Consider the following 288,358-nt stretch of genomic DNA (forward strand, 5'->3'; position numbering starts at 1 on the left):
ACTACATAGAAGGGCCTCTACTACAGGGTATATGTATGTGTTAAATAATATGCCACGTATAAACTATGAATAGTGTCCACACTGGAAAAATCACACGCACACACACACCCCTCTTCTCTAATGAGGATTTCTCCCTACGCCCCAATTATTTATTTTCCCTTATCTTTCTTTTAGTGTTTCTACAATTATGCCTATCCCCTAAAACAGGGGTCAGCACACTATGGCCCACAGGCCAAATGTGGCCGACTCGCTGTTTTGGTAAATAAAACGTCACTGGCCCACAGCCCGCTCATTTGTCTATGGCTCATTTGTCTGTGGCTTCTCAACCTCAGGAGAGTTGAAAGGTTGTGATGCACACTGTAGGTCCTGCAAAACCAAAAATATTTATTTGGGGGCCCTTTTCAGAAAATAAGTTTGCAGACCCCTTCCTTAAATAATCATAACTATAGATAAACTAGACAAAAGTGTGTTTGGGTATTGGTGTAACCTGTAAGAGCTAGTACCAATAAAATGGTATGGAAATATTAAACCAAAAATTAGGGTGAGAGCAAGAATAATTAGCAAATTAGACTATTTCTATATGCACACCTGCGTTCTCAACTTCCTGTTTTATTTAACCCATAGCTATTGTCCTAATTTTTAGGGGTGTTAAAATAGTAAAAAGTTTGTTGAGATAAGCAGTAGATGCATTATGAGTTTAATTACTGTTTTGTTCCCCAACCGAACCAAAGTTAAATAATTTTGCTATTTAAAGTGTGCTAGGGGCCCAGCAGGGATAAATCCAGTGGCTTAAGGTTGGATGTGTCAACACAGGTTTGCTGAGACTTCAGCCAGTTGATGGTCTTGATCTAAGAGCCAATCACATCTTAATATCTTATACTCCACTAACTTCCTATTTTTAGCAAAATCCTTCCACATGGAATCCTAACTTTGACCTTTGGCCAGGATTCACTCAAGTTCAAAAGGAGACATGCATGATAGCAGGGAATACAGTACAAGACGTAACATGGCTTAGGGCAAAGAATGCGGATACTGGAGTCAGATAATCAATGATTCGAATCCTGATTCCTGTTCTTCCTCCCTCTGAGAACTTGAGCATGTAGATTGGAGGCTCAGTTCCATCACCCATAAGCAGGAGGATTATATTCAATGTACATACATCATCTGTCACAGATTCTGAACAAATGATATCAAGAGTAAAGGGATACAAAACTCTCTATGATGTCTATAGAAAAACATGTGCTGATGGGCCTGGTGATGCAGGGCCACCTGGCAGTCTTCCAGAGAGGCAGAAACACAAAATTGCTGGGGTTTACACTGGGATTTTTCACTTGGACATTGGACCCCTGTGGAAGTTGATTGGTTTAAATATTCTTAGTACAACATGATAAGTTGTAGTTGTTTGAGTCTTACCCCATGAAAGAATTACTTGTCCCAAATATGTTTTCTAGGGAACACGTTAAGTATAAATGCTTAAACAAAGAAAATTGTTCTTATAATGAAATGTAGATTCTGAAAGGGAATTATTTTTGAGCGGGAGAACCCTTTGGGAGTGCTTTGAAATACCTACTAGGGCTGTATATAATGCTGATCTATTTTCCATAGATTTCAGGATTTCTGATGAAAGCAGGGTACCCTCTTTACAGAAAATGTACATTCACACACACACACACACACACACACACACACACACACAAATATCTGTATACAATTTCAAGGGGTTGGGGATGCAACCCCTAAGTTAAAGAATTTCTGTTCTTGATAAGAGACTGAGGATTTAAATTGGTCCCTTAAGTCACATATATAATCAGAAAATTCCCCTCCCTGATGTTGATCGTAAAACTATACACAGCCTAAGTTCACAGAGGCATATTTTATGCAGTATGTGCAGGCTTTGTGGTTTCCGCTTTAAGTTCATACTAGTAGCTATAAATAATCTTAGTCTGTGAATAAATTCTTACACAGAACAGAAGAGAGGTACAAGAAAAAGACAAAGATAGGTCAGGAAATCCTACCGTTGACAACAAATAAATTCAAATGCTCACGTTTTTAAGACAACCTTGGGTGACAGATGCTTCCAATATGCTCAGGAATGGAAAGGCATGGGTAGAACAGGAAAGTCGAGTCCCCAAGATTCCACAGGAGCCTTCCGAGAAAAAGGAGATTCTGTTTACATTTATCTGACTCTGTTCTTTTCCAAGCCAACCTACTGAGTTCAGAAAGCCACTTGATCTGAGTGTGCCTCGGTTCTGTCAACAGTTAAATGGATCTGTGTAAGTCTCTCCCCCTTTCCTAACAGAGGGTTCCTTTGCGAGGCACCGGGTGAAGCGTTGAGTGGTCGTTATCACCCCAGAGAGTCTTGTACAGTCTGATAATCACAGCTCTCAACCCATCCCTTCCCCTCACCACCTGTGCTCCTCATGGATTCCCAGATGGTAGCCCAGCCTGAACTGAGCATGACCCTGGGGTGCCCACCAGTTGGAGGCCATTGATCATGTGTGGTTGCCCACTAGACTGGACTTTGCTCCCCAACACTGTGGAATTCTGGGCTGGTCCTTCCACCTCTCCAGACTCTGGTTTCCTAACTATAAGATGAGAGGGCTGCCTTCTGTTACTAAGAGGATAATGAACTTTAATCATAAAGGAAAGATTGCTGCTAGCAATGCAGTAATAGTGTGAATTAGCTTATTTTAAAACAATGAAACAGTAATGGGAGCAGAGAAGGGAAGACATAGAGATTTCTCCCATTTTTCTCACCACTAATCAGACTCTGAATAGGGCAGAATCCATGTCTAGAGTTCACATCTAAAGGGGAAAGGAGAAAACATGCAGCTCATCCTAAGACACAAACATGTATAAAGGAAAGCAAATCTGTTTATTCAAATCTCACCATTGCTTCAAGGTTCAGCGCCAGTCCTACTTCCTAGGCAAAGCCTTCTCCAATTAAACTATACTTTTCACCCTTTTGCAGCCCTGCAGTTTGTCTTTATTTATTTTTAACACCTATTTTTTCCTGCTGTTTCCTGTTTCATCTGTGCAGAGCCTGACTCCCTAATAAAATCAGTGGCTTTTTTCCTTATCATCCTCTTCTTCATTGGAATATTCTATAGCCTTTTGCAACACAGATCATTAAAAAATCTGCAGAACTAAGTTAAATTGAAAGGGAGAAAAGAATAGGACACGTGGCTAGAATTTTTGTCAGTAATGGGAGGAGGGGCAGGTTCCACTGATCTGGCTGTATCCTTTCTGCCTGTACCTCAGTGACTCCCAGAAAAGACCAGTTTTTTTTCCTCAAATCCTTCAGTGAGGGACTTCCCTGATGGTCCAGTGGTTGAGACTCTGCTCTTCCACTGCCGAGGGCCTGGGTTAGACCCCTGGTCGGGGAACTAGGATCCCACAAGCCGCGTGGCCAAAAAAACAAAACAAAACAGAACAAAACAAAACAAACAAAAAAAGCCTTTCAGTGATACCACAGATATTCGTTGAAACCTTCTTATGTACCTTCATTATGCTCGTCATGAAGATGTGTGATGGCCAATCAATTCATCCCCTATAGCACCACAGTATATAAGTGCCATTTTCCCCCCAAACACCTCAAAATGCTTTAGTCACAAAGTTCAGTTCTTTCCACACCATTTGGGCAGAAGTCAAAACTAACGGAAAATCCTCTCTATGACTTCCAAGTGGTCAGAACCCAAGACAAGGTGCCTGTACCTTGGTGGTTTCCAAAAGAGAAGGGAAGATCAGAACCAAACCGGGTCCTGCCTCCAGACAGGAAACAGCCCTTCCTTCCAGTCCCAGGCTCTTCAGACACCTGGTCCTGCCTGAGGGGCCCCGGGGGCGGGTGGGGGGGGGGTGGAGAGGAGAGATGGCTGCCCTACTCCCCAGGCAACAGGAACAGGGAGAGGAAGACACAGGCCAGCCCAGTTCAATCTTATTCACTCAGAAGGGGAAGCTGCCCTTGGGGAAATGAAAAGGTCACTTCCAATACCATTTACTGTGAGAACATGCCAACCCAAATCCTGGCCCTGGAGAGTCAACCCCTACGCAGCAAAGGTCAACATGGCAATGCGGAGGCAAAAATAAAGTTCTTCATTATTTTCTTAAAAGTACAAACATGAAGGTTTAGGTTTGACGTATAAAATAAGAGGAAGAAGGGAAATTCACCTGTTTCACTAGTTGGAGGAACTATCCTCAAAATGAAACACCGACTTACGATAAATGTTACCTTTTAGTTAAATAACAAAGCACATTCACATTATGCAGAGTCCTGGGTCATAAAGAGCCCCAGGCAAATCTAGCCTGAGACTCATACTCCAACACACCCCGGAACGCAGCTGCCCCCAGCCTGACTGTCCACCCAGGGCCAATTTAACTGAGATACTGAGGCTGAGAAACTCTCATTACATGACCACAAAACTCTCCTGGAAATTTCCAGCAAAGCCATTTTCCTAACAAGACACTTTGTTCCCTCGTGACAGGTAATTCTATATCTGTAGAGGACCAATAGAGTCACTCTTGTTCACTCCACCCTCACCCCTCCAAAAGGATCTGACGTTGAACTTCCAGCAGTTTATTTCCGAGCGTGGTTCTTCCTGTTTCACAACCGTCTTCAATAAGATACACAATCAGTGCCTGAAGACACTGAATCCTACAGGAAGGCTAGTGACTCTGGACAACAAAAACCAACGTGTACTACCTAGAGCAGATGGTAAGCAGTATTAATGATTCTCTGATGAAAGTTGATGAAAATATAAATGGAGAAACTATCCAAAATGAGAGTCTTGTGTTCAAAACTAACATGGACCCGTGTTTCCATAAGAGGTGTTCAGTAGTCGCAGGAACTATACACAGGAGGGAAATAAGAAACACACACCTCATTTCTGTAGCTCTACATAACATTGCATGGAGTGCCAAGGCTAGTTTGCTGAGATATGCGGCTATGGAAGGAGACACAGACGATGCTGCTTACATCTGGTGAGATGCCTGCCTTTTCCTCACAGCCTTGCTTGGAGGTAGATGAGACATCGGGGTGGGACGGAGGATTTCAGGGAGCGACTGGCTCAGCTCTCCCTCACCTCGCCTCTCCCCGTTCTCTCGCCAGGGGCTCAGGCTGGCGGGATCCTGCCTCAAAGGCCACCCTTACCCTGAAGAGAGCGTGTCCACGTGTGGGTGGAGGCAGAGAGTGCTTCAAGAACAGCAGCGACCTGGCCCTGCAGGTCCACCCGCCGCCTGGTCACCCCGCCCCATGTGGACCCAGCTGGGGCAGCCCTGGGTGCTGTTTTGCTGGACGTACTGCCAGACTCTGCAGAATCAGGAGAAAAAGGGCCGTCTCCAGCCCTGGAGTCACTGTGCGTCCTTCTACGTTAATTCACAGGATCTTTTCTGTAAAACGGAATGAATTCTCCTCATCCCAGAGTTCAGTGGAGTGCTGCTTTCAGACACAGATCGACCTCGACCGCTTCATTCTGAAAAGAAAATGCAAAGTCACCATTTTTTAAAAAGCATGGTTATTCTAAACATTGATGTTTTTATTTTATTTCATTGGGTTTGATTATAAACTCTAATGTAAAAGTGGATATCTGTAAATTCCTAACAGAGGAGGTTTACTCTTCAGGCAACACACACACACACGCATGCACGTGCACACGTGCACACACACACAGAGGCACACATGCAGAGGCGCACACACGCACACAGAGGCACGCGTGCGCAAACACACACACACGCATGCACGCAGAGGCACACAACTCTGAACTCCTTTCAAAAGGCAAATGACATTGTCTGCTTATTTGCTTCGGTATAATTCATGATAAATAACATTTTGACGAGGACCTTCGGATGCAGAGGACATTTTAACAGTCTTTTTGCATAATCTAACCATAAAAATACCTCTACATTTTCATTTTTAATACAGCGCAATATTCAATGAGACATTCTGATGAGGGAAATGGCGCACAGCTGGCCTGACTAAAGCAGAGGTACCCAGGCAACGACTCGGGACAGGACACAGGGGACCCACGTGCGCCACAGCAGGGTTCTGGCTGTTGATGTTGGGGATTTCTTTGCCATCAGGAGCTGTCCTGTGCATTGTAAGAGGTTTAGAAAAATCCTTCTGGCCTCTTCCCACTAGATGCTAGTTTCCCACCAACACCCCCAATTGTGACAACTAAAACGTCTCTGGACTTTGCCAAATACCTCGGAGCGGGCAAAACTGTCCTGGCTGAGAAGCAGGGCCCTTTGGCTAAACTCTGTGTTTCCCGGGGAATCTACCAACAACCTAAATGTTTTCCCTTGACACCCCAGGCAGTCCTTTCAAGGGCAGAATGCATACACTGGCCTCTCTGCCAGCAGCCAGCCCATCCATTTACCCCAAATCTGTGCAAACGAGATTCACTCTTCTCATTGCCTAGAGCTTTTTCCTCTTCTCTCTCACATGAATCAGTTTTTGCTTTTGTTCCTTACTCAGTCTACTGGTTAACTCCTTCACATGTCAGAAAACATGACAAAATAACTTACCCCACGTCCAAAATAACTCATACAGCTGTTTTACATTGTAAAACAGATTTCCCCTCCTTGTCTCTGGACCCCTCCCTCCACTCGGTGAAGAAGCTCAAAGGTAGAAGGGAGGTGGGGGCAGTGATCCAATAAAAAAATTCCCTTAACCTTGAGGACATTGTGCCAAGTGAAATAAGTCAGACAGAGAAAGACAGATACTGCAGGATCTCACTTATATGTGGAATCTTAAAAAAACAAATTCACAGAAAAAGAGATCAGATTGGTGGTTGCCAGGGGTGGGGTGTGGAGGAGGGGGAATTGGATGAAGGTGGTCAAAAGGCACAAACTTCCTATTATTACAACATAAATCAGTCCTAGGGATGTAGTGTACAGCATGGTGACTATCACTAACACTGCTGCACGGTACCTTTGAAAGCTGCTAAGGGAGCAGATCCCCAAAGTTCTCGTAATGAGGGAAAAGAAACTTTTGTAACTATACGAGGTGATGATGATGGCCGTTAACTACACTTATCACAGCAGTCATTTCCTAATACATGTGTCAAGTCATTATGCTGTACCCCTTAAACTAACACAGTGCTATCGGTTAATTATCTCTCAATAAAGTTGTAAGAAAATATAAATTTAAAAATTCACTTATGGGCTTCCCTGGTGGCGCAGTGGTTGAGAGTCCGCCTGCCGATGCCGGGGACACGGGTTCGTGCCCCGGTCCGGGAAGATCCCACATGCCGCGGAGCGGCTGGGCCCGTGAGCCATGGCTGCTGGGCCTGCACGTCCGGAGCCTGTGCTCCACAACGGGAGAGGTCACAACAGTGAGAGGCCCGCGTACCGCAAAAAAAAAAAAAAAAAAAAAATTCACTTATGACTATAATATTAAGGGAAGTTTTTATTTGTAGAAGGCATCAATATGCCTGCAGTTAGGCCAAAGAGTTGTCGTATGTCCAAATTAGAGAATGAGAAATACACACAAAATCCCTTAGGAATCCAAATTACAAGCTAATTTAAGGTTCTGACTCTTTGGCACACACATAGGAACCCCAGAGGAACTGCAGCCCGGCTCCAGGGAATCCTTGGAATTCCTGAAATTGTAAAATTCTGTCTAGGGGGAAGAGTGTGTGCATTTTTTCCTGGGAGAAGGTACATGGCTGTCTCCAAATTCTCTAAGGGGCATATGAGCCAAAGAATTTTAAGAATCTTTGCTCTTTGTAGAACAGAATTGTGGTTGCCAAGGGGGATGGGGGTGGTGGAGGCATAGACAGGAAGTACGGGATTAGCAGGTGCAAACTATTACATATAAGATGGATAAACAAAGTCCTGCTGTATAACACAGGGAACTGTCTTCAATATCTTGCGATAAACCATAACGGAAAAGAATATGAAAAAGAAGGTATATATATGTATAATTGAATCACTTTGCTGTACAGCAGAAATTAACACAACATTGTAAATCGACTATACTTCAATAAAATAAATTTTTTTAAAAAGGAGGAAAACGTTAAAAAACAAAACAGGGCTTCCCTGGTGGCGCAGTGGTTGAGAATCTGCCTGCTAATGCAGTGGACACGGGTTCGAGCCCTGGTCTGGGAGGATCCCACATGCCGCAGAGCAACTAGGCCCATGAGCCACAACTACTGAGCCTGCGCGTCTGGGGCCTGTGCTCCGCAACAAGAGAGGCCGCAATAGTGAGAGGCCCGTGCACCGCAATGAAGAGTGGACCCCGCTTGCCACAACTAGAGAAAGCCCTCGCACAGAAACGAAGACCCAACACAGCAAAAATAAATAAATTAATTAATAAACTCCTACCCCCAACATCTTCTTCAAAAAAAAAAAAAAAAAAGAACTTTTCTCTGTGAAGAATTAGAACATCATCTTTGTGGGACGGTGCCTGCCCAGCTCCTGACAGGAGCGGGGGGATACCTCGCCAAGCCCACCATGCCTACGAACACAGGGAGCTGGCGTCGGTACCCCCGGGCCTCACTGGTCCCTCCCAGAGGCCTCACACCCCTCTCTTCCCTCCCTCTGGACTTGGTACTGAGCTGCCTCTCCCTCTGCCTCCCTGCCTTCTCTGCATCTCTCTTCTTCCTTCCTCGCTTCCCAAATGGTCACAGTCTACCCTTCTATTTGAGAAGGGACTGATACTCATACTCCTGAAAATATCAAACACTGCTCATGCTCTGCAAGGTGGGTTGGGGGGTGGTCACAGAAATCCCCATCCCCAGGAAAAATGCCTGAGAGAAAGAGTACCATCTCCTGAGGAGCCGAAACAGTGTCGCTCAGGCCTGCATCCCTGATGCAGAGTCTGAGGTTCAGTTCCAGGTCTTCTGTCAGACCTCATAAGCCACCTGCCGGCCTCATAATCCTCCTCAACCTTGTCTCACCCTCCTCCCACCGCATGGTCTTCATTTAGAAAGTGCTGGGGACCACAGCTTCAAAGAGGAGGCTCAGGAAGTCAAGGTCAGTCACCACACAGCAGGCAGGGTGGGCCTCCCCTCTCTCTGCCGTGCACAGGAGTGGGCTGAAAGGTCCTTCCTTCCTTCCTTCCTTCTCTCCCTCTCCCTCACCCCCTTCTTTCTTTCTAAAATTCCTGTACAGGGGGCAGAACCTCTTCACTCCACACAGTATGTTATCTGCCTGGCCCAGAGACACACTTCATTTATTTAGATGCTCAGTGAAGAAACTATTCATTTATGTGACTTTCCCAGTGAGCTATAAGTTGGCCCTCTGAAAGTCATTCCTTTTATTCATTTGGGAAAAAGAGAGCTTTAAGAACTGCTTTATAAAACTCTCTGCCTTCCCAGGCCGAGATCAGTCCACTTCCACTTTCCGTTCCCAAGAATCAAGCGTCATCACAATAAACGCCTCTTCTCACAGCGTGTGGTAATGCGTGCGCTTTATAATCTGTTGCACTCTCCTGACCCTCGGCTGCTGGCCCCGTGCCTGCCACTCACCACACCTCCTTCTCGTTCACCTTTTTCATTCTTTCCACTAGTATTTACCACTGCTGATGTGCAGTGTTTCTGATGGGTTGTGGCTGAAAAACCATCCAAGACTGTTGGCATTAAACAAGAGCTAAAACCAAGTGAGGAATCAGAAGTGGGAAATGAGAAGAATGGGAAGTAAGGCCAAAGCTCAGTGCAGACACACGTGAGGGAAGGAGGTCTCGAAGGCTGGTGGTCATCTCACCTTTCCACCTTCCTTTCTGGCAGGTTTTGTACAACATTCTCAGATTCTGACAAGTCGGGTATCTTCTATGCTTGTTAAAAAACATATCCATTTCCCCATCCTTTTCTTAGTTTTAAAAGTAGATGAGTAAATGTATTACAATCTTCTATGGAAAGAGACGAACTTGTCTTTTTATGTCCCTCTATTAATATCTTAATGCAGCAGTCCCCAACTTTTTGGCACCAGGGACCGGTTTCACGGAAGACGACTTTTCCACAGACTGGGGGTGGAGGTGGGAGTCGGGGGGGTGTTTCAGGCGGTAATGCGAGCAATGGGGAGCGAGGGGGAGAGCTGGGGGTGGCAGATGAAGCTTCACTCGCTCGCCCGTCACTCACCTCCTACTACGCGGCCCGCCTCCTAACAGGCCACGCACCGGTACCGGTCCACAGCCCGGGGGGTTGGGGACCCCGGTCTTAATGGACTCAGTGGCCTTCAATAGAAAAAGAGATAGATTCCCCATACTGAGGTCATCTTTCAACAATTTAACTATATTGTTTACTTCAAACTCTTCAGCACTTGCTTCTCTGTGAGACCACAGTGTTTCCATGAAAGTTTCTAATGATATTCTGATGTGGGATATGGGGCTTAGAAGGTGGGTGAACCACAGCAAGGAAACACATAGCAACCCTCATGTTTATAGTTTAGTTGTTTCCGTAACATTATTTCCAGTTGCTCTGTCTGCTCACAGAGGGCAGGGACTGGGTGACCTCCACGGAGCGTGGAACATCACCTGCTCAGAAAGCAAATCGAGCCATCTGCCCTGTCTGGTTCACTTGTTTATCATCACACCTCTGCCTTCTGATGTGCTCGACTTACCAGAGAACCAGAGGGACGCTGGGTCAAGCCCCAGAGTCTCACAACCGGACACGTTCTGATCATGGAAATCCTGCTGCAAAACGCCCAGCACCAGCTCTTCACTCATCACATACTTCATAAAGTTGTGGTCTTCTGACGGAAACCCAAAGTGCAGGTGGTAGGTTATTGTGGCGTTTTCACCACTGAAAGGCAAACCAAACAGAGACAGTTAAAAATATCAACAGAGGGCTTCCCTGGTGGCGCAGTGGTTGGGAGTCCGCCTGCCGATGCAGGGGACACGGGTTTGTGCCCCGGTCCGGGAAGATCCCACATGTCGCGGAGCGGCCGGACCCGTGAGCTATGGTCACTGAGCCTGCGCGTCTGGAGCCTGTGCTCCGCAACGGGAGAGGCCACAACAGTGAGAGGCCCGCGTACCGCTAAAAAAAAAAATTAAAAATCAACAGAATCACACTGCAACTCATGAAACTGATTTTAGGAAAAACATCTTTTTAGTTCTGCATTCCCTCCCAGGACAAAAGGGCAAAGAGTGTACTGCCCTAGAAGCCCCCTCATCAATGCATTCATCACACAAAGTTGAGGTGGTCCTAACCTCCTCCTTCCACCTAGAACCCATCCCCTTGGAGTCCGCCAGGAGAGGCCATGCAGGGGAGATACTGACTCGGCTATCGTCAACGAGGCTCCAAGAGCTGCCCAACACCAGGCTTTACCCCTGAGGCAGGCCAGGGAACCCCTTTTTCTCCCTGTTCTCACACCACAGCCTCTCCCTGCCCCAACAAGTGTGTGTCAGAGCTACTCAGTTTAACTAGTTCATTACTTAACCTATAAAATGTTCGAGGTAGGGCCCAAAGCTCCCTGCCATCAGCTGGATGCAGACTCCTAATCTCTCACAGATGACCCTGGGTACCAGCAGCAGATCATACCTCCCTGGTTTGTCCCCAAAGTGAGAAACTTTTTCTGTCCCATTTCCACTTCCTAAGGTTTTGCAACTCTCAGTAAGGGGACCTAAGGAAAGGGAGTTTTCATCTTCTTAGAACACACTTTCCCATTTCTAAAATAAAAATAATCATGAGGCTATCCTCAGCTAATCAACAGTCTAGACAGCTTGTTAAATGCTACCTTAACATTCAGATTTCTCAACAGATATCCTTTGGTTCAAGAAGGCCTAGATTTTTTTAAAAGGTCCAGATTAAGAGCCAGCAATAAAATATTTAAGAGTGGCCACATCTGAGACCCTCACCCAAGGGCAAGTTTGGGTTTTTCTTGTTTTTGTTTTTTAACATCTTTATTGGAGTATAATTGCTTTACAATGGTGTGTTAGTTTCTGCTTTATAACAAAGTGAATCAGTTATACATATACATATATTCCCATATCTCTTCCCTCTTGCATGTCCCTCCCTCCCACCCTCCCTATCCCACCCCTCTAGGTGGTCACAAAGCACAGAGCTGATCTCCTTGTGCTATGCGGCTGCTTCCCACTAGCTATCTATTTTACACAAGGGCAAGTTTTGCAGACAAGCCAGTCCCAGGAGTGAATCAGAACACTGTCCCTGCCAACGACTGGCAAAGAGCTCCCTCTTGTGGCCAGAGGTCACATACACCAATACTCGGACTGATGCGCAGGCTTTGGAGGCAATGCGTTTGTTTCTCAGTTCGACACTGTTGAAACTCTGTCTGGACTTTAAAAAATGAAACAAAAATGTTTCCCAGCAGAATTTCTTTATCCGAAAATCCTAAAACCCCTGGGTTTTTCTTTCAAATAACTTTTAAAAATAGATTCTCTCACATTACTCTTCAGATTTTGTTTTACTCAGTTTTCTGATGGGTTTTCTCAGTGCTTACCCCAACCCATTATGCAATCCCACCTCCTCTAGACCCGTAATATGGGCTGGATTCTTGGTAAGACCCTTTACGCTCTGAATATCCTTCCTCTCTCACCTGTCTTTGAATTGTAAGTTAGGGCAAGCGCACTAAGAGGAAAGTTGGGTCTGATTATGCATTTCTCCCTTTTCTATTGGCGTTTTAATACCAGTAATTTATGAATAAAATAGGCTAGGTCAAAAGTGTCACCATAAGGTAGCATGCACACTGGCGGTCCATAAAGAAGGAGGAATAGTGCTGTTGACAAGGCAACCTGCCACTGTGTTTTCAGACTCCAAATCCCTTTGGTTTTACCCCACTGTGCTCTGGTGCTTCCCCTCCCAGGTTTGGGAAATTTATGGTTTGAGTGGAGGAACCTCAATGTAAAATTGCCTTTGATGGTCATATTCCAGGGCTATCTTGGGCACAGCAGGTAATAAAGCTTTGCCTTGTAAATCTTGTCCTAACAATATAAAAGGATAATCAAATGACTCTTCTACATACATACACACTTTTACCTAAGTGTCTATAGACATATATAAAAACATAAGAGATTAGGAGGAAAGGAAACAATACATATGCGTGCGTATATGTTACACATATATAATACACAAAGTATATATGGTAAATACATGCACAGAAGAAATCACACAGACCAGTGATTGTTGTTCATTTTGTAGAAGGGACTGGAATTCACTGCGGAATTGATTGGCACAGGAAGTGTCCAGGGGTAGTGGGGCAGGGGAAGGCGGGATGTGTACTTTGCTGGTAGCATGTATCTTTATTTTTTAATATTATACAAGGAGCGTGAACTTGTATATGACTTGTGTTCCTCAAAAGCAAAAGCCAGTACATAATCCAGCACTATCTGAGATCTATTTCTATTTCTACTCTTAGCTTATTCGAGCATCTGCTGGGAAACAGAAATGGTTTGTCTGGGCTTTTGCTCTATTCCCTGTTACTGTGTTGAGTCATATAATTTATCTGGATTTCATTTTTTTCCTTCGTAAAATAAGGGCATTGAGCTAGTTGGCCTCCAAAGACCCTCCCGGCACTGACACTATGGTTCTATCTTCCGTTGGTCCCCTCCGTGCTTTCGGATTAGGGAAGTCCTTTTTGGTGACTAGCGATGAGTGTCGATTTCCAGAGAGACACCAGCACATAATGCTCCACATTCTTACCTGCAGTCTACGATTCCAACTGAAGTAAAGTAACGGCTCAGAGCTGGTGATGAACTGTACACATCTGTGAGCTAAAACAAACAGGGCCAAATTAACAACCACACACATTACTGCCAGGTCATACTGCATATCTATCACCTGACAAAGCAAAACTACTCCTAAGCAAAGGAGATCCAACTCTAGGGAGGAATTAACTTACCTAGAGGCTCTGGATGAAGAAACAGGAAGGGGTGGGCCCCTCACCAACCAAAATTCAAGTTAGCATTCATTTCAAGTGATCTCATTTGTAAGGATCAAGTGACCAGGCTGGGATTTTCAACATCTCGTATGTTGCGCTGAGACCTGTGGCCTTACTGGTCGGCAGCCTGAGCCCACACAGACCCGAAGCACCATGGGAAGGAGGGAACTCCCGCGGGGCTAGGAAGACTGCAAAACAGGCCGCTCAGGGCCCCGTTTATAACCAAACAAGGGCCTCTTCTCTCTTTTCTCCAGAGCTTCACTCCAAGGAGAAACAGCCATGCTGTTTCTGGATAATGGGACCAAGGGGGGAACAATGGCAAAGATTCGGAGTTCTTATTTTATCCATGAAATGTTGCAACCATAAAAAATAATGACATCTGTGTTCGCAACTACCCAGGTTTCATGCCCTCACATTTTACCATATTTAGTTGAGCCCTTTACGTGAAGAAACCCAGCACAGCTAAAGCTATTCCTACACACTATTCTGTTTTTCCTCCCTCCCTCCCCACTACTAACCACTGTCCTGAAGCTGGCATGTATCCTTTCCATGCATGTTTTTATAAACCTAACACTCCCCTGTGTAATCATAACTATACATAAATTTAATGCACATTTTTATTCAAATAAAACATACCATATTCTACATAATCTTCTCTGACTTGCTTTTTTTTCCACTCAAAATCACATGTGAGGTTTACCCATAATGGTACATCTAGAGGGAGGTCATTCAGTGTGACTCCTAACTCTGCAGAGATTCCATGAAATGATCGCTCCACTTCATCCCTTCCCCTACTGGTGGCCATGGGCTTTGTTTCCGATTTTCTCCTGCTACAAACTATGCTGAGGTGATCCTGCCTGAACCTCTCTGAGCCTCTCTTCTTACACAGGTAAGAGTTTCCCTGGGCCATATACCAAGAGATGGACTTGGGTCCAAGAGTTAGCACATCTCTACCTTAACTAAGTCTTTCTGAATTGCTCTCCATTTCACTCCCCTCCCAGCAATGTATAAATGCTCTATTTCCCACAGCCTTGCCAGCATTTAATGTTACCAGATTTTTCCATTTCTGCCAATCTGATGAGCATAACATCGTGTTTTACATCATTTTCATTGGCAATGTCTCGCTTTCTAGTGAGGTTGAGTATCTTTTTGTGTGTTTATTAACTCTGTGGGATTTCTCACCTTTGAATTGCCTATTAGGGCCCTGTCTTTCTCTTGAGTTGTCTTATCCAAACTGATTGGTGTTACATTCTGGACACTAGCTGTTGGTTTTGTGTCATAAATATCTTCTCCCAGTCTTTGATTAGTCTTTTCTTCATGCTTCAGAGATGTGAATTCTCACCTATGCTATCCGAGAACTTGTGCCTGAATGTATTTACGTTGCACCTCTTTAAAATTTACTTTGAAGGTTAAACGCCTTGCTCTTAGCAGGCAGGAGGACAGTGCTGGGATCTGGGTACACCCCCCAGCATGGACCCAGCTCTGAGGCTGGAAGCAAGCCCACGGCCAGGCCTCTGAGAGCCCGGCCAGAGACACTCCTGCCGGCCTAAAGCCTCAGCCCTGACGTTGTTCTAGAAATTCCACACCTACGGTTTCCCCCATGCTGAGCCTGGCACGCCCTGCAGCACCTATCACAGCTCAGTGCCTCACAGTTTTATCCGGCAGCAAGCAGCAGAACTACCCCCGAGGAAAACGTGCCCACCTGTCTCCCCCGCATCCCAAGCGGAATCTCATGCAGGCTGCATCCATATTTCGCTCCCACTTAACTCACTGGTGACAATTCATTCTCTCCCAGGTAGAGCAGATGAGATTAGACCACCTCCTCTAATCCTGCCACTGTTGCTGTGATCTGCATAGGAATCTTGACATAAGAGGCATTGCTATCTCTGCTATCTCTCCCTTTCTCACTGATCAAAAAAGAAAAAAAAATTCCAGGCATTCGGGGAGGTTACAGAACATGGCCCAGGCCACTCTGCTAGTAAGGGATTCAATCCTAGATGTTACAGACACTAAGGCCAGCTTCCTCATGTTTTATCACACCACGCAGTGGAGATGGAGCAAGGAGGAAAGTGGATCCTTCTGAATATCAAGGAGGAAAGTAGCATTAAGTGTTAAGAACTTTGGGGGGAAACAACTGGGTCATCTTATAGTTCTTGAGCCCCAGAGAAAAGAATATTGCCAACAGGCCGACAGTCATTTAGAAAACCTGGGAGGTTGGAAAGTGGCTCTCCCAGGGCTGCTCAGAAGGAGAGGGAAGAAGATGACGATGCTACAGACGGGATTATTTTTCAAGAGCTGAAAATAATAGCAATAATAACAACAATAATGCCACTCTCTTCCTTTAAGATTGAGCTTCTTATGTCAGGAGTTATGTTTGTCCTTCCTTCTTTTTTCCCTCCCTCTCATCCTTCCTTTATTAATCCTTAGGGCCCTAATCACTGTGTTTTGCACATAGTAGGTACTCAGAAGAAATGTTAAGTTAAAATTTTATGTTAAGAGATGGAGTGGTATACTAGATCACTTTCAGTGTCCACTCTAACGTTCTTTTTGGCGGCATGGTCCCCAGCTATAATTAGGACATATTTAGGAGCTGTTAATCACACTACCCACTTTGGGACCAAAAAAGTGAAAAGAGGGGCTCCTCACCCCTTGCTCTGGTGTCTCTCACACTATGCCTATGAGGCTGGGTACAGACTGAGCTCAGAGCCCGGTGAGCGGATCACCAGAGTCAGGTGCAGTGGCTCATCAAAAACCGCTTCCAATTATTTACAATAGCCAAGACATGGAAGCAACCTAAGAGCCCATCAACAGATGAATGGATAAAGAAGATGTGGTTCATAGAGACAATGGAATACTACTCAGCCCCAAAAAAGAATACGATATTGCCATTTGCAGCAACACGGATGGACTTCGAGGGTATTATGAAATAAGTGAAATAAGTCAGACAGAGAAAGACAAATGCTGTAAGATAACAATTATATGTGGAATGTAAAAAATAAAACAAACTAGTGAATATAACAAAAAAGAAACAGACTCACAGATACAGAGAACAAACTAGTGGTTACCAGTGGGGAGAAGGAAGCGGGGACAGGCAAGATGGGGGTAGGGGATTAAGACGTACAAACTACTATGTATAAAATAAATAAGCTAAAAGGATGTATTGTACACACACAGGGAATATAGCCAATAGTTTATAATAACTATAATTGGAGTGTGACCTTAAAAACTGTGAATCACTATGTTGTACACCTGAAACTTATAATACTGTATATCAACTATACCTCAACCTTTTAAAAAGTGATAGTGTTAAAAAAAAAAGAAAGAAAAGAAAACAGCTTCCAGAGGAAGAGGGATGCCTTCCCTGCATCATCAGAGGGGCCAACGCTAATTCGGCAACAAGCACGTGGACTGAGCTACGACACCACAGAGCTAACGGGCTGCCTTAAGCAGAGTATCAGCCCCAACCCTAAGAGAAGGAAACTGGCAGTCAGATATGAGAGGGGCCAGGAAAACTGTGCTTAGAAAAGCAAGACAGTAAAGCAAAAGAGAGGGCACAGTGTTTCAATATCGACTCCCATTTACCTTCCATGTCCAGAAGCTTCTGGAAACTGGCCTAAGTGGAAGAAAGGGGTTCTTGACCTGATAATTAGATAGTAATTAGATAGTAATATCTCTCATTTTTGTTCCTGAACATATTTGATTGGGAAGCCAGGGGCAGGAGTCATTTCAGCTCACTGCACCTTACGTTTATCATCTGCAAGTCAGATAATTCTTTTTAAAAATGTTTTACAGGGCTTCCCTGGTGGCGCAGTGGTTGAGAGTCGGCCTGCCGATGCAGGGGACACGGGTTCGTGCCCTGGTCAGGGAGGATCCCACATGCCTCGGAGCGGCTGGGCCCGTGAGCCATGGCTGCTGAGCCTGCGCGTCCGGAGCCTGTGCTCCGCAACGGGAGAGGTCACAACAGTGAGAGGCCCGCATACCACAAAAAAAAAGAAAAGAAAAAACAATGTTTTACAAAGTTCTGTATAGGCACCTCATATGCACCTGTGGGTATACAGGGAAAGTGCAGTGATCTCCATTTATCAGAGCAGGAACAAGCTCAAAGAGGCCTGTGAACTTGCCCCAGAGATCTGCCAGTCCCTGTTCCTCAGCCACTACACGGTGATGAGTTAAAAACACCTGTAGAATCTGCTCACGCCTGCTTCTGTGCAAAAGAGATATGGCTTTAAAGTGAGTGATTAATATCCAGTTCCCCTGGACGTAGAGTGTCCAGTCTGTAACACGTGACACATGTGGACGCTGACTCACTTGGTTTCTGCTCAGCCAGTGCAAAACCCCTCAATCAAAAAAGCACCCAATGGACTTACTTCCCTAGTGGTCCAGTGGTTAAGACTCCGAGCTTCCACTGCAGGGGGTGTGGGTTCGATCCCCGGTAGGGGAACTAGGATCCTGCATGCCACACGGTGTGGCCAAACAATTTAAAAAAAAAAAAAAAAAAAGGCAACCAAGAGGAAAGTAGCAATAGGCTATTCACTCAGCAGCTTGCTCTGGAAGCAGGTGACAGGAAAGGAGGAAAAGGGAACTGCAGATAAGATATAAACAAGGAAACGAAGGAGGAAGAGAAACCTGGAATAATCCTCGCAAGGTACAAACTCCTGTGATCAAAGGGGCAATCAAACGGTATGCACCTGGCTGCCCAGAAACTGACTCTGGGGTGACCTAGATGGAATCAGATGGAAGCCAAATAAAGAGGGCTCACTCCGTTCAAACTATCAACTGCAGGGAAGAGGGTAACAGACGGCAGGCTAGTCTTGCTTAGGTTTTCTTATCAAAAACTTTTCTGGGTCTGGCCGTGAACCACCCTGTCTTTGACAAGGTGACAAGGGCTGCCCACCAACCCTCGTGGTCTGGCTGCAGAGCCCCCATATTGCACAGAGGCTCATTCTCCTGCATTTCCTGCTCCGTGAATGATGTCACCGTCCACCCACGTGGCCACCCAACCAGGAGCCTGGAGCCATGCTCTCCCTCAGACCCACATCCAACCAGCCATGAAGTCCTACTGAGGGAGAAGACCTCTGAAATCTCACTTGAACCTTAATTACTCCCCCTGACATTGCCCTAGTTCAAGGCTCTCTCATTTGTCACCCAACTTATTACAACACCCTCTAACTAAGCGCTCTACTTCCAGTGTTTTTCCATCATCACACAGAACAACTGAAATCAGAAGCTGACCATGTCAGCCTGCAGATTAAAACCTTTCAGGGCCTCGTCAAAGAACACAGAAACCTTCACGAGCCGACCCGTCCCCTCCTGTTCAGCCTCACCTCTGCAAGTCCGCTACACAGTATGCAGGGGCCCTAGCACATCCTCCAGTATTCCCTGCTCTCTAATCTGAAACACCCTTACTTCATATTTCAAGATTCTTCCTGAGTGTCACCTCCTCCAGGAGGCCCTGCGTGCCTCCATCCCCACCTCCATGTTTATATAAAACACACTGAACGTATCTCAGTGATGGAACATATCACACTGTTTATAACTATTTAATTGCTTCCTCTACTTGGACCGTGAGCTCCCACTGAGCGCTCAGACTTTGTGACCCTAGCACCGGGCATGTTGTTGAGCACATCGCAGACCCTCAATGAAACTTCAGGTTGAATCAAGTATAAGACCGGAATGAGAAACAGAACACTCTCCTCTGGGATGCATTTAGCTGGAGGCCAGGGCTCCTCCCTCTGGCTTTGCACTACAGAAAATCCATTTCTAAGCACCGGTTTCTGCCACTACCCAGACAAAGAATCCAAGCTTGAAGCTACCTACCGGCTAGCTCTAAGCCAACTGTTCCAGGAGAATTCAGACTCTAATGCTAAGAACTCAGTAACAATGCATAAGGTATCCTACCCTTTTCGTGAGCAGGTCAGGCAATTTCTCTTCAGTAACACACTCCTCTGGAATCTTTAGCGTGACCAAGAATGTTTTATTAGACGACAATTCAAGTATTTCATTTTCATCCTCATCGACATAGGTTACTAAAGAGAATGGGGGGGGTATAAAAAGTAAAAGTAAACACATGCATAAAATAATAAACTTATTTACTCCATTGGCTGCTATACTTAAAAAATAAACAACGAATATTCATCAGGGATAAAGCCTGGACACAGTAAGCAAGAATAAGCAGAAATGTTTTCTCTTCTCAGTAAGGCTGAATAAAGACAAGGGCTCACGTCTATCATGATACAAATTTTGTTGTTTTATTTGACGCCACGGGGGGCTCAGATTCCACTGAACACAGACTGGGAGAAGGGCGGTGGGAGGAAGCGGGAAGAACGTGAACTCCTCTGTTAAACTGACCCTGTAGCTTAGCTACATGCACAGGTGTCAAGGCAGACGCTGGAGACGTTCTGGAGGGGCCAAAAAACAATGGGGGACGGGGGACAAGGAGTAGAGCAAGGAACTTTGCTGAATCCTCTTCGGTTCTGTACACATGCTGAGGAAGTGTCCATCCTCGAGCAGAACAGCTTGGGGATTAGAATCTGAGAGCGTGAGCATGAAGCCATCGCTCTCCAGGATGTCCCACGGCGGGGATGTTGACACACTCTGTTTGCACTCAGAGCCCCAGGGCTCACAGGACTTACATTCCTGGGACAATAGTTGGCTGCTTTGTTCTAAGGACTATGAGTTAATTGATTTCTTAAGCAGTTAGAGCCAAAGGAAAAACACACAAAGTCGGAGACAGGAGTTCAAAGCTGGCATGCTGGCACTAATTATGCTCCCCTGGCTTCCTGCCGGGGTCACTCGGGGGACAACCTCTCCGGCCCTGAGAAAGGCGTGGATGACTGGAACCAGGTGTTTGTTGTGAATTTTTTTCTGTAATCCCACACCTCAAACATAACATTATCAGCCTCTTTTACTGGATTCTGAAAAGGCCACAGTGGCATCAATTCTGGGTTTATGATGGAAGAAAGAGTCCTGGTACTTATTCCCTAAGGAAGTCTGAAGTGTGAGGCATGAGAAGCAAGGGAATGTGCAGGAGAATTAACAGAGCGCGCCGGAGGCTGCCAGCCTTCGCAAGTCCAGCGCAATGTTGGCCCCTGGCTGGAATCTGGAGTGTTCCCACGTTTCCTGGTAAAGAGTGGCTGGCTGTGCCTCAACTGTTTGCAGAAACAGTGTTGCTTGTGCTGAGCCTCTCCTTTCCTTCTGGGAGTCTGGAGTTTTGGTAGGTACCGGGCAGAGCCTGCCTATGAGACCAACTCCAATAAAGCCTGAATCTCTAATGAGCTTCCCTGGTGGACAACATTTCACACGTGTTGTCACAACTCATTGCTGGAGGAATTAAGTGCACTCTGTGTGACTGCACTGGGCAAAGACTCTTGGAAGCTTGCACCTGGTTGCCTCCATATTTTCCTTTATATCCTTTAGCTGTAATAAATCAGTCATCTTTATGACTACAGGCTGAGTCCTATGAGTCTTACCAGCAAATCACTGAATCTGGGGGTGATCTTGGGGACCCCAACACAGGGAATTATCCCTGCATCCTTATTTGTTGTAAGTCATCATGTTATTTTTGTCTGAGAATAAAAGTTATGCCCTCAAAGCAGAAAACTTGCAAAGTATAGGAAATTGCAGCAAAGCAAGAAAAAAATTACTAATAATTCTTTAATCAAAAGGTCCCCCCCATATTTTATATTATATATTTGAGGTCTTAATGAGAAGGTAATTTGTATACTGCTTTTTGTTGTCATCATTTCCTCTCTGTCTTGATTCTTTTGTTGCTGTTTACATATCAAAAGCCATTCCCCACGTGTTTAAAATTCCTTGCAAAGATTATTTAATGGCTGCACTAATGTTCTAAAACCATTTAGTGTTTTTATCTTTCCAATTTATAAATGCTGCTGCAATGGGTATCTTTGAGCTCTACACCCACCACATACATTTCCAGAGTAGATATCATTGCCTCAGAAAGGAATAAGGATGCCAGAGAATGGATACAGGAGTCACAGAACTGCTGAACTCAAGGGCACTAAGAAATGCCAGGTTTGCCATTGTATATTCTTGCCTCCTTTGCCACAGACTGATTGACCATAAGCGCATGGGTTTACTTCTGGGCTCTCTATCCTGTTCCGTTGATCTGCATCTCTGTTTTTGTGCCAGTACCATACTGTTTTGATGACTGTAGCTTTGAAGTATAGTCTGAAGTCAGGGAGCCTGATTCCTCCAGCTCTGTTTCTCTTTCCCAAGATTGTTGTAGCTATTCAGGGTCTTTTGTGTTTCCATACAAATTTTAAGATTTTTTTGTTCTAGTTCTGTGAAAAATGTCATTGGTAATTTGATAGGTATTGCAGTGAATCTGTAGATTGCCTTGGGTAGTATGGTCATTTTGAAAATATTGATTCTTCCAATCCAAGAACGCAGTATATCTTTCCATCTGTTTGTGTCTTATTTGGTTTCTTTCATCAGTGTCTTATAGTTTTCGTAGTACAGGTCTTTTGCCTCCTTAGGTAGGTTATTCCTAGGTATTTTATTCTTTTTGATGCGACGGTAAATGAGATTGTTTTCTTAATTTCTCTTTCTGATCTTTCATTGTTAGTGTATAGGAAAGTAGGAGATTTCTGTGTATTCATTTTGTATCCTGCAACTTTACCAAATTCATTGATGAGCTCCAGTAGTTTTCTGGTAGTGTCTTTAAGATTTTCTATGTACAGTATCATGTCATCTGCAAACAGTGACAGTTTTACTTCTTTTCCAATTTGGATCCCTTTTATTAAGAAATGCCAAGTTCAGGACTTCCCTGGTAGTCCAGTGGTTAAGGCTCTGTACTCCCAATGCAGGGGGCCCGGGTTCGATCCCTCGTCAGGGAACTAGGTCCCATATGCATGCTGCAACTAAGGAGCTTGCCTGCCGCAACTAAAGAGCCTGTGTGCCACAGCTAAGGAGCCAGCACAACCAAAATAAATAAATGATAATTTTAAAAAAAAAAAAAGAGGAAGAAAGAAATGCCAAGTTCGAAAAGAGGTCTCCAATAATAGCTCTAATGACATATACTTAACTTGTATTATCTGAATGAATCTGTACCCGACCTGGCTAAATAGTCGTGCTTGTTAAAATAACAACAACAGCAAAAAAAAATAGGCTTACCCAGTCAGCAGAATTTTCATGTTTTTAATGGGATTTAACCTAGTCAGTATTTCCATGTAGAGAAAACGTCTTTAAAAAATTGTAGTACATACACAGAGGACACTGGAGGCACACAAAAACAGCTCTTAGGCAGGAATATAAGAAATGAGGCTGGAGAGGTAGGCCTTCAATGCCAGATGTCTTCAAGAGATAATGGAGGTTGTTAAATGCCTCCCAGGAAGGAGATGAGGGTAAATCTGCTGGTGATAGATGGGATGAAATGGAACTGGGGGAGATTGGAGGCAGAGAGGCCACTGGACAAGAATGGGAGAGACAGATTTCGACTGACAGCAGTGGGAAGAGGAAGGAAGGAAGGGAGGGAGAAGAAAGACCAGGATGGTGGAAACAGAGCTGGCTGTAAAGGCAGCCAGACTTAGTTTGAATTCCAGCTCAGTTAGTCATTAGCCATGTTACTTGAGCAAGTCACTTAAATCTCTGAAGTAGTTTCCTCAACAGAAATGCCTACACGGTAGGTGACGGTAAAGATAAGAACCACCATATATAAAGTATACAGCACAGAGCCTTGCCGTAGGCAGGTAGTCAGTGTTGAAAGTTTCTATCAAGACACTACCAAGGAATGATTGATAAGACCTGGTCATTATCTAGCTATAGGAAAGAAGAAGAAATCAAAAATGTTCCAAAGTATCAAGCCTAGGTAACAGGAAGAATAACAGCTACTGTATGAAGCATTACGCACATGTATGCACTTGGATTTACCTCATGTAATCCTCAAATCAACCCTATTAATTAAATATTAATGTTTTTATTTTAAAATGAAGACATTGAGGCTTAGAAGAAATGCATAATTTGCTTAGGTCAGTCAATCGAGCTAGTAAGTAGGAGGGTCAAGGTACATTTATAGACACAGATCCAGAAATCATTTATATTTTACAAATGTGGAAACTGAGGCAAGGAGCGTTGAAGAATTTGCCTAAAGTTACACAATTGGATGATATAAACCTGGCCTCATGACTCACCATGAAACTATAAAAGGTGAGCTCAGTGGAGAAGGGGATACACATGACTAGTAGTTTCACATGGATAATGATAAAGACGATGACAGTTATTTCCAGGTAGAGAACTACAGCAAAGTGCATGACTAAAACTCAGGGAAAGTGTTCCAGGGGGCACCTCCGAGAGGGGATGGCTGCTGCCTTGGGACTAAATGAGCTTCTCAAGGGAAAGAATGAAGAATGAGAAGAGTGAGAAGGCTGAAGACATGCCTCCTGCAATCACAACATGGGGCCAAAGGCAGAAATAAAGTCCTGAAGTCCAGAGTTCTGAAGGCCTGGACGAGTACAATACAGTGGACAGAGCTGAAGGCTGCAAACAGGGCAGGGGAAGGGAGAAAGGCCATTGGGTTTTATGATCAGACACTTTTTGTTGACCTTTGGAAGAACAATTTGGGACCAATGGATACAGTGGTTTAGGAGTGAGCAGGAGATAAGATCACAGACCTCTCTTTCTAGAAGTTTGCCAGTGAAAAAAGAGGGAGAGACAAATATATAAATGAAGTAGCAAGATGCTGATGGAAGACTGCTCTGAAGGAGAGACCATGTGAGCACATTTGAAGAGGCCCGAGAGGATGGTTAGAAAGAAAGGGCGCTATCTGAAGGTCCACGGGTCAGAAGAAGCTGGAGAGGATTCTACGGAGAACACAGGTGAAGAGGTCAGTCTTGGGAAGGCAGGAGAACATATGAGATGTGAGGGAAAGAGAAGCAGGTGAAAATGCAAAGAAATTCCAAGATACCGGGCTTGCTGTCTGCCTAGGATTTTCCCATGAGTCACCCTATACCAGGGAGCAACCTGTGCAACTTGCTTGTCTGCCAGGACCATGTGATGTCATAAGATGTGATGCTTATTCCCAACTCAAGGCAAAACAAACCCATCCAATACAGCATCACGTAGGAAGTCCCTGCCTGCATCTCAGTACCAGAGCCTCCCCTACTCATAGAAAAGCCCTTATGGTAAGAGAGCTGGGGGACATCACATAAGGGTTCCTAGACTGTTAAAACTGGTCACCTTTAACTCATGTTTCTAAGCATCCACCTACTTGTCACAGTTTGGTTTCTGTAACATTTAAAATATTTTGCCCAAACCAAGGAAAGGTTTCACCAGTTAAGGCATTCCTAGGGTCTCTCCCCTCACTGTTCGGACACATTAGTAAAGAAAGCAGAATCCTTGAGGATGTTTATCTGATTCTCCAAATTATCCAGACAGGAAATGACTTTGAGAGAGAGGAAAGCTTTTTTTTTTCCTTTACCCTTCACACCAAGGAATTTATAATTCCTTAGGGAGAAAGAGAAAATCCATTAATACTTTTTTCCTAAAGATCTGGGACAAAACCAGGCCTCTAGATTTAACGGGAAGGATTCCCTGAGCTCTGCCCGCGCCCCCCTGCCAACCCCAAATTGTCCATTTTAAGAAGGTTTCATTGTCTCTTGTGAGCCTGGCGGAGTGCTAGCCTCTCCTCCACACTGTGGACACAGCCCAGGCTCAATGCCTTAAGCCGAGCCGTGATCCTGAATTTGCCATCACTTCAGTGGTGGACCACGGGCAGAGTCGGGGGAGAGCCCACTCCAGGTGCAGGCAAGAAGGGGTGCACAGTCTGTAGAGAATTAATAATAATAAACCTGACCACAGGTTGGTCTGCTTGTATTATCACCACATCATGGCCATTCCTATCAATGTCAGTGACAAGCTACAGCTCCCCACTGGGCACCTCCTTCTGGTACCCTATTGGCCCCTCCCCAGATGGGATATCTTTCTGTACTGGGATGTATTTAGTGTACCCTCTGGGTCCACTCCAGCTCCACATTTATTATCACCTCCACCTCTGAGCCTCAGTCTGGAGACTACAGAGCCCCGAGACAGGAGAGTAAGGAGTGGGGAGAAAGGGAAGGAGGAGGGGCATGGCAAATGGAGGTGCTGAGAAACTTCACTTCTTAATGAACCAGACAGCATCACTTCTTAAAGAATGTACACTCATTCTTTTTTTTTTTTAATTGAAGTATAGTTGCTGTACAATGTTATATAAGTTACAGGTGTACAATGTAGTGATTCACAATTTTTAAAGGTTATACTCCATTTACAGTCATTGTAAAATACTGGTCATATTCCCCATGCTGTACAATATACCTAATAGTCTGGATTTCTTTCTCCCCTACCCACATATCGCCCCTCCCACATTCATTAACGAATGCACAGCCTTCGACTCTCCCACCTGCCCTTTTCCCAGACAGCAGCATTTTCTACACAGCGCCCAGAAGTTCTACCAATACTCGATTCATATCAACGGGCTTGACAATTGGACAATGGCTGATTTTTGCAGACTGTCATCCCAGAAGTGCCCGTGGAGCTGCTCTGGGTGAGGCTGGGACTGTCATGGAGGGAGTCCTGTCCCTGCTCCTTTTTACCCATTAAACCCGCCACTGCCTACTATGACCCTCTCCACAAGCCCAAACTCTTGAAAGTTGAGATGCCAAGTAAAATAAAAGTATTTCCCTGATTTAAAAAAAGTAAAAGTTTGAAAATCTCTCTTACGGCATTAACATATTTTAAACACAATTTTATAACCAGACTGAAAACAAAGTTTGCAACGCAAGTGTTAAAAAACTCTTCCCTGAATCTGATCCTGTGAACTCTCACGTCCCCCTGAGAAACTGTGGAGGAAAATGGAATCCCTTCTTCTGCAGGTTGCTCTTCGTGATCTGAAGAGGTCAAATGACTTTCTGAGAATGAAAATGGAAGACAGCTCTTGGATCTTGAGTTTTTTTGTTTTTTTTTTTTTTTTTTGGCCACTCAGCTTGCAGGATCTTAGTTCCCCAACCAGGGATCGAACCCGTGCCCCCTGCAGTGGAAGCATGGAGTCTTAACCAATGGACGCCAGGGAAATCCCTGGGTCTTGAGCTTTAGAATCCTCAATATCAAACCAACCAAATCTGTGGCATCATCCTTTGCTATAGGCCCCAGATGCCAGCCGATGGTTCAGCCAACTTTTAGGACAGCACTGGCTGGTTGTGATAGGACAAGGCTGTGTGACTCAAGTTCAGTTTCAATATCCACATGTGGGAGATGATGGGAAGAGGGAGTATCAACACTCATACCAAAGCGATTGTCCTCAGTGTGATGAAGGAGGGGCAGCACCTCTTATCAACTTCTCCCTGCCTCAAAGACACAGCCATTTCACCTCAACACTGCCTTAAGTAACTAAGCAAACATGCTGCCTGCCTGGGAAGCTCACATGCTAGAGGTTGGCACACCTCAGCAGAGTTTTCCTATTTCTTCAGGTACTGTAAAACTTTGAGACAGGAGATGAAAGTGTTGGGACAAGGAGGAACAGGAGGTGAATGACAAATGCAATTCCTTAGGAGAATTCCCAGGGCCCCCTCTGGAGAAACTCAGGGGCTGCCATGCTTGCTCTCATCCTGTAACTTGGTTTGCTATGGAGAATCCAGCTCAACCCTTATCTTGTGATGATCGGATCACCCTCACAAGTATCCCAGTTCCAGAAGAGGCCCCCTCACACCCCTGTACCCTACAATCACCCACACATAGAAATGAAAGCACTTTTCTTCTTTCCTATTTTGAAATTGAAATATTGCCCACTGGGGGCGGGGGGGGGGCCGCTATATTTATGCATCATAAAAACCTTAATACTGATAATCATAAAAAAATTAGCAACTACCTAAAAGGTTTTAAAAAGATGTGGAAGGGCTTCGCTGGTGGCGCAGTGGTTGAGAGTCCGCCTGCCGATGCAGGGGACACGGGTTCGTGCCCCGGTCAGGGAAGATCCCACATGCCGCGGAGCGGCTGGGCCCATGAGCCGTGGCCGCTGAGCCTGCGCGTCCGGAGCCTGTGCTCTGCAACGGGAGAGGCCACAACAGTGAGAGGCCCGCGTACCGCAAAAAAAAAAAAAAAAAAAAAATGTGGAAGAGTACATCATGCAGTTATAAAAAAAAGTTCACAAATAATTTTTAATGAATTGGCAAAATGATCTCAATGTAACATTAAAATCCTAAAGGTGAGCCACAGAATGATAAAAAACAATCTGATTGCAAATCATTTTTAAAATGCAAGTAAGAAAAAGACTAGAGAAAAATATAACAAAATATTAATAATGTGGATGGGCTTTATGGGTAACTGAACATGTACTATGTTCATATTCATAATAAAAAATAAAATGAGATAATGCATGTAAAATATATATTTAGCACCATGTGAGTTTTTGTTTTGTACCACATACAACACAAATATAACAGTGATTTCTAAAATAAGTTAAAATAATGACAGCTTACAGATGCATGGTTCTATGAAGTTTTTTAAATGCTTCCAAATACATTATTCATCATTTTACCATTACAATAATATACTAGGTATATCAGATAAAGTTATCGTTATACAATAATTACCTTTTTACAATAATTATCTTTACTAAACAAATTATTTTAAAAACTTTTCAAACATGCATGGGTAAGATACAATAAAACATAGTGTTTATGGAAATTAAAAATTTAAGAAATCTTCAACATCCAATGGGTAGAGTTTAAAGTAAAACAATGACCCCCATACTTTTTCCAGAGTTTATAAAACACACAAAAAAGAAAATAAAAAAGAAAAGCAAAAATCATGTATATCTCCCGTCTATTCAACATATCGCAAACCAGTTTTAAATTCATATTATAAACGATGAAGTAGCAGTGAGTACGTCTTTGATTTCAGCGTTTAAGTGTCATAAGCATTACGTGAGTTCTCAAAATGCATCAATTTAGTCATGTTTAAAACCTCTTACCTCCAATCAGACATAAGCTTATGATGATGACTATAACGAGACCTAGAAAAACAGAGGCGAGGACCATCCACAGTTTGCACTTTCCAACCAAGTTCTTATTACAGGAGTTCCAAGGGCTTTCCTTGTCAGCCTGGAAAGCAGAGGGAGACTTAGAGGCAGGCATTTGGTTTCAAAAAACATTTTTTAATACTCACTATGGGCCAGTGACACTGAAATGAAGGCAGCAGGATCCTGACCTCGAGGGGCTCCACCCTACTGAGTCAAGTTTACAAAAGGACAGAATGGAACCTCACAAAGAAGTTAGCAAGAAAATGCTCTGGGGACTCTGAGGTGGGAAGGACAGGCAGGATTTTGAAGGATGGACAGAGAAAGGCATTCCAAACCCAGGAAAGAATATCCTCCGTGCCGACTCACAATGAAATTGGCCAAGAGATGCATCTGATAGGAATGTGGGTTTCAGAGGCAAGTAATGAGAGTTAAGATTAGAGGGAATGAAAGGTTGAAGCATATCTGAGAGGGTCTTAAATGCTGCCAGAGCAGTTTGGACTTAAATTGGCGTGTACTGGGAACTCGTTGAAGGTTTCTGGCACACAAAAGCTGAGGAGAAGATTAAGAGAATGATGTATAGTTTAGACCAAGAGAACCTTCTGCTGGGGCCCAGACTCTATGTAATAAGGGCCTGGAAAGGGAATGAAAGGGAGGACAAGGACGGGAGAGATACCAGAAAATAAGCTGCAATGTGTGTAGTGAGGCAGAGGGTGGGGTTAAAGTAAATAATTTCAACCACTCTGGTCTACTGAACATCAACACCGTTTCACTTCATCTGAACACCCCTGCAAGGGAGGTATTAACCCATTTCAAAGATGCAGTTGGGAGAGATTAGCCAGGACTAACCCCTGCTGCGTGACACTGCCCCGCTCACTCGCTCTCCCATTGGTCTACAGGGTCCCCCAGGCACTGTATGGGGCTCCAGGTTAAGAGTGCGCCCAGCCACCTCCACGCTCAGTACTGCCACCTGCCCCTAAAAGGTCCCATTCCTCTCCTCCTACTTCCTACATGGAGACCATGGGAAACAATGGAATATGACGCAGAAAAAAATGTGTTTCTCTATCAGGATCCCAATCCCAGCTATAGCACTTAAAGGCAGGGGGACTATCAGCAAACTCCTTACTGAAACTCACCAGCCCCAAGGTCCTCACCTGTAAGACACACAAGTAATAAATCTAGCTCACGGGGCTGTTATAAAAACTAGAGATCACGCACATGAAGCACTTGCTAAACAAGGGTAGAGCGGAGGTCACACTCCGGAGCCCCTGAGCGCCCTTGACACTGGCTCTCAACACACAGGAGCCAGTGGTTACGCGGAGTATTCACCTGCCTGGCCAAGCGGCAGCAGGGCACTTCCTGAATCCGCGCCTCGTTAACTTTCTCTTCCATCGTGATTTCAGTGGCAGCTATCAGAAAAGGAAACTGTCCACGCAAGGACTACAGTTTAATCTTTCTCAAGGAGAGGGTCCAAGCCTGCATATCAGAATCACGTGAAGGGGAATTTAAACAACACCTAGGCCCTACCCGGACCCAGGGGATCAGATTGCAGGGAAGGGGGGAGCAGACCCAGTTTGTCAATGTAGACTTCCCAAGGTAAATCAGCTGCTTTACGAGAGGTGGACCCCTGGTCTGGAGCCTCCCTGCTCTTCAGGAACCTGGTCAAATCTCTCCTTTCGTGGAGGCCTCCCTACCAGCCCACCCGTGGAGAGATCTCCCAGTACACACAGCTCATCTGCCGCTGCCACTGCCTGCCTTGTCTGGTTTCAGGTCCGAATATAAACAGATACCGGCCTATCTTCCTAGGGAAAGTGAAACCACATAGAAGGAAGGGTGGCTCTTAAAATTCCCCACTCTTATATCCCATACCTCTGCCTCATACAAGTAACAGGCACTTAATAGACGTGTGTTGCTTAGTTATAGTGGGCGCCCAAAATTTTGAGAATGCACTTTGAGAAGCTCTAGAGTAGAGGTCACACTTTGGAGCCCCTGCATGCCCTTCAGGTGGGGTATGAGGGGTACAGTAAAGGCCCCGTCAATATCTGGACAGAGGGAAACCCTCTTGAGGTAAGTGGGTGTGGAGTCCAGGGACGGCACCACCGCTCACCCCTACCCACAGACTGAGCATTGCTCCAAGGTCACCAAAGCTAGCGGCTCAACAAGGCACACAAGAAAGAGGAGTCCCAGTATAAGAAGCCTTGAACTTCTCAGGGGACAGAAACATATCTTCCTATTTACAGAGCTCCTGAGACACATGCCATTTTCAGTCCTGTACAAGACACAGCAGGAACCATAAAGATTCGTGCCAAATGAAATGGTCTGGAGTCTCAAATGACCCCATGAATGAGGGTCGATGCACCTCTTTGGCCCTTTGTGCCTTCACCTATGCTATCCCTTAGAGACCACAAACTAGGACGCTGGTGGTGTGAGGAGACCAATATTCTGACTTCCTGGGGGAACTCAGCTCAGAATTATATAGCCCTCTTCTGTAGGAAATGCCTCTTCCTGTCCAGCCCATCACTGCCATCCTACAGGCCGGCCCCTTCTCCTGCCGTCAGCCCGAAGGCAGAGACCACTATCCTTTGAATGACTAATCTTCACATATTTTAAGTCATCGTAAAATGGTCTGTCAGACACACCCAACCCATCAACAGAGTACAGCGCTGCTCAGCGGTCTGCACACCAGAATCAACACAGGAATCCTAGTTTTTCGAAGTGCCCCCAGGAGAGTCCACCCTGCCTTGAGAGAGCCTCTGATCCAGCAGATGCATGATACCCATGCACGCTGGGCCATGGAAACACAATGCCTCCTTCACTGCCTTCTTTGGCATTTCTTGCCCAAATTCTAGGCCATGAGGAGAGGCCACAGGCAGGTTCTTCTCCAGAGTGGCTTCTGAAGATTTTTGCAAACTGCATCTTACACTCTATGATGGCAGCATATGGCCCAAGAATTTCTGTGACTTTCCTCTGACTATTCCCCCAGATATATTCACATCCCTCTTCAAATAAGGTCCAAATACATGACATAAGGTCCTGAAACAATGGCAGGACTACGTATCTCTTGGATACAAAAAGCTTTTCTTCTCTTTGGCTCAATTAGGAAAAGGTATTATATAGATCAGGGGAAATTTTTCTTAGCACACAGTAAAATCTATATTTTGTAATCTGCATTGTGGGATTTAATCCACTTGTTGACTCAAGCACAAAAGAGCCAGCTGAGTCTTGTCCTAAATTCTGAACAACACATGTCAATGGGCTAATTTTTAGCTAGCCCATTCATATATGTATTGCCTGCCTCAAAACTACCCATGGATTATTACTGCTATTATCAAAATGATGCTGCCATCCCTTAAAATGCCTCTGGGACTTCTACCTGAAAACTGAGGTCGGAGTCCGTGAAATGAGCCATAAAAGAAAAGTAGTCTTACTCAATTATCCCTAATGCCTTTTCCAGTTCTGACCCAACTATATTGCCATGTTTACAGTGATGGCAGGCAAAGTGAAGTTCACTGGCTTACAATCTTTTTCCCTCAAGCCCCAAACCCAAAGTAAGAAACAGAAAGTTCTTTCTACTGCCTTTGAATACCCTCCCAGATGAGCCCTTCCAAGTAGGAAGATACCCATGATATGGGATGTCTTCTTCCCGATGATTCTCAAACTCTTCCCTGCTCGTCACGCATCTACCCGTCTGCTCACATCTCCCTCATCATGCCAGATACGCTACTCAATTCCTCATGTTTCACCTACGTTCCATAACTTACAGAAATTAGTAATAATATATAACAGGCAATTATACATAAATAAATATGTTATATATATTTATATATTCAAATTATGTACATATATATAGACATATAAAATAAATCAACAAAAGCAGCATAGGTTTGAAAAACAGCCTGAGTTCAATCTCAGAGCCACCACTGGGTGAACTTGAGTATTTTGGTAACTCCGCCTGAGACTCAAGTTCTTCACTCAGTTTCTTCTTCTGTCAAATCAGAATGCCACCCCCTTCCTCTGAAGTTTGTTGTGCTCATTAAATGCATTTATGTAGCAGAAGTGTTTGGCACATGATAGGTACAAAATATATGTTTAGTAAAAACACATGGACTTAATGCTACATTTCAAAGTTGGAAATCTTAACATATAGTTTAAAGAGACCTACACACAAAAGTCTTAAGAGTCTGGATCTTGCGCTTGTGGCTACATTAGTTGACTTTTCAATTTAAAATACACTTCAGCTGATTCTATGGAACCAAAGAGAATGATTAACACATTAGATGAGGATTTTTTTTTCCTCTTTTTAAAAATTATTCCTCTTCAAGCATTTCTAGAATGTTCTCCAAGTGCTGATGTAACCCTTCATCTTCACGCCATTCTGTCCCTCACACAGCTTTCCTATTTCCTACACAGCTTTGTATTTCCTACAAAGCTGGTTCACAAGGAAGTCTCAGATATCTGTATACACCTGGCTAACAAGGAAGTAATTAAAACATGAAAAAGCAATCTCTACCAGGTAGGTTAAATGATAATAAAATACTGACACCCTGTATGTGTCCTGCACAGTCTGCTCCTCCACTGTATTCAACATGCATTCCCAGGCCTCACAAAGAAGACTGGCTGGCCACATTACATTACCATCAGTTGACAGCTGGGAAAACATAGACCTTAGTGCCTTGCCTTGGGACACACCTTTTAATGGGGAAGTTGTCACCAGAATTCAGATCTCTGGATTCAGTCCCAAACCATGGAGTCCGTGGGGTGTCCTGGGTCTATCTGACATGAGGCAAGTACTCCCAATTCCCATTCCTAGACATCGCCTTGGAGGATCCATACGGCAAGTCCACAGTTGCAGCCACTTGCACAGAGATCAAATCATCTTCCTCCAACTTTCATTTTTCTATGGTATTCATCTTTCATTCAAATATAAGGTAGCAAATTACTCTCCAGGGTACCTATAAAAGCAGACTTTACAGTATTACTAGGAATCAAGGAGGAAGCAAAAGCAATGCTTTCAACTTCTGAATTTCCTGCGTATCCCCGAAATCAGCAGTTGAGCTGCCAAAGGGATGGCAGTAGAGGAGAGGGCCCTAGAAAAATCAGGTTGGAACCATATGTGTATATATGTGGAGTTCCATATACCAAGTAAACATCAAGCCAGTTAGAAGGGTTAATCAGAAGGTAGAATTCAAAGTCTCTGCTGTGTTACAAGCATTTGATCAGAATGAATAATTTTCCTGCCCCTGTTAGAGCTGAATCAGAAGAGTTCAGCCTAAACATCACCAGGGACTTACTTAGAAACTGAGATGAGGCCAAAGCGAATGAGGCCGTCTAGTTCTTTGAGACAAGAACTTGTAAATTATTCCCCTTAGTTGAGCAGGGCAAGTTCACCCCCCAGGCCTTCTGTACTTGCTCTTTTCTCCCTTCTCCCCTACATCTCTTCCTGTGAAATCAAATGGCCAGGCTGAGAGAAGACAAAAAGTGTGGACGCAGGGGATGGCGAGCCGGGATGGGGGATGGTGAGCCGGGATGGGGGATGGCGAGCCGGGATGGGGGATGGTGGGCGGTGGGTGAAGGCTGGGGGAGGATGGAGGGGGAGGGCAAGTCGCAAGGTCGTATAGGAAAGGAAGACAAAGAATTCTCAAGAAAAGGAGACACCAGTTATCGCTGGCTCGCCCTACTGGAAACAGAAAAACCAAGTTAAAAGTTAATGAACTTTTTAAAACCACCTCTACCTCTGGGGATTCTCTCTCTGAAGAGAGGAGCCGCACACCTCCGGGATAAGATTCCTCAAGTTCCTTGGAGCCGGAGGGATCCGAGGGGCCTCGGGCAGGCTCAAGGTGGAGGGCATTGTTGTGTCTGCTCCATTCAGAATATTCCAGCGCGCACCACCGGCGCTTGGGGTCTGCTGCGCCCAGAAAGCTGGCTGGAAACCGGAAACTGCGGTGCCAGGCCCGGGTCCTGGCCGGCAGCCTGGCTCAGAGCCCGTCGGATAACGCTGCCAGAGCGAAGACGGCCTTACCTGAACTGGGCAGGGCTCCTCCTCCAGAGGAAAGATGCCCTGGACGGCTCCACCGAGAGGCGTCTGCTCGTCTGGCTGCCCCTGGATCACCGAGAGCTCCAGGTCATCTCCTGGCGATGGGGGCCCGGCCCCCTCCATGGAGGATTAAACAGCCCGCCAGAAAGCAGGACGCGTACACCTGAGGGTGCAAAGTGGCCTCGAGCGTGGCTTGCCCTACGCCCCCGGTGGGCGGGGCGGGGCGGGGAGCTCTCGGGCGGTGGGCGGGGCCTGGTGGGGCGTGGGGGGTTGGAGGCGGGCTTTGACGCCCGGGAAGCGCCCCTAGCTCCCGCCAGGTGCCGCAGCCTTGGGCTGCTGTGAGCTCCGGAACACAGCGGAAGAGGGCTGTTTTTCTGGTTTGTTCAGGGCGCTGCTTGCTCTGCCTTTTGCTATTTGTACATATACAAAGCAGAAGCTGAGCCGAGGGCCTGATTGGGCGTCGGGCTGTGGCATGGATGGACATTCCACCCTCCTCGAGGAGCTGTCTGTTGCACGGGCTTGCCCCAGTTTTCGCCGTCTAGCAAAATTTCATTCATTTAATCAACATATAACTATGAACATATAACTATCTCCTGCGTGCCAGGCATCGTGCGAGGTTCTGAGCCAATGAAGGTGCATAATACGAATACACTCCTTCCTCTTACGAGTCCAGAGTCAGGCAAAGACACCGTAGTGAGTGGTGGAGGGAACAGCAGGCTCAGGAACCAGGCTGCCCAGATTAATCCCCTCTCACAGGGTTCCTAACTGCGAGACCTTGGACTTTCATCTTTCTGTGCCCAGTTTCGTCATCTGGAAAGCTGACATAATGTTAGTACCCCCCTAAGGGAGTTGTTGCCCGATTTATAGAGTTGATGTCAGCAGAGCACTCAGACATATAGCAAACATTCATAAACGTTGGCTATTATCTACCTTTGGGAAGAGGGTCAAGATACCCCACCATCACCACCTCCACACACACACACACACACACACACACACACACAACCTGAGGAAAAAGTATATGCACCCACTCACAATCCACAGTCCATAGTTCAGAACTTCTGGTCTTGAGAGCCTGAAATTATGTTTGCTCTGCAGGGTGTGCTGATGCTCTCAAGCTTCTGCTCAGAGCTGGCTTGCTTCCCTACTTCTTCCCTGCCTCCAACAAACATACATACTGAGATGTGTTTGAGACCTGGACCTGGCACATATAAATCAGCTCCATTTCAGAAGATGTTGACTTGTGCCCAAAAATCCAGCACCCTCGATGCCTACAGTTCAGACACTGCCTAGATATCGGGTCTCTAGTTGTCTCTTGCCTGCTGCCAGCTCATCTGGACTCTGGACTCCATCTGCCTGCTGGATGGGGTTGTGCTAACTGCAGCCACTCAGCTGCTGGCCGGCACTGACTTCTGCTTTCTCTGCCCTAAAAGGCAGGACTCAGTCTGCATTCTCAGCTGGGATTTTGTAAGAGGCTTTCTGATGAAGGAGCAAGGGTTAAGGGAACCAAGAAGGGGCACCAAGGCACCCAAGGACTAGCAACAGGAGAAAGCCCTCCGTACCCTGAGGCTTAAAAGGGACTAGAGCTTGATTAAAAACTAGAACCATCAGTTGGGCCCTCTTGATAGGATCCGTAGTCACAAAAATTTGCAGCCACTGCCAGGACTACAGTCCAGCAGAGAGGAAAAATTCTCTGATCTTTGTCTCCACCTGCCAGGGTTTTGCCCGTTAACTCCCACTGGAAACTGGTGATGGAGGTTGGGGGTCGGCCTCCCAGGCTAAGAGCAGAGAATGAATCAGAGGTGAAAAGAGAGAGGAAGCCTGCATGTATACCTTTCCCTACAATAACTAACTTCTAGTCTTCCTTCTCAGACATTCAGTAGTCAGTAGACTCCTCTGGTCTGACCAGATTCCTCTTCCTGGCTGGTCCTTCCTTCTCCCATTCTGTTGCCACTCCCCACGTCTTTGTTTATGATGCTCTCTCTGCTTGAAATGCTTTTCCTTCCACTCCAGCCCACTTTCTGTACGGACAGCTCCCCTTCATCTTTAAATCCAAGCTGAAACACACTTTTCCCAATAAACCTTCTCTGCTTCCCTTCCTCCACCAAAAGTTATCCACACTCTTCTCTGCTACCCATACACGTTGTTCCTGTGCTAACCATGTCACAGGTTCAGTCTAATTTAATTCAGCAAGTAGTGCTGAATTCTTGCTCTGTGTCAGGCATTCTTCTTGGTGCTTGAGATGTAGCTGAAGAGATAACTAAATAAAACACAAGCACTGCCATTGTGAAACTAATATTTATTAAGGGGGAGCAAACTTAAATAATGTTTTTAGAACATCAGGAGGTGGTGCATGCTATGGGGAAAAAAAAAAGGTAAAGAAGAGTATGGGAGGTTGGAGAGCTGAGCGGTGCAGTCGGGAGTTGCGATTATAAATAAGGTGACCAACTTAGGCCTCATTAGGAAAGTGAAATTTGAGCAAAGAGTTGAAGATGGCGAGGAATTAGCTCTGCAGATTTCTGAAAGAAGAAGGAACTCCGGGACAAAGGTCCTGAGACTGGAATCTGTCTGACTTTTACTGTCTGAGAATCAGTAAAGAGGCCAGAATGGCTAAAATGGAATATAAGCAGGAATTTTTTTTCCTTGTCTGCCTCCACCAGTTGTTTAATCTCCTCGAGGTATCTATGTTCCCAGTACTCCGCTCTGTATCCAGCACAGTGCCCTCTGTAAATGTTGAATAATTTGAATATTCTCGGTAATGACAGCTTGCTAGACCCAGGGCCTTAGACCCTGACTAGAACCATTAAAACCTCTCTAACCCTGACTCCTATCCTTACCCAGCCCCAGACCACCTTTCCCATAATTTCCTCATTTGACTGCAGGAGCTCATTCTCAGTGGGAGATTCCCTCTGTTGTGTAGGATGGACTGTGGCTGTCTTCCAAGCCTGGTTTCTCCATGAACAGATGTCTAAAATCTCCTTCACTCTCCCAGAGAACCAGAAAGCTACTGTTTCCTGTCACAAACATATTCTACACCACATCTCTCAATGCCTTCTGAGTACCACGAGGCGAGGTTTATTAATTCTCTTACCTAGACGCAAATGCATTTCCAGAATTTCATAAGACTAGCCCTTGTACACTGTTGACATCCCTATGGTAGTATAGGTTTTGAAGACAAGAAGAGTTAGGATCAAATTTAAACCCTCACTAACTGTGTGTTCTTAGGCAAGTTGTTTAAAGTCAATGAGCTTCTTTCCTCCTTATAAAATGATTCCTACCCAGTAGAGTTAGGAGGATTAAATGAGGTAATTAAAGTAAAGCATTTATTCCTGTGCCTGGCAAAAGCAGAATCGCAGTAAATATTCCTTTCCTTTCCATAACTATGAGTATCTCTGTAACTAACACCCACCTACCCCAAACTCTTTGCACACAGCAATAACGTTTGATTCAATATACTTTCTTTTTTTTTTTTTTTTTTTGTGGTACGCGGGCTTCTCACTGTTGTGGCCTCTCCCGTTGTGGAGCACAGGCTCCGGACGCACAGGCTCAGAGGCCATGGCTCACGGGCCCAGCCGCTCTGTGGCATGTGGGACCTTCCCAGACCGGGGCACGAACCCGTGTCCCCTGCATTGGCAGGCAGACTCTCAACCACTGCGCCACCAGGGAAGCCCCAATATACTTTCTTTTGATATTGATTTGTGTTCCTGTCTTGTCACATTTTCTGGATTGCTGACACTTGCTCACACCTCCCCATATTGCCTGAACTACTTAAATTCTTATTTGCAACCTGTTCCTGATTTCTGATAACTGCAAATTTCTTCATCTCCAGACAGCTGACCTAGAATGTAGGTGAATGTACCAACTTCTACTTGAGGACTTTTTTTATCCTGCCAGTCTGACTCTAAACTGAAGATTCAGATGAGTTAGAAAGAAGTGTTTCTCCCTGGAGGTAGAACCAGGTTTAGATTAAATAATTCTTGTTGAAGTTTAGGAGTTGTGAATGAGGAATCAAATTCTATCTAGATTTCTTTTTGCATTTTCTTCAAAACTGACTTCTATAGGGGTAGCTTTTTAAAGGATATTGTTCTTTCATAAATAGTTCTTTAAATGTGTTTTTAAAAGTATACTGTTCTTGCACAAATAGTTCTTTTTAATATAATCTAAAAATTATTATTGACTCAAGTACTTTAGTTCGTTCAAGGGGGTCAAATGTAAATAACATTAAAAAATTCAAACATACTTCTTGCCAAGACTTGCTGACCAGTATAAGATTTTCAATTTTGCTTTTCTTGTCATAGTACTTGCTCTTCTTTCTTCATCTCCTTTAAGAGCAAATAATTTCCTAAATGGTTATCATATAAAACAAAAAATAAAGTAACATCATTAAAGTGAGGTCACCAAAGCATCTCATTAGCTTCAAATAGATCTATGCCTCTTCAAAACACCACATTTTGGGGGCTTCCCTGGTGGCGCAGTGGTTGAGAGTCTGCCTGCTGATACAGGGGACACGGGTTCGTGCTCCGGTCCGGGAAGATCCCACATGCCGTGGAGCGGCTGGGCCCGTGAGCCATGGCCGCTGAGCCTGCGCGACCAGAGCCTGTGCTCCGCAACAGGAGAGGCCACAACAGTGAGAGGCCTGCGTACCGCAAAAACAAACAAACAAAAAAAAAACATCACATTTTGTACCCATATGTTGACAGATGGCAAGCAGTACTATGCTGAACATCAGCAGTTAGAGCAATTGGATCAGCCACTCAGGATAATCAAGCAGAAAACAAATGAGAAATAGTTGGTTGGCTTGTGGTATTTCATTTTGCAGTTTTCCAGGCACTGTGAAGGGTGAGTCCCTACAAATTCTCCCCAATAGTCTAGCACATGAAAATGCTCCTGTCTTTGTTTTTGGAGACCATTCCACTCTATTAACTAAACCAGTCTTGGAATTTGCCTCTACTCACACCTTTGCAAAAATAAAGTCGATATTCCTACATCATTCAGGTTCTAAAGGCATCTTGGCATGAAGTAGCCAAGTAAGTTAAACTGGTGTTTCTCAACCTTTCCCCATGTCTGCACTGATGAGGAACATGGTACACTCACATTAGCACCAGCAAGAGCTTAGAATGGTAGCATGTATGCGTGGTTTGAAAACTCCCTCTGATGAATCTGATAGATCATGCTAGCCATCCTCCATCTCCTAACTGAGATCACAAACTTATGCAAAGTTGTGAGGTATTTTGTTGAATAGCAAATCTCCTTAGAAATCACCATAAGTAAAAAGTACAATTTACCGTGTACCTAAGTCACAGCAATACCAGGCAAAATAAACCTAGGTTTTAAGAACTGTCAGCCGAATTTGTTCTTCTATGCCATGGGTTCAGTAGCTAAATCTCCCTTTGTGGATTAAGGGGAACACTTGGCCCTCTGAATTGCACTATGCCACAGCCAGTTTACTGAATCCTCAGGGACCTCTTCAGAGGTGTATCATTAAAACATTTTTCCTTTATCTGAAGGAAACAGTCTTTTAGCAAATCAAAATATGTTTTGTGAAATGGAAAACATTCACTATCTCAGGGAAATCATATCCAGGTTTCAGTCTTACTATCTGATCTGGGTTATGACACCTTTTACTCTCTCTTCTTTTGCTGTTACATTAAGATTTTCCAAGGTCCTATAAAATCCAGTTTCATTATTTTGGATCCTACTTAAAAATAACATTGCTATTACTTTCTTTAACTTTGTCCCAGGGAAAAAAATAATATCATTCTTCTCCTTTCTGCTGTTTTTACCTACTTGGTGATATTGTTAAGTACAGCCTCTATTAATGAAAAGTTTATTCTGAGATTATGTGTGAAACACTCTAAATCAAAACAAAATAAATCAATAACTATGATGTATTGAGCATGTACTATAGGTTTACAACTATGCTAGGTATTGCACGGCTCTGATAATAAAAGAAAGTTTTGGTCATTGGAGTTTTATAAAGGGATCAGAAGTGAGATAACAATATTCTGAAATTTTTCACTTTCAAAACAGTCATCCAGGGCTTCCCTGGTGGCACAGCGGTTGAGAGTCCGCCTGCTGATGCAGGGGACATGGGTTCATGCCCCAGTCTGGGAAGATCCCACATGGCGCGGAGCAGCCGGGCCCGTGAGCCATGGTCGCTGAGCCTGCGTGTCTGGAGCCTGTGCTCCGCAACGGGAGAGGACACAACAGTGAGAGGCCCGCGTACCGCAAAAAAAAAAACAAAACAAAAAAAATAGTCATCCAAAAATTCCTTTGTCTTTCAACTGCTGACCAGCATTGCCACAATTTTCTTAAATCCCCCATAAGTGCTTTCAATCCAACTACCACAATGCTTCATTCTATCATTTTAGTGAAGATTACTAATTAGTAATTGACAAATAAGTTTTGTTAGTTGTTTGATGGTTTCTCTGTACACAATATTACCATGTTACAGCTGAAGAAAAGTCTTGTGATATGGTTAGACAAATTGGATTAGAAAATAAGGAAAATATAGGTACTTCCTCTGTCAATAACTGAGTTTAGCTTTGTTTGCATTTGTGAAGGAGTCATTTTTATGCATTTAATTTCATTAGAACACTGAAGATCTGGCGTGGTTTTTTTAATGGAACTTATTTCAATAAATCAGTTTTGCCTGGATCCTTATAAATATCTGCCCTTGAATAGGAACGTAAAGTAAGGTATGGATTCTTGAGCGTCTCACCCACTTTTTATCTTATTTTAGAGGTTTGGTTCATGACATTAGTTTTCTTCCATTCCTGGATCAATGGCCCTTTGACGCTTAAGAATGAATACAGCTCTATCCTTGAGGCAATTTTTCAGGGAATAAAATACATATTAATCTTTCTGTCTTTCAATACCAAATGTATGCAATCTGAGAGTTCCAGAAGAAAAAAATTATCTCATTTTACTGATAATTATTGCATTCTTTTTAAAAGAATCTATCACATAAAACACAGTCAAAAATCAAACTTGCACAATTACAAAAGAGAAGGGACATATTTATGAATCCAGGGAACAAAGTTTGACACCCTTGTATAAACACCAGGAAAGTTTGGTCTTCCACATCCATGTCCCCAGCTAACAATGCCAGTCAAAATCCATTTTCCATCACTTTTTCTTCGACAGGACAAAGGTCCACCCGAATCTCCCTACACAAGAAGATAATGTAAGTAAAAAGCACATTTGTCCCATGATCATCAATTTTGCATTAAGGTGTCTAATGAATTGTGAGCCAACGCCTACTCTGACAGGTTCTTACTTGGCTAACTACTATGCAGTTTGGAGAAGTAACAAGAAATAATGCGAAACTTCCAATGTCATTTTAGAATTATTTTTCCTATAATCAAAAGGTGCATTCATCATAAGAAACTAGATTCTTTAGGCCAAGAGTGACATCAGAAGATTCTTGCAGAGGAAACAATTCTCACATACCTCCAAAAAAATAACAAACCTCAATAGTAATAATAATGACAATAATAACAATAGCTAACATTTATTTAGTGCTGGTATGTGCTAAGCACTGTTTTGGGTCATTTAATCCTCACAAGAACCTTCTGAGGCATGGTTATCTTGGAAGGTAGGTTGACTTCTACCTCTAGGTCATGCAACTTTAGTGTTGGCTCATGGCCCTGAGGAAGAAAGAAACGGAGACCCTGTTTAGCTGGCCAGGTCCAATTATGAAACCCCAAGGATCACTGGCCGATAATTATTACAGAGAAATCACCCTCACTTGAGAGTCCTTTCTGACATCTTAACTCCAAAAGCTAAGGCTGAAATAATTCAATGTTTAAACAGAATTCCTACTGTGCTCGGTATTTAAAGTATAATATCTGGATTTTTATTTCCTTATTTTGGAGCATACCTGAAGCTACACCTTACTCAGAGGCAAAGATAAAAAAAGCATTCTGAATGTGTCCCTGGGTGCCACCCTTACAATTCTAAACCCGATTAGGTGAATTCTAGCTAGTAGGAGACTGGGATCTTTTTATTTTAACCGTTGCCACACCAACTCTATGAAGTCTAATTTAACCTCTAAACCCTGGTGGCTATGGGGAACAGGACTATATAACCAACTAGCTGCAGGAAGCACCCAAAATATAGTAGCTTTAGCATTACAGAGGTAAATGTTCAAATCCCAGCTCAACTAGCTGTGTGACCTCGGGTAATTTACTTAGGCTCTCTGTGCCCCAGTTTCCTCTTCTATAAAATGTGGATGAAAGAATAATTTGAATGAATTTATGTAAAGGACCTAGTACAGCTCTTGTCACAAAATAGGAGTTTAGAAGATAGAAGTCACTACAGTATTATAATAAGATGATTTTTAAGGTTATGTAAAGATGCGGGAACAGCTCCCCTGCCCTCCTCATTCTCTAAATCATCTGTTCACTTTTTGGCAATCAAATAGATATCTGCATACATTGGAATCTGAGCCTCATAGGAATGTCCCCCCAAAGATGACCTTCAACTTCACCACTGTCAGGAGGCCTATCCAGAGGCATAAAAATGAGTGTCCCTGTCACCTCTCCCACTCCTCTTTCCTTTCCCCCAGCCTATGCGTTAAAGGAGTAAGTAAATAAAACACTGTTTCTTTAGAAGGTACATGGCCATTGCTAAGAAATAGCTAGTGATCCTAAAACACTGCGTGTGTGCGTTCTGCTTTGTTTTTCAGTTTTGGGTTATAAGAAAATCATGGCAGAATGATAAATGCTGACTTCATTCCCTAATTGTTGGAGGAAAATACATGGCGACTAGAAAATGAGTTTTACAGATCCGATTACTATTTAATCACCTTTTCCTGATCTCAGACTATTAGATTATAATTAATATATGAATGAAGGTAGGCCCCTGCCCGAGTTATTGCCCAGTGTTGTATAGATTAAACGTGAAAGCATTTATGGAAAGTACAACATGTTAGGCAAGGGAAACGTAAGATGACTTACCCTGCAAGCATCTTTCTTGCCTGACATGACGCCCGCACAGAGCATCCTCGAAGTGATGATCCCATAGGTGGAAACACAGAGGGTTTGGTCAATGAGCTCTACCTCTGCTTGCTGCAAAACAGGGGAGCCTTTATTGTCTGGAAAACACATAGAAGTAGAAATCACAGTAATGATTACATTTACTTTATTAGACAATTTACTCATTTTCTCCTTTTACCCTCATAACAATTTTTTTAGGTAAATTCTATTATGATAACCATTCTTCTGATGAAGAAATGGAGGCTTAAGAGAATAAAGGACTTAACCAGTAGCACAAGAATAGCTAGGAACAGAGCAGGGTTCAGACCAAGGTCTGACTCGACCATCTGAGCTACTGTGCCATACTCCTTCACCAGGTACCTCCGGCCTTTAGGACTGTGAATCAGCAGCAGTTATTACCAATGCTCACTGGTCAGGAAGGTCCCTTAAGCGGAGCATGTTAACTGACATATGGGAGTATCCTCGGAACCATAAAAACATAACACTGTGGATATAGCTCTTTCACTTCCTTTTCTAACCTCTGTGGCTAAGATGATTCAGAAAAATAAACACTCACACACTCATGCTTGTAAAGAAAATGTCCCATGATATGAGGTTTGAATAGACTCTTTCCTCTTGTGATATATGATGATGTAATTAAAGCCCTGAGCGCAGTCCTGATAGGTTATAGGTGTTCGAGCAGTGATCTGCCTTCCCTCAGCAGGGCCAAACAGGTGGTGAATTTCATGATTTCAATAACTAAATGTAGGCAGTTAGCACTGGAGAAGCTGCCCATAGTGAATCTTTAGAGAGTGTCAAAGCAAGGCCAAGATAAGGTTCAAAACTTACAGAAAATGTATCTGTCCTAAGCCCTTGGAAATGACTGCAAGGGAATCCAAGATGACTGGGAGATCAAGGGAAAGCGTTAGCTCCAACCTTTGGATTAAAACTTTGGATTCTTCTCCTTACTGTGTATTTAGAATCCTAGGCCATAAAATCCTTGGCAGGACAGACGTAGGGACTTCCCTACCATAAAGTCTGACCTTTGTGCATATGAAAAAAGATGCCCCCTCTGGGTGGAAGAATTGTAAAAAGGTATCCCTTCTGGGTGGATCAATTCTAGGCTGATTTAACCCCCTATGCCTGAATCTGCAGTCTGGGAAGCTAAGGGCAGGCTGGATTTCAGCCCTCACTCTCCTTCACTTGGCCAGTTAGTTGCCCTTGTGAAGGACATACTCGTATTATCCTCCAGACAACTGTCTATGAGTTGACACAGTAAGGTGTGTGTGTGTGTGTGTGTGTGTGTGACAGAGCATCCTTCACTTCCTTATGAAAATCAGGCAATTTTTTTGGATGAAAGGGAGCTAACAAACCCCTCTGAGTTTGCAAAGAGCCCATACTATCTATCCAGTGCCTTGCCCAGAGACCTTCCCTTAAGAAGTGGGTCCTGCTTCTTTTTGGGGCAAGGGGAAACATCATAAAACAAGAACTATAATACTCTCCTCCATTCCACCTCTCAGAGTTCTTAGAAGGCTCAATGAGATCATATACAAAAACCCTCTCCATGAACCCTAAAGCACCACATCAACACGAGTTACTACGATCTGGAGAGGAGGGCATGGCGTTCAATGACACACACACACCTGCTTCGTGCCTTCGCCCCCAGCCGGTCACCCAGCACTTCTCTCCACTGCGCACTTTCTGGCCAGCAGGAGGAATGCATATTGGCTGAATGAGCTGTTTCAGGGTCTCAGGCCAGGCGACACTGAGCTGTAGCAAGGCAATATCATAGTCAAAGGTCTGGCTGTTATAGTACTCGTGGACCACGATTCTTCTCACTGGGGAGACGAACTTGGCATTCCCCTGCACGTACATGCCAAGGTGAGCAGTCCATGGTGTGGGGTCGGAGAGTCTGGTGCAAAAGGAATGAAGCATGGAGTCAGAGGCCTGAAGAACAAGACATGGTTTGGAAAAGAGCACTCCACAGAGGGAGGAGGGCTGCAGGAAGGGAGGTCTGACTTTCAGTCCCTATCTTAGTCGTTGCCTCTGTCCATGGGCATGGCAAGAAGCACAACTTCTCTGAGCCTCCCTTGTCTCCTCAGTAAAACCAAAGATGAAGTAAGGTAGAGCAGGGCTGGTGAATGATAGCTAAGGTCCAGAAAATGTCCTCAACCACACTCTAAGGACACGCTGGCGATTTTCTTGCCACCAGTATTTCAGGAATCACACACAGGTCAAGATGGTTAGTGACTGGAATTCATTTGTTACCTTCTCCCTATTCATGCTGACAGTGGTATTCGATGGAGACAGACAGGGCCAGTAAGACAGTGGTCTGGGGATCCTTTTGCCAAATTCAAATGATATGAATACCAAAATAGATGAGAAATCAAAGTATTCCAAGCAGGAATGTAAGGAAACTCCTTCTTGAAAACTACCAGAAGCCTTAAAGGTCACTGCTCTAGGGCTTCCCTGGTGGCGCAGTGGTTGGGAATCCGCCTGCCGATGCAGGGGACACGGGTTCGTGCCCCGGTCCGGGAAGATCCCACGTGCCACGGAGCGGCTGGGCCCGTGAGCCATGGCCGCTGAGCCTGCGCGTCTGGAGCCTGTGCTCCACAACGGGAGAGGCCACAACAGTGAGAGGCCCGCAAAAAAAGATCACTGCTCTAACTGTTCATACTTGACTATTCACAGGGTCTCACTCCCTATGAGCCCTTCCAGAATTCTAATCCTGACCCCGCTAGCCTGGCATGAAGTCACTGAGGGTCTTGTAACCTCCACCTGAGGTTTCTGTCTCCGTGGGTGCAGCAGCTTTGCTCTGGTGGGGTGAAGAGAATGTGGAAGCTGTGGAAGAAAAATAAGGACAGATCCCAAAGAGTGTGGCCCCTTACCTGCTTAGCTGACATCTCACGGGCAGCACTGGGGACCCAGGGAAGTATTGAGGGCCACGTATTACTTGGAGCAGTTTCTTAGCATAAAAGACTAATGGTGGAACAGAAGTGTAGCCGTTTTAGTCATTAACATGAATCCTGTAACTTCCAGGAGAAACAAATACTCTAATTGTATAAATTTATTGAAATACTCCACTTTAAAAAATTCTGAATGAGAAATGAATGGCATATTTTTGTACCTAAGCTCCAATAGATTCCAAATAAGGTTATTTTTTAGTGAAGTTGTTTTCTGAGCTTCCCTTTCACCCTTAGCTGGTAGAGTGTCTGCCCCATAATAACCCCATTAGTAAAGGCAGACAGAGCCCTTCGGACGACAACCCTAATGGACTTTTTCATGATCCCCCCATGATATTGTGATTTATAATAAGAAATATATACTTGGTTTTCCTTACATTCTGGCATAGAGCTCCTAAAACAATTTCCTAAGTGATGAGAGGGGCAAATGTGTCTTTTGTTATGCTAATGAGGTTACTTTGGGACTGCAGCTAAGGCTGGGGGCTGGTCACCAGGAGAACTAACTATGTGATTGGAGGGTTAGAACTTTCAGTTACACTCCCAACTTCTAGGGAGGAATGAGGGGCTAGAGGTTGAATCCATGGCCAATGACCAATGATTTAATTAATCATGGCTGTGTAAGGAAGCTTCCATAAAATTCCAAAAGGACGGGGTTTGGAGAGCTTCCAGGTTGGTGAACGAATGGAGATTCGGAGAGAGTGGTGCACACCAGGAAGGCATGGAAAATTCTGTACCCTTTCTCATACCTCGCCCTATGCATGCCTTCCATCAGACTGTTCCTGAGTTATATCTTATTATAATAAACTAGTAAGCCAGCAAGTAAAATGTTTCTCTGACTTCTGTGAGCTGCTCTAGCAAATTAATAAAATCCAAGGAAGGGGTCATTAGAACCTCCCCTCTATAACCAGTCAGTCAGAAGCTCAGGTGACGACCTAGGCTTTGGACTGGCATCTGAATTAGGGGGAGAGGGGTAGTTTTGTAGGATTGAGCCCCTAAACTGTTTTTTTTGTTTGTTTTGTTTTGTTTTTTGCGGTACGCGGGCCTCTCACTGTTGTGGCCTCTCCCGTTGCGGAGCACAGGCTCCGGACGCGCAGGCTCAGCAGCCATGGCTCACGGGCCCAGCCCCTCCGCGGCATGTGGGATCTACCCAGACTGGGGCACGAACCCGCGTCCCCTGCATCGGCAGGCGGACTCTCAACCACTGCGCCACCAGGGAAGCCCCCCTAAACTGTTTAATCTGTCTATCTGGGTAGACAAAGTCAGAATTGAGTTGAATTATAGGACACCCAGCTAATGTCAGAGAATTGCTTGGAACTGTAGGAATCCTCCCCCGCTCTACACTGGAAATTGGATGCAGAATCGCTACCCTCACGCTCTAAATAGGGATTCCTGTACCCCAGCAATCCCTTAATACCCGTTCTCCACACATTCCCATACTCCACAGTCTTCACACGTTCCCACAGAATTTCTTCTGACTTGAAAGCCCTATCCTGTTTTCTCAGTCTGGTAAAAGCCTGTTCACTCTTGATATTCCTTTGTGTTCTTCTCTTTGTATCAATAATTCCTAAAAAGAATGTTCGGCATACAATTGATGTCACAAAAACAAAACAAAATAAAAAACCACCAGTTGAAATGACTGAATGTGTCCAACAGGGAGCTTCTTCCCACAACATGGGGGCAGGTGTATGGTCTGTGGTCTGTGGTCACTTCAGAGTAAGAATTGAGATGCCCTACCTGTTTCCATGGAAACAGTGGGCGGCCGAGAGAAGCCACTCCCTGGAGATGACTGAGGCTCCACAGTAGGCAGATCCAACAAAGTGAAGGCTGACTTGCCATGGCCAACCCCCTTCTTGGGTGTCTGTGCCCCCGATGATGCGGTGGAGGGTGGAGGGACTCCTGCTGCAGCCTTTAGGAGAGGAAGGGTCACACAAATTAAAGGCAGACTTGGAAGAAAAACTGGAAATCCAGTCAAGTTTTGAGCTGGGTTGGGAACTGACTAACCAGATAAGCAATTTGAAATTCCCTGCTTATCTAGAGAGGCGAGATGCGGGTCTGTCTGAAACCAGCACCAACAAATCGCTACCTCCTTCCTGAAAACAGGCCTTGACAGAGTCTCTGTACAATAACGCACATGAGGGGAGGAGCGGACCTATTAGTAACAGCTGTACTGATAAGAACAGGAGCCGTGGAGTTCAGGTTGTTAGGTAGAGAAAAACGATTAGTTCCAAATGCAACAGAATTGAGAGTGTCCTTGAAGTTGTGCTGATTTGGGAGAGAATTTGTAAGTCCCAAACAAATGAAAACCTAGGTGGACTTACCTGGTAGCACAGTGATTAAGAATCTGCCTGCCAATGCAGGGGACACGGGTTCGAACTCTGGTCCGGGAAGATCCCACATGCCGCGGAGCAACTAAGCCCGTGCACCACAAATACTGAGCCTGTGCTCTAGAGCCCGCGAGCCACAACTACTGAGCCTGAGTGCTGCAACTACTGAAGCCCACGCGCCTAGAGCCCATGCTCTGCAACAAGAGAAGCCACCGCAATGAGAAGCCTGCGCACCACAACGAAGAGTAGCCCCCGTTCGCCGCAACCAGAGGAAGCCCGCGCACAGCAATGAAGACCCAATGCAGCCAAAAGTAAAATAATTAATTTTTTAAAAAAACCTAGTTATCAGAGCAATTATTTTCCAGTATAAATAGTATTGATAAAGATACATAATTAACAAGTTGGCACATGGCCAATTAGAAACCACACAACTAATAATAACATAGGGTGGATTACTGTTCTCAGGTCATAGCTAAGGAAGGAACCAGCACTTGACATTGATCACAACATAAGGCATAATTAACAAAGTCATCCATGGCATTCCAGTACCTATTTCCTTTCTCATAGGTTTTTTTATTTAAGAGCTTATCCCTGGATTAGAGTTATTAGAAAGTGAAAGTTCTCAGTATAAACATCTAGTGCATGAATGCTTATTATCAAGAAAGAAGACAGAATCCACTCTAGAATTTTTAATTCTGAGAAACCATTTCAGATTCAGTTCACCAATGTTTACTATTCTTCCCTGGCCTGTGGCAACTTCTGCCTGGGGCATTACACCAAGAAGGGAATAAAAATGAAAAACAGATCAACTGAGGAACAAATACAAAGGATCAGAAGGAACATGTTTCTACTCACTGCAGCCTTCCTCATCACTTCCATCTGGACAGTCCGCAGCGCCATCACATTTTGCATTTTGTTTCCTAATGCAAATATCATTGCCACACTTAAAAGTTCTGTTGTTGCACGGAATACCTAAAAGTGAGCAAAAAAGAAAGAATTTTTCCTACTCAGAGACAGATTTGAGTGAATGACACTGAATTCCGTCCACAAAGGATGGCTTAGCCACAGGATCGGTGTTTGCTGCTCTGGGAAACATGACAGAGGGAAATGAAGCAAGCCCACACTGTCCCGTCCCTGCATCTCAGCAGAGCCGCTGAAAGGAAGGCAGGCAGGTGCACTAGTTGAGAATCAACCCAATAGTCTCTCCTTTCTTCCACTGTAGGGGAGATGCCAAGCAGTTGGCCATATCCGTGGCTTAAGCCATGGCTTCTTTGCCATTACTTTACCTTGTTCCCCAAGAAAATTTTTGAGCAAAAATCAACACCATACTCAGTCCTTTTATACCATTGGGGGTGGGAGGGAATGGACAGATTTTGTGAATTACTGCACATTTGTTCACAACTCTGGCAGTGTGTGTTTTTGCAGGGGCTAGAATAGACCATATCTGGCAAATCCCTCTATATCCGATCCTCAGTTTCCTTGAGTCGTGTACAGCATTAAAAGCAAGTCAGCAAGGGAAATCTTCCAGAATTCACACACACACACACACACACGCACACTCCACCCCAGTTAGAGTGACCAACTCTTCCACTTTGTCTGGGCCCAGGAGGATTCCCGGGACCTGGGATTTTCCATGGGGAAACTGGGACAAGTCGATTGCCCTAACCCAAGAGAGATATTTTGATTTGGGCTTAGAAGAGTCTGATTAGAAGAACAGCAAAGGGCAGAGGGCTCCTCCTCACTCTGAGTGCAATTCTGCTCATCCCGGCCATCCTCACAGTCCCTGAAGCCGTCGCAGACCAGAGGGCCGTGCTGCCTGAAGGAGCTGGAGTTGCAGGCAGGTCTAAGAGTCGCTGGAAGGAGAACAGGCAGAAAGCTCGTGAGCCTGAGATATCAGTGGGACTCCCTGATGACCAGCAGTGCCCCTCAAAACGTGCAAACGGTTAAGATGACTTAAACAAAACAAAACATGTGTTTTCTCAAAACTGACACCTCCATGAGGAAAAGCAGATGTTTAAATTTTGGTGTAATTCTTAGCACTTTGAGCTTGTCAGATGTGACTTTTGCTTGTGGAGAAATACATTAAACTCTGGTGGTTTGTTTCTTTAATTACAATTAAATGCATCATAAGATTTTAAGGAAAATAAAAATCATAAACTGTTATCTAAATTGGACTTGTCTACCTTCCTAAACAAAATGGAGTGTCCTGAGATTGGGGATTTTGTTTTACTCATCTCTGTTCTTCAGGCGCCTGATCAAATAGTAGGTGCTCACTAAAAGTTTGTTGACTAGATTAACGAATGTGAGATCTTAAAGAACAACAGACTTGTAGTCTATTGGTAAGGAAAACTCTCTTTAAAATTATTTTACCCTGAGACACTCATTCCCTGAACTGGGAAATACCAGTGTAAATCTGTTACAATTTTTCTTCTTTGGAATATTTTCGGGAATTGCCTTTAGACCAGTGACAGACACAATATAGTAGCAAGCACTCTTAGAAGGTATAATTCCTTAGACATTTCTGTTTTTTTGAAAAGTTATCATTTTTGTTATCTGCTCCTGTTTTTTCAGAGGTATGTCTTGTGAGGATCAGGGGGGAGGACGTTGCTGCCCTGAAATAGTTCATTTATTTACTCTGAGAGTATCTAGTACCTAGTCAACTCCTAGAGAATAGCTCCCAACATGGCATGATGAGATATGATAATTACTAAAACACAGTCCTTGTTACGAAGTAACAGTAGTCACTTTCATTTGGAGCATAATAGTAGGGAATAAAAATAACATAAGAAACAAAAGCAACCTCAATCACTATACAATGGTATTTATTTTCTTAAGAAATAGAAGACCCTATAGATTTAAATTGTTAATGAAGCCTAAGTTAAGAGGGTTTTAATTTGTTTTGTCAATAAAAAAAAAGGTGTAGAGTTACAGGTTATTTTTTATGAACATTATTTTTCAGCTAGTTATATTAACTTTAATATTTCTCCAAAATATGAAAAAGATTAAATAGCTTCATCATTGCAATTGTATTGGAATTAAACTCTGGATCTTTAGGAGAAAGTGTTGCCAGTGGTGTTATATGGTCCAGTGAACTATTCTCCCCATTTTGCTCCCTGAAACTGGAGATAGATTCAGGAATTAGGTGCAAATAGTAATGAAAAACCAATACAGAGACTCTCTGCCCAAAATAAGAATATCCAATACCCCACCACTTAGTTATTACCAATGTGATGTTGATGCAAACTATACAGGTTAAAAAAAAAAATCAACTCTTTTATTCTCAACACCTGTGCTCCATAAATGAGCGCGCTGAAAGTGTTTACTTCTCTGCAGATTCTGAACTTCTTTCTAGAGGGAATATCCGTGCTTTAAAATAGGATTATGTTTAAGATTGTGGCTGCTTGATTTACTAACCATAGATCCTCATTCTCTATGATAGTATTATGCATCCCCACCCTTGCCACGGCCCCAAAGTGTGCAGAATAAACTTCCCTGCCCCTTGACTGTGGCCTCAGCTATTTGACCGATGGAATATGACACAAGTGATGGTGTGCCAACTCCAAACCCAGGACTTAAGAGGCACCTTATATTTTTGGTCACCCCTCCTTTGCTTCTACCACTGCCAGGGCCAGGTGCCTAGCTCAACAAGGAAAAGAACCATGAGGAGTAGAACCAACCCCAAACTGAGAAGAACCAAGCTCAGGAGGCTCCACAGCTTAAAACAATGCCACCCAGCTGAGCCCAGCCTAGATTGGTCCTACCTGAGACAACACACAGATGAGTGATCCAGGACAAACGATTGCCGTAAGCCACTGAGTTTGGGGGATAGTTTATTATGTGGCAATAGATAACAGCTACAAAGACCCAGGATATGCATCAGCAGCAACAGTGGTCCTGACAAGCTATTTATTCCTAAGAAAGTCATAGTAAAAGCTTAAATACCCACCACAGAAGAGTTCATCACTTTCATCAAAGCAGTCATTTACTCCATCACAGCGCTGGGCCTGAGGGACACATAAACCGGAGGAGCATCTAAAAGATCCAACAGGACAGGCTAGAGACAATAAGACATAGGAAATCTGTGTGGGTCCCTAAAAGTCACCAGACCACATTAACAAAGAAATGTGAATCGTTAAGTGGCTGAGTGGCAACATAGCGGTAGTAATTATACGGTTTCTCCATCAAAGCGAAGCTATAGCTGGTAATTGAAAGACCAAAAAGGAGTATTTAAGAACAAAGAAATCAAACTAATCCACCAGAAGCTCTGAGTCGACATTGCAGCCAGGTCACACGTACAAATTCCTACACCTCCATCCTTGACTCAGCAACCTGGCTTTATCACAGACTTGAAGAAAGAGAAAGCTGGAAGCTGCCTTTGAGTCCAGTATGCTCAGTGTGCCGTCTTTAGAATCCCCGGGGAATTTAAGTGGCCTTCTGGTGTTTCTGAATCCCCTATGACCAGATGCATTATTCTGAGGGTTGGTGCCTTTAATTACATGTTCAAGGGATCTCTATGGCAAAATGTATTAGGAACCACTGATCTTAGAAGTTGGACCTAGAGAGATTAATGACTGGTTTCAAAACTCAGGACTCCTAGGGCACTTCAACCAGGCTACTCATCAAAGATCCATTCCCTGGAATGGAATCTTTAATCCTGGGCTTATAGCTAAACATGATAGTACTAATAAATCCTTTCTCTCTGCCGTGGTCTGAATATTTGTGTGCCCCAGCCCCCAGATTCATATGTTGAAATCCTAACGCCCAGGGTGATGGTAGGGGGAAGTGGGGCCTTCAGGAGGTGATAAGTGATGGAGGCAGAGCCCTCATGAATGGGATGAGTGCCTGCCTTATAAAAGAGGCCTCATGCTAACACATATATAAGAAATTTAAGAAAAAAAAATGTCATGAAGAACCTAGGGGTAAGACAGGAATAAAGACACAGACTTACTAGAGAATGGACTTGAGGATATGGGGAGGGGGAAGGGTAAGCTGTGACAAAGTGAGAGAGTGACATGGATATATACACACTACCAAACGTAAAATAGATAGCTAGTGGGAAGCAGCCGCATAGCACAGGAAGATCAGCTCGGTGCTTTGCGACCACCTAGAGGGGTGGGATAGGGAGGGTGGGAGGGAGGGAGATGCAAGGGGGAAGAGATATGGGAACGTATGTATATGTATAACTGATTCACTTTGTTATAAAGCAGAAACTAACACCCCATTGTAAAGCAATTATACTCCGATAAAGATGTAAAAAAAAAAAAAAAAAGAGGCCACACAGAGCACTCTCACCCCTTCTGCCATGCGAGGGCACAACGAGAAGTCTGAGACCAGAAGATGGCCCTCACTCAACCATGCCGGCACCCTGATCTTGGACTTCCAGACTCTAGAACTGTGAGAAATAAATTTCTGTTCTTTATTAGCTACCTAGCCTGTGCTTCGTGCAAAAGAATGGGGAGGGTGCATGGTCAGGTCAACCACTAACTCAACGGCACACGATGGAGAGCATGAGCTCCTAGGAAATACTCATGGTTTGAAATAAGAGTTAAAAATAAGATGGCTTACTAGTTACCTGTATCATTGATGGGAATTATAATATTCTGATATTCAGAAGTGTAATAATTCTGAATCCAGAAGCAGGTATGTTAGCATTGGCAAAGAAGGAAGGGTCTAACTGAGCTTTCTCTCAGGACTTAACCTCATGGATTCCTAAGTGGTCAACTCTTACTTTCCCCCTTTTAAAATGGGTTGAGACACAATCACTGTTTCTCCAAGCACAGAGTGGCATCCCAGTGGCAGGAGAAGTGACTGTAGGTGGAATACAGACGAAAGCCTCCTATTTGAATTGTCATATATTTTAATTTCTACTACAAAAAATGCAATTAGATTATTAAACCTCAGAGACTACCGTTTAAGACAAAAAAAAAAAAAACGGGTTGAGAATTTCCTGAGTCAGTATCTACTCTCTCCAGCACTAATGACTTCCCTCAGACATTGCCTTTTCTGCTGACCGCTTCCTGGCCACTGTTCCAGCAGTTCTCAGTGTGAAGTTCAACACTCTGCAGGCTGCTATTTGGACTCTCCTTGAAAGACCAGTCCTTCTATGCATCAGAAGCCACAGTGAGTTGCAACTGCTGCCCTCCGATCCATCAAATGTTGGCGTAAACCTCATATTTACAAAAGCTCATGGCTAGCAAGAAGAACAATGAATCAAGAAATTGTCCTATATTTCAGGAATAATGTAAGAAACTATTTTTCAATTGTAACAAACAACGATATTATTTCTTCTATAATTTAAACTTCAGCATAATAAATACATAATTGTATGTAGTATTTATCATATATTTTGTTCTTACTATATAGTTATTTAAGTATTATTATAAAAGTATACTAGTCAATAGCAGAAATAAAGAAGCAGTTTCCATTCCTTAAATTCTCAACCCTTAGAGTCAATAAAGTGTTAGCCTCTGTTTAACCCTTCATTACGGTTTTCTAAGGGGCTGATCCCCGGCTTACGTTGACTGATGTTGTAACTGCCATATTCCACCAAAAGTGGCTTGTCCGAAAGCCTTGAACTGCACTGAAGCTGAACGTGAACCAAGGAGTTGGGCACTCGGAAAATCGTCTGGTGATCCATGTAGGAGCCGCAGTACCTGAGGAGTGAGGGTAGGGGGACACACAGCATGAGGGCCTGTCAACTGCATTCCTGTCTTCTGTCAACAGCGAATTCACTGATACTTTGGTCATTTGAGCTTCATAAACGGAGATGCTTATGGTAGAGCTGATGGTAGTTATCCATCCTATGCTAAGTGATTGTCATTGAGTCACTTCTGTCCCCTTGATTTTCTCCTCTGCTAAATAAAACAATAGCGTTACTACCAACTATCTGTTACCTGTTGCTTTCCTCACCAATACTTATAATTAGAAGAAATACAGGTTTAATTCTCCTAGGCCTCTCTCTTCTTTGAACGTAAATAACTGCCTAACAAAAAAAAAGAATTGCCTACTCTGGCCACAAACCTCTCTGCGGGGCAGAGTGGAACCCATGAACTCAGGTTGAAAACATGCAGAGAATTCCAGCAACACTTAAAGCAAAAGACAACAATCTTTCAATCTAAATTGAACTCTGATATGCACTTCAGGGCTTGTCCTTGGCAAAATTTCAAAATAGTGATGTCTATCTGCAATATTCCCCTACCTTGGTTTTGCTTTGCATCACCTAGGAGAAAATGTCCCTCCTATTAGTAATCCTTGCATGAGCACTGCCATTAGTGGACCATGAAGTACAATTACACTGGGGCCCATGGTGAGTTAGGCTTCTGCCTTGTGTGAGCAAGACTTTCCCAGGTGTCTATTGTTTCTCAAAGGGAAACAGTAGACACTAGGCTTGAAGGGGGACGTCCTCCACTGGAATCTGTGAATGCCCATCACTCCAGGTCCCCAAAGCATTTGGGAACCACACGTTTCATGGATCAGATGTTGGCCTTCAGTGTGAAGAGCACGGGGATAACCTATCATTTTACAGTTCAAAGCATTCACGTATATTTCAGGATGAATCTTTTGCAATTGGCTGAAGTTCAGGAGCTGATCGGCGGATAGACCAGCTCCTGGGATACGAGGAAGAGACAGCAGCTGCAGGTGGCCACCTGGCTAAGCGGAAGCCAGCATCTGAGAGGTGCATGAAAGCCTAGTCAAGCTCTTGGGGCCAGAGTCTACTCTAGTTGGTCATCTTGGGATCAGAAGCCTGCATTCTAAAATCATGATGATTGTTATCTGTATCTCATAGTTTTTATTGGAATTCTCCATTAATATTTACTAGAGTTTTCTTGCAAAGATTAGCCTCACTTCGACATTAAAGAGGAGTTAAGAGGAAAGGGGTCAAGCATGAAACCATGCTTGGGCTGGAGTTTACAGGGGGACAGTATGTAATGGAGCATAGTGGTGGTTTATGAAATGAAAGTAAAATAAAGCGAGAGATTGGAGAAACCCAGCAAGAGTTAGTTTACATGGGCAGACATGTGACAGGTAAGAAAACTGAGACATAAAGAGGTGAAGTAATTTGTTAAAGTTCAAATAGCTAGTAAGCAGAGGCAGCATTAGGACCCAGTTCACCGGATACTAAACCCTAGCACTTTCTAACGCACCAATAGCCTTGCCCTCTGGAACTTTGCTGGACAAAAGCTTAGGAAGGCTGTCCATTTCTTCAGGTTTGTATACTGCATTCTAGTTGCCCTGAGCACTCATACCCCACCCCTGTGTTCTCTGAATTCAAGATCACTAGGCTTCCTGGTCTCAGCATTACTTTTTCTCCCTTCTCCATGACAGACCCAAAGCCTTTAGGCTAACCTTAGCAGCAAGGTGCCAGGAATTAGTTCAGTCAGAGGCTTTCTAATGAAAAGGATGGATAATGGGAAGGGCTGGCATTTTAAATCCCATGGGTACAACTAGTATCAAAAGAATCTGATAGAATTTCAGCCAACCCACAAGAGAAAATGAAGAGCTGGTCCTTCAGGGAAAGTATTTAGGGAAGAGAGCTTTCCTGGTATTTGCAAGAGGAAACTATTCATATTTTGGCAGCAATACATCATGGGTGGCAGGGGTTGCTACTTAGGGGGAAAAAGCATCTCATTTTCAAAGCACTGCTTTATTTTAAGCATACAAGCTTACAATAGATTTGTAAAGATTTGTTTTCTGGACCGCTAATTAAATACCAAAATGCAGTATCTTTAAAGCCTTGGGGCACATTCCATAGTATTTATGCATCCAACGTCATTTCCTTAGCAATCCTATTAATCATATTAATCATAGCTAAGATGTTCTGGTGTGTGGTAAGCATCATTTCATTGAATTCTTACCGAAAAACCCTACCTCATTACCTCATTTTACAGACTGACAAAGTGATTAAATAATTTGTCCTAGTTCATGTAGCTACTAAACAGCAAGCCTGCAATTTGAACCTAGGTCTTCTGCCTCCTACTTAATAGACCCTTGATTCAAAAATACTCCCAAAAGGAGTACAAGCCACATGTTAATAATGGATCCAAGAAAACCATTAAATCAGGGAGATTCTATTCCAAGTCATTGATTCTAGGATCAATGACTATTTAGCAAGTCATCTAAGAGCCTAAATGAAATCAAAGAAGGTTGTTCAGGAAAATCATTTAGAAAGGGAAGGTTTCATTCATGGAATAGCTGTGAGCAAAGAATTAGCAGACAAGTCCCTCAGGCTAACTTCACAAGTTTCCTTAAAGTAAACTGAGAAGCTATTTGGCAAAGACAGGGCATCCTGTATTTTTTTTTTTAATGCAAGACCTATTATAACTTTAGAAGCAAGTAAACAGTAACAACAGCTAAAGGATGAATTAAGGGAGAGAGTAAGGACCTTCTAGATCAGTTCGGGAAGCCCAGGCGCCTAAATTTCTCTCAGCTTCTTTCTCCTACTAAACAGAATTGGCTAATGGTTTCTAGCTTTTGTAATCATCAGGACTTCTATTTACTATTTTCCTCCGTGGCTGCAACGGTTTTTCTGCCAATTATTTTTGTAAAGTATGGAGCAGGTACATCCATAGCCCAGCAGTACAGAGCAGTGATGGAAACAGGGACTTGGGAGCCATAAGGACTTGAATCCTGGGTTAATCTCTTATGAGCTGAGTGACTTTGAGCAAGTTATTTAACTCCTATAGTCCTCAGTTCCCCTGTCTGTAAGTAGTAAAGAGCAGACTCTCTGGGGAAAAGGAATCCAAGGCTTTGAACTGCTGGGTGAGGCTTTTCATTAGATTCTTCACATATGGAAACCACTTACATGTGCTCATTAATTTCCCACCATCCGTGGTCACAGCCTTTCAAACTCTTCTTGGTTATTGAATAGTTATGGAATTTCAGTGCTATGCCGAGAGTTGATAGAGGAGTCTATGAAAAACAAACGTAAGTGAGAAAAATGACTCAATTGAAGAATATATTTCAGACTAAGATTTTGTTACTCAGAACTCATTCCTTGGGCTTGCTATTTTAAGGGCATTTTATTCTCTGTGCCCTGTGGCCCTTGGTGGGGTAGACCAGTTCCCCTGAACAAACTGACCTGAAGAGAAGAGCACAACAGAGAAGGAAGTGAGCTGCCTCCCCAGCCCACCCTGTGCTCAAGGAACAGCTGTGATGCCCCAGTGTGATGAGCTGAGATAGATACATTAGATCACCTCTAGGTCTCAGTTTCCTCCAAGTAAGTGAGCTTAACTTTGAAAACACCCACTTGTTAGCAAGTTTACACACTTTCCTCCGTAGATGACAATAATGACAGTTTATTTAAGGCACTATTCTGATTCTTTAGATAAAGGAGGAATGAATCAGCATCCTCTTCATATTAAACCTTGGTATTTCAGAAGTTTCTGAGTCATCCCTACATCTTCTCTGAAGAGATCAAACAAGGGAAGCAGCTACTTATGTGGTACGTGCACAAGTGAGCGCATACACACACACACACTCACACGTACACACACGCAATGCAACTGGCCTTGTTGTGACATTGTATGACATGCACATACGTCACATCTGATATGCCATAATTTTTGTTTTAATTTTCACTTTAGCCCAGGAATTATTTAAGAGAGAGTTCTTACATTTCCAGGGAGCAGAATTTTGGCTTCCCTATTTTCAAGGTTTTAAATTCTATCTGAGCTAGATAACAGATTATTTATTGCAGTATAGCTTTTAATTTTTTAATTTACTAACAATTTTGTTGGGATCAAATTTATGAAGGCCCCAAGGTCATTTTTTTAAAAGGGTAATTTCTGTTTTTATATATTACCAAACTCATTATTTGTATGATTTAATACTCTTCCTAGCCTTATTTATTGTCCCCCACTGTCTCTGTCATGAACCAAGAGAAAGGAAAATCTCTTATTGAAGCACTCTCCATTTCTCTTTGTACTTCATATAGGTTTTACGAGTATTAACGCTATACCCTTTGGTGCATAAATAATTGTAGTAATTAGATCGTTATGTGGATCGCCCTCTTTGTCACTGCAGATTGCCTTCCTTTTCCCACTGAACGCCATAATTCCAGCATTGTCTGGCATTAAGGCTGTGATCCTTGCTTTCTGATTGCTTACATATGCCTAGTATGATATTGCCCATTCTTTTATTTTCAACTTTACTAAATCATTTTTTAAATTCATTTTGTCTTTTAACAACAACATATAGTTAAGTTTTAGATAATACTTTGCAATTCAATCCTACTGTCTTATTCCTTTAACAGATGAGTTTTGTCCATTGACTTTTATTGCTCTGACAGACATTTGGTTTTTCAGTTATGTCATCATATTTTATGTTATAGTTTCTTTGCTGTATGGTGTGCTTCTTTCTAACTTGTGTTTAAATATAGTTCCCCTCCCGCCTTAGTCTACCTTTGAGAGGAAATGGATTGGGCACCTTATGACCGATTTAAACATAACAACATGGTTAGGCAGGTAGTATGATTCCCATCTTATAGAAGAAGAAACCTAGACTAACCAAAGACAAGCAAATTTCCCAACGCAGACCAGAAACTCAAACTAGTCCTGCATTTCTCTGAAGGCCTCCCTTTTCTCAGCACTGCCTGGAAACGCATGTCGGGAACCCCAGAGGAACAGGATTGTCTTTCATTCACCATAAGACTCACAAGGCTCATGAGAACACATATCACACTTTTTTCACTCTTGTCATTTGGTTATTTCTTCACATTAAAAAAAAGAAAACAAGATGTGAACTGAAAGATAGTAAGTATATTTAAGGAATCAATTAAATTTTCTAGCATGAGAACATATTCCAATGCAATCCTCCACCAAGAAGCTTGCTTGGGCATTGTCACTGAGTTCCAGAGCGCTGAAACAAAATGGATTTATATGCACCCCAAGCAAAAAGCCTCTCCACAGTGAAAGGAAATATGTCCCCTTGCACACTGATTCCGCTGACACAGAATCATACACTATTCTACTTTCATGCTCAGATTGGCCAAGAGACTCTACTGATATTACCGTCCTTGATAAATGGATGGATGAGGTGCAGTTTCACAAAGGATTGCAAGCTATTTCAACAAATGAACGAGAAACGTGAAACTACTAAGTACGCTATTTCCCTCTATGTTCTGTACTCTCTGTTCCCACTGCCCAATGCTGTACCTTTGTTTTGGGAACTTTAACCAAGTAAGGAGAGGAATTCTTCTGATCTGGACCTGCTGTATTTAAATATCTGTCTAGTCAGTGATGGTAACAAAATGCAGGACATACCTTACTTTTGGTCACCCCTAACTTGCCAGTGGTTGTGTACACGTGTACACACAACACAAGAACCCACCTCAGATGAGCACTGGAAAATTATTTGGCAAATATGCTTGCCACAGAAGCATGGAAGAGAGGCTACCTTCTGGGGAATTCCATCTATTTCCTGTGTGATATGAGAAGGTGAACTTGCATGGCCCACAGTGATCCCTGCTTATGTCTGGTGGACCTAACTGGGTGGTGCTGGGCTGATGACATCTGTGATAAAACAACTCAAGGGACTGCTTTACTTTTTCTTCTAAGACTCTAAAACAAAACTTATTATTTGGAAAACAAAAAGAAGGAAGAGAGAAGGAGATGAATGTTCAGATAAGTGAATGTTATGACAGATAGGGAAGCTGAACATCTTCAGGAGCCCAGAAAAAGAGAGGCTGTTGAATTTATTTATGGAGGGGGCGTGATCCCTTTTAATCCTACATGGGTCACTTACTATTGGAGTGGCCTCTGGCAAATGCTTTGTCCCCATTTCTGTTTCCTTATCTATAAAACCACCAGAATATTGCTCCTATATCAGAGGTATGCTTTGAAGAGCAAATAAAATTATGTGTGCTGAAAACACTGAAGTACTAAACAAATGTAGACAACATATTATAACCACAAAGTCCTTTTTTGGTTTTATTGATTTAATATCTCCTTCCTGCCCTGTAGTCTGTTAGCTCTGTGAGAGAAGGACTTTGGTAACCTTGCTACTAGGCATCCCTGTACAGTGACTGACATGCAGCAGACATTCAACAAACATTTGTTGAACAGACAGGAGAGCTTGGGAGAAGAATCAGATGAGCTTTAAGTTGGAGCAAGAGTTAATCCTTCTCAGATAAATAAGACCTTAAAAACTCAGCTAGAAGTGAGTTTGAGAAGGGAATTGATTGTTCTTCAGTAGATTTGGAAATCAAACCAGTCACTAAGAAGGATTGAGGATGATAAAATTAACTCTTGTGCAGAAAAGGTTTTATCATGACTTGAGTCAATATTTTTGTTACTTAGGTCATGCAGTTCTTCGTCATTTTTATTAAATGCAAAGATATTTAACAGGTCACAAATTATTTTTTACATGATTTCCATTGAGAAACATGATCTCTAAAGACAAAGCAGAAGCCACAATGAGACAGTAGGAGGGGCGCAATCACAGTAAAATCATAACCCATAACTGCTGGGTGGGTGACTCACAAAATGGAGAACACTTATACCACAGAAGTCCACCCATTGGAGTGAAGGTTCTGAGTGCCATGTCAGGCTTCCCAACCTGGGGGAGGAGGAATTCCTAGAGAATCAGACTTTGAAGGTTAGCGGGATTTCATTGCAGGACTTTGACAGGAGACTGGGAGAAACAGAGACTCTACTCGTGGAGGGCACACACAAAGTAGTCTGTGCACTGGGAGCTAGGGGAAGGAGCAGTGACCCCATAGGAGACAGAACCAGACCTACCAGCTAGTGTTGGAGGGTCTCCTGCAGAAGAGAGGGGTGGCTGTGGCACACCGCAGGGACAAGGACACTGACAGCAGAAGTTCTGGGAAGGACTCCTTGGTATGAGACCTCCCAGAGTCCACCATTAGCCCGACCAAAGAGCCCAGGTAGGCTCCAGTGTTGGGTCACCTCAGGCCAAAGAACTAACAGGGAGGGAACCCAGCCCCACCCATCAGCAGACAAGTGGATTAAAGTTTTACTGAGCTCTGCCCACCAGAGCAACAGCCAGCTCTACCCACCACTAGGCCCTCTGATCAGGAAGCTTGCACAAGCCTCTTAGATAGCCTCATCCACCAGAGGGCAGATAGCAGAAGCAAGAAGAACTACAATCCCACAGCCTGTGGAACAAAAACCACATTCACAGAAAGATAGACAACATGAAAAGGAAGAGGGCTATGTACCAGATGAAGGAACAAGATAAAACCCCAGAAAAACAACTAAATGAAGTGGAGATAGGCAACCTTCCAGAAAAAGAAATCAGAATAAAGATAGTGAAGATGATCCAGGACCTCGGAAAAAGAATGGAGGCAAAGATTGAGAGGATGCAAGAAATGTTTAACAAAGATCTAGAAAAATTAAAGAACAAACAGAGATGAACAATACAATAGCTGAAATGAAAACTACACTAGAAGGAATCAATAGCAGAATAATGGAGGCAGAAGAATGGATAAGTGACCTGGAAGACAGAATGGTGAAATTCACTGATGGAGAACAGAATAAAGAAAAAAGAATGAAAAGAAATGAAGACACCCTAAGCGACCTCTGGGACAACATTGAACACAACAACATTCGCATTATAGGGGTTACAGAAGGAGAAGAGAGAGAGAAAGTACCCGGGAAAATATTTGAAGAGATTATAGAAGAAAACATCCCTAACAAGGGAAAGGAAATAGCCACCCAAGTCCAGGAAGTGCAGAGAGTCCCATACAGGATAAACCCAAGGAGAAACACCTTGACACACATAGTAATCAAACTGGCAAAAATTAAAGACAAAGAAAAATTATTTAAAGCAGCAAGGGAAAAATGACAAATAATATACAAGGGAACTGCCATAAGGTTAACAGCTGATTTCTCAGCAGAAACTATACAAACCAGAAGGGAGTGGCATGATATACTTAAAGAGATGAAAGGGAAGAACTTACAACCAAGATTACTCTACCCAGGAAGGATCTCATTCAGATTCGATGGAGAAATCAAAAGCTTTACAGACAAGCAAAAACTAAGAGAATTCAGCACCACAAAATTAGCTCTACAACAAATGCTAAAGGAACTTCTCTAAGTGGGAAACACAAGAGAAGAAAAGGACCTACAAAACCAAGCCTAAAACAATTAAGAAAATGGTCATAGGAACATACATATCAATAATTACCTTAAACATGAATGGATTAAATGCTCCAACCAAAAGACACAGGCTTGCGGAATGGATACAAAAACAGCACCCATATATATGCTGTCTACAAGAGACCCACTTCAGATCTAGGGACACATACAGACTGAAAGTGAGGGGATGGAAAAAGATATTCCATGCAAATGGAAATCAAAAGGAAGCTGGAGTAGCAATAAACATATCATATAAAATAGACTTTAAAATAAAGAATGTTACAAGAGACAAGGAAAGACACTATATAATGATCAATGGATCAATCCAAGAAGAAGATATAACAATTATAAATATATATGCACACAACATAGGAGCACATCAACACATAAGGCAACTGTTAATAGCTATAAAAGAGGAAATCGACAGTAACACAATAATATTGGGGGGACTTTAACACCTCACTTAGACCAATGGACAGATCATTCAAAATGAAAATAAATAAGGAAACACAAGCTTTAAATAACACAATAGATATTTAATTGATATTTATAGGACATTCCATCCAAAAACAGCAGATTACACTTTCTTCTCAAGTGCGCATGGAAGACTCTCCAGGATAGATCACATCTTGGGTGACAAATGAAGCCTCGGTAAATTTAAGAAAACTGAAATCATATCAAGCATCTTTTCTGACCACAATGCTATGAGATTAGAAATGAATTACAGGGAAATAAAAATAAAAAACACAAACACATGGATGCTAAACAATACATTACTAAATAACCAAGAGATCACAGAAGAAATCAAAGATTAAATAAAAAAATACATAGAGACAAATTACAATGAAAACACGATGATCCAAAACCTATGGGATGCAGAAAACTCAGTTCTAAGAGAGAAGTTTATAGCTATACAAGCCTACCTCAAGAAACAAGAAAAATCTCAAATAAACAATCTCACCTTACACATGAAGGAACTACAGAAAGAAGAACAAACAAAACCCAAAGTTAGCAGAAGGAGAGAAATCATAAAGATCAGAGCAGAAATAAATGAAATAGAAACAAAAAAGCCATAGCAAAGATCAATAAAATTAAAAGCTGGTTCTTTGAGAAGATAAAAAATATTTGTAAATCATTAGCCAGACTCATCAAGAAAAAGAGGGAGAGGACTGAAATCAATAAAAATAGAAATGAAAAAGGAGAAGTTACAACAGACATTGCAGAAATACAGAGCACCCTAAGAGACTACGGCAAGCAACTCTATGCCAACAAAATGGACAACCTGGAAGAAATGGACAAATTCTTAGAGAGGTATAACCTTCCAAGACTGAAGCAGGAAGAAATAGAAAATATGAACAGACCAATCACAAGTAATGAAATTGAAACTGTGATTAAAAAATCTTCCATCAAACAAAAGTCCAGGATCAGATGCCTTCACAGGTGAATTCTATCAGAGATTTAGAGAAGAGCTAACACCCATCCTTCTCAAACTCTTCCAAAAAATTGCAGAGGAAGGAACACTCCCAAACTCATTCTATGAGGCCACCATCACCCTGATACCAAATACAAAGATAGTACAAAAAAAAAAAATTACAGACGAATATCACTGATGAATATGGATGCAAAAATCCTCAACAAAATACTACCAAACAGAATCCAACAACACATTAAAAGGATCATACACCATGATCAAGTGGGATTTATCCCAGGGATGCAAGGATTCTTCAATATACACAAATCAATCTATGTGATACACCATATTAACAAATTGAAGGAGAAAAACCATATGATCATTTCAATAGATGCAGAAAAAGCTTTTGACAAAATTCAACACCCATTTATGATAAAAACTCTCCAGAAAGTGGGCATAGAGGGAAACTACCTCAACATAATAGAGGCCATATATGACAAAGCCACAGCAAACATCATTCTCAATGGTGAAAAACAGAAAGCATTTCCTCTAAGATCAGGAACAAGACAAGGATGTCCACTCTCACCACTATTATTCAACATAGTTTTGGAAGTCCTAGCCATGACAATCAGAGAAGAAAAAGAAATGAAAGGAATACAAATTGGAAAAGAAGAAGTAAAACTGTCACTGTTTGCAGATGACATGATACTATACATAGAGAATCCTAAAAATGCCACAAGAAAACTACTAGAGCTAATCAATTAATTTGGTAAAGTTGCAAAATTAATGCACAGAAATCAATGCACAAAATTAATGCACAGAAATCTCTTGCATTCCTATACACTAATGATGAAAAATTTGAAAGAGAAATTAAGGAAACACTCCCATTTACCATTGCAACAAAAAGAATAAAATACCTAGGAATAAACCTACCTAGGGAGACAAAAGGCCTGTATGCAGAAAGCTATGACACTGATGAAAGAAATTAAAGATGATACCAACAGATGGAGAGATATACCATGTTCTTGGATTGGAAGGGTCAATACTGTAAAAATGACTATACTACCCAAAGCAATCTATAGATTCAATGCAATCCCTATCAAATTACCAATGGAATTTTTTACAGAACTAGAACAAATCATCTTAAAATTTGTATCAAGACACAAAAGACCCTGAATAGCCAAGGCTGTCTTGAGGGAAATAAATGGAGCTGGAGGAATCAGACTCCCTGACTTCAGACTATGCTACAAAGCTACAGTAATCAAGACAATATGGTACTGGCACACAAACAGAAACATAGATCAATGGAACAAGAAAGAAAGCCCAGAGATAAACCCACACACCTATGGTCAACTAATCTATGACAAAGGAGGCAAAGATATACAATGGAGAAAAGACAGTCTCTTCAATAAATGGTGTTGGGAAAACTGGACAGCTACATGTAAAAGAATGAAATGAGAACACTCCTTAACACCATACACAAAAATAAACCCAAAATGGATTAAAGACCTAAATATAAGACCAGACGGTATAAAACTCTTAGAGGAAAACATAGGAAGAACACTCTTTGACATAAATCTTTTTGATTTATGATTTTTGATCATAAATCTTTTTGATCCACCTCCTAGAGTAATGGAAATAAAAACAAAAATAAACAAGTGGTGGGGGCTTCCCTGGTGGCTCAGTGGTTGAGAGTTTGCCTGCCAAGGCAGGGGACACGGGTTCATGCCCCGGTCCAGGAAGATCCCACATGCTGCAGAGCAGCTGGGCCCGTGAGCCATGGCTGCTGAGCCTGTGCGTCTGGAGCCTGTGCTCCGCAACAGGAGAAGCCACAAAAGTGAGAGGCCCGTGTACTGCAAAAAAAAAAAAAAAAAAAAAAAACAAGTGGGACCTAATGAAACTTAAAAGCTTTTGCACAGCATAGGAAACCATAAACAAGATGAAAAGACAACCCTCATAATGGGAGAAAATATTTGCAAACGAATCAATGGACAAAGGATTAATCTCCAAAATATATAAACAGCTCATGCAGCTCAATATTAAAGAAACAAACAACCCTATCCAAAAATGGGCAGAAAACCTAAACAGACATTTCTGCAAAGAAGACATATAGATGGCCAAAAAGCACATGAAAAGCTGCTCAACATCACTAATTATTTGAGAAACGCAAATGAAAACTACAATGAGGTATCACCTCACACCAGTTAGAATGGGCATCATCAGAAAATCTACAAACAACAAATGCTAGAGAGGGTGTGGAGAAAAGGGAACCCTCTTGCACTGTTGGTGGGAATGTAAATTGATACAGCCACTATGGAGAACAGTATGGAGGTTCCTTAAAAATCTAAAAATAGAATTACCATATGATCCAGCAATCCCACTACTGGGCATATACCCAGAGAAAACCATAATTCAAAAAGACACATGCACCCCAATGTTCATTGCAGCACTGTTTACAATAGCCAGGTCATGGAAGCAACCTAAATGCCCATCAACAGCCAAATGGATAAAGAAGATGTGGTACATGTATACAATGGACTGTTACTCAGCCATTAAAAGGAACGAAATAGAGTCATTTGTTGAGACGTGGATGGATCTAGAGACTGTCATACAGAATGAAGTAAGTCAGAAAGAGAAAAACAAATATCGTATATTAACACATGTATGTAGAACCTAGAAAAATGGTACAGATGAACCAGTTTGCAGGGCAGAAGTTGAGACACAGATGTAGAGAACAAACCTATAGACACAAAGGGGGGAAAACCGCAGTGGGGTGGGGTTGGTGGTGTGCTGAATTGGGCGATTGGGATTGACATGTATACACTAATGTGTATAAAATTGATGACTAATAAGAACCTGCAGTATAAAAAAAAAAACAAAAAACAACTAATACTAATCTTTCTTTGGGTTATTTATATAGAAATATGTTAATATAAATGTTTCAGACATTACATGAAATTTCTAAAAATCTTATATGTTCTGGTATAATGTTATAAGTTATAATTCTAGTTATTACTTTAAAATGTATATCTCAGAAGTAACTAAATTTCCTTGTCAATTGCATTATTATGAACTTTCATCAAATCTTTATCTGTGGTCATTTTTAAGTCTTTTGTCATTTACAGACAGTTCTGGGTATACTCTGATGCTTTTGCAAAAATGTTCCTCTAAAAGTGTTTCATCTTCAAGGAATTCATGGAAAAATCTCTGACAAGTACAGGTTTCTGGTAACTGACTATACTGCTGAACTGAATGAATAAGCATTTTGAGAACTCTAATGGAAAACTGATGAATTCATAAAAGTGCTAAAAAAAGATCAAGATGAAAAAAAATTAATTACCTGGGACTGAGTGAACTGATGGGGATGATTATAATTTTTGTGACTTTCTGTCTGAATAAAAAAAAAAGAAGAAAAAAATAACAAATGCTGGAGAGGGTGTGGAGAAAAGGAACCCTCTTGCACTGTTGGTGGGAATATAAATTGATAAAGCCACTATGAATAAAAGTATGGAGGTTCCTTAAGAAACTAAAAATAGAATTACCATATGAGACAGCAATCCCACTACAGGGCATATACCCAAAGAAAACCATAATTCAGAAAGACACATGCACCCCAATGTTCATAGCAGCACTACTTATAATAGCCAGGTCATGGAAGCAACCTAAATGCCCAATGACAGACGAATGGATAAAGAAGATGTGGTACATATACAATGGAATATTATTCAGCCACAAAAAGGAATGAAATTGGGTCATTTGTAGAGATGTGGATGAATCTAGAGACAATCATACAGAGTGAAGTAAGTCAGAAAGAGAAAAACAAATATTGTCTATTAATGCATATATGGGGAACCTAGAAAAATGGTACAGGTGAACCAGTTTGCAGGGCAGAAATAGAGACACAGATATAGAGAACAATTATATGGACACCAAGGGGGGAAAGCGGCAGGGGGTGTGGGTGGTGGTGTGATGAATTGGGCGATTGGGATGGACATGTATACACTGATGTGTATAAAATGGATGACTAATAAGAACCTGCTCTATAAAAAAATAAATTAAATAACATTCAAAAATTCAAAAAAAAAAAAAAAGAAACATGCTGTCACACAGCTACCGGTGGCTGCTCAAAGCCTTCCAAGAAAGCAATAGCTTTATTTAACCTCCTCATTGAGAACAACCAACCTTGACCTCTGGGGAATGGTGTCATCGCACAAGTCTGTCCCCAATGTTTCCTGTCTCCCCTTTCCCATCCCCCACCCCCATGCTCTTTTCCTTGTCAAGATTTCCTATTGGGGCTTCCCTGGTGGCGCAGTGGTTGAGAGTCCGCCTGCCGATGCAGGGGACACGGGTTCGTGCCCCGGTTCGGGAAGATCCCACATGCCGCGGAGCGGCTGGGCCCGTGAGCCATGGCCGCTGAGCCTGCGCGTCCGGAGCCTGTGCTCTGCAACAGGAGAGGCCACAACAGTGAGAGGCCCGCGTACCGCAAAAAAAAAAAAAAAAAAAAAAAAGATTTCCTATTGTTCAGCATTTCTAACCCTTGACCCAGTGAAACAGAAAGTGATCTGATTTTTTTTTTGTACCCTGACTAAAACTTAATCACAGCAACGTTTAGGGATTTTCCTTTTAAATCTTGTGAGTTACCATGGGATCAACATTTTTTTTATCTCAAAGGACTTTCAAACACTTGATGGAGCTTCTGGGAACGGGGTCTTTCTTGTTCTAGATATTATAAAGAAGATAACTCTGCTTATTGGAGAGTTGAAGAGGCAGAGGTTTGATGCCTTTCCCTCCTCTTTCCCCAGCGCTTCTTTTCTTCTCTTTCCATCTACCCCTCTCCCCACCTTCAGACTTGCTAGTCACCTGAGGCTCTGAGCTTTTGCTGCTCTAAGGCACCAAGAATTGGGCAGTGAGCAAGAATCCAGAACCTTTATGTCTTCATTATATTTTAAATATTTGGGATAATGATAAAAAAATAATTTAAGGATGCCTACTAGTAGGTAGAGATTTGGGTATAATAAAAACATTTCAATATTTAACTGTTAGGACTGTGCACGAACCCTACATGCAGCAAGCACTCTCCTGCCTCCTCGGGGCCTTTGCCTCAGCTCTTCCCTTTGCCCGGGACACTCTTACCCTCAGCACGCACCAGGTTAGTTCCATCGTGTCTCAAGTTTCTATGCAAATGTCCCCTTGTCAGTGAGGCTTTCCCTGACCATCCTACTTGAGACAACAAATCCCAGACTTCCTACCTTTCACACCCCCACCACCCCCACTCAGCTACAGAGCCCCTCCCCTGCTGTATTCTCCATAGCATTGTACCATCGTGGAACACACTGCATGTATTTTACTTGTTTATTTCTTTGTCACCTGTCTCCCCCTACTTTATAGAGGACTCCATGACAGCAGAGCTTGTGTGTGTGTGTGTGTGTGTGTGTGTGTGTGTGAGAGAGAGAGAGAGAGAGAGAGAGATCTCATGCATCCCAGTGCTCAGAATACTGCCTGACACGGAGCAGGCATTTAATAATAATATGTTGAATGAATACAAACTAGACACTGCTTGTCACTTACATCTAACTGCTATGCCCCACAAAAATGATTTCATATGTATATGCTGAAAGAGCAAAGGCGACCTCCCTCCACATTAATATAACAGCTGGAGAAAGAAAAATAGGTTAGACACTGAGATTTTGAGAAACAAACAGAAACCAGGGACTACCTGTCTAGCGCCAGAGGGAGACATATGTACCTTATATAAATTTACACTCTGATTTGCTTATACAGCTGAAATATATATTGCCTAATTCAATTTATTATTTCTTTATTATTCTCATTATAATGCTGATGAAGTAATTAAAAATTAATAAATGAGCTCTACCATAATAAAATAAACTGTTTGATCCTATAACAATGTCTTTGCTCTTTTTAATACAAAGTAAGAAACTGGACAAATAAGCCCCAGTCTGCAAAAAGCAGTTAATTGTGAGCAGCGGCTTGAAATTATAACAAACCTTCATGTTCTAGATAATATATTTTAATAAGGTTTAAATATTATAAAATTAACTGACATTCTTTTTGTAATTTAAAAAATAAGTATAATTAAATTCAAAAATAAATAGCTACTAAAAATAGGATAGCAATATTTTTCTAAGATACTGTTAAAACTAGGCTACCTGAAATTTCCAGGTACACTTGCATTTTGGAGGGTAGTAGCTTGGGTAATATGGACTTGAAATTTTCCCTTCAAAGCCAGTGATTTCTTTGACCAACACTGTGTTTTCACATTCTGAAAAAAATATCCAGTAACACACAATGATTTTCAGTTGTGAGATTATGGGAAATAGACAGCATACATTTCTTTAACTACAAATGCACATTTTCTTGGTCAATAAGCTTATGTATTTTTGAAATTAAACTATTTAAAAAAAATAGTACCCTATGGATGTATAGCTAATATACTGTTCAAAGTCTATACTTGTTTTCAAATCTTTTTTTTTTTACATCTTTATTGGAGTATAATTGCTTTACAATGGTGTGTTAGTTTCTGCTTTATAACAAAGTGAATCAGTTATACATATACATATGTTCCCATATCTCTTCCCTCTTGCATCTCTCTCCCTCCCACCCTCCCTATCCCACCCCACTAGGTGGTCACAAAGCACGGAGCTGATCTCCCTGTGCTATGCGGCTGCTTCCCACTAGCTATCTATTTTACGTTTGGTAGTGTATATATGTCCATGCCACTCTCTCACTTTGTCACAGCTTACCCTTCCCCCTCTCCATATCCTTAAGTCCATTCTCTAGTAGGTCTGTGTCTTTATTCCTGTCTTACCCCTAGGTTCTTCATGACATGTTTTTCTTAGATTCCATATATATGTGTTAGCATATGGTATTTGTCTTTCTCTTTCTGACTTACTTCACTCTGTATGACAGACTCTAGGTCCATCCACCTCACTACAAATAACTCAATTTCGTTTCTTTTTATAGCTGAGTAATATTCCATTGTATATATGTGCCACATCTTCTTTATCCATTCATCCGATGGACACTTAGGTTGCTTCCATCTCCTGGCTATTTCAAATCATTTATTTTGGTTACATATCTATAGGAGGCTATTCCTTTCTTTAAAAAACATGGTTTAAATATATTTTTTCTTCTAGTTTTATTGAGATATAATTAACATATTAACACTGTATGTATATTTTGACATGCAGCACTGTAAATATATATTTTTAAAGCTTCTGAGTTAATTTTGTTCAAATTAGTGTGTATTTGTTGTTCAAGAGATATCCAGTTTTCATAATGTGTTATACTATTTAAATAAGACAATCTACATGTCTCTTCTTACTGTTATGGTCATCCTTCTGCTAGAATATAAGTAGCCCAAGAGCACTGATTTTCTTTCTATTTTGTTTACTATTTCCCTAACACCTACAGTCATTTCTGGCATACAACAGATGCTCAGTAAATATTTGTTAAGTGGATAGACAAATTCCACTATAATATTTCTGTTATAATTCTATTTTTAACCTTTGGAGTTACAGATAATTTTCAACCTAACACTATCTCAAATATCTAGTTCAATAAATCAATTTTACATTTTGTTTTGTAACAATTTGACAGAGAAAAACCTATCAAAATGAGCCACTGCCCTAAAATAGTGATGAACCTGTAGCTCTCACTATCTACTTAAGCCCAATTCTCTTCCCTCCTCAGCCCCATCTCCCATTCTGACCCCTTTAGCTTTGTTGATGCTCCTAAAGAAGTTACCAAGACATGACCTGTAAGATCTGACCAGTTTCCAAGGCAACAAATATTACAAAAACATTAGAGTTTCAGTGAAGGCTCTTTTCATTTTGTTTTGTTTGACTTCGTCAACCCAAGTCAAAAAGAGAAGAACAAAGAGGAGGTCACTTTTTGCTCACTAGAAAAACCCATTAAAACCTCTGGGTTTTGGGCTTCCCTGGTGGCGCAGTGGTTGAGAGTCCTCCCGCTGATGCAGGGGACACGGGTTTGTGCCCCGGTTCGGGAAGATCCCACATGCCGCGGAGCGGTTGGGCCCGTGAGCCATGGCCACTGAGCCTGCGCGTCCGGAGCCTGTGCTCCGCAACGGGAGAATCTACAACAGTGAGAGGCCCGCGTACCGGAAAAAAAAAAAAAAAAAAAAAAACCTCTGGGTTTTGCATCATGAGCACTTTCTAGGATGGCACTTATGTGCATTACTATAAATGAGAATTCATGAAAGAATGTGCTAGTTACTGAGCTATTGTCCCTCAGCTCCAAACCCACCCCTCTCTACTCTGTTCTGCAAGGCTGGGCTGGACTATACAAACCACTTCTGTCCTTCACTACCTGATAGGCTCTGCCAGTAGGGGCTGCTAAAGGGAAACTAGAAGGCTGGAGAGGGAAGAATAAGACTTCACTCTGTTTCTTATTCCTGGGAGTGTCACCCCAGCAATGCTGCTTCACCCTTGCAGTTACTCTTCCTTCCTGTAACAGAGTTGAATCCGTTAGCAGTTTTTCCAACTTCCGCTTTATTGTGTCTCCCTAAAAGATGCCAGCTCAGCTGTCTGGCACCCTCTCCTCAAAGGTCTGGGTCCCAGGTTCATGAACACCTGCCTCCGAATTTATAGACACCAACACCAGCTGGGCATAGGTCTGAGTTCCATTACACAGACCACCTCCCCCTCCTCCAAGCCCTAAATTGTAATCGTTCCAATTCCTTTCCATTGTTCCTCTAGATCTACAGTGCTAGTTGCTTCCTACATGTGTTACATCCATGATACCTTACAGTTTTTTTGTGTTTTGTTTTTTTGCCTTTTGAGTTACCCAGTTAACACCTCTGTACTGAGTCAACAGTTCTTTACATTAAGTTCTCTGTTAGAATAATTAATACCATCTCCCTCTTTGAACCTGACTCAGGGTCCTGACTAATGCAACTAGTATTACAACACAGCCTTGGGAGAGATAAGACTGGAGTATCTATCATAATAAGTATTTCTCATGACTTTTTTTCAATTGGGGAAGCTTACCTTGTTCTGGAATGACCTCGAAATATGCCCGGATTCCTGATAGCCTTGGTATCTGAGGAGACTTAAATATCACCAACATGAGATTATTTGTCGAAACAAATGACATTAATGTTCTTGTGGGTTCACAAATTCTGAAACCAGATAACAAAACAAAAGCACATAAACAATAGGTTATTGAGGATCGGACCTCCATCCACCACTAATTCCACACATTTCTTGGGCCATCCACACAGTTCCTGTAAATCAGACTCTACCAGCCAGGTCTTCATCAATTAGTGGCCAGAAGGGACTACAGATGGAGCGGAGCTGATATAGATGCCGAAATTTTTGTCCAGTGACTAATGAAGAATTCTCTTGGATGGCTGTCACTGGACACTCCTTGAGAGCAAACAAGGTATACAGGCAGGGTATTTAATAGCTAAAGTCATGGGCTCTTCACCAGGGAAAACTGGGTTCAAAACTCAGCTCTATCACTTAACTGGGCAATGAAGTAACTAGTTCTTCATAAATGCCAGTTTCCCAACTCTGAAATGGTAGTAATAATAACAGTATACTCCTCATAGCATTGTGGTGAGAATTAAATGAGATAATAACTAAATATGTCTGGGAATAGTGAAAAGAAACCAAAAACAGTGATTGAGGGGTGAGCGTCAGTGACAAACTTACTTTTCACTACAAATCTTTAGACACTGTTTGAATTTTTAACATGTTCATTCACCATCAAAATATAAATAAATAATACTTACATAAAGTACTATTATATACATACATAAACACCATTTAAAATGATAAGATAATTCATATGCCCTTTAGCACAATGAGTAAAAATAGCAAATTCTTAATAAAGCCTAACTGACATTACTAGGTTACCAAAATATTAAGCACTCATAAAAAGATGTCTACTAGTGAGTAAGAAATACTAGGATATGTATATGTATACGTGTGTGTAATTATGTACACGTATGAATGAAAGAATGTATGCAAAAATATAACAGACATTTATTCTGGGTAATGGGAATGGAAGATAATTGACATTGTTTTCTCTGATTGACCTCATTTTCACAATAAACATTGTGTTATCTTTATAAGGAAAATAAATTGTTTTACTAATGCTATGCAATTATAATAGAATATTCATTCTCACATTCTATTGAAACAGTAGCCTTCACTGTGATTGCAATGAAAGTAAAATTAAACCAAAAAAATGTGAAATATATATCAAAACTATTGACTGAAGTTCCCAATGATTTTGACTGTTGTATGCTAGAAGTGAAAAGCAAACACTGTGTCTGACAGGCTCTGGCTAAGACAGGGGGCACTAAACAGGGCACGGGTCAATCTTTGACCTCATGAGTATATACAAAAATGGTTTAAAAAAATCCAAAGGCAAGCCAGATACTGCAAAAGAGAGACATTGTAAAAATTCTTTTCACTTGCCAACCAGAGTGCCTGCATAATACCTATACAAGATGGTGCTCCGGATTGGCATGAGGGAGTCGTAAATGGTCAGGGAGTCGGTGACACAGTTGTCGGCTTCAATCTGGACGGACTCTATTGAGAGACGGATCAGGTGGCCCACTATGGCCACCAGCTTGAAGTGGCACATCAGCCTCCCTGAGGTTGCCGAAATCTCCAGAGGGTAGCGGAGAGACAGGTGATCTGCGTAGAAGTACTGAGAGCAGCCTTTGTCTGTGGAGACAGCACTTTATTTTGCTTTGTTTTGTTTTAGGAATGATTTTTCTAGAAATCTTTATAGAAGAGTAAAGAGCAAAAGAGCTCACATGGAGAATATCTGCTGTCTTTGCCAACCTGGAATCCACTCTCATCTCTTCTGATAATAGAACCTAGATTTTACTTTGAGAAACTACACCTACCCTGTCCATGTGGCTTGGTTGGGGTTAAACTCACCCTAGGTCCAGAAGTGAGCACACGACCCAGACTGACCAATCAGAGCCAAAGCAGCTGTTTCAGGAGTGGGCACGTCAGTCAATTTGAGACAATGAAACTCAGCCCAAGGACTTCTCAAAATACAGGTGAGATTTTTTTCCACCATGGTAGCTAAACTGATAAATCATAAGCTTAGATCTGCTGGTGGCCATTTATGCCACCACATTGAAAGAACCCACTTGATGAAGTCTCAGCAGAAGAAAACAAAAATGCAGAGTCCTGACAATATTTTATCTTAGAACCTGGACCCAACCATGCCTGCAGCCAGCATATTCCACGTATGTCCCAGCAATCACATTTCTTTTGTGCTTAAGCTAGTTTGAATATACTATATCTGTCACTTGCAACGGAAAGAACACTAACAAACACCAGCATGTGAACAGGAAAACTACAGCCAAAAAGGATACTGATTTGGAGGCAGTTGGGGATGGGGAGGTTGGAGGGCAGGGGAGAAACCACAGACATAATTTACCAGATCCTATGGTTGAAGAGTAATCTGACCGAAGCCCAGCTGCATTGAAAAAGCACATAGAAAAAACACTATCAGTCCCAGCATTTCATTTTGTTAGAATTTTGCTTAGTAAAAATATCTTGTCCTTTAAAAGCAATCCAACATATCTGGGATTTGCTTTAAAATAATCCTGTGAGGGTAAAAAGGAGGTTGTTTAGGTATTTAGACATCAAATAGGACAGCTATGAGTTGATAGTTGTTGAAGCTGAGTAGTGTGTAAGAGTTCATTAAACAATTCTCTTTACTTTTGTGCTTGAAATCATCTGCTGTAACAACTTTTAAACATTTTTTGAAGATAAAAAAGCAACTAAACATGGTAATAATTGGTTCTATATCTGAAGTAGTATATGTGGTACAGAATTTTCCACTAGAGATTTTTTTATTGATTCATTACTTATTACAAACACTTATCAACCTACTATATGCCTAACATATATATATATAATTTAAATCAAAATAGAAAACTGCATACATTTTGGGTTAGACAATAATTAAACCACTTTACTGTCAAGATAAATGATGGAATTTGCATTCTGACTGTGTTTTGGGCAGGCCATTTTGGAGCATTGGGGCACACTATAGAACACAGGCGCAGTTCTGTCTGAACAAGGGAAGAAACAAGGAAGGTAAACCTCAGCAAAATTTTCCTTCTCCAGGACCTTATCCCTTGGAGTCTTAGTTTGAAGATGCATGAAGCCAAATTAAATATAGAAAAGGGTACGCTTTAAGAAATTCATTTTCATGTGTATTCTGACCCCAATTCTATTGTCTAATCACTGTATATAACATTTAGCAACTTCTTTTATCAATGTAGCTCCAATGTCTTCAGCTAATCCTGTTCCACTGGGATTGTGGAGAAGAATACAGTCATTCCTCAGTAGCCACAGGGGATTGGATCCAAGACACCCAAGGATACCAAAATTCATGAATGCTCAAATCCCTTATGTAAAATGGCATAGTATTTGCATAAAACCTATGCACATCCTCCTGTATACTTTAAATCATCTCTAGATTACTTCTAATACTTAATACAGTGTAAATGCTGTGTAAATAGTTGCCAGCCTGTGGCAAATTCAAGTTTTGCTTTTTGGAACTTTCTAGAATTTTTTTTCCAAATGTTTTCTATCCATGGTTGGCTGAATCCACGAATGCGAAGTCCATGGATATAGAGGGAAGACTGTACTTCACGGCAACATTGACTACGACAACGACAGTATCAAGAGTGCTGCAGGAAGGAGTGCTTGAAGGAGAATTACCCAACAATCACCATTTAGTACCACAGAGTCCATGTCCACAGCCAGACCCTGCAGGCTCCCCACGGAGGTCCGGTTTATGATGCTTGTCTGGATGGAGTCCTTCAAGATGGCAGCCACACAGTCCTCACAGAAGATATGGCCCTTGGCATGTGGCATGACAAACACAAGCCAAAAGTGAACAAGGAGGCCACCTTTGTTGTTACTGCTGTAGTGAAAAGAGAAAGAAGTCCAGGGATACCTCTTAGGAAGTAGACTTTCATAAGGAGCCAGTGACCCAAGTGATAAATTCAAGGTGAGGCCAATGGACACATCTTTCAACTGACACATCTTTCAACATCTTTCAAGTTCATCTTTCAACTAACTTCCTTCTTTAGGAAGCCATTGACTCCTATCATGGGAATTTGGAAAGGAAAGCATCATGGTATGTGTATTCTTGTGCTGTGTTCAAATCTAGAACTGTTAGTATATTTTGCATCTCCATGGAGAATATACTATTTCTATGGATGTCAATCAGTATTCACTGCTATTACAAATAACAACAGTTAGAATGTTTGATACCTCACCGTGTCCAGACACAGTGCTAAAGCTGCTTTATCCCATTTAATCTTTTGAGGAAGGTCCTGTTACGCTTCCAGTTTTACAGATGAGGAAATTAAGGTCATCTACAACTCAAAATCACACAGCTACTGAGTAGCAAGTCAGGAATCAAGCCTAATTTGGTTTTCAATCTGACCCTGGAGTAGGAGCTCCTACCTGCACAAATATTGTCATATTTTATGAAAAAAACATAAGATAGTGTTCTATAGCACATAATTTGGGAAATGGAAGGTGAAGGAGAGGAAACAAATTGCTTTACTCCAAGACTTCTCAGTGCCTTTAATCTGCCCAAACGGATTGTGAATCTCTGCAGATATATCAGGGGTGGGGGGAGATGGGATACAGTACAAGGCACACAAAGTTTCCTAAAAATTATTTGACCATGGGATCCTTCTTTGCTCAGAAGATCTCTAGTGACCAGTTTTTTACTGAACATATTTTGAGAGAAACTGACTGGTCTGTGTTTTCTGTTTGGCCTCACCCAATATAGTGGATGTGTTTATGGTCATTTTGCCCAGTGGCATTAATACAAAGGTCTAGGATCCCAGTTCTGGAAAGAGGGCAGGCTTTGGTAAATGAAGAAAAAAACTCAGCATGATAGCATGACAAAGAGTTCAGCTGCAGGTTTCCCTGGTGGCGCAGTGGTTAATCCGCCTGCCAATGCAGGGCACACGGGTTCGAGTCCTGGTCCAGGAAGATCCCACATGCCACGGAGCAACTGAGCCGATGCTCCACAACTAATGAGCTGGAGCTCTAGAGCCCCCGAGCCACATCTTCTGAGTCTCGTGTGCCACAACTACTGAAGCCCACGCACCTAGAGCCAGTGCTCCGCAACAAGAGAAGCCACTGCAATGAGAAGCCTGTGCACCACAATGAAGAGTAGCCCCTGCTCACCGCAACTAGAGAAAGCCCGCGCGCAGCAGCGAAGACCCAATGCAGCCAAAAATAAATGCATGCATACATACATACATACATAAAGTCTTTAAAATAAATAAATAAAAGGGGTAAAAAAAGAGTTGGATTGCTATTGTGCTAGAAGGGTATTAACCCACAACTGCCCCCAAGTGGTTACTTGAGAATGGCACTCTTTCAGCCCTTCCACAGCCTTTTGAGGTATTACAGCAGTGAACATAGAAGTCCCAAAGCAAGGGACATTCATTACCTGACATCTGCAACTACCGACTGCTGGTAAAATTTGGAGAAGGCAGATGTTGTATAAACCAGGTTTACCTGCAAAAGAAGAACCAAGATGTCTGAAGGCCTTCAAATTGGCTTCCTCTCATGATACCCAGTGTGCCGTAGGTCCAAGCTCTGACAGTTAGCAAGGTGAAAAGCAAGGCTCAAACTAAAGGCCTCTAAGCCCAAACCCAGACATTATTCCTTGAATTCAAATAAATTCTTACTTCCTGTATCAGGGTTACTTACTGTCATTCTGCTCTCTGTGAAGATTAATCAGCTACCTTTATTCATTTATTGCTGTCTTTAGACACCCTAACCAAGCTTAACTGCTGCATTCTGCCTACTCCAAAAGTTAATTTTCTCCACAATGAATAAGCGAAACTCCTTTAAGCGTATTTACAAGGTATTCTGCCCAACCTCTTTTCTACCAATGCACGCCACGGAAAATGTATATTAGCCGCTAGAGGGCGCGTGGTGCCCACAGTCCAACTTCCATATCCCACTGCAGAACTCTCGTTTCCAGGGACACACCCAGATCTTTTAAAACACCATAAATGGATCTCAAAAGAGAGCTATTTCAGTCAATTGACTGTTTGCCCTTACTTAGCATTTCTAAAACCAATTTCTTCTGCCAAATCTTCTCCTCCTGTAGTCCCCTTTTTACATAATAGCAAAATCACCTAATTGCCCAGGAAAAAAAAACAAAAAATGAAAAACCTTAGAAATAATATAGCATTGTGGAAAAAAAAGGGCCATGGAGTTTAAATTCACTGTGCAACACAGAACACATTACCAAGGCATGCTGAGCTTCTTTTTTTTCTTTTTCTCTCTCTCTCTCTCTTTTTTTTTTTAACATCTGTATTGGAGTATAATTGCTTTACAATGGTGTGTTAGTTTCTGCTTTACAACAAAGTGAATCAGCTATACATATACATATGTCCCCATATCTCTTCCCTCTTGCATCTCCCTCCCTCCCACCCTCCTATCCCACCCCTCTAGGTGGTCATAAAGCACTGAGCTGATCTCCCTGTGCTACGCGGCTGCTTCCCACTAGCTAGCTATTTTACGTTTGGTAGTGTATATATGTCCATGCCACTCTCTCACTTTGTCCCAGCTTACCCTTCCCCCTCCCCATATCCTCAAGTCCATTCTCTAGTAGGTCTGTGTCTTTATTCCCATCTTGCCCTTAGGTTCTTCATGACCTTTTTTTTTTTTAGATTCCATATATATGTTAGCATACGGTATTTGTTTTTCTCTTTCTTTTTTTCTTTTCTTTTGTTTTGTTGTTTTGTTTTTAACTTCTTTATTGGAGTATAATTGCTCTACAATGGTGTGTTAGTTTCTGCTGTATAACAAAGTGGATCAGCTATACATATACATATATCCCCGATACCCTCCCTCTTGCGTTTCCCTCCCACCCTCACTATCCCACCTCTCTAGGTGGTCACAAAGCCCCGAGGTGATCTCCCTGTGCTATGCGGCTGCTTCCCACTAGCTATCTATTTTATTTTATTTTTTTAACATCCTTATTGGAGTATAATTGCTTTACAATGGTGTGTTAGTTTCTGCTTTATAACAAAGTGAATCTGCTATACATATACATATGTTCCCATATCTCTTCCCTCATGCGTCTCCCTCCCTCCCACCCTCCCTATCCCACCCCTCTGGGTGGTCACAAAGCACCAGGCTGATCTCCCTGTGCTATGCGGCTGCTTCCCACTGGCTATCTATTTTACGTTTGGTAGTGTATATATGTCCATGCCATTCTCTCACTTTGTCCCAGCTTACCCTTCCCCCTCCCCATATCCTCAAGTCCATTCTCTAGTAGGTCTGTGTCTTTATTCCTGTCTTACCCCTAGGTTATTCATGACATTTTTTTTCTTTTTTCCTTAGATTCTATATATATGTGTTAGCGTACGGTATTTGTTTTTCTCTTTCTGTCTCTCTCTTTTTTAATCTGTAAACTGGTGATCAAAATGCCTACCTCTTTGGGTGGGATGTTAAATAACTATAATAAAATGCATTGAGTGCAATACTAACTATATAAATGGGGTCTACACAAAGCCAGCATTGACTCTGCAGGAGGCCGGGGAGGATTTCACAGAGAAGGAGGCTTTTTGATGGGTCATGAATGACGGGTGGAATTTCACTCCATAGAAATTGGACAGATGGCTTTAGGTCCTGAGTGAATAGCAGCAGAAACCAGGGCTGCCAGACATGTAAATGCAATGATTATTCATAACACAAGTAATGACTGCCTTAGATCACAAGGTTTCTGTTGGGAGAAAGTGGTAAGGAATGAGACTGGGACAATCAGGGGACAGATTTAGAAAAGTGCTTGCCTGCTATTCTTAAGAATCAGTATTTTATCTGGCTATTCTTAAGAATCAGTATTGTATCCTTAAGCCAAAGGAGAAATGTTATTTTTGAAGGATAACTTCAGCAGCAGAGAGGAATGGCTTTGGGTGTTGAAGGAAGAATACTGCCTGGGATTGGAAAAAATGGTAAAGAGATTTTAAAAGAATGTCCATCTCCTTGGGCTAATTTGAGGGATAATTGATATATTGAAATGGTAAAGGGTTTTACACTTTACCCAGTATATAGGAGGCCTTCAATCAATAAAAGCCACTATGCCTGCTACCGTCTTTGCGCTCTCTCTCTCTCTCAGCCCTTCTTCATTTTACACTGCAGAGCGTCTGTCACTGCAGGAGAGTCGCCACTGCTAGGCCACCCTCTCCATTACTGTGCAGATGCAAACTGGCAGAAACTTTCTATTGGTAATAGGTACCAAGAGCCATGATAAATATTCTTCTGTGTGACCAATTATACTTTTAGGAAATCAGCTAAGGAAGTAATCAGAGATACAAACAATTTACATGGCAGTTTTGTTATAGTGTTATCTGTTAATAGCAAAAATTGGAAACAACTTAAATATCCAATAAAAAGGGACTTGCCAACTTGAAGCTATCAAAACTTATGCTTTTTAAAGAATATGAACTTGCATAGAGACATGCAATCTTATGTTAAGAGGAAAAAGTCAGATTATAAAACTGAATATCTACTAATACTCCAATTTTGCCCTATGTCCTGTGTCTATGTGGTCCAGAATCAAAAGGGGCTCTATCTCTGGAGACGATGTTAAAGGAGATTATATTTTTAAAGTACTTTTGTAAATTTTATAAATTTTTACAATAAATACTTATCAGTTCTACAATAGGAAAGGTTTTTTTTTTAAGTGAAGAGATACCAGTGCATCAAGGTTGAAATAAATCTGTATGGATCACAGAATTAATCAGTATGCATGTAATTTCTGTACTGGAAGGCATCTTAAATATCACCTGATCCAATTCTTTTATTTTAGAGATAAGAAAAACTGAAGCTCAGAGAGCCATTTCTTTTTAATTTCAGGAGAAAAAAAAAAAAGCAATTCTATCAAATAAACAATTTTATCTTACAACCAAGATGAGCTAAATCCCATGTTTCCCTGAGTTCTTCCTTCATCCACCCTGCTCACCTGTGACACTGTAACCCCAACCCCTCATCCCTTACCCCCTGACCTCACCTTCCCCAGCCTTTCAAGATCCCCCCATCACCTCACCACTTGTTGCACGGTCCGGGCCACTGATAGAAATTCCCTGGACTCCTTCTGTCGGTATTCAGGAAGAAACTCAATGTTGGTGATGCGAAACATCCCAGCAAAGTAAAAAGCATCTCTGCTTTCTGTCTTACCTGTAAGAGAGGAGAGAAGGTGGTTAGGAGTCTTTCCATCTGTGTGACAGTGAGGCATTGTCTGATATATGTCACTGTCGGGCTCCTGAAATGATTTTATTTTAGACAGCTTCTTTAAGCAGTTTTTTTAAATAATTTATTTGTATTTAATTTATTTATTTGTGGCTGCACTGGGTCTTTGTTGCTGCGTGCAGGCTTTCTCTAGTTGCTGTGAGCGGGAGATACTCTTCGTTGCGGTGCACATGTTTCTCATTGCGGTGGCTTCTCTTGTTGTGGAGCACAGGCTCTAGGTGTCCGGGCTTCAGTAGTTGTGGCTCGTGGGGTCTAGAGTGCAGGCTCAGTAGTTGTGGTGCACAGGCTTAGTTGCTCCACAGCATGTGGGATCTTCCCGGACCAGGGCTTGAACCCGTGTCCCCTGCATTGGCAGGCATTGGCAGGCAGATCCTTAACCACTGTGCCACTAGGGAAGTCCTAGACAGCTTCATATTTTACAGACTGTGAAGCTCTAAATGTAGTTAATAACATCTCTTCTGGACTTCCCTGGTGGGAAGAGCCAGGCAAAGCAAGATGATAGGCCAAAGGAAACCCAGAAGAAATGCCCCATATAAGTGATTCAAACTACCACGAGGGTGCATCTCTCTCTCTGAGTCCACCCATGTGTTTATCTACACTTACTCTTTTTTCTCCTAATAAACACTTCACTTGTTTCACTACTTTCCGTCTCTATGTGGAAATTCATTTCTACAAAGCCATGGGCCAGGGTCTTATCACTGGCCACTGGCCTTCATGGTCTAGTGGCTAAGGTTCGGTGCTCTCACTGCTGTGACCTGACTTCAAACTCTGGCCAGGGAACTGAAATCCTGCTTCAAGCTGATGCAGGCTGAGGCCACCTGAGATCAACTCCTGCTCAAAAACTCTGCCCAGGGAAGACCATGGGACTGGGCATCAGGTGGGCCAGAAACTGCTATGAAGACAGACAAAGACATTGCTGTGTCTGAGATGCCTTCAGGCACCTGAGAATAGCCTAGGGAGATGAGGGACTCTCCTTTCAGCCGTTCCTTTTTGTTACAAGGTCTTACGGGTATGAGGCATCACTCCCAGGCTCTCATGGCTGTGGTATCTTTCTTTCCTGTGACACATGCCCCACGGTATCATAGCTTCCTTCTGCATGTCTGTCTTTCTAGATGAACAGTAAATTATTGTCCTTCAACCCCTAGCACAGGGTAGCGAGTGCCTGACTTAGCTTTCAAGCTCAGTAAATGTTCCTGGGAAGGAAGAGAGAGAGGAAGAGAGGGAGGGAATAATCTCTCTTAGCACAATGCCCAGTGCGTGGAAATGCTAAATAAGTGATGGCTGAATTAAAAAGAAGGTGCAGCCTCTGTGAAGGACAGGGAACAGCCTCTCTGTGTGACCCATCCAGGCTCACATTAGCCCTGTAGTGTAGTGAGGTTGTGGAGAGTGGGGAAGGGGCCAGAGGCCTGAGCTCCTGTCCTAGATTTGTTCTTCGAAGTTATGAAACTGAGCCCCCTAAAACTGAGTTTCTCTGCCAAGTTTATGTCTAAGCTCTCTAACCAAAACTTTACTCCCTTTCTTGTCCTGTACTTGTTCACCTCAAGATTAAGGAGTAGCAAAGAAAAGGGGGATTGAAACAGAGCAGGACAATTCAAGGCCCTCCTGGGTACAAAAGCCTTTCCATTTTCCCCATTTCTTGTTTGTAGGAAAAAGGCTTCAGCCTCCCAGACCTTCCCTGAGTTCCAAAAGGCAGATTCAAACAGTTACTAATTAGAAGTGAGGGAATGCAGAAACAAAGGAAAAGCAGTCAAGAAACAATAGTGCAGAGTCCCAGTTCCTCCTTAAGGGATAAACCTAATAATCTGATACATATCTTTGAGTTCTTCTATAGGAACTAAGGACCTATCCCAGTGGAGGATGGTGACTTCAGGCTGAGCACAATCACGTAGACCCCAGACTGGTTGGAACCAGAAGGCTGATGGTTGAGATGCCTGAAATACCATCCTGTTACCTCACCACCAACCATCAGAAGAAAGTCACACACCCCATAGCCCTCCCCAACAAAATTTGCCTTTAAAAACTCTTCCTTGAAGACCATCAGGGAGTTAGGGTCTTTTGAGCATGAACTGTCCATTCTCCTTGTTTGGCCCTTAAAATAAACCTTTCTCTGCTCCAAACTCCAACATTTCGATTTGTTTGGCCTCACTGTACATCAAGCACATGAACTTAGGTTCAACAAAAGTTATGTTGAGGCAGGAGATAGATGGGCCCTCAGGGCAAACAGTTTGAGTTCATTCCCTGTGGACCATACTCCAGATGGGAATAACAGGACAATCGAGAGAGGACACTGGGTCCTGCCCAGATAGAAGATAAGAGACCACATATTTTATTCTCAAAGTCAGGAGACCTCTCCGCCTACACATGCGTAGACTTCCAAGTGGCCAAATCTACCCATACGCCTCTTTGGTTGAATCCATCTTGGCTAAGAGATGCACACGCGCACATGGAAAGATCCTGAGATATACCAAATATGGACTCTGAACTAGGCAAATCAAAATGATTGGCCAAAGGAGACATGGAAGAAATGCCCCATAAAAGTGATTCAAACTGCCACTTCACGACTCTCTCTCTGAGCCTGCCCATGTGTCTATCCACACATACTGTACTTCTTTTTCCCCTAATAAATACTTTACTTGTTTCACTACTTTCTGCCTTTGTGGGTATTCTTTTTTCTGCAAAGTCATAGGGCCAGGGCCTTGTCACTGACCACTAGTCTAGTGGCTAGGATTCGGTGTTCTCCTGGCTCAGTCCCTGGATGGGAACCGAAACTCTACTTCAAGCCACTGCAGGCCGAGGCCACCCAAGATCAATGTAACCTTGGACAAATCACCTTGCCTCACTAGGCCTCTTGTATAAAGCAATAGTTGTTTTTGTCTTTGATTTTACCAAGAAAGTCCTTAGATTTTTTTTTTTCTGTTGCAGATTCTTTAAAATTTGAATGAAAGCTATGACTTCTACCTAGAAGCTCACACATCCTTCTTCTATCAGTAAGTAATCAAGGGATAAGCAATGCAAGAGAGATCAATTTAGCCTTCAACCAGATTACATTTGTCTAACTCTTGAGCTCAGCCTAACATACAAGCCCTCCATGTGAAACTGAGGAAGACTCTGTGGGGCCATCCTGGGCACAAAAGCCTTTCTTTGTCTCCCTTTTTCTTATTTGCAAAAAAAAAGAAAAAAGTCTTCTGCCTCTTAGACCTTCCTGAATGCAAAGAGCAGATTCAGACAGCTGCTAATCAGGGAAGTAAGGGAATGCAGAAACAAAGGAACAATCAAGAAACTATAGTCCAGGATTCTGATTCCTCCTCAAGGAATATACATAACAATATCTTTGAGTTCTTCTGCAAGAACTAAGACCACACACAGGTGGAGGATCATAACTTCAGGATGAGCACAAGGTTCCTGGAATACCACCCTGTTACCTCACCACCAACCAATCTGAGGAAAGTCACACACCCTTCAGTCCTCACCCCAAATTTTGCCTATAAAAACTTCTCCTCCAAAACCATCAGGGAGTTCAGTTTTTCTGAGCACGAGTTACCCTTTCTCCTTGCTTGGCCCTGCAATAAACCTTTCTCTGATCCAAGCTCCATTTTGTTTCATTTGGTCTCACTGTGTGTTGAGCACACAAACTTACGTTCAGTAACACATGGTTTTCCTGATGAGCTGTCCATCTCATTTCTGTTAAAAAAAAAAAAAAAATCACAAGCCCAAAATGTAGTCCTTTGCTCCCCAAACTGCAAACCAAGACTTAATTACAGTTTCACATTCTCTCAGGAATGTGACCTTTAAACAGAAATTTCCTGATCAACACTAGTGTGATAATCTACATGATAAAGACCTTGCTATTCCCTTCCCCCAAAATTTGATGGCCTGGCCTGAAACAATCCTTTCTTTTCTTTTGCTAATAGCTTCCTTGCCCCACCCTCCTTCTGCCTATAAAAACCTTCCATTTTGTACACCCCCTCAGAAAGCCCTTTTATTTACTAGAAGGGATGCTGCCAGATTCATGAGCCATTGAATAAAGCCAATTAGATCATCAGATTTACTTGGTTGAATTTTTGTTTTTTAACATTTCTCAAGGCCACCCTCCATGCCCAAATTTCATCTGTCAAAACTAACCCCTGTTGTTTGTTGAACAATTCTCACTTACTTATACCAGTTTTCCTTTGCTTGTACTGGTCTGTTTTGCTGAAATGCCCTTAACTGATTTTCACACAACCAACAAATTAACTCTTCACAATGATGTCCCGAAACCTTGTACAAAAATGCAAGGGCAATGCAAATGTATCAGTTTAGGGCTGGCAGAGAGCTGAAGGGAAATAAACTGGTTTGCTCTGGATTGGGGTCCTGTGTCTTTTGTGTTTTTCTTAATTGCTCATTGACTTGACCGCCCCCACTAGTCTGTAAAGACAGATTCTTTCCTGTCTACCACTCTGTTCCATGCTTATCACAGAGCTCAGCTCATAGTGGGCACTCCCAAGATGTGTCAAATGAATTTTCAAGAACCAGTTCATGAAGACTTATCTAGACTCTATCCCTGGGCAGGTTGTTGGATGTCTCCCTTCTGTGATTGCAAAGTAATTGCTTGAGAAAAAAAAAAAAAAGTCAACTCACACTCCCTCTCTAGTACTGAACTATGAGATTTTTTGAAAGTAGAAAAATGCATCTGTGAGCTTTTTGAAGGTAGGAGATGTATCTTGGTGTGCCTGATATCTTATATTGTGCCACACAAATTATAGGTGGTCAATTTCTATATGTAAATGAACTGAACTGTTCAAGACAATATTCATTCATTCTTTGCCTATAAATCTAGCTTTCCAACCAAATTTTAATATCTTTGAGAGTACACATATCTTGTATCAAGTATATTAATATGCGTAGGGTGGGAAGTCCAACATAAATCAATAAATGCTGTAGTTACTGAGCTGCTTGGGTAAGCACTCTCTAAGGAAGAACTTAGTTATGACTCCTATCCAAAAGGATCAATAAGACTGACAAAAACAATCAATTGGACAAATAAAAACATAAAAACAGAGGAGAAGGGCTTTCCTGGTGGTGCAGTGGTTGAGAGTCCGCCTGCCGATGCAGGGGACACGGGTTCGTGCCCCGGTCTGGGAAGATCCTGCATGTCGCGGAGCGGCTGGGCCCGTGAACCATGGCCGCTGAGCCTGCGCGTCCGGAGCCTGTGCTCCGCAACGGGAGAGGCCACAACAGTGAGAGGCCCGCGTACCGCAAAAAAAAAAAAAAAAACAGAGGAGAGAAAGACACATGAGTAAAATGAAGCTCAGGGAGCTAGAAATCTAAGGTTGCCTAGAAACAGGCAGTGGGTGGATGAGGAAATAAAACAGCTTAACATTCCATTCATTTTTTAAAGCTAAAAATGCATTACATTTCTGAACCAGTCAGAAGCTCCTGAGCATTCTCCTCAGCTCTTCTCATCCTATTCCCCCATCTCTGCTCCTCTGGGAAGAAAGCAGTGGTGGTAAAAGAAGAAATGGGATAGACAATTCTGGCTTCTTCCTTAAAACCTCAACAGTTTTGAAAATGACTATCAGTCTGAGAAATAAGAAAATTCTATCAGAAACCCCCAAGGTCAGATCGGGCCTGCATTGCTGATGCAGAACTCACAGGGCAAGACTTAACCCCAAAGGTACACAGATTTCAACTCACTGATATAGAGCCACAGCAGTGTCCAGGCTACGACCGCTAAGATGAACAAAAATACTGTGAAGAGAATGATTTTGATTTGGACGTTCCAAAAGGGAGCTTTCTTCTTGAGTTGCTTCTTGGGTTTGGGTTTGGGTTTGTTGACGGGTTTTCTTGGTGGTCGTCTCCCTGGCAGCTTCCCTTGGGCACTGACCACCTGAACTGAGATATTGGATATCTTCAAAAGAATGAAAGAGGTGTTAACAGTTAGAAGTAGTCTAGAGCTTAAATGCAACCACCTAGTCAGGAGAATCTTGGTGCTAAAAGGCCTAAATAAGCCAAATTATTTACATAAGCATTGACTTGCATTGAATCACACAGTTAAGACCAATCAGAAAAAAACAGGAGGTATATGAACTCTAGTGGAATGGTTCCCAGGTCCTCAACTGGTTCCCTCAACTCCCCAACTCTGCTAAACTGACACTGTAGAGGATAGGCCTGAATTTTATGGAGTGTAGACTAGAGGACCTGAAGGTCAGACAGGATTCTATGGGGGTTGATTCATCTGTCCACCACTCTGAGGATGTGTGTGTTTGTACGATATAGCTTTTCTCCCACAGTGTCTTCTGGGCTGAGGCAGATTGAAAGTAAGAATAGAAGTGAGTTCCTCAGAGAAACTAATTGATTTCTTAATTATGGTTTCGTGACCTGGTGGTAATGATACCGAGCAGGACCCTGTGGGACTCCTGGGCACAAAAGCCTTTCTGTGTCCGCCATTTCTTGATTACAGGAAATAGGCTTCATTCAGCCTCCATGACCTTCCCTGAGTTCCAACAAGCTGGTTCAAACAGTTGCTAATTAGGGAAGGGAGGGGATGCAGAGACAAGGGAGGAAAAGTCAAAAGAAACAATAGTGCAGCCTTGGGGCAGGGTCCTGGTTCCCCATCAAGGGATATATATAACAGTATCTGTGAGCTGTTTTTCAGATACTGAAATCCCCATCAGGTAGGAGAAATTAACAGTATGCTGCCCACAAACACATAGACCCCAGATGGGTTGGAACCAGAAGTTACCTTACCACCAACCAGTCAGAAGATTGTCTACGAGCTGATCATGCCCTCTTTGAACCATTACTATAAAACTCCTCACTACCCCCTCCAGGTTGAAACACACAGTTTTGAGGGCATTAGCCCACTGTGGCTCCCTTTGCCTGGCAAAGCAATAAAGTTATTCTTTTCTACTTCACCCAAAACTCTGTCTCCAAAAATTAATTCAGTGTTGAGGTACAGAGGCCGGATTCAGCTTCAGTAGGAAGAAAAATGTGAGGATGATGCTCTCGTTTGTGTAGGGATGCAGGACAAGGATCAAACTGATTGTTCTACCATTGCCTCACAAACATGCACTTCGAAGCCAGCCACTGAACTGGTCAGTGACTCAGGTTTTCAATACAAATGAAAGAATGATTAAAAAATAAAGAATGAAATAGGGGACTCATGTTAGATTAGAAAATTACCGGGTTTAGTGCAAGGTGTTCTGTGCAACAGGAAAAAATACATTATTTAACTCTTTCCCCTCCTCTTTTTTTCCTCTATCCTCTGTCATTTGATGCTGTCAATTCTTTAATAATGTAAGTGAGAGTTTAACTTCTTTGAAGGAGAGATTTATACATGTCAGGGTAACTAAACTTCAGTGACAAAATAACTTTTAAACACACATTCTTTTAAAGGCAAGAATATGGAGCACCAGTTCCAAAGAAATAATCTTTCGAGCTCTCCTCTAAGAATGCTCTCATTCTCTCTCTCTCACTGTTCCCTACAAAGTACATGTCTTCCAGTCTTTAATCCTACCAATTAATGGGATAATATGTGGCCAAGAACATTCTAAATTATTCATGGCTCCCTCATTCTTTTTGCCAAACACTCCTGTCAACCCCTGGAGTGAAATGTAGCTTATATGCCTCCTGCTGAAACTGAACTAGACCAGATCTCATCTAATGTGATGTCCTGCAGGACTGAGGATGGTGTTTCTAAAGAGAAAAATATTCTGTTGTTGGATGACTTGACTATAGTGTCAAGCTACTTTCAAATATTCCCCCCAAGAAGTAAAAAAGGAAAACACACAGAAACGCTAGCCCATGTAGAACTGACAAGGTCAAGGTTTGGTCTTTAAGTGTGGGAACACATTATAGGCAGTCTCAGTTAGCCCTGATTAAATTTTAAAGTGGAATTTGTGTAGAGATCAGTACCATTTCCCTGGAGTTTTAGAAAAACAGCTGCAAATCAATTGCCAAGTACAGCACTTTAAAACAAGCTCAAATTTGTAAAATCCATTAAGTTCCAAAGGAAAGCTAAGTATTTTATTATTGTTTCCTTTATTTCTGTAAAGTAACTCAGTCTCATTTTACTAAAAGGGTCAGCAATAAATGGCATTCGAGTAACAAAGAAGGCTTCTCTCGATGTACTTACATTCACATCAGCAGGTTTGGATGAAACATCGCTGTTTTCTTTGTCCATTTTTAGTTGTTCTGCAGGTGAACATCCAGAGGTACCTCCAAGCCAGTTTTCAGCCCCTTACATTCCCGCTTGAGAAGAATTGGTTGCCACATTCAAGCTAGCTTTCCGAGGAAAGGAATCAATTTACCTCCACCGGCTCCAGTTCAGAAACTGAAGCTGCCTCATTACTATATAGTGAATGTTAAAGGGACCTAGCAGAGAGCCTTGCAAACCCAAACTAAAGGCTTTTTAATGTTACCCTAATATGAGTCAGGCCTCTCAGAGCCCAGCCTCAAGGCAAGGTTGCCTCACAAGGATACAGTCCAACAACCCCCAAATATTTACAAGTCATTTATATTTTTGTCTGCACCTACTAAAGTATATTATGAGATCTAGTGTATAACCCTCAGCGTTGCTTCTTAGAAATCCCCATGCTGCCCAGGGGAGGGTAAAATGGGTGAAGGGGGTGAACTGTATGGTGATAGATGGTGATTAGACTTAGGGTGATTGTACATTGTAGTGTATATAAATATCAGTTTATAACGTTGTACATCTGAAATTACATAATGTTCCATTCCAATTTTACCTCAATAAGAAAAAAAGAAAAGAAATTCCCCCACACACACCCATTTCTCTTGCTGGCATCTCAAGCCAACTCCAGAAGCCTCACTGTCCAATTCTGCTCTTAGCTTTCCAGCTATACTCTCTGAAAATCCCTATCCAAGAGGTTGGGGGTTTTCCCCCCTTTTTTTCTCCCCCTTCTCTTGCAGTTCTCAGTAAACCCAGGCCTTTCCTGATGAAAATCTTCTTTTCCCCTCTCTCCCATTCGTCCCCATGTCGATCTGAATTAGGTTCAAGGATAGGAAGCGGAGAGTAATCGTGAGATGCACCGTCAGGGTTTTCCTCAGCACACAGGTGGAACAAGCCTGACACATTGCACCCCTTGTCCCTGTGACACAGACATGCTTCCCTCTAGACACTGAGAATCAATGGAAAGCTGATCAATTGCCCTTTAAAGGGGAAGCACTGCTCTGCTGATTTGGACACAAACTCTGCATCATTCAGGGGATGGTCATAAAGAAGCAAGTGAGAAAGTGCCTACTGAAAGGGGTGGAAAATTACTAGTTAAAGCCTCACAAACAAATTATGTCATGTTGTACAAATCTGCTTCCTGGCTTTGTTATTTATTAATAACAGTGATGAAATGACTGATAATGCTTTAGCCTTTATAATGATAAGATTGGGAAATTTAAAAATTTCTTTAATTGCCCATCCTTTTTGTATTATTTCCCTTATTTCTAAAATTACTCATTTCACCAATATAAGTAAAATATATGTCCTGGGCAGTGGCACTGAGAAGACTTTCTTCTTGAGAGTCAAACTTTAGACAGGCTCCTCTGAGCTCTCTTTGTGACCAGGCCTCATTCTTGGGTCCTGACAGCAACTGCCTACCCAGTTGTAATAAGAATCTTGCTATCAGCTTAGTGAGAATCCCCCCTACTTTGATATCTGATCAAGTTCTCCATCCTCCATTCTTGATGTATAAATCCTTGTCCTGCCTTTAGCAAGAATCTATCTACCCTTGGTGTTTCCTCTTAGTCATCTCCCATCCACTGACTCCCTCACTCTGCTCATTTGCCATAAATGACCAGCTGTCTTTACTGTATCTGGAATTGAGCTAAGTTCTATTCTGAAGACTCTTTCCCCTATTACACTAGTATTGAACAAAATCTGTCCTTACAGCTTTTCACTAGTGTGCCTCTGTTTCTCTTTGACACCAAGAATGGGAAAGGGGCAGCAAATCATAGGAGGCTGAACTACATATACAGAATTTTAAAACAATCATAAAACCAACTACAGGCTAATTTTTTTTTAATCTCCATTTGCCAGCAATTCTAAATAATTTCAGTGATAAAATACTTTTCTCTGAAAAAAATCTTTGGTATAAGTTCTAAACAATTGCTTCCATTACAACCGAGTTTTAATAATATATACATAAGCTTCAAAATGAGCACAGTTTTATAACTCATTGTTTAATAAATGAGAAATATTATATAGAAGTTAATTTGAAAAACTTCCATTTGTACAGTGGGTCTCAAGCACAAGAGGACTCTATGACACATGCTCATTTTGAGAGTAAGTTTCTAACAGTTTGGAATCATTTAAGTTTACTTGGAGTAGAATCCTTGTCTCCTGTGGTACTGCATATTCCTGCACTTAAACAGAATATTCAACATAAGCAATAATAGTACCATGATTGTAAAGATGAAGAAACAGAATCGCAATTATTTCATATCTGTTACTCCATGTGACCATTCGAAATTAATTAATATTTAAAACAAGTATACAGACTGTGAACTGCAAGGTATAATATTTTATATATAATATTTTTTCTGTAATACTTATTTTGTTAACTACTTTTTCTAGCAAAATTATGCATATAAAGTCGAATAAAACTTTTTAATGTGTTTTGTTATTGTTTTTTCACTTTATTCCATGATTATTACTGAAAATGTGTTCATTGTATCAACTCAAGGATTGTTTAAAAATGATCCCCTCCAGATGGATAGATATATGATAAAGTAAGTGTAACAAATGTTAATGTAGAATCTAGGTGTGGATATATGCATTTACACTACAGAATTTTTTCAAGTATATGTTTCAAATTTTTCTTGATAAAATGTTAGAGAGAAAATTATCAACTCCAGGAGTCAACTCTAGATAAGCCACTGGTTTTGAGAAGCAATAGCCAAGGCAGCTGGAGTACAGGAAAGTCTTGGTGAATGAGCTTGTATTCACCTCCTTTTGCTGGCATGGATGTTCTGGTGCAAAAATCCCTTCAATTCCCAGAACACATGGCCAAAGACAATCACAATGGCCAGATGTAAGCTAGTGCTTCCCATCACAAAGATCTTGAAAGACAGTGAAGAGGTTTCTGTTCCTTCCCCAGGAACAAAGGTCCCTGTGCTGAGGGAAGGGAGGTAGGTGTCTGCCCACTGGCTGGTGAGCAAATAGTGTGCAGTGAGCTGGGTCAGAGGAGAAATATCTCGCCATTGGATTTGGCAGTGATCGCTGAGAGCACATAACCTAGCCAATACATCAATTCATCGCATGAAAGTATTTAAAATGCTTCAACCTTCTGCCCAAAGATGAGCCCAGCACATCTGAAGGCCTGGGGGTAGGGCCAAGTCATCCATCTAACATGAGCAAGGTTCTGAGCCTCTGGCACAGAAGGCACTTAGCAAGGGGCGGTGGCGGGGGAGTGACACTTCCATCCTTGCCTAACCAGAGGAGACACCTGCTCTCCCGCAACAGATAAAGTTCTTTTCTGCTATTTAGGATCCACTTCTCTCTGTTATGACAGATAGCCATGTGCAAAGTTGTCACCTGATCACCACTCACCACCAAGCTCTCTGCAGAGGGGAGTGAATCCTGAGGAAACACAAGGTTGCACAGCAGCCTGGGAAGCCAGCCTGCCACTTAACACTATCACCCTTAGGGTCCTGTAATAAAGGGACACAACAGTGATCCTAGCCTCTCTTTTCCTGCTGACTCACAGGGAGCTTGATCCTAATGTTTACATCATATCACATGGATTATTTTTAAAAATGAAATGACGTGGAGTGTCTTAGAGAGCCCCTAGATCTGGACTGTTGTAATATCCCCTTAACAGGTTTTCCTCATCTAGGCTCATCCTTCCCATGTACACATCACTACTAAATACATCTTCCTAAAATAACTCTCCAGTGTCACCTCCGTCCTTGACAATGGAGCCCAGTCTCCTTTTGTTTAGCTCCCTAGTCTGACATTCAAGGTCTTCCTCAGTGTGGTACCAAGCTACCTTTCTGTGTCCTCCCATCACATCTGTTAAACCTGCTCTGTCAAATCATGCAGTTTCAATGTATATTCATCCATTTGTTCACCTACCCTTCTGTTTACTCAATACGTATTGCATGCCTACTATGAGACAGAGGCCAAATATTTTTTAACTGAATAAACTATATCTCTGCCCTTAAAAAGCTCTCAATAGAGGAGGCAGACAGGCAAACCAATGATTACAACATTATGTAATAAGTGCTATCAAAGAGGTGTCAACAAAATGCCACAGAATCATAGAGGAGGCTGATATTAGCAGCCCTCTCCTTTGACTCTTGTGCCCCCAGTCCACATTACCTTATTCAAATCCTAACCACTTTCAACAGCTTACTTTCCTGCCAGCTTTTCAACCCCAGACCACAGCACTCTCTTCTTCCCCCAACTCAAAGCCTTAATTGTACATATCAGTACTTGAGACTTAAATAAAGTTATAATAATCCATCAAACATTACTTTGCAGCATCTCTCATGTTGTCTTGTCAGTTATTTAGCTTGTCATCTGAATATTCTATCTCCAAGCTCCTTGACCTCATATTAACCAATTATATCTGCAATGACTCTATTTCCAAATAAGGTCACATTCTAAGATAGTGGGAGTTTAAACTTCATCTTGTCTTTGGAACAAATGACACAAGCCCATAACACCCTCAATTTCTGTAGGAGTGGGAGGGACTCTTGGAGGGTAGTCATTCCCAAAAGAGTAAACTTGCTTTTAATGGACAGTATTGCAAACATTCTAAAGCCTGGTCATAGTCTGGGGCAGCTGCAGGTGGCATTCTAACCATATTATCTGGATGTTATCCTGAAACCCCACCATGCTCTTCTGACTCCTTTTCCCTCCCTGGTGAGGAGAGGGAAGGATGGTGTAGAATGACGGAGTCATGGTCCAGGAGGAGCTGTTAGTACATCATCCATGATCAGCCATATCCATACCAAGGGATGAATGTTCAGACGAGATTGTCTTACATTAGACCAGTAACGGGACAATAAGGTGGTGGATGGCTACCGCATCTTCTCTTTCTGGTTCAATGGACACATTAAAAAGATCTCTTGGACTTCCCTGGTGGTGCAGTGGTTAAGAATCTGCCTGCCAATGCAGGGGACACGGGTTTGAGCCCTGGTCTGGGAAGACCCCACATGCTGCGGAGCAACTAAGCCTGTGTGCCATAACTACTGAGCCTGAGCTCTAGAGCCCGTGGTCTGCAACAAGAGAAGCCACCGCAATGAGAAGCCCACACACCACAATGAAGAGTAGTCTCCACTGGCCACAACTACAGAAAGCCCACATGCAGCAACAGAGACACAATGTGACCAAAAATAAATAAATAAATAAAATTGTATTAAATAAATAAATAATTTGTGACCTTTCTCTCAGGTCACACAGATTGTAACTTTAAAAAAAAAAGGACCTCTTTCCCCTTTTTAAGTGTGTAATATAAAGAGTACTTAATTTAGTAAAAGCATGTGGTCGGGCTAAGGAGTACTTGAGTAAACTAATCCAGAAGTCATTCTACAACACTTCCCTTACCAGACAAACCTTAGAGGGTCAGATTGGCCCAAGTTGGTAAACAGCACTGTCACAGAGAGATCTGAATATATAGAGCTGGAAAAGTTCTGGCTCACTGTAGGTGCTGAATTAACTCAATGTTTGATAAAGGAATGAATCTGCTTCACTAAAAAGTATTGATTTTGGAAATTATGGAAAGGTCACTAGAATACAAAGGAATACTTTTTTAAATTCAACTTTAGAAAGCAGATGAGATCTAGGGTTCAAGACGGCAGAGTAGAAGGACATGCGCTCACTTCCTCTTGCGAGAGCACTGGAATCACAACTTACTGCTGAACAATCATCGACAGGAAGACACTAGAACTCACCAAAAAAGATACCTTACATCCAATGACAAAAGAGAAGCCACAATGAGATGGTAGGAGGGGCACAATCACAGCAAAATCAAATCCCATACTGCTGGGTGGGTGACTCACAAACTGGAGAACACTTATACCACAGAAGTCAACCCACTGGACTTCCCAACCTGGGGGTCCGGCAATGGGAGGAGGAATTCCTAGAAAATCAGACTTTGAAGGCTAATGGGATTTGATTGCAAGGCTTTGACAGGACTGGGAGAAACAGAAACTCCAATCTTGGAGGGCACAAACAGAGTAGTGTGCCCACTGGGACCCAGGGTAAGGAGCAGTGACCCCATAGGAGACTGAGCCAGACCTACCTGCTAGTGTTGGAGGGTCTCCTGCAGGGGTGGGACAGAGGTGGCTGTGGCTCACCATGGGGACAAGGACACAGGCAGCAGAAGTTCTGGGAAGTACTCCTTGGGGTAAGCCCCCCCAGAGTCCGCCATTAGCCCCAACAAAGAGCCAGGTAGGTTCCAGTGCTGGGGTGCCTCAGGTCAAAAAACCAACAGGGAAGGAACCAAGCCCCACCCATCAGCAGACAAGTGGATTAAAATTTTACTGAGCTCTGCCCATCAGAGCAACACCCAACTCTACCCACCACCAGTCCCTCTGATCAGGAAGCTTGCACAAGCCTCTTAGATGGCCTCATCCACCAGAGGGCAGAAAGCAGAAGCAAGAACTACAATTCTGCAGCCTGTGGAAGGAAATTCACAGAAAGATAGAAAGATAGACAGAAAGATAGACAAAATGAAAAGACAGAAGGCTTTGTACCAGATGAAGGAACAAGATAAAACCCCAGTAAAACAACTAAATGGAGATAGGCAACCTTCCAGAAAAAGAATTCAGAAAAATGATAGTGAAGATGATCCAGGACCTCGGAAAAAGAATGGAGGCAAAGATTCAGAAGATGCAAGAAATGTTTAACAAAGACCTAGAAGAATTAAAGAACAAACACCTAGAAGAATTAAAGAACAAAAAAACAGAGATCAACAACACAATAACTGAAGTGAAAAATACACTAGAAGGAATCAATAGCAGAATAACGGAGGCAGAAGAACGGGTAAGTGATGTGGAAGACAGAATGTGGAATTAACTGTCATGGAACAGAATAAAGAAAAAAGAATGAAAAGAAATGAAGACAGCCTAAGAGACTTCTGGGACAACATTAAATGCAACAACATTCACATTATAGGGATCCCAGGAAGAGAAGAGAGAGAAAAAGAACCTGAGAAAATATTTGAAGAGACTACAGTTGAAAACGTCCCTAACATGGGAAAGGAAATAGCCACCCAACTCCAGGGGTACAGAGAGTCCCAGGCAGGAAAACCCAAGGAGAAACATGCCGAGACACATAGTAATCAAACTGACAAAAATGAAAGAAAAAGTATTGAAAACAACAAGGGAAAAACAACAAATAATATACAAGGGAACTCCCATAAGGTTAACAGCTGATTTCTCAGTAGAGATTCTACAAACCAGAAGGGAGTGGCACAGTATGTTTAAAGTAATGAAAGGGAAGAACCTACAACCAAGAGTACTATACCCGGCAAGGATCTCATTCAGATTCGATGGAGAAATCAAAAGCTTTACAGACAAGCAAAACCTAAGGGAATTAAGCACCACCAAACCAACTCTACAAAAATATGCTAAAGCAACTTCTCTAAGTGGGAAACATAAGAGAAGAAAATGACCTACAAAACCAAACCCATAACAGTTAAGAAAAAGGTAATAGGAACATACATATGGATAATTACCTTAAATATGAATGGATTAAATGCTCCAACCAAAAGACACAGGCTTGTGGAATGGATACAAAAACAACACCCATATATATGCTGTCTACAAGAGACCCACTTCAGACCTAGGGGCACATACAGACTGAAAGTGAGGGGATGGAAAAAGATATTCCATGCAAATGGAAATCAAAAGAAACCTGGAGTAGCAATACTCATATAAGATAAAAGAGACTTTAAAATAAAGAATGTTACAAGAGACAAGGAAGGACACTATATAATGATCAAGGGATCAATCAAAGAAGAAGATATAACAATTATAAACATATATGTATCCAACATAGGAGCACCACAATACATCAGGCAACTGTTAACAGCTATAAAAGAGGAAATCGACAGTAAGATAATAATATTGGGGGACTTTAACACCTCATTTACACCAATGGACAGATCATCCAAACAGAAAATTAATAAGGAAACACAAGCTTTAAATAACACAACAGAACAGATAGATTTAATTGATATTTATAGCACATTCCTTCAAAAAACAGCAGATTACACTTTCTTCACAAGTGCACATGGAACATGCTCCAGGATAGATCACATCTTGGGTCACAATTCAAGCCTTGGTAAATTTATGAAAATTGAAATCATATTAAACATCTTTTCCAACCACAATGCTATGAGATTAGAAATCCATTACAGGGAAAAGAGCGTAAAAGACACAAACATATGGAGGCTAAACAATACGTTACTAAAGGACCAAGAGATCACTGAAGACATCAAAGAGGAATTCAAAAAATACCTAGAGACAAATTACAATGAAGACACGATGATCCAAAACCTATGGACTGCAGCAAAAACAGTTCTAAGAAGGAAGTTTATAGCTATACAAGCCTACCTCAAGAAACAAGAAAAATCTCAAATAAACAATCTCACCTTACACCTAAAGGAACTAGAGAAAGAAGAACAAACAAAACCCAAAGTTAGTAGAAGGAAAGAAATCATAAAGATCCGAGCAGAAATAAATGGAATAGAAACAAAGAAAACAATAGCAAAGATCAATAAAACTAAAACAGGTTCTTCGAGAAGTAAACTAAATTGATAAACCTGTAGCCAGACTCATCAAGAAAAAGAGGGAGAGGACTCATATCCATAAAATTAGAAATGAAAAAGGAGAAGTTACAATGGACAATGCAGAAATACAAAGCAACAAGGATGTCCACTCTCGCCACTATTATTCAACATAGTTTTGGAAGAACTAGCCATGGCAATCAGAGAAGAAAAAGAAATAAAAGGAATACAAATTGGAAAAGAAGAAGTAAAACTGTCACTGTTTGCAGATGACATGATACTATACATACAGAATCCTAAAGATGCCACCAGAAAACTACTAGAGCTAATCAGTGAATTTGGTAAAGTTGCAGGATACAAAATTAATGCACAGAAATCTCTTGCATTCCAATACACTAACAATGAAAGATCAGATAGAGAAATTAAGGAAACAATCCCATTTACCATTGCAATAAAAAGAATAAAATACCTAGGAATAAACCTACCTAAGGAGGTAAAAGACCTGTACTCAAAAAACTATAAGACACTGGGACTTCCCTGGTGGCACAGCAGTTAAGAATCCGCCTGCCAGTGCAAGGGACATGGGTTAGAGCCCTGGTCCGGGAAAATCCCACATGCTGTGGAGCATGTAAGCCTGTGCACCACAACTACTGATCCTGCGCTCTAGAACCCGCAAGCCACAACTACTGAACCCACACACTTACAGCCCGTGCTCTGCAGCAAGAGAAGCCACCAACGATGAGAAGCCCACGCACTGTAACAAGGAGTAGCCCCCACTCACCGCAACTAGAGAAAAGCCTGTGCACAGCAATGAAGACCCAACACAGAGAAAAATAAAATAAATAAATTTTAAAAAACAATTTGCAAGTATTATATAAAAATATATTTATAAAAACCAAAACTACAAGACACTGATGAAAGAAATGAAAGATGACACAAACAGATGGAAAGATATACCATGTTCTTGGATTGGAAGAATCAATATTGTGAAAACAGCTATACTACACAAAGCAATCTACAGATTCAGTGCAATCCCTTTCAAATTACCAGTGGCATTTTTTACAGAACTAGAACAAAAAATCTGAAAATTTGTATGGAGACACAAAAGACCCCAAATAGCCAAAGCAGTCTTGAGGGAAAAAAACAGAGCTGGAGGAATCAGACTCCCTGACTTCAGACTATACTACAAAGCTACAGTAAACAAGACAATATGGTACTGGCACAAAAACAGAAATATAGATCAATGGAACAGGATAGCAAGCCCAAAGATAAACCCACGCACATATGGTCACCTTATCTTTGATAAAGGAGGCAGGAAAGTACAGTGCAGAAAGGACAGCCTCTTCAATAAGTGGTGCTGGGAAAACTGGACAGGTACATGTAAAAGTATGAGATTAGAACACTCCGTAACACCATACACAAAAATAAGCTCAAAATGGATTAAAGACCTAAATGTAAGGCCAGAAAGTATCAAACTCTTAGAGGAAAACATAGGCAGAACACTCTATGACATAAATCACAGCAAGATCCTTTTTGACACACCTCCTAGAGAAATGGAAATAAAAACAAAAATAACAAATGGGACCTAATGAAACTTAAAAGCTTTTGCACAGCAAAGGAAGCCATAAACAAGACCAAAAGACAACCCTCAGAATGGGAGAAAATATTTGCAGATGAAGCAACTGACAAAGGATTAATCTCCAAATTTTACAAGCAGCTCATGCAGCTCAATAACAAAAAAACAAACAACCCAATCCAAAAATGCACAGAAGACCTAAATAGACATTTCTCCAAAGAAGATATACAGACTGCCAACAAACACATGAAAGAATGCTCAACATCATTAATCATTAGAGAAATGCAAATCAAAACTATAATGAGATATCATCTCACACCAGTCAGAATGGCCATCATCAAAAAATCTAGAAACAATAAATGCTGGAGAGGGTGTGGAGAAAAGGGAACACTCTTGCACTGCTGCTGGGAACGTGAATTGGTACAGCCACTATGGAGAACAGTATGGAGGTTCCTTAAGAAACTTCAGATAGAACTACCATATGACCCAGCAATCCCACTACTGGGCATATACCATGAGAAAACCATAATTCAAAAAGCGTCATGTACCAAAATATTCATTGCAGCTCTATTTACAATAGCCTGGAGATGGAAACACCCTAAATGCCCATCATCAGATGAATTGATAAAGAAGATGTGGCACATATATACAATGGAATATTATTCAGCCATAAAAAGAAACGAAATTGAGCTATTTGTATTGAGGTGGATAGACCTAGAGTCTGTCATACAGAATGAAGTAAGTCAGAAACAGAAAGATAAATACCGTATACTAACACATATATATGGAATCTAAGAAAAAAATGTCATGAAGAACCTAGGGGTAAGACAGGGATAAAGACACAGACCTACTAGAGAACGGACTTGAGGATATGGGGAGGCGGAAGGGTGAGCTGTGACAAAGCGAGAAAGAGGTATGGACATATATACACTACCAAACATAAGGTAGATAGCTAGTGGGAAGCAGCTGCATAGCACAAGGAGATCAGTTCTGTGCTTTGTGACCGCCTGGAGGGGGGGATAGGGAGGGTGGGAGGGAGGGAGATGCAAGAGGGAAGAGATATGGGAACATATGTATATGTATAACTGATTCACTTTGTTACAAAGCAGAAACTAACACACCATTGTAAAGCAATTATACTCCAATAAAGATGTAAAAAAAACACAAAAGAAAACAGAACTATCGATCAATGGAACAGGATAGAAAGCCCAGAGATAAACCCACACACCTATGGTCAACTAATCTATGAGAAAGGGGGAAGGATATACAATAGAAAAAAGACAGTCTCTTCAATAAATGGTGCTGGGAAAACTAGACAGTTACAAGTAAAAGAATGAAATGAGAACACTCCCTAACACCATACACAAAAATAAACTCAGAATGGATTAGAGACCTAAATGTAAGACCGGACACTATAAAACTCTTAGAGGAAAACATAGGAAGAACACTCTATGACATAAATCACAGCAAGATCTTTTATGACCCACCTCCTAGAGAAATGGAAATAAAAACAAAAATAAACAAATGAGACCTAATGAATCTTAAAAGCTTTTGCACAGCAAAGGCAACACAAACAAGACAAAAAGACAACCCTCAGAATGGGAGAAAATATTTGCAAATGAATCAATGGACAAAGGATTAATCTCCAAAATATATAAAAAGCTCATGCAGCTCAATATTAAAAAAACAAACAACCCAATCCAAAAATGGGCAGAAAACCTAAACAGACATTTCTCCAAAGAAGACATACAGATGGCCAAGAAGCACATGAAAAGCTACTCAACATCACTAATTATTAGAGAAATGCAAATCAAAACTACAATGAGGTATCACCTCACCCTAGTTAGAATGGGCATCATCAGAAAATCTACAAACAACAAATGCTAGAGAGGGTGTGGAGAAAAGGGAACCCTCTTGCACTGTTGGTGGGAATGTAAATTGATGCAGCCACTATGGAGAACAGTATGGAGGTTCCTTAAAAAACTAAAAATAGAATTACCATATGATCCAGCAATTCCACTACTGGGCATATACCCAGAGAAAGCCATAATTTAAAAAGACATCTGCACTCCAATTTTCATTGCAGCACTATTTACAATAGCCAGGTCATGGAAGCAACCTAAATGCCCATTGACAGCCGAATGGATAAAGAAGATGTGGTACATATATATGATGGAATATTACTCAGCCATAAAGAGGAACAAAATTGGGTCATTTGTAGAGACATAGATGGATCTAGAGACTGTCATACAGAGTGAAGTAAGTCAGAAAGAGAAGAACAAATATCATATATTAACACATACATGTGGAACCTAAAACTTGGTGCAGATGAACCGGTTTGCAGGGCAGAAATAGAGACACAGATGTAGAGAATAAACGTATGGACACCAAGTGGGGAAAGTGGCAGGGTGGTGGTGGTGGTGGGATGAATTGGGCTATTGGGATTGACATATATGCACTAATATGTATAAAATAGATAACTAATAAGAAGCTGCTGTTTAAAAAAGTAAATAAAATAAAATTAAAAAAAAAAAAGATGGCATCTAAAAAGAAAACAGGTAAATTAGGACTTCCCTGGTGGTGCAGTGGTTAAGAATCTGCCAATGCAGGAGACACGGGTTCGAGTCCTGGTCCGGGAAGATCCCACACGCCGTGGAGCAAGTAAGCCCGTGTGCCACAACTACTGAAGCCTGTGCGCCTAGAGCCCGTGCTCTGGAACAAGAGAAGGCTCTGCAATGAGAAGGCTGCGCACAGCAGCAAAGAGGAGCCCTGGCTTGCTGCAACTAGAGAAAGGCTGCGCAGCAACGAAGACCCAACTCAGCCAATAATAAATAAATAAATTTCTATTTTGAAAAAAAATGAGATGAATCAGATTGAAAGGATAAGATTGGGGAAATGACAGAATGGGGGAAAATGAGAACAGTTAGGTTAGAAAGAATGAAATAAATTAGATGAATCAAAAATGGACATGGCATAGGGCAGCATGGAGGAAAAGGAGGAATAAAAACAAGAGGAGAGGCTTCCCTGGTGGCGCAGTGGTTGAGAGTCTGCCTGCTGATGCAGGGGACATGGGTTCATGCCCCAGTGCGAGAGGATCCCGCATGCCACGGAGTGGCTAGGCCCGTGAGCCATGGCCGCTGAGCCTGCGCGTCCGGAGCCTGTGCTCCGCAATGGGAGAGGCCACAACAGTGAGAGGCCCGCGTACCACAAAAAAATAAATAAATAAATAAATAAACAAGAGGAGAAGAAAGCAAAGGGACAGGAGCAACTAATTCATTTTAAGTGTATATTCCATGCCATAATTTGGCCTGGAGAGCACCCCCCTTCGTAGCAGAGCCAAGTCCTACACTGCTTTCTGCAGAGTTAACTTCTCCACCAATTTCCTCTCTCTCATGCTGTTCGATGCTCCAAGCTTCTTTGGAGTTTAGCCCCTTGTCATTCCAACTTCCCCGTAGGCTGTGTACATATTTTGAAATCCGAAATAAATATTGTTCAACTCTTCGCTCATTATCCTAAATCATTTGCAATTACAGACCCCAGCGGCCTTGATGTAATTTACAAATGTCAAATGAGAAATCCCTTATTATATATTCTTGTCATTTCTGTCAAAGATCAGATGATTGGGAGCACAGCTAAAATCCAGATGAAAACATCAGTGATGTGGTAAAACAAAAATCCTACCCTTCCCACCCTTCCACCCTCAAGAGAGAAGTATTTCTGAATTGAATTAGACACTGTCTCCTAAAAAAATGGTTGGGCTCACCAAGATTTTCTACCCTGACTGAGGGAAGTTACATAGTGTTGCAGAAGGGTTTTGGTTTTGGGGTTTTTTTTTCCTCCTTTTCAATTACAAACTGTAGGTTAAGGTCTTGTTCCAGCCAGCACATAGTGTCTGTGTGTGGTTTCTGTAGCATGAACTCCTAAATTATTTTTTATTCAATTTTTTAATCTCAATTTGATTAAGCTGACCTACCTAAAACCTCAGGGCATCAGGTAAATGTTTACTTGCCAGGAAGTCTCCTGCCTGTCATGCTGTTTTTGATCTCATCTGAGAATGCTACAATACGGTTGGGAGTGTTCATCAGGATGCAGGAGCCCCTCCTGGGATTTTATTGTCTTTCCCAACAGGCTAAGCGCTTTTGACTTATTGAGATGATTGCTGCCATCCTCTTACTTTCTTGTCAAGCATAAAGGGCAGATGAGTGGATGTCTCTGCTAAGTGATCACTCAGTGCATCAATTTGAGGCAATGGGCCGGAAAGGGTTTTATCTTAAACGGTATTTTTGTACTTTCACAAGTTGAATGTCACTAGAAATCCTTGAGAGCACCACCTGACAGTTAGCCACAGCTGCCAAATCTCCTTTCTCAAGATACAGGCTCTTCAGCCTCACTGACTGAATGCCTTAGTCTCTTAGCAATCCAGCAAAGGATGGAGTCTATCCACTGGGCTGGCCTCAGACTGGGAGAGTCATCATTCTCCACAGTCATCCAGAGCCACGAGGCAGGACTATGCAGGTAGGGGGCTCTGCTTCCGGACTCTCCTTATGATAAACCCACATCAGCTGAAGGAGTCTCTGTTCCTTACAGACACACTGAGGGTGGCATGGGGCCTGACATACAGCAGGTGCTCAGTAAATCTTGGCCAACGTATTAATTTTAATTAACAACATGTACTAATTACTATGAATTAATGAATACAACATTGCCAAAGACCTAGTTTCTCTATCCTTATTCCTTTTACCACAGGAGTATTAGAGACTGTTTTGTATTATATTATAGACTGGTTTGCTTCTCAGAATTAATTTTTGTGCCCAGAGAGAATGCCACTTTCACCTTACCCTAATTAAAAGATTCCAAAGAAAAAGAAAGATTTACATAATATTTACATAGCTTTGTAGGAATAATTCTGATCAAGAATCATGAGTTAAATAAAAAAGAATCATAGGTTAAACTTTTATATATAAAACAAGCTACCTTAAGTGTCGATTACTTGTATACACAAGGGTGCTCCAAATTCAGGAAGGAATTAAGCACGTCTTTTGAGAAGGATCCAGAAAATCCTCCATATCTGTGCTTTCCTGAAGCACAAACAGGTGAGCTCTTCACTGTGCGTTCTCACTGGGGGAAGATGAAGTGTTAGTTGAGTACAGGGACCACGTCTTCACTTGTGTATCCCCCAGAACCTAGCAGTGTGCTTAGGATGGAGAAAACAGTATTGATGGAATTCATAAAACTTTGGAATCATAATGTTCAGAGTTCAAATTCTAGTTCCCCCTTTTACAACTGTTCTACTTCCTTCGACATGTCTAATCCTCACTTTCCTGATCTGGAATGTTATGTCAATACTCACCTTGCAGGATCATTGTATGCATTAAAGGAGATGAATTATATAGATTGCCCAATATTTAGTAGGTGCTCAATAAATATCATTCAAGTGAAATTCCCCTGGGTCATTATTTTTCCCTTCAATTGTTCTGAAGCAGGTTTCCTTCTTTGGCAGAGTTTCTCATTTTGCAATTTATGTGAGTCAATCTCATCCCATCACAAGAGCGATGCAATGTTCTCCCAAAGAATTATTGTTCCAAGAATGTGGAACCAGAATGGCTCTTTAACTTTATCTGACAGAAGGCCATTTCAATATCTGTTTCATTAAATAAAGGTCGGTAGGGTAATATTCACCCTAAACCCATTTGAACCATATGAGTTGTATCCTTGCCCTTCAAAATGGCTTTACATTCTCAGCTCAGGGCTATGAAAGTTGACATATTTATTCTGAGAATATATAATAGGCTCATTGCCACATCAGAACTTTAATTTTGCTGAATGACAAATCAATTAACCACATTTTGCTTTAATTCTCTTGCCTAAGACATTCAAGTTGAATTCTGGAAATAATCATTTCTGTTCTGGTCCCATATTCTGTAATTTTTTTTTACAGCCGATGCTTCTGTTTTTACCAACTGTGTCAACTTCAGAGTCATTAACAAGCATGAATAGCTCATGGATTTAATGTGCTCTTTGGCAGAAATGAAAAATGCTGGGATTTCGAGCAAGGACCTAGCAATCATAGAACTCCTTTGCAGCTGCTGAGGAAGAACATCAAGTTCCACCAACATCCTAGTAGATAGACGTTGTCTTTCAGAATATTCACAGATAGATCTTTGTGTGTGTGTGTGTGTTACGCGGGCCTCTCACCGCTGTGGCCTCTCCCGTTGCGGAGCACAGGCTCCGGACGCGCAGACTCAGCGGCCATGGCTCACGGGTCCAGCCGCTCTGCGGCATGTGGGATCTTCCCGGACCGGGGCACGAACCCGTGTTCCCTGCATCGGCAGGAGGACTCTCAACCACTGCGCCACCAGGGAAGCCCCACAAATAGATTTTTAAAGTGATAATTCTGATGGAGTGTAGCGAAATGGCCTCACTTACCTTTTACAGGTGAGTGTAAACTGGTACTCTGGATAAAATTTGGCCATATTAATCAAAAATGGATATTTAGCATCTAGGAAATTATCCTAAGAAAATTATCATAAAGATACATCTGTAAAAAATTTTGTAGTATTAATTTTAATGGTGAAATTTGGAAACATTCTAAAATTTAACAATAAAGGATCAATTAAGTGAAATGTGGTACATCCATTCAATGGATTTTCAATGGGAAAGTATCCAGTAGTTTCCATATAGAAGAGCTTTCAACATAGAAGGGATTACTTCCTCTTCCTATTTTGTTGGGACATCCTCATGAGTCACATCCTCTTGTTTCTTGAGACGATATTTGCCCTTCGCTTTCTATGAAGCTTTAATGATGAACAGATTGTATCCAAGAGGAACTAGTTTCCTGCAAAAGGATAATGAAGTTGGAGACACTCTAAAAATGTGATGCTGATTGCATATGTATTTTAATATTCTATGATGATGGGCACTAAACTGTGGGCAGTGGTTATCCTGGATGATGGGATTAAGGAGAGTCATTCATGTTCCCTGAATTGTTCAGATATTTTACAAAGTTTTATCAAGAGGGGAAAAATGCTTATGTTGAAATTTAAAAATGGAAAAGTTATTATGCTGGCCCAATGCACAAATACTTTGAAGCTACAGTGATAGTAAATTAAGTATGCTAAACATTAATTGAGATCAGTGTTATTAATAAAGAAGCAGCAAGATAATAAAATAACTATAAGCCAACATCTCGAATCACTGTTCGCTTCCAAGGAGTATTGCCTCAGAGACTCATCTACTATGGATTATGTCATAACTACTGGCAATACAAGGTAATTTTGACTTAATCATATATTTCAGAAAGGATTAATGTTAGAAAATATTCAAATATCTTTCTTTTCTTTGTTGGGTGCACATGATGGCAAAGAATTGATTTGACATGGAAGTTCCCATTTCTACAATTTACAGTATGTCACATCACATGGAGAAAAACTAAGCATCAGAGGCCTAGAAGAAAACAACTCAGTTGGCCTCCTAACCAGTGGTTTTAATGGCATAATAGTGTCCCTGAGGAGACACAGTGTTTGCATAATGACTATTTAGAGTTTATTCTGCCTAAATCACCACTACTTGTAATTAGAAAGAATCATAGCATTCTAAGTAGATCTATAATTTGAGAGAGAAGAAAGTTGTTCTTTATTTTTCTTTTTGGCCATGTGGCATGTGGGGTCTTAGTTCCCTGACCAGGGATCGGACCCATGCCCCTGCAATGGAAGTACAGAGGGACCACCAGGGAAGTTCCCAAAAGGTTGCTCTTTTTAAAAAATGGACTTGACTATACTCTGGATCCCATCAAACCATTAGATTATTTTGTGGAGCTGAAATGGGTAAAGAAACTATCAAGGATTGGCAACCGCCATTTGAAGTATTTCTTAAACATTGCTTGGGGACAGAGAATCTTACCTTGCTCAGGGCATGTGGCGGCCTTATGCTTATTCACCATTGGCATAACATGAGGAAGATGGCCTTGAATCCATTCAAGAAGCTGGGCTGTTTAAATGGAGAAATTTAGCCTTCAAAATGTTCAAGGGAACTAGGTTTACAAAACAACTTGCAGGAACGACGTGCTCATTTCTGCCAATAACACAATAATTTACATTTTAATCTTTGTGCTCTACAGTTACCATAGCAGTGAAAGACACACAGTCAACAGGATTATGTCACTTTCAATGAGGATATAATCAGCAGTTAAGCTAATTTGTGTCCATGGCAATTAAATTTACTGTCAGCAATAGTGCTGCTGCCTACTATGTCATTAAAGTTTTCTGTAAATGTTAACTAAAATGGCAGCCTGCATGGAAACAAAAAGACAAGATCTTATGAAAAGTGAGCTTTGTGTTTCCATTACCAGAAGACCCAGCTGTAGTCACAGCTCTTGGTGGAAGGAATGATATAAAAAGTAGAGAACTGTGGCCTAGTTTGTCTGTCTGGAGTCAGACATTTTCTTAAATCATCTTTCTGTTCTTTAACATATCAGAGAACCAGAAACGGGACCTGCATTCACACTGCAGCCTGGTACAACCTTATTGATGGCATGTCTACAGATGTCACTAGCTTTTAGCAAATCTTTTTGTTTCTGTGATAACAAGGAACCTTGATTCTGGTTCGTGGGTTGAGGCAGCAGATGTGTGAAGTGGAGAGCTGGGTGTCTTGGTCCTGTCGGGGACCTGCAACCATCACCATGGAAAGTTTTGCACATTCCACGTCAAGGTGAGCTCTAACTACACTGACCAAATTTGGCCTTTTAAAAAGTAACTTGACATGTACACACTGCTATATTTAAAATAGATAGCCAACAAGGACCTACTGTATAGCACAGGGAACTCAGCTCATTACTCTGTAATAAACTAAATGGGAAAAGAAATTGAAAAAGAATAGATGCATGTGTATGTGTAACTGAATCACTTTGCTGTACACCTGAAACTAACACAACATTGTTAATCAACTATACTCCAATTTAAAATAAAAAGTAACTTGAAAACAAACTTTTATGCATTTCTTTAAGATCTCGGGACTTCCCTGGTAGTCCAGTGGGTAAGACTCTGCTCCCAATGCAGGGGGCCGGGGTTTGATCCCGGGTTGATCCCACATGCATGCTGCAACTAAGAAGTCTGCGTGAAGCAACTAAGAAGTCCGCATGCCTCAACTAAAAAGATTCCACGTGCCACAACTAAAGATCCCAAGTGCCACAACTAAGTCCCAGAGCAGCCAAATTAAACAAAGAAGTAAACAAATATATACATAAATAAATAATAATCATCTTAAAAAATCTCAACCTCTAACCCTGTCTCCTAGAGGTCTAAGACTGAATAAGACTCCGAGGCCTGGATACCACAGGGATTTCTCAAATCACCCTTGCTCAAGTCCACCCAGGAAGGATCCGTCTTGAAATCCAAGCCGCTTCCTCATTGTTTTAACTCTTTTGGGTCCAGGCAGGTTAGGACAAGTGGTAAAGAGGCCAATGCATTCTCATAATGGCACAAAGCAGAAGTTCCCGTGTCCAGTGTCCCCTAGCAAACATTCCCTGACCAGCCAGGTCAGAGAACTCTTCCTTCAGAGGGTCCGAGTGAACACTGCTGTGATTTGGCCCTTAAACAAACAACTAATGATACAAGGAGCTATCGGGTATATTGTTTGCTCAGCTAGACTGCAAATTCATTCAATTAAGAGCCACGTCCATATTTCGTTGTATCTCCTGGTTCATAATAGAATTCCTTAAATATATTAGGAACTCAGTAAACTCTTGTTGACGGACAGATTACAGGGATGGTTTTCTAGTCATTTTCCTACATTCAGCACATAGATGGCTTTTGCTGATTACCAGGGCAGTTTTTGAATAAATAAATAAATGAAATAATAGAATGAGACATTAGGACCTTAGTTAGTAATACCTTAGGAAGAATAAGTGAGAGAGATTTAGCAGAAAGGCCATGTAATAGAAAGAAATGAGTGCTGCTCTGGGACCCTAGGAAGCTAGATATAAATCCTCCTCCAAAACTTAATTTGCTAAATGCTGTTGGAGAAGTCATTTCACCTTTAGTCTCTAGTATTATTCTAAATAAAATACAGGGCTTGGAATAGGTGATTTCTCTAGGACTTTAGAAGAGAAAAAACAAGGAATGGAATATGAGTTCAAGTTTTACTCAGGGCTAGCTCTACAAGAGAGTGGGTCCCCATAGAGCCCATCCAGCTAAAAAAAAAAAAAAAAAAGAATTCTCTCAATAAAGAAAATGGCTCAAAAGTGGCCCATTCTAATACACTTTTGAAATACATTGTTTGATATTATTTTATTTAGAATTTTTCACATCTATGGTCCCAAGTGAAATCAGTCTGATTTTCTTTTCTTCATTCTTTTTTTTTTGCGGTACGCGGGCCCCTCACTGTTGTGGTCTCTCGCATTGCAGAGCACAGGCTCCGGACGCGCAGGCTCAGCCGCAAAAAAAAAAAAAAAACTGAGTTCTTAGGTCCTTTCTTTTCTAATTCTGGGAAATTCTCAAAATTATTTCTTCAAATTTTTCCTCCCCTACCTTGATTTTTTTCCTTTGCTTCTGAGGTTTCAGCTATATGATTTTTGGCGCATATCACTTAACGTTTCTTTTGTATTCCCATCTGTTGTACCTTTTTACAGAGTGTCTTGTTTTAATATTCTAATTTATTAACTTGTTCTTTTTATCCATTCTACTATCAATCTGTATTTTATTTTATTTTATTTATTTATTGGCAGCACCTCGCATCTTGTGGTATCTTAGTTCCCTGACCAGAGATCGAACTCTTGCCCCTTGCAGTGGAGTCACAGAGTCCTAACCACTGGACTGCCAGGGAATTCCCTTTTATTTTATTTTTATTTTTTAAGAGACTTTATTTTATTTTTTTGGCTGCATTGGGTCTTTGTTGATGCGCACGGGCCTTCTCTAGTTGCGGCGAGCGGGCTTCTCATTGCGGTGGTTTCTCTTGCTGTGGCTTGTGGGCTCTAGAGCGCAGGCTCAGTAGCTGTGGCGCACAGGCTTAGTTGCTCTGCGGCATGTGGGATCTTCTCGGACCAGGGATCGAACCTGCATCCCCTGCATTGGCAGGCAGATTCTTAACTGCTGTACTGCCAGGGAAGTCCCTATTTTATTTTTTTATGTTTCATATCTCCAATTGGCTTTTTCTTCATAATGGAAGCAATAGCTTCAAGTTTCCAATATTTTCCCTTATCATTTTTAGTATGTTATTAGGCTAATTGTAAATGATTCTTCTCTCTGGTCCACAAACTCCACTTCATCTGGTAAGAGTGCTCCAGTGTGTCTTTAGATGACAGTACTTACACTCCTCAGGGGTCTTCCAGTTGCTGCTCATGAGCTCACATTGCCCTGAGAGTATCTGCTACCTTGACTGTAAATGCAAAATGGGGAAGAGGGAGAACATCTCAGGCCCTAGCTTGGATCGATTCTGTTGGGAATATATATCTGGAGCTGGAAATATATTGAGGCAGATTGTTTTTGGAATTACAAACTGGACTCTCTCATTCTCTGTTACTTCCTGTCTCAATCCCAAGCACTCCGGGTAAACCTCCATCCTAGGGCCTCACATTTTTCAACACCCTCCTCTCCAGGCTGTAAGCATCTGATGGGACTGAAGGGGTGGGGGAGCCTGTCAGGGCCGGTGGGATCATGTTGGGAGAAGAAAACGCCTGTGTGCTGGCAACCTGCTGTGTTACCTGCTCCTCCCTTCAGCTGGGCTCTGCACCACTCTAGATTGGGCTGCTTTTCCGCCTCTTAAGCGTCTCTGGCACAGCAGTGGTGGAGCCAGCGCATGCGGGAAATAGCACAGGCATAGCCTGGAAGCACTCTCACACACCTAGTCCCACACACCGCTGGTGGAGGTGCTTTCCCATGCCCTCCACCTCCCAATCCCAAACAGGAAACTAACCACCTTCCACCTCTCACCAGGAACTTCCTCCCAGTTTTATTTCATTTTGGGTGGGGATCCATCAACCTCTCTCTCTTGCTTTTATGGCAAATCTAAGGTAAATTTTGAGAAAGGAATTCAGCTTCACGTTAATATAACATCTTTTCAGGAATGGACAATTCACCAGTGATTGAATTGGTCACTAGGGATCCTAGAGGATGAATTCCTGGTTTTTTTTGTTTGTTTGTTTGTTTTTTATTCGGTACGCGGGCCTCTCACTGTTGTGGCCTCTCCTGTTGTGGAGCACAGGCTCCGGATGTGCAGGCTCAGCGGCCATGGCTCACGGGCCCAGCCGCTCCGCGGCATGTGGGATCCTCCCGGACCGGGGCACGAACTGGCGTCCCCTGCACCGGTGGGCGGACTGGCAACCACTGCGCCACCAGGGAAGCCCCTCCTGTTTTTTTTTTTAATATTAAAAGTCTTTAAAAATCTTATGCTGGATCCTAATATATAAAATAGATAAAATGAGCAACGCTCTCATTGAAGCAGGAGTGGGGATCAGAATTCAGCCTCCTCCCCCCCACCCCAGTCCCATGGGAATCCCACAGAACTCTCTATGGAAGGCTAGAACTGCAAAGAATGCAGTCTGAAAAGTCATCATTCTACATCTGGAGTGCGGCAGTGTCTATATTTTCATTTATTTTATTTTTTCTTGTTAATTAACAATTCATTATATGAGTGAAAGACTATTTCTTTTCTTATTAAATGCATCACTTTTTAAAAAAAATTTTATTGACTTTTGGGTGAGTTGGGTATTCATTGCTGCGCGCAGGCTTTCTCTAGTTGCAGCAAGCGGGGGCTACTCTTCATTGCAGTGCGCGGGCTTCTCATTACAGTGGCTTCTTTTGTTGCGGAGTGCGGGCTCTAGGCGTGTGGGCTTCAGTAGTTGTGGCTCATGGACTCTAGAGCGCAGGCTCAGTAGTTGTGGTGCACGGGCTTAGTTGCTCCGCGGCATGTGGTATCTTCCGGAGCCAGGGCTCAAAGCCGTGTCCCCTACACTGGCAGGCAGATTCTTAGCCACTGCACCACCAGGGAAGTCCCAACATGAGTCGCTTTTTTTTTTTCTTGTTTCTACTGGTAGGAAAGAGTAAGATGAGTTGGTGGTCCCCAGGCGTACTTGCCTACTTAAGTGTTCTGTGGATGAGAAAATGTTTAAAACCTTTCTCATCTTAGCTAGATCTCAGTCTTAGACAATGTCCAAGAGTCTTAGGGGGTTAGACCCTGTAAACAACTGTAAGAGAGCAATCTACATTGCTTTCACTTCTGGCTAATGAAGAAGCTGTATAAATGTCTGCATCAGACCCAGAATCTGGCCTGTGGGGATAAAGATTGTTGATACAGAATGGAAAAATGCTCTTTCCTTCAACTAATCGTCACCTGTCCGGCTGATAAAACCACCCCTCTATCAGATAGCTCCTGAGCATCTGCAGCAGAGCTCTTGAAGAGTTGGGGCTTCAGCTTGTTCATTCCTGTGTTCCCCCAGAGTCTGGCATAAAAAGCACAAGGTAGGTACTCAAAAAATATGTGGGAGCCAAAGACCGTGTCCTTGAACTCATGAGTTTAGGCTGTCAGAGTGGGCAAAACTGTTCCTAAACTTCTACTGCAATTGTCAAGATAAGCAATACAACCTTGCAAGGGCTTCCTCAAAGTTAACTTATATTTCTACTGCTACAGCTGGCTGGCCTCTTGAATGAAGTGGAGACCAGCCCTGCCGGCAAAGTCCCTAAGACGAGGAAGGAACTTTACACTTGAAGACACAAGACTAATTTGTTTATTAGGTGCGTTCTATAAGTTGAGGAGGGAAATTTTTGGCAAATAAATAAATAAATAAATAATCAGGTACATGAAGGCTTTCAGGGCAAAGAAGGAGCTCAGGAAGAGGAAGGAAGCGGAGTCTTTGCATAGTTCTAAATGAACAGAAGGTGGCAGCCGTAGGCAACGTGGATTCGCGGCAGAAATGCAGCACTTGCAAAAAACCAGGGACAGGAGGCTTTGAGAAGAGAAGGTCAGAAGGTGACTAACTATTTCTTTATCATAGAGACCATGGTGTGGCACGTTCGTCCTCTCTACTGGGTCGCGGGATGCAGCGTCTTACATGATTTGCCTGGGCATCCCATATCCGGTCATGCCTGCCTGGGAGGCCCCCTTGTTGCTGCCCATCTGCAGGCCTATTACGTTCTGTCCTTGGCGAAGCTGCTCCTCTGAAAATCCTCTCCGATTCTGCTGGGCTTTCCTGGGCAGAGGGAGTGAGATGAAACAATGTCATTCTGTTTTCAAAACTTTTCCAAGATATGCAGTTACACAGGCTCTTCTGGGGGTCACCAAACAGAAAGGCAGGCCTTATACAGAACTATAGTCCTGCCATGAACTATGGCCCTACCCTGAGCTATGATCCTATCCTGGGCTATGGCCCTACCCTGGGCAGTGATCCTACCCTGGGCTATGGTCCTACCCTGGGCTATGATCCTATGAAATATGGCCCTACCCTGGGCTATGGTCCTACCACAAACGGGCCCTGCCATGAAACACGACCTCTCGACATCTTAGAAGCTCAGGTGATTTTCCAGAATTTCCACAGCAAAGAACAAGTACTGCCTCTCTGGATACTTTACTCTCAGACAGCTTTCCTGTCCCCCCTTCTCACAGTTACCTCAAGCCCTTGTGAAAATTAAAATCAGCTCTTCTTACAAATCATGTCACTAATCCTACTCCACCTTCCCTGTATGGGGCCAAGGATTAATGTCCCGCTTTAAAGCTGACGGATTTAGGTGTTAGGAGGGGAAATTTCCTACTCTAGACCAGAGGTTTGCAAACTTTCGTGAAGAGCCAGATAGTAAATAATGTTGGTTTTATGGGCCACATAGACCATGGTAGATCACTAACAAAATGGGGGCTAAAGCCAGGGTTTCAATTGGCCGATATCTAGGAGCATTTCAGACCAGGTTCATTTAAAATGTCACAAGCTGGTACCTTTTCTTAACTGTCAAGAAGAGGAGGGGATTAGGGGAATGAAGAGTCAATTATCTGCTACAACATGCTCTTTTCATCTCTCACTGAGCTAGGGGTGGAGTTTAAGAGCCCTTGCTACCCCTCTCCCCCCAAACAAACAAACAACAAAGCAAATAATCTCTTTAGAGAAAGGCCCTTTACTGACATGACGATATAACTTATTATCCACTTCAGGCCTCCTCCAAGAGTGACAGACAGCGCTATCAATGGATACACTGGGGTGACAGGACTGTCTCAGGACTCTCCTGGCAAATAAAACATGTTTTCCCTTCATTACATGAGGAAAATAAATAAATAAATAAGTAGATTCAAGGCTACTTGGCTCCTAGTGAAACCAAGTACAAATCTCAAGAGAGACATAAACTGGGCAGAGCTGGAGGATCCAGGTATCTAGTAGGAAAGGCCCAACGACTTCTGCCCTGGGTGGTATATTGGCCTGAACAGGCAGCATCCGTCTTTCCTTGCTCCAGGGGATTCAGTTATGGGGCTGGAGTGCTTGTTGCTAGGCTGGACTTTGTGTCAAAACAGCCTCCGGGGAGCTACAAGGCTTCAGATGCTCGCTCTTGTTAAAATCCTCCTCTGCCTGGGGAGGAAGAGGGTGTGTGGCTGGGAAGGGATTTTTACCTGTGAAACCAGGATGGCTCTCCCCGGTAGCAGCCATCATCCTTGGTGACTGCAACGCTGCCTAGAGCCATCAGGGTCCTCTGCACGGCCGCCATGTCCTTCCCTGGAAGCCGAAGGAGAGATTAAAGCCAAGCATGTGTCAGGGCCAAGGAAGAGGGAAGGATGGGGCTGGACCTCTGGGAAGAAAGTTCTCATAGGAGGCTGTAGGCAAGCACATTCAAGGGAGAGGGATACAAGATACTTCTCAAAGTGGCCTGAAGACAACCACGGCCAAGCTTCTCAGAAAGGAGCAAAACATCTGGCTAATTATTCTCTATATGGTACATGCCAGGGATAGTGAGTTTCTAATCCATTCACAGTTGCTACATGAATAACACATTCCAAACACTGAGCAGCTCAGACGGCGGTAGGTCCCTGCCCTATGCAGAGGCCCCGGCCTCGGTGGGTTCTGCGGGCGGTGGTAAGGGGAGGTGCTGTGGGTAAGCTGGCATGAGGTCTGCACAAGAGGATTTTCGTAAGGACCGGAAAGAAATTTACTGGTGGGTCAACGACACCAAAGCCCAGGTGGCTTCTTTCTTTTACTATATCTGGGTTAAAAGGGTCTAAAATCACCCATGTGCATCAAATTGAGTCTTCACTTGGCTTTTTTAGGCTGGAGGCCTGGCAGATGAAGAAAAGCAAATAAACACAGAGCACTCCAACATGACACAATGAGAAGCTCTTCATTTTGTGCTGCTTGAGAAGAGCTAAAGGGAGACAATAAATAAATGGCTTGTGTGTGTGTGTGTGTGTGTGTGAGAGAGAGAGAGAGAGAGAGAGAGAGAAATGTGTGGTGTGCTCCCTCACACAGTGGAGGGGGACATTGTCACCCGAGGAGCCCAGGGACCCTTCATCCACTGGGCTACAAGGCAGCCTCCTCTTCCCATCCTTTCTCCCCTCCCCCCTTCCAGCGGACCGACGTGTCCTGGACAAGGAAAGGGAAAGATGCTACTGTGTGGTTGGCCCCGCAATTTAGAACCAGATCGAAGGTCCACGCACGAGTGTGGAGTGCAAAAGCTAAAGGGTTAGGCGGGGGCAGGGTGGCTGCATTCAGCCTGGCAGGGCTGTGAAAGTCAAGGGCAAGCATTGAAGGTCCTCTTGAGACCGAGTGAACCATCTGTAATCTCCGGCTGGGCTGCTGCAGCCCGGTCACTGGGGAATACAGAATTACAGGGGAAAGGCAGACAGAAAGTGAGAATGGAGCATAACTCTAACAAAATAAACAATTAGGGCCCACAGAGGAAGTCCAGGTCAGGATGTCCATTTATTCAAAGAGGAGAGAGAGACAGCAGATCCTTCTTTCCTTGCTCTCTCCCCATCCCCCGTCCCACATTAACCACAGGATGATTTCCTGGATCCTGAGGCCCTGTGGGATGGATTGATGGATACAAGGATGTGAGGTTCTCAGTGCAGAGCCCCCCAGGAGCAAGGAACAGCTGGGGTGGTGGAGAAAGGAGGACCTGGGCAGCAGATGGAAGGAGGAGGGCACAAGGGATACTGAGAAGGCAGAGAGAGGAAACGCAGAGGAGGTTATGAGAATGATCTTTCTCTTCCGCAGATGAAAAGCATTTCTGTAACTGTCACTGTATTACAGGATACATTTTTTTTTTGATAGAACTGGCATGATGATATTTTGAAGGATCACCGTGGGAAGAGATAGGAAGAAGGTTTGCTTTCAAGCAGTGAGTCATTAAAGAGAACCTCAAGAAACTATGAAGCACATGGAGGCTTAGGAAGGTCCAGGTACATCACTCATCTCTACTCTGTACGTAAAGCACACCAGAAATCTGTTTCTGGTGGTTGGAAACAGCGCGCATCTGGCATGTCCAGGATCTGGGGAAATGTGGAGCCTGGCACCTGGCAACCAGCCACAGATACTACCCTGGAGACCGGGGTGGGAAGCAAACTCTGTTAAACCAAAGACGCAGTCCCCACCACATATGGCTAATGCATATATATCTGCATGAACCCAGAAAGGACACAGGGAATTAAGTTGGGGGCAAGGGTAAGATATCCAGGCCCCCTGACCTATAATTCTCACCCCACCCTCATCCTGGGAGAGTGCAAAAGGAAGTAATTGCACCATTGGGGCAGAAGAAGCTGGGGAAGGAGGCATTAGACAGGAACAAACTGGAAAAGCTTTTTTTTTAAAGAAAGGGCCAGAGACAAGAGATTTGTTATAAATGATAGGCTAGACACTTTATTATAAGTGACCTTGCCCCTGTGGACTTGATATGATTCCTCCCAATGTGTGGATGGGAAAATTAACTCAAGGAGGTTAATTAATTTCCCAGAGCCACCCAACAAGTGAATCAGGGCCCAGATCTAGCTCAGGTCTGTCTGAACTCAAAGCCTGTAATCAGTCCAGGAGGCCACACTGCCATCTCCCATGGGTCCCCAGCACAGGCTGGTTGGGAGGCACGGTGCTCAGAGATCAGGAATGACCTGAAGGGTGGCAGTGGCTGCTTCAGTGCCAGGCCAGAGGGAGGCACTGGAGGGATACAAATGGGGAGTAGTTCTTGGGCCCCACAAAATCTGGGGCACAAACTTCAAATGACCATAAGTCTATGCTCTGTCTGGAATTATTTCTCAAGGTCTCAACCTAAATAAGATGAAAGCAAAAGAAAGCAGTTGGGGCCCAGAGTCCCCCATCAGTTTGCCCATCAAGTTAAAATAATTATTGTCAAGATTCGAAATAACATAACAAACAGAAATCTGCCTTCTGTAACCAGTTCATGTCTAGTTCATTTTCTAATAGACATTCTTTGGAAAGAATTCCAGTGTTTTGGGCTAACCAAATGGGAGGAGGGTCTCTTTCCAGCCTCATTTGTCTTGCCAGTTCAGAAGCCCAGATCAAGTGCTGTTGGGTAGAAGGGGGCGGTTTGTGGAGACTGAATCCTGTAGCTGAGGGTCAAAAATTGCAATGTCTGAAGGAGCAGTGAGATGAGGGAAGATCTGTGAAGCGAACCAGTTATAAAGCAACAAAAGCTGAACTTCTTGTATCCCAACAATGTGTACCATCTGCCTAGAACCCAGCCTGCTGCAGAACATGGTTTCCCAAGCTTCTGGGACTACTTATGGGCTGGGGTTGGAAGGCCTTTTTAAAAATATGAAATTTGAGGTCATCCCTGGACAGACTGATCTGGCGGTCCTGGGGTGGGGCCCGGGAGTGTGTATTTTTAATAATCTCCCCATGTGATTCATGCCATCAGACAACTTTGAGATACATGGGTTTCACCTGGTGACTCCCAACTGGACTGAGCAGAAGAATTACCTGAGGATCTTGAAAATTCAGATTCTGGGACAATATCCTGCGATGATTCTGACGCATAAGCAAGCACTGCCTCAGTACTTCAGCTTTTCATTTTTAAAAGCATCCCAATGTCTGGCATGTGGCAGGCACGAAATAAAAGTTGTTAAGCAGTAATTCCTTGCTTCAGAGCTATCGTCCACAAAGTCAGAAGTCACATCAATAGTTAAAGGGCTCTGATACAAGTTGGGAGCCTGCTCAGAGCTCCAGCAGCCCGGAATCTCTTTGTTCCCTGAAAGGTACCCCCAGAAACTTTGGCAAGACAGCTTGAAAACTGCCGCTCAAACTAGTTTTCCAAGAAGAAGAAGAACAGTTCTAAAGAAGTACCAACTAGGTGTTGGGAATATTCTAGGTGCTGGGAAGGCAGGAATGAGACTGAGTCTGGGTGGTGATCAACAGATGAGACCGCTGGCCATAGAAGGAAGTGATACACGAAAGAGAGGGGTCAAATTTACACTAACAGCTCAGGATTTCAATCAGGTTCCTGGACTCTTCTAGCTCTCTATCATGGGGGGAAGCTAATATTAGACTCGAAGTTGTAAAAAGAGATGGTGGCACAGTAGCTCTCCTTGTCAGAACCTCAGAGAGCAACTGACACTTTGACTTGACATTACTGTATTCCCTGTTTATTGCATTATCACAAAGCAATGTCTCCCCACGTGTGGTCTTACACTCCAGCTACTAAATGGTCATCTCTGGGGAGAGGGACCAAGGGTTCTGCATTATAAGTACCCCTTGCCCCGACCTAGGAATTCTTAGTGCCCATGAAGTTTGAAGACTTTTACCATAGAGATACTTGAACAAGGATTTTGTTCCCTTAATTTTTTTTTATTACTTTCATGCTATCTTACACATGTCTTTGGGAAGAAAAAATAAAAAGAAGGGTAAAGAGAAAAGACCAGAGAAATTACATCTGGGCGGTTAAAGTCAGGTTGGACACTCTACTTTCAATACTAAAAATCAGTCTTACATTCAAAACTCTTTGCTTTGGAGTTACTTCTATTTTACATTAGTCTTTTTTTTTTTTTTTTTTTTTTTGCGGTACGCGGGCCTCTCACTGTTGTGGCCTCTCCCGCTGCGGACAACAGGCTCCGGACGCGCAGGCTCAGTGGCCATGGCTCACAGGCCCAGCCGCTCCGCAGCATGTGGGATCCTCCCGGACCGGGGCACGAACCTGTGTCTCCTGCATCGGCAGGCGGACTCTCAACCACTGCGCCACCAGAGAAGCCCACCCTATTTTACATTAGTCTTGACTCAACCTTGTAACTCTTAGAATACTGGGTTGTTTTTTTTTCATCTTTCTGGGACTTACAGAGAAAGCGGTCAGTGGATGAAGAAACCACTTCTTATTTCCCTGAGTAATAACTTAGACATAGCCCCCAATTCTCCACTCAGAGTAGAAAAATTATTGCTTTGGATAAGGGAGAAATGTCAGAGGGTAGGTTGGGCTGCTCTGCGGGCTTTATGAATTTTTGTTGCTTGCCTCCCTGGAGAAAATCTGTAAGGAAGTGGTTCTCATAGTGGGGTTCCCAGGCCAGCAGAAGCAGTATCACCTGTGAATTGGTAAGAAATGCAAATTCCTAGGCCCTACCCCAGACTTAATACCTCCGAAACTCTGGGGCTGGGGTCCAGAAACCTGTGTTTTAACAAGCCTACCAGTAGATTCTGATGCACACTGCAATTGGAGGACCACCGCTGCAGGAAGAGCCCGCCAAACTCAAGTGTGGTATGAGCAGTGCTTGCAGGAACTGCGGTGAAGGCTGCACTGAGAGAAAAGGAGGCTTCAGGCGGCAGGCATTTCTGTACTATCTTGAGTCACTACAGGTACCGTACGACATCCCAGAACAGCTCTCACATTGGGTGAAATGTCTCTTCTGTTCTTGCTATTGAGGAATGACACATACAGCAACACCTCCCAGAGGACATATTTGGACCTTCCAGGCACTCTGCCCCACCCCCGGTATAAACCAGCCTCCAACACCCAGTCATCAAGGAGGGGAACAGGGAGGCAGGACAAGGCCATGTGTCCCGGATCCTCGTCAGCAGGATTATGGAGAAGAGCAATCAGAGTTGATTGATCTTTGAGTCTTGCCTGCTCTGACATTCTAGAATTCTAGGTGGCTAATGCTCGTTGCCTGGTTAGGCATGGGAACCAAAAAGGCTAGTTGCTGATGGACTAACAACAGAGGAGAAAAAAGCCAACATTTATTAGGTGTCTCTTAGCCGGGCATTGTGCTAGGCATTTTATACAGTTAATTCTTGAAAGAACCCTGCAAGGGAGGCGCTGCTTACAGGGAAGGGAACTGAGGCTCTGAGAAGCTCAGCAGCTTAACCAAGGTCACGTAGCTAGTATGTAGCTAGTTTCCAAAACTCATGCTCTTTCCACAGTACCACGATCCCAGGGTCTGGAATTGACAAAGCAATACTATATCGTGGGGAAAAACATAAAGGGTAATGACCACGAGGTGGAAAAAAGTCAATGAGGAGACCCATAAAGGTGGCCCCTCGTTTTGGAGAATGGTCAATGAGGTGAAGGCACCTCAGATGACAGAGAGGGCAAAGGTCATCCAGGCAACCCTACCAGCTGCTGTGTGAGGCGCTTCATGAAGACGGTCTGTTCTGAGACAGAATATGTGCCCTTCCAGCCTTGCTCCTGCCGCCCTTATTTTCTATTAGTCTTAAAAAAAATAGGCCAGTGATAATAGTAATTTGAACATTGCTACCATATATTATGGTCTGTTCTTTCCAGCACTGTGTTAAGCACTTTTAATGCATTATCTCATTTACACCCCGTATCAACCCTGTGACACAGACACTATTATCCCCATTTTACAGCTGAGAAAACGGAAGCTTAGAAAAGTTCATTGATAGGTGGTGAAACAGAGGTTTAAACAGAGTGGTCTAATTTCTAACTTAGGAGCCTGCACTCTCCTACCTTCAGGGTAAGCTTTCTTTGCAGGCTTTCTGACCAGCACACTCACTCGCTCTCACGAGAGTGAGACACACACACACACACACACCCCTCATTTTCTGTCTACTCCCTTTCTCTCCTTCCCTGTTTCCCTCCACTGAAGAGATGCTGAAAGCTAACCTCCGTTGTGCTCTCTGAGTCACAGCTGAGACGGCCCCGCCTGCCCTTTCCAGGTTCTCAGGGCGAATCCCAAAGTAACCTGCCCGGCATCTACCTTCTCTCTTCCATGAGAAAGACCTCTCCAGTCCCCTTGCACGGCTCTAAGCTTCCCTCACTTCTCCCCCATCACTGAAGGGAACTGGTCACCCCGCTTCCTCTGAGGGGAACTCCAGGAGCCTTGTCTATATCTCTGAGGTTGGGTTGTTTTTTAGGCCATTCAGCCCTGGGTTCCTTCTTAAAGCCTTGAACCTTTTATTCTGGTTGCCCCTGAGTCCATTCCAAACATTTCGCCTTGCATCTAAAAAGGGTTTCAGGAGAGAGGGTACATCTGGGGCGCCTGCCTGTCTAAACAACTGAAGATAAATGAGAAGGCATCTGGCGAGCCCTGGCTCCTGCGGCGTTATTCATCTGCAACATAAGAGCAGCACAGAGTCATGGGCAGCCATGGGCAAGCAGAGCCCTACTTAGGAAGATGCCAAGCAGGGGAGATGGGAGACCGAGAGCTGCTGAGCCTAAAATGCCTGCAGAGGAGGAGGAGAAGTTCCCAGGCAAGGAGGGATGGCCGCTCAGAGCCACAGCCACCATGACCACAGTGCATGGGATCAGGAGTGAATGTGAGTAATCTGAAATTTGAGGACAGCATTAAAACCCCAGCCCAGGTGCAGAAGAGCAGGAAGAATGTGAGACTAAGCTAAGGGGATGGCCAGTGCAATAGCTGAGCACACAAACATGGACAACCTCACACGCGCACAGGCACGTCAACACGTGCCAGCCCGCCCAGTGGCATCCCTTTGATTCCAGCTTACTCATCCCTAAATTCACGGGTGACAAGCAGCTCTGGCAGAAGGATCCAGCCTCTCACTTCTCCATGCTGCTGTTCCATGGGTCTCAGTGCTGGGCTCGCCCAAGGCTGCCGTCCCCCCCCCCCCCCGTTTCTCTGCTCAAAGCAACCCACTTTCCTGTCTCTTGCTTCACTGTATGGTCAGCAGCTCCAGCCTGAGCTGCAGACAGTGCACTTGGGGGATGTCAAGTATCCCCTCCAGCAAATAGACTGAATCTCCCAAACCTCAATCCTGAGCTGCCTCTCCATGGAGGGGGCCGCCAGGCCCTGGTGCCTCTAGAGGCCATTTGGACCCTCCGAAGCATCTGTTCTATTGCCAGCTGTCCTGCCTATAGCATCTCAGCCACAACACCCTGGGAGTGGTCTCCTTCCTTATTTCCTTTAAAGCCCCATCTTTCTTTGCCCTGGGAATGAGACCCCTCAGTGTCTGCCTTGTTCCCTTGTTCTAAGAGCAACACCCTGCCCTGGAGCCCATCTGTCCACCACCCCATCTCAGGCTCCTGCAGTCACACTGATGCCTCTCAACTTCCCTCTTCCCTAAGAGGTATCTGACACACAGGGCTGGGGCAGGTGGTGTAGACTTCCACCTACTCTGCTTATCAGGGACCTTTGTTTCCTATCCTCCTCCCCTTCACTACCAGCACCTCCTGGGTATACAGTTCACCTGTGTGGTCTTTGGAAAAAGGGGAAAGGCAAACAGAGCATCCTCAACACAGAAAAGCACCCTTGGGATCCCCATCTCCCGTAGCCCTCCCAGTTTCTTCCTCCTCGTATATACTTCCTGTACTTGGGGGGTCTCACTGGGACCCCTTCCATTTATACAAACCTCCAAGTACTGGGTCTCTCACCTTCCATCCCACACAGCCCTGAATCATCCTCCCCCTACTCTTCATCTCATCAGTCACTGTTATGACTCAACAGCACACTCACGGTGTAGGATAAGGAAACAGCATCCTGGCCAAAGCATGGCATGGCAGACTAGTTAAGGCCCTACTCTTTGGCATCACGGAGCCTGAGTTTGAGTCCTGGCTCTGCTAATTACTAGCCAGTCATATGATCTATACGAGTGATAATGGGCGAGCTCCAGTTTCATCATCTATAAAATGGGGAAATTCCTAACACCCACCTCCTGGAATTGTTAGGAGAATTGATTGGCGTTATGCAGAAAGGCACGAGTACCATGCCTAGTGTAGAGGAAAATATCAATAAGCAGCAGGAGTTTTTATCAGCAAGAGAAAGTCATCATAGCTTTGACCTAAAAAGCAGGGACCAAGTCTCAACTGTGACCTTCTGTGGGGATTTGGAGGCAAGTGTCCATGAAGTCCAACAGCCTGGCCTGAAGGTCTGAATATCTGAGTTTCTAAATAATGGCAAAACATTACTGATAAACTGATTGGCGTCTTAGGATTTTAACTACTCATCTGTGAAGGAAACAGGAAATGCCAGCTCTGTGTATGACATGGAGAAGGGGGTGAGGATTAAGGAGGCAATGGCTTCTTTATAAGTTGTTTAGTAGAATGGTCCTCTGCTAGAAATCCGTTTCAACCATCATCTGAATGCCCCTTTAACTATCATTCTCTTGATCACAGGAGAGAGTTAGTCCATTCTCCCTGTCAGCAGAGCCACTTGGGTCGCTACCCTGGGCACCCTCTTGGTCGGGCCACTGATGACAGCTAGTGACAATGAGCGTGAGAGTGCAGGGTCAACCTGGCCGTCCTGCTGGGACCTGTCTGTCCCCCCAGCAGGCCCGACGTGGAACAGTCGCATGGATGGTGAGCACATTTGGGCTCTGGGGGACACTAAGCCCTAAGACCACGGGTCCCAAATTCTCTGGCGGTACCTCCATCCACATCACTTGCCCTAATCATGGTGGATTGTTAAATATGTCCAGAAACTTGATTTCCTTTTTATGCCTTGTTAGATTTCTTACATCAATTCACGACTATGAAAGAAAAAAATCATTTGTCACCCTCTCTAAGAAGATACACATCTGGAAGGTATAGTCACAAAGCTCCCAGATAATCATTTAGTAAAAGGGTGGGGTGCTATCTATTTCTCAGGTTGAATGACAGAATTGCACCAGGCAGCTTTGTCTATAAGCCTGGCTGCTGGTGAGTCAGAAGCGTACTCGCCGCCCCCCTCTCCTCCAGGAGCTATCACTTGTGGGGAAAAAGTACATGGTGGGAGGGGTAAGAAGAAGGAGAGGCTTCCGTGTAACCGTTTTAGCTTCCTCTCCACGGAGGCTTCTGTTTACCAGTTAGTTTGCTGGGGTCCCTGCTGTGTTCTGGGGTGTGTGCTCCTTAGAGGAGGAACCCTTTCAATATAGAACATCACGAACTGGGAGGCTAACAGTGCTCGCGGGTAACAGCTGATAATCCCCTCACACGCACACACACGCCTGGAGATACGTGGAAGAACACTGTGGGCAGGTTTCACAAAGAGAAAAGCAAAAGGGTGGGGGGAGGGAAGAATGATCCCAAAGGCACGAGGGCTTTACCTTCCCAAAGGTCCACGGTCTGAAAAATGTCAGTGGTTCTGACGCCATAGATCTCCGCAGCTTTTAGGAACTGGGAGATTTGCTCCATCTGCTTAAAAGCCATCTTTGACTCTGAGATCTTGGGAATGGGCTCTTGTCCGGGTGGGTATAAACTGTTTATCAGCTTGCACAAGACCTGAAGAGGGAAAGGGGGAGGCAGAATCAGCGTTTCCCTTTGTATTTACCCCCCCCCAATGCAAAGTGAATCCTGGGCCTCACAGGGCACAGCCCACGGGTTTGAGCGTGGGCCCATCTTGCACCCCAGGAAGGCATGGGTTCTGAGCTGGGTGGTCAGGCTCCCATACCGAACCTCAAAGACCCAGGCGACTCCATTCTCAGGGCTACTCCTGACCACGGAGAGCCCGGGAGTCCTCTTCCCTCCTTTCCTTTTGCTGGGTGAGCGAAAGAAGGTTTATGGGGAGGGAATGATGTGCAGTGATGAGACCACGATTTCAGACTTTCAATGGAGGGAAGAGTTAGTGGCTCCCGGAGAGATTAAATGATGGACTCTATTTCTTCTTTCAAAAGGCAGATCAGAATCAGTCTTCAATAACTCATCCAGTAAAAGCTAATGATGTGTAAAGGAGCCGAACTGGGTGGGTACCCCCGGATCCCTATAAACAAAGCGCTGGGCATAACCGGACAGAAGCGTGAGATAGCAGTTATGTAACAGTAAATCACAGCCTGCGGGAAAAGACGGGCTTGTTGGAATCAGCAGAGCCTGTGGTCTCCAACCACCCAAACACACGGGAGCATCTCCTTAAAAGCAGTTATCAAATAAGGATTCCCTTCAGTTTCAAGAGAATCCATCCATTCGACAAACAGGCATTAAGCATCCCCAAGGCTATGGCTCCAGGAAGAATGGGAAGGTGGTGAGTCCTGCCCCTCCAGCCCTTCTTTTGTTTTACTAAGTATCCAACCTATTCCCCTGCGGGAAGGAGTGCCGCCGCGCCCCCCCCCCCCCACCGCACCCGCCAGAGGATCTGATGCACCTAGAAGGCTGGAGAGATCTCAGGGAAATACTTATCTCTATTCTCACTGGAAAAAGCAAAAGGACTTCGAATTTGCCAACAACTCAGGAGGAACCTGTGATGTCTGGGATGGGTGGAGAGTCCTCTAATCCAGCGAGGGAATTGTGCAGGGAGCCCAGACCTTCCAGTCCCGAAGAGATAAAGGCATTCCCGTCCCCCTCCCCCCGAGAAGGAGCTTGGCAAGGCGCAGCTCCTCCGGTGGCCTCTCGTTAAAAGAGGAGACCCTGGAGGGTTTCCCAGCCCACCGCCCCAGCATCCGAGATCGCTGCCCGCCCTTACCGTCCCGTCCATTAGCCATTTCTGAAAATGGGCCCTGCCAGGGGGCGGGTGCTGTATGTCCTCGGCACACTGCAGGATGATCCAGTCCACCAGCTTGTTCTCCAGGTCCGCGTCGTACTTCTGCTCGATCTTCTCCTGCACCTCTCGGCTTAAGCCGTAGCTCGGGCCCCTGTTAGCCATCTCTGGAAGAGAAGAGAAGACACGCGGGGCATCCACACAATAGCAGCAGCAGCCCGGGCTCCCGGCAGACGGGGTTGGGATGTGGCTGGGCCTCCTGGCCCAGCAGCAGCAAAGCCGGCAGCAAGCCGGGCGTGGTTTAAATCAAGGAGCCAATGAAGCCACTGGGGTTTCACCTACAAACGGGGAGGAAAAGCGCAGCGCCAGTGACTCTTAGAATAAAGCCCCAGCCGGTCCAGGGGGGCTGGAAGCCCCCCTCTCAGTCCCGTCTATCAATGAGACGAAACGATGCACAATGACTCACAATCAAGCCTGAAGCCCCCAGGCAGCAAGGGGGCTGGGGGGCGGTCGTTTCTTCCCTCCTCCCAGGAACACTTTGCAAAGGCAGGAACCCTGAGATGGGAAAGAGCAGGTAATTAACAGGCCGGGAGGAAGGCCCCCTTGACGTAGAGCTGCGGATGCTGCATCGCGCCTGGAAGAATGGTACACTGATTCTATTTTCTCATGGCTGAGGAGGGTCAAACCAGGGCCGTTGCTAAGAGCCGTCCAAAAAGCCAGCCCTCTCGTGTGTCAGTCTAGCCCGCCCGCCTCCCTCCCGCTGAGAGCGGCTTTCTCAGCAGCACAATTCTTCCCCCTCCTCTGGGGAACAGCCGGTTGTACACAAGGCCAGCGCACAGCTGCACACGGAACGAGGCCTGTGGGAGGGTCCATTCCGTCAGCTGTCCATCTGTCAGGAGTTGCCAGACCACTTTCCCCCTGCCTGGAGGGAACAGTTGTCTGGTGGGGCAGGAGGGGCAGGGCTGTGAGCTGCAACCATTAACTTGTTCAGCTGTCAGCCAGATTTCATCCCGAAACTTCCAACGTGGTGGGAAACTGTTGTGCCTCAGTTTGACTTATTCAAGGAAAGTAGCGTTTTAATGCCATTTTTAATCGAAAGACACCGAGAGTACGTTTTATAAATTACAAGGAGCTCAACGTGCTAAGAACGCTTGGAGTGAGAGGTCTTGATAGAGTGTAAAGATTTCATCTGTTTAATTAAGGATCAGAAAGGCACCGCTGACACACTGTCAGTGGTAACTGCGTATCTGGTGTGAGCAAACAAGACCTCGGGAGAAATCATTAGACCTAAGTTGGCCCGAAATTTTTATAAATACTGAAGGGCTTGGTAGTTTGTCTTCCTAGACTGTAAGCCACTTGGGAATAAAGATTAAGTCTTGTTGGTGTTGGGTAAGTCTTTGGGTACTTTTCATGGGAAAAAAACACCATAAATTTTGTTCTTTGGTTCATTCAACGCATATTGTTTTTGAGCACTTAACTGTGCCAAGTTCTGTGCTGGAGAGAAATAAAATATAAATTTTTCCTCTAGAACAGATCAATTGACTCAGAACATTAGATAAAACAATTTTAGTACGTGGGATAGCGATCTTTGTCGCTGTGGAAAATTGATTAGAAGCTATGCAGGAAATGACCTCAAACAATACATGTATTGAGAAAAATCTCCTGCCAGCTGGGGCCTGGACTCTTGAAATTTTAATTACTTAGTAGATATGTGGGTGGTTTGCTTGAGAAAAGACTTAGTGGTCAGTAGTTGAAGGTATAGGAGAGAGAGCTCTGTGAAAACCGGTTGTGAGAGAATCAGAGCTTTGAGGAGAGCAGTAGGTTTAGAAAAAGGCATTACAGGGGCTGACGGATGCAGGTCTGCATGCTGCATGGAATCGGCAGTTGAAAGAGCTTTAAAAGCAGCAGAGCTGGCTGCAGAGACTTGGAGCTCAGGGGTAGAGTTCAGAGCAGGGAAGTTGTCAGCAGAATTTTGGAAGTCACTCAGTTGCATCTTGGTGGCAGCAATAAGGTCAGTTCCAACCCGGGACTAAGGAAACAGAAGCCCAAACAGGAAGCATGTTATTTCCTCTGTGGCTGGAATTGCTCTAAGGAAGATGTTGGTTTGTTAAAAAAAAAACAAACAAAAAAACCCCAGAAAAAACAGAAACAATTCTAAAAGATGTACATTTGCCTTTTTTTTTTTCAGACTCTGTTTTGCAGATCTTTTGTACCCGAAGATTTTTTTGCCATTGTAACAAAATATGTGGGGTACTTTAAATGAATGATTGAAATCATGGTTCTGGAGAGGATACAATGGCAAAGAGGAGAGTCCAAGCAAGGCCTAGAAGGTTAGAAGTGTCCAGAAATCAATAGGAAATCATTAAAGAAAAACCACTTGATCCCCTGGGTGGTGACAGTGGAAACTGGCTCAAACTTCTGTTTACTGAGTGCCTATAAATATTATAATTTTTTCAACAACTTTTTAAAAGGGTCTATGTATCTGAGATTTAAAAAAGAAATGAATGAGATATGGCAACATGGTCTACCAGCAACATTAAACTTGTAAACCATAAATGCCAACCAGGTGTCATGCTAAAAATATGCACAGGGTACTCAGGTACATTTATATCTGGAGGAAGAGGGTAGGAAATTAGAGAAAATATTTATGAATGGGATGACTTTAAGTCTCAAAAGAGACTTAGGTGTTTTAAAAACTTAGGTGTTTGCCTAGTGAATGGGATGAGGCAGGAGGGATTGGGAACGTTGCTAGCAAAGGCAGCTTATGTAAGAAGGTGAACATGTTCTAATATCAACAAAGCATAGGGTTAAAGGGAAGAGACACAGAAATAAAGCTGGAATGTCAGACAGTCTCCAGATTACCAAGTAGAGTGCTTGCAAATGTCCATGGTTAAATTTTCAGGAATTTTGAAAGCCAGTTGTTAAACTCAGCCGCTGTAACCACTTAAATTATGTAAGCTTACACTTAAATATGTTATATTAAAAGCAAAGGTTAAATACTCAAAACGGATCACTTCCTAATTTATTTTGCTACATTTTACTATTACTTATGTTTTCGAGGATATTTATGCTTATTGTCTCTATATGGGGTATATACTATGTAACAGTCTGGTACTGGCCATGTCTTCCCAGCTTTCTTTTATTCAGTGACGTCCCAGTGGTAGCTTTAAACCAGCTATGACAAGAGTATAGCTGGCTGTTGGCAAATGCTGCAAATCGGGGCTCCCCTCCCCACCCAGCTAGTTGTTGAATATTTACTGGCCTTGCCACTGGGCTTATGTATCACGCAAATGAGCTTGAGTGTTTTCATAGAGAAAAAGAGCCATCAGATCTGATTTAGGTGCAGGAAAAGGAGAGGGTCAGAATGACTCAAGGGTTTGATTTGTATAACAGGGGTCATGGTTGCACCAATTATTGTAAGGGGACCATAAGCGGGGAGGTACATTAGGGGGGAAGATAATAGCGTTTGGACTTACTGCATTTGGGAGGGCCACCACAATCCATCCCGGTCATTCAGTTTTATGCATCTGGAGCTAAAGAGAAAAATCTGGAATGAAGGAAAGTACTTGAATCATCTGCGTGCAGATAGCAGTTAAAACCAGGAACCTGCGTGAAGTTGCTCAAGGTGAATAAGTAAGTTGCATGAGAAGAGTGCCAAGGTCAGAACAGAAAGGAGTATTAACAATACAAAGTGCGTAAGGAGATGGTGTGGCATGGTCAGGGACACCTGGGGTTAGAGAGTGTCAGAACGAAGCTCCTGATCTCAATGGTCCTTTGGGAGAGGGAGGTTGGCATATAAACGGAGAATTTCCATGTAGTAAGTTCTATCAAAAAGGCCTCAGCGGAGTGCTGTTCGTGAGAGAGCAGAGAGGACCCATTGTCAAAATTCTTGGACACAGAGATGAGGATGAGGTAGGAAAGGCTTCAGTGAGAAGCTGAGATTTGAGCTTCTTTTCAAGTAGAAGTTTATCTGTCAGTAAAAATCTGAAAGTTCAAGAAAATAGAGAGGACAGTTTCTTCAAAAGACAAATTTTGTTTAAAAAAATTACCTACATTTTTCTAGGTATGTTCTCTAAATGTACCAAAACATCATATTTTTTCATTAAACCAAGTTATGCATATTACATGATTGTGTTTCTAAACTAAAAAGTGACTTTAGGTCTGTAATGAAAGGGGATCTTAAAAAGGTATATTGGGACTTCCCTGGGGGCGCAGTGGTTAGGAATCCGCCTCCCGATGCAGGGGACACAGGTTCGATCCCTGGTCCCGGTAGATCCCACATGCTGCAGAGCAACTAAGCCTGTGCGCCACAACTACTGAGCCTACGCTCTAGAGCCCGTGCTCCGCAACGAGAGAAGCCACCGCAATGAGAAGCCTGCGCACCGCAACGAAGAGTAGCCCCTGCTCGCCGCAACTAGAGAGAAAGCCCGCGCGCAGCAACAGAGACCCAAAACTGTCAAAAATAAATAAATAAATACATTTACATTAAAAAGACAAGTTGGAAAATCTTACTGGTTCTTTCCTTTAAAAAAAAAAAAGGTATATATAAATTCCACCGATCTTCTTTCTTCCTTCAGAAAATGAGTTCCTTAGTTGTTTGTTTTTTTAACAGTTTAAAATGTAATGAAAAGTCGACATATCCCCTTTGGGCACTGCCTTGGGAATGGTTATGTCGCAAGTAATGTTCTCTTTGCTCTGTATCTCTGTGCTTTATAAAATTCAGCCTTGCCCAAAGCTCCTTTCCTTCTCTCCTCCTCACAGACCTTTCTATTGGCTGCTCAGAGAACAGCCTACCGTGTAGATATGTGTCTGGAAGTACCTGTAAGCTCAACAGATGCTGCAAAAGCAAATGTATTCTGTGGTCTCATTAGCCTTCCTCTCCATTGGCATTGACCTTATCCCCTTCCATTGCATGCACTGAGATTGCTTAGAGGGGTCATGTCGCTGCTTTTAAATCAGTGCAGGGGTTCCAGAGGATAGGCACTGAGGGCCTGCTGGCTGTTCAAGCATTTACCATGTTACTGAACACAAGGCATGGAGTGGTTTTAGAAAAAAAAAAAAAGAGCTTTGGGAGAAAAATAGAAAAGCACACTAAAGGAATTAACAATGTACTAGAATACACTAAATCCCACTGCTTCAAACTCATTTGGTATTTATGACGCTAACCTCTGCAAAGCTAGGTTAAATTTTAAGACAGCTTTTCATGTCTTTAGATAGTCAAGTTTCCTCCCCCTCCCTTTTCCTAGCCATTGATGGATACCATACAGCTAACATTCCAATTTGGGATCTTGAGGTTAGGAAGTTCCAATCCAGTTCAGTTTCAGAAGACCTACTCACTTCCTTGCCTCCACTTTCCTTCCTAAAGCCCCAAGAATTGTGCCCTCCAATTTCTCACTGGACTGTGTTTTGTGCATATAAAAATACAAGTGAAATGGTAGTGACTCCTACGTGTCATTGTTCTAGACGTGTTGTGCTTAACCCTTACACTTTATTAAATAGGTTTATATTATGCCATTTTACAGATGAGGAAACCTCAGGGAGGTTAAGTAAATGGCTCAGTCACAGGGCTAGTAAATGGTGAGCCAGGACTTAAACCCAAGCTCTGAAGTCTGTCTTTAACCACTATATGTACTGCCTCTACAGAAATACTATGTATCTCCAATCATATTTATCACATTTTATTATAATTATGTTTAACCCTAGAAAGCTCTAAAGGGCAGGGCCCTTTCCTCATCTTTCTAATCCTCATGCCTAGCAGTGTCTGGGCAGCTTAGGCCCCGGAAGAGGCACCCTGCCATCCTCTAATAACCCATTCTAGCATCAGGCAGTGTGGCACACTGAAGGTTCGTGTATTTTTGGTTTGTAAATGATTTTTGTTTGGTATGAAAGATATCTCCTAGATTATATTGTATTGCCCTGTAGGGTATTAATCTGCTTTGTATCTGTGTCGGGGTCCCCAAGACCACCCCCAGGTTTGACAATTTTTTAGGAGGACTCACAGCTATGATTTATTACAGTGAAAAGATACAAAGCAAAATCAGGAAAGGAAAAAGGCACACAAAGTGAAGTCTGGGGAAACTAGGCATGAGCTTCTAAGAATCCTCTCCTAGTACAGTCACATAAGTTGAGCTTAATTCCCCCAGCAAGGCATTGTGACAGCACATGTGAAATGTCCACCAGGGAAGCTTGTCAGAGACTCAGTGCCCAGTGTTTATTGGGAGCTGGACACTTGGGCAGTCTCTGCTTGGCACCTACCAAAATTCCAGACTCATAGGAGAGCATTTGTCCAGTACAAACCACATTGTTTGTACAGACAATTTAGGCACAGTGAGCCACTTTGATCAGTTCTGGAATTGTTGCAGGAAGGCAGACCCCTTGCAGGGCCCGAGAGTGGGCTCTTGACTGACACTCGGAAATGAATTGTCCGAGGAGACACACGTGCTGAAAAAGCAAGAGACTTTACTGGAAAGGGACACCCAGGTGGAGAGCAGCAGGGTAAGGGAACCCAGGAGGACTGCTCTGCCACGTGGCTCGCAGTCATAGGTTTTTTTGCGGTACGCGGGCCTCTCACTGTTGTGGCCTCTCCTGTTGCGGAGCACAGGCTCTGGACGCGCAGGCTCAGCGGCCATGGCTCATGGGCCCAGCCGCTCCACGGCATGTGGGATCTTCCTGGACCGGGGCACGAACCCGTGTCCCCTGCATCGGCAGGCGGACTCTCAACCACTGCGCCACCAGGGAAGCCCCATAGGTTTTACTGTGATGGGATTAGTTTCCGGGTTGCCTCTGGCCAATCATTCTGACTCAGGGTCCTTCCTGGTGGCACGTGCACCTCTCTGCCAAGATGGATTTCAGCGTGAGGGTTTCTGGGAGGCAGGCAGGACATATCACCTCCTCCCTCCTCCTTTCGGCCCATCCCAAATTTTCCTGGTTAGTTTTCGGTGGCAGCACCTTGTTCTTTATTGGGACCTCCTGTTGTGAGACAACTCAGGCAAGTGGTTATCATTGTGTCTGGCCAAGGCTGGCGGTTTTGATCAACAGTTTCCTGACAGAATGCTGGGACACTCCTAAAATCCAAGTTCCCAGATGCTAGCCAAGGGCGAACTTTGTAAGCAGGTCTCTCTGAGGAGAAGCAGTCATCTGCTATGTTAACTCTTTTCAGCACAGGAATTTTATCCCAACATTCTTCAAAACCTATAAATGTTTCTTCAATTGTCCTTTGAACCAGGTTTACCATTTGCTGGTTCTCTTATTAATGAGTTAAAGAAATTTTTGACACATGCAAGCTAAATAAAGTCCAGTCAAACTTAAAAGCTAAAAGATACCAATTCAATATCAAGGTTGATTACTGCACAAGCTTATTTTAGTTATTAAAAAAAGAACTTTGGGGCTTCCCTGGTGGCACAGTGGTTGGGAGTCCGCCTGCTCATGCAGGGGACGCGGGTTTGTGCCCCGGTCCGGGAAGATCCCACATGCCGCGGAGCGGCTGGGCCCGTGGGCCATGGCCGCTGAGCCTGCGCGTCCAGAGCCTGTGTTCCGCAACGGGAGAGGCCACAACAGTGAGAGGCTCGCATACCGCAAAAAAAAAAAAAAAACTTTGTATTTCCCTTTCATATTTTCTTACTATCTCTACATTTTAGAAAGCCCTCTGATTTAGATGGCAATCACTTGGCTATTTGTACTTAAGCCACATATTAATAAAACAGGAATGTTTCTGCAGGTAGGTGGTAATATAGATTCATTTCTTCTTTGGAATATGAAATCTGAATATGAAAATATTACATCATTGCTTAGGATGAAATTCCCCCAGTTAACTATAAGACATATACGCCAAAATTTAAAGTGATATATATCCTTTATATATCTGTAAAGTTTTGAGCCCTTAAAAAAGAATAACCTTGATTTTAAGTTCAAATATAACATGCAGAATATAATATATAAAGTAATAGCTTTATTTTGAACTTTATTATGCTTCAGTCATTTCTCTAGTCATTTTAGATTTATTTCAATAAACATTTTCCTATATCTTGTAAACTGCATTTTAAAATCAGAAATAATTTTGCAAATCTCCATATACAATGATACCAAACAAAAAACAAAAAAATCAAGTTTTATTAGCAATTCTGGCACAGTTAACATAAGCATTAGAAGGTAAACATCTCTTGAATAAAAAAATAGGAAATATTTTAATGAAAAAAATCAAGGATTGAAGGAAGGAGAACATTTTTCAAACAGCAGCTGGCACTTTCTTCACAATCTGAATCACTTGTGCAAATACACCATTAAATACTCACATGATATCTACAAAGTAGAGATAAGAGAAACAAACCTTCTAAATATCAGGGTCCTTCATCTGTTATCCAGCTTCCATCTTCTGGATCCATTACTTTACATTCCAACTAAAACTGTGATTCTAGTTAACTACAGTTGAAAGCTTATCAATTAAGTCATCAATAGTGTAAACCAGCAGTTGAATGTCTGCTTTTTCCTTCATTCGGTGATCACTATTCTTTCGGAGGATGACATCTACATCTGTGCTGACTATTCGGTCAGCAACCTGCATGGACGTATGCCATGGTACAATGTCATCCTTCATGCCGTGGAGCAATCTTATAGGGCAGTTCACAGGAATAGGACTATGTAACAAGCAGTAGTGCTCTGCTTCTTTAATGACACTGTACTGAACGCGATAAAATCCTTCTTCACTGTATTTTGATGGCATGGACCACACACCTTTCATCTCTATTTCCTTTCTTACCTATTGGGAAAAATGAGGAAAACAAAAGTATTTATGCAACATTAACACATACAATAGTCTTAATTCAAGAAAAGCAGTCTTTGAAGAAGGGGAAAACAGATAAAAATATAACGATGATAATTATCAGTAATTAATTACTATGTGCGAGGAGCTGTGACAAGTATTTTCCACATAGTATCTCATATGATCCTGATACTATCTGTTCTTATTTCATTTTTACAAAAGAGGATATTAAAGTTAAGAGTAATACATATGTTTAAAGTTGAAAGGTAGTTAACTGCTGTAACTAGGATTCAAACAGATTTAACTAACTTTAACGTGTAATATCTTAAAAATCAGGTATTGCTTCATTCCAACTTGAAAGGGAAAATGAAGGGGAGAAAAGTACAATAATTTCTTGGAATCAGTACAGGTGGCATTCATATTACATAAAACCAAATCTTGGGAATAAAAATTGTTTACATTTAAAAATCATGAAACTAAAAGTGCATATACGAGAAGTTAGTAAAATGGGGATGGGGTGGGAGAAGGAGAAGAAGAAAGCATAGTGCTAAAAAAGAAAAGTAAGACAGTGGTTATTCTGGGGCAACCATACACACCCAATTTTATCCTGAATATTAAAAAAATGTAGTTTTTGCCTTTTAGAGTTCTATGGAATGAGAAAAAATTTGTTGGTTGTTGTGGATGACAAAGAAGTCTTCCAAATACTTCCTGAAAACTGAGCATGGTATCATTTCTACCCTTAAAATAAAACGCTGGGTATTCTTTGATTCTTGAAGAATTTCTATTTTTTACATTATAATTTGTCTTAAACAATTTTTCTAGTTAAAGTAACATATACTCATTATAGAAACGTGGAAAATATAAAAAGCATAAAAAGGGACTTCCCTGGTGGTGCAGTGGTTAAGAATCCGCCTGCCAATGCAGGGGACACGGGTTCAAGCCCTGGTCCAGGAAGATCTCACATGCCGCGGAGTAACTAATCCCGTGTGCCACAACTACTGGGCCTATGCTCTAGAGCCCATGAGCCACAACTACTGAGCCCTCGTGCCACAACTACTGAAGCCCACATGCCTAGAGCCTGTGCTCCGCAACAAGAGAAGCCATGGCAATGAGAAGCACACACGCTGCAAGAAGAGTAGCCCCCACTCGCCTTAACTAGAGAAAGCTCACACGAGACCCAACGCAGCCAAAAATAAATTAAATAAATAAAAAACAAAACAGGGCTTCCTTGGTGGCGCAGTGGTTAAGAATCTGCCTGCCAGTTCAGGAGACACCGGTTTGAGCCCTGGTCTGGGAAGATCCCACGTGCCGCGGAGCAACTAAGCCCGTGCGCCCTAGAGCCCGTGCTCCGCAATGAGAAGCCACAACAATGAGAAGCCTACGCACTGCAGGGAAGAGCAGACCCCGTTCGCTGCAACTAGAGAAAGCCGGTACACAGCAATGAAGACCCAACGCAGCCAAAAATAAATAAATAAATAAATTTATTAAAAACAAAACCAAAAAACTCTACCTTTTTTTGAAAAAAAAAAAGCATAAAAATAAATAAATCACCATAATCCTATTTCGTGGATATAACAACCATTATTATTCTGGCTTATTTCCTTCCAGTATTTTTCTATATGTGTTTGGTTTTTATATATACAATATGTAAAACACTTAGCTATTACAATTCATATACAGTTTTCAGCGCTGGTTTATTTATTCAATATATATATTTCTGGGTTTTAAAAGATTCTATTAAAAGTTTTTAAAGGCTGCATAATTGTCCACTATAATGCATCTAAGATAATTAACTTGACCATTCCCACACTGCTGAATACTTCCATGAACATCTTTGAACATAAAGGTTTATATGCATATAATAAATCCTTTGGAAAGATTATCACAACTTGAACTAGTAAATCAAGATGTAAATAGCTTTAAGCCTCTTGCAACCATATAATATGAAGGGCATTTCTGTCTAGAAAAACAGATGGACATCTTATCAAAAATAAAGAAAAATATAAGGAAAGAAAAGCTACATACAACATATTTTGTATTTAAATTTTCAATGAAAACATTATGATTTTTCCACATTTAAAATTGTTGACTTATTACAAATACAAAGAGGCAAAAATGAATTTAAACAGTAAAATATGTATGATATAATCTGTGTACTTAGGAATTTTAATGTCTTTTATAAAATTCCAAAAAGATTTGATTCAGTGTAAAAGCTGTATATCTGAAACCTAGACTTCTAAATATCTATATCCAAATGATTTAAAATTAGTGGAAGCCTAAAAAAACGATAAAATATATGAACCTATATTAGTATCATGGGGTACTTTGCATTAAAGCAACATATGAATCAAATATTTAAAGTAAAAATGATATTCTGTTACCTTCAAGCTACTCATGACTGTTCCTGAATTGGTAATTTCAGTAATAAGAACTTAGTCTCATTGATTATTAGATGAAGTGGGAACTATGTTAATTACTGAGACATAATTAATAATAGTTGTATTTTAAGCATCATTGCCCACCCCAACTAGCTCTGTTATCTGCTATTGAGTTGAATGAATATTGTCCATTTGAAGAACAAACTTAACAAAATCTTATATGTCCCAAAGCCTCAGAAAGTACAGAAATAGCAAAAACAGTATTAATCAGAGAAAATGTACAATATACATAATTTCTACACCAAGAAGAAACTAACAAGGCAATGTGGCTGTGAAGCTTAGACTCCAACAGCTGTGCAACCTGCCTGACGCCCTCTACTGTCCAAAGAAGCAGACAATGATTAGAGTTAGTTAAGAGGTAAGTCAAGTTCCTACATAATGAGTAATGCTGGGTCTTAACATTCCCAGGGCTAAAGAAGACAGTAAAAACCTCCACCTCCATTCCCTTGACACTGCTAGTACTGGCTGTCTATGTGGAGAAGAAGAGATAGTGGTCCTAGTGTCTCTGCTCTTTCTTTACACATGCTTTTAAGTTAATAAGGGTCAACATGTTTCTGTTTAAGGATTTTTGCTGGTCTGATTTAGGATTAGCAAAGATGTACCCTGATTTGCAGGCTATAGATCTTCTCAGTCACTTACAGGGTATCTACCATATCTTCCCTCTGAGTGACGGATACACACACATAAAAATAAATGTACACAGATCTTGTCATTTACCAATAACCTCCCAAAATTGTTTAATCAATTCTTTTCCAGTAGGCCATCTTCTTGAAATAATTTCCTATCATGAGAAGCACTGCATGACTGAGTTAGAGAACAGAGTAAGGGGTCCAAGGTTTACATGCAGAAGGATACAATGGTAGGAAAAATTAGCAGCATGAGGACATGGAGCAACCATGTATAAGCAACAATCAAGAAAGTGAAAACAATTCAGAAATAGGAGGTAAGTGCAAAGAAGATCAGCTTTGTAATTTCAGCTCTGATAGGAAATCATATGAAGAACCTGACTATGCAGACAATGCCATTCTTAAGGAAATGGAAAGAACAATGTGAACTAAGAATAAACAGAACAGAGAGTACATGGCACTGAATTCAATGCCGAACTTGAGGCAAATTCAATGACATTCTACCATTCAACACCACACAGGCTTTTTTTCTTCTTTTGCTTTTCCTCCCCCTCCTGCTCCCCCACTCTGTAGAGCAGTGGTTCTCACACTTCCCCTGCGGGCTTGGTTAAAACAGATTACTGGGCCCCACTCCCAGTTTCTGATTCAGCTGGTCTTGGTGAAGCTCAAGAATATCCATTTCTACAAGTTCTCAGGTGATGCTGTTGCTGCTGGCCTCGGGCCTGCACTTTCTGAACCACTGCTCCGGACTGTTTTTCTTTCTGCTAGGGTCTTAGTCCCACAAGTGAAATTTAGAGCCCTAGGAAACATATGCCCAAGGAGAACTTAATTGATTGCAAAACAAAAAAACAACATACACAAAAATAAACAACTATTACCCACCATTTTTTTTATCCTTGCAGACAACTGAAGTGCTTAAACGTATGTCCAATAATAAAGTATAATAAACGAATTCCCTTCCCAATTATTCCAGAAACCTTATTTCTATCATGAGTTACTGAAGAACATGCTAATGGTGAAAAGCACCTTCTTTTTTTAAAGGTGAGAATTAGGAGTAGAAAAAGAATGCTAACTTAGTATCTAGGCCAGGAATGGCAAGTCTCATCTCCTGTGTATGACTGACAGTGTGTGCTCAGATAACTCTTCTGAGAGAGGATCTGAGGCTTTCAGGCTAAAAAAAAAAATAGTTTCATAATTGATTAGCCGTCTTAACATGGTCATAGAATAGGTACTATTTCCCAGAAGCCACAAAATAAGACTAAGAGTTCCAAAAAGAGATCACGATGTATAATTCAAATAAACAAATGTGGTTAATAAAATGTTGCTAAAACAAGAAATTTAAAGTGTGATTTCATTCATGTGGCTCAAATATTTGGCAAAATGATTTGAAGTGACTGTGAAAAAAAGAAAACCTTAAACAGGAGACCAAATAGTTAAAGAAGGCAAAGAAATGGTATACAAAAAGGCAGTTAAGACAAAATTTGGGCCAGTGTAACAAGTCAAAGGACAGATGACACATGAACAAAATTCAAAGAGGGAGCAAAATGACAGGAGGGATACACGGAGGTTGCCTGGGACTTACCTCAACAGGAAGCTGATTAAACTGTGTCACTAGGCTATCCACAGCTGTCGCTACACCAATAAGAGCAACAACCTTTTGTGGCCGTGCGATTGCAGCATGAAGCATAAGCCATCCACCGAGGCTAGATCCAACTAGTATCTAAAAATAAAAACATGTAGTTTTAAAGAGGAATTTCTTTTTCTTTTCTGTAAGGCAGTGAATAATTTCATAGAATGTATATACTTTCTTTCTCTATATTCATTGGCTCCCAGACTTTTAATATTTGGCACAAAGTAAAATTAAGATTATGATTACATTTTGTTAAAGTATTAGGTTTATAATAGAGAATAAACTAGACGAATAAAATTTGTAAAATGAAAAGTAAAATGCTACCTTCGTTTTATGAGAAAGTGAAAATAATAGAACTGATTGATTTGATATTGAAATATAAAAATGGATTGTTAAGACATTTAAAATATTAAATAAATTTTCACATCTAAAGAAACAGCTCAAATGTCATGAGGTTGCAGTCAACAATTATCATCATATTTAACAAAAATAGTCACCTGTGGTCCTTCAGCTAAGTCATCAATTATAGAAAGAACATCTTTTCTCCATTTTCCCACTGTGCATTCTTCTAAGTTACCATCTGAATTTCCAACTCCTGAGTAATCAAACCTGGAAAAAGAGAAAACATATCTATATTTAGATATCTATGTATTTGCTTCTCTAATTTTTAAGGAAGACAGCACATTAATCATTATTACAATGTCTAAAATATATTAAAGTAAAACTGTGAAGTCAATATGTATTTCAGCAAATCCTACTGTCTTAACCTTCAAAGATCTCTCATAGCCACTTACTTTCTCACCTCCTCCACTGCTGCCAGCCTGGTCCAAATCACTATCCTCTCTTGACTGAACTAATGCAAGTCTCCTAGTAGATCTCCATTTTCATTTTTCACCCTCAAAGTCTATTCCCCACACAGTAGTCAGTGATCCTTTTAAAACAAAAATCATGTCTTGCACAAACCTTCCAAAGGCTTTGCATAATCTTCAAATAAAATCCAAAGTCCTTACCATCCTCTAGCCCCTAACTACCTCTCTGATCTCATTGCTTACTGTTCTCTCTCCCTCCCAGTTGTATCCTTACTTTCCTTTTTGAAGTTAATGGAATATAGCACCCACATTCCTGCCTCAGGAGTTTTACAACAGCTTCTCCTTCCACGTGGACTACTCTACTCCAGATATCCACTCAGATTGCTCCCTCACTTCATTTAGGCCTTTGGCTCAAATGTTACATCTCCGTAAGTCTTCTCTGACCATTCAACCTAAAGTTGTGCTTCTTTCATCATTGTCTAGCTCCTTACCCTGCTTTATTCTCTTTATAGCAAATATTGCTACCTGACAATATACATATTTGATTATTGGTTTGTGGTCTATCTCCCACACTAGAATGGAAGCTCCATATGGGCAGATTGTTTTGTTCACACTGCTTTCCCAGTGCCTAGATCAGTCCCTTGCACATGGTAAGTGCTAAGCGTTATGTTTACTCAATTAGTAGAAGGAAAAGAGAAGTCCAGAATCAAATTCATCATCACTAGCTCCTCCTCTTGGTTTTCTTTCCTTCCAACTTCCTAGTTCCCCAGGCTCAGAGTCTGTTTGATCTGTGAACTTTACCTCTCCTTCAAGGTCTCAATTCAATAAATCATGAAGTATCATACCACTCCTGCAGACTGCCCTAAACCCTAGTCATACTGAACTACTCCCAATTCCTGGATAAGCCCTTTCCTAACTTTGAGACTTTGCATGCTGTTCCACTGCCTAAAAAGCCTTCATTCCCCGTTCAAACTCCTAGTCATCCTTTAAGTCATGTCACCTCCTTTGAGGAACTTTCTTTGACAGAATGTGTCGTTTAGTAGTAGTAGGTCGCTTTCTTTGTACCCAATTAACACTTTTTTTTTTTTTTTTTTTTTATGTGGTACGCGGGCCTCTCACTGTTGTGGCCTCTCCCGTTGTGGAGCACAGGCTCCGGACGTGCAGGCTCAGCAGCCATGGCTCACGGGCCCAGCCGCTCCGCGGCACGTGGGATCTTCCCGGACCGGGGCACGAACCCGTGTCCCCTGCATCGGCAGGCGGACTCTCAACCACTGCGCCACCAGGGAAGCCCCCAATTAACACTTTTCATATTGTGTGTTGTAATCAAGTTTTAAATATATGTCTCTGACTAGAATGTCAGTTCTTCAAGGGCAGACTGTTTTATTTCAAGTTTGTTTTTCCGCAGGGTATAGAACACTGCCTGCCCTGTACTATCCTCACTCTCATTTTTTCTCACATGCACCCCTTTCTCCTCAGTTTGGTAAGACTGGTGTCTTGGTGCAGGTCTTTCTCATCTTAAACCTCCCCTATCACAGCAGCCTCCTCATTGTGTCATTCTTTCTCCAAATGGACCTACTTTATACTGTCAGGTTTTGTCTGACACATTGTATTGATATGACATTAATTTCAATGCCTTCCTGTGATATATAACATAAAAATTTAGTGCTTTAGCCTGTTTTTAAAGAACGTATTTTAGTCATCTCAGATTGACCTTTTATTTCTTCTGATGAAACTACTGCTTTAGTCAAACTGATCAACTTGCTGCTCCTAAAAAAGACTACGTTTTCTGTCTCTGTTTTACGCTTCACCCATTTCCTTCAAGTGGAATATCTTCTCCCATCACCTTCATTACTAATATCCCCTCTCAGAGCTTAGTCCAAATGAAATTTTGCTGGAAAGACTTCCCAGACAAGCTGAAAAAAAAAAAAAAAAACTCTACCTAATGAAACTTGGATAGAATTCACTTTTATTAGTCACAATCATTTTATTATATCCTGCTCTACAAGACAGCTTATGTATTTGTGTCTCATCATTCCTATGAGACTGTAAAGATCCTAGAGGGGAAATACCATCATCTTGTTTTTGTTTCTGCATTCTCCACAGTGGCTAGCATGTGAACCTCACACACTGAGTACTATAATACATATTAAATGAATAGAAGTAGAACGTAAAAGTATAAAGAACTATTTTATTTAAATTTAAAGTATTCAGTATTTTTCTGATTCTTAAAATCTGGTGAAAACTATTAAATCCTAATGTTTTTCGTGTACTTGAAGAATATATATGTGATATATAGTGTATACTCATTTTCTTAGAGATAAGGGATTAAAAAGTGATGGAGGGACTTCCCTGGTGGTGCAGTGATTGGGAGTCCGCCTGCCAATGCAGGGTACACGGGTTCAATCCCTGATCCGGGAAGATCCCACATGGCACAGAGCAACTAAGCCCACGTGCCACAACTGCTGAGCCTGCACTCTAGAGCCCACGAGCCACAACTACTGAGCCCGCATGCCACAACTACTGAAGCCCGTGCACCTAGAGCCCATGCTCCACAAGAGAAAACACCACAATGAGAAGCCTGCCAATCGCAACAAGGAGTGGCCCCTGCTTGCTGCAACTAGAGAGCCCGTGTGCAACAACGAGGACCCAATGCAGCCACAAATAAATAAATAAAATAAAATTTAAAAATAAGTAAATAAAAGTGATGGAGAAAGAAATTAAAATTAGGTATGAAGTGAAGTGGTTTTGGATCCTAGGGAAATAGCGTAACAAGGCAGCTACTGAAGTCTAAATCACGGTTATTATTTCTCCTCAATCCAGGGGATATAGAAGACAGATCAGGGAGAAGAGGGGAGAAAGACACCAACTAATTCTCCTCTAGCCCCCTCCGTGGGCAATCACACATCTCTACTTGCTGTATTTTGTTTACAGTTGCCTTCCAACTACATGGTGAAAATGCAAAACAGATGTAGAGGGCCTTCAAAAAGGAAAATATAAACATTCAGTGATACTAATAGGTGACAATATAGTTCATTCTTGCTGAACCCTAACCAAGTGACAAAGATAATTAAAAAACATTCAGCAGTTTAAAACTTTTAAACATAGTAATGCAATTCTGTCTTAGCAGCCCCAATACTCTGGAACATATTCCCAAATCTAAAATTTTAAATTTTATTAGAAATAATTATGAGAGAAGACCAGCCCTAAAACCATGTGTTTCTGAGCTCCGACTCACTCTTATTTTAGGCATGGTGGCAGGATATTAAAAAACCATTTACACAGAACCGTATGTACTATTCCTTGTGTAATATACAGAACTAACCATTTCCTCATTCAAGATCTAAGTTTCACAGACAAAATCACAACAAAAGTAAACTGAGAAACTGGGAGTATAAATAGAAGATAAAATCTCTTATAACAAGTTAAAATGCAATCAGTAGCTAATAGTGATTAGATTGAAATGAAGTTTGATGAAAGCAAATAAAAAGGAACCTGATCAAATTAAAAATTGTAATGAAGGGCTATACTTTATAAAGTTTTATAAAGATACACTTAGGCTACATTTTAATACAGTATCACATAATTGTCTGTATACATTATAATTTCATTCTCATTACTTAATATACCTTTAAAAAGAAAATTTATTTCATATGCATCCAAAATGCAGAAAACCCCCTTATATGTCCTGTAGGGAGCTAGGAACTGGTTATAGCTCTCATAGTCTCAATTTAAATTCGAGAACTGATAAAATGGGGATTTCTTGAGTCAAATTCTTTTGGGGACAAAGAAGGAGAATGGTGGCAAGTTTTCTGATATCATCATGTTTTGCTCAGGGTAGTCCTCCCCTTCCTGGATAGCTCTTCCTTCTTACCCAAATCCTAACTATTTTTCAGTGTTCCTTTATAAAGTTTTTTCTATCTACTTCGACTCCTAGTTTTCTCTCACCTTATACAATTTAGTATCCGGCTCTTTGACATAATCACATTTTGATGAATATTTCTGTCTAATTTCCCATATGTATTTTATCTTGCATTTCCCCACCCTGATTAAAAGATCCTTACAGGCAACGACCATGTTTTATAATTCTTTGTATATTTCACAGCACCAGTATAGTGCTAGAAAGTCTACCTGTAAAAAATACTCCAGAGTTCTGATCATGAAAATGAAATAATTCAGTTAATTTGATAACAGGAATAAGACAAAATTCATACAATTGACATAATTTTTGCTAATATATTGAATAGATAAAAGTCTTATTTTTAATTCTAAAAGTTTAAAAATTTTTTATTTCTAATTATTTTTTATTTTATTTCTAAAAGCTGTATTTTCTAGACCTATTGAGTGAATGTTAGTGAAACTCTTCTAAAAACTAGATAAATAGATTTTTAGGTTGCTAGTGCTAGAAAAGAATTCAGAAATTATCTTTCGTCCAATCTCCTCCTTTTTATGATGAAGAAAATAGGTCCAGCATTTAACTGACTCATCTCATCAATTATTGCTAGCATTAATTCTAGAGCCCATGTTTCCTGAATTCCAGGCCAGTGTTCTTTTTACTAAACCATACTATCTCTTCTGGCAAATCAGGCGCTAAATAAATGATTGTTATAAGTAAACAAATCTAATAACAATGTAAACACATGATTTTAGTAAAATAATTATCAGTATGAAATATTAGGAACTGTGAAATCAAGTAGTAAACAACACATCTCCTTATTTATGCTTATACATATTCAGGCTACAGAAGTGAAAGAAAAGAAACTCAGTGGAAATGCGAATTATACAATATTAATTTTACAATACTTTTAAACACATATATTATTTTAAACTACATATTTTAAAAGGAAATAAACAGTGGTCAAATAAATGTCCTTAAGTCCCCAAAGGAAAACCACAATATAATTACGAGATTACAAAAAAGCCAATTAGTATACTGGTTTGTTGTCATGTTAGAATATTGTTTCTAAAGAGCTAAGTTACCACTAGTTTTTTTCTGCCACCATTGTTGGTGTGGCACAAAGACCTTTATTTATTTATTTTTGTTTTTTGTTTTGTTTTGGCAGCGTGGCTTGTGGGATCTTAGTTCCCAGACCACGGATTGAACCTGGACCCTCAGCAGTAAGAGCTCGGAGTCCTAACCACTGGACTGACAAGGAATTTCCCACAAAGACCTATAAAAAAGGCCTTTTAAAGGCTGCACTTTACAAGAACCCTAAATCACAAGATGAAAGTTTACAGACCATTAAAATAAATGAATCTATAAAAATGCTGACATTTGTTCCAGTTGGTTAGAGCAGAAGTAATTCTCTACTGCCATAGTAAATGGTAGTAATATTTTCTCTAAAATGTGTTGTTCCTACCTTATATAGGCGTGACCTAGAGATTTGCAAAACTCCTCAATCGCCAATGCTTTTGTACCATTCATATTAGACATATAGCCAGGGATGAAGATAATTCCTGGACTTTTGCCTTTTAGCCTCTTATAAGCCAGGTTTGGAAGGTCTGGTCGACTAAGGAAAGAGATTGATGTCTTTTGTCTGCAAGCTAAACAAAATACACAAAACATAGTTTGCAAACACAGTTTTTCGAAAACCATACATATTTTTAATCTTAACTTTCTTAACTCATCAAATTGACGTCAAATACTATTTCCATTTAATAGAAAAAAATACAGATGTGAAGTATTAAAGTCACAAGTCTGTGCATGGTATCTTTTAAAATCATGTCACAATCAGTGTCTTCTCTGAGCAAGGTCCAATCAGGATTCTTCCAAAATACACAATGAGAAGGAAATTTGAAGGCAACAAAAGACACAGAGACTTGTCAAAAATGTTTTTCTGTTGCTGCTATATCATCTGTCCCAAATAGTATCAATCAACATTCAGATTTACCTACACTAGTTTTAGCCCTTTCTTGTGAGATTTGTCTTCTTTAAAATTTTTTTTAATGTTTAAGGGATTTCACATCCTCTACTTTTTAGTGGGGAGGGGGAGAAACAAGTTTGGTCTGCCCTTGGGAAGTTGTTTCAAAGGTAGAGGTGCTGTGCCCCTTTTATTACTGATTCCCTCTCCACCCATAAAATCATGGGCCATGGTAACAGCCAATCGTGATTCCATATCTGCTGAGGCAGGTTCAATGAGCAGTTTCCTTACAAGTAACCTTGAATAAGTGCATGATAATACCATTTTTGGAAAAAGATTTCTCATAGGACTCCCAATCACTGTGTTTTATTTGTTGGCCTGGTTTTCTGTGAATGGTACACACAAATCTTAGTTCAAGTACAAAGGCACAATGGGTAAACCTTACAAGATTGTTCCATTTCATTATTTTTAAAGTTCCTTCCCTACTGTAAAATCAATACTTGCTCTTAAAAAATGTAAAGACATTTTAAAAAAAAAAGTCATTTATAATCCCACTTTCTTCTTCCAAAGAAACTAGGCTTGTGTACTCCCTTAACAGTCTTTTTCTGGACCAACGGAATCTCTTTTTTGTTACATGAAACCTTTCTCTACTTTATTGTGGCTAATTAAAACTTCTCACTCTCTTCCATGTAAGCTAATAAAGTTTTCCTCATTTTGGATCTGAGAAGTTGATTTTTTTAAAAACTGAATTGAAGCCCTTAAAGCTATCCCTTTTATATGTAATCCTGTTTCAGAATTTCAATGTATAGTGAAATATGCCAAATTTAAAACTTTTAGTGAAAAACAAGGCTAGTAGGAGCCAGTTATGTTGGTTGACAGATTGCAGCAGCAAAAATTTCATTTCCCATTTCCTTAGCACTCCAAACTTCCTTCATATCCTCTCTTCCATATTACTTTCCAACAGGAAATTCTCCATGAGATAATTACAATTTGTTTAATCTTGATGAGTTATAACATTATATCCGTGAAAGATCTTCGTACTGTAAGAATTAGCTCAAAGCCTGGGGCATAAGTGTTCAATGAATGTTTACTAAACAGTAAAAGAGTATCATATTCTAGTTAATGTAATGACATACTATACTTTGCTAGAAAAACAGATATATAACAGCCTTTTGGTTGTGTACAATTAAATGTAAGTTAAACTGATAATATGCTTAAAATTTTTAACTCAAAGGGTATTTGCCATGACAATTCCCATTCCAAGCACGATGCATCTGACAGCTGTCTGGCAAGGGTGTGAACACAACAAAACAAAAAAATAAAAAGACATAATTCAGAAAGACAGACTACATATATGGGAGTTGGGAGTGGAGGTAGGGTGGGACGGAGAAGAATCAAGCACAAGGAACGGAAATATTCAGGGGCTCTAATTTTTCGTCCAAATTCTAGTTTCCTTTGTAGAGTAATGACTACGGTTTTTACTGGGCTTCGATCATGGAAAAAAAAAAGAACAAAAAACTAGAAATTAGGCTTGATAACGGCGTTTATACTTTTCCAAAGAAAATGTTCATACTTTAAAATCGCTCAAGTCAAGGGAGGGCAGGTCTAAGCATCTTAACAGTCACGATCTGTAAACCCTTTAGAACTAGCAGAGAAGAGCAAAAGCAACTAATAATCAAACGCATTAAATGCACATCTGAATGTTTCCTAATGTTGGCGCTTAACAAAGGGGAGGCGGGCAGAGAGGATCCTTAGACTGCAGAGCGTAACGCCACCAACGGCCCGGGCTGTCCAGAATACCCCAGGGCCCGGCAGAGCTCTCCTCACAGCCTTCACCAGAATTGTCGAAAGCGCCTAGAACTGGGGTACTGAGAACCGGGGAAGGGCATTTCTGAACGGGGCGCCAAAAACGCATGGCACAGGAACTGCCGGAATCTGGGATGTTCGAAAGTACGCGTCCTACTCCAGCCTTTCGGACACTGACCTGGGAGCCACCGTGGCGCCCGCTCGGCCTTCGGTGCAAGTAACGTGCTGAGCCCACGGTGGAAGCCGAAGGAGACGGCCATCCAGCCCCACCTGCGACAAGGTACCCAAGAGGGCAGACCCACCCTCGCCATCTTCCCAACAGCCCCTGCGCCCCGCGCCGACCTACAGAGACGCACAGCGCCCAGAAACTGAGCTTGCGCATGCGCCGCCCTCTGGAAGACGCAACTTGGTAAACAGCGCCTGTCCGAGTTTCGACCCCCGGAGAGCGCACATGCGCAGAGCGTCGTCGCTCCTCCCAGCCTTTCGCTGTTGGGCTGTTCTGTCGGGGAGGTGCGGTGTGTGAGTTTGGGATGTTTTGAGCGACCTCTGTAGGCTGCTTTCTCGGTGGGTAGATACCCCAGGACTGGAAGCGAGGAGAGTAACCCCACCCACCGTTCCTAGATAGGAAACCATCTCATCATCCCGATGACAGTACGGAGCTGAAACATAAAGTGCTAGACTTGCTGCGTTACAAGTAGTTCTCACCCCCTGACAGTTTTGACCTGTACCGGAAATGGTTTGAAGATCTGACCTTAATCCTGCTTGTATAAACGCCTGGAGTGGAATCGAACTTTCGCCGCTCCTTCGCCCTTTTAAAGTTTGTTTTAGCTCTTTGTATGCCTGACTGTTGAAATACTCTGACCCCTGTCTCATACTATACGCAAAAATAAATTCCAGTAGATAAACGGTCTCAACAGAAGAATAAAACCGGAATAGTTCTGTTCACCCTGCTCCTAGAAATGATAAGAAAAAATATATAATTCCAATAAAATTGGCCAACAGCTGTGATAGGCAGTTCATATATGTAAACATGATGATCAACCTCACTAACTGAAAAATTGGAATTAAAAAAATAACCCATGCCATTTTTCCTACCCATCAGATTGGCAAAAGTTAAAAAGAACAACTATTGTTCTTTTTAACTTTTTTCCGGCAAGGAAGCTGGGCAATGGGCACTCATGTATGGTTGGTGGGAGGGTATACTGACAAACTCTTTTTGTCAAGTAACCTGACCACCTATGGCAATTTAAAATATGCATCATTTTCAATGCCCTTTGACCCAATGGCCCCAATTTGTGACTATCCTATAGAAAATACTAGTTTATAAGGATGCATATTATCTACTAGAGCACCATTTTTAGAGGCAAACAGAATAAAAAAATGGAATGGCCAATTTAAAAAAATGGTTGAATAAACTGTGGTACAAGGCTTTCTGGATTCCTGCTCTGACACCCTTCAAAGCAATTCTTGGAGGCCTCAAGCATCAACAAGTAAGGACTAGTTTTTTGTTGTTGTTGTTTGTTTTCTATTTAAAACTTACTGTAGCTGGTTTAATACTGGATACAGTGAATCCAGCCTATCTTTGGAGTCTTGAGAACCTGTCCTATTAGAACACACCAGAAAAGCTGGATAAATAAAAACTTAATAGATCTCTTTCTTGAGAGGTGTATTGCCAGAAACACCTCCTTGACAGCTGCTTGATTTAGCAACTTTCTCCAAAAGCTGCTGAGCTATTTTGCTAGTTCTCCGTTAAGTCTGTTGTAGACTCTAAAGTGACTAAAATCACTAAGGTGATGCCCAATGCACATCACTTCAGCATCCTTTGTATCTTAACAATAAACACTTCTCCCTATGGTTCTGGATATTTGCAAATATTCCCAATCATTCCTGTCCCTGTTCTGTCCCTTTATTTTTGCAGGTCTTCTTTCATTTTATGTGCAGGAAAAAAAAAATCTTACTTGTTCTCCTAGTGGGAAAGGCACTGCACAAAAAAAGCAGGGAAACCCATGGACCATCTTCTCCATACACCTTCATCAGTATAACAAATCAGGAAAAATTGTAGCTAGAGTCAAGTGAAGATGCTTTTACTGACAGCAATGGGCCTGAAGTAGACATATTTGTTTCCGTTAACCTACTATCAATGTTGCCTTCATTGACAGGTGTGAAAGGACATACTGTAGAGGGCAGTTTCTTCCTCTGAAATCTGCTGCCTTGTTCAGGGAAACAAATGATCTCCCCACCAAGTAAAGCCTTAGAACTTTAACTTCATACCTGCATGATTTTTTCCCCATCAGAGAGAAGGATAGGTAAACACAGTCCTTCAATCCCCAGTAGTAATTGCATCTGTGCAATTAGACAAAAAGATGTCAGGTTTCTCAGGGGTTATCTCATTTTGTTAGCAACAGGAATGTGTCCAGAGATATTTCTGATTACTTCAGTTTATAAACTACAAGTCATAATGTTAGCACACAACAACCTTTATCTCGATTCTACAATGGACTTTTGCTGATTAATCCATCCCCTGTCATGTAACCAATGGGTGACTTCCTAATGAGAGATGAGTTTATTTTCAAATGTGAAATCTGGTCAATATTTTAATCCAAACTCAACATATTTTAACACACATATTGGAAAGGTTTACTATATCATGCAAGGCATAAAGTTGATTAGAATATCTTTACAATCCTATGAAGAGGGTAAAGTACAGTTCAGAAAAGTTATATCTTTACATTAACCAACAAAAGTTTAGCAATTGTGTTTCACTCTCATTACAGGGTTTAGGGGTGCTCTCTGAAAAAACAGATTATAAAAATGTCTTCTGCAATTGTGATTTTGTCCTTCACTGTTCAAGTAAAATCATGTGTCATCCAGTTGCAAAATCTTATTATTGGCAACATGTATACAAACCACTGCAAATAAAAAAAAAAAAATTGTACCCAGGCAGGCCTGACAAAGATTTTACAGACACTTCTAATCTAATCATTTCGCTTGTACTAGTAAGTAATGTCATTATTTTCTGCTTCTATTCTTTTGCCAAAGTGTAGAGAGAGTACATTCATACTTACAAACGCACACAACATGACAAACCAGGATAAATGGCATTTGAAAATCATTATAAAAGGACTTTCCTGAAGTCATTTCATTCAACAAAAATTAATTTAACTCTAAAAAACAAAGGCTAATTGTAAAGAAAATACATAATAAAATAGTACATTACAGAGTACATTAAGTTGAACTTCATTTGCCTTTTAATGGAATCACAATACTTCTGTAAATAAGGATTTTAATTGGTCTGTTCTTTGGTGAAAACAGCTGTATTTCATAGTTATGTCATGTGAGGCTGCAACAAAGAGAAATCAGATAATATAAAGAAAATCAGCTACTGGTTGCCTTTATTCTCAGTACTGGGAATGGAAAAATCTTCATCAAAATAGCTCCTAAGTATTCTCTTTATTTTAAATTGCCCAATGTGACAGAATGTCTAAGACTGCTTCTTCCGAAAACACACAGCTTTTTGTTCTTCTTTTACAAAGAGTAGTTTGCTATATATGTACAGTAGCTTATGCTGGTAGTGATTCTTCAAAGTCAACTTCCTGGGCACTTGTTGGCATCAAAGTACCATTTTAAAATGTAGAATAACACTAACTGCAGTTCATCACTTGAAACTACTACTGTTAAACAAAGGTGATATCAAGTCTTTGGTTTTGGTGTAGTACTTTAAAAGTAGGGCCAAACTCCTCGTACAATATATTCCCTTCCAAGCCCTTATTTGCTTATATTTATAAAATAGCATTCAGCAAAATACTCCTTTTTCAAAAAAGCCAGTTGATTACCAGTAAAGTCAATGCCAATGATTTGGGTGCTAAAATAATTTCATATTTTCCAAGTACATATAGACATTTGTAAACGGTTTAGTTTATTTCACCAAAATCAACAATTGATAAAAAAGAATTTATAAGAAATGTTCCTATAAGTGATGCTATTTACGAAAATAGTGTTTTCTTTCTCCTAGGTGCTTCAATTCTTTGCTATTTATGATCAAGCTTTGAGTTATTTATGCTCAAGCTTTGAATTAAAATCCCTTCTTTCCCTTTTACAAATGACTTCCTGTTTATATGAAAACAGTTCTGAGTATCCATAGTTAAAGGGATGGGTCTCTTGGGTCTTTCCACCTGGTGTTGAATATGGCTTTATTCTTGTAAGAAATTATTGCAGTCTGCCCTGAAGTGGACTATTGCGTTAGTTCACTACAACAAGAAGTGAGTGTAACCTTCCGCCCCAGTAACTATAACATCCATCCAGATCCGCATGGCTTCTGGTGATGGGGCCACCATATAGTAGATTCTGTCATGCGTCTTGACGCTAAAGGTAAGTAATGGATTAGGACTCTAAAAAAAAAGGAAAAGAACATAAAATAAAATCTTGAAATTATAATATTAAATATAACACAGAGATATGTGAAGGCTTCTATGTAGCTATTACTTCTGTTCTAATGTAACCTATTCCCTCGCCCTCAACACCTTTCTCAAGATTGACCATATTTCTGGCCTTTCTGCACAAGAACTCTCACAGTGAGCTCACCAGTAGTTTTAGCAGCTACTTGAAAAGCTCCAGCAGGGTATCTAGCTGATAGTGGGTGCTCTAAAAATAGCTCAATAAATGTTATTCTTAGCCCTACTAAGATGTTTCCTTATGATCTTCCTCGTAAGTAGGTAGTAGCTCCTTCTTAGAAGCCTAGCAAAGAGTTACTTGGCAGCGTCTCCCAAACCAATATATCCAGAATATTTTCTCATTTTGTCATGATTTATTTTTTCACAAAAAGATCAGCTGCACTAATTACTTTACTTCCATGTTTACTTTTCCAGCACCATTCTGATCATATCTACCCATTATGTCAGAATAACAAATCGAAATTAATTAGAATTCAAAAAAATACCTTTTCCCTACTTAATTATGCATTCAAATCGTAGGAATCTGAAATTCAATGTTTACCTTATTAGCATTCTTGAGGTGATCATAATAGACTTCTTCAATGGCTTGAAAGTATATTACTCCTTTTAATTTAGCTTCATGCTTGTCTGCAATGGTAGATGAGTGTTAAAACAAATACTTTATCACCACTGATGGACAGGAAAAATTATAATGTCATTATAACTATCATCATTAAAATATTTATCTAGCATTTAAATTATCTAAGATTAATTAAGATAACCTAGGTTAGTACATTAGCCACACTCTATCCTGAAAAAAGAAAAAAAAAAAGGTTGGAATTAGCAACCCTAAACAAAAGAGACTAAGTGACTTTACTCAAGGCTCTTCACAAATTAGCAGTCAAAAGGTAACCCAGAATACTGACTGTCAGGTTAGCACACAAAGTGTAAACACCATTGACATCAAGATAAATTATTTCCCCACATTCTCCAAGATAGTAGTTGTAATGAAAATATTAATATGCAGCTCTGTTGCAATGAAATTTGCAACAAGTGTGTTTTTGATTTCTAATTTAAAATAAGATTCTACTTATGTTTCTTTCCTATCAAATTTCTTGTCTAGTATACTTGATATTTTATCCTGTTCTCAACAGAGTTTCATGTCAATAATTTAATGTCCTTTCAGTGCAGCGTTTTCCAAACCACTTCCAAAGATTTCGTCAGATTTGCCATAAAAACCAAACAGAGCATAAAACAAAACAAAAACAAACAACCAAACCACCGACCAAACAGCGTCACTCTGTGGTGCCTAATAACACCAATATGTTCTTGAGACATTTTGTAACTTAAACTCTGCAGGGATGATAACACATGCAAGCACTTTAAAGAATCTCAAAATGATGGATGAGGATACAGAGAAAGAGACTATCATACCCTGTTGGTGGAAATGCAAATGAGAAAGTCTCTTTTGGGAAGTCAATTTGGTCAAACATACACAATGAAAAATGCCAGAATTCTTACTCAGCAATTCTGCTTCTAAAACTGTATGGTATAAGACCTACTCATGCACGTGCACGTGCATTTGGGTTCGTTAGAGCACAAGCTGCAAAAGATCTGCTGGAGCTTTAATAGGGAACTGATCTAATGCTAGACCAGCCGTACACTGCGATCTACACAGCCACTGAAAAGACTGAGGTAAATCTGCAAGTGCTCAAAGAGAAAAACCTTGAAATACTGTTGTGTGAAGAAAGGTATGAACAGAGTGAATAATTTGGTCCTAACTGTATTAAAGAAGAAAGAATACCTATATGGACTGAAACATACATGAAAAGGAATGGAGAAAGTCTGAAAGGATATTTCAGGCTTAACAGTGTTAGAAAAGGTAGAACTTTTGTGATGGGAAGAGACTTACTTTCATTATATAGACTTAGTTCCTAGGGAAACTCTGTTTTAATTAATACCATGTTTGGTGGGTTTCCACCAGTTTCTGTGAAAGAGGAGGTCAATGTGTCTCTCAAACATTTGGTGGAAAAGGTCCTGCAATAATGAATTCATGGGAAAACAATAATACTTTGTTTTTTGGAAACAGAGGTAAAAAAAAATCTGGAGATAAAAGTAAACCTTGTCAGTGTTTCAAAGCAGGCAGAAAACTGGGGAAGAAAACTTTTGTTTGTAGGGGACTTCAGATATGAGGAAGAATCTGAAAAATACAAGCTTAAGAATGAAATACAAATCCCAGAGAAAAGGAGCAGAAAAGAGTGAAGCTGTTTTGTCTGAGTTATTTTAAAATTTTATTTTTGGAAAATTCTGGCTCAGGTTGTCTTTGGAGACTAGCATGTAGCGAAGTTTTGTTTATGCATTTTGCAGACACTAAATTGGCATTTATTACATAGGCATCTTTTCTATTGTATCAACTAAAGAGACTGTCTCTGGATTCTTATAAAACCCACGGTCAGAAAGCCCAAGAGAGACAACCTGTGAGGGTTAGTAGACCATTTACTTCAGGCCACTCGCCCCTGTAGCAACTGGAACCCCACCCAAAGAGCCCCTAACTGAAAGGCATGCACCCCCTGCCCTTTCCTCACCCCGATTCTGGGGCTCCGTTGCCACTGTTTCCTTTCTTCCACATGCTTCTTGGTTGCTCACACCCCTATTCATAAACATACCCTGACCTCACACTACAGATTAAATGACTGGACTGTTATTTTTTATTACCTTGATACACTTGGTAACAATTCCCAACAATGCTCATAAATGCTGATACAGTCACCCCAAGGCAGGGTCTCTTCATAACCTCTAGTCTGATTCTCCTCTTACTCAGCAGTTGAAAAGAGGGCAGAGCTATTCTTATGCTGCTAATGGACATATTTCATATGTGATCTATGTGTAAATAAGGGGCTTCTTAATAAGTAAACCGGTTACACAAATACTCCTATATTTATAGAAGATTCAGTAGGGTATCGTTCTCATAATCCATCATTTAAAGAATCCAAAAATATTCCAGTCACTTAATAAATACTTATTCACTAGTTCACTGATAAGCTTCACTCTCTGTGCTGAAATTGTCATTCTAGTATATAAACTACAATTGAATGACTGTCAGTTAAGCTGCCTAATTGTGTGTGACTTTAGAGCATATGACCATAGAGAAATAAATAGAAACCTTTTTTTTTCTGATTTCACGGTTTAAAAGATAATATTTTGGTCTAAAAAATAAATTCCATTTAATATTTATTTGGGCTTGAGCTTATTTCAGAACTAGAATAGACTCACACTTTTTAAATAACATAATTTTTATTATTTCTAGAGGAAATTCATATCTGGTGGACCATATAATCTGAATAGAAAATAATATACATCTATCAAGCTAATATTGCCGTTAATTCTATTACTTATCACTCTAATTATTTATTCTGAATTTCATTGCCTTTGTTCTTTAACAGAGAATTCCTGATTTGAATATATCACTCAGATTTTTTTTATCGCCCACCTGCATAATAAGAGAAGGTGCGCTTGTTCCGATCAAAAACAAACCAACGTTTTTTCCAAGTTTTAATTTTTCCACCCATTTTGATGAGGAATCCTCTGCAGGTCTTCTCTGTGATTGACACATGATAACAGGTATCAATATTGTGGCCAGCAGTCTCCACGTGGCTGCGCAAATCAAAGTCTTCCTTCCGGATAGGCAGATAACGGGTCAGAGGTCGAGCCTGGAAAAGCACAAGCCCATCTCATCTATAGCTAATTATTTGTTTTGTTTTAGGTCACAGATGTTTACAAGTGAAAGTGAACTGAAAAGCCTAAGTGTTAAAATGTCCATGTGATTATGAGAACTTAAGCTAAACATTGTCATTTGGAATCTAAAAAGAGAATGGCATTTTAAGAAGGATGCTATGGTATGGGGGGGAAAATGTGGATAAACTCAGGCCAACAGATTCTATTCCTTGAAATGGCCAGATGAGAAAATGGAAACATGTCGTTTACCTTAGCTTTAACAGAGGTACTTAGCACTTAAAAACACAGGGAAATAAGGCATGAAGTTATCTGGGCTGCTCCTTACAGATGAGGCCTCCTCCTCTGTAACGTATCCAGGAGTTCTCCCTGCCACAACTCAACAATAGTTCTCCTTAAATAACCGCAGACATGACACAATTGACTGAACATTATTTAGTAAGTCCAGCCCCCGAGGATGTATGTACATGTCGGCTTGCATACACCCTGTGATAGAAATTGAAGGCAGAGATGGATGTTTTGAAAAGTGAAGCTAAAATAAGGTAAGAAGTGGAATCAAAGCTGTACCCAATGAACTGTCCAGGACGAGACACTGAAGAGATGTACATAGATGTCTTTGATTTTACTATGGCCGGAGTAGAGGTTCATCGAATCTAGGAAGCACATATTGCCACGGGTAGTATTTCTAAAATAGTCTTTTATTTTATCCTGTTAAATAACCCCACCCCTTTGCCCTGGGGGAAAATAACCTAATCATACACTTGGAAGCAAAAGTTATAATTGGGATTAAAATAGAATTGTGCCTTTTGGTTTTGGCTTCAGATATAAAACAGGCATGGGTGACCTTTACACTAAATCAAAATGTGACAGAGGTTTGGCATAATGAAATAAAATGAACAAGTTTGACTTTGTATTTTGCCTTTATTTTGCCTTTGATTTTGTGGTACTTTGACGTTAGACAGATGCCACAGATTTACTGAGCCCCCGAAGCACATGAGGCCTTAAGGCGAGTCTCCAACCGTTGTACTTCAGACTGCCAGCAACTGTGAGGAATAAGGGAACTGGTACCTTTTCCCATGAAGTCTAGTAAGCTTTGGTAAAACTGATTTGAACTTTAAATTACATAGCACTTAAAATTTTATTTTAGTTTCTCAGGAAACATACATTATGTAAGCAGTTCTAGTGACAAGAACAGAGACTCAGACTCTACTGACTGAGATAGGAAGTCAAACAAAGTGGATGGTTTTCCTGAGTTTTGCTTGAGTTCAGGAATCCTGTGCACATGTGTGTGGACTGATGCAGCAAAGGGGAAACGTGTGACAACACAGTGGTTAGGAAAAAAAAAACCCAAAACATGACCACCACCACCAAAAAACCGGGCTGGTAAAAGTATCCTGTTCTGGAGTGTTTGCTTCCAAAAGATGTCTTAATAGAATCCCTTCTCTTTCTCAACTGAGTTTGGGTGTTGTATTTGTTTTCAGTAATGAATCCAGCTGCATTTTCAAAGCTGCTCAAGAAGACATTCTCCTTTTAAATATACTACAAAAAAATGGGTAGAAGAAAAAGTGCCTCTCCAATCAAAATGTGCCACATATAACTAAAGAAAAATATCATTTTTTTAGTAGTTCCCAGTGGGTTTTGAAATAAACACACATTTTTTTTGTCCATTAATGCACATCTTTCTCTCAGCCATTACAGGTCAAGGGCTAATAGGCAGCACAACCAAAGGCATTCTCAGACATAGCATGACCGTCTTCTGAAAAACGACCACCAGGGGGCAACCTACTCCAATCCATCCAGATTGACCAACAAACCTGTGCCCTTTGTTTCTCCCTTATTTTTACTTCCTTTTCAATTAACTTCTGCCTCTGGCTGGTTTCTTCCTGCAATCGTTTTTCCAGGAGTTCTCGGCGTCGTTTTTCTTCTTCCAGAGCTCGTTTCTTGGCTTCCATTTCCCGTTCCTAAATATCATTATGCAGAAAAAATTTTCAGACATACTGGTTATACTTGAATGATTCCAATACGAAAACAAATAATTCTCACTATACAATTCCTGATTTTATAGCCCAGTATATATCTAAGACTAAAACACCCGTAATCACCATTCACAGAACTTTCAAAAGCATCCTGTGCAGAAATGCAACCACTACATTTAATTAAAAATGAAATATTAAGTGAAACACAGCTTGTGACTCTATTCAGTCATTTCATACTAATGACCCCATATATTAAAAACTCTCCATTTTTAATATAAAAAAGGCTCACTAACTGTGACCCAACACCAGTCACAACTTTTGGCCTTTCTTTGATGGCCGTAGGTCCTTCCAATTCCTGTTGTTGCTCTGTGGCTTCCTGGCCGACGGTCACAGAGGAAGTGCCCAGGGAAGTTAGAAGAGGAAAGGAGGTGCCCTTTCAGGCAGGATGCAAAGGCATTTGGGGAATTCCTAAGGAAGTTCAGATTCTGGCTTGAAATACAGTCACAATAACATGGGAGTTTTAATATTACAATAGTGTCTTTACCACGAACTGGCAAGGCAGAGAGAACACGTAAAGACCTGCCATTCCTCCTGTTCCCCGGCAGGCAAACAAAGGCGCCATTGAAGGCAAAATGTAATACAAAGCATTCATTTCAGTTTATGTCCACACAATATACATTTTACATCATGAAAAATGCTAGTGCAGTAAAGAGCCGAAGAGAACATCTCTCTAACACCCTCACTTCTCAGAAAGGAAAATGGGGCCAGTGGGAATTCCCTGGCAGTCCAGTGGTTAGGACTCTTTGCTTTCACTGCTGAGGACCTGGGGTTCAATCCCTGGCCAGGGAACTAAGATCCCACAAGCCATGTGGCACGGCCAAAAATAAAAAAGGAAATGAGGCCAAGAAAGGTGGAGTGACTACTCCAAGATCACGCTGCTTACTGAGGCCTGAAAACAGTTTCCCAGTGTCAAGTGCAGGGCATCTTGAACTACTACATGAAACATATTAGGCCTACCCTGGATTCAAGAAGCCTGGTCTTCTCTGCATGAGCTTGCTTCAAAAGTCTCTCCATTTCTTCTATTCGGGCAATATTTGAAGTGCTGGCACTGAAGAAAACACAAAAGCCTTTCAAGAATACTGCTTCTTACTGATGTCTCTTCAAACACACACACACACACACACACACACACACACACACACACACACACACGACAAGATCCAATACAATTTAAAGGATGTTACTTACAAGAATCACTGGTCTGAAGAGGCAAGTCAATTCAACTCTGAAAACTGTAGGTGAAACTTAACTTACCTCAGTTTTAAGAGATAAAACATAGGCGAGGAAAATAATACCAAATAAAGTGCTCTACTCATAAATAAACCAAAACCAACTCCTACAAACTGTGTTCTCAAAATGTCTCCTCCAAAGTCTAAAAATTTTGGCTTGCGGGAAGTCTTCCCGTTAGTTTAATTATTCAGGGATGCCAGACCAACAACACTCTCACCAAAGTTCTATGTAGATGACCCCTAAATTTGGAAGTCACTTTATTTGGTTTGGGATCATGTATCACCAGCTACTTTTTTGTTATGCCTTTTTGCTTGTGGACATTTTATTTCTTAAATGGTGATCTAAGATGGCCAGTTAAAAAAATGAATTCTCTTACAGGTGCGATAGAAGGGTAGTGGCCAGTTTTGCCAATAAAGCCCGTCCACCGTACGAAGGAGGAAACTGCATTAAGGGATTCAAGAGCTCCAAAAGTAATGCGTCTTGAGAAAGACATCACATAAACACGTGAGGGAAAAAACCAAAGGGAGTAAAAGCTGCAAGACCAGATAGGATAACTAACAGAGAAGGAGAAGAACTTAGAAATGTTTAACATTAAACAAAATATATTATTTTTCCCTTGTTTACATTTTATTTGACTATTCTGGAAAAAAAGGACGATGGCCTAAGTCAAAACTTATTTATTTGGATGTTCCAGCCATGGAGAACCACTGCTATTTCTCATGCGTGTTTATTTGCATAGTCACTTAAATGTATCTTCTTTTCTAGACTCTCTTGGCTATAGAGAGGCTTCTGTGCCTGTATCCTCCATAGCATAAAGCCTGGCACACAGTAGGGGTTCATGTTGGCTACACACATTCATATAAAAATTAATTCATATAAAAATGAATAAGATAATCATTAGTATAGTCTCCCTAAATCATATTGTTGATCAACTCAAACCTAGGATGTTTGAGGGCTAAGAGTTCTTTTGAAGAGAAACATGACCACAGTAATGTAGGACATATGGTTTATCTTAAAATCAGTACTGTGCACATATGTTTATAGCAGCTTTATTCATAAATGCCAAAACTTGGAAGCAACTAAGATATCCTTTAGTAGGTAAATGAATAAATAAACCATACTACATCCAGGCTATGGAATATTATTCAGTACTAAAAAGAAACGAGCTATCAAGCCATGGAAAGACATGGAGAAACTATACATGCATATTACTAAGTGAAAGAAGCCCATCTGAAAAGCTAAATACTTTATTACTCCAACTATATGACATTCTGGAGAAGACAAAACTATGGAGGCAGTAAAAAAATTATATTTTATATACTTTAAGAGCTACTTTGGTTATTTTGTTAAAAAATAATTAATTTTTATCCATGGACACCTACTTGTTCTCTATAGCTACACTTTTGCTATTGATTTAATATTTCCTTGACATGTAAACCACTTTTATTCAGCAAAATTATTGCTGCTCTATGATACTGTGTTGCCACTACCTGATACTTTTGGGGGGATCAGAACTGCACCTGCAGTGAAAAGCAAAAGCAATTGCTATAGAAATTTACGGTGAAGACTTGTCAATACAATGGCATGGAACAAATGAAATGCCATTTGGCTAGCACCTGTCATGCCAAGGGAGAGCCTGAAGTCACTGAAGATACACTTTGTAATGCATTACCTGTAGCACAAGACACTCATCATTGGTTTCTCCAGCCCACCTAAATTACAAGAGGAGCAATGCTTTCTCCCATTGCTCCAAATTCTGACCTTCAGAAGACAGGCACATTTCTGATCTCATATGTAATTACTGTATGATACTGAATAATACTGAATCACTTGGTCATTAATGGTATAAAGATGACTAGTTTTGGGCTTCCCTGGTGGCACAGTGGTTGGGAGTCCGCCTGCCGATGCAGGGGACACGGGTTCATGCCCCGGTCCGGGAAGATCCCGCATGCCGCGGAGTAGCTGGGCCCGTGAGCCATGGCCGCTGAGCCTGCGCGTCCGGAGCCTGTGCTCCGCAGCGGGAGAGGCCACAACAGAGAGGCCCGCGTACCGCAAAAAAAAAAAAAAAAAAAAAAAAAAGATGACTAGTTTTGCCTCCTTTCTCTACTTAGCCATATTCTATTTTATCAACTGAAGATTACTTTTTTTATGTGACCAACTTTGGTAAAAACCCATATTCATAAAGAAAAATGAAACTTCAGTCAAGGGTACAGGAATCTAAATAGCAGATTTAGTTTTCAGTGCTGAATAATACCTTTCAGCAAAATTTGAATTTGCTTTTTAGAATATTCACTTTAGGGGCAAAGCCAAAAACAGAAAAAGGAAGAAAAAAAAGCAAACAAGAACATTGTCATACAACAAACAAACAAATAAGCAAAACGCAAAACAAAATTCTCCATAAAAACATAAAACTTTTCCAAGACTGCCTTCAGCATACCAATGTTGCCACTAAATGAAAAGCCAGTGTCCCAGAATATTTATTTTCAATTCATTATCTCAAGCATTTTTTCAGGTTAAGCAAATTATTACTCCTTATAAAATGTCTAATCTTTCTCTATTCAAAAAGATTAGACTATCTGGTCTCTTTGACAGCTGTCTGCCCTCCTCTGAAATCCTCTGGTTTTCAGTATCTCTTCTGAAAGAATTCCCTAGAATAAAATGCAAACACTGGGTGTTGACTATCTAGGGTAGAAAGCAGAATACAAACCTTTGCCTGAAACGAAGGGATTAGAAGTATCTGAAATTCTGGTTGATGTATCTCTTAAAACCAAGCTCAGCCTTGGATGCCCTCAACCCCATACCCAGTCTTGTCCCCGCTCCACACACACACTGCTGGTGGGTAATAACTATAATGAGAGATCAACTTCCTTAACATTTTCTCAAAGCATGAACACAAGGTCAGGGCTTATTAGCAATAGTAATAAGAACATATAATTTTAGGTGGTATTCAGAACACTACACTCTATGAGCTCATTCAATAATTTTAGCAGAAAACAGACTTTATGCAGAATTGACCTTCAGCTGCTGTTTTCTAAGACCCAAGACCTGTTTTCTTAGCTTTATATTTGTGTACAGTGTAAGTAATGATGTTGAAAAAGCAAAAACACTGTCTGGCTCAAAGAACTTTCTGCTGGACACGAAAATGATGTCTCAACAAAAAGTGTAAGGCAAAGGTACCCACAACTCTGAGTAATTCGATAATTCTACCAATGGTTTTTTGTGACATAATAAACCACAAGACTAAGTTTATGTTGCTAGAACTTCAGCATGGAATTACCTCTTTAAAATGTGTATAATTTCAGGATATTTTAATACATAATTTTTTAAAAATCTAAAAAAAGAGAAAAATTTTTAGTTCTTTCTTTTTCTACCTGTCTGCAAAAAGTTCCCATTTAGGATGTGCTGTCATACTATACATGACAAACATTAGTTCCCTATTACCATTTTCCTGATGTTTATCGCATCATTTTCCTTCATAAAAATAGGTACAAGCTTATCTTAGGGCAGCATGAATTTTTTTTAGGTAGATGGCGGCACAGAAGAGAAATGCTTGTTTGTTTGTTTGTTTGTTTTTTCTCTCTCTGTCCCTTTTATTTATACTAGACCTTTTGTAGGCATCTTCTACTTTGGCTTCAATTTTTTGACATTCAGAGAATCTGACAGCATATTTAAATAAATACTATTAGTAATTTCTGACCATGGTGATTGGTTAGTTATCTATGACTGCTAGCAGCACTGGGTCAGTTCTCTGCGAAGTAACTATGGAAAATGATCATGGCCACATGTAGCTACCTTCCAGGAATGATCACTCTGCAATAATGCTATCCTCTTAATGTGGCACATGTAGTGGAGTCAATTCTCATTTTCTACCTTTGGAAACCATTTAAAGAAAAAGTAAGTAGGTGAACAAATAAAATTAAATTAAGATTTTGGTGGCCACTGTGCTTAAGTCTCTAGACCTAAACTTCTAATGCTTGGTAAATCTAACTGAAGTGTCTCCCTTTAAGGTAATTTCCTGTACTCACTGCTGCACTGCTGCTGTTACCACCTTTAAATATGAGAGATGGGGTTTGAGGAGTGATCATTTGAAGGGATGCATATTTACTTTCAGTTTTTGGTGGGGATGAAGAGGCAGGGGGCAGAAAATGGAGCAGAAAAAGCCACCAAGATAGGAAAACTATAATACAGAGTGTATTTATTTATTAAAGATGGCTCAAAAATAGACAAAAAAAATGGTCAAGCTATCAGGAGTTCACCACAGGAATACTGCTTTAAAATGTTCACAATTATTTGGGAAAGTAGTCTGATGTTTTCAAAATAACACCTTGCAAAAGTGCAGAGTGCCTAAGAAACCCCTCTGAGATCCCTATACTTGGAAATGAAACGGCTGCACCGTCAACTTTTATTCCTCCCATCATCATTATACAATAGTTGCCGTGTTGCTGACTTTTGTTTGTGTCCTGTTATTCAAAAGTAACACATTTAATTGGTCGGTTTACTGGCATTTACGAATGAGTACTCAAAGTTCTAGGCTTTCTGTCCTGAGAACATCAGCTCCAAGCAACCCTGCATGACTCTTTGACATCCTCCTGGGGGCAGCGGGTATTACGAGAGCTCCTTCAGAGCAAGAGATGGATGGTTTGATGCCCAATTGTTCCACACACTCAAGTGTCTTTCATTTTTTAAAAAGTGAGATACCGGGCTTCCCTGGTGGCGCAGTGGTTGAGGGTCCGCCTGCCGATGCAGGGCACGCGGGTTCGTGCCCCGGTCCGGGAGGATCTCACATGCCGCGGAGCGGCTGGGCCCGTGAGCCATGGCCGCTGAGCCTGCGCGTCCGGAGCCTGTGCTCCGCAACAGGAGAGGCCACAACGGTGAGAGGCCCGCGTGCCGCCAAAAAAAAAAAAAAAAAAGTGAGATACCGTCTCTTCTAATATTGAATGAAGTGAAATACTAACCCTTCTGACATTAAAAAATAATGGCAGCAAAAAATTAGCTTTATTATTTATTATTACATAACTCCCTACTTAAATTTAAATTAAATTAAGTTTTCCCTTGTAACAAGGAGAAATACCTATAATTCTCAAGGTTGCTTTAGTGTTTTTCCCAAGGGACTCCTTTCCTTCTCTGACAGGATATATCCAGTAACATCAATATTTCAAACATTATGATGCCAGAATTAAAATACACTATATTTTATTTACCACAAACTGTAGCCTCTATCCTTTTCTTCTTTTCTTCCACTCCCCAGATTTCCTGGCTATAATATCTGGTTAGATTGAGGTCTCTCATATTCTTTTCGTTTATGAGACACTAACCCAAAGCTAAGTATACCTTGCTGATATTACTTTCCCTCTGTCTCTGTCACTCCTTTTTTGGGGGGCGGGGGTGAGGAGCAAATGATTCAAACCTTTGTGAAGAAAGAAATTCTATATACACGATGGTAATTTTCCACCCAAATATTTAAAAATCCATCATCCTCTTGCATTCAAGAAACAATCCTCCACTTAGCAGATGAGCAAATCAGGACCGAGAGAGTTCTGTGATCTGCCTGCAGTAGCACAGCAGTTGTCAGGTCGAGCCCCCAAAGCTCCTGTCCCAGCCTGTGACTTCATTGCAATAGAGGAAAGTTTTTTTGAAGGCCATTATTCAACTAGACATTTTCACTTGAGACACACAATTGCTTAATGAACATTGATTAAATATTGGATGCTTGGGGGGTTGAACTCATAATGGTTCTCAGCCAATTGAAATAGATCAAACAAAGAAAAAAATCAAATATCCCGAGGTATTTATTTAGCCGACACTTACTGAATGCCTACTATGTGCCCAGATCTCTGCTGAATGTGGAAACCGAAAGATAATTAGACATCCTCCTTGACACTGAGGAATGTACCAATTAATTATTGAAGAAAAAAACTGTATGCTGCAATGTGATCAGTGATATAATAGGAAAAAGTATCAAGTTCCATGGAAACATGAAAGAAAAATGCCCTGAAAGGAGAAATTCTCATGAGTTTCCAACTTAAGTTTCAGCTTAAAGGACGAGAAGACTTTCTCCAGGCTAACATGGGAGGGGTTGGGGGACGGTAAAGACATTTTGCAATGTCAGACACTCTCAATGCTCAGTAAGTACAGGCTGAGGGAATAAACAAATGAGAGGATGAATTGACTCTAGATAGGGGTGTGCTGGTAAACTAGCTCTCTGGAGAAAAACAAAACCCCTGATATGCAGCAAATGTCTATTTACGTGGAGTAAATACTCCCACCGTGGCCAATTTCAAGCTACCAACATGACATCACTGATCACAGAGTTAGGAGGAGATGTGCACCTCTGGCTCTTGCCAGCCAGTTTGAGCCCACTCTGGCTCACTGTTAACTGTAGAATATTCTATAAGGATTTGTGGAATGAATGAGCATATAAATAAAAGAAAGAACAGATTACATGATCCCAATGCTAGAACCAATATGGTCAAAGGCACAGAGATCTGAGAATTCTTCGCCCTCTCAATGAATAAGAAACTCTGGGAGGTGTATCAGGAGGAGAGAATGAATGGGGAGTTGGGCTGGATCTAGAATGCCAGGCTCTGGGGTCTGACTTTATTCAAAAGGTAGTAGGGCAGGGCTTCCCTGGTGGCGCAGTGGTTGAGAGTCTGCCAGCCGATGCAGGGGACACGGGTTCGTGCCCTGGTCCAGGAAGGTCCCACATGGCGTGGAGCGGCTGGGCCCGTGAGCCATGGCTGCTGAGCCTGCGCGTCTGGAGCCTGTGCTCCGCAACGGGAGAGGCCACAACAGTGAGAGGCCCGCGTATCGCAAATTAAAAAAAAAAAAAGGTAGTAGGGCATCATCACAAGCTTTTTTTTTTTTTCAATTAATTAATTAATATTTGGCTGCATTGGGCCTTCGTTGCTATGCGTGGGCTTTCTCTAGTTGTGGCGAGCGGGGGCTACTCTTCGTTGTGATGCACGGGTTTCTCACTGCAGTGGCTTCTCTTGTTGCAGAACATGGGCTCTAGGCGCTTCAGTGATTGTGGCGCACGGGCTTAGCTGCTCCGCAGCATGTGGCATCTTCCCGGACCAGGGCGCAAACCCGTGTCCCCTGCATTGGCAGGCGGATTCTTAACCAGTGTGCCACCAGGGAAGTCCCCATCACAAGCTTTTGAAGGAGCGCTCTGACTAGATCCATATTTTAGATGCACCTTTGGCCATAATCCCCTAAGACCACCTTTGCTTGCCTCAAAGTATGAACACGAATGTGAATGGTTAAATCCTTACAAAATTTTAATATGCAGAACAGCTAATGCCTTCCTTTCAACAAAACATAAGGGTAAGATATCCTTCAAATTCTTACTCTGTTGCTGGAAATTACTTCTTTACTGAATCAAAAGTAGTCCTAATGAAGGTGGAGTCAACCAACAGAGGCAAATCCATTTTGAAGCGCAGTATATGCGTAAGGAATAGAGTAAAGGAGAAAATGGATTAGATGGTGTGTGACTGGCTCAGTCACACAGGATACAAAGAAACTACTTTCAAAGACCACCATGACACCCAACCCTCTTCTCTACTGCAGAGTCTTTATGTTTCAGATATTTGGGCTTGTACATATACATGGCCCCAAATTGATGGCTTTACTTTTTGAAACCGACAGGTGCTTTTCCAAACCAGAAACCTTCCCCAGGAATACATCTTACCTAGAGATATTGTCAGGTGAGCAGGCAGAGATGCTTGTCTCCATGCTGTCAGAGCTGTCTAGGCTCAGAGTATCAAAGGCCTGGTCCTTGTAGCTGTGATCTGGGTAGTGGAAACTGTTCAAGTAGACATTTGATTCAGATGCTGTGCGGCTGTAAAATTCAGAAGACTTCTGCCTTTGACCTTCGCTCATCTGTTGGTGATTATATCCTAAGGAGAGAGCCATAAATACATTAGTATGCCTCATTTTTTTCAGTCTTAGATCTTCTAAGGCTTAAACCAGGAACCCAAAACATCTGCCTATGAAACTGGGGCCTTGGTCTAATTTGTTTTGAAGCCAAGAAGATCAAAGAAATGGCATAATGCTCAGTGCAAGGAAGAGTTTCAAAGAAGTGGTCTTGGGAATGATCTTTTCTGTCAGCAGATCACTTGACACTTTCCTATGCCATTTCTACATCTCAGCACAACCGAGAATAATACATCAGCACACACACACAAACACACACACAAAACCAAAACAGAAACACATTTAAAGGCCGTGAATCCTCTGATAATAGCTGGGTTTAAGTGAAGCAAGATGACTCTAGTGACAAGCAACACCAGGGTTTACGGGCAGTCCCTTCTTCAGTGGTATTGCCATTGAAAGGGTACTGGATCTGGTCCTAAAATAGGTGGATCATCTAGGTGTAGGATTTGAGAAACCCGTGTCTCACTCATATCACTCACACTTTTAATCTGGTTAATGTTCAAACGGACATTTTTCTCATTCTTTTTTTTCAAATTCCCTTGTCTGCCAATTACTTATTTAAAACACTCAGAATCAACAATCCTTCCAATGGCTGTACTCCTCCTAATTAGGGTATATATAGCTCTCTTCTTTTTCTGCCTTAACAGCCAACCTTCAGCTAGTTGGTGATATCAACCGTATGAAAACATAGGGATCCCATCAACAGGAGCAAAAGTTGCCACTAATAAGAGGGGTTTTCCTTACCCTGGTACCTGGTCAGCTGGCACATTAGGCCACTGGCTTGACTTTGTGTTATCCTATGGCTTTCTTCTGGTAGTTGATTTTGGGCATCACAAATCGAATTATTCTTCCTTTCAATTCTCTATTTAGCATGTATTCGGGAATCAGGGGTCATAGTGATAAACAAATCCCTTAATTCATTAAAAAGATGTTTCTTTAACCAGTACCATAGTTTGCAATCACTTTCTCCCTGATCAAATTTACTTACCAGACCTATGAAGAGTTTACAGTTGGACCATCTGGATTTTCCCTGTTTTCTTGTACTTTACCTACCTCTCTATGAGGCTTTTCATTAGTAATGAAATGGCAAAAAGCAGGCCAGAGGGCAAAAGAAGGCAAGTAATTCCAAACAGCTTCCTCAGCTGTTCATTAAATATTTCCATTTAAAAACGGAAGCCACATCCACGATGCTTTAACAAAGCATTATAGACCAAAACTAAATCTGTAAAATGATTAGCGTCCCATGAGGAGTTTGCATGCCATTAGTATGTAGAGCAGTTTTTAGATGTCTAAGTGAAAATATGTTAGTTCAGGTTAAGGCATTTCTGGGCAAATAAGTTTCCTTGATATAAGATGTAATTGTAAGTTATAAATATACACGTATGTAAAAACTACACATCACTTTGCTAAGGAAAGATGCAAAACATAATAGCACACCATGAGACTTCAGAGAGAATATTATTAATTGTAATGACTAATGCATAAAAGCGTTACACAAAGCCGGTGCGTTCATAAGCGTGGAGTTTGTGCCTTTTTTTTTTGTCTTAAGAATGGCAAAATAATTCATTACTCAAATATTTACCTTTGATACTTGAACTTTTGGAATTACTAACTGCTCCTGTTAAATCGTTTCCAATTATTCATTATGAAAAAAAAGGGGGACGATAAAAAAAAAGAAACACCAGAAATTATTTGAAAAGCTCACACACATATCTTTCCTCATACTTTCAAAAAAGGTTCGTTGGCAAGGAAACCTTCACACTGGCACCAACGACATGGAAGACATTTCCTTGTTTTAGTATGAACAAAACATCCCTAAAAGACAGCCCTGTCATTTCAAACATATAAGACTTATCTCCTTGGTGATGACAGGTGCCACAACCTCCCTTCCCTTCAGTTTTTCACTATGAGGAAAAGCCAGTTCCTACAATGCAATTAACACTTTTTTGGAAAAGCAGAAAAGAGGGGGAACGTATTTCTTCTTAAAGCAACTGTATGCCCTGCTTCTCAGATGTTCCAGGATTTTTTTTTTTTTTTTTCCCCAAAAGTACCACAGAATAAGAAAATGAACTTACCGCCTTCAGGTGAGGCAGACAGTAAACTAAACTGGCTCCATGTTTTCAGATGCGGCCATGAGGGAGAGCCGTGTTACAGTGTGTGCTGTGCTAAGGACTGTGAATGTAAATTCCCTAGATCACCTCACTACGTGTTTTATTTTTATTTTATTTCTTTGCTCTACGTCTGAGAAAACCTTGCATCACTCGGGTGGTAGGATAAGCACCTTGCATTTTCGTGGCAACTTAAACGAAAAAGGCTGCTTCTAACAAGTAGCTTCCAAGGCAAGATTTTAGTCTCCTGTGGATCCAGTGTGAGTGGGAATGTCCGTCTTATGCAGTCCCTTCTATCCCCGCAACCGGCAGTATTTTACTGATCTCAGTGAACTCAGCTGTCACCTGGCTTAGCCTCCTCCCTCCTGAACAATTCCAAAAGAACAAGTTACCCCTGCAATTACAATCGAGGGCATGGACCTCTCCCTCGTGACCCCAGAATTGCACCAGCGTGATTCCTAAGAGCTGGCTTTAGGATCCAGGCTCTGGCCTGGCCATTTAAAGGTACAGATACTTTCAACAGAAGGACACCATGGAAGCACAGGAGACGGAAGGAGCGTTCCTGGTAGGAGGCCCAAGAAGAACTGCTGTGCATGAAGCAGCACCAGAACAGGTGTGAGCTGGATTAAGCCACTGCTCAAGTACGAGTTATCAGGGAGGGGGTCATATATGTCCTGTTCACCACAGAATCCCCATTTGTTTAGCATTCAGATGTCACAAAATAAAGAGTCACTGACTGAATGCACTTGTTCAAGAAATTCCAAAAAAAGTTTGTTCAGGTTTTTCCATAAGATGTTACTGAAAAACCCAAATGAACTTTTTGGCCAACCCAATATATTAGTGACTAAATAAGGAAGTGGAATGCATCTACTGTTTCGGGTGGGGCAAAGTAAGTGGACTGGAAAAAATGAGACTTCCCCAAAGCCCTGAGACTGCTTGGTTTTTTGTTTTTAAATTATGTAGCAAGAATAATATTCAGCAGTGGGACAGCATCTGAAAAGTAAAAAGGGCCTTGTAAATGCTCTAAATCCTTCCTGTCCAGATAGAAATGGCTGTTTGAATAGGGTATTTCATAAAGTTTATAAAGTAAGACCTGATAATACCTGAGGCTGGCCACTAAGCATAGCACATACCCGGAATCCTAATCAACTCAACTCTCTTCACTGCCCCGGAAGAGCCAATAGGAGGACGTTCAAGGCCCATTTATTATTATTATTGTTATCGTTATTTTTAATGTCAACCTCTATGAGTTCTGGCTAATTGTACCTGAAAAGTGCTTTGTGAGTTAACCATTGTGGGATATATAATCTCGCCAATATTTTCCAAATGTGTGTTACATACCTTAACATGGTTATCTGGGCCTTAATACAGAAAATGAGATGACTTAAAATTATAACCTCGGTTTAAGAGGATAAAATTAATCAGTATTTCTGACAATTTCTCACCTGCTGAGACATTCACTCTTCCTAACCATAGTCCACAGCCAGAAGACGAAGGTGCAGGACAAGTCAGGAATGAGGAGGAGAATGATAGAGAAAGGGAAAAAGATACAAGATCAAAAAGGATGACAAAGGGCCAGGGAAAATAAACGTCTTCCAACATGCAGTCATTGACCGTGTTAGTAACAATACCAGCTTGACGAGGTAAGATATTCACATTTTTAGATTAAATTTGAGTTTATAGAGACGAACTCAAGAAGTTAACAAAACAAAAACAAGCTTCTGATACATGCACACAGTCAAAAATGATTTGTTACAGGAGAAAAGAAGTTTTCACACATGTTCAACTAGAAAATAGGGAGAATAAAAACAAGATTATATCTATAAAACAATCCTTTTTTCCAAGAAGACATTAACAAATAGTTTTTAAGACTTAAGGTTTGTAAAATGCCATTCAATGATTTGAAGCACAGTCCATCAAACTTTATAGCAAGTCAGTCTTTTAATGCCCTACATTTCTGTCTCCCAGCCACATAAGAATCATTTATTCTAGCCAGCAATTTAGGCTGTTCTTCACTCTTTACTAAGTCTCGAGGCTTAAATGGAATGAATAGGTAGGAGCCTCCTAGATCCTTCCATCGTCTCACATAGCCTGCCGCCTGCCTTATTTATACCTGGCCTTTATAAAGGGGAAACGTCATATTTTACACTTAGCCTACACACATCACAAGGCCCACTCTTTTCTTTATCTAGATCCTGAGTCTTACGAAACGGTGCTTCCGAAGCACTCGTGTTTCCTGCATGGTCTGACCTTGCAATAAGAAAATCAAAACAAAGAGGGTCATGCAGCTGCCGGTCGATGAACAGCAGCTGCACGCAGCATTGTGCTTCTAGCAAATGTGCAACAATTTGCCTCTAATGTGTAAAAAGGAAGAATCATTAGACTAAAAGTCCACCATTGTACAGTTTTAAATCTGATCACTTCTTAAAGATGACAATGACCTTTCATTATTTGCTGGAAACAAAAACACCACACAGGGAGGTTGTCATACCTTTCCTGGGCTTTCCTGCATTGAACAGAAGATAAGAGGACAAAGATTTCATTCATTCTAAAGCTTACAAAGGAATAGTTCACAAGTTGTACAAAAGCCAATAACCATTACAACTTTAGGATCTGAGTCCCTGGACTCTTTGCTTTAAACTCTGCTCTCAGAGATATTTGTTTGCACGATTCACGCTGTCAGGGCTACTAAAAAAGTGCTTATTGAAGGAAGGCTTATACTTACACCATCGTCCTTGATGTATCCATTACGAATAAGCAGCAAAAAAATAGTTCATTTAAGTTAATTTGTGTAAGTCACAAAAATGATAAGACCTATTTAATTTGAGTTAATGAAAAATGTGCGAGGTCTGATTTTTTCAAAACCATGGACTTTTACTTGGTGTTTGCTATTTTAATGGAGCCAACAAGTAGTAGTGAAACACAATTCCAAATGAATTATGAGTCATCCTCCCTGGTCCTTGTGGGCCACCTGTATGGGCTTAGTAGAAAATCCTGCCAATTTTATGGTCCAATTTTAGTAGAAAATCCTGCCAATTTTAAAAACTGCAGTCCCTGACCCTTCCTCCTCTGGGCAGGGAAGCCAAGGGTGGCAGGCTGGCCTCACAAGATACATCACATCCTCTTGGGTCAGCACACATATGAGGCTTCTCTATTTCCTCGGAAGCTGTCTCATCATCACCACATGAAACTCTTTAAGAGGAACACCACTCAGAGCTGCAGCAGGGAAGGACAGGCTGCAGACTTCTGGGATGTACAAAAGACCCAACAGTGAAGAACAGGGGCACAAAAGACAGGTCAAAGACAATAGATTCTGTAGACGGTACCTAATGTGACCTAAGGGAACTGGCTCAGTTCTTCTTCATGGACCTAACATGGGGATTCCCATTATTTGGGGGGAACACAGATGAGAAAAATAGAGATCAAACATCCCTCCAGTTTCACCATATTCTCACAAGAATCCTCTTACACAGTATTGTTTACAGGTTTGTTTGGTATAAAGGACTAGTTTTTCTTACTCTCTATCTTAAGGCAAAAACTTTCAACATAAAGTGTGGGTGCCGTGGCCAGTCCAAACTTTGATGCCTTCAGCCAGTGGGAAAAATCCATTTAAAAAGAAGTCTATAAATATCACAGAGAAATGCATCAACAGAAAACAGACTTGACCCACAAGCGAACAGTGATTAATGAGAGCCAAAATATACTCATTTATGTTTATTATTTATATACCATAAGAGATATTTTTAGTTTATTAAGAAATTATGATAAAATAAAAGAGAAGTTCAATCAAATGTATTTTATTCAAAGGTTAACACTGTAAACCTCTCATATATTATAAACCACTTTTAGGAACACCATAGCTTCTATTAACTCTTAAATCACTCTGGTAATGATAGGAAATCCTCATTCAAGTGATATAGATATAGCTCACTTATCCACACACATATACACATTATGTATACATGCATATATATACACCAGTATATAAACATATTTCTAATGGTACTAGTGATTATTCCCTGGTGACGTTAGCAAAGAGGCCGAGCAGTCAGAACTGCCTCTAAGCTGGCTTGGAGGGAAGGGTTTCAATCCCACTAATGAACACATTGAGAGGCCAGACGCTCATCACTCTGTCAGCATCCCCATTCACATCCCGGGCATACATCCATCACTGCATTTACCACACTTTATTGAAAGCATCTGTTTGTTTTTCTCTTCCTCATGAGACTCTAGGCATCTCAAGGGCAAAGATCATGTAATTTATTTGTATTTTTGCTGTCTAGCACCATGCCTGCTCAAAAGTGAGGGCCAATATAAGCTGACCTAAACTACCGTGTTAACACAATAAATCTAATCTGCACAAGAAGCTCACCTCTGGAACTGCCTTACGGTATTTTCTTCTAGCCCCACAAAGACTACTTGAGAACCCCATTAGAGATGCAACATATTACAAAGAAACAGAACATGCTGAGAGTCCAAGTCTACCTGAAACCTAACAACCACATAGAAGAAAAGCTCAACCCAGGCTTCCCTGGTGGCGCAGTGGTTGAGAGTCCGCCTGCTGATGCAGGGGACGCAGGTTCGTGCCCCGGTCCGGGAAGATCCCACATGCCGCGGAGCGGCTGGGCCCGTGAGCCATGGCCGCTGAGCCTGCACGTCCGGAGCCTGTGCTCCGCAACGGGAGAGGCCACAACAGTGAGAGGCCTGCCTACCGCCAAAAAAAAAAAAAGCTCAACCCACTTTAAAAGGCCTAAGGGAAGTCTGTCCTGAGCCACTAGTGCTCTGTGTCAGCTCAATGAGTCTTTAGCACGTGTTCAACAGGGCGGCTCAGCCACAAACCAGGCGAGTGATCTGACTCGGTTAAGTGCCTTGGTAATCTCTCAGGATCTCAGGGGTCTCTTTTTTCCTTCTCCCAATCAAATGGGAAGGTTAGTATTCTCTGTGGGCCTTTCTGATTGGAGAAGTCTACTGAATTTATAAAATACAATAGTTATGTACCAGCCTAATGTGCATATAGGAAAACTTATCTCAGTACAACAATAAGGAAGTATACATCTATATATCCCTCCCCTAAGTGGACACATGAAGAGTAAAGTTGACTGAATCACTTTGCTGTACAGCAGAAATTAACACAACATTGTAAATCAACTATACTTCAATAAAATTTTTAAAAAATGAAACGAGTAAAGTTGAGGACTTAGGTTGATCCCCTCCCTAACGATCCCCAACTCTGTTTGGTCTCCCCCTCCCTGAGGAATTCTAATGCTTGACAAAGGACATGACACTGGGCTTAAAAGGTACCTACCTCTGAGCATCCTCCGAGATTCTGAGTCTTTGGTCATGGTTGCCAGCGAGTGGGGGAGCACACTGCCACAGCTGTTGCTCTGTCCCAGGGGCAGGTGGCCCTGTGAGAAACAGGAGGAAAAACTCAGGCAAACTGCAGGCCCAACGGTCCTTCTGGACATGGTCACATCGCTGATTCCTAGCTCCTATCTAAGCGCAGAAGGCAGCGAAGGTAGGTCTTTGCATCCCGTGTGTTGATGCTAAATGGTAAAGCCCAGTCGCTGTCCCTCCCCAGGAGCTCCACAGCAGTCTCAACATCACAGCCATTCCTCCAGTGGCAGCAGTTCCAAAAGTGAAGACAGATAGGGAAAACACTGTCCAAAACCACCTTGGAGAACAACTCAAAGTCCTTCATGCGAGAGGAGCAGATGCAGGGACAAGAACGCAAGCACATCATGCACAAGGACAGAGCAGATCCACACACGTTACAAGGGCACCAATTTCCATCTGCTCCAAGCGATCGAGTGGGCTGAAAACTGGAGACACGTAACATTAGCTATCCCGGTGGTTTTAGCACTTTTAAAATAGCAAATTCCTTGGAACACCAGTTTATAAAATAGATGAAAACAAAGTGATTAAGGACAAGGGAAGGACTCCAAAGTCTGTCCCACTCAAAACCTCCTTCTCACTTGCCCTTCCCCTCCTCCTGCCATGACCCCTTGGTAAGGCAGCAGAACAGGCGTGAGGGCAGCTCAGGCATCAGACCACATGGATCTACTTTCTAGCTTCAGGGCCGACCAGCTTCAGGTGACCAGGTGGACCAGTCACCTAGCTTCTTTCCACCTCAGTTTTATCCATGTATACAATGGGGATACTAATTAGTACCTCTACTACCTAGTGTTACTGGGTTTTACAAAGAAACAATCCATGTCAAAGGCTTAGCCCAGTGTCAGCTCCAAGAAATGGTTCGATAAATATTTTTTGCCATTATTCCTGGAATCCAGAGCTTATGTCCTCCAATTTCCATATCTGGGATACAGCTACGGGAGTGTGTCACATAAGTGAAGGCTACTCACCACTTGTGTGGTGGTAGAAAATACCCTGGACCAGGTGCTTCGGTCCCAGAGCGTATAATTCCAAACATCCTCTGAACAGGATAGAAAATGCAATTTAGTTATGACGTCTGCCCAACAAGCAAACTTAATGGTATATTATTTAGCATTTCCTTTAGGGGTCTTTGCATGTCAGTCAACATAAGGACAAAAAGACTCACTGAAGGTGAAGCCCGTGGTTCTCCCCGTGTCCTACCTTTGGGGCGGTGCTTCTCCCCATAGTAGCACTGCTGAAATGAGGGGATATGGAAGGTGTGGTTTTCTTTCGAGGCAAAGTGTCACTCAGATAGAGGCCTTCTTGGTGCTGTTTTTTCCTTTCTTCCAGACTTCTAAAATGCTTTAAATGCAAATGTAAAGCAGAATAGCAAAACTTGACTAACTGAAACAGGTCACTGAAGTAATTAAGAGGTATGCATGTACAAAGAAGCTTTGGAATTTTAACACAGAATTTTTAAAAATTACTCAACTTAGACTTGTATTCACTAAGAAAATTGGGCTAGTATTCGGTAAGGTACACTGGAAGAATTTATTACTGAACCTAGAAAAATTCAGAAAAATCCACCTGTCATTTCTGTAGTAGTGCCTGCTGCCCTGGGGCCTCAGGACAACTTACAAGTTATTATGATGGTTGCCATGTGGATGGCAGAACAGCCAGTGGACAAAGCAAGTAAGCAGTTTCTCCCTTTGTCTGTCTGGACAGTTCCGTGTGATGGCACGGATCCCAGTGTGAGGAGAATAAGAAAAGGGAGAAGGAAGAAATGAAGAGAAAGCATAAACAGGGAAGTGGGTTTAAAGTTAGAATCATATTTCAATCACATAAACACACTCCAAATCCACATGTTTCCATATAAGGCATCCTTCTAGACTGAAAAAAGATCTTGGCCAAGGAGCCTCTACAGCAATCCCTCACATTTAAAAATCCTTCTGTTGACTATTTCATTTTTATTTTCAGATTCCTAAGGCAAAATTTTTGCCAACTCGAAACTTATCCAAATTTTTCTTGGCCTCCCCCAAAATGTCTTCAATAGTAAATTTATTTCCTAGTTAGAGGTTCTTTAGGTTTGATCATTTTTATACTGAACTCAGGCTTTTGAAATATGTAAAAATTAATGCAACTTTGGGTTATCAAACTTACTATCAATCTCCAAACACGCCAATCATGAAGAATATCTGCAATTTAACTTTACAATGATCTGTTTATACTAGATATTTATTAACCTAAAAGTAGTGAGGAGATACAGTCCTTTAACCAAAGGTAATAGATAGTAAAGGTAGCTGTAAGAAAGGTAAGGGCTGGGCATAGGAAACTAGAGCTCACCTACTTTGCGGGGGGGGGGGGGGGGCGTCTATTGACTGACTCCTTAGGATTTTCTAGGGCCAAATTCACATAAGGATTTGATTATAATGGAAGGAGTCTCAAAATAGATTTTTTGAATACCCCAGCATGAGTATGCATAGAATGTATCAAATGGAGGGCAACACTTTTGGAATAATAAATTATCTATTTTAAAAAGTGCAATAAAAAACTATTGTTCTATGGACCAAATGCACTGCCTGTGGTGTTACCCTGGACAAGCTACTCACCAATGCTGAGCCTCAGTTCCCTAAATATCAATATGGAGATAGTTCGTATTTCACGGGATTGTTAGAAGGAAGAAATGAGACATTTGTAAAACGTTGAGGAAATTTTGGCTCATAGCAGAGGAATGATGTCTATTATTATGGTTTCAATAATGTGTGAGGAAATATTTTGTGTTGACACAGCAACTTTTTACACCATGGATTTTATAGAAATAATTATTATGGTTTTGAAAAATACCTGAAGTAAGTTGCAATATTTTGGTTGAATGGGAACTGAAGCATGAGGATGTGAAACTAGCTCAAACATATCAAAAGCCAGGAGAGGACAATCAAGGTCTCAAACTTTCTAACAATTCCCACACTCTTAGGCCATAATAAATGTCCTTAAAAAAAACAGGAGTATGCGTCTTATCTTTTTAAAAAATACCTTTGGAAGACCCTAGCACATATTCTGCAACCCACCTGCCACCTCTTTGTTAGGTTTTGAGTTTTTATAAAGGGACCAGGGGGACTTCCCTGGTGGTCCAGTGGTTAACTTCGCCTTCCAATGCAGGGGGTGCAGGTTCGATCCCTGGTTGGGGAGCTAAGATCCCACATGCCCCACGGACAAAAAACCAAAACATAAAAGAGAAGCAACATTGTAACGAATTCAATAAAGACTTTAAAAATGGTCCACATCAAAAAAATCTTTAAAAAAGTAAATAAATAAAAAGGGATCAGGAAAAACAAAACAAAAAAATACCTTTGGAAAAGTTGAAGAAAAGATTTCACATCAGTTAAGTTTGTTGTTAAGGTGAAACTCTAAACACCAGCTCCTAATTACCTGCTGGTCCTGTTGCTGCTGCCTTCTGTGTTTCTTAGCTGGTAGAGGAGGTGGTGTGTCATTTAAAGGAAAAGAATCGACAGATGTAGCCACGACTTCAGGCCAAGGGGCCGATGGAGGTTGAGTGATAGGATGAGGAGAAAGGGTGGAAGGAAACATAAATCCAGAACAGACAGGTGCTCTTTGCTTTAGAGGAGAAAGAAAAAATATATATGTGTCCATATGAAATGAAAGAATAAGACAAAGAAATGAAATCGATAATCTGATTGTTTTGTTTTCTTATATGTTAATCAAGAAGGCATAAATGATGGGCAGTATCTTTCAATTTAGCCTCTTGTTAAGATCTCACACTGTGAGCAACTTAGATCCGTAAGAGGTATTTTAATTTACTATTATTTACACCTCCACAGATGTTTTAAAGCAGCTTAATATTAAAAAGAAATCCATACTGCAAAACAAAATAGAAGACAAAATCAAACTGGAAAGGTGATTCAAACCAACAATTTTAGAAAGGCTTTTTGGTTTCTAAGAAAAGTAGGTTGGGCTAAAGTGCTAAGAGATATATACGTGTGTGTGTATTTATATATATGTATAGTTCAGTTTTCTGAACTTACTTCTCCTAGTACTTTATACTCTGTACCATATATTTCATGGTTTCTAGTATTATCATTGGCAGAGCACTACCCCCAAATCGGTCTGTTTTTTTCATCTCACCATCACTCTTGGTCCTCTGGTCAACCAAACAAATATTTGTCTCACACACCCTTATTTTCAGTTAACCATGGGTTAATTCTTGACATGAGGAAAGCAGTGAATGAATGAAATGGCATGCCAACACACCTCTTTATTTTGTGGCTGGCTCGCCAGCACAGCTGTGGTAGGCCCAGTGGCAACAGCATCAGCGTCAGCAGGGAACTGAGTGGAAGGGGAGAGATTCGTGGAATTGCCACATGGCTCATTAATTTCATTTACAATGATATAGCCCTAAAAGGAGGAATTCAGAAGTTAAACACAAGGAAAGCAAGAGCTGAGGCATGCGAGAGTATTAATGCTCCAGTACAATGGAGTTAGCTTAGAGCATCACAGCCAGATATCTGTGGTATTATCAGATGTTTCATTAAGGCAGTCATCAACTATTAAAATGGATTTATGGTGCTTACTCTTGAAAAATGATATTTCAAACATTAAAAGTAAATTTTCAGATAAAATCAAAATGACTTTATTATAAATAACCCAATACCTTTGATTTACATATCCATCCATGTCGGCATTCATTCTGTTGACTGAATAGGATGTCACTACACAGCGTTTAAAATCATCGCAAGCAAAAATAAATATGAGACATAAAATCGACAGTGCAATCACTGTCTAATTCAAGAGCCTTTTCCATAAATCTTTATTTTTAGATTTTCCCTTCTTCTTCTGTTTCCTGACAAATTAGAGAGTGAATAAATGTAGACTAAAGGCTACTGGGTTTTGCACTAAGACATTTATAAAGCAGTAATTTATTCATAATGGAATCTTGCTTTTAGGTGTCTCAACAAAATGAAAATAAAAAGGACACTGTTCTCTTGTGAGCCTTCCTTAGCAAGAGAAACGTGTATACACGTGTGCATACACACACACACACAAATCCCTAAGATGAAGTTGCAGCTTGAGGATGTTTCAATTTAAGGCAGCTTGCCCAACTCCCAACTCTACCCCTAGGACAGAGAATTTCCAGTTACTTTTAAATTCAATGATTCAGTTCTGGCTTCAGTTTAGAGAAAATACCCATGAATTAAAGTTGATGAGAATCAAAACTCCTGAATTTATATTTGAGGAAAAGGCACTTGTAAATTACCATGGAAAGTAATTGTACAGACCATTCATGATTTTCACCACACCAATAAAACAGTATGAAAAAAAGAATAAAGGGTATAAATTAATCTCTCTTTTTTTTTTTTTGCAGTACGCGGGCCTCTCACTGTAGTGGCCTCTCCCGTTGCGGAGCACAGGCTCCGGACGCGCAGGCTCAGCGGCCATGGCTCACAGGCCTAGCCGCTCCGCAGCATGTGGGATCTTTCCGGACTGGGGCACAAACCCGTGTCCCCTGCATCGGCCGGCGGACTCTCAACCACTGCACCACCAGGGAAGCCCAATATCTCTCTTTTAAAAGTAAATTGAGTTAAATTTAACACTTGGATTCTTCTATTTGCCCATCAATCCTTTCAAACAGTGGCTCCAGGAAAGGCAAGATATTGCTATGTTGGTGAAGCAAAAATTCCAGGCTGCAAGCAAGGTTTTCACTGAGAATTTATAATTCTGACAAAGTGGAGAAAGCCAGAGTTGACTGTTTATAAATTGGAGGTATCAAAATGCTGCTGAATTCAGTCTTGCACTTCAGAAAGGGGCAATAGATACCATGTAAAGTCTTATAAGATTAAGTTGAAGAAAGGAAGTTGACAACTAGGTTGTCAAATTTATTTTATCTTTGATAATGAATGACAGTGAAGAGTAACAACTTTGAGTTATTCTTTTGCTAAGTTGATAGTAGAATCTTTCAAAACCAAGGTTGGATTCTTTATATGAGTCATAACCATATATCCTAATTAATTGCTTCAAAAATGTACGTCATTTTCCAAAAGTGGGACTTGTTTAAAAGAGTTGGATATAAATTCATGACTCTTTAAAAAAAGAGACAGAATGAGAGTGAGAGAGAGAGAGAAAGAAGGAAAGAGGGAGAGAGAAAGAAAGGGAGAGGAAGGAAGGAAGGAAGGAAGGAGACAATCAAAACATCTTCTGAGCCAAGTCTGCTTGACATGAAGGAGGACACACAGCCACTCAACAAACACAAGAGTTGCAGACACACCAATACAGTCAAAAAGGCAAATTGGATTTTGACAACAGGAGGGCTGCAGAGAATAAGAACAACTCTTGAATAATAGAAAGGGAAAGATTTTATTCTTTTAAGAGGTGAAGTGACCTTAGAGCTTATCTAATGCACTTGGAAGCCACAAGCCCTTCAAACTCAGTATGTCCAGAGTCAAACCGCATTTCCCTCTCAAATCTATTCTTTCCCCAGTCTTCCCTATCTCAGTAACAGCTACTCACCATCAACCTCATTATTCAAACTGGAATAACGGCAGCATTCCTGACAATACCCTTAATTTACTTCATCCCCACATCCAATCTATCAACAAGAACTGTCAACTCTGTCTCCAAAGTATTTCTGCATCCAGCTAATTTTCTCCATCTCTCTTCATTTGTTCAAATCCAAGCCACCGGCACCTCCAGCCTATACTATTGCAATCACCACTATACTGGTTTCCCAGCATCTCCTCTTTATAATCCAGTAGAGCATCCCAGAGTGAGCTTTAACAAATGGACCTCAAATAATGTCACTTCCCTGCTTAAAATCCCTCAGTGGCTTCCCATCCACATAAAATAAACCAAATTTCTTTAACATGACTCACAAGACCCAGCCCCTGCCCACCTCACTGACAACCATATTCCACTACCCTCCATTCACAACCACTCTTTATGCAGTGAATCTGCTGGATCTGTGTTCTAAATAACGGAGAGAAACTAGAAACTGAATGGTCTAAAAAAGTTTTTTGGAAACATTTCACAAAATGCTTCCGAGGGACATATTATTCACTCCTATTATGTGATGAGCATTTACCTCACACACCTACACACACACACACACACACTACTTTCGATGAAGGAATTCCTAACTCTGCTGTCTTTTTAAAGGGTTTTTTGTTATTATGAAAAATTTTATGCAGAAGCAAGCTTTTTCTTTAGCTTTTTGAAAAAAAATAAAACTATTTTCTTTCTCAGTCAGCGTTTTAATTTTCCAAATTAGAGTTAAAATATTTAACCATTATAGCAATGTAGCTCTGTAAAAAGGTATTTGGGAAAGGGTGGCGGTGGGACCTGGGAAAAGATGGATGTTTGGGATAAAGAGAGTGTACAACTTAATGTAAACAGGATTTTCCGACTTAGGGGCAAAAATAGCATAGACAACATTGGGGGGAAAAGGAGAGAGAGATGTTTGGGGGCATTTTCACGTTCTAGAAGACAGGAGAAAGAGAAGAAAGTAGGAAAGAGGAGAAACTGAGAAAGGAAAATGGAGGAAGGAAAGAAGAGAATTTAAGACTAGCTTTGGTCTGGATCCTAAATTTTTTGAAACTTCAAGTTAACCCACAATGTCACTGTTAAGCAAAGTATACACACATACACACACACACACACACACACACACACACACACACACAGAGTGAATCTGCATGAGACACAAAGATAATCCCTGAAATTCTCAAAGCACAAATAACAAAAGGCAGGAAAACCATCAAAGCATTGAGTGCTTTCATAAGTCACTTCAGTTAGTGTTTTTCCTAGTCAGCTAATCGCATAAAACTGAGGCACATCTCCTGAGTTCTAAGGTGATATGAGTAGACAAGAAAAATCACAGCTTACCTCTTTTAGAGTATTGGGGTTGACAGGAAACCCTTTGCCCCCAGAGAGGCTGGAGTATTTCTTTTCCAAATTACAAAGATTTTCCTTTTCCTGAAGGAACACAAAATCTATTAAACTGAGTCAACCTTGTATTTCCCTGATGACTAACGACTGAGTATTCTTTCATGGGACTTACTGACTCTTCCCATAACTTCTCTCGTGAAGTGTTTCAATTCCAGTCTTTTGTCTGTTTTTTAAAAATCTATTTATTGGTTATTTATCTACTACTTTTGAGTTTGTAGGAGTTTTTAATGTATTCTGGATACAAGCCTTCTGTCATTTCCTCTTGAAGAAATCTTTGCTTACTCCAAGGCCATGAAGGTGTACTTGCACACCTGTATTTTCTAGAATCTTTTTCACCTTAATTTTTATGTTTAGGTCTATAATCTGTCTCAAATTAATTTATATGCATGGTGTGAGGATGAATGGTATTGAGATTCATTTTTTGCCATGTTTACCTAGTTGATCCAGCACCACAGGCTGGACTTTCCTTTCCCTACTGGATTGTCTTAGAACCTTTATCAAGAATCAATAGACAGTATATGTGTGGGTCTATTTCTGGACTCTGTTCTGTTCCTTTGATCTATATGTCTATTTGTATGCCAGTACCACACCCTCTTAAATACTACGGCATTATAGTAAAACTTGAAGTCAAATAGTATAAATCCTCCAACTTTGTTCTTCTTATTCAAAGTTGTTTCAGCTACTCTATGCCCTTTACATTTTCATATACAGTCGATTCTCATTATCTGCAGTAGTTGTGTTCTATAATGTTGCCATGAACACTGAACTAGAGAATATTGAACCATTGGGTTTCCGGTCACAATATTTTCATCAACTGATTACTGCATAACTTTGTTTTATGTGTGTCTCTTTTTAAAGACATCTTATTTAATATACAACGTTGATACATTAACATTAAATTCATAGCCAACAGCACCATAATTCATGCCTGAAAGCTGTTTATCTAACACATGTATTTTCACCATAAGGCATATCACAGCCTTCCTGCCGTTAGGAACACCAGACAATACTTCAGCACTTGTGAGCCACTTTAAACAGCAAAATCACCAAAAAGCACAAAAATGTGAAAACATGGCACTAAACGGTCCGCAAAAAGGACACTTGTTTACAGTAAGAGAAATAAAACAAGAAGGCAGAGAAGTGCCTTGTTCAATCTCAGCTGGGAACATGCATGTCCATTGAGTGACTCAAAATTTTCACTGCTCTGTGCCTGTCCATCCATGACTGCATGACAAGTATTAATTTTAGGGTTACAAATGAATTTTACTGAGCAGATGGATTCACAAATACAGACTGCATGAATAATGAAGATCAACTGCAAATTTTAGCATCAACTTGTCAATTTCTACAAAAAAAATCTGTTGGGATTTTTATTGGGCCTTTGCCAGGAAGACCCACATGCAAATAATTGGAGTTCAAAACAACAGAGCAAGTGAGCCAAAATGTTTAAGAGCGGTAAAAAGAGCAGAATATGTTTTACCTATCTGATGAAAAATACGATATTTTTTAAAAGAAGAAAATCAGAATACATACAGATTTTTCATAGTTTGGATTTTCACACTGTGGAAAAAGCATGAATAAAATGTCTTTGCTTATTTTCTGTATTATAGTTAATCATTCAGAGCATCAGCTCATTAATGTGGAGGATTAAATAAAAATGTATATAGAAAATTCTTCCTCAAATTATAATTCACTATTCTTTATTAAAAGGTACTTACTTTGATGGAAGCAACCTTCCCTGAGTTGGAACCTGTGTTTTACTGCAACCAGTGCTGAAAAGGAAATACTTACTCTCTGTAACATCATTATTAAGTTATTCTTTTCTTTCACAAAATGATCTTGTTCTCTCTGAGCCTGCTGGACAATGTGATTAGCTTGCTTTTTCAATGCAGAAATTTTTTCCTGGAGGAAAAAAAAAAAAAAAAACGACCATAGAGATGTACATTAGACATTCAAGGGTTTTCCAGTCTGTCCTGGAAAGGGAGAAAAAGTGTTATAACCTGAAGCACAGTGACCACATTTCATTGATGGTAGGTAGGCAGTGATTATTACCCAGAGACGATGAGCAGTTTCTTTGAACTGACAAGCTCAAGGCTTTTCTTTACCTAAGGCCAAGTCATTCAAAATCTATTTCAAGAACCTGGAAGTCAACAGGAAATCTTGTGTTAGAATATAAATGAATTTTTGGCATCATTTTGGGAGATGCCTCATGAGAAAAAACAATAGAATTTCTTATTTAAACTGAAAGCTTAAGAAGTCACCTTCTCCATCCTCTCCCTCAACTTTATCAGTTTAGTACAGAGCACAGGGGTGCGATTCTAAATTCTGGAACAGGAGTTGAATTCTGGACTGGACATCCGGGTGCTCAGGGCTGGATGGAGGCGGTCATCTGCATAGCATTCCACGAGGCTGCTTCTAGTAGTAGTAAACTATCAGCCATCTGTGAGAACTACTGGGCGATGGGAACAGAGGCATTCTAGAAGAGACTGTTCGTAGAATTATTCTAAATCCAGTTACTACGATTGCAAAAGCAAGTAATTTAAAACAAATATCTAGATTTCAGATTTTCTCTACCTTGGTTTTCACATTTCTATTCATAAATGCATCTGCAGCATCAAGCAACAATGAGTATAACAAGTCTCGGTTTATCTAGTTGGGAGCACCATTTGGCATGTAAATGGCAGGCTCCAGGCTCCACGATCTGCCAAATGTGACACGTGGTTAAACACACAAAGATATTCAGATACAACAGATAGACAGACAGATGGACACACGCTACAGCTATGTTAATAATCATTCTTGTCACATAGCAAGGGGTATATTTTGACTTTTCACATTGAACAACACCTGGCAAAAGTACCTTTCTAGTAACAATGTTCCGTTGATATTCAGCCACTTCACGCAAGAGCTGCTGGGTCAGGTTCTCCTTTTCCTCATCTAGACGGCTCTCACGTTCAAGCTGCTGGAATTCCAGGTCTTCAAAGTGTTTGCTCTCCACATCCAACAGGTCAGCATCCTTTGGAGAAAAGGGAATGAAAACAAGACACACCAGAATAGCTGCAGCGTTCTTAATGTGAAGAAAAAATGATTAAAAGCAAAAAGATCAAAATATCTTTCCACTTGCAACACTGACCAGGGTTAGAACATGATAATCCTCTCTCTGGAGTTAAACCCCAGAGCAGTGACTTTACGATGAAATTGAAAGGGACTGGGGTAGGGGTGGGAGGGCAGCATCTATTTCACCACTGGTTTTAGACTGCTCTGTGGTTGTAGGAATTCTTGCTTTAAATCTACCAGGTGGCTTTAAAATGGATCATGAAATATAAAAAGAATTCAATAAATAACCTAAACATTATCTGCAGACCAAAGGTGTGACATAATCTCTTGAGAAAAATTCCTGTTTTCCACAAATTTTCAAATGAAATGAGACTTTAGTATAAAGATTAAATTCAATATTCCAAAGTTGTTGACTATAAAAAAAAAGATTCAAAAGTTGGCATACATGGGCTTCCCTGGTGGCGCAGTGGTTGAGAGTTCGCCTGCTGATGCAGGGGACACGGGTTCGTGCCCCGGTCCGGGAGGATCCCACATGCCACCAAGCGGCTGGGCCCGTGAGCCATGGCCGCTGAGCCTGCGTGTCCGGAGCCTGTGCTCCGCAACGGGAGAGGCCACAACAGTGAGAGGCCCGCGTACCGCAAAAAAAAAAAAAAAAAAAAAGTTGGCATACGTAACAGATCAGAGGTCTCTAAGAGGAATATATGTACCTCAAATGGCATACCACACAAGGCACTGGGATGTGAGGAAGGAATATTAGAGCTTCTTTATATTTTTTTTAGTTTTTCTTCTTCTTTTACAAATTCTCAATAAATGTTCTCTAATGTACTTTCAAGTAGAGTAGTATATGTACATTATTTTAAAAGAATATATATATTTTAAGCATGTATGCAATACATATAATATATACATTTATAATATAATGTGACCTATATGTATGTATATGTAGGCATGCATGCTCAAATAATTTTTTTTTTTTTTTTGCGGTACGCAGGCCTCTCACTGTTGTGGCCTCTCCCGTTGCGGAGCACAAGCTCCAGACGCGCAGGCTCGGTGGCCATGGCTCACGGGCCCAGCCGCTCCGCGGCATGTGGGATCTTCCCGGACCGGGCACGAACCCGTGTCCCCTGCATCAGCAGGTGGACTCTCAACCACTGCGCCACCAGGGAAGCCCTCAAATAATTTTAATGAAGGGAGAAGTCACCAAAAACATTTGAAGATTGGAGTTCTTAAACTGGGCTTCTGTGAATCCCTTAAAATTGTTTACAAACCTTTTTATTAGAAACAGTAGGAGCCAAAGCCTTCATCAAGCACAAAGAATGACTCGAAAGGTTAAGCACTCGAAAGGTTAACTGAAAGGTTAAGATTATTCTAGGAATAATCTTCAGGACATTTAAGAACAAACAGAAATCACAGAAGTCAGATAGTCTAGAAGAGGCATTCTCCAACCTATGAGATGTCTGAAGACAGGAGTGAATCTGTATCTCAGCAGAGACTGCTGCATGTTGTATGAGTTGTTCTCCCATCTACTTAAAAAACAAAAAAACAAAACCACACACACACAAAAAAACCTCCTTATTTTGGGAGCCTTTGACAGAACTGTGAATGTGGTATGTATAGAAGATTTTTTTAAAAATATGATTTATAAACAATTAATGACCATAAAAGAAAAAGGCAGCTAGGCTACATGGCTCATAGCACTACATGGGTAAAAGTGCCAGGGCATTTTTTTCAATCGACACATTAAAAAGAGTTGGATAAATAAACATATGATAAGTTAGATCTATATCAGTATTTAAACACACCACCCCTTCCCCTGGTTTTTATATAAGTGATAAACATATATAAGTCTTCTAATCAAATGGAATATTTTTCTATCTTCTGGAATGAGTTTATTCTGGGGATGATTCACAGAAGGACTATGTGCTACCATGAAATTACAACCAACACTATAGCAACAAGATTATTATGTCAACACAGACAGTGTATTCTCAAAGCCTAAGAACAGGAAAAACAATTTGAAAAACATATTCAGCATTTCTTAAGGCTCCTTTATATTTTAACTGGCCAAATGTAAAGTGGTCTTGGTTTCAAGTAACTGGGTGACATTTCAAGTTTATCAGACATTTCATGCTTATAACTTCTACAGGAATTAATGGATGTGGACCAAATCTAGTCACTGCTAAAGGAACTGAGACATAACACTAGTGTTATGTCTTGAAACAAAATATCTGTAGTCTTAAAACATCAGTCATATGTTTATTCATACAGGCCTCCATACTCAAGTTTTTAAGGTTTTTCAATTAAACTTGGTTTGCAGCTAAAGCTTATTGAGATAAAAATTTGAATAGGCTTTTTTTTTTTTTTTAGTTTATAAAGAATCTTCATTCAAAGTGGGCATATGGCTCACAATATATACACTATGCTAGTCAGTGGCTTACTCCACATCTGGTTAATGTGCAACATATGCTATTTTAACCACATGAAGGTCACAGAGCCATTAATTTATTTGTAGTAAATATTTAAACCACTACATGAAAATAATAGCACACTAGGCAGGAAAGTTGAAAATTAAAGCTTAGCTCAGCACTCAGATTCCTCTGGTGTAGTCATCTGATCAAGTTATCTAAACCATTAAAACGTGTGTATATAAACTTACACTGTGAAAGAAAAACAACTTGGGAGGGGAAAAACTTTTACAAGATTTTAGATAAGAATAAGAATTCAAGAGATGGAATTTGGGGGCAGGAGTAGTTTAATTGAGCACAGAATAATATATACAGGAAGCTCAAAGTCAAGTGTATGACCAGTTGAGTGAAAATTTTAACTAAACTTCTCCACTAAAAGAACATGACAAATCTCTACTGGCTGGCAAGTTCAAAGGCCAGGCGTGAAAGGAAATAAGACAGCTGTGCTAAAGAAAATTCAACGGAATTCCTTTCTTCCTTCCAATAACTTTTGAGAATGTATATGGCAGAAGTTTACATGTACAACTTTATGTTTTCTTTGCCTAGTAGAGGAACAGAAAGAAGAGACTAGACGTGGAATGGCCAGGAGAGATTACAGGAATAATCTTATGACAGCTCAAGGTCAATTTGAAAGCAAATTTAAATGGAGCTTAGGGTTTGTTACTATTTCTCCATCTTATGTGCTACAGTCAAACACTTCTTTGCATACTTTTGGAATTTGGAAAAAGACAATGGAAATCATGTAGTACTATCTTCTCATTTTATACAGGAGGATATTGAGGCCCACAGAGGTTGAATGACTTGTCCAAGGTTAAAGGATAAACTCATTGTAGAGCTAGTGAGAAAAAAAAAAGGCTAATTGTAGATATCACTGAACAGAATTGTTTAAAGATCAAGAGACCGAAATCAACCATTCAGCTGAGTAAATACCAAAACACCACAATACTATCCTAGCCAGTCCTCTCCAGCAGCTGCAAGGCTCAATTTTCTTCAGGGTTTTTTTCTCACACTATTTGTATCCCAGGGAACAATTCGATTGGTGAGCCCGTTATCAACTACATTAAACCATGGGCCATGCAATCAACATCGGATGAAAACTGTATTCTGCTTTAAAGCAATGATTTAGGGGTCAGAAGCCCAGTCATAAATCCATAGTGCTGCATGCACAGAATCATTCTACAGTTTTGGCTTAAGTATTTGAGACAGAATACAGTTTAAGAAAATGATTTTCTTCCTATTCATTTATTTTCTATTTTGTCTGACTTGCTGCCTAATGAAGTTACTTGTAATAAAATCAACTTTATCGAATCTAGCTTAAATGCCTTGGGGAAAGCTTTGTAATGAAGTGCTATTCTGAAGTGTTCGAAGTCTGAAGGGAAATGAGTTGTGATAAGACAGGAAGTTCCAGTATGAATGGACTTCTCATGAAATAAGTGAACTTTTTACTGATTAAGCCAAAGGACTGGTGAAGAGTTATTTTGGTCATCATCCTTCCCTGGAAAACAGAATTAGTAGTTCTCTTAGTATCAGGTGAACAGAAGCTAGCACAAACCGGTTTTCTCTCCTAAGGAAAGGGGTTTTATGATAAGAATTTTGCACTCTGCTTGGAAAGGAAGAGGAAGGAGTCTTTGCCTTCAGTTAGTGGAATAGGCTGTCTGTATCATTTCCTTTCCTCGTTTGTAGTCAAAATTCTTGGAACATATACAAATTTATGAGTTATCCTATAGAATCTAACAGATTAAGCAAATTAAGTAATTTGTAACTACTTAATTACAAAATTACAAAATAAGTAATTATTCATATCATGCTGACTCCAGGTTATTAATAGAATATATCAATTTTTATTTGAAGCAATATTTATGAAGAATACAAACAATAACTGGATAACTAAAGGAAGGGAAGAACAAAATACACAACCATGCTTCTGACTACATAAAGCATTATGGTGACTATGTAAAATCTTTAGCAATAAGGCAAGTTGAAAAACAGTAAACAAATATAAAAAAATCAGTTTCCCAATCTCTTTTGTGAACTGGCATAAACACAAAAAATTTACAAGCTAAAATAATTTTACAAATACTATTCTTTTTCCAATCATTTTTTATCTTAAGACTTTCAGAGCCTTGGGACACTGAGGGACAGGAAGTTTTATCTTCTTATAGCAAATTAAGCTGTACACAATAAAATGAGTAAAGGGGAAGAAACATCTTTGAAACTTTTTTTGATCCAACCTTGTAAAAAATTAAAAATATTAGAACCGTTACACTGTAGTGTCACCTGTCGGTACTGGGTACTCTTTATTCAACCTGTACAATACACTGAAAAGTTTCAACTGTAATTTTTCATAACCTAGTGATACTCAGAGATATCAAACATATTTGTATTCAAGGTCATCTTAAACATTTTCAGGGGTGTGCTATCTTAACTGACTTTTTCCCAGTTGCCCAAGAAGGTACAGACATAGCAATATGAATAAAACTAGTCTTCTTTCCTACTCATGTGGAAGCATAAGTTGCTATTGACTTAGGACTAATTACTATTAGGCTCCTTTAGAGGTCCAAGACTGTTAACGACTGCCTCTCCAGAGTCACAGTCTATTTGGGCTGCTGTTTAGAGCAAATAATACAGCTGTCAAGTGGCTATGAAATATCAAGTGGCCTTGCTAGTGTCTGCAAAACTTTCCACCTAGGAAGATAAGTATCGAGGTCGTTTCAACACTGCCAACATTAAAGATCGAAGAATAACCTGATAAAGTTCAACTAGAAGATCTACGCTTCACGAAGTTTTAAAAAATATGAAGCTTGTGTGAGAAAATGTTGAATGCCCTGCATCTTGGGTCTTGTTTGATTGCTGTGATCATGCTAATGAGTTCAAGGTCACTAAGAAGAAGAAAGGAAAAGAAAAACAAAATGATGAGTGGTGGTGGGGAGCAAATCAGAGAATAGAAAAATTTGTGGACAGGAGTATACAAACAAGAGGAGGAAAAAAAAGAAACATTCGAGGGCAAACAGGACTCAAGATGCAGCAGAGAACAGGATGCAGGGAAAGACATCAGCCGATTTAAACGCTACAGTCTTGCTGGTTACATGTCAGTAATAGCTCTCTTTTGTTACAAAAAAGGACTTGGGAAATGTTTTCGCATTATTAATGAGGCAAAGGATTCCAACAAGGAATTTTTCAACTGATTAGCATGGAATATATATGGTCAGCATGCATATTTCTATTTAAAACGTATCTAATGACCAGAATTTATGCAAATTTATGCTATGTGAAGGAGGAAGTCATAGGTAAGTGGAACTTAATTGAAAAAAACAAAAAAACAGAAAACAACTAGCACATTCCTGTTTGCTACTGACCCTCTTCAGTTGTTGTTGCAACTGTTCCCTCATGGACTCAGGACAATTGTCCAGCTGGGTCTTCTGCTCGGAGTAAAGCTCCTGAAGCCTCTCTAGTTTTTCCCTTTCAGCATCAAGCTTTACCTTCTCCTGAAGTTCAGAAATCAGAAAATAGAAGAATAGCGATTACCTTCACACCCCAAGCAGTCGTTAGTGAACATTTCCCAAGGATAACACAAACAAGCAAGCACACACAAACTCCAGACATCCTATGAATGTAGAAACATATCTTGTTAGTGACTAGGATAAGGGGGTATAAGCGGAAGTAAGGACAAGGGGCCCCGTTTCTACATTCTCCAAACCCAGTCCACTCCATCGGGTATTGGCAACGACCCCTGTCCTTCCTTCCTCCCTTCCTTCCTGCCACCACGTTACAAAAGCAGGGGAAGCCACCGTCATATTGGTCAATGGTCAACAAAGAACAAAAGAAATGCCAACTGAATTCCTAAGATAGCCCTGCAAAGAGTCGCTCGGCAGGGAACCAGACAAAGGATGGCGGGCGTTTACCTCAAGCACTGTCAGAGTCCAGTTTGCTGAAGGCATGTGTTAAGGAAGCCTTGGCAATTATTGAAATTTTGTTCTCAGGTTAGAGGCACATTAGGTGCACAAGTTGATATCCTGGTCATGTGGAACAGTTCTAGCTCTTTGGCAAACTTCAGAGCTTAAGCAATTAGAAAATCTGCTGCCCGGGAGAGCGTCTAATTCAGACACCGAGAGAGCTAGTAAAAATGCAAGACTGACAAAGCAGCAAGAGGAAGGCATATTAGACAGCTCAGATGCACCAAAGGTGTGATATTTACTGTGGAGATAAGGACTTTCCTACAATGACTGACATAAAAAATAACTGAAACATGGACCATGGAAAAAAAGAAAGGGTCAGAGAATGGAGGAAAGGAGACAATAACACTAAATCCCTCCCAAGTCACACACTCCAAAGTGACCCTGGACATTCTCCAGGGTATAACAGGCAAATACTATAATACAGTATCACACGGTCTTCCAAGGACACCTCTTAAACCGAGAAACAAAACTTCAATGCGTTTAGTGCCAGTTTTCCCATCTTATGTTCCCCTTACAATACTCTGAACCCTTGAAGTAAATTTCAGACCTAATTCTCTCCTTGTGTAACACTCTCAACCTAAACTAAAGCACTTTAGTGGAATGGAAGCACCACCACCCTTTGACCCCTTCAATAAGCAAAATATTTACCATCACCTGACTTTCTTATGTTCACTATTGATTTGGTAGAAATAAAACTGGCTTCTAAGCATATCACAGAAAAAATTTTTTAAAGGATGAAGATTTGAAGTAGCCCTATAAATTTATACTACTCTCATTTCTTCATCCAAATGGTCATGATTTCCTATGTAAACATATACATAGATTCTTTATAAAAGATGTTCGAGTTTAAGTCTAAAATTATATGACATCAATACTTACACAAGTACACTTGAATCTCCACTTTTGGCTTACATTTTAAAATGTCAAGGGCATTTTAGAAATGTATATTTTGATTTAGAAGCACTTTTTTTTTTCTCAAAATGATTACATCTAGAAGTGAGAAAACTGAGAATCCTACTCCATATATCAACCTAAAAATGATTCTACATCTTAGAATTTAGCAGACGGTAACAAAAGTTTCCTAAAAGGGAATTCCCTGGTGGTCCAGCGGTTACAGCTTGGCGATTTCACTGCCAAAGGCCCAGGTTCAATCCCTGGTCAGGGAATTAGGATCCCACAAGCTATGTGGCCGAACAAAAAAAAAAAAAGGAAAGAAAGAAAGTTTCCTCAGTCTTACTGTGAAGTGTGCTCACTGTGCACAGCTGCTGTGTAGGAGTGAGAAAAAGTGATGGCATCATTCACAGAATAAAGGATTCTCAAGTGTTACCTCACAGTAAAATTGAATATACTAGTGCCAGTTAGATTTAGTCTTTAGCTTCAGAATTAATAATTTTTTTCCCTTAATAAAACCAACAATACAGAACACCTGTTGTCTTTGGCTAAGAAAATGTGTTATTTCCCTTGCATGCAGATCTAAGGTTGCCCTATTACACAGCAAAAGAATTTTGTCCACAAAGAGTTCTATTTCTAGGTGTTGTATCACCAGAATTTGCGGCCATTCTAGTTTCAAACAGAAAGTTAAATAAATAAGAAAACTATTCATTCCAATCAAATAGCAAAGATGCAAAGCCTTAAAATTTAAAATAATATTTTATAGAAAACACTGGTACAATATTTAATAATATGGAAAGGCACTGGCCTAAAACACAGGTCTCAACTCCGAAGAAATAACCAAACTATTCCTCTGATGCTCTCAATTTTTAAATTGCTAATAATAAGCACAAATAGACAACTAATAAAAAGTACCTTACGTTTACATAGTGCCTTCCTTCTGAGGTGCTCAAAACGTTTTGCAATTCCATACAAGGGGGCAGTTAGAACCATTATGCAAGCAGACACCATCAGGACCTTCTGCAGCTTCTCTGTGGTTTATCCGTAATTCTTTGACCACTACCTGGGTCTCAGAGTGACAGCTCAGTGGGGCCGAAGCTAGGGCAAAGGAAGTGAGGGGAAGGATGAAAGAGGGACTAGTGGCAGATGGGCCCGGCCATATACCACATGGGGCCACAGACGTGATATCACTCCTACAAGAGCCAAAAGTAGACCACCTCTGAGCCAGAAAGAAATTAATATACCTCTCTTCTATTTACTGTCCAGGAAGTTTTCAAAGAAAAATTAGCTCTAGGCAAGCAGCTAATTAGAGCTGAAAATATCACCTTCTACAGCGAAGGTAAAATAGTTGGACAAATTAGATGACGTTCCAGGGTTCAGGGATTCTAGCTTTTTACATGTAAAATATGAACACTGGGTGTTATTCTCTTCCCCCCAGATTTAAATTAAAGTCACCTATTCTAACTACTATAGGCATAGCAATATTTTCCAAACATCACATTGGGAGACAGCACAACATTTTTTTCTTAGGATTCATAAATTTGGTTTCAGGAAATAAATGAATGAAAATGCATTTTTAATATATTTAACAAATTTAACTTTGTGGAAAGAATAAGATTATAAGGAATCGGAACACTCCAGGAAGGTCCAGATGTAAAGGGTGTATTTATAAAACAAAGACCAGAACGTGACTTCCCTAGAAACATAGACACCTCCAACATTCTCGAATTGACTTGTCCTCTCTTGATGGGCCAGCAAAAATCCAGTTGGGTCACAAGTTCATTGTAAGATTCTGTCTATTTTGCATATTTAAGACTGAGGTTTCTGGGAATTCCCTGGCGGTCCAGTGGTTAGGACTCCACACTTTCACTGCTGAGGAGGGTTCAATCCCTGGTCGGGGAACTAAGACCCTGCAAACTATGCAGTGTGGTCAAAAAAGAAAAGAAAAGACTGATGTTCCTAAAGTGTATATAACGCCAAAGGTAAATTTTTCACCAGCAAATGAAAGTAAAAAGCAGTATATAAAATTGGGCCTACATCTACTTCCATGGTGAGTTGTTCATTCACTCAATGAATAAATATTTATAAGGGGAATAGAGACAGGGAAACGAGGTAACTTGATCACCGTCCTCATGAAGTGGTTCTTAGCCCTGACCACATTAGAATAAGCTGGGTGAGCTCTTAAATATACTATTTCCCAGGCCTCCACTTAGAAATCTAGGGGGTATAAGGCTAGGGAACAAGCTTTTTAAAAATCTCTCCAGGTGTTCTCATATGCAATCAGAATCACTGATTTAGCCACCCAGAATAATGCGAGAGGCAAAGGCAAAATTAATTACAATTTGATTTTTGTAATGAAGACATAGGACATTAATACAGAATCTACCGAAACTTGAAGACATTTGGCCTTAGCACCTTTCCTTCATAGTATAAAAGTCCTCTCTTACAGGTAACACCCCAAATGTAAAATTTTTACTTTTAGATTAAATGCCTCAAGTAAACCAAAAGAAAAAAAGAACTGTGAGATTCCAATATCCGATATGCTTTCAGAGAGGAATGATTCATTTCACTTTCACAGGCAGAACGACTTGCTTCTAATCATACAAATGATCAGGAGTGGTTATAAATTTACCCTAAATAATTTGAACATGTACACAAGAATTGCCAATAATCTTGAATAAACTTAATAATCTAAGGCTTTCTCAGGACCACTGATTTCGCCAGATCCGTGGTTAAAAGACAATAATAAATTTTCTCTTTTTTTTTTTGAAGAATGCTCCTTTATTCATCTTATGAAGTCTATATAATTTTTTTAACATCTTTATTGGGGTATAATTGCTTTACAATGGTGTGTTAGTTTCTGCTTTATAACAAAGTGAATCAGTTATACATATACATATGTTCCCATATCTCTTCCCTCTTGCGTCTCCCTCCCTCCCACCCTCCCTATCCCACCCCTCCAGGCGGTCACAAAGCTCCGAGCTGATCTCCCTGTGCTATGCGGCTGCTTCCCACCAGCTATCTACCCTGTGTTTGGTAGTGTATATATATGTCCATGCCTCTCTCTCGCCCTGTCACAGCTCACCCTTCCCCCTCCCCATATCCCCAAGTCCGTTCTCTAGTAGGTCTGTGTCTTTATTTCTGTCTTACCCCTAGGCTCTTCATGACTTTTTTTTTCTTAAATTCCATATATATGCGTTACCATACGGTATTTGTCTTTCTCTTTCTGACTTACTTCACTCTGTATGACAGACTCTAGGTCTATCCACCTCATTACAAATAGCTCAATTTTGTTTCTTTCTATGGCTGAGTAATATAATAATAAATTTTCTTTAAGTTGTATTCTCAAAGGAACGAACTGAAATTTAACTTGCTGGCTCTATCTGAATTCCAATACTACATGAAAAATTTCTGAATACCTATAAAAAATAATTTTACCACATTTAACTAATATTTGGTAAGCAGATGGTTCAAGGTTACCCTGAAAAGATGCCTACTTCATTTGTCTATAGGGTTGCCAGATAAAATAGAGGATACACAGTTAAACGTGAATTTAAGATGGACAACAAATGATTTTTTAAATGTAAGTATGTCTTAAATAATGCATGGGACATAATTATACCAAAAAATTATTCTCTTTATTTGAAATTTAAATTTAACCAAGCATCCTATACATTTTTTCCTAATTTGGCAGCCTTATTAGCTTGATAAAGATTTTCTTAAAAATTAAGATTCATCTTTGTAATTTCCAAACTGTTCAGCATAGACTCCAGCACGCACTAGGTACTCAGGCCATGTTTATTGAAACACTGGGTCAAGTTTGGAATCGATGCAGTGATATGTTAAAATTCATAGTACCTAAGCCATCATTTTTAAGGGTAGCCCATCCAAAGTCCTCTCCATACACCCTGAGAGTCCCCTTCCTTCCAGTTCCTGAGCCCTGTGGGGTGGTTTGAGAGGCAGGCATCCTCAGAGGTTCAACATTAGGCAATTGTTTTAGACCCAAAATCACTTATCTGAAATTCTTAAGGCCAGATGTGTTCTAGATTTCAGAATATTCTGCATTTGATAGAGGTAACACAGTTCATATAGCATATACCGTATGGCATTTCCACTGAGGTCTGGGGCAAAACCCTGTAATCAAACATGTTTCTGTGTCTGCATCTACTTATGAATATTCATATTGAGTGTGAATATCAGTCCAAGTCAGGTTTTGAAACCAACTAAGTTTTGGTGCCAACCTTATGAAAAGTTTTTTTCCTCTACAAAAGTTTTCAGAATTGCAGAGGAAAGATTACGGACCTGTGTCCCCAGACGGTTATTGCTGAAAACCCATTCTCTGCCTGCCTCTAAAGAGGCACATTTTTATGTTACTTTCCTAGGCTTTTTTTTACCGTTGGCTTTGACTTTTTAATTGCACAGTTGATGGATGTTTAGTGTAGAAAACATTGGAAAATCAGAACACTAAGGATTTACATAATCAAACAACCACCAGAAAAAAATCACACTAATCAGGAATCCTGTTGATTTAATCCCCAAATCCCATGATATATTTCCACTTCCTCTAACCAGGGAGCTAACTTTGAAATGTAAGAAAGAGGCACGGGAAGGGCTGGGTCTCTTCTGAACACTGCCTGTGACTTGGCAAAGACTCTGCGCTCAAGAGGCATTAACACTTTGCTGAGGAATTCTGGGCAGGCTCTGTGTCTTCCCCTGGCTCTGAAGGAAAGATGGGGAGGAAGTAACAGGTACTCTGGCAAGATAATGATGGAGAATACAATTTAACCACTTAAGACACAAAGCTATATGCTTATTACAGAAAAATTAGTCAACTAATTCAAGATTTCACCCAGGAACGTGTTGCATGGCGTAGACTGATTTAAACTTCAGCTCACACCTTTAAGTGTGTTTAGCTATAAAAGTGTGCAGACCAGTATAGCTTACAAAATATCACAACCTATCTGTGTGAGGACAGATCCTTAAACAGAAGGATGGTTTGAGCTTTGTGATCACCGTCTAGGTGATGGAAAGACTCTTCAACAATACTAGGTAAGCAGAGCCTTTCCTTAACCATTTTATTTAATTTCAGTACAGCTAACTTTTCATTGTCATATGCTAAGGAGCAGGAATGAGACAGATAATCCAAAAATAGAGGAACTGAAAAACTATTTTTAGTTCTGAATTTTTTATGTAGTCAGAAATAGACAAAGACAGAAGGAAAATGTACATAAACAAATGCAGGAACACTTTCATACTTTTCAGCAGTCGCCCCAAATCAGGCTTTGCCTTGGAGAGGGGAAGTGCAGGGGGAGGGAAGCCGCTTCCAGCTTTTGCCCAAACTGAGCTTCATGGTTCTGGTGGCTTCCCCACCTCCAGTCACCAAGCCCACCAACCTAATACAGTCTACCAGCACAGAGGTTAACAAGTCTCTCTCCTTTCTCTTGCCCTAAGAAAACACTATGGATTATTGCTTACTGCTTCAAATAAACATCCCCTCTGGGTTTATGTTCGAGTCTGATACTTTTTTTTTTTTGCGGTACGCGGGCCTCTCACTGTTGTGGCCTCTCCCGTTGCCGAGTACAGGCTCCGGACGCACAGGCTCAGCGGCCATGGCTCACGGGCCCAGCCGCTCCGCGGCACGTGGGATATTCCCGGACCGGGGCACGAACCCGCGTCCCCTGCATCGGCAGGCGGACTCTCAACCACTGTGCCACCAGGGAAGCCCCCGTGATACTTCTATTTGTTTAGGGTTTATAAGTTCATAGAGATTCTATTTGTGATGTGGCTACCGTCTGAGAACACAACAGGCAGGTGGCATTTAGCTCAGAGCCGCATGGAAACAGGTGCACTGATGTTCCTGACAGTGGTCCCCATAAGGACGGTGAAAGGTCAGCCCAGGGAGCCACTGCAAAAATGTTCAACAAATACACAATTAAATACACTGTCTATATTTTATATTGTATATGTAATTATGTCTACAGTTTATATTTTATATGGTAGCATACAATAAATAGTGGTCACCTATGAAATACATTAATTTATATTAAATATGTAAAATAGAATGATAGCTCCCAAATCAGCTAAATGAAACAATGCTAAAGACTGGTCTTGAGAGCCAAGGAAACAATGTCATTAACTTCACACCAGGATTTGAACTCTGAGGTGTTACTGAACTTTCTTCCTATGGCTCCAGGTCTTGTCTCCAAAAAATGAGGGCCAGACTTACAGGATGTGCTATTGACATCTGAATTGGAGCTTCCCCAACAGGGATATCTTTTCAGGTTTTGGTTTTCTCATTCCACAGTTTATATCTGACAGCAGCAACAGGTGTATGGAAAAGGAAACGAGATCCAAAAGGGCAAAGGCCATTTCCTTCTTCTGTCTTACGCTCTGGCTCGACGGGCAGCGTGATTACAAGCCCCTGGCATGAGCACTTGGACAGACCACCCCAGCTGTCCTGAAACTTGGCTGCACGTAGCTCTCAGGCAGGTGTTTGGCTCAATGTTTCTGTTCAGACCCAGCCAGGACTCACTGTTAGCAGGAGATCCAAGTACAATATTCCCGAAGAACATTGGGCGGTATTCCGGCACCTATTATGAGCTGGATAAACAGTGGATAACAGTGCCTGCCTCTATTTCACAGGCTAGAGAGGGAAATAAATATCTGACAAGCCCAAAACAAACATAAATTATAAAATGTGATTTGTAAAAGGACTGAAAGAACAACCGAGAGAATGTAATCTGAGCTGGAAAGGGCTAGTAGGGTTTTTCTGAAAAACTAACACTGAACTTAAGCGCTGAAAGACAGGCAACCAACCGACAAGGCATGGAATATAGGAAAGGGAATTCCAGGCAGGGCACGCTGGTCTGCCAGGGACCTTGGCAGGGGTAGAGGGTGGGATGGGTCTTTAAACAGACAGAAGGAAGGCTGCCATGAGAGTGGTGTGAAGAGGGGAGAAAGGTGATAGAAAGGGTCAGGACAGGTACGGAGTTTAGATTTATATAAAATACGGGGGAACACAAACCAGAGTGATATGACCTAATTTAAATTTTAAAAGAAAAATCACTCTGGTTGCTGTGAAGCAAACAGACTGAAGGGAAGTAAATGGAAATGGAACTCAAAAGGAAATTTTGATGATTTAGAAGAGAATGCTATTAGGGGAGATGCGGAGAAGTTAGAGTAATTGAAAAATAGCTTTGTAATCAGTTAGAAGTGAGGGTGATAGAGAAAGCAGTATCAAGATCTACTTCCAGGTTTCTGTTTGGACATATAGGTGGATAGAGATGCTATGTCCTGGTGGGAAAACTAGAGGAAGAACAGGATCAGAGGCAGGGGAAGTGTATGGAAGGCCAGGGGAGGGATGGGATCAAGAGTTCGGTTACATCGTGTTCAGCTGGAAATACCTGAGAAATATCTCAGTGGAGATATCAGGTAGGCTACAGGATATGAGTCAGAAGTACAGAATAGGGTTGTGGGCTAAAGACATACATTTGGCAGTCACCAGCATGTACATGTTATTTGAAGCCATGGCTATAAAAGAATGTGAGAACAGAAGAGAAGAGAGATCTCAACAAGAGATGGTAGATGTTAACCAGAAATATTGTGGTGACCATTTCACAATGTATGCAAATATCGAATCGTGTTGTACGCCTGAAACTAATATAATATTATATGTTAATTACACCTCAATTTAAAAAAAAAGTAAATGATTCAAAGCATATATCTTAATTCAGACCAATGAAAGCAAGCAGAACTTTTCTGTGGACTTCTGGGGAAGTCTGAGCTTGCTCCAAAAAAAAAAGAAGAAGGTTCAGATCAGAGACACTGTAACAACTGGCTGGATAGAGGCAGAGGAAGAAGGAACGGGAACTCGGGTGGAAAAGTCAGAGAGATAAGTAAGAGAAAGAGAAGGAGAACCAGAGGAGTGTGGTACACGAAGGCAAAGGGGTGGGGGAGGGGAAGTGTCAAGGAAAAGATTGTCCCTTGTCTTGAATTCTGCTCAGGAGTCTGCTCATAAGAAGGCTGAAAAGCACCCAGTGGGTGGGTTAGGCAGCACCAGGGCTTTTAGTGGTCTTAACAGGAGCAAATCTGATGGAGCAGTGGAACAAGAATGGGAGGAATGGTGAACTAAACAGGAGAACACACAGTATACTGAGAAAACTGTTTGAAAAGCTTGGCTATGCTGAAGAGAAACTAGGTAAGGCAGGTGCTGGAAGGAACTTTATTTTTAAATAATAATAATTTAAAAAAATAATAATATTGGCATACTGACAGTACAGGTCCAGTAAAGAGGGAGAGGCTGGGGGGAGTTCGGAACAGGACTGTAGACCTCTAGATGGTGGGACAGTACCCTGGGCACATCCAAAAGGACTGGTATTTGAGGGGAAGAGAGCCTTCCTTAGTTGTGAATATGAGATGCTCTAATTTCTCAGTGAAGTAGGTGGTGAGATCATCTCAGAGCCAGGGGAATGAAAGTGGACTAGAAGTTTGAACAGAGCGAAGGTATGAAATAGTCGTGCTATAAAACGGTAGAATAACTTCACTTGAGAAACAGAGAGATGTTGCCAAGCAGTAATGGGTCTCTATTTGAGTTTGGTTGTCAAGAATATGCAGTAACATCATCCAGCTCAGTCTGCTTTCACTTCCCTCATTCTCCTCTGGAATCCCTCACCCAAAGCCAGTTTTTGCCATTTTTCATATCATGTGATGACAGACAATAATCCCACCTTCCGAGACCAACTAATCCCCTAACAGCTGCATGAGCTGATTCTATACTTCAAGCTCCCAGCGTCCTCTCTCCTATGCACAGCCTCTATCAAGCCACCAAAACAATAATAGGAAGGATGGAAGTAGCCTCCTCCTTGCTTGTTTCCACTCATGTTCCTGGAGTTCTGACTCTACCTTACTTAGGTCTGGAGAATATAACACAACTGTGCCTGGGAAGTGAGATTTAGCATTGACTCAACTTGCTTCACTTTTGTGTAGAATATGATGCTAATGACAGGTAGACAAATAGAATTTATAGGTCATGTCATATGCGGGCTACACAAAGATAAACAACTACATGGATGGGGAAGGCAGACAGGTTCACAGGGAACCTGAGACCCCATTCCTATGTCCCGCAAGCTTTCCAGTATGACATAAATAGTAAAATACTAGTAAGCACCAAAACAAAAACATCTGATGCCTCCAATGAAAGTTTCTCGCTGTATCAGTGCGGAAACTTTGAAAACCATGATCCTCCTGTACGGCAGAACTAGACAATCAATCCTTCGATGTGGTTTTCAGCTTTTAAAGAAAAATATAGCTATTACCCAAATGGATTCTTTACTATTTCAAAGTCTAGAGCTCGAAGGCACATACATAAAATTTAATATGAAAAAGATGTGCATTTTAATCTTGATAAGCAGGCAACCAAGATATTGACATGTAGCTTTTAATCTGACTTCAATTTCTGACAATATCTTTTTGAGCTCATTCTCTGGCACCAAGATCAAATGCAAACAAAGAGAAGCCTAAAAAGGAAGCCACACTGAGCAGAAGTCCTTTCCACATATTACCACTGGAGTTTACTCAAACTGAATTTCTTTTCTTTTTCTCAGCTTAGTGGAGAACGTGATGAGCAAGAAAGGAATGTGTTCCAGCTCACTAGTTTTTCTTTCTCAAACTGGAATTTTAATTTTTAATTTAGGCTTAGTTCAGTTGTAACTAACTCAGAATTTGAGAGGAGAGTAAGTGAAATATTTTCCACAGAAAACAGACAAGCAGAAAAACAAAAAACCCAACTACCACCCCGAATTCTAAAAACTGCAAGTAATTCTTCATACTCCCTAGGAGGTATCGGCTAACATTCAGGTTGTGGCCCGAAATGTGTAAGCGTTTCAAAAATATTCTTTTCCAAAATAAGTGTCAGCTGTGTTTCACAGTTTTCACTCAGCAGTGTGTGAGGATCCCCTGAAAACTGCCGTGCATTTGTCAAAGAGCAGTGCACTTGCACTGAAGCCAATGGCAAGGCGAGACAGATGAAAAGCATGGTTCCCATTCATCTTTTTAATAAACAGAAAAATGAAAAGAAATGAGGCAACCATATCTGAATATGTTTAAGCCACCCTTACAGGGCAATGCTGGAAAGAAGTTCCAAAGTACTAAAATGATTCTTTAAAAACAAAGCAGAATCAGAAGAGCAGAAAGGCTGATTGGAAAAAAGCAATTCACTCAGCTCAAGCAGAATAAGCTGGCATGAATACTGGCTCAAAAACTAAACAGGCTCTACTATCTTAGCATCAGCTGCTCTGCAACTGACAGTTCTTAATTTGCAACTACTTACCTCATCTTAAGACTTTTTTCCAGTGCCGCTATCTCCAGGAACATGACACACAAATCCAAAACCATGGCAATTCATACAACATTTAAATTCAATCAGATGGAAGCACCATTTTGCCTGTAAAATTTGTATCAAATATAATTTTCTTTTACCTTGGTCTTTTCACCAACAATGTTCTTTTCCAGTTCCGCTATCTTCCGGTTTAGATGATCCAAAATCTCCTTCTCTTTCATAAGTTCAGTTGTTTCTGACTTTTGTTCTCCATCCAAGAGAGCACATTCCATATCCAACTGAGGACACAAAACAAAGCTCAGAGGGGTTTCACCTTCAGAGAAATTTTCAGCTGCCCCCTTTAGAGGTGTATTTTTAACAGCTACAAATTGCAAAAAGTATTACCATTATCAGTCAGATTATGGAGCCCAGAAAACACTCTAGAGAACCCATGTGAGACTCAGGATTCCTATATGAGAAAGTGGAGAGGCCAGAATATATTTGCTAATATATTTGCTAAGAACACAAGTTATCTTCTCATTTAATTTTTCTATGATAACCCCTTTTCTGCTTACTTCTCAAGGATATTTTGCCTATTCGCTTAGATTCAAGCTCAAGTGTGAACCATCTTGGGAGCAGCCACGTCTCTGCTTGTCCCTAGAGCATGGGAAATGAAAATTATACTCAGCCCAGCACGCAAGCGCTGCATTCCTAGCAATGCCAGCAGGAGGGGCTCCCCAGGGTCTGTGCATAAGATGACAGGTGAGCAGTCCCCTTCCACACATGGGCTGACTGCATCATCCGTGAGTACAGACATGCAGATCCTTCTTAGGCAGGGTTAGCTGCTTCTTCTCATTCCATGGAGGTATTAAAAAATTGCCCCTTTCTTTAATTATGTAAATCCCCCCATAGTGCCAAGATGATACCCAACTCATACTTAACATGCTCAGAAAATGTCTGTTGGATTTTAACTTAAACGTCTAAATACATGGTACCTCAGCTGACAGATCTTGAAGCAGCTCAGAAAGCATACGCTAGTTAAGACAAAGTCGGTTATATATGACGCACATTAAAAATGGCTTCATATGTTCATCTCATTGGATGAAAAAAAAAACCCAGAAAGAAACATTAAAAAAAGGCATTTCTACTCCACATACGTACCCATTTTACACAGCTACAAATTGCTCCTGTTGACCTCTATGTATTCTGCCCCCCAAGGCCTGTGCCCTAATAGGCATTGATATAATTAAGCTAAAGGAAAGAAAGAAAAATGAGAGAGGGTAATAAGTGAACTTGTGGTTTATACCTCTCTGGAAGATTCCTCCATCTGGTCATTTATATCTTTGATTTTTTGTTCAAGTTCCTCGAGGTTGTTCAGAATTGCTATCCGGGACTCTTCCATCGCAGTCAACTCCTGAATCCTTTGTTCTTCACTTATACCCTCTGGGGTCTGTGATTAATCAACAAAGAAAAGGGCTAGTCACACTTCAATTCCAGAATTTCCCAGTTAATAGACCAGTCACAAGTCTAGTGTTTCACAGTCTGTGTCTATTCGGATTCTATAATAAAAGCATCCTTGTGATCTTTTTATTTGGAACTCTGCATTTTCCCATAGACCCTCAGTACATAGGGGCTTAGTTTAGCTCCTACAAACCAACTTCAGTGTACAAATTCGTGTCCTTTTAAAGCCGAAATAACTAAGAGGTTATACAGAGGAGGAAGTTGTGGTCCACGGAGATTGTCGGGACTTCTCTCAGGTTATAGACAAAGTTCAGCAGAGCAGAGAACTAGAATCTGGACTAGACTTTCAACAGCCTCCTCAGGGATGTCTCTTGGGCACGCTGCTACCTTCATCATAAGCTCCATACTCTCTCCCGTCTCCAAGTGAGTACATCTCCTACCACAGCCTCTAGGATCCCTGTTGGGTCCCACTGCTAGGGTTATCTGCTAATGAGCAAGCACTCTTATTTATTTCCTTTCCAACACAAGGTGGAGAAGAGGGACATGGCATTTGGCCTCACCTCACTGAAATGTTTCCCAAAGTTAATAACCAGGACAACACAAGGCTTTATTACTTTAGTGACCCCCCCAAATGATTTAAAGCTACACACTTAATATTAATTCATGTTTCAGTTTTTGCACTAGCACACTACTTATCGGTCCTTATCCTACGTAATGATTAAGACACTAACTGGGCCAATGCACTTTTGTGACATGAAATAGGATACTGGCCATTATTCATAAAATTATTTCATGGAAAAACTGAGATCCTTAACAAGGAATGAGAAAGTCAGGAAAGAAATTAAGTGAGAGAGGGCATACTTATACCCCAAACAGAGTGATGACAAATGCCCGGGAAAGAAAGGAACATTTAGATGATACACACAGCCAAAATATGACACCAATTATTCTAAGAAGAGAATACAGTGAATTGAAAACAGCTTCTTCTCTTAAGAATTTCAGGCTAGTTGTTTTGGATATCACCTCGTGGAGACCAGTCTTTCTGTAAGTGAAGGGGCACCCGTATTGGTGTATTATTTATTTAATTTTATCTCTCTTTGAAAAAGAAGTAATTTCTTTACACCAGTAAGTCAATAATTATATAATTTCACAATTGGAAATTGGAAACAGCAGCCTAGTTAAGTAAATTATTGAAGATTACTCATTAACCACTGAAAAGAATATTCAAATTAACTAAAGAAACCATTAACATCTTGTGCTCCTTACTAAGTTCATTTAGTGTTTAATGATCCTAAAAATTACTGTAACACGATAGGCATCATGTTGGGTTCTTTATTCTTTATTCATATTCTTTATTCTTTACCCTACTTCGCTGCTCCTGAAGATTAAACCATTGAGAAGTCAAGTATCTCAGGTTGACTAGAACAAAGGTATGCAGGCCTTCCAAGCCTTGACATTTAGCTTTTGTTTTTTGTTTGTTTGTTTGTTGACATTTAGCTTTTAAATTGTCATCTTAATTCCAATATCCTATGAACTAGTAAAACAACTGCTGACCTTTCTTCACATACAATGAATCTCATTGTCCTAACGCTTGGGTGCCTGTTTTAGGGCATGAGGAATGCCTACAACAGTGAATGGCATTCCTAAATCACTGACAAGTAATCCTAGCAGGAAAGCTTCAAGAAGGCCAGTATCCTGTCCGGTCAAAATTTCATATTAGGTTTCAACTTCCAGCATGGTTTAAAAATATTTCTCTCACTGGTGGAAGCAAAGCATGAAAAGAAAACAAAAACTGAACAATCTGCAAAACTATAAAGATAGATAATAGTGGCAATTATAAGTATCTGCACAGCTCAAAGTTTCTAGAAAATTTATCACAATAGGTATGTTTAATAATAAACAACTTGAGAGTCTGCAGCAATAAATGTTATCTAGGTAATGACTGTTTTTTATTGTTAAGTTGTTTACAAAAAGCAAAATCTTCAAGAGGCATTCTAAACTCTGGTTTGTAATAGACTGGGATGAGGATACTGTAATATCATTTATATCCAAATAAAAAAACCATAGAGAGCCAAGGGTGTAGTAGCCACTGAATAGCTTTAGTTTATGGTGACAGAGAAAAGTGAAATTTTGATCTATCCGGGTTTTTTTTTTTAATAGTAATGTATAGGGTACTACTAAGAGTGACGTGTTTTAATGAAAGCATATATATGTGCATCCCCAAATATTCTGTCTTTGAGGTAACTTGATACACACACACACAGAAAGGGGAGACAGTAGGGACAAGACAGTTTGCATCAACCTTTTTTCTTATTCTTTGCAGATTTCTTCTTAGAAACCTCTTGCGACCAGAGAAGTTTACGAGTGTGAGGGTTTTCCACTGCAGACAGAATGATTACTCAAGAAGAGAAGAGTGGAAAAGTTTTCATCACAAGGGAAAAAAACATTTTTTGGCAAATACATGAGGTGATGGATGTTAATTAAATTCATTGCAGTAATCATTTTGCAAAATATGTAAGTCAAGTCATTAGGTTGTACCCCTTAAATTTATACACTGCTGTATGTCAATTATATCTCAGTAAAACTGCAAGGGAAAAAAAAAAGAGAAGAGTGAGCTATTCTAGGCTTTCAGCTCAAGTGGTGGTAGACAGGTTCACAAAAGCCAATTAAAATGAGCGTATTTCCAAGGTCATCTACATCTTTAAGTCTTAGGTAAAGCAAAGTCTAGAATGGTAAATCTCAGGCTTCCTAAATATCATTAACATCTTTGTTTCATTAAACCAGCTTAGAGTGCTTTTCACATTTCTCTCTTCTCCATTAATCCTACGAACACTGTACTTTGTTAAGTAACTAATCCAGTGAGCAGATTACTCAAAGAGGAAGAGCATCTAAAACAAATAATCAGGACTTCTTTTTCTTTTTTAAGATTCTTCCGTCTTCTGTCTCGAGGTAACATACGTCTGTCTTCAAAGAGTAATAAATGAAAAACCCATTGCCTCTCAGCTGCACTCTGTCTAAGCTGCCGTGTGGTACCCAGAGGTGCCCTTGATGTTCCCTGTGTCTAAAGGAGGCACAGTCTTCTATTGCATGCCACAGGGGAGCTGCTCCAAGCTTCAAAGGCCTCCTATTTCACAAAAGCATACTGGAGCAATGAAAAACATCTGTCATGATCCGCTCATTTACACCCAACAGCTTTCTTGTCAAAGCCCTCTTCAGGAGGAAACCTATTTCCCAAAAGTTAGATCTTAGAGCACACAGCTCACCACTTCAGCAAAAATCTGGTAGATCTCTGTGAAGGAAGAAAGGGAAAGAATTTAACACAAAAAGGCAGTGCAGGAAGCCCAATAGCTGATGACAACAGCTCAAATGTTCAAATGATGGGTTATTTACTTTGCCTGAAACCAACAACTTTTGATTTCTACCCCAGATCCTAGTTTCTAACAGTTGCAACTTTCTGGCAAGAGGGACAGATGTCCTATCAGAATTACTCTCCCTGGAGAATAAGTAAGGTAAACCTGGTCATTAGAAGAAAGAAGAATTGAACAGTCCAGAGTCCTGATGAATACAATGGGAGAACTCCATAGGTAGATAAGGATTTCTGACTAGGAACATTCAGTCAGAAAGTCCTGTTGCAGCCAAACAAACAAAAATAAAACCAAAGACACAAATCTCCCTGAATAATACGCCCTGTGATAAACTACCTGCAGAATTTAGTATGATAACATCTTTCTCTTAAAGAATCAGTATGTGTCCTCTTATAACAAAAATCTAATTAATGTACCTTTTTAAATTTTTGGCTCTTCAGGCATGACTGCCAAGAAATTTAATGGTCAGGGTTACTTAAATAAATTAATAAATCTAATTTATCTTTCAATAAATAAATTCTTGTGACTATGGTACCTGCTTTTTCTCTTATTTACTATTTTTGGTGTTCAGACTTTATTCTAATAAAATTGATGTCTTTTATTATAAGATCTCTTAAGTCCTTTCTAGAAAACGAGTAGGGGAATAATTTCTTTTTATTTCATAGAAAAAAACTTTCTTAACCTGTGTGAAAAATATAGCACCAAAAGATCTTCCCTGAACTCCTTTTAAGAGATCCTCAAATTTGGAAGACACTTTTAGATCAGCAAACAACTGGAAAACTAAGTAATGATTATGACTACATATAAATGTCCTATACATTGAAAAAAATCATTAATAAAGCCAAGGGGAAGACAAATCATGATAAAAGACTAATTTCCTTACCACAAATAGCTCCTACTACTGAATAAAAACAAGACAAAACATTTTTTAAAAATGGGTGAAGAGGAAGACAAGGAAGATCAAGATGGCAGAGCAGGAGGACGCCGAGCTCACCTCCCTGACGAGCACATCAAGAATACTTCTAGTGGGAAGACGTGGAGTTCGCATCTCCCCACAACTAAGGCGCCTGCCAGTTGCTGGTGGAGGACCTCAATGCCCAAGGTGATGGGAGGAACACCTGAGCAACTGGGTAGGACATGGGGGGAGTGAGGGGGGAGGAGAAGTGGAGGCTGGACATGACCGGTGCCCCTGAGGGGTGGCTGGGAGCGGGGACAGGTTCCCACTCCTGGAGGGACCCTCAGGGGCTTGGAGGACCAGGGGGAGCACACCTAGCGTTTCCCCAGCCCAGTCGGGCCCCAGGAAGCCTGCGGGGCTCTCGGGCCAGGTCCTCCACCTTCTGAGGCCCCCTCCGGGCTGCGTTGGTCCTAGTGGGGTAGGAGGGAAGTGGGGGGAGAAGAGGAGAGGTGGATGGGAGGGGGCCTCAGGGATCAGAGGACCAGGGGAGGCACACAAGGCATTTCCCCCACCCTCTCAGCCTCAGGAAGCCTGTTGGCCTCCCAGTCCTGGTCCTCTATTCTCTGAGGCCCCCTCCAGCCTTGTGGGCCCTAGGAGGGAGGGAGGAGGAGAGGCAGTCGGGGAGGGGCCCTCTGGGATCAGGAGGATCAGGGGAGGCACGGAGAGCATTTCCCCCACCCCCTCAGCCTCAGGAAGCCAGTTGGGGTTCCAGGTCTGGTCCCCTGCCTTCTGGGGCCCCCTCCTGCCGTGTGACTCCTAGGAGCATAGGAGGGAGAGGGAGAAGAAGAGAGGCCAATGGGAGGGGCCCTCCGGGATCGGAGGATGAGGGGGGAATGTGCCTAGTGTTACCCCTGCCTACTCGGGCCCAGTGAGCCTGCTGTGGTCCTGGACCTGGTCTTACAACCTCCAAGGCCAGAGGCACTCCTGGGCCCCTCCTGCTGAGCCTAAGCCCCACCCCTCCCCAGGGCCTTTTTGGGCCCTGTGGGTCTTAAGCATATGCCCCGCCCACTGCCTAAACCTCGACCCCCACAGCTAAGGCCTTTTCCGGCTTTTTTTTTTTCTCCTCTTTTTTACTATTGTGCTCTGTTTTACATTCAGTTTGTTTTTTCATCTATATTTTTATTTTTTCATTCTTCCTAACATATTTGTTACTTTTCTAATCTTATTTTACTTTTTATTCTTTGTTATTGTTCTCCTCCTTTTTTTCCTTGTTCTTTTTTTCTTCCTGCCCCACACAGTTTGTGGGATCTTGGTTCATGAGCTGGGGGTAGGGCCAGAGCTCCAGCAGTGGGAGCACCAAGTACAAACCACTGGACTAACAGAGAACCTCAGACCCCAGGGTATATTCATCTGAGTGAGGTCTCCCAGAGGTCCTCATCTTGGCACCAAGTCCCAGTTCTACCTAACAGCCTACAAACTCAGTGCTGGAAGCCTCAGGCCAAACAACCAGTAAGACAGGAACACAATCCTATCCCTCAAAAAAAAAAAAAAAATGAGACGACAAAAAAAATATGTCACAGATGAAGGAGCAAAGTAAAAACCTAAAAGACCAAATAAATGAAGAGAAAATAGGCAACCTATCTGAAAAAGAATTCAGAGTAATGATAGTAAAGATGATCCAGAATCTCAGAAATAGAATGGAGGCATGGATTGAGAAAATATAAGAAATGTTTCACAAAGATCTAGAAGAAATAAAGAGCAAACAAAGAGTGATGAACAATACAATAACTGAAATGAAAAATACACTAGAAGGAATCAATAACAGAATAACTGAGGCAGAAAAACGAATAAGTGAGCTGGAAGACAGAATGGTGGAAATAACTGCCAAGGAACAGAATAAGGAAGAATGAAAAGAATTTAAGACAATCTCAGAGACCTCTGGGACAACACTAAATGCGCCAACATTCGAATTATAGGGTCCCAGAAGAAGAAGAGAAAAAGAAAGGGTCTGAGAAAATATTTGAAGAGATTACAGTGGAAAACTTCCCTAACATGGGAAAGGAAATAGTCAATCAAGTCTAGGAACCACAGAGAGTCCCATATAGGATAAACCCTAGGAGAAATACATCAAGACACATATTAATCAAACAAAAAAAAATTAAACTCAAAGAAAAAATATGAAAAGCATCAAGGGAAAAGCAAAAAATAACATATAAAGGAATCCTCATGAGATTATCAGCTGATTTTTCAGCAGAAACTCTGCAGGCCAGAAGGAAGTGGCAGGATATACTTTAAGTGATGAAAGAGAAAAACCTACAAATGACTCTACCCAGCAAAGATCTCATTCAGATTCAATGGAGAAATCAAAAGCTTTTCAGACAAGCAAAAGCTAAGAGAATTCAGCACCACAAAATCAGCTTTACACCAAATGCTAAAGGAACTTCTCTAGGCAGGAAACACAAGAGAAGAAAAAGACCCACAAAAATAAACCCAAAACAATTAAGAAAATGGTAATAGGAACATACTCTCGATAATAACCTTGAATGTAAATGGATTAAATGCTCCAAACAAAAGACACAGACTGGATGAATGGATACAAAAACAAGACCCATATATATGCTGTCTACAAGAGACCCACTTCAGACCTAGGGACACTTATAGACTGAAAGTGAGGGGATGGTAAAAGATATTCCATGAAAATGGAAATCAAAAGAAAGCTGGAGTAGCAATTCTCATATCAGACAAAGTAGACTTTAAAATAAATACTATTACAAGAGACAAAGAAGGACACTACTTAATGATCAAGGGATCTATCCAAGAAGAAGACATAACAATTATATATATTTATGTACCCAACATAGGAGCACCTCAATACATAAGGCAAATACTAACAGCCATAAAAGGAGAAATCGACAGTAACACAATAATAGTAGGGGACTTTAATACCTCACTTACACCAATGGACAGATCATCCAAACAGAAAATGAATAAGGAAATACAAGCTTTAAAGACACAATAGACCAGATAGATTTAATCGATATTTATAGGACACTCCATCCAAAAACAACAGAATACACTTTCTTCTCAAATGCACATGGAACATACTCAAGGATAGATCACATCTTGGGTCACAAATCAAGCCTCGGAAAATTTAAGAAAATTGAAATCATATCAAGCATCTTTTCTGACCACAATGCTATGAGATTGGAAATCAATTACAGGAAAAAAACTGTAAAAAACACAAATACATGGAGGCTAACAGTGTGCTACTAAATAACCAAGAGATCACTGAAGAAATCAAAGAAGACATTAAAAAATACATAGAAACAAATGACAACAAAAACATGATGACCCAAAACCTATGTGACGCAGCAAAAGCAGTTCTAAGAGGGAAGTTTATAGCCATTCAATCTCACCTTAAGAAGCAAGAAAAATCTCAAATAAACAATCTAACCTTACACCTAAAGCAACTAGAGAAAGAAGAACAAAGAAAACCCAAAGTCAGTAGAAGGCAAGAAATCATAAAGATCAAAACAGAAATAAATGAAATAGAAACAAAGAAAACAAAAGCAAAGATCAATAAAACTAAAAGTTGGTTCTTTGAGAAGATAAACAAAATTGATAAACCTTTAGCCAGACACATCAAGAAAAAAAGGGAGAGGACTCAAATCAATAAAATTAGAAATGAAAAGGGAGAAATCACAACTGACACTGCAGAAATACAAAGGATTACAAGAGACTACTACAAACAACTCTATGCCAATAAAATGGACAACCACAAAGAAAAGGTCAAACTCTTGGAAAGGTACAATTTTCGAAGACAGAACCTGGAAGAATTAGAAAATATAAACAGACCTATCACAAGTAATGAAATTGCAACTGTAACTAAAAATCTCCCAACAAACAAAAGTCCAGGACCAGATAGCTTCACAGGCAAATTCCATCACACATTTAGAGAAGAGCTAACACCTATCCTTCTCAAACTCTTCCAAAAAATTGCTGAGGGAGGAACACTCCCAAATTCGTTTTATGAGGCCACCATCACTCGTACCAAAACTAGACAAAGGTATCACACAAAAAGAAAATTACAGACCAATATCACTGATGAACATAGATGCAAAAATCCTGAACAAAATACTACCAAACAGAATCCAACAACACATTGAAAGGATCATACACCATGATCAAGTGGGATTTATCCCAGGAATGCAAGGATTCTTCAATATACACAAATCAATCAGTGTGAAACACCATATTAACAAATTAAGGAATAAAAACCATATGATCATCTCAATAGATTCAGAAAAAGCTTTTGACAAAATTCAACACCGCTTTATCATAAAAACTCTCCAGAAAATGGGCATAGAGGGAACCTACCTCAACATAATAAAAGCCATATATGACAAACCCAAAGCAAACATCATTCTCAATGGTTAAAAACTGAAACCATTTCCATTAAGATCAGGAACAAGACAAGGATGGCCACTCTCGCCACTCTTATTCAACATAGTTTTGGAAGTCTTAGCCATGGCAATCAGAGAAGAAAAAGAACTAAAAGGAATACAAACTGGAAAAGAAGTAAAACTGTCATTGTTTGCAGATGACATGATACTATACGTAGAAAATCATAAAGATGCCACTAGAAAACTACTAGAACTAATCAATGAATTTGGTAAAGTTGCAGGAAACAAAATTAATGCACAGAAATCTCTGGCATTCCTATACACTAACAACGAAAAAACAGAAAGACAAATTAAGGAAACAATCCTATTTACCATCTCAACAGAAAGCATAAAATACCTAGGAATAAACCTACCTAAGGAGGCAAAAGAATTGTACTCAGAAAACTATAAAACTCTGATGAAAGAAATCAAAGATGATATAAACAGATGGAGATATATACCATGTTCTTGGATTGGAAGAATCAACATTGTGAAAATGACTACACTACCCAAAGCAACCTACATATTCAATGCAATACCAATCAAAACACCAATGGCATTCTTCACAGAATTAGAACAAAAAGTGTTACAATTTGTATGGAAACACAAAAGACCCCGAATAGCCAAAGCAATCTTGAGAAAGAAAAATGCAGCTGGAGGAATCAGGCTCCCTGACTTCAAACTATATTACAAAGCTACAGTAATTAACACAGTATGGTATCAGCACAAAAACAGAAATATAGATCAATGGTACAGGATAGAAAGCCCAGAGATAAAGCCACACAAATATGGTCACCTAATTTATGACAAAGGAGGCAAGAACATACAATGGAGAAAAACAGCCTCTTCAATAAGTGATGCTCAGAAAACTGGACAGCTACGTGTAAAAGAATGAAATTAGAACACTGCCTAATACCATACACAAAAATAAACTCCAAATGGATTAAAGACCTAAATGTAAGACCAGACACTATAAAACTCTTAGCGGAAAACATAGGAAGAATGCTCTTTGACATAAACCACAGCAGGATCTTTTTTGACCCACCTCCTAGAGTAATGAAAATAAAACAAAAATAAACAAATGGGACCTAAGGAAACTTAAAAGCTTTTGCACAGCAAAGGAAACCATAAACAAGACGAAAAGACAACCCTCAGAATGGGAGAAAATATTTGCAAATGAAGCAATGGACAAAGGATTAATCTCCAAAATATACAAACAACTCATGGAGCTCAATATCAAAAAAACAAACAATGTAATTAAAAAATAGACATTTCACCAAAAAAGATATACAGATGGTCAAGAGGCATATGAAAAGATGCTCAACATCACTAATTATCAGAGAAATACAAATTGAAACTACAGTGAGGTATCACCTCACACTGGTTAGAATGGGTATCATCAGAAAATCTACAAACAATAAATGCTGGAGAGGGTATGGAGTAAAGTGTACCCTTTTGCACTGTTGGTGGGAATGTAAATTGAAACAGCCACTATGGAGAACAGTACGGAAGTTCCTTAAAAAACTAAAAATAGAACTACCACATGACCCAGCAATCCCATTACTGGGCATATACCCTGAAAAAGCTAATTCAAAAGGATACATGTACCCCAATGTTCATTGCAGCACTATTTACAATAGTCAGGACATGGAAACAACCTAAATGTCCAACAATAGATGAATGGATAAAGAAAATGTGGTACATATACACAAAGGAATATTACTCAGCCATGAAAAGGAACAAAATTGGGTTATTTATAGAGATGTGGTGGATCTAGAGTCTGTCATACAGAGTGAAGTAAGCCAGAAAGAGAATAACAAATATCGTATATTAACGCATATATGTGGAATCTAGAAAAATGGTACTGATGAACCTATTTGCAGGGCAGGAATAGAGACGTAGAGGTAGAGAATGGACATGGACACAGAAGGGGATGGGGAGGGTGGGACAAACTGGGAGATTAGGTTTGACATAAATACACTACCATGTGTAAAATAGCTAGCTAGTGGGAACCTGCTATATAGAGCGGGGAGCTCAGCTTGGTGATCTGTGATGACCTAGATGGGTGGGATGGAGGGATGGGAGGGAGGTCTAAGAGGGAGGGGATGTAGGTATGCACGTAGCTGATTCGCTTCATTGTGCAGCAGAAACTGACACAACACTGCGAAGTAATTTTACTCCAATAAAAAAAAAAAGGATACATCTAAATGTGGAGCTATTCTTGCCGGACACAAACAGGAGTCTGCAAGAAAGGCCCTTCTACAAACAAGGCTGTAAAGATCCACATGGCGTCGGGTAGGAAGAGAGGAGAAGCAATCAGGCAAGACCCACACATTTAGCAGGACACAGAGGAGAAGGGAGATATGATGGGCTCAGAGATCCTCCCTGCAGAGTTAGGGGTTTGAACCACCTTTGGGCACACCAGCCCTGGGGTCCAACACAAGGAAGACAAGTCCCCTTAGCTGGTTTGAAGACCAGTGGGACTTAGAGAAGGGTTGTAAGAAGCCGAGACTCTACTCATGAAGAGCAGGTGCACATGCTTGCCTACTCTAGGGAACAAGGGGGAGGAAGCAGATTTAAAACTGTGTGGGGTTCTGGCTGTTTTCCCACAACTACGCCTGTCTTCAGCAAGTGCTTGACCCAGCTGCTCTTGCTCCTGTGCAGCTCTCTACTAGGATGGAGGTGCTTTAGGGGGTGGGGGGGAGTGCACACTTAGAGGAAATGAACCAGCTTGGACCCGACCCTCAGGGCTTCTGTTCCATCACCTTGAGCTCTGATCACACCCAGATAGGGCTGTGACAGCCACTGAGCATAAGAGAAGCCGGCTTGCCCCTGGCTCTGGCTCTAGTCCCTCCACCTCCAGCCCTACCTCTCACCAAGGTGATAACCGCCTGCACACCCCAGGAGAAGATGTGACCCATGCTCACTTCAGATTCAGCTTTCCCACCAAAGCCACTGGGCACATGCAAACTGCATAGGGACACTCCCATGCAAGGATACTCCTTCAAGACCAGGATAGGTAACTATTTCACCTAATTTCATAGAGAAAGAGAAAGTTAAACAAATGGGAAGACAGAAGAAATTGTTTCAAATGAAAGAACAGGGAAATAAACCTGAAGAAAACCCTAATGGAACAGAGATAAATAACTTACCAGATAAAGGGTTCAAAGCATTAGTAATAAGAATGCTAACTGAACTTGGTTAAAAAAAAATAGATGAATACAGGAAGAATTTTAACAAGGAACCAGAAAATATATAAAAAGAAAGAAAGAAAGAAAGGAAAACCAAACGGAGCTCAAAAATACAATAACTGAAATGGAAAATACACTAGAAGGAATTAACAGCAGATTAGGTGATACAGAAGAACACATAAGCAATCTGGGAGAGAGAGTAATGAAATCACCCAATCAGAACAGCAAAAAGAAAAACAAATTTTAAAAAATGATTAAGGGGCCTCTGGGACAACGTCAAGTGTTATAACATTCACATTATAGGGGTCCCAGAGGTTGAAAAGAGACAGAAAGGGATAGAAAATGTATTTGATGAAATTATGGCTGAAAAGTTCCTGAAGTTGAAGAAGGAAACAGATTTCTAGTACAGGAAGCACAGGTAGTCCCAAACAAATGAACATAAAGAGACCCACATTGAGACATATCATAATTAAAATGGCAAAGGCTAGAGATAAACAGATAATTTTAAAGACAGCAGAAGAAAAACAGAGTCACATACAAGGGAATCCCTATAAGGCTATCAGCTGATTTTTCTGTGGGAACTTTGCAGGCCAGAAGGAAGCAGCATGATATATTCAAAATCTTGAAAAGGAAAAACCTGCAACCTAGGATACTCTATCCAACAAGGTTATCATTCAGAATTGAAGAAAATATGAATTTCTCTGACAAGCAAAAACTAAAAGTTCATCAATACTAAAGTGACCCTAAAAGAAAAAGGTCTCTTTAAGTGGAAAAGAAAAGGCTACAACAAGAAGTGAGAATTTATAAGAAAGGAAAAATCCCACAGGTAAAGGCAAATATACAGTAAAGGCTGTGGATCAGTCACTTAAATAAGTGAGCATGAAGACTGAAAGACAAAGATTGTAAAATCAACTGTAACTACAATAAACAGTTAAGGGATATGCATGAAGATGTAAAATATGGCATCAAAAACACAAAACATGGGGAAAGGGAGTAAAAATGTAGATCTTTTAGAATGTGTTTGAACTTGTGATTATCAGTTTAAAACAAGTAGACAGAGCTATAGGTCAATACATGAACCCCATGGTAACCACAAATCAAAAGCCTACAATAGATACACAAAAACTAAAGAGAAAAGAACACAAGCATATCACTAAAGAAAATCATCAGACCACAAGGGAACAAACTAAAAAAAGAGAAAAAAGCAGAACTACAATAACAACCAGTAAATAAGTAAGAAAATGGCAATAAGTACACCCCATAATCAAGTAGGATTTATTCCAGGGATGCGAAGATGGTTCAATGTCTGAAAATCAAGCAATGTGATACACCACATTAACAAAACAAAGGATAAAAATCACATGATCACCTCAATAGACACAGAAAAAGAATTTGACAAAATTCAACATGTATTCATGATAAACTCTCATCAAAGTCAATACAGAGGGAACAAATCTCAACATAATAAAGGCCATTTATGACAAACACACAGCTAACATACTCAATCGTGAGAAGTTGAAAGATTTTCCTCTACAATCAGGAACAAGACAAGGATGCCCACTCTCAGAACATCTATTTAACATAATATTAGAAGCCCTAGCCACAGCAAGCAGACAAGAAAAAGAAATAAAAAGGCATCCAAATTGGAAGAGAATAAGTTAAACTGTCACTATTTGCAGATGACATGACCATATACACAAAACCCTGAAGTTTCCACCAAAATTTAATTGGATTCCCCCACCACCCCCAAAATGGGACCTAATTAAACTTAAAAGCTTTTGCATAGCAAAGGAAACCATCAACAAAATGAAAAGACAACCTACTGAATGCGAGAACATATTTGCAATGATATGACCAATAAGGAGTTAATATTCAAAATATACAGCTCATATAAGTCAATATCAGAAAAACAACTCAATTAAAAAATGGGCAGAAGACCTCAATAGACATTTTTTCAAAAAAGACATACAGATGGCAAACAGGCACATGAAAAGATGCTCAACATTCCTAGTCATCAGAAAAATGCAAATCATAACCACAGTGAGATATCACCTCACACCTGTCAGAAAACAACAAAAAGTCCATAAATAAGTATTGGGAAGAATGTGGAGCAAAGAGAACCCTAATACACTGTTGGTGGGAATGTAAACTGGTAGAGTCACTATGGAAAACAGTACGGAGGTTCCCAAAAAAAGCTAAAAACAGAACTACCATATGATCCAGCAACTCCAATCCTGGGCATATATCTGAAGAAAACAAAAAACAGTAATTTGAAAAGATATATGCACCCCAATGTTCATAGCAGCATTATTTACAATAGTCAAGATATGGAAGCAACCTAAGTGTCCATCAACAAATGAATGGATAAAGAGGATGTGGTATACATAGGCAATGAAATATTACTTGGTCATAAAAAAGAAAGAAATTTTCCCATCTGCAACAACATAGATGGACCTGGAGGATATCATGCTTAGTGAAATAAGTAAGCCAGAGAAAGACAAATGCTGTATATTAGCACTTACATGTGGAACCTAAAATAAAAATACCAAACAAATGTAACAAAACAGAAACAGACTTACAGATAGAGAGAACAAGCTAGTGGTTACCAACGGGGAAAGGGATGGAAGAGAGGTAAGATAGGGGTAGGGGATTAAGAGGTACAAACAGGCCTGGGGCCCCCCTTTCCAGAGCCAGCCATGGCGTGCTGGGCGGCCCCAAGGCGTGGCCCTCAGCTGAGATCAGGGAGCCCTTCCCTGGCCCCTCGCGCCCTCCCAGACCAGCAGTGAGCGGGGGATGACTTGAAGTGGGTGCTCTGAGGTGACAGCCCTCGCTGGCACAGTCTATTTCTGGACACGTTCTCACAGTCTCCTGCTGGGGACCGTTTTGTTCTTCCCTGGGCAGCATGAGCTTCTCAAGTTGCCCACAGACAGGGGCTCGGCCCACAGGAGCCAGAGTGCTGCAGGCAGCCCCACGCGGGCAGGCTGCGTGCTGAGCAGGCCTGCACTCCCCCTGCCAAGGACTGGGACTGGAGAGTGGCTGCACTGGCTGCTGAAGACAAAGCAGAAAGCGTGTCCTGCCTCCACTGTGTTCTGGGCACTGAGCAGCTGTCACAGGCCTTGGTGCTAGGTGAGGTCCTGAGCACTCCTGCTTTGGAGTGGGCTCCCCCGCGGAGCCCCAGAGGGGCCTGGCCCCAACAGCTCAGGGTCCCTCCCAGCCCCCAAGTCTCTGGCCCAGGCCTCAGACCCGTGTGTACGGGGCAGGGACTGGGGACTTCCTTGGGAACCGAAGGACTGCTGGGCCAGTTGGGCATGTGGGAGTCACTAAGGGGGTGGCCCGAAGCAGGCTGTGGAGGCCACAGAGGGGGGCCTGCTTCCGGACAGGCCAGGGCTCCGGGGTTGCTCAGCCCACGTGCAGCACTGTTTCAGGCCTTGCCTGCTGCCCGCAGTGTCCCCAGGAGCTAGTGCCCCAGGGGCTGAGCTCCACTGGGGGTGGGGGTGGGGGAGCAAGGGGAGAGGTGGGGTCGGCCTTCTGCCTAGGCCAGCCATCATGAGATCTGGTTGTGCTCCGTGGTCAGACGAATCCCGACCAGCCCTGGCTGAGAGTCTCGTGCTCCTGTGAGAGCTGCTGACCTGCTTGGTGTGGGTGGGTGTCTATAGGCCATTGTCTCAAGGCCTGTTTATGTTTTCCTTTCACTAAGTTTGGGTTTATTTTGGTTGGGTTGGCACTAATTCTTAAGATGCTGTGAGAACCACTTCATCCGAATGCCAAATAAATTTGTGTTCTGGGAAAAAAAAAAAAAAAAGAGGTACAAACAACTATGTATAAAATAAATAAGGATAGATTGTCCAATGCAGGGAATATTGCCAATATTTTATAACAACTTTAAATGGAGTACAATCTATAAAAATATTGAATCACTATGTTGTACACCTGAAACTAATATAATATTGGAAATCAACAATACTTTAACTTTAAAAAGTTAAATAAATAATAATAAAGGTGTCCTTAAGACAAAAAAATGGGTGAAGAACATGAGTGTCTCAAAATACAAATGAACAACTAAAAATATGAAAAGATGTCCAATTTTATGCATAATTAAAGGCAAGAAAATTAAAACATCATTAACTTAGCATATTAAAAATTTTTGATAATACATAACTTTGGCAAGTGTATGAATAACAAGGTGCACGGATAAACTCTTACTCAGTGTCACCTGGAAATACACAGTCTTTTGAGAGTATAATTTGGGAATATTGATTAAAATGAATAATATACAAACTCTTTGACCTACCAATTCCACTTTTAGTAAGCGACCCTACAGACACATTTGCACAATTGTGCTAATATATATTTTCCAGAATATTTGTTGCATATATATTTTGTTGATAAAATACTGGAAACCATTTAAATAGGATTTCCAAACAATAAAATACTAGTCAACCAAAGAATGAGGCAGAACTGTGTATAGTAATATGCAAAGATGCTCCAGACATTCAGTGAGGGGAAAAAAAATCGTACAGAACACTATACTTGTATATATGTATGTCTATGCTTATAATATACGGCCATATATGCACAGAAATACTGAGAAGGCGTGTAAGACACTTTGTGTTTTTCTCTCTCAGTTGTACAATTGGAGGGGGCAGGGAGAAGAGAAATTGTTTTTCTTTATACTTTTCTGTACTGCTACATTTTCTAGAGTGCAAATTTGTTACTTTATAGTAAACACTCTAATTTGCTGCACCTTGCTTAGCTGATTACCTCTTAAATTGAAGCTTCACTGAAAACAGTTTGGAAAACAACCAGGATAAAACCTCTAGTATCTAGGCCAGTGCAGATGCATATGGTTCAGGCCCTAAATTTAATCTGTGTGTGTGGCCGGCTTTACCTTTGGTAGGATGCTTAGATAAGCGGACTCGCTGGAAGCTTTCAGAAAGGCAGAGGAGGGCGGTGGGGGAGTCCTGGTGAGGTCCCTGATCAGTTCATCATTCCTGGAGCTCCTGAGGGAAAGGAAGCTGGCGCTACTCTGACTGAGGCTCCCGAAGCCTGCCAGGTCTGCATCGTGGAGAGAGCTTTTCTGGTGGCACCTGTATCTGGTGTCAGGGCTCACCAGGGCTTCTTCAAACACGGACTCCTCGTCAGAGAGCTGCAGCTTCTCCAGTTCCTTATTGATTTTCTGTACATCTGCCACAGTGGTGCCAGTGGACACGTGACTGTCAGGCTTTGTGTACTCAGCACAGAGACTGAGGATGGTCTCCAGACGCTGTCTCTCCTAAAACACAGAGGAGGGAAGGTCAGTGAGTTTGTGAGAAGGAGACAACTCCGAATAAAAAGATGGAAGCGGCTGGGACCCCTGGTGAATTCAGCCCACACATAATCCCACAGATACTTGGCTGGTGATGTTTTTCATCATCTTTGATGAACCCATTTATAAATCCAGATGAAACCTAGGTTAACAATGCCTGATTTTCCTCTCAAATTCAATTCTTTATTTGTATATCCCAGTGCTGATCCTAGCACATACTAGCACTCAGTGAGACCTTTCTTGATTTATCAATTCTCCAAACACTTCAAATGTTTTCGTTTAATCTCCTTTTTAAAATCTTCATCCCCTTCCCTCCCTCTACTATCCACCTTCAACAATATCTAGCTCATTCATCACTGTAGACTTAATATTTGAGTTTAAAATTAATTCTCTAGGGCTTCCCTGGTGGCGTAGTGGTTAAGAATCCGCCTGCCAATGCAGGGGACATGGGTTCGAGCCCTGGTCCGGGAAGATCCCACATGCCGCAGAGCAACTAAGCCAGTGCGCCACACTAATGAGCCTGCGCTTTGCAGCCCGCGAGCCACAACTACTGAGCCCGTGTGCCACAACTACTGAAGCCCATGCGCCTAGAGCCCGTGCTCCACAATGAACGAAGAGTAGCCCCTGCTCACCATAACCAGAGAAAAAGCCTGCAACGAAGACTCAACACAGCCTAAAATAAATAAATTTTTTAAAAAACTATTAAAAAAATTAATTCTCTAACTTCCTTATAGAAATGTCATTCTACTGTTTAGACACACAAAAGGAGAATGCTACTCTAGAAAAGGCTTCATTTGAAAGGCATAATAACTAGGTCTTCAATTTTTTTCTTGAAATGCTTCAAATTTTTTAAAACTCTTTTTTATGTCTTGTCACCATATAAAGGTCTTTCCCACCAATTTCTCAAATGAAAAATTGAAATGATTTTTAAAAAAAGAGAATGTCACAAGAAGATGAAGAACATTTAATGTCACGTCCAGATAGAAAGAGAGCAGCATATTTCAAATTCTGAGATCATTCAATCTTTGAATCATTTAGCTGGAAAATAAAATGACAGTTTATTTGTCTAAAAAAAATTAATATAAGGCCATTGATGTCTATAATGGTACCACTAACTGACACTTCACCAAGCTCCCCATGTAAAACACATAGGTATTTATGATTTTTGACTTTAAGTAAACTTACTATACCTTTGTGAACAAGGGGATATAGTTTATAAAATGCTTATCATAAACCTAGACAGCACTCTTTGGAGTGGGGAATCTCAACATCTTCACCTTTCTCATTAGCCCAACTGCCAAAGTGAAAAAAAATAATAAAAGAGCAAAAATCATCTTTGGTTTTTACATCTACCACATTGAAAAGAGAATTCAAAAGTCTTCCATAGAAAAATGTTTTCCAACCTAAACAGGAGGGAAATCCAAAAGGGAGGGGATATATGTATATATATGGCTGATTCATTTTGTCGTGCAGTAGAAGCTAACACAACATTGTAACGCAACTACACTCCAATAAAAATTAATTAAAAAAAAAAAGAAAAAGAAAAGAGAAACGTTTTCCAAACTGGTTATCAGTAACAAAATAGAAAAGTGTTAAGTAGCCCCGGGCTGCTGTTTTTAATATCTAATTGCAGAAAATTTGTAAAAACTAAATTCTGAAGGTAGTTCTCTTTATTAGCGGAAGAGTATCAAATAGAAAAGTCAAATAGGAACAGACTAACATAATTCCCTGGTTTTCATTAAATACATCCATTAAATGACAAAATAGCATGAAATGACTTTCATCTGTCCTCTAAAGTACTCTCCCCACCCCAAAAATGCAACAGTTTGATCAAAAGGACTATTAAACGGGTTCTTATAAGCCCCACCTCCCTTTCACTGCCTGAACTTCTGGACTCCAGCTGCAGCTCCATCCTCATGGCCTCGTCCCACGGAAGGCACTCGGCTGCACAACCTCATCCCAGGCGCTTCTGTACCCTGTCCATCCAGGAGCCCTGATGCTTATTTATCTCTGTAGCCGCTACCAGCTGCCAAGCCCTACCCACCTCAGCTTTGTGGGGAAGGAGGGGGGGACACACAGCATTCATTGCCTTATTTTAAACTCCAACAATCTAGAAAAGTCTGCATGTGAATATGCAAAGACAACTGCAAGGGCGTATGTGAGGAAGGGGACAGGAACAAGATGTTGTATTTTACCCCTTCTCAAAAGCATCTGCATTAGAGGCTAATCTCCAAAGAAAAGTTCTCTTTCTGCCATGTAGGTGAATTAAGTTGAAGCATCTAAACTCAGTCTTTGCTAATCTTCATAGATGACAGTGCGTATGCATTCACCTCAACATTCACTACATTTGGGATGATCGGAAAGTTGTCAGTTTCTATTTACCAGGGCACTAATGAACAGTGTGGTCCTCAAAAGCATGAAAGGTACTTCTGCCCAGCCTGTCATACATAGCAAAATTCCTCCCACATCTCCTTCCCAAAATAGTTTCTTTTGCTGCCAATGCCATTGCTTAATTCCAGAGGGAATAAATGATCCCAGCCAGAAGATGAATGCTATTTCAGACAGTGAAACAGTATTCAAAGGCGGGTACACAGGAAGTTTGGTCTACTGCTATGTGCTTCTCTATTCTTATCACCCCATTCACAGCCCATCTGTTCAGGTTTGAATCACACATGGATGCAGCACTGCTGCCCACGAGTCTAACAGAAATCCAGGCCGTGCTGAGACACACTGGCCCCATAAGTACTGCATCAAAGAAAAATAAACTGATGATGAGAAGTGCGTCAGAAGAAAGTCTGCGAGGCATTTCAGAAAGCACGAGAAGCCTTTTAAGGAAACCCTGCACAGAATTTACCCTCATAATTCTCCCTTGAGCCCTCTTCATCTTTCCCATTCATCACGCCAATATTCTCCACTCTGCATGACCTAAAACGAGGGGGGCCATTCCACACAGGACACTTTTGAGAATCAAATAGGGCACTACTAATAATTACGCTGGGACAGCAAGTGCAAACTGGCACTGGCAACCTGAGATGTGTGGCTCTATTCCTAAAATTCAATTTTCTTTGAGGATTCACCTAACAACCTGCTGAATTAGGAGGCTACCCTCTTTGACATCTCCAATTCCTACCCACCCTTCCAAACCAGCAATCCACATAGCATTCTCATGAAAAAGGCACCAGTAGAGAGCCCAAATATCTAAATGGCCCAAAACATTGGTGTTAAGGGTTTAGAACGTAGGTCCCTTTGAATTATATTATTTAAAATACATTTTAATTTTTTCTCTCTCTCTCCATTTTCCCTTTCATCCAACTCCATATATCAAAGAAAGCTTTGAAGGGGACAAAAGAGCTTAACAAATATACCTGAAGGGGGGACCAGGAGAAGATGGCGGAAGAGTAAGACGCAGAGATCACCTTCCTCCCCACAGATACATCAGAAATACATCTACACGTGGAAATGCTCCTATAGAACACCTACTGAACGCTGGCAGAAGACCTCAGACCTCCCAAAAGGCAAGAAACTCCCCACATACCTGGGTAGGGCAAAAGAAAAAAGAATAAACAGAGGCAAAAGAATAGGGACGGGACCTGCACCAGTGGGAGGGAGCTGTGAAGGAGGAAAGGTTTCCACACACTAGAAGCCCCTTCGTGGGCGGAGACGGGGGATGGGCATGGGGGGAAGTTTCAGAGCCACGGAGGAGAGCACAGCAACAGGGGTGTGGAGGGCAAAGTGGAGAGACTGCCGCACAGAGGATCGGTGCCGACCAGCACTCACCAGCCCGAGAGGCTTGTCTGCTCACCCGCCGGGGCGGGCGGGGGCTGGGAGCTGAGGCTCGGACTTCGGTCGGAGTGCAAGGAGAGGACTAGGGTTGGCGGCGTGAACACAGCCTGAAGGGGGCTAGTGCGCCACGGCTAGGCGGGAAGGAGTCCGGTAAAGTCTGGAGCTGCCGAAGAGAAAAGAGACTTTTTCTTCCCTCTTTGTTCCTGGTGCGCGAGGAGAGGGGATTAAGAGTGCCGCGTAAAGGAGCTCCAGAGACGGCATGAGCCGTGGCTAACAGAGCGGACCCCAGAGATGAGCATAGACGCTAAGGCTGCTGCTGCTGCCACCAAGAAGCCTGTGTGCGAGACGCTAGGGCTGCTGCTGCCGCCACCAAGAAGCCTGTGAGCAAAAACAGGTCACTAACCCCAGCTCCCCTCCCGGGATACTGTGCAGCCCGCCACTGCCAGGGTCCCGTGATCCAGGGACAACTTCCCCAGGAGAACGCACGGCGTGCCTCAGGCTGGTGCAACGTCACACTGGCCTCTGCCGCCGCAGGTTCGCCCTGCACTCCGTACCCCTCCCTCCCCCCGGCCTGAGTGAGCCAGAGCCCACGAATCAGCTGCTCCTTTAACCCCATCCTGTCTGAGCGAAGAACAGATGCCCTCAGGCGACCTACACACAGAGGTGGGGCCAAAACCAAAGCTGAACCCTGGGAGCTGTGCGAACAGAGAAAGGGAAATCTCTCCCAGCAGCCTCAGGAGCAGCAGATTAAAGCTCCACAATCAACTTGATGTACCCTGCATCTGTGGAATACCTGAATAGATAATGAATCATTCCAAATTGAGGAGGTGGACTTTGGGAGCAAGATATATTATATTTTCCCCTTTTCCTCTTTTTTGTGAGTGTGTATGTGTATGCTTCTGGGTGAGATTTTGTCTGTATAGCTTTGCTTTCACCATTTGTCCTAGGATTCTGTCCCTCCGTTCTTTTTTTTTTCTTCTTTTTTTTAATAACTTTATTTTATTATCCTACTTTATTTTATTTTACCCTCTTTCTTTTGTTCTTTCTATATTTTCTCCCTTTTATTCTGAGCCGTGTGGATGAAAGGCTCTTGGTGCTCCAGCCAGGAGTCAGTGCTGTGCCTCTGAGGTGGGAGAGCCAACTTCAGGACACTGGTCCACAAGAGACCTCCCAGCTCCACGTAATATCAAACAGCGAAAATCTCCCAGAGATCTCCATCTCAACACCAACACCCAGCTTCACTCAACGACCAGCAAGCTACAGTGCTAGACACCCTATGCCAAACAACTAGCAAGACAGGAACACAGCCCCCATGCATTAGCAGAGAGGCGGCCTAAAATAATAATAAGGCCACAGACACCCCAAAACACACCACCAGACGTGGACCTGCCCACCATAAAGACAAGATCCAGCCTCATCCACCAGAATACAGGCACTAGTCCCCTCCACCAGCAAGCCTACACAACCCACTGAACCAACCTTAGCCACTGGGGACAGACACCAAAAACAACGGGAACTACGAACCTGCAGCCTGCGAAAAAGAGATCCCAAACACAGTAAGTAAGCAAAATGAGAAGACAGAAAAACACACAGCAGATGAAGGAGCAAAGTAAAAACCCACCAGACCTAAAAAATGAAGAGGAAATAGGCAGTCTACCTGAAAAAGAATTCAGAATAATGATAGTAAAGATGATCCAAAATCTTGGAAATAGAGTAGAAAAAATGTAAGAAACATTTAACAAGGACCTAGAAGAACTAAAGAGGAAACAAGCAATGATGAACAACACAAATATATAAAATAAAAATACTCTAGAAGGGATGAATAGCAGAATAACTGAGGCAGAAGAACGGATAAGTGACCTGGAAGATAAAATAGTGGAAATAACTACTGCAGAACAGAATAAAGAAAAAAGAATGAAAAGAACTGAGGACAGTCTCAGAGACCTATAGGACAACATTAAATGCACCAACATCCGAATTACAGGGGTCCCAGAAGAAGAAGAGAAAAAGAAAGGGACTGAGAAAATATTTGAAGAGATTATAGTTGAAAACTTCCCTATATGGGAAAGGAAATAGTTAATCAAGTTCAGGAAGGACAGAGAGTCCCATACAGGATAAATCCAAGGAGAAACATGCCAAGACACATATTAATCAAACTCAAAAATTAAATACAAAGAAAACATATTAAAAGCAGCAAGGGAAAAACAACAAATAACACACAAGGGAATTGCCATAAGGTTAACAGCTGATCTTTCAGCAGAAACTCTGCAAGCCAGGAGGGACTGGCAGGACATATTTAAAGTGATGAAGGAGAAAAACCTGCAACCAAGATTACTCTACCCAGCAAGGATCTCATTCAGATTTGATGGAGAAATTAAAACCTTTACAGACAAGCAAAAGCTGAGAGAGTTCAGCACCACCAAACCAGCTTTACAACAAATGCTAAAGGAACTTCTCTAGGCAAGAAACACAAGAGAAGGAAAAGACCTCCAATAGCAAACCCAAAACAATTGAGAATATGGGAATAGGAATATACATATCGATAATTACCTTACTGTAAATGGATTGAATGCTCCCAGCAAAAGACACAGACTGGCTGAATGGATACAAAAACAAGACCCATATATATGCTGTCTACAAGACACCCACTTCAAACCTAGGGACACTTACAGATGGAAAGTGAGGGGATGGAAAAAGATATTCCATGCAAATGGAAATCAAAAGAAAGCTGGAGTAGCAATTCTCATATCAGACAAAGTAGACTTTAAAATAAAGACTATTACAAGAAACAAAGGACACTACATAAAGATCAAGGGATCAATCCAAGAAGAAGATATAACAATTGTAAATATGTATGCACCCAACATAGGAGCACCTCAATACATAAGGCAAATACTAACAGCCATAAAAGGGGAAATCGACAGTAACACGCTATAACACCCCACTTTCACCAACGGACAGATCATCCAAAATGAAAATAAATAAGGAAACACAAGCTTTAAATGATACATTAAACAAGACGGACTTATTTGATATTTATAGGACATTCCATCCAAAAACAACAGAATACACAATTTTCTCAAGTGCTCATGGAACATTCTCCAGGATAGATCATATCTTGGGTCACAAATCAAGCCTTGGTAAATTTAAGAAAATTGAAATTGTATAAAGTATCTTTTCCGACCACAATGCCATGAGACTAGATATCAATTACAGGAAAAGATCTGTAAAAACTACAAACACATGGAGTCTAAACAATACACTACTTAATAACCAAGAGATCACTGAAGAAATCAAAGAGGAAATCTAAAAATACCTAGAAACAAATGACAATGGAGACAAGACGACCCAAAACCTATGGGATGCAGCAAAAGCAGTTCTAAGAGGGAAGTTTATAGCAATACAATCCTACCTTAAGAAACAGGAAACATCTCAGACAAACCTAACCTTGCACCTAAAGCAATTAGAGAAAGAAGAAAAAAAAAACCCCAAAGTTAGCAGAAGGAAAGAAATCATAAAGATCAAATCAGAAATAAATGAAAAAGAAATGAAGGAAACGATAGCAAAGATCAATAAAACTAAAAGCTGGATCTTTTAGAAGAAAAACAAAATTGATAAACCTTTAGCCAGACTCATCAAGAAAAAATGGGAGAAGACTCAAATCAATAGAATTAGAAATGAAAAAGGGAAAGTAACAACTGACACTGCAGAAATACAAAGGATCATGAGAGATTACTACAAGCAACTCTATGCCAATAAAATGGACAACCTGGAAGAAATGGACAAATTCTAAAAAATGCACAACCTGACGAGACTGAACCAGGAAGAAATAGAAAATATGAACAGACCAATCACAAGCACTGAAATTGAAACTGTGATTAAAAAGCTTCCAACAGGGCTTCCCTGGTGGCGCGGTGGTTGAGAGTCCACCTCCCAATGCAGGGGACACGGGTTCGTGTCCCGGTTTGGGAAGATCCCACATGCCGCGGAGCGGCTGGGCCCGTGAGCCATGGCCGCTGAGCCTGCGCATCCGGAGCCTGTGCTGCACAGCGGGAGAGGCCACAACAGTGAGAGGCCTGTGTACCGCAAAAAAAAAAAAGCTTCCAACAAACAAAAGCCCAGGACCAGATGGCTTCACAGGCGAATTTTATCAAACATTTAGAGAAGAGCTAACACCTATCCTTCTCAAACTCTTCCAAAATATTGCAGAGGGAGGAACACTCCCAAACTCATTCTACGAGGCCACCATCACCCTGATACCAAAATCAGACAAAGATGTCACAAAGAAAGAAAACTACAGGCCAATATCACTGATGAACATAGATGCAAAAATCCTGAACAAAATACTAGCAAACAGCATCCAAAAGCACATTAAAAGGATCATACACCATGATCAAGTGGGGTTTATTCCAGGGATGCAAGGATTCTTCAATATACGCAAATCAATCAATGTGACACACCATATTAACAAATTGAAGGAGAAAAACCATATGATCATCTCAATAGATTCAGAGAAAGCTTTTGACAAAATTCAACACCGATTTATGATAAAAACCCTGCAGAAAGTAGGCATAGAGGGAACTTTCCTCAACATAATAAAGGCCATATATGACAAACCCACAGCCAACATCGTCCTCAATGGTGAAAAACTGAAACCATTTCCACTAAGATCAGGAACAAGTCAAGGTTGCCCACTTGCACCACTCTTATTCAACATAGTTTTGGATGTTTATCCACAGCAATCAGAGAAGAAAAAAGAAACAAAAGGAATCCAAATCGGAAAAGAAGCAGTAAAGCTGTCACTGTTTGCAGATGACATGATACTATACATAGAGAATCCTAAAGATGCTAGCAGAAAACAGAGTTAATCAATGAATTTGGTAAAGTAGCAGGATACAAAATTAATGCACAGAAATATCTGGCATTGCTATACACTAATGATGAAAACTTTGAAAGTGAAATTAAGAAATCACTCCCATTTACCATTGCAACAAAAAGAATAAAATATCTAGGAATAAACCTACCTAAGGAGACAAAAGACCTGTATGCAGAAAATTATAAGACACTGATGAAAGAAATTAAAGATGATACAAATAGATGGAGAGATATACCATGTTCTTGAATTGGAAGAATCAACATTGTGAAAATGACTCTACTACCAAAAGCAATCTACAGATTCAATGCATTCCCTATCAAACTACCACTGGCATTTTTCAAAGAACGAGAACAAAAAATTTCACAATTTGTATGGAAACACAAAAGACCCCGAATAGCCAAAGCAATCTTGAGAACGAAAAACAGAGCTGGAAAAATCAGGCTCCCTGACTTCAGACTATACGACAAAGCTACAGTAATCAAGACAGTATGGTACTGGCACAAAAACAGAAAGATAGATCAATGGAACAGGATAGAAAGCCCAGAGATAAACCCATGCACATATGGTCACCTTATCTTTGATAAAGGAGGCAGTAAAGTACAGTGGAGAAAGGACACCCTCTTCAATAAGTGGTGCTGGGAAAACTGGACAGGTACATGTAAAAGTATGAGATTAGATCACTCCCTAACACCATACACAAAAATATGTTCAAAATGGATTAAAGACCTAAACGTAAGGCCAGAAACTATCAAACTCTTAGAGGAAAACATAGGCAGGTCACTCTATGACATAAATCACAGCAAGATCCTTTTTGACCCACCTCCTAGAGAAATGGAAATAAAAACAAAAATAAACAAATGGGACCTAATGAAACTTCAAAGCTTTTGCACAGCAAAGGAAACCATAAAGAAGACCAAAAGACAACCCTCAGAATGGGAGAAAATATTTGCAAATGAAGCAACTGACAAAGGATTAATTTCCAAAATTTATAAGCAGCTCATGCAGCTCAATATCAAAAAAACAAACAACCCAATCCAAAAATGGGCAGAAGACCTAAATAGACATTTCTCCAAAGAAGATATACAGACTGCCAACAAACACATGAAAGAATGCTCAACATCACTAATCATTAGAGAAATGCAAATCAAAACTACAATGAGATATCATCTCACACCAGTCAGAATGGCCATCATCAAAAAATCTAGAAACAATAAATGCTGGAGAGGGTGTGGAGAAAAGGGAACCCTCTTGCACTGCTGATGGGAATGTAAATTGATATAGCCACTGTGGAGAACAGTAAGGAGGTTCCTTAAAAAACCACAAATAGAACTACCATATGACCCAGCAATCTCACTACTGGGCATATACCCTGAGAAAACCATAATTCAAAAAGAGTCATGTACCACAATGTTCATTGCAGCTCTATTTACAATAGCCAGGACATGGAAGCAACCTAAGTGTCCATCAACAGATGAATGGATAAAGAAGATGTGGCCCATATATACAATGGAATATTACTCAGCCATAAAAAGAAATGAAATTGAGTTATTTGTAGTGAGGTGGATGGACCTAGAGTCTGTCATACAGAGTGAAGTAAGTCAGAAAGAGAAAAACAAATACCATATGCTAACACATATATATGGAATCTAAGAAAAAGAAAAAAAAATGCTCATGAAGAATCTAGGGGTAAGACAGGAATAAAGACACAGACCTACTAGAGAATGGACTTGAGGATATGGGGAGGGGGAAGGGTAAGCTGTGACAAAGTGGGAGAGTGGCATGGACATATATACACTACGAAACGTAAAATAGATAGCTAGTGGGAAGCAGCCGCATAGCACAGGGAGACCAGCTCGGTGGTTTGTGACCACTTACAGGGGTGGGATAGGGAGAGTGGGAGGGAGGGAGACGCAAGAGGGAAGAGATATGAGAACATATGTATATGTATAACTGATTCACTGTGTTATAAAGCAGAAACTAACACACCATTGTAAAGCAATTATACTCCAATAATAATGTTAAATATATATATATATATACCTGAAGAAAATGTTGCACAATTATTTTCCTTACTGGTTAAAAAATATGTTGTGGGCCGAGTGTATGTCTTTTGACCTCAGAGCTCTCTTTATTTTTCAGAGGAATATGTCTGGCACTGACCCACTTCAGTTCACAGTTTTCGGTCAGGAACTCTTCCATCTCCTGAACCCATCCAGTCCCCTTGTAATCAACAGCAGCCAGTCTAGGCCCTAGGCCTGTGAATATAATCTAGAAATACATTATGCGGAAAATCAAGTGCTGATACTTAAGCACAGGTGAAATCTTTGTTAAAATCCCTCTTTTAACAGCCACTATGGAGAAAAGTACAGAGATTCCTTAAAAAACTAAAAATAGAGTTACCATATGATCCTGTAAACCCACTCCTGGGCATATATCTGGAGAAAACTATAATTTGGAAAGAAAGATGCACCCCAATATTCATTGCAGCACAGTTTACAATGACCAAGACATGGAAACAACGTAAGTGTCCATCGACAGATGAATGGATAAAGAAGATGTGGTGCATATACACAATGGAATATTACTCAACCATAAAAGAGAATGAAATTCATGTTGCAGCAAAATGAATGGGCCTAGAATTATCATATTAAGTGAAGTAAGTCAGACAAAGACAAATATCTTATGATATTGCTTATATGTGGACTCGAAAAAAAAAAGTACAAATGAACATATTTACAAAAAAAGAAATAGACCCACAGACATAGAAAACAAGCTTACGGTTACCAAGGGGAAAGGAGGGCAGAGGGATAAATTAGGAGTTTGGGATTAACATATACACACTACTATATATAAAATAGATAACCAACAAGGACCTACTGTATAGCACAGGGAACTATACTCAGTATTTTGTAATAACCTATAGGGGAAAAGAATCTGAAAAAGAATATATATATTACATATTATATATATATATATATAGAGAGAGAGAGAGAGAGCTGAATCACTGGGTACATCTGAAACTAACAGGACATTATAAATCAACTATACTTCAATTTAAAAAAACCTCAAGAAAAAAGAAAAGAAAATCCCTCTTTTATAATTATATACGTTAGGTCATTTATTACATAAAACAAAGGGTTAACCTTTAACGGTTAGAAATAATTTAGTTGAAAGGAGATTTTTCTCTAGTTAAGAGGACCTGTTATAACTGATAAAAAAGACCTCTCTCTTCTGTTAACTCTAGGGATTCAATGTTTCCATATCTTCAGTTCAATAACAATCTATTAAGTTACTCTGCCCGGTAACATACTGGGGATACAAAGAGGAAAAAAGACAGCATTTCTAGCCTCAAATCTTTCACAAGAGGCACAAATAGTCAATCGATTAAAGAAACAGTGATAACAGAGGTTTACCGAAAGCCAATGGATTCTTTTATGGGAAAGCAACGCACAAAAATTACAGAAAAAGAAATGTGAGTTGAGTCCTAAAGGATAAGTAGTCTGGTCTGTTGGACAGGTGGGCAGGGCATTTCTGTAAAGGAACCATATAATCAAAGGCATAGAGTCATGGATTCTCATAGTATGCTCAGAGATCAGCAACTACTATGTGGCTAGAGAGATGAGGTTCTTTGGAGGAAGAGGAATGAGGTACATGCAAGAAATGGGCCAAATTTCTTCCTCTTTATATCAGGACTTGTTAGATCCCACTACCCTAAATAAACTTTGGGAATAAATTCATAGGGTATACCAGCAAGGGTCAGAGACCTTGGTCTAAAAGTGGATGGCAGAATGAGAAGAGTTGGAGCTGACGGCAAGTAAGCAGAATTTCTAGGATTCCACGATCAAACTCTGATGTCTCAATTAGGTAGGTCAATAAGGAGGAAAAACAGAAGCAATGGCTAAAAGTCCTTTCTGTGGGTCTATTTGTTTTTAGAGATAACTCCCTTAGGGTAGAGATAAGTCCCTGGGGCTTTTAAGATCAGTCCTCTTCTTTCTGGGCACAGAATAAAATGGTTCTTCTCTTCCCAACCCCCAAACTGGATATGACTGTCAAACTTGCATCAGCCAATGAAATGTGAGAAGCAACAAGTGTCACTTCTGCCTGAACGGCCAGCACAGGATTCATTACATGCCTGACTTTGTCATGGCAGCGTGACACTCCAGATGACGTTGGTTCCATCAGTCTGGGCCCCGAGTGAGGAACTGTGGAGCAGAGGCCTCATTCATCCCAAGCTGGCCATGGGGTATGAAGGAGAAACAGATCTATGTTGTGTTGAGCTTTTGAGATACACTTGCTATATAATAAAGAATTTGACTTTGCCCAAAGAGAAGTCTGCCTCTGCCGTTGGCTTCTGGAAGGTAATCTATTTCATACCTGATATGAGTGTTTTTGTTCATTAGGGCAAGTCTGGCCACACCAGATAATCTTAGGGTGGGGACTGGACACTCCAGAGACACCAACCACGTGATTTCACGTGGGTGCTTTGGGTCATGTGGTGTCAATCGACCTGGAGACAGAGATTAACAACGTGGACAATCAATCAACTATGGATTGTGTGATGAAGTCCAATAAAAACTCTGGACACCAAAGTTCAGGTAAGCTTCCTTGGTGGCCTACTCCATGTGTGCTATCACACACCAATGAAAGTAGAGTAACGCATCCTGACGCCAAAGGGAAGGGACAGTGGAAGCTTCACATCTGGAAACATCTGACTCTGCTTTATACATCTCTTCCTTTGGCTGATCTTTGGCTGTAGCCTTTCCCTGCAACAAACAATAATCGTGACTCTAATAGCTTTCAGTGGGTTCTGTCAGTCTTTCTATGGAATTATTGAACCTGAGAGTGGTCTGGGGAACACCTTGAACTCGCAGTTAGTGTCAGAAGTGAGGACTGGTCTTGGAGACTGTGCCTTTTAACCTTGTAATTGGCCTTACACTTACCCAAACATTGCCCTAGTATTGTTTTCATCAGTTGAGGACAAAAGATCTGATTAAGAAACTGTATACATAAGTAAGGAGTTTTTATTGCTTGGTTTTACAAATTATCTTCATGGAAGTCAGTTTAATGTGTTTAATGTGTGCTAAGGATATTTTATTTTACTTTATAGACTGGCCGGGAAGTCTACCTTCAGGCTTGTGGTCAGGAAAGTACTTTATTCTGCCACCCTGAGTTTAAATAGATGCGCACGTGTGCCATCAGAAGGGCTGAGCTGGAAGGAGGCACATCTGACAAACAAAGGAGTAATGGTTTTGTGTGACTGTATCTGCTCTGGAGGCAACTGCAAGTTATTTAGAGAGGTACTAATAATGTGACAGCTACTAATTGATCAACAAACATTTGTTATACACAGATTACTATTAGGACATTGCATCGCATACAGCTGTTCTCCTTCCATAGTAATGGACAACTCAGTACTGAGGGAGAGTTAAGACATATGCAAATAACTGAGGCAACACTTACCACTCAGTCAGTTTTCAGTACCTGTTTCTCAAATATACTCAGTACACTCAAATGCACAAACACTGCCTAAGGAGATCAAGGCCATCTTGCTTAAATTCCCTAAACTTCCCTCCTCTATCATCTTTATCTAGCTGGTCCTCCTTTCCTCACTGTACCATAGTGGTTAAAAGCATGAACTTTGGAGCCATGCTGCTTGGGTTTGAATGCTGCTTCCATAGCTACTCGTGTGGCCCTGGGCAAGTCATTTAGCTTTTCTGAGTCTTAGTTCCTCATGTATAGAACAGGGGATTACTGGAGTATCTACCTTATAGGGTGGTTGTGAAGATTTTAAAATATATATATAGATAGCTGGCACTTAGAATGCTGTCTGGGACACAGTAAACATAATAAAAGAATAAGCTCAGTTACCTAAGGAGCGTCCCTCAGTCTTTCCAAGGCAAAGCCCCCTGCTTGCGCCATTGCGTCCATTTCTCTCCCACCTTCTTTGTGGCTTTGGTCTATTAATTATCTCTCCTCCTACACTCTTATTTCCTCTCTATTGACTCCTTCTCCTCTGTCTGAAAACGTACTCAAACTCCTTCCCTACACCCCCAATAACAATTAAATTATCAATTAAACAACTAATTATCCTTATCAGATGACGCAGTAGCTCTACCCTTCCACTTCCCTTCCTTCCTTCATGCCCCACCACTCCACACTCCCAATCTCAAAGAAGTTGCCAATGTTCAACACGTCACTTCCCATCAACCCCAGCCCTTTGCAGTCTGGGGCAGTGTGTCCTGCATTTGTGCGGATTGGACACACGGTAAGAGAAGGGGGCACCTCCCACTTCTCCAGGAAAATTAGGGGTAAAGTGACCAGAAACAGGAGAAGCACTTTGAAATAAAGATACTTTCATGAAGGGAGCTTGGTAACTCTCTCTGTCATCTTATATTTTAATGATCTGCGGGGTAAAATGGCTTTTCCCTCTCACAGAACCACTGGATTTTCAGGGCAGAATCTGTGTTAAGTTTGATTAAGTGGAAAGAACATTTATTTGGATTTGAAGTTCTGGACTTACCAGATCCATAACACAGAAGCTCAATCTTTCTAGTCTATTACCTGGTCTGTAAAACAGAGATTGTAAAATTAGCACCTACCCTTAAGTTCTTGGAGAAACGGATAAGAGCTTGTGTATGAGAACATTTCATACACTTTATACTATAAAGTTTAAAACTGGTGCCTGAGCAGGTCCTCAGTGTTTGCTAAACAGGATTAGAGATGGTTCCCATTGTTCCCATTTCATGTGTATGATGTGAAACAGACAATTGTCTTGTGGGTCCTAGGGAACCATCTCTAATCCTGGTTAACAAACAAACCTGAAAAACAAATCCAATTGTTTTCAGGCAAAGGAAATATAGGAAAAATATGTTATGTAGGCAAATGGCTCCCTGAAAATTCACAAATCGATGGGGTTCCTTTGCCAATCTGGAAAGAGAAAGAATGCCCTCATTGCCCAAAATGCCTCCCCATAGTAGATCATGTGCCTGAGCCCAGTCGCCATAGTAACCCAGGGAGGAAGGAATTTTTTCTGTCACTGACTGCCATTTGGTCCTTCTATCCCCACCGTTACAGAGCAACATATATTCCCTACAGCATAAGTCCAGTGGAGTAGCTTCTAGAAAGAACTACCTTCCAAAAAATCCATCTCCTATCCAGTGCACACTTCACCCTTGACATAAAACCCACTCCCTGGGCTTCCCTCGTGGTGCAGTGGTTGAGAGTCCGCCTGCCGATGCAGGGGACGTGGGTTTGTGCCCCGGTCCAGGAAGATCCCACATGCCGCGGAGCGGCTGGGCCCGTGAGCCATGGCCGCTGAGCCTGCGTGTCCGGAGCCTGTGCTCCGCAACGGGAGAGGCCACAACAGTGAGAGGCCCGCGTACCACAAAAAAAAAAAAAAAAAAAAAAAAAAAACCCAGTCCCTGCCCTGTGAGTACATGCCTCATTCAAATACCTGAGGAGTTTATCACATCCTGCCTTTGCTCATACCCAAAGAAATTCAGTTCTTTTCATCTTATTTCATAAATGTATCCTCACACTCCTGATCATTTTTTTTTAATTACTATTACTCATAGCCCCTTAAACCTGCTTGCCTCTACTATTATTTTTAGCTGTGTCCCTCTCCTAGAAAGAGTTTATATTTAAAAAATATGTATGAATATAAGTATATGTTTAATTATTAACACATTTATAAAATATATTTAAATATTAGTTTCATTGCTTAATACATAATTATATGAATTACATATAATACATGTGTATGCTGAGGTAACGTTTATTTTTATTCTCATTTATATCAGGCATGTCCTAAAATACTACCACTTGATTAAATTAATCCTGTTACTTTTTAATCCAAGAATGTTTTCTCAACTTGCTTTTTCCACCTCTATCTATTCCTTGCATTTGCTAGGCAGACTCAAGTTAATCTCTGACCACCTAACTAGGATCTTCTGTATTTTACTCCTTTCCTGATGCCTTTTTTGCATCATTTTGCCATTTAAAATCAACTGACAGAGATGCAAGTTTTGATAAGTTTTACTTTTATAAAATATCAGTCTTGTGGTGACCTACTCTTAAAATATTACAAGATGCCATTTGAAAGAAAATGCCCGTTATGAATGACTACATAACAGAAAATTTAAGGGGGAAAATAATACACTTCTCCCTACAGACTGAAAAACATTGGCTGTAAAGAAATGAAATTCATGTGATCAATATAATCATAATTTCCACAGTGTGTAAGAAAAATATGCCAGGTATTTTTCCTCTTACACAGACAGGGTTTCGGAAGAAAATCTACATGGTGTCTGAGTCCCTCCTGTTAAAGAAATTATGCTATTGTTCTATACCATTAAAGAAAACATGACAAAACAAAAGTCCAATAGTACTGTCATTTCTTTACATCTTCACCTTGGCTTAACTAAGTTCCAGAGGATCTTTTTGTTTTGTTTTGTTGTTCTTGTTGTTTCTCCTGAAAGACCACAGTTTACAATATACAATCCATTGAAATACTTTTAGAATATTATGTAATATCTTATATTGTTCAATCAAAACCAGTTCATGAGAGGTATCAAAACTCAATTTTCACATTTGAAAATCTATCCTAAAAAAAATAAACTCTCTTTTTTTTTAATGCACAAAGAAGTTGGTGGAGTAAAAATGTAAGAAAGTATAACAAGTGAAAAAAAGAGACTGGGCTATCACATATCAACTGAAAGTACTGCAATGCAACTATTGATGGGAGATACATCTCATGGGAAATACTGTGTTAAAATTTAAAAAGCATGCTAGCTGGCTTCCCTGGTGGCTCAGTGGTTGAGAGTCCGCCTGCCGATGCAGGCGACACGGGTTTGAACCCCGGTCCGGGAATATCCCACATGCCATGAAGCGGCTGGGCCCGTGAGCCATGACCGCTGAGCCGGTGCATCCGGAGCCTGTGCTCTGCAACAGGAGAGGCCACAACAGTGAGAGGCCCACGTACCGCAAAAGAAAAAAAAAGAAAAAGCATGCTAGCAAGTTTTATATATAGAAATTCAAAATAAACAATGACATGTCTTCTTTATTTGAGCTGTTAGGAAAGTAACAATATTTTCCTTTCTCCCAAGACAACTTTCAAAAATTGCAACCTCTGTCTAACATGATTTAGGCCTTGGTCTTCATGAGCTGATGGAAAAGACAAACTTTCAAAGTTCTGGCTCTGTTATTCCATAATCAAAATGAAAGAATAATACATGTCTGAAGAAACTTGTTCTTTTTAACTGTACTTTTAGCATTTTCTTAAAATTATCTTTTTTCAAAATCTGAATTACAATCCCAGAGCTGGGATAGGGTCTTAGCCATTTTGAATGAGAAAAACATCAATTTTTCCAAACCAAAATTCTTTTGTAAAACATGCCCCCACAGAAATATTTCCCCCTTGCAGTCAATTAGACTTCACCAGAGCAAAGTTCTTGGCTATTCTGAACTTTCAAAAACCAGTCTCACCGATTTCTGCTTTTGGGAAGATGGTGTAGAGGTCCTTATCCCTATTCTTCTCACTAAGTACTACTAAGAACCTCGGACATTTTAAATATAAGACAAGCATAAGACCCTGAAAAATGGAGAGAAGGCAGCAGATCAGTTAGGAAAGTAGGGACTCAAGGAAAAGCACAGAGACAGGTTCCCTGGGATTTTCTTTTGCCTCATAAATCCCAGACTTAGAGTTGAAGAAGAGTCAACAACATCAACAACCTCGCTCAATCGCTAGACAATTATGCAGTGAAAAAAGCCAAATGCAAAAGTTTACATAGTATGTGATTATATTTGTGTAACATTCTTGAAATGACAAAATTATAGAAATGGAAAACAGACCAGTTGTTACCCGGGGTTGAGGAGGAGATGAGGGTAGGAGGAAAGTAGGAGTGGCTATAAAAGGGCAACAGGAGAAACCCCTGTGGTGTTAAAACTGTTCTGTACCTTGACTGCATCATCATGAATATCCTGGTGTAACAGGGAAGAACAAATCTGACTCCATATTAGATCTGTTTCTTTTACTTCAACCTTTGTATTTTATTGCTTTTGCTACAAGTTAAGAATGTTGCCTATAGCCTGAAATACACGATAGGCCATTCTCAAGGGTCTTTTTAAAAAATTATACTTTCCCATTCATATAGAGATACAAAGTTGCAGAACACTGAATACCATTTGTCTTATCGGAGGTTTACAGGAACATCATGACTGACCTACAAGGACAGCTGCAAGAACAAAGGATTCCGACACCACGAAGTATGCAACAACCAACCACCCCCTGCCCCTTTTAGTATAAAAGAAGCCTGAATTCTAACTGGGGTAAGATGAGTCTCCTGGGCACTAGTGCACCATCTTCTCGGTCTGCTGCCTTTCTCAACAAAGTTGCTATTCCTTGCTCCAACCACTCCTCTCTTGATTTACTGGCCTGCCATGAGGCAAGCAGTATGAGCTTGGACTCGGTAACACTGTCTGTGACACTGTACTCGAGTGTGCAAGATGTTACCGCTGGAGGAAACTGGGTATAGGGTGCACAGGACCTCTCTGAATTATCAATATTTCTTATAATTAATTGCATGGGAATCTACAGTTACCGCAAAATAAAGAGATTAACTTTTTTTAAAAAGTGCCTTCTAATATGTCTTAACGTACACATTGAGATGGCTGAATCAAAATTCTTCCATTGAAAAAGTGATGAATGTGTTTGATTTCTAATACTTATTTTGGACTTCTTCATCTTTTTCTTTTTTTTTTTTTTTTTGGAAGAATCAATTTCAAACTTTAAAAGCAGTCTTCACGGCAAATATTCCCATAAATTGTTCTAGAACTAAGAAAATTTCTCATTATAAGAATTAGCCAGCACAGTCACTAAATCTAATCTTTGATGAGAGATGTTTAAAAGGCAGGTCAATAAATGGCTTTTAATTTAGAAATACTAAGTAATTTAACAACAAATATGGGGATCACTTTTCCCATGAAGAATCAATAGTCCTCCCTCATCACCCCTCTCCCATGTACCTGTTGGTATTGACATACTGTATTTTCATTCATGTAGCTTGTACAGTTTTCTATATTGATTTATCATTTTTACAAAAAGAATGTGACTGTTCCCAGACATAGTGGCATACAGGGCCTCCTTTTAGTCTAAGTTACATTCTGTATTTCAGCATTCAGCCCGAGAACGCTAAATTATGCTGCATAAGATGAACAGTACACATCCCTCAGGTCTAAGCAGGGATTTTTCAATGTGTGGCACCATCAAGAGGCAGGAGCTTGTACTGTCACTGGAACAAGAACCTAGGGTTTGCTCTCAAGTATAGGGGACTATTTTAACACAAAATTACGCTAAGACTTTGGCTCAGTTTTTCCCCAATGTGGAGTCACTAGATTATTGCTAAATGCTATTTTTTCCCTTCCCATTCCTCTTCTACCCATCTAGCCCTCCAACTGAAGAAGAAAAAAAAAGACTTTTTATTCTTAGTTAACTGGGGACAGTTGGCAACTCTAATTTGCTAAGAATTAATTCCTTCAATATTTACTGAACATCTACATTTATGCCAGCAATTTGTTGTTTAAAAGATAAAGTCTTTATTCTCTAATGACCCAAGGTGATCTGACCATAGATAACAGTCTACTTTATATTATCTACTAGTTATAGACTTACTCTTATTTTATTAGAAATTAAAGAAGTTGTCTTAGAGAATGGATAGCTTATTTAGTAAGTAGACAGTATTACCAATCTAATCCTGTGCTGACCAATATCCAATATATTATAATTAATTTCATCTTTTTTTTGTAGTTTTTCTCAACGTAAGAAAATTTTAAAATACATGGTTCACATTTATGGCTCACATTGTATTTCTGCGTCAGACTCTACAAACCATCCAAACGAGTCATGAAAGTAAAGGGGGCAGAGAACTGACTGGCTGTTTTAAACATTAGAGCTAGGAAAAGCAAGGCTCCACAGAAACAAATCATTCTAAAGCTTATTTCAAACCTGAAGATTAAATCAATGAATGAATGAATGGACATTCTGACACAGAATACAGGAAGAGAGTCATAATTTCTAAATATCCCTTTAAAAAGTGTGAGCCATCAAATTTATTTGGTTCGTAAACCAACCTGTCACCCCATTTGCAGTTTAACTGACTCACTTCCCACTACTGCAACCCTTGTTTTTTTTTTTAAATTAAAACTATAGTCAGGATGTAGCAAGAGGAAGGGCCACATCAGGAAGCAGATGCCTTTCAAGTCAGATGGGAGTGCAAAACAGCTTTCAATACTTAAGTTTGCCTTCACATTTCAAACACATTCTTCTTAGGAAAAAAGGAAGATGGCTAGAAAGCCATAGACATTCTTATAACACTGTCCTTTCTGCTTCCAGTGAAGAGGTGGTGTCAAATTTACAGTACAAAAAGGTCTGAATGACCAACCTGTCTTTTGGGGTCAGGAGTCACTAGGAAGTAAAGGCAGCAAGAAGCAGATATAAAAGCAAAACACATCCACAGGTAGACTAACTCTCACCTGACAATGCTCACTCTTCTTGAGTTCCGAAATTTTCCTAATTATAGAACTGAATTATAAAGCCTGTTTACTCTCTGGTCTTTAAAATAGTATCTGTCTTACCACCTTAAGGAGATTAGCGAACATACACTTTTATTTTATAAAATTCCATTTTATATAACTCCTTAAATATGCTCAATTATACTTTTAGTTAATTTTAGAAACATTAGACCTATTGTCTACTCAAAAGTCACAAGTCTTGGTTTTGTATGATTCTGGAGAGCACCAATTCTTACAAAGAATGCTACAAATTTTTCAGCATAAAGAAAAATAACTCATTCTCATCTTTTTATTTTTAATTGAAAAGTGGAAGAGAATTTTCTGTTTCTGGAAGTAAAAAGAATGCATTTATGCTGACATATTTGCATTCTTTTGTGGAGAGCTTCACTGTTACCAAGAACTAAGTATGTAAACTTAAGTTTGAGATGTCTGGGAACTAGGGGAGCAGCCTACGGCCACAGAATAAGGAAAGCCAGAATGAATATCATTCAATCTTTCTAAAAACATGTGTACAATGTTTCCCATACTCTACCCATCTGGCTACAAGGTGGATGCACAGAAGTGAGCAAGACAGGCATGGTCCCAGCCCTTTGCAACTTAAAATTCTTTAGTTGTAAAGCACTTTCAGAAACGCTATTAGAACAAAACATCTTCTAAATTGTAGAGAATCACTGTCGCAGACATTTCACCTATTCACATAATAAATACCATGGAAGTATTATTACGTGTCTTGAAAGAAAGTCAACCTCATCTCCGGGGTGGCAGAATATGTAAAACGTTAGAAAATCTTATTCCATGGTGCCTCATGAGAGCTGGCATCATATTACAACTTGCTGGAGAAATGAACACCAAGTGTGACCCTACATAGTTCTAAACAGTGACAATACTGTTTATCAAGGTACCACAGATGACTGCCATCAGCCAGAAAGAAAATAATGGATTGCTACAACTCAATTTGTGGGAATCTATTGGTTCTCCACAATAGCACACAGATGCTTTTGGTGATGTAACCAAACGAATACTCTTAATAGCAGTAGGGTTTGCTTTCAGTTTTGTATTTTCCCCTTTTCTTCCCAAAATGACTTTAACTGCCCTGGACCGTAAGATGAACTAGATGGGCATCACTACTTCTGTATTACTGGAAGGGAGGCAGGTATCAAATGAGATGAATAAAAGAATATCCTGTCTACTTTGTAATGATTTCTTTAGCCTTTCAAGCATCTAGTTTGTCAAAGGATCAGCATCCCAGCCCACTAGAGGTACCTTATCCATTCCCCTACTTGGAAAACAGCTCAGAACTGGGAAGTTTAAATGACCACTGGCCAGCCCAGAAGGATGTCACAAGGTCTACGAGCTGAAGTGCACACACTTCGTGCACACAGGACCCTCTTAAGACCTCACTTGCACCTAGTAACTCTTAGTTGGCAGTAGTTTTAAACAAGTCTTGATATCTGGTTTCTAAAAATCATACATTTAAAAAAGAAGCCTGGCTTAATGACAAAAGAAAAATTGGCAGCTTAGAGCAAGAAAGAAGAAAAATTATAAAAAAACAAAACAACTCGACTAGCACAGCAGTTGGAAGCTATTTAATGTTGACTCACTGTGGACAGTTGTACCCCATTAGTAGGCCCTTAGAGATTCATGACTAGGGTTCAGCCTTTTATACTCCATATAATTACCTTGAGTTTTCAAATAAAGATTGCACAAGTAAAAACATCCAAATGAAACACTGGGATGATAACAACTCAAGCTAAAATATACTACAGAAATTATGCTTAGTGAATCAACTTTATCCTGCTTGGTTTCCTCATTAATGAATTCAAATAAATTTTTGGCATCTATTAATTCTATATTTGTCTAAGAGTTGGGTTTATTTTTTGAAAATTATGCTTTGACAGTTTGGAGGTCCCAGTGGACTCATCCTGTAGAGTCAATTAAACTGTACTGCTCATGAAGAATAGCTCATGGGCTGGAAGCCCAGGCACAGCTTTTCTTGGCTCCTGGAGTAAACCCCATATGGCAGTAGAACTTTACCTTCACTGACTCACTATCTTCTGAAATTGTTGTTTTCCTGCTCTGGGTTTCTGATTCGTGTCTACATTTGATCGGGGTTTTGGATTGCACACAATCAGTAGTTATCCGCATTGATGGTGCAATGACTGGGAATCTGGTTTTATGATCTGACCACTTGGTGAACTGTCAGGTAGAACTGGAAGCTACCCTTGCTCTGGTGAGAGATGGCTGAGCATTTATTTGTCATCATTTCTCACTTGTTTGTTGTTTCTCTATTTGTGAACTCAAATCAGGACAATTTTTTTTACCCAGTCTCTGTAACTGAGAAAAAAAGATCACTGTGTGTGAGTGAAATATTTTCCTACTTCCTGAGGATAATAATACATTAAAATAAAGGACCTCTATTATGATTGGTTTATAGAGACTAATAAGCATTTAAGTAAATCTAACATTCCCAAAATACCAAAAACATAAAAAGGAAATTCTAAAAATTTAAATGTGTTCTCCTTTAGAAAAGACCTTCCTCTTCAAAACTGTTGACTTCAGAAGCAGTTTTCTTTGCCTTAGAAAACAAGTTTAGATGAATAAAGTGGATCCTTACACAAATTATCAAACACTGATTTGATAATTTGGTTTAAAAAATAGCTATATGTCTTTACCTTGTCTTATCAGTGTACAGAATAATACAAGTTTAATATCTTTAAAATAAGTTTGGATTAGTTTTATCATAAAGAGATTACTTTCTCTGAACTTCTTTACTAGTTTACTGAAAAGATAAGCTTCTATATACACTTCTATATACAGTGTAAGATTAAGAAAAACATAAAATTTGTGTTCAACCAAACAGTTATAACTATGACAAACCTTTTTATATCAATAGTAATTATGTTCTGTGATGTGTCAGCTTAAACACAGTTTACAATATCTTAAGTTAAGGGCTTCTGTCTGGAGTGTCTGATTGTTCCAGAAAGTGAAAGAAGACCATGAAGAACAAAAATTGACGGAAATTAAAAAATTACATATTTGGATGTCAGGGAGATCAAGATAGTGGAGAAAGAGGACGTTGAGCTCATCTTCCCCCAGGAACACACCAAAAATACAGTTTTCTGCAGAAACTTTGCAGGCCAGAAGGGAGTGGCATGATATATTTAAAGTGCTGAAAGGGAAAAACCTAAGACCTAGGACACTCTACCCAGCAAGGTTATTATTCAGAAGTGAAGGAGAGATAAAAAACTTCTCAGACAAGCAAAAACTAAGAGTTCAGCAATACTAAAGTGACCCTAAAAGAAGTGTTAAAGGGTCTTCTCTAAGAGGAAAAGAAAAGGCTACAACAAAATGTTTATAGGAAAGAAAAAAATCCCACAGATAAAGGCAAATATATAGTAAAGACTGTGGATCAACTACTTAAATAATCGAGCATGAAGATTAAAAGACAGAAATTGTAAAATCAACTATAACTACAATAAACAGTTATGGGATAGACATGAAGATGTAAAATATGACATCAAAAACCCAAAAGTGGGGGAGGGGAGTAAAAAACGTAGATCTTTTAGAATGTGTTTGAATTTAAATGACTATCAGTTTAGAACAAGTAGATATAGGTCAACATATGAACCCCATGGTTACCACAAATCAAAACCTACAATAGATAGACAAAAACTAAGGAGAAAGAAACACAAGCATACCACTGAAGAAAATCATCAAACCACAAGGGAACAAACTAAAAGAAGAGGAAAAAAACAAGAACTACAATAACAACCAGTAAACAAGTAACAAAATGGCAAGAAGTACACACTTATCAATAGTCACTTTAGGGCTTCCCTGGTGGCGCAGTGGTTGAGAGTCCGCCTGCTGATGCAGGGGACGCGGGTTCGTGCCCCAGTCCAGGAAAATCCCAAATGCCGCAGAGTGGCTGGGCCCGTGAGCCATGGCCGCTGAGCCTGCGCGTCCAGAGCCTGTGCTCTGCAACGGGAGAGACCACAACAGTGAGAGGCCCGCGTACCGCAAAAAAAAAAAAAAAAAGTCACTTTAAATGTCAATGAACTAAATGCTCCAATCAAAAGACATAGGATGATGGGCTTCCCTGGTGGCACAGTGGTTGAGTGTCCGCCTGCCGATGCAGGGGGCACGGGTTCGTGCCCAGGTCCAGGAAGATCCCATGTGCCATGGAGCGGCTGGGCCCGTGAGCCATGGCTGCTGAGCCTGCGTGTCCAGAGCCTGTGCTCTGCAACGGGAGAGACCACAACAGTGAGAGGCCCGCGTACCGCAAAAAAAAAAAAAAAAAAAAAGACACAGGATGCCTGATTGGATAAAAAAAAAACAAGACCCATCTATATGCTGCCTACAAGAGACTCACTTCAGAGCTAAAAACACACACAGACTGAAAGTGAGGGGATGGAAAAAGATATTTCATGAAAATGGAAATGTAAGAAAGCTAGGGTAGTAATACTCATATCAGAAAAAGTAGACTTTAGAACAAAGTCTATATCCAAAGACAAAGAAGGGCATTATATGACGATAAAGGGATCAATACGAGAAGAGGATATAACACTCATTAACATATTTAGGTGCTCCTGTATTAGTTAACATATACCTAATATAGGAGCACCTGAATATATAAAGTAAATATTAACAGACATAAAGGGGGAAATTAACAATAATACAATAAAAGTAGAGGACTTTAACACCCCTCTTACATCAATTGACAGATCATCCAAACAGAAAATCAATGAGAAAGCAATGGTCTTAAATGACATATAGACCAGTTGGACTTAACAGATATCTACAGGACATTCTGCTCAGAAACAGCAGAATACACATTTCTTTTTAAGTGCACGTGGAACATTCTCCAGGAAAGATCACATGCTAGGACACAAAACAAACCCCAACAAATTTAAGAGTCTAGAAATTATATCAAGCATCTTTTTCAACCACATGGTATGAAACTAAAAATCAATTACAGGGAAAAACACAAACATGTGGAGATTAAACAACATGCCACTAAAAAACCAGTGGACCAATGAAGAAATCAAAGGGGAAACCAGAAAATACCCTGAGACAAATGAAAATAAATACACAGGGACTTCCCTGGTGGCACAGTGGTTAAGAATCTGCCTGCCAATGCAGGGGACATGGGTTCAATCCCTGGCCCATGAATATCCCACATTTCGTGAAGCAACTAAGCTCATGTGCCACAACTACTGAGACTGTGCTCTAGAGCCCACGAGCCACAACTACTGAGCCCACATGCCATAACTACTGAAGCCCATGCACCTAGAGCCCATGCTCTGCAACAAGAGAAGCCACCGCGATGAGAAGCCCGCACACTGCAATGAAGAGTAGCCCCTGCTGACCGCAACTAGAGAAAGCCCATGTGCAGCAACAAAGACCCAACAAAGCCAAAAATAAATAAAATAATTAGTTAAAAAAAAAAAAACACAACTTTCCAAAACCTATGGGACACAGAAAAAGTGGTTGTAAGAGGGAAGTTTATAGCAATACAGGACTATCTCAAGAAATAAGAAAAATCTCAAATAAACAACTTAAATTGCCATCTAAAGGAATTAAAAAAGGAATAGAGAGCACAGAAACAAACCCATATACTTACGGTCAATTACTCTGTGACAAAGGAGGCAAGAATATACAATGGAAAAAACACAGTCTCTCCAACAAGTGGTGCTGGGAAAACCGGACAACTACATGTGAAAGAATGAAATTAGAACATTCTCTAACACCATATACAAAAATAAACTCAAAATGGATTAAAGACTTAAATGTAAAACCAGAAACCATAAAACTCCTAGAAGAAAACATAGGCAGAACACTCTTTGACATAAGTTGTAGCGGTATTTTTTTGGATCTTTCTCCTCAGGCAAAGGAAACAAAAGCAAAAATAAACAAGTGGGACCTAATTAAACTTCACAGCTTTTGCAAAGCAAAGGAAACCACCAATAAAACAAAAAGACAGCCTACTGGATGGGAGAATATTTGCAAATGATATATTCAATAAGGGGTTAATATCGAAAATATATAAACAGCTCATACAACTCAATTTAAAAATAGGCGGAAGACCTGAAAAGACATTTTTCCAAAGAAGACATACAGATGGTAAACAGACACATGAAAAGATGCTCAACATTGCTAATCATCAGAAAAATGCAAACCATAACCATAGTGAGATATCCCCTCACGCCTGTCGAAATGGCTATCATCAAAAAGACCACAAATAACAAATGCTGGTGAGAATGTGGAGAAAAGGGAACCCTAGTACACTGTTGGTGGGGATGTAAACTGGCAGAGCCACTATGGAAAACAGTATGGAGATGCTTCAAAATACTAAAAATAGAACTACCATATGATCCAGCAATTCTACTTCTGGGTACATACCCAAAGAAAACAGAAATCAGTAATTTGAGAAGACATATGCACCCCAATGTTCATAGCAGCATTACTTACAATAGCCAAGATATGGAAGCAACCTAAGAGTTCATCAACAGATGGATAAAGAAGATGTGGTATATACGGACAATGGAATATTACTCAGCCATAAAAAATAATGAAGTTTTCCCATTTGCAACAACATGGATGGACCTGGAGGATATTATGCTTAATGAAATAAGTCAGTCAGAGAAAGACAAATACTGTATGTTAGCACTTACATGTAGAATCTAAACAATAAAACAAATGAATAAACATAACAAAACAGAAAGAGACTCACAGATATAGAGAACAAACTGGTGATAACATGTGGGGAGAGGGATGGAGAGGCAACAGAAGGGTAGGGAATTAAGAGGTACAAACTACTATGTATAAAATAAATAAACTATAAGCATATATGGTACAGTATAGGGAATACAGCCAATATCTTTTTTTTTTTTTTCTTGCAGTACGCGGGCCTCTCACTATTGTGGCCTCTCCCATTGCGGAGCACAGGCTCCAGGCGCGCAGGCTCAGCGGCCATGGCTCACGGGCCCAGCTGCTCTGCGGCACGTGGGATCCTCCCGGACCGGGGCACGAACCCGTGTCCCCTGCATCGGCAGGTGGACTCTCAACCACTGCGCCACCAGGGAAGCCCCCAGCCAATATCTTATACTAACTTTAGGTAGAGTATAATCTATAAAAATGTTGAATCATCATGCTGTACACCTGAAAGTTATACAATACTGTAAATCAACTGTACTTTAATAAAATAAAGTTACATTAAAAATTTTAGATTTGCAGAAAGGGAGCTTATTTGACTTCCTTTATAATATCTGCAAATAGTTAATTCTGTAAAGATGTAATAAATGTTAAAACTTTGGCAAAGTTTGAACAACATTGATGAGTTTATTTATGAAGTAATTTTTTTATGAGAAGTATCCTATTAATGTAAAACTAAAATGCAATTATCTCTTATTGAAATTACTTACTTACTTACCTTGGAGAAATCAGCCTATGCTTACAAAAGATAGCAAAAGTTTATTTATTTTTTTTGTAATCTGCCCAGAGAGAAGAGTTTCAGTATTTCACAAGAGTAATCTTTTATGCCTTGTCCTAACTGGGATATATACTTGCATATTTAAAATGACCAAAAACAGTTCCTCATCTGATTATTTTAAGATTTATTGTTTATAATAAATAACTTATTCTCACTTTATTAGGTAACCAAACTGCGAACATTCATTTTTCTCAGGCATCTACAACGCTATATTATTCAAATAACATAATCTCTGATTAATATTTGATTTCGCCTTACCAAGATCAGACCTTAAATTCAGGAAAACAAATTTTTTCCAAGATACCTTCTACATTTGAACTGTCTTTAAGTTTTCCCAGAGGACTATTGGGCAATGACAAAGAATTTTTTTCTTAACCTTACAAAAAGAAGAATGCTAGAAATAATTAGGTTTATTTGTTAAGCCCCTTCTTGATAAACAGCTCAACACTATCAAGAAATGCATAGGAAGATTTGTCAAATCAAATGAGAAGCTCAGCCTTCCCTAGGCTAATTTTGTACAGGCAAAATATTATAACATAAAGTTCAGTGATTGCATACTTTACAGAAAGGCCCTGGATAAATGTCAACGTCCTCACTCTCTGTAGTACGTTCTCACCCTCAGGGGAATCACTGATTAAATAAGACCAACATGGGCTTCCCTGGTGGTTCAGTCGTTAAGAATCCACCTGCCAATGCAAGGGACATGGGTTTGAGCCCTGGTCCGGGAAGATCCCACATACCATGGAGCAACTAAGCCCATGTGCCACATCTACTGAGCCTGTGCTCTAGAGCCCACGAGCCACAACTACTCAGCCTGCATGCCACAACTACTGAAGCCTGCGTGCCTAGAGCCCGTGCTCCACAACAAGAGAAGCCACCGCAATGAGAAGCCCGTGCACTGCAATGAAGAGTAGCCCCCTCTCGCCACAACTAGAGAAAGCCCCCACATAGCAATGAAGACCCAACGCAGCCAAAAATAAATAAATAAAATAAATGAATTTATTAAAAAAAATAAGATCAACATCTTATTGCCTAATAGAAGATTTAAATTCTCTTTCTCGTTGAAACTGTTTGTTAAATTAACCGTAGATTAACCATAGCCACTTACTTTTACCCTCACCCAGTAGTCCACGATTTCCTCTCATGCTTTCCTAAAGACTCTGCTTAAGTTATAGGTGAGGATGTGCCTTTAACAAAGAAAGACAGTCTCAGAGCCTCGTGGACAGAACTTTACCAGATACTCTTCACTCTTGATATTCAAAGAATGGACTTAGGGTCAGAGGCTGACAGAAGAGCTGACATTACATAGACAAGTATGAGATAGTACTAGAGGCTAAATCAGATTTTCAGGACTTCTTTTAGTTCAGAAATAGATAACTTCATGAAATCAAATTAATGACCCAAGGTTAGAGGAATAAGAATTAATTACATAGAACAGATTGAACTGAAACTGGAAATCTAATTTATGAATGTGGACATGTATTTTGTAAAATTATTGGCATTATCTTAATGTTCTATCTTCTGATGGGGAAAACCCTTTTAGCATTCATGCTGATCTATCTCTATCCATCAATTTAGTTGACTCCGATGTTGCAAACTAAATGAAACATTCTTTTAATGTTAGTTTGTTCTCCTTGGTCCTTCAGATTCAGGAAGAAACATTTTTTTCTGAGACTTTTTAATGGCAATAACATTATTTGCATGGGCTCAATAAGAATCTGTCCTCCCTTTTACTGGAATATAATCAGACAAATAGACAATACAACAGAGGCCAAATGTAGAGTGTCTTACTTAAAAATTAGCCTCACTTCATCAGATATGACAAGCCCCTTATTAAGGAGAAAGGGTTATAACTTCATATCTGAAGCTAATACCCAAAGCTTCTCCCAAGAAGTTGAACTAGGACCTGTTTGTGGCTTACAGGGCACCAACCTTATAGGCAGTAAAAAGGTCACTTGCTGGGTAGCCAGGAACCTTAGCAGATCTGGGAAAACTAGAGGAAAGAAAAATTCACCAACTCTTATAAGTGCTAAAGATGAAACCAGTTTGGGACTTCCCTGGTGGCGCAGTGGTTAAGAATCCTCCTGCCAATGCAGGGGACACGGGTTCAAGCCCTGGTCCAGGAAGACCCCACATGCCGCAGAGCAACTAAGCCTGTGCGCCACAACTACTGAGCCTGTGCTCGAGAGGCTGCAAGCCACAACTACCGAGCCCACGTGCTGGCCTAGAGCCCATGCTCAGCAACAAGAGAAGCCACCACAATGAGAAGCTTGCGCACCACAACAAAGAGTAGCCCCTCTCACCTCAACTAGAGAAAGCCCGCGTGCAGCAAGAAAGACCCAACACAGCCAAAAATAAAAATAAATAAATAAATAAGAGTTTGGTTTCCTACCCTTAGAACAGAAGAGTAAATAAAAGCATTTAAGGAAGACCTCTGGAGTGATGAAGCCATTGAAATGCTCTCTTAGGTAACTTAATAAATCATAGAAGTTGATTCTCTGGCTTTATCAATGACAGTTGTTCAGCACAGTATAGCACTAGATTTGCTATCTATAGACAAGAAGGCTTTTACATGCTAATTAAAAGTTTTTCTAGCTTATGTCAATGAATCAGGCCCAAATACAATGCCTTTTGTGATCATGAAAAATCTTTGGAGATTATTTATGATAACAAAGGAACTGCCGTACTGGAGCACCATCTAACATCCACCCACAGAATACCAAATTCTCTAGGGGTATACACATTCGTTTTCATTCACTATTAGTGATTAGGATATTTGGAAACTCTGTAAGGATAGACATTAACTTATCAAAAACTGTGAGTGATGTGAATAATTATTTTTCTAAAATTTCAAGCAAATTCTGTCCTGTATAGATGCAAAAGTTTCTGTTCATTATAATCCAGAAGTTATAATTTTATTGTCCTGTAGGGCATTAACTAGCTTTGTATGTGATTCAGAAATCTTATTCCAGCATACTTTCTTTTAGTAACTAAAATACTTTTGATACTCCTACACTTCTGTAAATCAGCTTTACCATCCTGCAGCTTCCCACATTGAGGAAATCATTAATCATTAATGAATCAAAATAATCTTACAGGTACTCACCGTAAAAAATTATGCTTAAAAGAAAATAGAAAAATGCAGCAGTTTGTTCTTATTCATTAGTGGGACTCTCCTGTTTCCTCTTTTCTTATTATTTTCAATATTTTTACAGTAATCATAAATCCATAGAAGAAGACAACTCAGTAATTCTTTTTGAGCGTGTGTAGTTTGGAGTCACTATATGTATTAAGATATGGCTGAAGGGAGTATGGTGTGTGTGTGTCTATATACAGTGCAGAAAAAAGGTTGAGCACCATTGGGGCAACCTTTCAACTTTACAGACAACTTGCTATACAGAGAAACTTACTGCCTAATTTCCAATGAGTTGTCATTTCACTGATGATTACCATCATAGCATATACATGCAAATTTGATGACATAAGTAATACAAATCAGTGTTTCCTCATAGTCTTAAGAGAGAAGTTTGTAAGACTTTTAAAGTAATTCGGTAAAATTCACAGCTATTTTTGTTAGATTTATCAAGAATTTATACTTGTGAGACCTCTGCAGAGCAACTTAATATAACATTAGGCACACGTAGGTCTTCAAACTATCCATTTGTGACTAATAATAGTGATCTGGGAAGAGGAAGGTTAGCAGGAGGAAATCTAGGAAGGGACCAGTGGCTGGTGCCCATGGAAATTCTACACATATATCCTTGGGGTTTGTCTCCAAGAAGTTATTCAATGCAACAGTGAGGTCAAGTCAGATGAGAAGATTACCAATCGCTCCATCTCCTGCTCCCTGAGTCTCTCCTCCCTCTGCCGCCGGTGATAATCCATCAGGTCGTCTCGTCCTGAAATGGAGCTAATGCTGCTTTTCCGTTCCCGAAGGACAGGCTGGGGGGTTCCTGAGGCCTGTCTGAGGCTGTCCGGATCGGCATCATCAAACTCAACAGACCCACACGAGTAGTTCCTCCTGGCCGCAAACGCTCTGTCAAGCTCTCCGGGAGGGAAGGAATGACCTGGGCTGGTCCCCAAGTAGGAAGCCCTATCCAGGTCATCAGAGGTACAGGAGGAGGTGGAGGCCAGCAGCATCTTCCGGGCCACTCGAGGACTGGCAGGGACGCTGAGGGTGGAACTCACATAAGGATTGCCCTCAGAGGCAGAGGTTTTATAGGGTAAAGCTCCTGAGCTCAAAGAAGAAAAATTCAGGTAATTGTCATTGTCTGTGATGCTATGAGGTAGATCCTTTTCCCCCAGTTTCGTTCGTTTGTAATTGCCCAGAGAGCTTCTTGGAGGCAAACTGAGCGGTGCCAGCTGGTTCTCTGTGGCTCTGTGCAGCCTGGGGAGAGATCGGCTGTAGGCACCCATGTGACTGAGGCTGCTGCCCGAGTACTTCCTAGTTCTTAAACTGATGTTTTCAGGTGCCAGATCCTTGTGTCTGGTCACCTTGGGCTGAAGTGTCAGGTTGTCCTGGATGCTTATTTTCCTGGCTTGCTTTGGGCTTGAAGGCATGCTGGCTGCCCCTGACCTACCGATGGGCAAGGAGCCAGTATCGCTCAGGGAACTTCCATTCCACATGGTCAGGAGTGAGCCGGATGCTTTTCGGCCTTCCAGCCCTCCGAGAAAGTAGACATTGTCGTGGGATTTATTCCTTGAGCTGTATTTGGAATAGGGAGGCTTCTCTGAAAGCCTCAAGGACCTTTCAGTGTCCCGGCCTGTAAAATGATCAAAGTCTGTTCTCCCAAGTGGATATCCACTAAGAGAGGGTGAAGTGCTGCGTAAAGGGGTGGGAGGTTTCACGGAAATATTTTTGTCATTTCCGTCACAAGAGAACTGCTTGGTTCCCTGGATTTTGGCCAAGGAGGGGCTACTTCTGACACTGGTTCCCAAAGGAGAAGGGCTTCTTTTAGCAGGCACAGGTTGTGAGAGGGTTAAATAGGAACCAGAATAGTCTCCATTGGTTTTAAATCTCAGACTGGAAGAATATTTCTTCGGGCTCAGGCTCTCCATCATGTTTTGGGAATCGTTTTCGAGGGAATTCGCCACAAAGCCCGCCTCTAAGCTACCATTCTGTAAATCCAGCTGCTTTTGCATGTGGCTCTGCTCTGCCATAATCTTGTTGGAATCTGTAAAGGAAAAAAAAAAGAGAAAGCTTTACCTAACAAAGAAGATTTCAAAAGACGAACCACATTTTTCAGCCTACATCAGTACAAATAGGTTTGCAGTCCAATCTGTTGTAATTAAAAAACACAAACGCTGTTTTAGTAATAAACCTAGAAAAGCTGTCTTGCAAAATGAGGATGAATAAAGATCACTGATCTGGGATGTTTCTTGTACAAAAGAAAAATAACTCAAGAGGACATCAATGAAATTTGAGAGGAACAAATCCCTAACCAAGTACAAGTGCAAGATGAGGTTGGTACCTAAAAAAGACAAGGTCCCTTTAGTTTTCTAGTCCCTGGAGGACCACCTGCTTCCTGAGTACCTAGCAAAAACCCAAAGGGATGCTGCAATGGGCCTTCCTTTAGATGTCTCTGCAAGAATCATTAACCGCTCAGAACTTAAGTCCTGAGGAAACTACATTCACATTCTGGCAGAGAAAGAAAATTTTGTGTTAGACGCTGATCAATAACATGAGGGTTAGAAGATGATTCTTTAAAGGGGGACTATGAGAGTTACCTTCTCAACAAAAAGACATAATAAAGCTCCCGCAACCACCAGAGAAACGTAGGTAATAGTAGAGGAAGAAGTGTCCCCCATATTCCTGACATATCCGGGTCAGGGTGGAGTATTTAAAAACCTGAAACTGATGCATCCTTCAAGTTCCCAGGCATCCCAGAGGCACCATGATCATCCTTGATCTAACTCTCTCCTCTCATGGAAACACCTTTCTCCTTTTGCACCCATCCGAACCCACCCATTCTTCCAGGATCAGATTAGGATTCTATTTTCCACGACGAAAAGAAAATTTTTTTAATGGATGTACCCATAAGAATATGTTGTGGACCCTAGTTTGAACAATATTAACTTAAGAAACTGCAGTTTTAGTCTATGAAAATGTCTTTTTAATCACAAATTATCACTGTAAATGTGAAGCCTTATATTTCAAACGGATAAAAATATTTTCTTTAAGTTATCATCAAAGTGAAAACACAATTTAAACATAAATTTGAACTCAGGTACTGCTAAGACGGTCCTCCAACTCCTTAGGCACCTCAAACACTGGTTACTGCATCTCTGCACTATATATAAACAGTATTACTTATGGTTAGTAATCAATATCATAATGTGTGACCAAGACACAAGTTTAAGGCAGAGGGTTTTCTAGTATTTCTATCGTATCTCCAGCCCCTCCTGACTCCCATCGCCCCAGAGGTGAGACACTCAATGAACGCAAGTTTTCAATGTCCATCACAGCCTTCCCCACTCCCTCCCAGCCACAGATGGAGGACCTTCACCTTGCTTGCTCAGCCTCAGAGATTTCCTGGGCAAATGCAGGCAGCCCAATAAGGAACTGCTTCTTACCCAGAGAGTGGGGCAAAGAAACAGTTTGGCTGCTTAAATCCTAGAGATGGGCTGAGTCCTCCTACCCCTCAAAGCTGCAGCTTCCCACAGGAAGCTCTGCTTTGGGTACCTTATCCTCCAACCCAAAGCCCTACCCTGATGGATAAAAGCATGATTGTCTTTTGAAGTGGACCTCAAAAAAATTTTTTGAGATTCTCCTTTAGAATTGCCTCCCAGCTGGGATCTGGCCCTGCCATCTGGCTCTTGCCAGGTCTTTCGTTCCTCGGGGACAGTGCCATCTCTGCATCCAGGAAAAATGTCCCTCTCGGCAATTGTCTGCCACTACCAATTCTGACCTCGAAAGCAACACCAGTCTGCTTTGAGCTATATCTCACCATGCCCCCTTGGAAGACTGAAACCACGATGATCTCTAGTCTTGGTTCCTTCTATTCCCGACTAACTTTACCACATGTTTTTGCTATGTTGAAATTCCAGCAAACGTTGGTCAATTCCCTCAAGTTAAATGTTTTTGAATTGAGGAGACAAGGAAGTAGGTGGATCCTGGGAACATTACCATGTTATTTAATAAAGGGGAAAAAACACCTTAATTGCCCCCAAAATAAGGGAGAAAATCAAAAGCTATAGCATATCATATGAGTGAATATTAAGCCATTTAAAATCTTATTTCAAGGTATGTTTATAGCATTAAAAATACATTAATATAATGTTAAGTAAATTTTAAAAACCACACATACAATGAGTGCAGTCTTATATATACACCCACAAATACACATGGATTACACATAGATGTTCAAGCGAAAATCTGGGGAATCATCACTGATCCCCTCTATCACTATATCCTCTATCCTCTACCATCTCTATCACTTCTCTATTCCCTCCTTCCTCATTTTATCCATCAACAAATCCTATCAATATTGTCCTTAATCCACAGTCTCAATCTGATCATTTCTGGATATTTCCACTGTTACCCCCCATTACAAGCCAATATCTTCTCTTCCCTTGTCCATATGCATATTCTATAACAAGAACAATGGAATAAAAGAAATCACACCAGTGATTTTTAATTCACCTTTCTCAAACTAGTTTGTATTTTCCACATTTTATACAATGTGTTTGGGTTACCTTAACAATGAAGAAAAAAAATTAGTGTAAAATATTAGCATACAGTCTGCAGCAATACTTCATTTTTAAGTTGATTAGACTCTCATTTTCCTAAGCTCTTGCCCAATTTTTGATCCAGATATTAACTCTTCCGAAAAAGGTTACTTTAAAGAACTTCTTCATCAGACTAAATACGTAAATATTTGAAAACTTCAACATTTTTTCCAAATCTTCTAAATGACTCAGGCAAAAATGACAATTATGCAAATTTACCCATTCCATACTTTATGCATCCGAAAAACTGCAAAATCAAACATAACACCTTCCCTAATATGAATAAAGTGAACAGAGTGGTTACCAAAAAAGTCTCCAGGGCTTCCCTGGTGGCGCAGTGGTTGAGGGTCCGCCTGTCGATGCAGGGGACGCGGGTTCGTGCCCCGGTCCGGGAGGATCTCACGTGCCGCGGAGCGGCTGGGCCCGTGAGCCATGGCCGCTGAGCCTGCGCGTCCGGAGCCTGTGCTCCGCAACGGGAGAGGCCACAACAGTGAGAGGCCTGCGTACCGCAAAAAAAAAAAAAAAAGAAAAAAGTCTCCAGATGTTTGCTGAATATGGCTTAGATAATATATTTAGTATGCTCATTTTTTAATGTAGTTATTAGATTATTTCATTACTTGGAGTGATTCTGCTTATTGTATAGAAAAAAATTAAAATCCTAACAGGTAGTTTCAGGTTCCTCATTCATTGACTAGGTATTAAGTGCCTACCACGTATCAGACTTCGGCTTAACAGGCACTAGTGTTGCTCACTATTATTCCCCTTCTCTCCTTTCAGAAACAAAGCAGTGCTGTTCTGCCTCATTCCCATGACATTAGGTGTGGCTATGTCCCTTGCTTTGATCAATGAAACAGGAGAGAAAGTGACATGTCAGTTCCAAGCTGAAACACCAAGAGCTGGAGCATGATTCGCCGTCTCCATCCCCTGCTAAGATGACTCACTTGTATCCAAGTCTTAGCCTACCTCCCTCAGTGAGGGCAATAGAGAGCAGGGTCTCTGCCAATCCAAGATCGTCTTAAGCCACTGAGATTCGGGAGTTGTGTGTTACTATGGAGGTGTTAATCTTCATTAAGTGCCTACTATAAACCAGGCTTTAAGCTAGGCCCTGGAAAATATGTGGTCAAAGATACCATTTCCTGCCTTCACATAGCTGACAGTCCAAAGGGGAAAACACACATATGAATAAATGCTATATGGTGTGATGCATGCCTTGATAGAGGATTGATTGACAGATCGGTAAAGGAGCGTGGAGAGGGGCTAACCCAGTGAGACTGGTAGTCTGGGGAAGTTATCATAGAAAGAAATGACAATGGAGTTAAGTCCTATTGAAGAAAGGGAATCTGATGGGTATTATCCAATGGTAGCATAAAGCCACCTCCACACCTAAAATTTTGTGGTTTTAAAAATATAAACAAAATCTCAAGCCCATCTAAGGTCAGACTACTGGTACATCCAGCAAACATCCTGTCTCTGACAGAATTAATAACAAAAATTGTGTAGGAAAAAAGCAACAGTTATTTTCTATATTTAATAACTATGTATTTCTCTCTCATAGTTCTCTAGATCCTTTCCCATCTCCACCACCATGTAAGATATGCTCTCTGGGGTCCAGGTCTATGCCTATCTTAAATGTGGTTTAAATTGGACAGCAATCCTCCAACCATTTAGGATATTTTAGATAAGGATACAAAGGGAAATCCATAAGTGAGATGTTAGAATAACAAGAAAAAAATTAAAGCCAGTTAGTGGGGAAGACTTTGGTTATAAAGTAGTGCATACAAAATAGGAAACAGAGCTAAGATAGTGCAGAGTTAGCCATCCAGAAAGCAAGGCAGAGCAGATGCTGTTTAATGGAAGTCAGCAGCTAAGCACTGAACCCAAACTCTGCATTTTCAATATTTGCTCTAACGGCGCAGAATTGAGGGTTTATGTCAAAAAGGATACTTAAAAGCTTAATTTTTGACTCAGCAGCATAGGACATTAATGTCATTTTAGATGATAAAATGTATTAATGTATTTCAATCGGTTTGCAGTTGCAAATGCTACTTAATCACCCAAACAAAATATTACCAAATATCATTCCCTCTTCCAACAAAACTACATAGTATCAAACTACTAAAGGGTATTCTTACTACCCTACAGGGTGGCAACACTTGGCCCCTCTCTCCTCCTCACATACACTTTTTTTTTAATCAAAAAATTTAATTAGTGGGAATTCCCTGGGGGTCCAGTAGTTAGGACTCCATGCTTCCACTCCAGGGGGCACAGGTTCGATCCCTGGTCAGGTAACTAAGATTTCTCATGCCTCGCAGCTCAGCCAAAACTCACCATGGCCAAAAAATGTAATTATTGACGCAGTTTAGTTGGCCAAACAAAATATAACACCAGAATATTCCACAGTAGTACTAGCTGGAAGATCAGCTTTACAGTCTCTAGGGAAGAGACAAGCAGGACATTTGCAAATAATAAACCACATCTGAGAAACAGCCATGCAACATTTCTCCACCACACATATTGCAGAAGAAAGCTACAGATGATCTGGAGGGAAGAACATTCCAGAGAATATTTTAAGATATTCATGTCTGATACCCTGGTTTTTCAGTTCAACCTTATTGGGTCTGTTAAGGATGTGTAAAAAGTTGTACACTTAAAGATTTATCATCAAGTGTAAACATGTAATTCACTCATTTTCCTGAAGCTGAGTTTACCATAGCTGAGTACATATGTATGTATACTTGTGTCAATTTGAGATCTCTTAATCCCATAAATCAATTCAACTCAAAAGGTGGAGAATCACACAGGTGGTCTTTCTGACCCTAGGAGTGACAATAATGGTTCATGATACCTCTCTCTCCTTCCCCAGTTCCAGGGTGTTCTTTTCATTGCGGATGAGATCACACGAGTGGAGGCCTAGAGGTGGGAAAAGCATAGGGAAATGTAGAACAGGAAGCAGTAATGTACTCTGAATGAGGATGAGAGCTAAGGCAAGGAGAGTAGAGGCAGGAGGGCAGAGGATACAATGGGAGAGACAGGATTTAATTCCCCAGCAGTGAGGGAGATAGCAACGCGATGGAGCCCTGCAGACAATGTATTAGAGACTGCAGCTGAGGTTAGGAAAAGAAAGCAGAGGAAGAACTAGGGCTGTGGCAGGTGAAAGGGTACACGGCAAGAGGTGTTGTCAAAGTGACACACAAGAGAGAGGGCGGCGGAGAGAGGTCTATGTTAACACGTGTAAGAAAGGTGAGGAATTCTCCGAGGTTTCTAGCCTGGCTTCTTGATCTCCGCTGGTGTATTTCTTTTTGCTTTCCTGTACATTTTATGTAAACAAAAAAGAAGTCTCATGGAAATTATAAAATCACTGCATTATGTTATTGTGGAAGTAAAACAGCCCCAAGGGCACTAACGGCTCCATATACTGCACGCATACGCACAGAAACAGAACCGGTGTGGAGAAGGGAAGAAGGCATCTGGTGCCCATCTGAAAGAAGAGACAACACCCGGTCGTCTAAACAGGAAAGAAGTTAATGTGTGTTGAAACATTTGGGCTTACTTTCCAATCCATAAATTTAATCCCTCCAGAGCTCTCTTGTTATTTTATCACCTGAAACATATATCATCTCATTGTCGATTAGAAAATGCCAGGAGTCATTTAGAGATCTCTGGAAGGTACCACGGAAAGTCACGGTACATTCTTCCTTAAGAAGAAAATTATTGGAAAAACTAATCTCAGGGATCATGTTTGTAAGTTTCTTGGTAGATTCTTTCCTCTTTGCCACAATGCTGGTATATGTTTTAAAATATAATTCTCCTGCTCCATTTGTACCAAATAACACCACAGTGAAGCTAATCCCATCCAAACTGTAAGTCACTGATGGTGACTTCAGAGCACTGTGATGGCCAGAGCTGTAGGGATCTTGGTTTCAAGATAATGAATACACACCCAGGGAGCAAAGTTTTAAAAAACGAACAAATTAAAATGAAGTATTTACTGTGCTGTGTTGTGTGTGTTGCATTAGAAGTAGGAGTCTTAAAGTCTGGCCTATATATATAAATGCAGTTTTCCAGGTAATTTATACCAAGAGTTTGGAGGATCCTTAAATTATACAACACGTTACTTGTCATTTTACATCGCCGTGCACAAACACTTCTCAGGATCACCCAATATAGCAGGAATTAATCAAAGGGGGAGTGCAAGCGCAAGTGATAGGAAAGTGGAAATCTTTTCATATGGCTGGGGAAAGGGGATGGATGTAGATTACAGAAGCAAAGTCAGAAAAAGAATCTTACCCAAAAAATCAGGAGGGTTTAGGCTAAAATTTCCACTTTATGAAAAAGTTTGAGTCTTTGTTTTTCTTATGAGGGGCCTTAGAGCTGAGGTGCTGGCTCTGGGAGCACATTTTGCCACAGACAGTGGTTGATGCCTGGTGTTTCAAACTCTCCCAGCACACTGGTGGTCCACAGGCTGGCCTCTTTCAGCACTGACGTTTACGGTATGGCAATGTTTTAAAGCACGTACTGATGACACGTAATTGAATTCAGACACCAGCTTAGAGCAGTCTGTCAGAAGCAGTGCCATTGGGGAGGTGGGGGGGGGGGGAGTTCTGTGGTGACCAGCGGTGCCTGAGGGAAGAAGCTTTTAGAGGACTGAATAGGAAAAACTAAGAAATCTATTTCAGCCCCAAACTCCAAGCTTAAGAATGGAGAACAATGGACACAAAAACCTCCCTCTTTTCCCACTAATCCCAACATGAAAACATGATGAAGGGGGAGGGGGACTACTTAGAAGCTTCAGGAACAACCACTTCCTTCCCTAGCAATATTCTCATTTCAGACATCCAAAAGCAGCCTGTTTTCCCCACCCTCCGTTATCCAAACACCATCCTCAGTTAAACAAACCCTCAGTCCTCTGGACTCCGCCTTTGCAAATATACCCTCCTTTTCCACAAGTATTTCCTTTCATCACTAAATCCTCAGCCTCCTGCTTCTCTACACACAGCCACACCTCTCCACACAGCCCCACACCCACTGGCAAACACCTTCCCAGATCCTCTCTTCTTCAAATATCCCCTCCTATGCACAGGTTTTGTTTTGTTTTTTAATTTATTTATTTTACTTATTTATTTTGGCTGCTTTGGCTCTTTGTTGCTGTGCGCGGCTTTCTCTAGTTGCGGAGAGCGGGGGCTACTCTTCGTTGTGGTGCGTGGGCTTCTCATTGCTGTGGCTTCTCTTGTTGCGGAGCACGGGCTCTAGGTGCTTGGGCTTCAGTAGTTGTGGCACGTGGACTCTAGAGCACAGGCTCAGTAGTTGTGGCGCACAGGTTTAGTTGCTCCGCGGCACATGGGATCTTCCCAGACCAGGGCTCAAACCCATGTCCCCTGCATTGGCAGGTGGATTCTTAACCACTGCACCACCAGAGAAGCCCCCATGCACAGGTTTTGTAAGCATCCCTAAATCTGGACCTTCCCACTGTCTCAACATCCATCCCCACAGAACTTCATCTCCCATTCATGCAACCTGGCCTCCTAAACTCTGTTCCTTTAAACTCTTCCTCCACACTCAAGATTTTACGTCTCAGCGCAGGGAAGAAAAAAACAAAAACCATAAAACCAAACTTCTCTTAGTGGACACTGAGCCCTTATTGGTTTTTTGCAAATAAACAGAGCAGCAAATGGATTCTCATTCCTCATTCCTTGTGCCATGTTCTCTGTCATTTAAAGATCAGCCTTTTTGAACAAAATAATTATTATCTACTAGATACATGCAGATACATTGATAATCTCCAAGGAGGGCATTTTTATCTCTCAAAAGGACCCAAGAATAAGGAGGATGTTTTGTTCTTTCAGACTGAGCCTGTTACAACAGTAAATCTTACTGTATGCAGACAGACACACGTTCACAGACACACAGAGACAGACATACACTGCCCACATGCCCATAGCAGTCTAAAAGGCACAAAGACTGTGTGACTGCCAGAGGAGGCTCTTCAGAACCCAGGCAAGTTGAGGCATCCTCAGAATTTGCCAGGTGTCGGGGTGATGCATGGCAGGCTGGGGAGAAAGGGAGGACCACTGGGATGCTGATATGATCTCAGGACACTGATTACACAGTTCCTTTCTTGGTTTTCTTATTTTCCCTTTTGAATTTTTACTTTATTATGCTCTGAAAACAACTAAAAGAGGTAAGGGAGACCATTAAGGAAAGAACAAAAGTATCAGATGATGCCACAGGGAGGAAGGGAGCACAGAAGGGACTGGGGCGTGATGGGGAATAGGGGGAGGAAATGAGAGATGGAAGAAGTGATGACAAAAAGTAAAAAAAAAAAAAAAGTTTCGGCTTCTTCCTATCACAATAAATCAGTCTACCCCATGGTACCATTCCTTTCTGTCATCTCCAGCCCACTGAAGTCTAAGCTCTGTCAAAAGAAGTCCAGATGGCATCCAATGGTTCCTAAAGGTAATCACAATCAATAGCAAAAACCATATTCAAATGAGGATCTTTATCTCCTGTGACAGAGGTTCCTTTTAAATAAGTCTAGATTGTTTTATATGAGGAATTCTTAAGAATCTTAGAGGACTCTTGTAAAGAGGGTAAAACATCAATAGGGATGTTTAAACCATTTTGTGCCAGTCCCTTGAATAAGACTTGTCTGCCTGAACTTTAAAATATTCTTTAGACCACCCAAGGAATTTGGCTGCACGCTTCCTGTGATAACTCTTTTCAGACTGTGAGGAAGGCAGGGGAAGAAGGACAGAAAGCAGGAAAAACCTCAAAAAACATTTGGGTCATTCAAATTCCCTTCCCACTTGCAAAACTCCTGACTTTTATCTAAATATTCAAGATGTGACTTTTACCAATTGGACTCACATTTGTGTTTATATCATTATTAAAACAGCTTTTCAATTCTGCAGCCTGTGGAACGAAAACCACACTCACAGAAAGAAAGACAAAATAAAAAGACAGAGGACTATGCACCAGATGAACGAACAAGATAATCCCCCCCACAAAAAAATAAATGAGGTGGAGATAGGCAACCTTCCAGAAAAAGAATTCAGAATAATGATAGCGAAGATGATTCAGGACCTCAGAAAAAGAATGGAGGCAAAGATCAAGAAGACACAAGAAATGTTTAACAAAGACCTAAAAGAATAAAAGAACAAACACCTAGAAGAACAAACAGAGACTAACAATGCAATAACTGAAATGAAAAATAGACTAGAAGGAATCAATAACAGAATAACTAGGGCAGAAGAATGGATAACTGACTTGGAAGACACAATGGTGGAATTCACAACTGTGGAACAGAATAAGAAAAAAGAATGAAAAGAAATGAAGACAGCCTAAGAGACCTCTGGGACAACATTAAATGCAACAACATTCACATTATAGGGGTCCCAGAAGGAGAAGAGAGAGAGAAAGGACCCGAGAAAATATTTGAAGAGATTATGATTGAAAACTTCCCTAACATGGGAAAGTAAATTGCCACCAAAGCCCAAAAAGTGCAGGGAGTCCCAGGCAGGATAAACCCAAGGAGAAACACACCAAGACACATAGTAATAAATTGGCAAAAATCAAAGACAAAGAAAAATTACTAAAAGCAACAAGGGAAAAACGACAAGTAACATACAAGGGAACTCCCACAAGGTTAACAACTGATTTCTCAACAGAACCTCTACAAGCCAGAAGGAAGTGGCATGATAATATTTAAAGTGATGAAGGGGAAGAACCTACAAACAAGATTACTCTACCCAGCAAGGATCTCATTCAGACTTGATGGAGAAATCAAAAGTTTTACAGAAAAGCAAAAGCTAAGAGAATTCAGCACCACCAAACCAGCTCTACAACAAATGCTAAAGGAAACTCTCTAAGTGGGAAACACAAGAGAAGAAAAGGACCTACAAAAACAAACCCCCAAAACTTAAGAAAATGGTAATAGGAACATACATATTGATAATTACCTTAAATGTAAATGGATTACATGCTTCAACCAAAAGACATAGGCTCTCTGAAAGGATACATAAACAAGACCAATCTGTATGCTGTCTAAAAGAAACCCACTTCAGACCTAGGGACACATACAGACTAAAAGTGAGGGGATGGAAAAAGACATTCCGTGCAAATGGAAAATAAAAAAAAGCTGGAGTAGCAATATTCATATCAGATAAAACAGACTTTAAAATAAAGAATGTTACAAGAGACAGGAAGGACACTGCATAATGATCAAGGGATCAATCCAAGAAGAAGATATAACAATTATAAATATTTATGCACCCAACATGGATCACCTCAATACATAAGGCAAACGCTAACAACTATAGAGGAGGAAATCAACAGTAACACAATAACAGTGGGAAACCTTAACACCTCACTAACACCAATGGACAGATCACCCAGACATAAAATGAATAAGGAAACACAATCTTTAAATGACACAATAGACCAGATAGATTTAATTGATATTTATACAACATTCCATCCGAAGACAGCAGATTACACTTTCTTCTCAAGTGCACACAGAACATTCTCCAGGATAGACCACATCTTGGGTCAAAAATTAAGCCTCAGTAAATTTAAGAAAACTGAAATCATCTCAAGCATTTTTCCAACCACAACCCTAGGAGATTAGAAATCCATTACGGGGAAAAAAATGTAAAAGACACAAACACATGGAGGCTAAACAATACATTACTAAAGGACCAAGAGATCACTGAAGAAATCAAAGAACAAATCAAAATATACCTAGACACAAATGACAACAAAAACACGATGATCCAAAACCTACGGGATGCAGCAAAAGCAGTTCTAAGAGGGAAGAATATAACAATACAATCCTACCTCAAGAAACAAGAAAAATCTCAAATAAACAATCTAACAACCTAATGCAACTAGAAAAAGAACAAACAAAATCCAAAGCTAGTCGAAGGAAAGAAATCATAAAGATCAGAGCAGAAATAAATGAAATAGAAACAAAGAACACAATAGCAAAGATCAATAAAACTAAAAACTGGTTCTTTGAGAAGATAAACAAAATTGATAAACCTTTAGCCAGACTCATCAAGAAAAAGAAGGAGAGGACTCAAGTCAATAAAATTAGAAATGAAAAAGGAGAATTTACAATGGACACTGAAGAAATACAAAGCATCCTAAGAGACTACTGCAAGCAACTCTATGCCAATAAAATGGACAACCATGAAGAAATGGACAAATTCTTAGAAAGGTATAACCTTCCAAGACTGAACCAGGAAGAAACAGAAAATATGAACAGACCAATCACAAGGAATGAAATTGAAACTGTGATTAAAAATCTTCCAACAAACAGAAGTCCAGGACCAGATGGCTTCACAGGTGAATTCTATCAAACATTTAGAGAGGAGCTAACACCCATCATTCTCAAGCTCTTCCAAAAAACTGCAGAGGAAGGAACACTTCCAAACTCATTCTATGAGGCCACCATCACCATCACTATCTCCCTGATACTAAAACCACATAAAGATACTACAAAAAAAGAAAATTACAGACCAATATCACTGATGAATATAGATGAAAATATCCTCATCAAAATAGTAGCAAACAGAATCCAACAACACATTAAAAGGATCATACAACATGATCAAGTGGGGTTTATCCCAGGGATGCAATGATTCTTCAATATACGCAAATCAATCAATGTGATACACCATATTAACAAATTGAAGAATAAAAACCATATGATCATCTCAATAGACGCAGAAAAACCTTTTGACAAAATTCAACACGATTTCACGATAAAAACTCTCCAGAAAGTGGGCATAGAGGGAACATACCTCAACATAATAAAGGCCATGTATGACAAACCCACAGCAAACATCATTCTCAATGGTGAAAAACTGAAAGCATTTCCTCTAAGATCAGGAACAAGACAAGGATGTCTACTCTTGCCACTATTATTCAACATAGTTTTGGAAGTCCTAGCCACAGCAATCAGAGAAGAAAAAGAAATAACAGGAATCCAAGCTGGAAAAGAATAAGTAAAACTGCCACTGTTTGCAGATGACATGATACTATACATAGATCATGCTAAAGATGTCGCCAGAAAACTACTAGAGCTAATCAATGAATTGGGTAAAGTTGCAGGATACAAAATTAATGCACAGAAATCTCTTGCATTCCTATACACTAACAACAAAAGATCAGAAAGAGAAATTAGGGAAACACTCCCATTTACCATTGCAGGAAAAAGAATAAAAAACCTAGAAATAAACCTACTTAAGGAGGTAAACTACCTGTACTCAGAAAATTATAAGACACTGATGAAAGAAATCAAAGATGACACAAACAGATGGAGAGATATACCATGTACTTGGATGGGAAGAATCAATACTGTGAAAATGACTATACTACCCAAAGCAATCTACAGATTCAATGCAATCCCTATCAAATTACCAATGTCATTTTTTACAGAACTAGATCAAAAAATTGCATAATTTGTATGGAGATAAAAATGACCCTGAATAGCCAAAGCAATCTTGAGGGAAAAAAATGGAGCTGGAGGAATCAGACACCCTGACTTGGGACTATACTACTAAGCTACAGTAATCAAGACAGTAAGGTACTGGCACAAAAACAGAAATATAGATCAATGGACCAGGATAGAAAGTCCAGAGATAAACCCAGACACCTATGATCAACTAATCTATGACAAAGGAGGAAGGATATACAATGGAGAAAAGACTGTCTCTTCAACAAGTGGTGCTGGGAAAACTGGACAGCTACATGTAAAAGAATGAAATTAGAACACTCCCTAACACCATACACAAAAATAAGCTCAAAATGGATTAAAGACCTAAATGTAAGACCGGACACTATAAAACTCTTAGAGGAAAACATAGGAAGAATACTCTTTGACATAAATCACAGCAAGATCTTTTGTGACCCACCTCCTAGAGTAATGGAAATAAAAACAAATGGAACCTAATGAAACTTAAAAGCTTTTGCATAGCAAAGGAAACTATAAACAAGATGAAAAGACAACCCTCAGAATGGGAGAAAATATTTGCAAATGAATCAATGGACAAAGGATTAATCTCCAAAATATATAAACAGCTCATGCAGCTCAATATTAAAAAAAACAAACAATCTAATCAAAAAATGGGCAGAAGACCTAAACAGACATTTCTCCAAAGAAGACATACAGATGACCAAGAAGCACATGAGAAGCTGCTCAACATCACTAATTATTAGAGAAAGGCAAATCAAAACTACAATGAGGTATCACCTCACACTGGTTAGAATGGGCACCATCAGAAAATCTACAAACAACAAATGCTGGAGAGGGTGTGGAGAAAAGGAAACCCTCTTGTACTGTTAGTGGGAATGTAAATTGATACTACCACTATGGAAAACAGTATGGAGGTTCCTTAAAAAACTACAAATAGAATTACCATATGACCCAGCAATTCCACTACTGGGCATATACCCAGAGAAAACCATAATTCAAAAAGACACTTGCACCCCCATGTTCATTGCAGCACTATGTACAATAGCCGGGTCATGGAAGCAACCTAAATGTCCATTGACAGATAAATGGATAAAGAAGATATGGTACATATATACAATGGAATATTACTCAGCCATAAAAAGGAACGAAACTGAGTTATTTGTAGCGAGGTGGATGGACCTAGAGTCTGTCATACAGATTGAAGTAAGTCAGAAAGAGAAAAACAAATACTGTATGCTAACACATATACATGGAATTAAAAAAAAATGGTTGTGATGAACCTACGAGCAGGACAGGAATAAAGACGCAGACATAGAGAATGGACTTGAGGACACGGGGAGGGGGAAGGGTAAGCTGGGACGAAGTGAGAGAGTGGCATGGACATATATACACTACCAAATGTAAAATAGATAGCTAGTGGGAAGCAGCTGCATAGCACAGGGAGATCAACTTGGTGCTTTGTGACTACCTAGAGGGGTGGCATAAGGAGGCTGGGAGGGAGACGCAAGAGGGAGAGGATATGGGGATATATGTATACATATAGCTGATTCACTTTGTTGTACAGCAAAAACTAACACAACATTATAAAACAATTATACTCCAATAAAGATGTTAAAAAAAAAAAGGAAAAAAGACACACGCACCCCAATGTTCATTACAGCAACAGCCAGGTCATGGAAGCAACCTAAATGCCCATCGACAGACAAATCGATGAAGATGTGGTACATATATACAATGGAATATTACTCAACCATAAAAAGAACAAAATTGGGTCATTTGTAGAGATGTGGATGGACCTAGTGACTGTCATACAGAGTGAAGTAAGTCAGAAAGAGAAAAACAAATATCGTATATTAACGCATATATGTGAAATCTAGAAAAATGGTACAGATGAACCGGTTTGCAGGGCAGAAATAGAGACACAGATGTAGAGAACAAACGTATGGACACCAAGGGGGGAAAGCAGGGGGTGGGGATGTGGTGGGATGAATTGGGAGATTGGGATTGACATGTATACACTGATATGTATAAAATAGATTAATAAGAACCTGCTGTATAAATAAATAAATAAAATTTTAAAAACAGCTTTAGCAATATTTGAAGGAGACACAATATGAATGTAATAAGTATATATATATATATATATATGTTATAAATTAAGTTCAACAGAATGATGCGGTAGGGAAGTTCTCAAATTAAAAGCATGCTGTCTCCGGACTTTCCTGGTAGTGCAGTGGTTAAGAATCCGTCTGCCAGTGCAAGGGACACAGGTTCAAGCACTGGTCCAGGAAGATCCCACATGCCGCAGAGCAACTAAGCCCCTGTGCCACAACTACTGAGCCTGTGCTCTAGAGCCCGCGAGCCACAACTACTGAGCCTGCGTGCCACAACTACTGAAGCCCGCGTGCCTAGAGCCCGTGCTCTGTGACAAGAGAAGCCACCACAGTGAGAAGCCCACGCACCGCAACCAAGAGTAGCCCCCACTCGCTACAACTAGAGAAAGCCCGTGTGCAGCAACGAAGACCCAACACAGCCAAAAATAAATAAATAAATACATTTATTTTAAAAAAAAAAAAAAAAAATGGTGTCTCCGATTACAGAAAATACAAAGAACAGAGGAATACATTAAACAACACTATGGAGACAGTATCACTTAAATCTAAAACATGTGGAAGTCTACAGAAAAATAACCAATGTCTTCAACCAGCAAATGACAAGGAAAAAAATAAGAGAGGGAACAGTTCTAGATTTAAAAAGAACCAGGAGATACACCAATTAACAATTAAATGCAATATGTAGACCTTGTAGACCTTGTTTGGATTCTGTTTTGAACAATCCAACTATTAAACAAAAATTTTATGTGACAATCAGAGAATCTGAACACTGACTGGAAAAAAGATATTTTAATTACTGCCATTTTTGTTTTTAGGTGTGATAATGATTTGCTGTATTTTTTAAAAATCCTAAGCTCTTAGATTTATATTTTAAATTTTTTATGAATAAAATACTACAGTATTTGGAATCTGCTTTATAACAATCTATGTTTGGGGGGAAGTAAGGTCTACAGATGAAACGATATTAGCATATGTAGGTAACTGTTGAAACTGAATGATGGGTACATGAGATTTCACTGCATTATTCTTTTAATTTTTATGTATGTTTAAAATTTTCCATAATAAAAATATTTAAAAAGTAAAAGATGTGTGCATTCCGAAAACCAATATGAATAAAAATATATGAATATATACTGACTTAAAAACGATAGTGGCTCAGTTTACAAAGAAGGATGTGTTCATACAGTGGCTCCTTGCTGATTTTTTAAAAAGTACGAAATACTAACCTTCTGTCATATTGAATTAAGCTCCTAAAAGCGGATTTTTTTTTTTTAGTACCTTGGAGAAATCTGAAAGGAAATGCATTGTCTAGATTACAAGTATCAGGCCATTATATTTCGGATACTTGCAAGATAATGGTAGGTCACAGTAGCTAAATTTCACTACTATGCATATTCAAATAAAACCCACCTCTTCAGAAAGTTAAAATGTAAACACAAAAACTGACAAACCTGCCATATCTTGAAGAATTTCAGCCTCAAAAAACCATTAAAACACACACACACACCCTTCCATATTCATGCTAAGACAGAGACCAACATACTTTATAGATTCTTAAATTATGTGATGGCTTCTCTGAAAGTGGGAGAGTTCTTTAGGTAGGAAATTACAGACCCATATTTTCAGGGTTCTTTATAGAATCCTAAGATAGCTTTAGTTGAAGATAAAGGTTTCTAAAATTTTCCCAAGTAAAGCAAATATTTCCAGATGTTTCTTATTCCTGATCATTGGCATAATTCATCCCCGGGTTTAGGTGATTCTGACTGTAGCCTCTGAACAATCCTCCTGTATTATGTGATCACCACAGTGAGACAAAGCCAAGAAACAGAGTCATGGAATAACTAGGTTGGAGGTCTTGAATGTCTGCATCTGTGCTTCAGATTTACTTCCTGAAGCAGAGGGGTACTCCAGGAAAAAGCATCCTCTAAAACCAATTTATGCAAGAAAAACATTGACTCTGGGATCACATGGGGATGAAGATGCTCTCTCTTGACCCTGAAACCACCCCTATGGGCTGGAATTGGAAGCTGAGAGTTGGTGGGAGCAAACTCTTATCTTTACAGCATCCTGTCCCCATTCCACACTACCGATCAAAATACATTCTCTTCAGAGTCAGCTTCTGTTTTTTCAAAGTAACATTCACCAAATCCAAACGTACTATTCTCCATTCCCTTACCCAATACTTGTGAACTGGGAATAGTCAGGGGATAAGTAGGCTCAGGATGGATGGAACAAACACAAGGTGACCACATCACCCATGGTCATAGTGTTTTTCCCTTTAACTCAAAAACTGAGTGGATGGGTTTTAAAAAAATACTATAAAGTAAACAAAACAAAACAATAATGATACCATCTCTTCATTACTTAACTGTAGGTTATGCAAAGTGGGTGTTATAGACAATATTTCCCTTTGTTGCGACCTACCTTTTTTAACCATTTATTTTGCTTGGAAGGAAAAGGAAAAAGGACTTGAACCAGCAGAGGTCAGTAAACAACTGACTACACTAAATTTAATCAATGCTGTTTTTTATATCTGACCAAAAGCCCTAATAAAGGAAATGGTTACATTAGGATGTTATTTTTATTGTCATGGCCAATCTAGCGCAAAAAATACGGGACAGACTGCCAGGAACATGAGTCAGGATACCCGACCCTCGTCCTGGTTCTGCCAAAATAACCAACAGAAGAAAGAGCCAGAGCAAATCCCTTGGCCCATCTTCACCTTGTTTTAGCAGAGGTTTCTCCATATTTAAAATGGTGAGGGTGAACAAGATGTTCTTTCTGCTCCAACTTTCTAGGCTCCCATAGACACAGGTTAAATAACACAGGAGTGCCAGTTATACAACGCAGGAAATGGAAATGACTACAGAACAGAAACATGTTTTAGTGATAAGGTAGCAGCTAGCTACCTAACTGGGAAAAGATTGCACCGGTGAGGTTGCCCATGACATTCCAAGGGCATGGTAAATTATTTCAGCATAACGTAGTGGGAAGAAGGCCTGGTCAGAGTTATGTTAGTGTAATGTAATACGGCTATTTGATTCGGCATGATGTATAAGAAATATTTTGTCTACATTCCCGTGGCTTGCAATTTCCTTACTAAATATGTTTTCAAAAACCTACTTCTGAATGATGTAAGCAGTGTGGCAGCCAGACCTCACTTCCCAGTCCCCTCTGAATATCTCTTGACTATGAAGCACTACTCAGGCTGCATCTGAACTGGACAAACAAACGCAGAAGCTGGCTTTCCTTTGCTTTTACCTGCCCTTGTTTTAGCAATACGGTGCTCAAGAAACAAATCAAGGAGAAAGATTGTAACTTTTAGCGTTTTTGCCATTCCTTATGCTGATTCCACAAGCACATCGCCATCTGGAGAGGTCACATGCTGCATGCAAACAAAATATTCTAAGATGATCAACACTGATTTCCACTGAACTCTAGATTTAGCAGCAAATCTTGGAAAAAGCTGACCCTGCTTGAGGTAACAATATTAAATATAGGCATGAACAAACTTTTTCTTCCCCTTAATTTGCAAAGTAAGGAAATGGAGTTCATCTAATAAACTCAACCCACTCACACTAAGCAAAACAAATATCTCTTGTAAAAAACCTCTCAAAAAAGTCTCCAGGTAACTCAGCCTGTTACTCTACACCTTATTTACCTGTTTCTTTGTATGGCAAGCTTCTCCAACCCCTAGCCTTCCCACTGAATTTCAATAAAAATGATTTTTATATTTGGGTTTCCCCTGTTGATCATTAGCTGCTATAGATAACAATCTTGCCTTTAAAGCAGATACAGCACAAACCTTCTTTTCAACATCTAAAAACATTCCTAAATATCATGAAAACAACTCTGCAAATTAACCCTTAGAAGGTTCGAATTTCTGGGTGGCAGAAACAAGTTCTGCCTTACCAAATACTCATTTTGAAGGGATTTGAAAACCTGAGCTACCCTTTTTGGTTTTATTCACTTTCAAAAGATAAGAGTCACATTAATCAAACGCCAACAAATATTTCCAGCCAACAATTATAAAAAAAACAAACTCATCTTCTCTTCCATCACCTGAAAAATAAGTAACAAGAATGACTACACGACAAAAAAAAAAGAATGACTACCCGAAAGGTGATCATGAAAAGGGTGCTATACCCCTTTACTGCAGCACCTGCAGCCTCTTTAAAAAGTCATCACTTCTGAATCATTTCTAAATATACTACTATGTACTCGGCTTTGAGGTACACCCATTGGCTAGTTGTCAAAATGATAAGAACCTACCACAGCGAGGTTCGGAGCTCTTCCAAGAAAGGCACACTAAAAACTTCTCCTATATTTCCAGAACCTCCCAGATTTGAGGATTATAACTACCATGGCAGGAGCACTTAGCACACAACTAAAATCCATAATCACAGGACTAATGGATAATCGTAATGTAAAATGTGAGAGCAGCCATATGTGCACAACTTTTCTGATCGTCAAAAACTCTGAGGGCTTCCCTGGTGGCGCAGTGGTTGAGAGTCCGCCTGCCGATGCAGGGGACGCGGGTTCGTGTCCCGGTCCGGGAAGATCCCACATGCCGCGGAGCGGCTGGGCCCGTGAGCCATGGCCGCTAAGCCTGCGCATCCGGAGCCTGTGCTCTGCAACGGGAGAGGCCACAACAGTGAGAGGCCCGCGTACCGCAAAAAAAAAAAAAACTCTTTGAGATAACTCCTTTCTATAAGCAGAGCTATTCACAAATACATGCTTTTTACACTCTCCCAGAAAATGAACAAAAACTTTATATTACTATCATTTTCTTCCCCACTAAGTAAACAGATGGAAAGATACAGACTGGGGGTTGTACAAGAAAGTACAATGAAACAGGAGTTAGGAGGTTCTCACTGGCCAAGTGAGCAGATTCAGATAAGAGGATTTCTGAGATTCCTTTTACCCCCATTATTATTTTGCCCTCTTCCCCCAAAGAAGTGCCAAGCTTGAAATGTCTTCAGATTCCTAACCCAAGTTCTACGCAAATATCACATTTATCTTACATATCCACTCATCAGCTTATGAATATCCCTCACAACTGCCCCAAAGCATGCTCATTTCCTTATATGCCAGGTGTCTTTTTTAACTCTGTATTCAGGAGGCCTCTCTCATCCTCTCTTCTCTCCAAGACAACCCTATCCATTCATGCCCTCTACTCTTAACCCATAAGGCAGGGAGGAACAAAAAATCTCAAATGTTCTGTTTTGTACCATAGCATCTGCTGTGAATGTGGAACCATCTGTTGCCCACTTTGCCATGGGAAGGATGGTGCAGGCATCAGACGTGGAGTGTCACAGGTCGCACAATAGAATTATGTTCTTCTTGGGGCTGACACACCCAGGCATATGCTCCACAGTCACCATGGCTAATGCTACCCTTCCCCCATCAAAGAGTTTATTTATTTCCTCACAGAGAATGTGACCTCTAAATTCTCACAAAGGGTCAGGTCCATTTTTTAAAAACTTACATATGCCTGAATATCAGTTTCTAAATTCTCTAATCCTGGGTTTTATCTAAAACTAACATCTGTCACTAACACACTTGAGACTTTACCAGTCACCATCTCTGGGCATCTCAGTTTTTGTGTCTATAAAACAAAAAAGTTGCGCTCAGTGATCTCTGAGGCTCCCTTGCACTGTAGCACTCCAAAATTCTGTAATTTTAAGCCAACTCAAAGTCAGTGAACACAAGTTCCTTCACATCTATGGTATATTAAGACTCTTAATGCCAAGGACAAAAGAATCTGCTGCAGACAAAAAGGTCTCTCTGTGTTGAGCAAAAATACCGTCAGTTTCTAGAAGATCCAAATTAGATTAAGATCCCTAATCTTGTTAACATATGTCCTCAAGGTAATACCCTAGTGAAGAGTTTGGGGCTAGATATTCATTGTTTGTGTGTCCTGTGCATTATAGGATATTACACAGCATCATCTGAGGCCTCTACCCACTAGAGGCCAGCCCCAGTTGGCGACTGGGGTTGTCCCCTGCCCCGAGTTGGGACAACCAAAAATGTTTCCAGACACTGGCCAATAACCCCTGGGGAGCAAGTTACCCCCACTCCACCCGCCTCCATTCAGAACCACAGCTGCTGTGTATACCAGGGCTTTATAATAAAGCACATCACTTAAAAGTTGTTTTTGTTTCAAATAGATGACATTTCCACAGTTAATAAGTAAAGTACATCAAGATCTAACAGTCAGATTTATAACGCACATGTATTCCACTTGGAAGATGTACAAAACCACTGTCTTTCCAAGTTATTCATAGAGCCAACCGCCTTTCTGCTAAGGGTTGAGAATTAGCATACAGAGTCATAACCTCAACTGCTCTTTAAAAGTATTTAAAAGCAATCACGTTTCTCACAGCAAGTCCTCTGGTGCACTCCAGAATCAACCCCTGCATTACAGTACAGACCTCAAAAGAGGGCTTTGAGGAAAACAGCAAAATTCAGTGGTGGGTTTAATCACTTCAGCTTTTTCTTCCCTCTCTTGTGCAAAAGCCAGTAAATAAAATGTTTCTGAAAAGGTTGCTAAAGAGTTCCAGCTTTCGTCTGGTGTTCTTTAAGATAGGAGGTAGCAAGCTCTTAGGAGAATTTCCCAGCTATCTTTTCCTCCCTCACTTCAAATAGGGATCCAGGAGACACCCCCTAAAGTCAGTCCTCAGCCCAAAAGAACAGCGTCTGCCAGTTGCATGGAACAGACTGAAGCCTGCAAATTGACATGATGGCTACTCCTAGCCCAACATCTCATTTTTTCATTTGTGAAAAAGGCTGGGATTTGCAAACCTCTGGGTCTCAGGAGGTGAAGGCTACACTAGTCAACTAAGAGCAAAAGCTCTATTCCCCCTCACTTTTAAAGGAAACCCCAGTTATAAACGTTTTGGGGACTTTACAGAGTTTCTCAAGTACATATAATGTTTAAATTTCCACATTAAATATGTAAAACGAAAACAATAAAATAAAACACAAAACCTTTTAAATAACTTAAGCCCAGGATATGAAAAGGGAATCATGAATAGACACAACTGTTACTTTTCAAAGAACCTTAGCTCTTTATTCAAACAAATATTTACACAATTGAGGGCAATGGTACCGGGGATGTAGCCATTCTGTTAAAATAGTGGGCAGCTCTAAAGCTTTATTTATCCCAAATCCAACTACTCTGTTGCTATCCTACCAGGAACCAAGAATTCAAGAGCTCTCAGGGCAAAAGTTTAACTAACACTCTGAAACTGTGAACTTCATTTAGACCTCTCCCAGCTGAATTCAGATGTTAGAATTCTCGGAGACATATCTCAAACGCCTAAATTAAGCCAAACTAGGAAGCTTAAAGTTACGCGTCCAATACTTGATAATATATATCTGTAATTAATACATTCATACAATGAAGGGAAATGTGGCTGACATATATTTACACTAAAAGTACGCCACATTTTTATGCCTCTTCTTCTAGTTCCACTCCCAGCTGCGTCTGGCTGTGACTAGCTGTGCATTCTAGAACTGTTGAGAGCTTCTTTAGAGCAGCAGAAGGAAGACTTCTAGGGATGAGGGCAGGGCCGGGCGAGAGGATTTCCAGCCCCGGGAAAGTCTACCGACATAAAAGGCTGAGGGCGCAGTTCCCGCTTTTACATGAGAAAGGTAGATGGGTAGCAGGTTCGACTTCCGAAGCTCTTTCAAACAGGAAACCCCAAGTCTGGAAGCGACAGCCTGTCAGCCTTTTAATTTCCTGGCGGTGGCGGGAGTTAGCCCGGCCCTCGGCGCTTTAATAAGTGATGACTGCTAGAACTAAGTTATTCAATGTACCAGCAAACATTTCAAGCTGCGCCTCGGCCGTGCCAGGCGCGGGTGAAACAGGGGTTCAAAACATTCTCTACTTCCAGCCGCTATCTCTAGGGGTGCGGAGACCGCCCCAACCATAAATTTTGGGGGGCACCCAAGGCCAAATGGGAATTTGAGTCTCTGGGCGGTTCAAACTAGTGAGCCCCACTCTTGAAACAAAGTGAGCCAGGAGGGCAGCTAGCTAGATATTTGGGGGAGGGGGTCTTTTCTGAATTCCGCGCCCATACCATCCAGCAGCATACTCTTTCCTCCGCCCACGGCGACAAAGCGGCTCTAGCCCCAAGATCCCGATCCCTCTCTCCTTGGGTATTCCAGACTTCTCGGCAAAAGTTGCCTCAGGCTCCCCCAAATCCCGCCCGTTTCCTACAACCGTTCTGTGAGCTGCTCTTCCACCCCGCCACTCCCTCCCCAGGATCCTCTCAACCGAGGTCCACCCATTCTTGGGGTTCGGGGCCCCAGAGGCTGCTCAGCCCGGGCTCTGCTAACCCCAGCCCGAGCTTTTGTCCCTGCAGCCCACAAGAGAAGCAAGAAACTCTGCGTCCCCGGCAGCCACTCACCGTCTCATCTTCTCTCCGCGCCGCCGCTCTCCGCCGGCTCCAGCGGCCCTCGCCTGGCCCTCGCCCCGCCTCCCTCCCACCCCCCCTCCGGCCCCGGACCCCCGGCCCCGCCGCAGCTCCAGCCGCAGCCGCCCGGCCACTCAGCACGCGCTGTGCGCAGCCAGCGCGCCCCTCCTGGCCCCGGCGGCCACTGCCTCCTCTCCGCCCACAACCCTCGGCCGCACAAACGGGCGGCGACCAACTCGGCGGCGGGGGAGGCAGCGCCCGGGGGATGCGGTCCGGACGCGCGGAGCCTGCGCGGCCCCTTCTACCCCGCCGGCCGCCGCCTCCTCCTCACCTGGCGCGTCGGCGCGGCCGGGTCCCCAGAGCGAGGGAGGCAAGGCGCGCTGCGGGCACCCAGCCGCCGGGTGCGGTCCCCCTCGGGCCGCGGTGGTGGGCTCCGCGCGGCTCGGTCCTGTGCCCCGGCCCCCTTCGTAACCACCGCGGCGGGCACCGAGAGACTCGGAGCAATGAAGTCGGTGAAGGTGCCAGGCAGTTTGCAGTTGGGGCTTTTACTGCTGCAGCAGGGGTTTGGCTGGTCTCCCCATCACGGGGCGCCAGCTTCTCGGAGCCGCGTTTACAGCCGTGGTAGAAACCTTGTGGCAGGCTTTCCTAATGAGCTGGAAGAGGGCGGGTGGGTACACGTCCTCGAGCGACGATTTCCTCGCCCGACGGTGAGGTTTCTACCGGGAAACTCCAGGTGACCTCACCTCCTCCCGACAGTTCGCCCGCGGGCAGGCACCTGATGCGTCAGAAAAGCAGTTTTGCAAAATGGTTGGGGAACGGCCTCAGCGGAGGATTTTAAACTAACTTGTACTGATTTCCTTTCAGTTACTTTTCTTGAAAGTTTCTATATTTTCCAACGTGTTTTTCTCGTTGCTGCAACCAATGAAAACAATGCTGATGTGAACGGCGGGTGTCTCCACGGAAAGGGACCAAATGGACCCAGGGCGGCCTCAGTCGATCTCCGCACGAATGAGTGTGAGTGAACCTCTTCCAAGTTCTGGGTGAATCTCTGGGCTTACAAAGAGGCAGGTCGTCGGCCCTCGCGGAACTCACAACAGCAAGAAAGAGCACAATAAAGTGCAGACTAATTTATGATCACTATGGCTTTGGTTGGCCAAGTCGTTTTAGCTCCTAGCAACAGTGTCATTAACAGTGTAGTGACAGAGATAGCTGATGTTCAGGATGGTTAATAAGCTTCCGGATAATGTATACAAAGTCCCTGACACCACGAGTGGCACTCAGTAGGCACTCAACAAATAGCTTATTTATAATGCACTTTTCATCTGTGCAAGTAAAAGTCTGACTTCTAATTTATAGGAAAGGCTCACCTATGAACTGCTTGGTGTTTTATAGGAATTAGTTTCCCCTGTCTTGGCTCTTTTCCGCACAGAAACATACAGGAATCAATCCAACACTTAAATGCTTCAGCAGTTTCCCCGATTGGATCATCCCATCACCATAAAATCATGTTATTTCTCCCATCTTAAAAACTCTCTCTTGAATCCACTTCCCCCTCCAGCCACTTGCTCCTTTTTTTCTGCTCAGCCGCAGCAAAACTCCTTTAGCCTTGTTAAGAAAAGCTGTCTCCAAGTTTTCTCTACCCATTTATTCCAATTGGGCTTTTGCTTCTGCTCTGTCCCCTAGGACGCATCCTGTCAAGGTCAAACTCCTAAACTGGACATTTTCTCAGGGCTCATCTCACTCGAACTATCAGCAGAAATCAATGGTGGAACACTTGTTCCTCCTGGAAAACTTTTATTTGGACTTCCACAACTTTTTCATGTTTTTTTTTTTTTTTTTCCCCTACTCCATTGCTTGCTCCTTCTTAGTCTTCTTTGGGAAGAAGATTGCTTGCTGGTCCCTTCTCTTCTCCCAGTGTCTGAGCAGGAGAGTCCCCAGAGTTCGGGCTTTGGATCTCTTGTCTATCTACACCCACACCCTTGGTGATCTCACGACACTAAAGATCACATATGTGGTAATGACTCCCAAACTTTAACTCCAGCCTGACCATCTCTTCTTGAACTGCAGGCTCCAGGCTATTGCCCAGTTAGCCTACTAGGCTACTCCCACATAACATTTCTGATACTAAAATCCTGAAATTCCTCCTTCTGTCTCCCAACCACCCTGTCCCAAATGAAGTTTTCCTCATATCAGGCCAAAAAGCTTGGTGTCATCCTTGACTTTTCTGTTTCTCTCACATTTCAAATCCAATCCATCAGAAAAAAATTTTTCAGCTCTACTTTTAAAATAAATCCAAAATTCAACTACTTAACCACCTCCACTGTTAAGTAACACCCTAATTTACCATCACATCTTGACTTTATCCTTGCCCTGTTTCTACTTTTGTCCCCATGAAGGAAGTTCTCAACACACTGCCAGAGCGATCGTTTTTAAACATTGAGACAACTCATATCACTCCTCTGCTCAAGACCCTGCAATGGTCCCCATCTCAATCAGGGCTAAAGCCAAAGGCTATAGAATGGCCTGGAAGGACAATACATGATGTGCCATTCTTTGATTTAAGCTCCTACTTCTTTCACTTCACTCACTTAGTTCCTGCCATAATGGCCTCCTCAATATTCCTGGACTAGAGTCCTAGACAGTATGCTTCCATCCCAGGGCCTTTGCGCTAGCTGTCCTCTCTGCCTGGAATTCCTCCCCCACCCCAAGTACTAGTATGGCTTACTCTCTCACTTCCTTTAAGACACTGCTCAAACGTCACCATGTTCCTCAGGTCTACCCTGACCACTCTACTTAAAATTTAAAAGGCGTTCCACATACTAGTGAGCTTTCTTTATTATTTTTAATGACAGAACGATCACCTTCTATCATATTATAAAATGTATTTTTCTATTGTGCTTATTATCTGACTCTCCTCACCAGAATGTAAGTTTTGTGCAGGGAGGGATTTTTGTCTGCTCTCTCCAGTGATATAGCCACAGGACTCCTAAAACGATGCCCGGCATGTAGTTGGTGCTCAAAACTGAATGACTTTGACCCAAAGCACTATGGGTGCAAACATTTTGTGGCCTCGAACGATACCAGCAAGACTCCTGACGAGACAGACATCTCAGAGACAGTCGTTCTCCCTCTAAGGTTCTGAGGAGAATGTTTACCAACACAACACACCTAGAATGGCCATAGTTAGGTTGACAGTATTCATATCTAAGAAAATATAGCTAACAGTTATTGAGAGCAGTAGTTACTGTATCTGCCAGGTGTTTGTCCAAATATACTACAGTCTTAATTAAACTAATTAATAACAACGCTTTGAGGTAAGTACTGTTACTACTTCCCTTTTGTAAGTGAAAAGGGTGAGGCAGAGAGAAGTAAATGGTCACTCAGCTAATAAGTTTGTAGAGGCAGAATTGGACACAGGGCAGCCTGGTTCTAGAGTTCATGCTCTTCAATACTCCCCTCCACCTCTTCTCTAAATAGGAATGATACCAGAGAAAACATCTGTATAATGAGTAATTCCAAATCACTAGACCAGAAAAAAAATGATCCTCATTGACCTTCCTTCACCATCTTGTTTTATTTGTTGACATCTCTGTCTCTTTTACTATAGCCAAGCTCCTTGAAGGCTAGAGGGGTCATTTTATTCACATTTGCGTGAACCATACTCCAAGACTTGGTGCATGGAAAGGGCTCAAAGAGTATTTGTTTAATGTGATTTTGTAAAGTGACTAAACTCAGCAAAACATCTCACTTCCAATGAGTTAGTATGGTTTTCAAGAGTTTTCATAATGCCACGGCAACCTGAAGATAGAAGAGATCAACAAGGTACAAGGGTTATATTAAATGTGAAAAGCAGACCCCAACATCTTAAAATGTATAGAAGGCGCTCAGAGTTTAACACCTATTATTATTGCAATAATTGTTATTACCAGAACTTTTTATAGTTATGATGGTATTTTGTGTGTGTGTGTGTGGTACGCGGGCCTCTCACTGTTGTGGCCTCTCCCGCTGCGGAGCACAGGCTCCGGACTCACAGGCTCAGCGGCCATGGCTCACGGGCCCAGCTGCTCCGCGGCATGTGGGATCTTCCCGGACCGGGGCACGAACCCACGTCCCCTGCATTGGCAGGCGGACTCTCAACCACTGCGCCACCAGGGAAGCCCTACGATGGTATTTTTTTAAATAGAAAGAAAAAATAAAAAGACATGAGCACTTTCCTTCTACTTCTTCCATTTCCTGGGTTCTTTAAAACAAAGTGACCTATTTAATCACAGATCCAGCCACACCTACCTCTGTTGCCACACCTACCTCTGTCTGCCATTCCCTGTTGTCCACCAGGGATATTGTGTTGTAAACTGCACAGCAGAACTTCCTTCCCTGTTCCCTTCTCTAGGATCTGTAGTGGTTACAGTACCTGATGGTACTTTTCTTTAGCCACCCCTCTCAGCTAAGGAAAGGTGAAGTGTTGCACACAGTAATATGATGAATTATTTATGTATTATTTCATTTGGAATTAGTTTTCCAAATGGCTGGTTGGACTTGATTAGCTCATGTCCTGAATCTGTACATCTTTTCCTCTCTCTGCAGTAATAACCTAAAAAATCTTTGAAGCTTTTAACTTGGTCACTCTCAACTCTTGTCCAATTTGTGGAAAAACTGTTTATACTAAAGTTATCTTTAATATTATGCCTATAAAAAGAATCAAGAAGTTTTTATTTGCAGAGTGCAGTGGAAAGATCATTGATTTTAGAGTCAGGGAGATCTGGGTTTAAACCCTGACTCAGCCCCTTTACCAGTCAGGTAATTTGAGTGTGTTATTTACCTTCACTGAGAACCATATTTCTATTCTGGTAAATGGGACTGATAACACCCAACCCATATGTTTGTGAATTAATGTGATAATGTAGACACCACTCTTTGCGCAGGAGATAGCACCCAGGGATTACTCAAAAGTGTAGTTTCTTTTTTTTTTTTTATTCTTTTCTTTTTTAATGAAAATAGTATATATTTAAGGTAGACAACATGAGTATTTTATGGACATACACGTAATGAAATGATTGTAACAGTCAAGCTAATTAACATACCTTCTCACAGTTACCTTTTTTATGTGTATAATGAGAACACCTAATATCTGCTGTCACCAAATTTCCAGTATTCAACACAGTATCGTCATGCTGTCACATTAGATCTCTAGACCTATTTATCCTTTAACTGCGACTTTGTACCCTTTGACAAACATCATCCCATCCCCCATCCCCAGCTCCACCTCCTTGCCCCTGGTAACCACCTTTCCACACCTACCTTCTATGTGTTGTAATCCACTTTCTTAGGTACCACATGTAAGTGAGATCATGCAGTTTTTTTCTTTCTGTGCCTGGCTTTCACTTAGCATAACGTCCTCATCAAATGAGTAGTTTCCAACCACACTTGCCCTTTTCTGGAACTGTTATTAATGACATCAACCATTGTGTTGTACTGCCTTATAGACGTTGAGTTCCACTTCATAAACTCCTTTTAGAATTTAGTGCTAGGGACTTCCCTGGTGGCGCAGTGGTTAAGAATCTGCCTGCCAATGCGGGGGACACGGGTTCGAGCCCTGGTCCAGGAAGATCCCACATGCCACTGAGCAGCTAACCCCACGAGCCACAACTACTGAGCCCGTGTGCTGCAACTACTGAAGTCCGCGCACCTAGAGCCTGTGCTCCGCAGCAAGAGAAGCCACTGCAATGAGAAGCCTGTGCACCTCAACGGAGGGTAGCCCCCATTTGCCGCAACTAGAGAAAGTCTGCAACAACGAAGACCCAACGCAGCCCAAAATAA

General features: G+C 41.2%; 5 protein-coding genes and 1 long non-coding RNA gene across 13 annotated transcripts in view; 1 reads left to right on the forward strand and 5 right to left on the reverse strand.

Moving 5' to 3' along the window:
• Window positions 1-4,075: 4,075 nt before the first annotated feature.
• Window positions 4,076-35,022, reverse strand: LOC309822522 (TPA-induced transmembrane protein). Its single transcript, XM_082654382.1, has 6 exons — window positions 34,857-35,022; window positions 28,793-28,922; window positions 19,729-19,856; window positions 13,593-13,663; window positions 10,555-10,736; window positions 4,076-5,468 (listed from the first exon to the last, which is right to left on the reverse strand). Exons 1-6 carry the CDS (start codon window positions 34,992-34,994, stop codon window positions 5,464-5,466), a joined length of 654 nt encoding a protein of 217 aa, XP_082510508.1. The 5' UTR covers window positions 34,995-35,022; the 3' UTR covers window positions 4,076-5,463.
• Window positions 35,023-41,869: 6,847 nt separating this feature from the next.
• Window positions 41,870-92,123, reverse strand: TMPRSS7 (transmembrane serine protease 7; the record flags this gene model as incomplete). Of its 2 annotated transcripts, XM_082655115.1 has the most annotated exons (18): window positions 41,870-42,040; window positions 43,832-43,968; window positions 45,493-45,761; window positions 48,547-48,718; window positions 49,992-50,108; window positions 50,879-50,989; window positions 53,083-53,190; window positions 55,653-55,789; window positions 58,939-59,045; window positions 71,813-71,925; window positions 74,672-74,802; window positions 76,132-76,360; window positions 77,091-77,129; window positions 78,397-78,590; window positions 80,145-80,212; window positions 83,760-83,890; window positions 89,636-89,849; window positions 92,076-92,123. In XM_082655115.1, 18 exons carry the CDS (start codon window positions 92,121-92,123, stop codon window positions 41,870-41,872), a joined length of 2,496 nt encoding a protein of 831 aa, XP_082511241.1. The 2 variants fall into 2 exon arrangements, with proteins under 2 accessions (XP_082511241.1, XP_082511242.1); XM_082655116.1 differs by lacking the exons at window positions 77,091-77,129; window positions 89,636-89,849; window positions 92,076-92,123 and having other exon boundaries at window positions 78,397-78,587; window positions 83,760-83,852.
• Window positions 92,124-109,032: 16,909 nt separating this feature from the next.
• TAGLN3 (transgelin 3) lies at window positions 109,033-129,683 on the reverse strand. Of its 2 annotated transcripts, XM_082654589.1 has the most exons (6): window positions 129,367-129,683; window positions 129,014-129,195; window positions 127,665-127,839; window positions 117,848-117,950; window positions 116,310-116,447; window positions 109,033-109,103 (listed from the first exon to the last, which is right to left on the reverse strand). In XM_082654589.1, the coding sequence occupies exons 2-6, from the start codon at window positions 129,191-129,193 to the stop codon at window positions 109,055-109,057; spliced, it is 645 nt and encodes a 214-aa protein (XP_082510715.1). In that variant the 5' UTR covers window positions 129,194-129,195; window positions 129,367-129,683; the 3' UTR covers window positions 109,033-109,054. The 2 variants fall into 2 exon arrangements, with proteins under 2 accessions (XP_082510715.1, XP_082510716.1); XM_082654590.1 differs by lacking the exon at window positions 109,033-109,103 and having other exon boundaries at window positions 115,970-116,447; window positions 129,495-129,683.
• A 7,283-nt stretch (window positions 129,684-136,966) lies between these two features.
• Window positions 136,967-151,452, reverse strand: ABHD10 (abhydrolase domain containing 10, depalmitoylase). Its single transcript, XM_082654374.1, has 5 exons — window positions 151,132-151,452; window positions 148,647-148,830; window positions 142,978-143,089; window positions 142,433-142,570; window positions 136,967-137,783 (listed from the first exon to the last, which is right to left on the reverse strand). Exons 1-5 carry the CDS (start codon window positions 151,262-151,264, stop codon window positions 137,439-137,441), a joined length of 912 nt encoding a protein of 303 aa, XP_082510500.1. The 5' UTR covers window positions 151,265-151,452; the 3' UTR covers window positions 136,967-137,438.
• Window positions 151,453-153,534: 2,082 nt separating this feature from the next.
• PHLDB2 (pleckstrin homology like domain family B member 2) lies at window positions 153,535-282,615 on the reverse strand. 6 transcript variants are annotated; one of them, XM_082654336.1, is made up of 18 exons: window positions 282,536-282,615; window positions 257,631-258,979; window positions 224,674-225,057; window positions 207,738-207,881; window positions 206,593-206,730; window positions 194,626-194,754; window positions 188,608-188,763; window positions 187,539-187,649; window positions 185,685-185,774; window positions 179,013-179,153; window positions 177,727-177,826; window positions 173,867-173,887; window positions 170,069-170,276; window positions 162,109-162,199; window positions 160,930-161,076; window positions 158,874-159,093; window positions 155,946-156,031; window positions 153,535-155,341 (listed from the first exon to the last, which is right to left on the reverse strand). In XM_082654336.1, exons 2-18 carry the CDS (start codon window positions 258,963-258,965, stop codon window positions 155,201-155,203), a joined length of 3,642 nt encoding a protein of 1,213 aa, XP_082510462.1. In that variant the 5' UTR covers window positions 258,966-258,979; window positions 282,536-282,615; the 3' UTR covers window positions 153,535-155,200. The 6 variants fall into 6 exon arrangements, with proteins under 6 accessions (XP_082510462.1, XP_082510464.1, XP_082510465.1 ...); XM_082654338.1 differs by lacking the exon at window positions 194,626-194,754; XM_082654339.1 differs by lacking the exon at window positions 179,013-179,153.
• An 822-nt stretch (window positions 282,616-283,437) lies between these two features.
• LOC309822493 overlaps window positions 283,438-288,358 on the forward strand; it is a 15,957-nt gene continuing 11,036 nt past the window's right edge. The window contains exon 1 of the long non-coding RNA XR_014296745.1: window positions 283,438-283,555. This is a non-coding gene — a long non-coding RNA (uncharacterized lncRNA). The remainder of the gene's footprint in view (window positions 283,556-288,358) is intronic.

This window comes from Grampus griseus (genome assembly GCF_964374135.1).
Source record: "Grampus griseus genome assembly, chromosome: 5".
NCBI lineage: Eukaryota > Metazoa > Chordata > Mammalia > Artiodactyla > Delphinidae > Grampus > Grampus griseus.

Excerpts from the sequence above, each read along its gene's own strand:
- LOC309822522 (XM_082654382.1), bottom strand. The coding sequence starts at position 34,994 with ATGGAGGGGGCCGGGCCCCCATCGCCAGGAGATGACCTGGAGCTCTCG. Across the intron at positions 28,923-34,856 it reads AGGAGCCCTGCCCAGTTCAG|GCTGACAAGGAAAGCCCTTG; the intron begins GTAAGGCCGTCT and ends TCTGCTTTCCAG. Across the intron at positions 19,857-28,792 it reads AAGCTTATGTCTGATTGGAG|TAACCTATGTCGATGAGGAT; the intron begins GTAAGAGGTTTT and ends CATTCTCTTTAG.
- TAGLN3 (XM_082654589.1), bottom strand. The coding sequence starts at position 129,193 with ATGGCTAACAGGGGCCCGAGCTACGGCTTAAGCCGAGAGGTGCAGGAG. Across the intron at positions 127,840-129,013 it reads AATGGCTAATGGACGGGACG|GTCTTGTGCAAGCTGATAAA; the intron begins GTAAGGGCGGGC and ends TTCCCTCTTCAG. Across the intron at positions 117,951-127,664 it reads GACCGTGGACCTTTGGGAAG|GGAAGGACATGGCGGCCGTG; the intron begins GTAAAGCCCTCG and ends TTCGGCTTCCAG.
- ABHD10 (XM_082654374.1), bottom strand. The coding sequence starts at position 151,264 with ATGGCGAGGGTGGGTCTGCCCTCTTGGGTACCTTGTCGCAGGTGGGGC. Across the intron at positions 148,831-151,131 it reads GGCGCCACGGTGGCTCCCAG|CTTGCAGACAAAAGACATCA; the intron begins GTCAGTGTCCGA and ends TATTTTGTTTAG. Across the intron at positions 137,784-142,432 it reads TTAATCAGCTTCCTGTTGAG|GTAAGAAAGGAAATAGAGAT; the intron begins GTAAGTCCCAGG and ends TTTTCCCAATAG.
- PHLDB2 (XM_082654341.1), bottom strand. The coding sequence starts at position 258,965 with ATGGCAGAGCAGAGCCACATGCAAAAGCAGCTGGATTTACAGAATGGT. Across the intron at positions 179,154-182,060 it reads GCCAGCCACAAAATAAAGAG|CATTTTAGAAGTCTGGAAGA; the intron begins GTGTGTTGGCAT and ends TTGCATTTAAAG. Across the intron at positions 162,200-170,068 it reads TCACCTGACAATATCTCTAG|TGCCAGCACTTCAAATATTG; the intron begins GTAAGATGTATT and ends TGTTTTCTTCAG.